Consider the following 228,893-nt stretch of genomic DNA (forward strand, 5'->3'; position numbering starts at 1 on the left):
AAATCAGCAGAAAATAAAAGGATAAACCTTATAAAAAAAAACCTTTCATCTGGAATGTTTCAGTTGTGCGTCTGTTCAGTTATGTACATTTACATAATGCACTTAGCCTGATGAGTTTAGTTACAGTGACTTATCATTTTAGAAACATAAACGGCTCTGTGTTTACTCTTAATACCTTTTACTATTCAGTAAATTGATTTTTTTCTTCACAGATATGAAAGAGGTTTAACTGCTGCTGTATCTTATGTTGTGTTTCTGTACTGATAAGGCGCGTTTCATTAGAAATTACTTAAGGTGAAACTAGCAAGAATTTGAACTCAACATGTATGTCTTTTATATATTAATAAAAATGTCTGTCTCTGCTCTTGATCAGTGTGGTCCATGCTGTTTTAGGCTACTTTTGTCTCTTTTCCTATGGCTTTACCAAATAAATTGTAATAAATCCCCCTGGAAAAGGACCACACACAACTTTGGCTTGTGACCTTTAAAAAAGTCTTCCATATGTGGAAGTAAAAGGGGGGAAAAAATCTCATTCATGAAGTCATTTTTATCATTTGAAGACTGCTGGCTCCAAAATCTTCTAAAATCTGAAGGCTGCTGGCTCGAAAAACAGCAACATGGCTCCAGAGTTGTGTTTTAACTAATTATGTTTACTGTGTTTAAACGTAACTAAAACTGATGTTTACTTTACCAAAACTAAATCCCTGTATGTTTTTCCTGCAGCTCACATCAGTTGTTTGGTTAGCAGGATTGAAATGACCCTCAGGGTTTGTACAGTATTTATACATTCACCTGAACAGTGTGTGTATTGGATGACACCTTCAGCTTTTTTTGAACATTAGAGAATGATGAGGAAAATTACGGTGTTTTCTTTATACAGCTCCTGAAAAAAATAAGAGACCACTGCTCAAACTGCTCAACTTGCTGTTGGGCAACTTTCTACCACTTTTTCTACAAACATATCAAACTGCTCAGCTTTGCTTGATGGTTTGTGACCATCCATCTTCCTTTTGGTGTTATTCCAGTGGTTTTAAACAGGGTTTAGATCTGGAGATTGAGCTGGCTATAACAGGCTCTTGATGTGGTGATCCTTCATCCAGACCTTGGTTCCCCTGGCTGTGTGGCCTGGAGGATTGTCCTGCTGTAATCCTCTGAGTTGGGGGGCACAGGCTTAGCATAAGAAAGTAAATGTTTTTCGACGATAATCTTGTATGTGGCTTTATTAATGCATCCTTCACAAGGACACATCAGCCTGATCCCAGCCTTGCTGAAGCACCATGATCGTTTTATTTAACGGTGAGTGGAAGACACTGTAGCTTGTAGGCTTCTTTAGGTTTCCATCTAACCACAAAATAACTGGGTGTTGGACAAACCTGAAAACTGGGCTCAGAGAAGATGACTTTACTCTAGTCTTCTACTGTCCAGTTCCCGTGGTCTTATTCAAACCTCAGCCTGAGGTCTTTGCTTCTCACTGATTAAGGTGAGTTTTGCCTGACTCCAGTTCTGCCTGTAGGAGCCTGTTTCCAAATGTTCTTGATGTGCACTTCAACCCATTCTCAGTTTGCCACTGTGTTTGACGGTCACTTGATGTCAGCGTCTGGCTCTTGAGTGATGAGTTTGCAGTCATCCCTTTCAGTTCAGAGTTGTTTTTGTCCTCTGCCAGACTGCAGCGTTGTTGTCCTCGTAGAGCCGAATGAGATGTGCTTGTGTAGGAATTCAGTTTTTGGTCGTTTTACTCAAAGATGCTGAGTTAAGAATAAAGAGCAGCAATCTCTTTTTTCCCCCCAGAACTGTATATCTTTATCATTGTCTGTTTGTTTTGTTTTGTATTTATTATTTATGAGTTAATGTTCAAAAATAGACATGACAGTTATAATTACATTAATTACATTTCGTATTTTTCTTACTACTAATTATACTAAGCTACTTAATTACTACTACTACTACTACTACTATTACTAATAATAATAATAATAATAATGTTTGTAAGTTTAGAATAAAATATTGCTCACAAAGGGAGTATTTCAATTTCTTTAATCTTGGTATGTCTGTGTCTGTCACTCTAAAATCTAATCTGCACAGCTTCATCTCCTGAGACCAGGATCTTATTAACCTATAACTGGGGCCATTTTCCAAATTTGTAGAGCCAATTAAATCTGTCACCTTCACCAAAACTGAAAGAGATATCAATGAAAATCAGTGAATTCTACAGAATGTGTTAAACGAATAACAGTACTTTCTTATACAATTCTGAGCTTGTGTTTACTTGCATTTACAACCAACCAGCGCAATTCACATTGGATTAATAAAATTAATACAGCGGTTACATATGTCTTTGCCTGTTGTTGAGCCACTTTTTTTTTTACCTACACAGATTTTCGAATGTTACACTGAAAATGATGGCAAAATGCAAGCATGGATGATTAGATTTCTAATGAGACTTGACAAAATGGGATTAAATGTGACGTATAGGAAATAAGACATGTGTCCCAATTCAGTGCAGCCGCTGAATTAGGGCACACCTATAGAATTACATGAATGGGGTGTAAACGAATGAAAAAATTAATTAAAATTATGTAAAGTATTTTGCGAATACATAAAATCAAAATGGGAGAGCATAGTATAAGATATGGATACCTAATTTTACGAAACTAAAAGCAACTAAAGAGAAGTAGTATTAAACAGAAAGGCGTTAAAAAAGCAAACCGTCAACATAGGGGGCGCTCATTAAACAAGTGAGTGTCAAAAACAACGAAGAAGAAATTACTTCCGTTTGTACCGGAAGAAGCGCCAAAATCGAATTTATTTTTTCTGCTGTAGAAGAGCGACCAAAAACAAAGACGTGTTAGCTTTTTAACGAATTTGCCTTCAACTGTTTCAAAACATTTTGGACTCTTACTTGAAAATGGACCCGACATCACAGTTCTTCTCCAAACTGAGAAAACTGGCGGTGACTTTAGAGTCAGAAACCGCCAGGCTCCAAAACGCCTTCGACAACCGCAAAGATGACGGTGACAGCGGCGAGGCACCCGGTATAACGCACACCTGTGGTTCTATTCTATATATTTATTTTGCACATATGAGCTTAATATGCATACTTTATTATTTTAGAAAACACAACCAGAGGGATGCGAGCCTATCATGAGCTGAATAGTGAAGTTGGTAATCTAAAGGTACGTGTTTATGTTACAACTGAACATGCTGCTTCACTCTTTTGACACTCAGGTCGAATAAACTAAACCAAACAGTGATATGTCTGATAAAGTTACTTAAGTCGTGTAAGAATCGCTTTTAAAGTATCAACAAGTACTGAAAAAGATGCTGATTTTGTCCGTCTTGTAAGCTCTGTGGACTTAAAGTATTAAACGTAAAAATCCTTTACAATGAAACAGCCAGCACTATGGTTGTGGTTTGCACGCGACTTTATTGTTAAGATAATTACACTTACACTTCTTTTCCATGTAAAATAATAAGTTGTAAAGTCCCTTAAAGGAAGGTGTGTGTATATATATATATATATATATAGGCCTGGTACCACCCTTCATTTCCTTATACATTTTGGGAAAATTTAAAAGAGGTGCAGAAATTTATTTAGATCTGCAAACATAAATATAAGAACATTTATGGCAATGGTGTGGCCGTCGTCATTCTTATACACAACCAGGTATTAGAACTGTGAGTGGCTTTTGTTCTTGGCCAAGAGATGTCCACAGATTTTCCCTATTTTTTTTTGGGGGGGGGGGGGGGGGGGGGTTTATATGTTGTTATTTCAACTTAGGCTTTACCAAAGGACAGGGCTCAGCCAGAATACATTATTTATAGTACAAATCTCCCTTTTGAAAGCATAAAACCAAGCATGGTTTTATTATGTGATGGGACAGGAGGTCCATGGCTTTTTAGTATTTGCAAGGAAAATAGGCCAGGAACCACTGATGTGTGTGACCAGATACAACTGGACAGTGCATACACTGAATGTGAACACATTCGCTATAGACCTGACCATAAGCAACAAATACAAATTTGGTTCTTGCTCTTATGCAAAGTTTTGGACTTTTTAATCGTATTTAGGTTTGTTTTGACCCTAAAGTATTGTTTTCTAGAAAGAGCCAGATGTTAGATCAGAATCGGAACTACAGTGACAATAATGAGTCTAAACTAAACTAACAATTGGCCTGATTATCTGGAGTGTGAAGTTATTTATTTGATCAACATAAAGAATTTGGTTGAGTTTTTAAATTTGTGATTCTATTCTTTACTATTTAAATATCTTCAGAGCACATCAGCTTTGCAAAGAATATTATCACATAAAATCTAAATCTGTGGACCTGTAATCTTCTGTCTTTGTAGGTACAGATCCAGAGTGAGTTGGCTGAGCAGAAAGCACAAGAAAATGAGGTGAGCAGCTTCATTAAAGCCTGTAAAGTGATGGAACAGAAGGTCTGTAAAGACATCCAAACACTCAGGACACACCTGGAGAAGTATGGTTACCAAGCTCCCATCCAGAGACCAGTTAGTAAGTAGTGAACGCATCTCATTAGTAATCCTGTCTTGCTTGATAATTCTTTGGTAGCCACTAAAAGCATTGGGAAACACGTACTATGTGCTTTTAATTTTGTTTGTTCCTTACACAGAATCAAAAGATCAGGAAGTGGAGGCTGCAGATAAAGTAGAAGAACAGGATGAAATGAACACATCTGTAGGAGATGAGGGAAGCCAGGAGGAGGATAAAGAGATTTGCTGCTCATCAGCTCAGAAAATGGAACTACCCTTCACTAATGTGATGCACACCCCTCAGCTCTCAGACTTTGGTCTGTCTGAGCTGCAGCTAAAGAGAGCTCTGGCTGGGTCGGAGTGGTGCTCTGAAGTCCCCCCTATGCCTGAGATGAGCCTCCCACACCTTTCACTTAACACACCTGCACCACCCCACATGGCCATAACTCCTAAATGCACCCTGCGGATGGATGATGATGAGCTGCAGACTCCCCAGATGCATGATTTTGGTATCTCAGAGCACACCATGTGTCTGAACAATGATTTCACTATGGACCTTTTCCAGAAAAATATTAAAAATACGCAAAGGTAGAGCACAATGAGAACTGCATTACATGCACAGTAGCAATAGATGTTGCGCTTTACTTGTAACAAACACTGCTTGTAGCATTACTTCTATAGATGTCTGAGTTTAAAATCATAATTCTTGTTGCCTCGTTCATTAATGTCTTTCTTTATCAGACCACCGGAAGACATACCTGCGCCATCAATGAACTCTGTAGTGGAGAGTTTGCAGACAAAAGGTATGATGTTGTTAGTTTACTCCTCATATTTAGTTGCTAAAAGTAGTTTCACTGTTAGCTTTAATTGATTAATTCAGTTTTTTTCTTGTAAAAGCTCTCTGACACAAATTAGTAAATTAAATTCTTTTCCCAAAGTTTTGAAAAGAAGTTTATTTTTATTCATACTATTTGAACAAAACAATGGAAAAAAGTGAATGAACCTTATATTTCCCTGCATGTCAAATCATGTAAGTGATAACTAGTGGTAACTGGTTGAACACTATATAGTGTTTGTCTCTTCTGTCCTACTTAAGGATTATGGCAGTAAACATAAAATAAAACTGTTCATAAACAAGAGATGCAATGCATTCTGCCAATAATGTTGTTCCCAAAAGCGTCACATTGGAACTATAACTTATGAAAGACATCCTTTTGTCAGGACTGTTGTCTAACAGTATTATAGAAGAGAAGGAAATTTTCAGAAAACTTAAACTTGAAATCTCAAATAGTTTAATAGAGCTAATAAAATGTTTCTCTTTTTAAATCTTTAGTTAACAACATGGTATCCCCAGAGCTGCCTGTACTTTGTACCCCAGGGTTGAAGATAAAAAAGCCAAATGGTCCGTGCTCCCCACCACCACAAAGTAATGGTCACCCAGAATCCCCATGCTGTCCTGATATCCTTCCTACTACCCCTGAGGTCCCAGCGTTTCAAACCCCATATGTGAACCGACTGGTCAGCACCAAAAAGGTATTATTTAAACAAACAAAAAAAGCAGCTGTACATCAGTTTAGTCCAGGGATCACCAACTCTAGACCTCTTAGCCCAGTGTCCTGCGGATTTTAGATGTTTCCCTGCTGCAACACCTGACTCAAATCAATAGGTCATTAAGAGACTTCTCTTTTGAATCAGGTGTGTTATACCCAATTTAAAACTTCCAGGATAACAACAAGAGGTCTGTAGTTAGTGATCCCTGGTTTAAGTCAGTAACAGTGTAGTTTGAGCCTTTTTTTCATGTGTCTGCAGAGCGCACGGCAGCCCGAGCCTATCGACATGCAGACTGACGATGACGCCAACATCTTTGAAATTCAAACATCTCCATGTAACAAAGCAGCTGGCTCTAAACGCTCCTGGGAATATAATGTGCCACATATATCTATTTTTGATACGGAGGACAAGCAGATGCCAGAGATGCCCAACCTGGAGTCTGCTCTGGGAAACTCTTTACAGAGTGTAAGACCAAAGGCAATAATATAGGAAGCCATAGGATTTCAGTGAGATGTTTTTAAAGAGAGGTTATCTAATTATCGCCCCATTCTGTTTCATCAGAATACTAAGAATATATCATAGTCTGATTGGCATAGATTGTTTTGTTTGGCTACAGTAAAATACTTGGTTTCTACCCTAACAATGTGACATGGGTCTGTTTTACTCCTGAATGACCTCCCACCAATAATGAAGAGGGGATAAAAAAGAATGAAGTTAATGTTTTGAAGTACTGAGCCAAGAGAAAAATGTGAGGAAAACCCACCAGTATCCCCAAGTTTAATGGCTGCACAAAAGGGACAAAATGTGTACTGAATACAAAGCTTGAGTCAACTTATGCATTGTGGGATTGTTTCCTCTGTAGATGAATGTATAAATTAAGGTCTCGACTCTGGAATCACACAAAAGGCTCATTTCTTAAATTGTCTACTCAGATTTTTTCAGTTTATTGTACTAAATTTTCCATTCGTTATATCCACTTAGTTCAGTTCAAAGTTGAGGGCTACTAAAGTGCAAACAGCTAAATATAATTTTAAGATCCAATAAGATTAATAGAAGTTACGTTTTAAAAAAAAATGTAAATTGATATTTTTATCTTAAATTGAACAATGCTACTGAGCTGAAGTAACACTGAGAAAAAACACAATTATTTTCTAATAAAGAAATCCTCATTAGCATTCTTCATTTTGCTAATATTTAAATTATACAACAAAAATATTTGTTGGAATTTCTTAAACTTGCATTTGACTTAAAATAACCTTTAAAAAACCCGTACTAAACAGAGTTTTTATTATTTGGTCATCTGTATATGTGTCACGTTCACCTGCAGAGAAATGGAAAAATCCTAAAGATGAGTGAGACTGAAAAGGTGGGAAAGGACCGCACTGTCAACAGTCTAAAGTTAGATGGACCAACCCAGGAGTTCAGCTTGGGGACCCCTCGCGTCAGGACAAATTTCCAAGAGCCCAGCACCCCCGAGATGCCAGACCTCAGCTCTGTTACACAGGACATATGTAAAGTAAGCGTTGGCTCTTCTCATCAAACCATACCTGCTGATTATCTACAGATAATACCTGATGCTAATAGTTAAACTGTTACAGTGTGGTTTAGTGACTGTTTTGTCCACAAGTTAAAAAAAAACAGGAAATACTTCAGATCTGATATTTTTAACAGCATCTAAATCAAATATATGAGATGCACAGTTGAACTATTATTTTGTTTTGTAGCTTGTGTCCCAGGCTCAGATGAAGAAGACGGCCACTGCAGATATCCAGCCAGTTAAAGACAAACACGGGTAAAAGAACTTTTAACTTTAAATAAAAGATGTGTTGATTTTTGGGTTGTTGGTTATGTTACGTGCCGAACTGTAAGGATCCCCTGAACACAAAGACTTTTTATTTGCATGCCGGGACCATGCTTAATCTCTGTAATAATGTTTTTATTCAATCACTGTGGTACTGCGCCCTCTGTTTCTTTTTGTGCAATACAGCCTGATTTATATTCATATTCTCTGTAAGTTGAGTTTTTTTCCCTCTACAGCTGAAACCCAGTGAATGTACTGAAATTATAGCCTGGGTAAAAACCAGACCACTGTTGTGTAGTTACATATTATTTAAGATAATTTCAACAGACAGTCATTGTTAAGAGAATATATAGCAGATTATAAAACAAGAGACTCAGTTTATAGCATAAATATTTTTTCTTTTTCATTATATAACTGGCAAAAAAACATATATATTTCTGGCCAGGAGAGGTTTGAAGTGTTGGGAGATTTTTTTTTTCTTAATAATTTGATGCTTGAGGGTCATTCAGGTTAGAAAACCTTCTAAGGAGAAGGTGTAATTAATGAGTCAAATGTAATGCTTTCCATTTGGAATAATGAGGTTTTAAATCCAAGAATCCAAAAAATGAGGATTCAGGTAATGTATTTAATAATACTTTATTTGTACATCCCGGTCCAACAACCCACAGGTGACCCAAGGGCTTTACAAAAGATAAAACATCATTAAAGAGTAAAAAGTAAACAGAATAACATAAGATAAAAGTGTCACCACATCACTGGGTGTATTAAAAGCAATTGGAATAAATAGGTTTTATGTTTAGACTTGAACAATACCAGATCTAAGATAAGATGCAGGTCAGGGGGCAACTTATTCCAGAGCCTCTTAACAGCAGCTGAGAAAGCTCGGTCACCCCACTGCTTGCATCTAGACATGGGTACGTACAGTAGAAGCTAGTGGGACGGCCTTAAAGTCCTGGTATTAAGTTGAGATATTAATCATAAGATGTTTTCTTCCATCTAGTTCTCTTCCACAAGCTGAGAGTTTGTCTGTGGTGTCACAGAGTGAGTTCCAGACATTACCAAACTACCTGAGGCGGATGAATCTGAGCAGCCTCAACCAGGCAGTCCACAACATCAACCGATATAAAGAGGAACATCAAGGTCAGTGCTGCGGCATACATTCCAGTTATGCTTCTAATGATTCTGTTTACTTCCAAGTTTTTGAGTTGGTACTGACTTCAGACATCCAGTTACATGCTCCAGTAGTGTTTTTACCAGCATTTTCTTTTAAATAAATCAGATTTTACTGATATAGCTATTTGTATTTTTGTGATATATAGCAAATATCTTTTAAACAAGTAAAACATCAAGTATGTTGAGACAAGGGATACTTGTTGAAATGAAAAGCTGCTTTATCGGATTAATGCTTGTTCTGTGGTGCCATCTGCAGGAGAAATGAATGAATTGACTACAGAGGTGCTGAGGCAGATCATCAATGTCGGGACCATGGCCCCCATATACATCATCTGTCTACAAGAGCTTAAGAGGCTGACGCAAGTAGATGGAGTTTTGGGCACCGCTGCGTACAAACTGATCACACACAACTAAAGGTTGCTGGACTTATAAAAGACTTTATCTTTAAGGTAAAGAAACTGATCTGTATGCTGCAAAAAGGCTCCTCAAAGTCTGACAGAGTGGACATGGTTGGTATTTAGACTGTAAATAGTTTCAGTGTATGGTTACTATTTTGTGGTTTAATGAAAACAAACTAATAAAGTTGCACATGAGTTTTTAGCTGAGTAAAGGAAATAAAATAAGCTTCAGCAATGGAGGTCGAAACAAGTCATCTATGGTTGCAGTGCGGCATTTGACTTGGAATTAATAGAGATAAACTAAATGACCTCATTTACACTATTTAACCCTAAATTTAGTCTGATTTCAGAATGTCCTAAATTTGTTATCATAACATTGTTTTTTCTCTTTTTTTTCAAATGCAAGTTTTATAACTTTTCCAGTAAAGGACAGTGAAACAGAAGCCAACAAAAAGCTAAAATTTGACAAATTTGTTATGTATTTAAAAAATAAATCGTTGTATTAAAAGTTTAAATCCCTGTGCTTTTTTGCCTTTATACACATTTTAGCCAAAAAAAACTTTCAAAACTTTGTGTGATGATTCAGAAAGTATTTTTACCACTTGTACTTCACCACTAAAACTTGTCACTGCAGATAACTTTTCTTTTTATGGAAGGAGATACAGAACTGGCAGGAACTAATACAACTGTTCAGCTGTTTTAGCTGTTTGTAATAAAAGAGGGAAAGAAATCATGAAACCTAAATGTTTGTGGTGGTATATTTGCAAAAAGGGGAAAGAATTTCATCTGAATTCCTTCTTTTACAGTGTTGTAGCTTTTCTTGAGTTACTAATATTTAACTCATAAAACTACACAATCTCCAGTTAGTGTTTATTTTTCACTGATATTTTGAACAATTATTTTAAATTTCATGTAATTTGCTCTGTAGCTACACTTTTTTCTACTTAAACTCCTTCATTTACACACATTCTAGTTGCAGTAACAAAAAGAATCTGCATCATAAATGTTCTCCCGTGTGACATGAACAGCATGAATTCAATTCAGTGCTCCAACTAAAGGAATCAGTACAAAAATTATGTTTCACTTTGTGTCAAAGAACCAGCCTCACATAAATCTGTCTTATGAAATATTCATACATAATACTGAATATTTGGAAGTATATTTTGTTATTGTTTACATATACACTGCTCAAAAAAAGGGGGTAACACTTAAACAACACAATGTAACTCCGAGTCAATCACAACTCTGTGAAATCAAACTGTCCACTTAGGAAGCAACACTGATTGACAATCAATTTCACATGTTGTGGTGCAAATAGAATAGACAACAGGTGGAAATTATAGGCAATTAGCGAGACACCCCAATAAAGGAGTGGTTCTGCAGGTGGTGACCACAGACCACTTCTCAGTTTTTATGCTTTCTGGCTGATGTTTCGGTCATTTTTGAATGCTGGAGGTGCTTTCACTCTAGTGGTAGCATGAGACGGAGTCTACAACCCACACAAGTGGCTCAGGTAGTCCAGCTCATCCAGGATGGCACAACAATGCGAGCTGTGGTAAGGTTTGCTCTGTCTGTTAGCGTAGTGTCCAAAACATGGAGGCGCTACCAGGAGACAGGCCAGTACATCAGGAGACGTGGAGGAAGCCGTATGAGGGCAACAACCCAGCAGCAGGACCGCTACCTCCGCCTTTTTCAAGGAGGAACAGGAGGAGCGCTGCAAAATGACCACCAGCAGGCCACAAATGTGCATGTGTCTGCTCAAACGGTCAGAAACAGACTCCATGAGGGTGGTATGAGGGCCCGACGTCCACAGGTGGGGGTTGTGCTTACAGCCCAACACTGTGCAGGACGTTTGGCACTTGCCAGAGAACACCAAGATTGGCAAATTCGCCACTGGCGCCCTGTGTTCTTCACAGATGGAAAGCAGGTTCACACTGAGCACACGTGACAGAGTCTGGAGATGCCGTGGAGAACGTTCTGCTGCCTGCAACATCCTCCAGCATGACCGGTTTGACAATGGGTCAGTAATGGTGTGGGGTGGCATGTTTTTGGGGGGCCGCACAGCCCTCTATGTGCTTGCCAGAGGTAGCCTGACTGCCATTAGGTACCAAGATGAGATCCTCACACCCCTTGTGAGACCATATGCTGGTGCGGTTGGCCCTGGGTTCCTCCTAATGCAAGACAATGCTAGCCCTCATGTGGCTGGAGTGTGTCAGCAGTTCCTGCAAGACGAAGGCATTGATGATATGGACTGGCCTGCCCGTTCTCCAGACCTGAATCCAATTGAGCACATCTGGGACATCATGTCTTGCTCCATCCACCAACACCACGTTGCACCACAGACTGTCCAGAAGTTGGATGCTTTAGTTCAGGTCTGAGAGGAGATCCCTCAGGAGGCCATTCAACACCTCATTAGTAGCATGCCCAGGCATTGTAGGGAGGTCATACAGGCACATGGAGGCCACACACACTACTGAGCCTCATTTTGACTTGTTTTAAGGACATTACATCAAAGTTGGATCAGCCTGTAGTGTGTTTTTCCACTTTAATTTTGAGTGTGTCTCCAAACCCAGACCTCCATGGGTTAATAAATTTGATTTCCATTGATAATTTTTGTATGATTTTGTTGTCAGCACATTCAGCTATGTAAAGAACAGTGTTTAATAAGAATGTTTCATTCGTTCAGATCTAGGATGTGTTATTTTAGTGTTCCCTTTATTTTTTTTGAGCAGTGTATTTATAAAATTACTAAAGTTTTGATTGGTTGAAATCCATCCTTTGAAATTTTAAGTTCTTAGTTTAATATTTGGTCCTAAATATCTTCTAGTTTAATCCAGAATCCAAGGAAATGTGGACTTTCATTAAAAATTGATTTTTAAAGTTTTAGATTTCCAAAACGCAGACAAGGAGAATTGATATTTATTACTGATATTCATACATTTAATTTAAAGACGCCATGTTGATTCCAAGTTTACAGATTTTCATCTTGAAATAATTTTCACTAAATTTTTTTTAAATGCTCTATTAGAAAAGTTTCTACTTTTTGAAATTATACCTTGAATAAACAAATGTGTACCTGATTCTTGTAACTAGGTCTTTTACTTAGGCATTTAATCAGTTTTAGGAATCCACCAGATTGGGTTATCATCATATTGGAATTCTTTATAGAAAATGGAGATGATATAAGACCTAAGTAATTCTTCAGAAAAGCAATGTTTTTTTTCCTATATATTTTTTTAAATAGAAGGCTTTATTGTTTTCGATTGTGTTCATTGTTGATATATTAATGAGGGTAGAAGGAAAAACAAACATTTGGCTCCTAAGACAACCTCTTGATTAAAAAAGAAGGATGCTTTTGGTAGTTTAGATTAATTGCGGTCATTCCATTTTATGTATTATAATTGGATTACTATGAATTCTATGGAATTGGAAAGAGTCTTATAAAGCGGCTTAAGACGATGTTTTTGTAATTTGGAACAATACAAATGAAGGTGAATTTGAATTGAATTGGTGGTTATCACCGCAGCCTCACAGCAAGAAGGTTGCGGGTTCAAGCCTTGGCTGGGGGTAGGTTTGAACAGGGGGCGGTGGCCTTTCTGTGTGGAGTTTGCATGTTCTCCCCGTGTATGCGTGGGTTCTCTCCGGGTTCCTCCCACCGTCCAAAGACATGCATGTTTGGTAAATTGGTTATTCTAAATTCTCCCTAGGAGTGCGTGTGTGCGTGTGTAAATGGTTGTCCATATCTATGTTGGCCCTGCGACAGACTGGTGACCTGTCCAGGGTGTACCCTGCCTCTCACCTGCTAAAATGCTGGGATAGGCTCCAGCTTCCTCGCGACCCAAAAATGGACTAAGCGGTTAAGATGATGGATGGATGAATGAATTTAAACAAAAAAATCGTCTTGTTTTATTAATTACTTTATTTCAAAGATATGACACGTTTTTAACACAATGAGCTTGCGTAGTAAAGACAAAACTTTTTAAGCCACGTGTTAGGTTAAAAAAATATAACAAATTACTACTGATACTGCGAAAATAATGAGCTGATTCTGGTGACGTCACCCTGAGACGGTCCAATCAGATCGACAAAGGGAAACGACGGTTGACGTTTTTTTGTTTGTTTTTTTTCCCTAACATCCTTTGGTCGGCCACCATTTTGGGAGTCAAAACACCCAACAAACAGCCGCACACACCTCCCACGCGTCTCCGTAGCCCTACTATGGTACACACATGTGTAGTAGCAGGCTGTAGGAACAGAAGGACGCCCGGCACCACCTTATCTTTCTACCGTTTCCCCCGGGACCCTGAGCGGAAGCAACGCTGGATAGCTGCCGTGAACCGAGAGGGCTGGGTGCCTAACGACGGCAGTCGGCTGTGTAGTAGTCACTTCATCTCAGGTATGAAATCAAGTCTAAAGTAATACGTACCCCAGCGGTAGTTTTGATCTAGTGCAGCCCGAGTACAAATTTTAGCTATGCTGCTTTTTTACGTTTTAGTATTCACAAAAATGCAACTTTATAGCGTATATGGAATTACATGTTATGTGTATAATTATTAGATAATATTTACAGACTGTCCTATATATTTAAGTTTCTTACATCTCACCTTGCAATGGTTGACAGCTCTAGTTTTTAGTGTAGCAGTCTGAAGGATGCCACAAAATCACATCACAAACATCAACATCTGTGTCCTTTAAAATATTGTCCTCACGTTTGGAAACAGCTGCCAAAGTGCCCATAAAAATTAAAATAAACGAATAACTGTAAAACAATTGTATGAAACCCTTTACTAGGCCCCAGAGTTCTCATCTTGTTGTTTCACCTGGTAAGATTAACATCAGACTTCTAGGGGATCCACGACAGACTGGGAAACAGTTGTCTTTAGTTTCTTTTAAGCTGAGTGTTTTATGTGATTAAAATAGTTCCTATATTGTCATAGTTGGTATAATTTCAATAGAATACACTGGATTTTAGGCATTGATAATTCATTATCTCAATTATAGTTAAATTTATTTTGTCAACATCATACCGTCATTGAGTTCTTTAAAGAAGCACTATTGAACTTTGGCAGATTTTCTCAATGAAGCACCCCTTAACAACATCCATTTTGTATCCTACCTGTACCCTGAGCTCTCTCAGTGCGACTTTAAATCTTTAAAGTTAAAATTATTCTTTGCAAATACAAAACTTGCACACAAGGTTTTTTCTTTAACTCACATCTCAAATGTCCAAGTTTTTCTTGCTTAATTACTTTGCCAAGATTGTTTATCAGAAAAATTTGTGAACTTCGGACATTCATAATTGATTAAGTGTAGCGTTTACATTTCTACCAAAACAAGTCCATTCACAAGAGGTCTTACTAAGTAAATGCTAAACCAAATCTCAGAACATGCTAGCTGTTTTAATAGAAATAAAGCTGCACCCTTTCCTAATTTTTTTTAAAATAATAGTTTGGGAAAGATTTCTGTCTGCTGAATGTAATTTGTCCTTAAACTTTACAGAGAAATGTGTCTAACATCAGGATTTCTGTATTCACCTTATTTTCTACATGCAGGTAAACAGGTGAAGAATCCACGTTCGCCAGATTATGTTCCTTCTGTGTTCACTGCAGTTCCCTTATCCTCTAAGATGAAGGAGCCAGGTGCCTTAGAGGTCCCAGACAAGCAGGAGGCCCACGTGGAGGCGGCCAACGCCTTGCTGTTCCTCCAGGGCCAGGGCAGGTCCACTGCAGATGATCCATGTCAGGAGGAGCGTACTGAGGAGAGGGAGCAGGAGGCTGTCGGAGAGGAGAGTTCATCATCTTCCCTTAGTGCTGACGAAGATGACGACAGCGATGAGGAATCTGTGAGTGACTGTAAGAAAGGAAAGTTTGCTCAGACATCCGATGTGTCAGTTAACTTTGATGACATTCTGAAAGCATTGAAGAAGGAGAACCAGACTCTCAGGGAGTCTGTGGAGAAAATGTCACTTTCTGAGAACTCTCTGAGGAACGACGCAGAGAAGGTAAAGTTTTACACTGGTTTACCCAACTACTTTGTCTTAGAGACTGTCATGTGGCTGCTGTCACCTCACATGGACAGAATGAGGAACATGAAGCTCTCAAAGTTCCAGCAGCTTCTGATGACACTAATGCGTCTTCGTTTAGACCTCCGCAATCAAGACCTCGCCTACCGTTTTGGAGTCAAAGTTGCCACGGTAACCAGAACAGTACATCAGATGATCAACATCATGTCTTCCACTCTGGTGCCGACAGCTGTCTTCTGGCCTTCCAGGGCTGAACTCCGGAAAAATCTCCCAGCAGCTTTGTGCAGCTCCCACCCAGACTGCGCTGTCATCATAGACTGTTTCACAGTGCCTTTTGAGGAGCCGGTTTCCCTAGGCAACCAACAGCAACAACAACAGAGGGTGCTTCCAAGCTCTCAGGGGGTGGGGTCAAGTTATAATGTGTTGAAGTATTTGATTGGTGTGGCTCCACAAGGAGTTGTCACTTTCGTCTCCAGGGGTGTGCTGGGAAATGCGAGTGACAAGAGTCTGGCTGAGGGCTGTGGATTTCTGTGCAAACTTCTCCCAGGTGATGTTGTATTGGCGACTCGGGACCTGGACATTGGTGAGTCTGTAGCGGCCCGGGGAGCCCTGTTTAAAATTGCTGGCAACTGCCAAGAAGAGACCTGTGGGAGACCAGAGGGCTCACCACTGGCTGATACAGACTCTGAGACAGTGAATGTGCAGAGGCATGTGGAGAGGGTAATCTCCATGGTGAAGAAGAGGTACGCCATGCTCACAGGCCCTGTTGAGAGCTCCTTCACCACAACTTCCGAGCGCACGTCAAACCTCTCAATCTTTGATAAGATTGTGCAAGTTGCTTGTGCCTTAAACAACCTGTGCATCTCTGCTGCTCCGCTTGAATGATTAGAACAGAATAACCTTCTTAATACTCTTCTACTTCCTTGTACTGCTTTGGTCTTTTCTCCCTGGACTCCATCTAAATCCACATGGCAACATTACATAATTTCTACAAAATATGATTTACACATACTTTCTCTAATTTCTGTCACTCTCCATTATCTAGGTATTTTTAATCTAGGCTATAGCAACAGTTCTTCCCAGCTTAGAAGCCTTGTTTTTGAGATGTATGGTCGCTAAGTTATGCAACTCAACTCACAAAGAATGGTAGATTTGCAAAGAATTTATTTTTGAGGTTGTGTATGACAAAGAAATGTCTTCATTGCTCTTTTGTGAATACTGAAAAGGGCAAAACTCAGTCTGTTTTTCCATGTCGAACAAACACTACTGCATTGTAATAAAACTGATAACATCCTCTTTCTGTTGCAGAAAAAGATGATAAATCAGCTCTTGGTTGCTTGTAAAGGGGGAGCAGCTCATGTAATATTAAAATATATATGGCACGTCTTAAAGTAACAAGAACAGTATCACACCTAGAATCAAGGTTAACCAACTGCTGGTGAGCAACAGAAACATGGACATTTCTTGACCAATTCAACTTCTATGTCTGCAGACATACCACAGGCCAATTTAGTACCTTTTTAGCCAAGTCTGGTATTAATCAACTACCACAGTTAGTTACAGTCCACTTCCTGGAAAGTTACCCATCTGTGCATTTTAGATATTTTCTTAATTAAGCTAGAATGCATGTATTAATTAAATGGAAAGATTTAAGTGAAATAGCACCCTTATTTATTTTTTTTTTTTAAGTTATCTTTTGTTGTCCTCAATTTTCAGTGCCTTAGTTTATAAAGCTTTTTACAAATGTGCCTGCATTTCCTACAGGTATTTATTTTTGGCACCTTACAATATGCTTCAGACCCTCGTCTGGTCTGGTACTTGAGTCAGAGATAAGGAGTCAGAACTCAAATGAAACATCTCATATAACCCCACCAAGCTTTTTGCATATTGAAAGGGATTTTCAAACATCCACCATTTATGTGAATATGTCTAAAGAAACCAAGCGGTTATAGTCATGCATATCACAGAGACTTTTGTGTTTTGGTTCAGTCTAAAATGAGTTGGAACTCTTTCCATTCAGGTTGTGAGTTTTAACATGTGTTGCTTCAGTCTTAACCAGCATTGAGTTCAAAATGTGCCTTCTGTTCTCAGGCACGTCCAAAGATGGCTGTACGTCCTTTCTGAGCAGTTATATTTCTGTTCACTTGTAACCTATGCACAAATTTTACCCCTCCACCTGCAATGCCTGTTTATCTGTCAAGGTTACATTTCTGTTTTCATTTGAATGCTGTTATCTCATGTAGGTCTTTAAATCAGAGACTTGTCTTTAATCAGCAGTAATGTAGATGTTTTTTTTTCCTCCTTGATGCATGTGTTTTTGATGAATAGATATGGCTCCTTTTCTCATTATTGACTCACCAAACTGATGTCTGCAAACTGGAAAACACTTATTTCTAAAAATGGGAAATCACTCCCTCTGATAGCAACAACTGTTGTGTACTATGGGGTTGTTATCAGATGAAACCAAATGCCTGTGTTATTAAAAAATATTTGTGATTTCAGTGTTTGTTAAATCTGTTGTATTTTAACATGAGCACCATTTGTCGTTTTGTTTCTACATAAATAAAATAATTTAAGTTTAGGATACTTGCAAAACCTGGCCGATATATAATGTGGCATCCTTCTAAAAATAAATAGAAGATGAAGAAGATTTTTGTTGAAAATGAATGAAATGTGTTAAGAGAGACACTGGTTAATGTCTGTTCTCTTACACCACCATGCTGTTTGTCTTTATGCTACAGTTACATGTGCTTCCATGTTGAGTAACCTGTAGAAGTTTCTACCGTAATATGGATTCAATATGGATTAATTTAAGTTTAGGAAATGCAACATCCCTTTGCTGGTTCCTCAACACTTAAAACCTTTTAGTTTAGTGACGTTAGTACCATCTAACTCTGTTATAACTTTATGACTATGGGGTTGGATTTCCTCTAACACTCATTAAATTTAACGCTTTTTAAATGAACACTTTTATTTGATTTGTAAAAAGTTGTTCAGATTCCAGAGGGGAGTGACTGAGTAATGTAATGTACTGATATCTTTTCATTTATGAAAGGGAGAAAAATTCTGTGGAGGAGGCTCCACCTTGAGTATGTGGGATCAGAGAGCAGGGAAAAAGAAGATGTCTCACTCCCTTTCTTTTTAAAGTCACTTTTTATAATAATAATAATAAAAATACAGATCAGAGTTTTTGCAACCTCAGGAACTCCTTCAGAGAAAATGTTGATGCTCAAAATTCATTATCAGAGTTGGGTCATATATTTGGATTTAGAGAAACTGCGTGATGTGCTCATACTCTACTTTTATTGTTCAGCTTTTGTTTTCTACTAAACTACTATTTGTAAATGTATTTTTATTTAAAACGTCACAATTTAAAGTCAACAATTTCCCCTTCAAAAGGTAGAGTAAACGCAACAAGTAAATATACAAGTAATAAAAAAAGAATTATAAAAGATGTTATGCTTACTATCTTGTGTATTTCATACATTTGCGGTAATGTATAATGAGACATGACTGGATTGTATAATTGTAAAATGGTTAATAACAAAAATTCGACTTTAAAACGTTGTCTAGGTTCAAGTTTAACTTAAATTACATTACAGTTTTTAAAAAAGCAACAGAGTGAATTTTGTTTAAAATAGACGAACTTTGCATCCGTGCTGACGTTCGTCGGTCCGTCACGTGACCTGTGGAATGTTAACAATGCAGCGAGTGTCCAACTTTGTGCTGCATTTCTGATCCTGCCTGGAGTTTGGGGAGAAAATGGAGGCTCATTTCTTCATATTTACCCAGTTGCGCCGTCTTTGCTGAGCTTTTCTGTTGTGTCTATGCGCTCTGAATCCGAGAAACGGACTTTAAAAGTGACAGTTGGACGGGATTTACTTCCCAATCTTGAGTTATTCGTGCTACTTCTATCACATGGTAAGTTGAGTTACTTTTTTGGGGAGGGGAGTGGTGGTGTGACTTATTTCTACGACTTGTTGCTGAGGAAAATGTTCCGTAACGGGTGTGTTCAATGAAGGTGTATAGACAATGAAACATTTTTTCCCTACCTCTTTCAGTTTTAAGCCTATTTGGGGTGAACGGCACTGCCTCCATTTTTTCCCTGCATAGGAATGTGTTTCTGGTCTCAGCCCCCAGCCTTGCCTCGGGTACAGTGAGGAAGGCCACAGAGCATTAAAACAGGGGTTTCCACACGTTTCCGTGTCCAGGGGCCCACGGATAAGAACTACCATCCTCATAAACATCGTTTTCTAATTTCTGTAAGAGTTCATAAAGCAGATACCCAGATTTAGACCTCATCATTTGGGACTAATTTAGAAAAATTGTAGTATTTTTTAAAATTAAATTCCTTGTTAAGTACCTCTTAAGGGCAATCAGAAACTATGCAATGATCATATCCCCCTGCCTTTATTTCAGTGATTTATTTGACTTTAGCTCAACTCTGATGAATATGCAATAATGCATGAAATAGCATGTTAATACTCTGGAATAATTTTGTAGTTACTATCTGTATATATTTGGATAAAGGGGACTTGTTTTACGCAGCTCCTTTAGTTTTGTGTGTCTCATTCAGGTGTGCTACTACTATTCTCAAACACGCACTCTCACTCAATAAACATTTGTTTTATTGCACAGTTGTTCATCACATCAGTTTAGGTGTTTGAGCTGAGCTTTAAACAGCACCCCAGCAATGTGCTGTCAGGCTCCACAGCTGGATCTCATGCCATCAGGGAGTTAAAGGTATCCTAACAGGAATGACTGCAGCGCACATGCTGGCAGATGTCGGCTGTGGCTATTTCCCCTGAGTTTGTGTATTTTATTGCTAAGTTTGGTGAAATTAGGGCATAGGATGTATGCGATGGCACCTCTGCTGCACCAATGTATGGGTTGAATTTAATGTATGGAGAGAGGTGAATAGCTTGCTTCACATGGACATGCAGGTATACTTTTAAGATGTATTATTGTTTAAAACTCTTAGCAGCAGCTGGAGAATTTCACATGATATTGCTAGAAATAAATAAAACATTGCATTGACTTGTTGGAAGGAAGCAAAGTCGTCTATCTCTCAAATTGACACATGCAGTGTCGCAGCTGCAGGGACCTCCAGCTGTTGTCTTTGCCTTTGCACTACTCAGACAGACTACACCAACTTTGCCTTTTAGGAAGTTGTGTTTTTCCCCTTGTTCCTGCAAGATGCACCACATTCAAATCTATCAGATAGGATACATGTTGCTGAATATTCTGTGCAGAATTATTTGAGTTATTTAACGCTAAATACCTGCTTTTGAATGCAACACCTAGTGGCTGTTATGGGAACTGCAGGAGAGTTTATTTGAATAGTTTCTTCTCCAAGTGACCTTATTTTGCCACTATGAAAAGAGGTTTTATGTTATATTGTAGGCTGTTATGTTTTATGCAAATATTGATAGAACAAAAATAGAGTAATGCTCACCTGTTTGTTGAGCTTATTTCATAAAAAAGTTAAAATTAGTGACTCATTAAGACAGATATTTCCTCTGTGTGTAGAGTAAGTGCTCTTTGTGAAAATGTAACGTTTTTGCCAGTTTATGGTTGCCTGTCATCTGGTGCTGAATTAGAGATAAAGGTTAGGAATGTATTAGTTGGTGTAAAGTACGAAACTGTGTGTGAATAAGTTGTGCTTTCCTGAATAGTTAACACAAGTCATATAGTCTTTAGGGTGACAGCACCCTCCTAGATTTATATTCAGACACAGATCCCTACATCTTGTTTTTTGGTTTATTTTGGTCAGCACAGACTGTCCCGTGATTCGGCGGTGGTATTTTACTTGTAGTTACTTGTGGAATGGAATGCTCATTGCTCGGACACGGCGCCTGAAGCATCACAGGAATGGAGGCAAGAGATCCCAGAGATGGGGAAACATTTATGCAGCCTTGCCCCACATCACCCATCACCCAGCTATATTTAAAAAGAAACAGAGAGAAAATGTGTTTTTGTCTGTACAGAGTTTGTCAGCACAGTGAAGGCTGTGTCTTTCTTAGAAATGGCCCAAAGGGATGAAAGCAGCCAGAGAGGAGGCTGATGAAACTGTATTCAAGAGCTTTTTTTATGGTGGGTTGCAGCTCAGGGCGATATGGCTGAAATCATTCATACAATATGATCCTGTTTTTGATTTCTGTACACAGACTATAATTATGTGAAGTGTCTTTGTCTTTTGCTCTTATGTAAGTCAAACATCTGTCCTGTTTTCCCCCTTGTAAAAGTAAGTTTAAATGTTTTCCTTTAAATTGTGTTCTTAATTTTTACACAATTAAAAAACACAAGAGCCTTCTGTTTAGTGGAATACTGTTCTGTGTGATGCAATAGCATCATTTACTGTTTGCTGTGAGTTAGAAGCTAATCTTGTATGCCATTCAGCCCAACTTGACCCCCTTAAACAAACTGTTTTACTGTTGTTTGAGTTAAACAAAATTTCTTTTTCTTCTTTAATATACCCCTGTCCCACTTTCTTTTTTTTTAGAGATTTGCATCTGCTTAAAAGCATTTCTGGACCAGAAGAACATTTCTATGTTAGCTTTTTCCAGTTTTTGGCAACACTTTACACAATTAATTGGGTGTTTTGCCATCAGTTGAGTCTTTTGGCACCTGTCGTTATACAGCTCATTTTATTTTACCTTTATTACACCCAAACACCGGCTCATTTCCCATTTCAATGACTGTTGTAGAATAACTAACCAGCTGATGTACTTTTTGTGTTGGCAGAGAATTAATACATTTCATTAAAAATATTGATACTTATAAGACCATCTCTCACTCGGCTGTTTGTCTCCCGAGCTCTCACATATTCATTAAACTGTGGTGATGTTAAGCTGCTTTCGTCCAACAACACAACCTATTCTCATTTCTTGTACATATGTGAAGTTAAACTATTTTAGAAATAAATTTGAAAAAAAGATTCAATTCATCTTCACATGATTCCCGTATGTTTCAGTCCTGGTACCAACACAGAAAGCGTCTTGATGTTTGAGGTCATTAATTTGCTGCAGGAAATGCCTTCAGCACATCCACAGTTTTCAGGTGAAATTCCTGCACGGATCCACCTGCCAACAAAACGTTTTGAAACGGAACTAAATCCATTAAAGTAAATGTTATCTTTGCATGTTTAAACCTGCCAGAGGGCGGTTGTATCTACCAGTTTTCCTGTGATGGTTATAAATCACATTGGTATCTAGAGATCGACAATACCTGCCAGCAATATGGAAATTTACAAATATATCCAAAGCCTGTCAACTGCTCGGTTGGCCTGTAAGTCGAGCTATTTGTCCACCAGTAAAATGCCATTTCAGGTTGGACTCTGTCACCACATTTAGACATTTTAACTAAAATAAATCAAGAAATAGATGTCCTTATAAGCAGTTATTTTTTCTTTAACTTTTGTGCGCAGATGTGAGCAGAGCATGGTGGTTGCCATATTTAAGTACAACAGCGCTATTAAAAAATGAGGTTCACTAAAAAAAGATTAGCTTTTGTCTATAAAATGAATGCTATAAAATACACAAGGTCCTTATTTAAATTTCTAATGCCATCTACATGTCCCGGCTTAAATCTTCATAATCTTTTAAGATGTTAAAGGTGTGGGGTGGGTCTCCCTGGGTGGTACTCCAAACAGCTACAGGTGTGACTTGTAGTGAGGTGAGGAATTTGTGAAGATGATCATTTAAATGTTTGTAATGTGGTTAAGGAACTACATTTCTAGTAAATTTTCCCTGAAAGCCAAAAACTAATAAAATTCTTAGTATATTTTCAATATGTCAGTAAGCAATTTGTTTATAGGACTGATTCTATACACATTTTCTTTTTTCCAAGCTTAATCTGAAGAAACTCGCCTTAAAGCATGAAAATGTTCAAATTTAGAGATGCTGAAAATACTGTCGCCATGAGCTCTGGATTTATAGCCAAACTTGTAGTATAGTCTGTCTCCTTTGACTTAATTTTTCATGCATAAATAAGCCTTGCAAACTTTCACTGTCACCCTTGATATGAGTGTTTCAAGTCGATCCTCACGTGAAACTGCACACAGCAACATGTGCTTATATTCCACACGTCATTCAGAGTAATGCTGTTGTGACAAAATTTGGAGCATGTCCTTCCAGATAAGATTATCAGGTGGTGTTAAATATCCGATCGCGAGGGGGGTGGGCATCTCAGGCTGAGGGGCTGTTGTTGGGGAGGGAGGCTGACTTGTTCTGACCCCTTGCTTGAGGTCTGTATTCTCAGAGGGGTGTTCACCAATGACCACGCTGCAGAGGTATGCAGTGACAGGGGCTCAGTTGTGCAACTGCAGCTATGCATTGATGGGGTGTGGAGGTGGGGCAGGTGGAGTTTTATGACCACTGGCATTCCTGAATTATGCACAAGGTATGCACCGGTGCTTTGCACCACTGATATGGAATTTGACTCCCAGGCTTCCAGGTAATAATAGTCTGAAACTGGTCCCAAGTAGTAGTTGTGACATTTTGTGACCAGTGGCAAAATATTTAGAATTCCAGATCTTTAACCTTTTATTCCACCACAAGTTTAAAAATTTTTTTTTTTTATGAATTTCTGTCCAAATTTGTATAGCAGTTCTGAAACTTAGCATGCAAACAATCCAGTCTGTGCTTTGATAGCAAAAATAAGGTAAGCATGAATGTCATGCACAATCACAACCTCTATATTCTAACTCCATCCCTTCTTCTACAGGCGCAGATTGGCATCATCATGTTTTGGCTCTGCAGTGCCCTCATGAGTGGCTGCAATTCCTGGAATAAGCTGGAACCTGAGCCTTGAAAGCCACACCATGGAATGCTTGTAGTATTCCACCTCGCCTTCGTCCACCCCGCCATCATCAGCAGGAATCGGAAACACAAAGTGAGACACAAATGACTGAGGGACATAGAAGAGGTCTCCTAAATCGTTGCCTCTGATCTATGCTCCTGGAGGCTCTTTATCTATTTAGGTCAGCCCGTTTGAGAGGGATTTTTAGGAGGGTATAGGGGAGTGAGTTTCAGTCTGTGTGTGTGTGCTTGCGTGAGTGTGTTAGAGTAGGTGCCTGTCCTGGGCACTAAGGCCATGAGGCCCAAGACTTTCCCAGCAGCTCCATACGTGGGCAACACACGGCAAAGGCTTCAGGAGATTAAAGAGGGCCTGAAGCAGCCGGCCAAGCTGGTGAGCCAGGCTCTGCATGGTGGTAGCTCCAGGTCCGAGGGGGGCAGAGGGGCCGACTCCAAGAGTGGGAAAGATGCGGCCAGCCGACAGCAGCAGCTCCGACCTCCGCAGAAGTTCAACAACTACCAGAATGCGTTGCGAGAAATCCGCAAGTCCCTCATGCCCTTTGCCAACGAGTCAGGAGAGGCCGGAGAGGTTAACCGGCAGATGCTGCAGGAGCTCGTCAACGCAGGCTGCGACCAGGTGAGCCACAGGGAGGGAGTTTCCTGTAGCAGTGCAAGTTCCTGTCATAGTGTCCATGGGACTGAGGGTATTCTTTTGTATGGCTTCAGGGAGATTTCATTAAGTTAATTAACCCCTTGAGGGCCTAGATAGACATAAAACTTTCATGAAGTACAAATAAATTTATCTTGTTGCAACATCCAAGAGAAAATGGACAGAGGTCACCCACTCTGTTATGTTTGTCAATATTAGTCAAGTTTGTTAGTAGAAACAGCTGGATGCTCTTGTGATCAGCTGTGTGAGTAAAATGGAAACTCTCAGTTTACATCTCCACTTATGTGCCTCTACTGTGTTTTAATTTCTATTGTCATTCATTTATTCATCACGGCAACCTCAAAATGCACATAAAAAATGACTGATTGAAAGCCTACCTCTTACTGTGAGTGTTGGGAACAATAAAGTTGAAGTTGCTCTGCTGGATAAACCTTTTGATAATATTTCTGAATTCTGTCAATCAGATTTTTTATTAAAAAATTTAGGCAAACAAATCTTTTAGTATGGTTAAAATAGAATTTTAAAGAAAATTCTAATGAGAATTATTTGTATACGACTTAAATAACTTATGACCAAATATCTAGGTCAGATAAATATTTGTGTCAGTGTTTGAGGTCTGTGTCTTGAAGCCACTCTGCCTCCTTTTAACAGGAATTTTCAAAGAAAACTCTCTAAAGTGCTTTTCACTATTAGATGCAATACAAATCAAGACTCCCCTTCCAAGTGTATAGCAATTCAGTTATGTAACACAGGCCTCAGCGTTGAAATGTTGAAACATCAGGTGGATTTCTCAATAGGGCTGTTTGGCTCTTTTTCTCCCTCCATCCCACTTGAAGAATTCAATTCAGACATCTGAAGAATGAAGAGAGAGAATGTTTCCACAGGAAATGAGGGTCTGTTTCACACTCAACTTCCAGCCACAGAAATCAAAGCTAAAATGGGTCACGTGGAAGCTGTTAATTGGGGGTCACTTCACCTCCTTCCAGCTGGAGAATTGGTGTCAATGCAAAGACAGTCTTCGGACAGTTAGTGCAAGTTTTAAAGGATTTACTTTAGTGAAAACCTGAATTTTATCCTGTCAAATACTGGAAGTTGATGAGCTTGCTTTAACAGCTCCTCGTATAAGTCGAGCATGTGGAAACACTTGGAAGCCCTTCGTCTTTCCATGCCAGCTGTTTGTAGCTGCAGTTTGAAGGGGAAACCCAAACGGGTCTGAAACGGGATCAGTGAAAATGAATAAAGTCTGTATTTGTGCCTCGGTGCCATTGCCACACTGACCATGCTCCAGTTTCTACATGCCCAGCTAGACTGAACAGCAGCCAGATAACCCTCCAATTTTCTCTTTTTCATTACCTGCTCTTTAGGAGCTGTAGAAATCTGCACTGAAGCAAAGTGTGTGAGGTATGTTAAAGGGGCGACTTAACCAGATGATTAGATCAGATTGTCTTTACAAAATGCGGTTAGTCTAGTTAAGATCTGGTGCGTCTGTGGTCAAAGGCCCTGTGATGGAGCACGGTATGCCAAAAATGCTCCGCTCAAGCCCATGCACAGCACTATGAAGGAGAGCAGCCAAATTGATTTTAGGCTTATCACAAACAAAGACCCACTGTTTGTGTTTTTTGCTGATAGCAGGACCCTTGCTTGGCATCTTGTTTCCACATCTGGACTGACTGTGTGCCACATCAGGGGACTGAGAATGGGCTCCGTAGATCTGATTTCTTATTATTTTTCCTCCATTAATGCTCACTAATTTCTCACTCTTTTTTTTCTTTACTGGTCTTCTGTTGTATTTATGTTTTAAATCCAAATTAAGTCTTAGATTTTAATGCGATTGCTGAAAAAATATCTGCTATTATATTTTAGAAATTAAATTAAGAGATCTGATTCAGCTATAAAAATGTCTAAGAACTCAAAGGGTTGAAGTGATGAGCAGAGGAAAGCAGACTGCAGAACTGAGTGGGTGATTTACTGTTACGCTTCAGCAAGCTGGCAGTTGAGCTCCAGGCTCTTAGTTGGTTTTCCTAGGGGATTTCTAAAATTCTTTGCAGATTTTGATAGAAAGTGTTTTTTATCTAAAGTAGTTACTGGAGTAACAGATGCTGGGGTGACTCACATCACTTAAACAAATCTTCCTAAGTGGTAATCAGATCTGAGTTTGATTTAGCCAAAACAAGAGGATAGATGGGAAACTCTAAACCATAGAAATGAAAGATTTTGGTCATATTACAGCTGCTGATCTATGATTTAAATTGGTCTTGTTGATCTCTTAAACTACTCTGTTTAAACTAGAGAGCAGAAGCTGTTCTTTATTAGAAGCAATAGATAGCTAGTTAGATGCTCAGCATTGCTTATAGATTTCATAATGTAATGGTAAGAGGCATTTTCAGTGTTTATCACTATTTTCTTGTCAACCAAAAAACTCCCAAAGTCAAAAATGCTCAAAACATGGAATCACACAGAGAACTGTTCAGTCTTTTTCAGCTGTTTTTTCCTAAACTTGTACAGTAATGCAGTAATACAGTAATAATATTCTCAATGTTCCTTTTATTACTCTCTTAAGTTTAATTTTAGTTTAGTTTCAAAATGTAAAGGTATTTAGACTGAAGTGGATTGTATTTTTTATCCTAAACCTTCTCAAAGTGAATTATCTTTTACTAGGTTATGTGTTCTGCTTGGACCAGAGCCTCCAGATAGACGATTTATGTGATATTCTCACAGCACTAGCTGTCATTGGTCTTTAAGGGTTCTTTGAATCATCAAAATTGAAAACTGCAGCGTCATAAGTAGCATAATTTGCTGTTTCCTCCCGTGTTTTTTATATTAAGTTTATTTTGTTGCTGATCCAGCATTTTAAACATCTTTGAAATGTTTGTGGGCCGCAGTGACAGCTATTTCCTCTGCTGCAGTGCTGGGTAGTTGACCTCCATCGCTGTCACCATTGTGAATGGACCAGAATGAGACTGGCCCAGTCAATACAAACAGGAAGTGGACATTCAATGGCAGCAGGGTGGAACAGTTCCTTCTGTTGCAGTCGAGCCACAACCCAATATGTCGCCTCTCCTCCTCTTCCTCTGTCTGTTGGAGTTTGTCAGACTCGGGCTGTTTGTCCCCATTGTTCCTGGAGATCCATCCATCTGTTTGTTCTGCTCTTTCTTCAGATGCATCCTTTGAGTTTAATACAGAAAGATTTCTAAACCCCACATCTCCTGTGTGTTTCTGTGGGGCTGTTGCTTCCTCATGGTTTGGATTCTCTCCCCGACACTTAAAACAAACCTCAGCAACAAGCAGTGACAAATACTGACTGATCAGCTGCTTTGCAACGCCCGATGTTGAACAAATTCTAGTGCAAGTAGCAAACTAAGCACTGACTTCAACATTATCAGTTTGCCGAGTTCATATTCTAAAAACCATTATTGCAACACAAATATTTTAAACAAATTAATCATAAATGCACATCAGTAGAGCTATCTGAAGTGTTTTCTGCTGCATTCTGAATGTGCTTTCAACTGGTTCTGTAGGTTTTCACTTGACTTTGCTCCACAGAAGAGGGAAGGAGAAGACAGAGGGCAGGTGATAAAAAGAAACCGACTGATTTGATAGCCAATCAGAAAGCTGTATCTCTGCTAACGTTTGCTATAGATCACCTTGTTAACAGTACCTTCTGGACATTTTTTCAGAGTAATGCAATAAAGTTTGTGTGGAAATTAATGGGAAAGTTTCTATGGTCTTTATGACATAAAAAAAGAAATATTTAACATTTACAAAATCCGCTTCAAGAAAACAGTTTAAAAGGTTTGGTGACTTTATTCTAAGGTTTTATTATTTTTTCCTCCACAGGTTTACCTTTCTTGTCAGTGTATGCACAAGTTGTCACAACATTAGTTTAGTTTCTAGATTTAGTATCTTAGCATGATCTAAGTGAGCGGCTTATTAAGGCGGTCATTGTTGAGCCCTTATTGTCCATGATCTGGTGCAACCAGCAAATATCCGAAGCAATGTCCTCTGCATTGACTGTTAAAACTGTCTATCAAGTTTCTACTGCTTATTCAAAGTCAGGTCTCAGAAAAGGCCAGTCAGCTCTGATTGGATAGCTCCAGTGGCCTGATCAGTGGCTCAGTAAGTAGAGTGATCGTCCTGTAGCCCAAGGGTTGCCGGTTTGATCCCGGCCCGGAGAGTTCATGTCGAAGTGTTCCCCTGATGGGTCGTGGTTGAGCACCTTGCATGGCAGCTTCCACCATCAGTGTGTGAATGGATAAAAGCGCTATATAAGTACAGACCATTTACCATTTACCACAAAAGGGCATTTAAAAAAAAAAAAAAACGCAAAATCATTTATGTTTCATAGAAATATTAGTGAAGATTATCATAATATGGTTTAGAGACTAGAATGCAGCTCTGCATTTGTGCAAAATGAAAGTGCAAGTTAAAAGTAAATGTAAAAAAATAGGTTTTTAGTTTTTTTTTTTTTTTTTAAGATGTATATTTATAGAACTGGTTTCTCCAATCTTTCTGGATAGCAAGTTCCATAGTTTTAGGTAGGTTTGTAATTGATAAATGCTGCATCTCTAACTTTCTTCTAACTATTATGGAAACGTGGTAAAATAGTGTTAGATGACTGCAGTGTGTATGGGGGTATACAATTACCAAGAGTGTTAGTTCTGTCATTTTTTCCTTGTCAATTAAGGGTTTTGAATGCAAGGAGAACCTCAAAATCAGTCCTGAAAGAAACAGGAAGCCAGTTCCCAGTTCTGCTTAGTAGATGAGCTGTTATGAATAAGGTTATGAGTCTAACAAAGTCTAACAAAAGTTTTTTTCTTCTTCTTCTTTTAAGGTCAAGAAATAGTGCTTTACAGTAATTGAGTCAGCTTAAAACGTATGCATGAGTCAGTCTGGAAGCATTTTTTTTGAGTGATTTTGAAACCGGTTTTGAAATATGGGACCTGAAGTTCAACTCTAAATCAGAGACACCCAGAGTCCATACTACAGACCTTAAATTTAATCTACAGATTTATGGTAATTTTTAAGTTGTTTTCCAGGAAATACAGCCTCCAGAATACCATTAAGAACATCCTCAAAATACTGTTTTTGCTCATGGTTATGTAGATACCTGATTCTCAAGCAGTTGTGATATGTAGACAAATACAAACATTTAATCATTTAATTTAATTTTATGGGGGCTTAGTGGTAAGTCTCTTCATTATTACTGATATGATGCCAGCCTGTCATCGCTTATCTAAAAGGAATACAGGCGCTATTTCGTCTTTTCAGTGCATTCTTTTTTACCTTGTGAGGCAGCAAGCTTGTAATTACCAGAGAATCCACCGTGTCAGGCTTCAAGTATCCATTTGTGGCCTAAAATATTAGCATCTGGACCAGTTGGTATCTCTAGTGGAAGGCAAAGCAGCTTTTTAGGTATAGTATATGGCAGAATTTTGTTTGTGATCTGTTTAAAAAAGATAGATTCGAGTGAGAAACCATCTGGTGTGTCAGGTCGCCTTCTTCCCATTGCTTAAAAAGTATTAACAATCACTACTATTGCTCTGGATATCTTCTTCACTGTAGAAGCACTTTAAAGACAGAAAACTTCCACTTCACATTTTTCTTTTTTCACTTTCATCATCATCGTGTCCTCAAACAACCCTCACCTAATTCCCTTATTGCCACCTTGTCGAGGCAGCCCTATTTTTTCAGCCCAGGTCTTATCAGCCAGCCCCGTCTTCCTCCTCGTTCCCCGCTTCTCCAGCTGCAGGTCGCATACCATTGTGGCGTGTTACATAATCATACTTTTTTTTCTCTCTCTTTTTTTAAAGGAGGAAATGTTTTTGAGGGGGAGCAGGGGGGAGGTAGCATGCCAGGCACCGACATGACAGGGAAAGACGGGAAGGGAAGAGGACTGTGCCTTTGTTTGTTTGTTTATTTATTTATTGTTGTCGTTGCAGGCCTTTTGCTATATTCACAAGAAAAAGTGGCTGTACTATTCTAGTACATTTTATAAGCATATTACAGCCTCTAACATGTGAGCAAACAAATGTAGTGTTTTATGTAAAAACATGGCCACCAGGACATAAATTGGAGGCACTGCATTGTGTGTTTTTATGTCATTTGTAGTTTTGCTTAACCATTGTATTGTACATGTTTTGTGCAGCCATGGAAGAGGAAGAGGAGGCTCTCTCTCTCTGTGGAAATGTTTTATAGACACCCCTCTTGGTGTATCCCATCTGTACTCCTGATCGTGTTCCATATGGCTTTGATTTCCTGGGTCCAAAACTGGAATGTTTCTCAGAAGTGGGTCAATAAGATAGCTTAAATCAAAAACACTCTGGGTAGTTTTTTCTATTCTGTGCGAAGAAAAGCGCACAACTTATCCTGCGTCCATGTTCGTAATGTCAGTCTGTCTGAGGAGTTTATGTGTCTTTTCAAAAATTGTAGGCTGGTGATTATGCGTCTGAGACTTGTGGTTCACAAACCATTATGACAAGGTTGCAAAAGTGGCCTGGGTATTTTCAACTGAGAGAGAGAACTGGAGAGTGACTATCCAGATTGCAAATAGCTCAAATTCCTGCTTCCTGGGCCGAGGAATGTAAGTGAGGAACATCTGTCGCCATGACAACCGGGGTTACCAGACCCGCCTCCAACCAGCAGACATGCAGAGCACAATCCAAGAGGAAGAGACAAACAATCAAAAGCAGAGAACTGCTGTGATGGCGGTTCCATTTATCTCTGACTCTAAGCTGTGTAACTTTAGTTTTGTGGTTGTGTTTTAAACCAAACATCTCAAGTGTGTTCATTATGTTGATACAAAACTTAAAATTTGTAGATGAAGCACCATGACTAGGCTGAGTTTGCACATATTCGGGTTGTGCACAAAGATATAAAAAAAAAAAAAAAAAAAAAAAAGATGTTAATGATTTTTTGGTGAATCTGACAGCTGAAATATTTAATACTTGTATTACACAACACAGACTCAGACTGATTTATTGCTCACGTTCAGCTCTCAAATCTCTGCAGTGTTTTTGGACTCATTCAATTCTTCTGTTCCCCATGTATTTGTACTGTAACTTATCATTTATAGTCATTTTTCCAAATTGATTTGTTCATATCACTTTCTTCTCTTGGTATTAAAAAGTTAGCACAATCTATAAATGCTAATAAACAGTTTTTTATAAATGTATTTAAAAATATCCCTATATCCAATTATCAAAATTTCAAACTGGTTTTAAAAAATATATGCATGTTGGAAAACTGTAATGCTAATATTAATAAAAAAAAAAAAAAACACGCTGGAGCATCCAATTCTAAGTAGTTCAACTGGGATGCTGTTGGTAACAGGATTAGGTATAAAAAGCTTCCTGGAGAGAGATTTTTAAAAGTAATAAAAGTGAGTGGTTCCCTTAAAAATGACATTTGCCAGAGTAACATTGTACAAAATTTGTGTATTTTATCGTCTATAATACATCATAAAAAGATAACTTGAATCCAGAGATGTCTCCAAAAGCCAACATTGAATAGTTGTAACCCTCAGGCCCTCAAGTACCATTGCAGCCAAAACAGATCAGATTATGTCATGGACACCACTGTGTGGGCACAGGAAAACTTATAAAATCCATTGGGAAACACATGAGTTAAAACTCTTTCATCAACTAATTATTTATTTGTAGAGCACTTTTTCATACAAAGACATGCAAAGCAAAAAAACAAAAAAACATCTTTACCCATCAAATCCCCCAGACCACAAACACACGAGTCACACACATGCATGGCATATGCATGCACACACATACTCACACACCCACTCATACATAAAATGATGTCTCAAAAAGTGCTGTGCTAACCCCCACCAATCGTCTTGGGGAAACTAAGACGATGCTCAGAAAACACTCAGTAAGAGTTAGAAATACAGCTCCATCCTTTAGGTCCAAGTTTATAGACACACTGAGGTGAATGGAAAGGTTTCTTTGATCTTATTACTCTTAATTCTGTTGGGAAATCATGGAGCTGCATCCTTCAGGCTTGCTATCAGCACACAGTTAAGAAGCCAGCATCTATGATAGTAGAGGAATGGAACTATTTATCTATTTATTTTTATTTCAATCAATGTTGGAGAATAAAGCAAATATACGTACATGGCATGGATATATTGTCCTTTTCTGAAAGCATAACTAATGCTGAGAGAAAAATACAGTTTGGAGAAACACTTCCTGACATCCAGAGGATTGTTTTTAAGGGAAAGTCTTATAACAAGAGCAAATCCTGTATCAACATCAAAAGTTAATCCCTTTTCAGCTTATTCCTGCAAGTACTGGGTAAGAATGGCAAAACATTTCCCTTCTGAAGTTGCTGGTGTCCTGGGTTCCCAAACATCTACAGAGCGGTATTCAGGGAGGAGGTGATGCAGCACAGTGATGAACATGCTTTCTTTTAACTGGAAAATGAACAATTTGTTAAAACATTTATAGTGTCAGTGTTTGTTATATTTTTAAATCATTTTCAAATCTTTGCTACATGTTTTTAATTATGTTTAGACATTGGCCCAACTTTTTAAGACATCTGTGCTCTCTAGGTCTTCAGGGATGTATTATCTTTTTTGTTGTTGAAAGTGTTGTTTCCATATCTATCTCTCTATCTGTCTATCTGTCTATCTGTCTGTCTGTCTGTCTTGCATTGTGTAGCTCTTGGATGTCTCCTCCATCAGAGGCTGCCTGAAAAGTCACTAATATCCATGTTTGATTATCTTCAGATCATTTGAACAAAGCGAAACTTTAAAGAGCCCTTAAGGAAGCAGAGCAAACGAGGCGGAAAGGCTGAAAAGAAAAGGACAAAATGTGACAGTACAGGGTGGCTCTGGCAGCCAGCACTCTCCTCTGGCTACACTGGAATGTAACAGACACACACACATATGTGTACACACAGGAAACAGACTATAAACAGTCCCGTGTGTGTGTGTGTGTATGGTCAGTGTTGGGCTTAGGGATTTAAAGGTATACACATGCATTGGAAGGGGACAGTAAAGCAAGCTTGTGCACATTACATCCATTAGTGTATTGACACACTGATGGACACTGCTTATCCACACACTTTACAGGAGGCATAGAAAGTCCACAGCCTTGGCATTTCCTGGCTTTCAGAGCAGACTGTGCCTACAATTGCTCCATAGGCCTGCTTTTAAACAATTTATGTTTGATTTAGTTTCCTGCTGACGAATACAGGCTGCCAGTCGGCCGGAGAAAGAGCAGAAAGTGGTGTTAGAAAATGTCTCCTCTGGAATAAATCCTCCCCTGTCAGCTCTTTCTTCATTTCCCTGCCCTCGAAGGACAAGGACATATTTAGGTGCTTTTTTTGTTAGATGGCAGTATATTGTTTTTTAGTTTACCTGAGAAAAAATTGCCAACATTCTTGTTAAGATATTTTGTAATCATTATCAGCACAGGATTCTATTAGAAGCCACTTAGATACAGCTCCAGGTTCTTTATTTAGGTGTTTAGTACACTGAATAGGAAGAACTGGTACAATTCATATATGTACAGTAGTAAACGGTACAATTAAACTGAAGGAGGAACATGTACCAGTGGTAAAGTAACAGTATATCTGTTAGTCTACTTAATGATTTATGAAGTACTAGAGGTACTTAAATCCTCTAAAATGATCTTAAAGTCATCGGTAAGATTTAAGGGTAGGAAAAGTTGTTTAGTTTCTGGTTCCTTTAAGCATCTTTGCTTCAGCATTCCTTTCTTTCTGGAAAAAAAAAACAAGATTTACATCTGGTGAAATGATGGAGACCATGTTTGTTATAGTAGTGTAGAGTGAGGAATGATATGAGAGACACACACAAAAAAATAAATCTGTAACTGATTTAGAAATGTTAATTTAGTAAAGTGTAAGTAGAAATAATAAAAATACATGTAGAAAAGTGAAAGACAAAAAAATTGAGAGGATTATTTTGTTTATTTTCAAATATTTAAGCATGCATTTGTTTTTTATCTTTAGATACTCGTCTTTATGTCCTGTATGTAAATTGTTTGTTTTAACTTACATTTTTTTCTATTTTTTTTTTCTATTTTTAGATTCTGAGACAGTTGAATTGAGCTTTACTTTTAGTCCACTTTCTTTTTTATTAACTCTGACTGTTGTTGATCATTTTCATAATTTAATTATGAGCAAATCTCCATGTTTTATTACACCTGTTAAGTAATAATTCAGAGTCTGTTTAAACCTTTTTAAGAGACTCTACAAGAGACCTTTCTGTTTGGGTCACAGTATTTGGTGTCACACCCCAAGTGTTGGAGAGGATATCTTCTAAAATCTGGAACAAATGTTTTATAGATATACTTCTTTAAAGATGTTAACAGAAATGAGTAGTATCTATATAGCTGTTGTTTCTGAGTGTGGCCAGCAGAGGCATTGGAGAGTTGGTCACTGCAGCTGGGCAGAGGTTTGAGTTCAAATGTCTTTACGGTGAGGTCATATGCCATTCAAGGGGATTTCTTCATGTAGGTGTGGATCACTCAGTCTGAGAGGGAGAGGCAGATTTAATGTTTCTCTCGCATTCTGTTGCGTTTGTTTACTGTTGTGAAAAAGATATTAAGGGACATGAAGGCGGTTCAGTGCTGATACGTTCCCCGTTTATATCACCTAAAGGATTCAGCCAATTGTTTGCATCTGCTGAATTGCAGATGCAAACAATTGCAGAATTTTAGCTACAATAACTCTTTGATATAAGTCAGCTTTGTCTTTGTCTCCATTACTATCAGTTTATAAAGTACCCAACACTTCTAACAATAGTCAGAGCTATATGTGGTTATTTTGTCATGTTTTGTGTTACTGTAAACTAAAAATTGTTGCTGTGTCTTAAATAGTTTAGGATGTAGAACTGTAGGATCTTACATTTTATAACAAATACCAGAACCAAGGCAATCCTCTGCATATTTCCTTCTTTACATTTTTGCTCCCACTTCTGAAATAAACTGAATGCCAACTGCTGGATTTAAAAAGAATTCCTAAGTGGTTAACAAACATTTTTCACATAGGTGACCTACATACCACCAGCTTTTATAAGTCACCCACCTGTTGAAACAGCAGTCTCCAGGGCTTTGGATCAGTTCCACCTGTGGATATAAAAGAGGAGGGAGGCAAGCCAAATAAAGTAGTGTTATAGCATGGAAATGGAAGGGAATGTGATCGTGTTTAAGCATGGATCCTCTAGAAAAGTTGAGAAAGCTTCTTGACTGCAGGGTAAACCTTAGCTCAAGTTAGTCTGGGATCCTGAGCCTTGTTGTGGTGTTTTAGTATAAAATCATATTCAAGCAGGACCACAACCTGCTGCCTGGCTGCAGCTATGTGCCTTAATCATGAAATACACCCTTTTCTCAATTTCTAGGGGTGTCAGGTAAAGGATGTGCTCACTTATCTTTCCAAGTTCATTTCACCTAAGATTTGGTTGTTGTTTTTTTTTCTGTATAGTTTGGGATAAACCTCTGTCTATTTCTCTACAAAACTGATTAGAAAAACATACATAATAGGCTTTTCCATTCTTTTATGTTTTTGTGTTACATTGTCTGACACAGGAACTCACTGGTGCATGACCCTGAGTGAAGAGGATGCAGGTGTTTAAGCCCCTGCTGCTGTTTTTTATTCCTGTGTTTTTAATGGAATGTTGGCAGTTCTAGTGTTAATGTCACATGTGTGCATGTTCATGTGTGTCATAGGTGTGCTGCAACCTGTTTTATGTGTTTTTCATGTAATAAAATATAGATCCCTTCAGTTATTCTGAAACTACACATTTCTCTTATCAAATGCTTGAATCCCATGGTTAGAGTTGTCAATCAAATGGGGAGTAAAGAAAAATGTGTCAAAGGAAATTTGAGAAAAGTTCTTAAAGATCTGTTTTTGTTCACATTTGTGCTTTACAGGAAATGGCAGTGCGAGCGCTGAAGCAGACAGGCAGCAGGAACATTGAAGCAGCCTTGGAGTACATCAGTAAAATGGGTTACCTTGATCCTCACAATGAGCTCATTGTTCGTGTCATCAAGCAGACTTCACCAGGTATAAATACAGCTTCAACAAGTCTACTTTAATCAATGACATTTCATTACTTTTCATACAGTTGAACTTATAAAATGGTCTTATCCCTTGTTGTTTCAGGCAAAGCTAGCATGCCAAATGCGATGGACCACCGGCCTTCATTGGAGGTTTCAGGTGAAGCAGGTGCCATGCCTCCGTATCACCAGATGGGGGCTCCCATGTACGACGGGGCAGCAGGATATGGCCCCGAGGGTGAGATAGGCCGACCTTACATGAGTGCTCCTCCTGTTATGACCTACATGATGCCCCCCTCGGGTGCAGCACAGGGCCCCACTATGGGGAACCCAATGGGTCGACCTCCCAGTATGGGCAGCTATCCACCAGTGATGGCCACCCAGAGCAACCCAGGCAACGCCATGTACCCTCCAGGAGCCCAGCAGAAGGGCTACCCTGGCAGCATGGAGCAGCATGGGTCTATGATGAGCTACAACGTCCCTGGCCAGCCTTTGCAACTCCAGCCACAGCCACCAGGGGGCCCCGTCCCAGGTCCACACTATGATTATGGCCATCCCAGGCAGCACATGATGGAGCCTGCAGGCTATGGAGTTAAAAGGACCCCCTCCTTCCAGAACAAGATGGCACCTCCCCCTATGGCACCCCCAGATAACTATGTCAACTTGCAGGGGAAAGGGGGAATGGGTCAGAACGGCCCTGGAGGAGGTGGCAGTGGATACCCTGCTAACCTTTACCTTTCCTCTCACTCCCACCCCCGACAGGCTAGCCCCACCTCCCACCAGGTTCATATGATGTCCCGTTCCCCAGGTGGGGTGGGAGCCATGGGCCCCGACTTTTCAGACCTGCCCCAGGGTTTGATGACTCCCTCCAGGGCCAGCCTCAACTTGGACCTCTATGAGCACCACTGGGCAGGGCCCCCAGGTCCTGAAGGTGCCCCTCCACCCAGGCAACCACAGCCCCAGGGCCCATTCAGAGGGGAGGTGCGTGTTCCCAGCAGAACCAATTCCTTTAATAGTCGTTCTGCGGGTCCAAACGGTGTCCGGCCCCCAATGGCTGCACCTCCTACTGCTGGGAAGCAGGAGGCCTCATTGGGCCCTCCAAACACCATCACAGCTGTAACATCCCCCCCTATCCAACCGCCAGTCAAGAGTATCCGTGTGATGAGGCCAGAGCCCAAGACGGCTGTAGGACCATGTCACCCTGGTTGGATGACCGCTCAAGCCCAAGAGGCAACAGAATCTCTGGGCTACATGCCAGAAGAGACATACCCACTAGACCCTGCTCAGGAACCACGCTGCCCTCCACCACCTTACCCAAAGAATCTGCTCATGTCTGGAGCAGGTGGTGAGACAGGAGCCCTGGAAGGAGCTGGAGCCATGTGCGGAGCCCAGGACATCAGCAACCCTGTTCCAAGAAACACACACAGTGGCAGCGGAGGGAGTGGAAAGGGCAAGGACAGCCAGCAGGTGAAAGAGAAGACAAAGATGGGCAAGGGAGAAAAAACGGTGAAAGACAAGAAGCAGATCCAAACGTCCCCCGTTCCTGTGAGAAAGAATGGGCGAGATGAGGAGAAGAGGGAGTCCCGCATCAAAACCTACTCGCCTTTCGCATTCAAGTTTTATATGGAGCAGCACATAGAGAATGTAATGAAGACCTACCAGCAGAAACTCAACCGCAGGCTTCAGCTGGAGCAGGAAATGTCCAAGGTAAGATGACACATTTAGCAAAACTCACCACCGTTGTCTCTCCTGTCACTGCAAAACTTTTTTAAAAAATGTACCTGCCCTGTTAATCTTCATCACTTTGTGAGTGATTTTATGTGTAAAATGACAAGTGAAAGTTTAAAATTTGTATAAGAGACACTGATTTGTCACCTGTTTTGGAAAACGGCTAAAGCCAGAACCACAGGTTAGAATGATTTTTTTTTCTTTCCCTGCCTGTCATTTTTCATAAGGACTCTGTTTAAAACACCAAGACTTTGTCCTGAAATAAGGAATCCATGAGCTCATGTTTGTGTTTGCATGAGCTTGACCTAAACTACAACCTTTGACAATTTTAAAAGTTATTTAAAAGAAATCTTTGGATAAGGGGGAAAAATACATAAAACACACAGCTGGACCTGAACTAAACGAGACAGTTCAGACAAACATTCCTTCATCTTTATTAGTTATGGAATATAAATGTTTTTGTTGTTTCTTCACTGTCTCCTTTCTGCCTAGGCTGGCCTATCTGAAGCAGAGCAGGAACAGATGAGGAAGATGCTGAATCAAAAAGAATCAAACTACAATCGACTACGGCGTGCCAAAATGGACAAGTCCATGTTTGTCAAAATCAAGACTCTGGGCATAGGTGCTTTTGGTGAAGTGTGCCTTACACGCAAAGTAGACACTGGTGCACTTTATGCCATGAAAACACTGCGCAAGAAAGACGTCCTCAACCGCAACCAGGTAAGTTCATACAATTTTAGGTCAAACAGTGCACTGGAATATGTTTTTTACCAGTTAAACAGATAATTTTTATCGAAGATTGTCGTGTTAGTAAATAAAAGGTTGACATTAACAGTTGGTTTATGTCTCTTTGGATTTTCCTGATGATCATATGTCATCATGCATAAAAGTTTGTGTGTCTGTGGTGCAGGTCGCCCACGTGAAAGCAGAGCGTGACATCCTGGCGGAGGCAGACAATGAGTGGGTGGTACGTCTCTACTACTCCTTCCAGGACCGGGACAGCCTTTACTTTGTCATGGACTACATCCCTGGAGGAGACATGATGAGCCTGCTTATCCGAATGGGAGTCTTCCCCGAACATCTGGCACGCTTCTACGTGGCTGAGCTGACACTGGCCATTGAAAGCGTCCACAAGATGGGGTTCATCCACCGCGACATCAAGCCAGACAACATCCTCATTGACTTGGATGGACACATCAAACTCACTGACTTTGGTCTGTGTACAGGCTTTCGCTGGACGCACAACTCCAAATACTACCAGAAAGGTGAGGCAGTTGGATTTGTTGTCCTACTCCAGGAGGAGGCCATAATATCTTATGCACATACACGTACACATGATATAACACCGTTTTGGTAACATTCTGACGATTTAATATGATGTGGTATTATGTAATGCAAAGGAAAAAATACATTCTCTCACAACTGTATCTCACTTTATTGATTTATTGTGACTTTTTAACTTTTTATAAATTAGTAGTTGTTCTTGCAGAGCTGTTTGAACGTAACACATACTCAATATCATCCCTCCTCTTTTGTCTCCAGGGAGTCACGTCAGACAGGACAGCATGGAGCCCAGTGACTTTTGGGATGACGTATCCAACTGTCGCTGCGGCGACCGGCTGATGACACTGGAGCAACGCGCCAACCGCCAGCACCAGCGCTGCCTGGCTCACTCACTGGTGGGAACACCTAATTACATCGCGCCTGAGGTTCTGCTACGCAAAGGTGGGTGAGAATGAAATAAATGGATGTCGACTGCAGATTCACTAATGTAGATATATAGATGATGGGCAGTTGTCTAACCAGCTTTTTACTTATTCAGATATTTGAAATTACCAAAGTGTTATTAATTAAATTGATCTGAGTGAAGAGGCTGGTCATCTTTAAATGTATGCAAAGGCACACGCTGACTTTGGTTTACACAGTTTTCCTTGTGCTGATTCCTTCATAATTCAGGATTTATCTTCAAAAGGCTCAGAGCCATTATGCCCTGCACGCCTGTGATTTTTACAAATTGACTGGCTCTCATGTGCACACTGAGCTCAGGAAAACGATGCTCCTTAAGCATGGAATCGACTGCAGAATAACTCAATTGTCTGAACCGATTTCACTTCTTTTCCATCTTAAATGAAAAAATAAATGTAAAACCATCTGCCTGTGCTTGTCTTTTTAACTTTTTCATTTGTTCCTGTCCTCTGTTGATTGTCAACATTCATGCATCAAACAGAAATTTGGTTTTTGCTGTTCATTGTTTTATGTTGATGTGTGTTACTGACATCTTGGCCAGGTCACCCTTGTGAAAGACATCATGATCTCTATGGGTTTTATCTGGTTAAATAAAGGTTGATTGTGTTGAATGTGTGCTTATCCTATGGAAAATCTAAGTAAACTTTCATTTTTGGACAAGGATTACTTCAAGTAAATTCTAAAATGTTGTTGAATCAAAAAGCTAGAAACTAGTGTTCTACTTCAGTGCCGTTCTTCAGAAAAATGTGAAGCTTTATGGCACTTAAACATCAGACACTTCATTTAATTATAGATCTATGCTGGACTGGACTGCATGCATCTCGTTTAAACTGAGGTCACATGTTAAATAACCTGATACCTGTTTTTTGTGCAGGTTACACTCAGCTGTGCGACTGGTGGAGCGTGGGAGTGATCCTGTTTGAGATGTTAGTGGGACAGCCACCCTTCCTTGCTCCAACACCAACCGAGACTCAAATTAAGGCGAGTGAAGAAGAAAATTATCCTTGCTTTTATTCATGATGACTGCATCTGAGATTGGTGCCACATATCTTCTTTCCTTTTGTAATCTCATTTGAATTAATGTAAGCTAGCTTGTAGCTGAGTCATCTAATGCAGCTAGCAACTGAATCAGTTCACCGAGACCAACAGAAACATTAAAGTTGTCCAAATAATGAAGAAATGCTACCCTAAGTGGCTCTAAAAGCTGCCTCTGTTTTTTTATGACGTGTTACAAACAAGGAATGTTTGCAGCCTCATCAAACTTGCCTACCCTGAGTGTTTGAGCTGCAGCTGGTATGTTGTCTTCAAGAAGATCTGTGGGGAAAATATCAGTGCATGTCTACAAAAGTACTGTAGGAGAGACTGCCCTATATTCAACATAAAAATAAGAATAAAAAAAGGATGTTTATGGTACTAAACTCAACTGGTTGTACAGACGGCTCATATAGGCTACAGAGACTACAGCCAGTTGTAGCGGCTGGAGAAGGTGTGAATCCCGGCCAGGAGCCGGTTGCTACAGGTCACCGTCTCTGTCTCTGATCCTTTTTCTGTCTAGCAACCGTATCATAAAGGCCTCTTGAGCTAAAATAGTAACATCTTTAAGAAAATTACACTTTCCTGTTCAACTGTTGAAATTTTATAGATCCACCACATGATTAGAAACATTGTCCCAGGGCAAAAAAGGATTGTAGGAAGAGGACACACTTGATCCCAAAAAAACTCTTCATGTAAACAATCAGGACCTTTATGATTAATTTCAAAGGAGAAGACTTGAGCAGCGTTTTTTTTTCCAGCTGGGATATAGGTTTTGACCACAAGACAGCAACAGTAAGACATGCTTTATGATTTTGTGAAGTTTTTGTCAGGCACATTATAGCTGAAAGGAACTTTTCTGCAACGTGCAGTAATGAAAATAGCAGAGAACCATCAAACACAGACCTCACATTAACTTTTCACAACATTAAGTCAATTTTCATTTAAAATGAAGAAAAAGACCTTTACATTGCCTTCAGTTTCCACCCCTCATGATAGCACAAACACAGAAACAAGTGGCATCACTGCTTTTGATTAGATGTTCATAAATAAGACCCTGGATTAAGATTATGTTTTCATATTGTTAAGCATTATATATATAATTTCTGTTCTGCACTGAATGGGTTTTTATTTTATTTATTTATTTATTTATTGTGCTATAACACAGAATAAACAACAGTAGGGATGATATTTAGATATTTAGGAAAGACACCTTTCCTACAGGTAAGAGGGGTAGGGGACCTTGACAGTGGATGGGTGGCACTGGCTCAAAAAAAAAAAGAAAGAAAAAAAAAATGCAAATCACAAATTTGAACTTTTCCAGTTCTGAGATTTTCATGGAAAAGGCACTGAAACTGTGCAGAGTGAGCTGGCATGCACTGTCATTTCCTACACTTTACAAAGTAGTACTTTACATTTACTACTTTCTGAAAAACGTAACAAGTGCAAGAAGACCAAATAATAAATATCAAATGAGTAGCTGCCTTCACATTTCCCACTTCCCTGCTAGCCTGTCACCAGCAGCAGCTTTCCATTAGTTGACTCCAGGATTAATCCACCACTGGCTTCTCTGTAATCTGAATTTTGCTCCTTGTTCTGAACCAGTAGAACCAGAGACGTTAATAGAGCATTGTAGGCATCACACTTTACTTAACTTCCAGCAACTCTTCTCAGATTTTTGTTTCATATCTCAACTTTACAGCTTTAAACTGTATTGTGTCTGAACTCCTGCAGGTCATTAACTGGGAAAGTACACTTCAGGTGCCTGTGCAGGTCAAACTCAGCCCAGAAGCTGTCGACATCATCGGACGTCTCTGCTGTTCTGCAGAGGACCGCCTGGGCGCCAACGGCGCTGGCGAGATCAAGGCTCACCCCTTCTTCTCCCAGGTAGACTTCTCCAGCAATCTGCGACAACAGCCAGCACCCTACCGGCCCAAGATTGCTCACCCAATGGACACGTCCAACTTTGACCCAGTGGAGGAGGAAGGCGGTCCGGGGGCATGGAGCGACAGTGGCGACAGCACCCGGGCCTTGGACATACTCTGCTCACCACACGGGAAGCACCCAGAACACGCCTTCTACGAGTTTACTTTCCGCAGGTTCTTCGACGACAACGGCTGCCCTTTCCGCTATCCGAAGCCACTTGAGGCCAGCGAGGTGTCGTCAGGCATCACTGGAGCCGCCTGCATGGGCCCAGAGGAGGAGTTGGAGGAGGAGGACGGGCAAGAGGAGGAGGAAGAAGAAGAAGATGAGGAAGAGGGAGAGCAGGGAGAAGGATGCGAGCCGGTTTATGTCTAGGGCTGCACTGTGACAGGCTTCCTGAGCAGCTTGTGTCTGATACTGCTCATCATTCACCTCCCACTGCTCCTCTCAGGCGTATGTTTGCATGTACAGATAAGAATGCTGCACAGGTTTGTCTGTGTGTGTTTTAGCAAATCTGGCATGTGTGATTGTAAAGTTGCAGGAGCGAAATGGATGAACATCGCCACCTTGTGGAGTCTGTAATGTGTCCACAATAACTTCCAGTAGAAAAACTCTTCTGATCCGGGACCAAGCTTCTAGGGTGAAGCGGAGGCAGACTCAGAAACTGTACAAGCTGAAAGGAGATGGTTAATATTCACAGAGATGCTCTCCCAGCAGTTTCTTGTACCATTTCTTCCGCCCTCGGTCTTACAGATGACTTGGTGACCTTCTGACAGGAGTGACTGAGCTTCTTCCTGAGCTGCTTTACACTCAAGTATTGAACATGGCAATGTGAAGAGTGAAACCAGTTTACTTGTTGATAGCGCCTCTTTCACAGCTGCTGCAAAATAAGCTACAAAGATACATTCATACCCATGCTTACTCATTAAAGCTCATGTTCAATCATAAAGCGTGAAAAGGGCGTTAGATTTCACAGTGATCTTAATGTCCATATTTAAGTTTTCATATGTTGGCTTCACCTACAATTGACAAAAAAGATGTCTCTGATGGTGTCACCCACAGAAATAGTTTATCAACCATATTGTGTTCTGAAAGAAAATGTGTCCCTTTTTTATTTTTTTCAGCTTCAAACAGAAATATTTATAGTTGCTCCATCTTTATGCATCTACAACAGCCTCATTTTGTGCCAATTTAAATAAGATGAAGTCTCAGAGAAAACCTGACACAAATGTTCTTAAATACTGATTGTTGTAAAGCTCAACCCGCACCAAAAAAAATTTAAAAATACTGTTTTCAGCTCAAAAATCAGGCAGATATTTCTATTTAATCAAGATTCAGAATTGAAGCACTGCTGCATTTGAGCTCATGTTTAATAAAACCAGCGGTGTCACTGTTTTTCCAGACACGCAGTAAATTTCTTCCTATGAAATACAAGAAATGCTCTGGAGGCATGATTCCTCATGTTTTGTTCTTTTTCAGAAAAAGAACTGGTGAATACCATGAGGCACAAACTGACTCAAGAGGTCAGAGCCAGATCTAGAGTGGCCTGAATCTGTCAAAAGTCTGATGAGTTTGCACAGAATCAAACCACAAATACACACAAATATTCACCAAGATGCACAATTGTACAGCTTTTTTTTTTTTTTTTTTTGTTGCAAATATCAGGCCTGCAGTTGCATAGCAGCTTAACAGCCTCCTCTATCTCCAGGAGGCAGTGATGAAAACAAAGCAACATGTCCTTCAACAGCCAAACGTCTGATAGTATGACTATGTGCAATACAGAAATCACATTATATGTATATAGTTCTAAACACTTATATCCTTTTAGTTCTGAAATGTACAAATATATTGGTATACATATGTATTTTCTCTTTTCAGTTACAACATGCTGCTTATTGTGGTTAATATTATTTACATTATAATTATATTTGTTATTACATGTTTTCTTTTGTTGCAGTCTAAGGAAATGTTGGCTTAAGTGTGTTTGGGTTTTGAAAGTAGCGAGCTGTGTGCCTTTCTAGCTGAATGTTGTAGTGCGTGTCACCACTTGATGGCGAGGAAAACGATTTTACTGAATTTTCGGGGTGGGCTCCTTGCCTGCTGCAAGCCGGGCTGGACCTGACTGCAGCATGATGGTGTCCAGTTAAGACAGATGGAACAGGGAGGATAAAGGTTAGGAGGAGAGAGGCAAGTTGGCTTCAGGAAATGTTATTGGAAAAAAGAATGAGTAGCTTTTTCTATCTTCAAAGAGCTTGGTACATTTTCTTTTATTTATCCAAAATAACAAGTTTAAAGTGTTGCTTAACTCTTGTGCCATGTTCTGTGCTGGAGCTCTGTGCTCTGCAGACAATGCTACCCTCTTGCTTATTGACAATCAGCAAACAGCAAATGCTCCTTTTTTTTCTGTGGAACTGAAATTTTGTTGGTTAGTTGATACCAAAACTCTTCCAGCAGTATTCTGAATTGTACTCATGTTATTCTCAACATGTCAGATGTTTTTTAAAGTGATTCTCTGGGTGATGGAAATGTGTGGTTAAGGTTATTTGGTTGCCTTTTTTTGCTCGACAATGTTTGGATTTTTCTATAAATGTGCCTTGTCTACCATGAGCAGCACAATTTCTTTTTTTTATTTAAACTTGCCTTGTTTAATTTTCATCCCTTTTCTGCAGACCTCTTTTATCTGTTGTCATTCTTGCTCTGGGAGGCTGACAGAGGATGCTGTGTCTTTATGCAGACTGTGCTTACATGCAACAATCATTCCTGTTATTCTGGTCCACAATTAATAGGGCAGCAAGCTATAACTCCTTGAATCAAATACTGATGATGGGGGCTTTTTCTCCCTTTTTTGTCCCATGGAAACTCCCTCCATTAGCATTTTTCTAAAACTCAGTTCTTTAGTTGTTACTTTTTGTTTTAGGAAAGGGAAAAAAATATTATTGCCACTGTACAAAGTTGCAACTCAGGTCTTGTTCAAATGTATAAAGCTGCTTGTTTAATTGGACTGGATGGAGGTTGTTGAATATTACATATCGCAGACTGGCAGATTTGTTGCATGGTTACACATAACCCCAATGTAAACACAATGTGAAATAACTACATTTCCATGTGTCAGTGTGATTAAAGGCGGTTTAAACTGGACTCAAGCTGATATGTTGCATGTAAACAGCCAGCATTTTGTCCTTGTGCTGTCTTCTGCACCCACTATCAAGCATCATTGCTGATAATAAAAGGCCGGTGTTGCTCTGTCACCCTTCCTCATTCAGTTAGTCTTCAACCCAGTCTTCCTCTCTTTCACTGTGTTTCCAATCCACTTCCATCAGGACCGACTTCTTCATGGGAAATAAAGCTTTACAGCGAAAGCCGCAGCTCTCTGCGGAGCGTGTGAGTGCCACAAAGTGTGTGAGGTGTTTCCTGGATGTGTTTTCTGTTTCTAAGGTTAGAGAGTGATGACTGACAATCTTTGATGGACTTCACGTCCTCTTATCTGATTTCTTGGCAAGACTTACTTGTATATCCTTTTCATTTTGTATTTTTACTCTAAGGAGCTTCTGCTTTGCTCTTTAATGTATGATACAAGTCTGTTACTCTTAAATATATATTTATACAGATATACATATTTTTTTTTAATCTTTTCTCTTTTTTCAATTTCCCTTGTGGTAATGTTAAAAAATCCTTGAATACGCAGTATTATAGATGGTGTAATTTGGACAGATCTCTTTTTTTACATTCATGTATGAACTGAGAATTTGTAAAAATGCTTTTACTGTCCTTGTGTGTAAAATGTATGTATAAATTAAATTAACCAACCTGGACATGAGTGTTGTTGAATTAAATGAGCATGTTGCAGCAGCTATATTACACCAACATTATAAAGAAGTTATAACTATGATTTTAGGTATGCGTCACCAAAAATAAATAAATAAAAATAAATTGGTCAAAGGGTAGGATTGCATTTCTGTCAGTTTGCAGAATAACTATCCATTCAGGGTTGTATTTGTAAGATAATTGCCAGCTTAGTTTTAGTGAAAGACAATATCTTACTGCAAAAATAAAGGTTAGTAAAACATATTTTAAAAAACCATGAATGGAAAAAATTTTAAAGCTCTGCTTATTTAAAAGAACAATCCTGCATTAAGTTATTTTAATTAGAACTTGCATCATACCAGGAGTTATCTTAGTACTGCTGAATTAAAATAAAATTTTATTATATAACCGAATTCCATGGTTTATTGGTCTCTTTTTTTTTTAACATTTAGACATTAAAAGGAAGAAGGGCTATAGTGTCAGTCACAGAAGTAGTTTCCCAAGCATTTAATTCAATCAGGCTGAGTAAGACTATCGGTGCATTTGTTCTGGCAATAAAATATCAGTGATCTGATTCTGGCCCAATAATGGTTGGCAGGTTTGGCCAGATTTTAGGTGTGTGAACCAAGCCAAATGGTTCAGTTTAGCCACATTAGACCAGATGATTGTGGTGAATTTAAAAACCCCAGACATTTTTTCCCCCGCCAGTCTTAATTTATTTGTCTTCATTTTGTCTAGTTTGCTCACATTTCCTTAAGGAGACACTTCACCAAATTGAGAAATACAAAGTTTTCATCTGATAGCTCTGTAAGAATCATATTATTGGTGCACAATTACTATTTTAGACCTGTTGTTATCTTTGGTTATTTGTTGCAGATACAACAAAAAGAAATAGAGAACATGTGTCTTCGTTACGGACACTAGAAAAGAAGTGCTGAAAGATGCTACTTAAAATTGATTCTTTACTTTTAGTTTTATTTGATAACATTTTTAACTTTGTTAAAGTACTTTGCTTAGCAGAGTTACAAAATATTTGTTTTGAATTCACCAAAAACAGAAAAAAAGGAATATTCTGCAGAGGCATGCAGGACTTTCAAAACCAGAACTGGAGTTTGACACCAGCAACATGTCTTTATGCGGTTACGTAACCCGCCGCCTGTCTTCACGCTGAACCCCGCCGGGTACCAGCAGCGCTGTAATCCCACAATGCAGAGCGCATGGCGCGTCATTGGAGAGGGACAACGATGGCGGCGGTCGGTGCACCAGAAGTGATCACACAGCTGGAAAGCGCTGCCAAAGTTTTAATGGTGAGAAATTAATCATTCTTTTGTATCCACGACGGGAACGGTACACGTATCTCAACCAGTCTCGAGCGGAGTTGGGTGGTTAGAGATTCTCGTGAGTGTTAGTTTCGTCCCGGGTTTTGTTGTTAAATGTGTTCAGTTGAGAGACGGTATGTAAACGATGCGTGGCGCAGCGCCTCGTTTGTCTTCATTCTGCAAAAAAAAGCTAAAGAAATCCGCTCATTATTTAAAAAAATTCATTGGGTCCTTCCTATAAACCCCTGAATATCACGTCAAATGGAAACGGTTTTCAGTGTGGCTCCGTTTTCCCGAAACTTCAACGGTCTGGTGTCGCTACTCACCCGCTAAACCAAGTTTTTAGGACTCTGGATGCAGTTGGAGCATCTCTGTGCTGTCGGTTAAGCGTTGGTTTCCTCCAGTCTGCAGCTTTGGCTCATCTAGTTCCCCCATAAACACTCGTTTACATCAAGTGTCTGTCTCTTTCTTCTGAAAACACCCTTTCTTTGAACAAATGGGGCTGAACACCTCGGCTAGGAACAAGTGGCTAACCATGTGCATGGCAGTGTGTTAGATAAACTAGCTAGCTGCTGCTTTTTCTCGCTATTTACCATCACGTTGCGGGGTTTCAACTAAAACTGTTCTCTTAAAACGTGTTATTATGAGGAAACCAGTCTATTTTGTTTGAAAAGTGAACAGAATAGTCTTCATAAAGTGCTTCACATTATAGTCATCTGCAGGTGTCTTGACCCGGGCTATAGCAGTAAGTTGTGTCATATTGTGTCAGTCAGTATACATGAATGTCTAGAAATACACATATTTGGTGAATATGAACTTAAAATAGAGACTCTTTAATTTAATTTGATGTATCCTCGTCCAAATAGGAGCATGGGTGTATGAATTACAACTCTATAACCCGCAATAAAAAGTTTGGGCGTTCATTATCGCATATTTTCCTTTTAAGGGAGCTCAAGTGTGAATTGGACAAATTAACAAATAAAACATTTCATTTTCCTATACGTTAAAAAACTATTTCAAGCAGTAACCTTCACAATGGCAGTCTCAAGTCTCTTGTGAGACGTTGTCAGGCCTTCACCGAAGTTGTTTGTGGACCTTCTTAGCTTTAGTTTAGTCAGCCAGTAAAATGCAGCTTGATCTAGTTTAGATTATGAGATCGACTTAATTATTGCAGAATATTACACTTTTTCTTTCTTCAAAAACTCATTTCTTTGCCCTTACAGTATATTTTTGGTCATTGTTTAACTGTGAAGCAGCGACCAGTCAGTATCCCTTTACACTATGAATTTAATCTGATAGCTTCTGTCACTGTCAACAAATACCAGCCACAACACTGGAGGCCATGCCATTACACTGCTCCATGTTTTACAGATGATGTGTTGTTTGGATTATGAGTTGCTTGAAGCCTTCTTTATGCCAGTATTTTAAGAATAGGGTAGCTGTATATTGAGCTCATTGTCAGCTGTGAAAATAAAGCAATTTCAGAACTGGTTTGGCTTTTTTAAGACATTTCTGACAGCTTAATCTGGCATTATGCTTCCAAGGTATATGTATGGTTTGCATCTTGTGCTGAACTTTATGTATTTTCACCAGTGAAATCTTTTTATGGTAGACTTTGGTAATGAGGGTATTTTTTGTGGGAAGTGTCTTTGTGTTATACAGATATTTCTTTATCATTGAAAGAAAACCATCAAACATATTTTAAGGTTCAATATTTTTATTGTCATTATGCAAAAATAACATTTTGAGGAGTCTCTCGGCTTAGCACATATTTTGTTGCCATGACTTTTTTGTGCTGCTGAGTTAATTTATTTCTTACCACAAAAAGTACTAAATTCCTGATTTGGCATCTTCAGATGTTCCTGTGGTCCCTATTATGGTTTTGTTTTTTATTTGCAGCATAGAAGTGGCATATTTTAACATGTTGTTAGTTCATAGCAATACCTCCTAAATGCAAATAGAGCCAACTATTGACCTTATAACTGCTTAACTGATATAAGATCATAAAAATAAAGGACCTTAATTAGTTTGGGTGTGAAATTCCTCATGTTACAGCTAGGAGTCTGCACTCTGTTTTGGTAAACTCAACCGTCATAATGTCCAAATGTGTTTGAGCTTTAGTAATCATTGTACATTAAAATATATGTTTACAGTCTCTTGAGCAGGAAGGTGTGTGTATGTGTGAGAATGTGGCATTATTATTATTAGGTTGAAGCTACATCCCGAAAATGTTCATGAAATGTTTTGTTCTACACAAAACCACTGAAAAAGCTGCAGTATATGCCAGGCCTGTAAAGTTGGTGTGATGCTGCCACAGAAATACACCAAAAACAGAGAATAAGACATGGAGCATGCCCATAAACTCATTAATCCCAGAGGCAATTTTAAATCATCCGTTGTAAACAAACATATGGAGAGGAAGCCTGCAGAGAAAATCAAGAAACAAAAGGAGACATTTGTGTGGACTGATGACAAGGTCGAACTTTTGCTTCATGTTCAGTAGCTTCTGGAGCGAATGCAACACTGTAGTCTGCCATTGTTGAAGCTGTTGGTTGGATTAACAGATGTGAGTTAAGAGAGAGCTGAGACTATGGCGTCACTGGTCCAGGAAAGATGCGTACAGTTTGTAAACATGTGCAGCATCTATAAAACTTGGGCTCCCAAAACACCGGTTCCATGTAGATGAAACATCCGTCCATCCATCCATTTTCTACCGGTTATCTGGGGTTGGGTTGCGGGGGCAGCTACCTAAGCAGGGAAGCTCAGACTTCCCTCTCCTTAGCCAAATTTGCCAGCTCGTCTGAGGGGATCCCGAGGCATTCCCAGACCAGCTGAGACATGTAGTCCCACCAGCTTGTCCTGAGTCTTCCCTGGGGTCTCCTCCCGGTGGGACGTGCTCAGAACACCTCACCAGGGAGGAGGCATCCTGACCAGATGCCTGAGCCACCTCACCTGGCTCCTCTCGATGCAGAGGAGCAGCAGCTCTACTCTGAGCCCCTTCCAGATCACCAAGTTTACAGCCCTATCTGTAAGGGAGAGTCCTGCCACCCTGTGGAGAAAACTTATTTCTTCCTCTTGTATTTGCAATGTCATTCTTTCAAACACTACCCCCAGCTCGTGGCCATAGGTGAGGGTGGGAACGTAGATCGACCGGTAAATCGAGAGCTTTGCCTTTTTGCTCAGCTCCTTCTTCACCAGGACAGACTGATGCAGAGTCCGCATCACTGCAGACCCTGCACCGATCCGCCTGTCAGTCTACCACTTCATCCTTCCCTCACTTGTGGACAAAACCCCGAGATACTTGATACCACTTGGGGCAGGACCTCATTCCTGACCTGGAGTCCTAGGTGGAGTCCTACCCTCACTGAAAATTAATCTGATTCTGACACTGGTTGTACAGGGACCAGACAGCTTGTAAGGGGGTCCAGCACTCCCTACCCCCGGAGCACCCCCACTGGAATCCCCGGGAGACACGGTCAAACGTCTTCTTCAAGTTCTCAAAGCACATGTAGACTGATTGAGCAAACTCCCATGACCCCTCCAAGACCCTGAAGAGGTTGTAGAGCTGGTCTGCTCTACAACCAGCTACAAGTTTTTGCCTCAGCGACTGCCGACTGCATTCTGCTTGAAACATCCATTCCATAAAAAATCTTAAACAGGATACCCTTAAACTTGTCTTTTGTCTTTTGCTAATACTGCGTGTATGCCTGCCAACAAAACTTCAATCACAATCTAAATTTTTTTCCCTCTGATTGTTTACTAGACAGTTCATAACACAGAGATAATCAGGAAATGAGGTTCATATCAGGAGTTGAAACCCAAATGTTGTGAGACTAGGACGTCTTACAAAATGTAATTTTAAGGCTCAGAATACTTAAAAATAGTATTTCTACCTGTATCAACTCTAAAAGAATCAGATAATTGAGACATTTCAGATCAGATATTTTGCTGTTTCTTTTACAGATATCTAATTCTAATAATATATATAATTCTAGTGCATTTTGGATATTTTTAGACACTAATTTATGCACTTTTTGCATCAATTTATGTGGTAAATATTTCTTGTAAAGGAAAAGTAGGAGGCCATTAAAATTTTATAAAATATGCAGCAAAGCTCACAGCCAATCTGTTCTGCTTTTTTAAATATTTACTCTCCTGTGGTTCAAATTCTGTGTTAACATAAATCCTGCTCAGTCAACACACATATTGGATGAGTTAACACTTTAATCCTCTTTTGTATTTTATTTCTAGAAGACACAAGTATGCATAAGGCTTCTGGCGACAGAATTACTTCATTGCAACTTATTCGTTTTGAAATCCCCGACATTAGTAATTCACATGTTATCAAGCTTTCATTTAAATTTGAAGATGTTTTGCATTTTCAAAACATGCAAATCGGACGATTTTACTTTTAGAATTGCATTAGAATAAACTCTCTGAAGCCAGACTAACTTAAGATTAGTTTGCAATTAACAACTGAAAGCATTACGTGGTGGGTTGCTGTGGTTTAGGAGTTTAAACGAGCAGCTTGCTGACTGAATGGTTGGTTTGGACCTGTTGTGGGTGTATCCTGCCTTTCACCTGATGACAGCTGGGATTTTTTTTTAGCCCCTTTACAGGAAGAAGCAAGTTTAGTAAAAAGATGGATGGTGATTTGATGTCCAGCTTATCCAGACAAACTATTCTTAGGCACGGCACTGAATTCTAAAATCCCTCCTATTCATATCATTGTGTGACAGAAGAAAAAGAAAATGTGTGAAAGGATGTGCAAAACATTTGGAACAGTTGATGGATCTAAAAATGTGCTCTGGAAATGAGTTTCATGTGTGAAGCAAATGGATCGTACTGTGCATCTTAATGTGCAAAAGCAAGAGTGTAACCTCGGTCCAAATCCCAAACTTTACTGACTCAGCTGAAGTGCCAGATTTTGACTGAACAAGGGCAGAAAACTGGGTCTAATGCAGCACTGGAACACATTATGGTGACAGCACATGCTTCCTGGAAACTAGTGTCCATTTGCATTGAAAGGGGAAACAAAAACTCCCAAAAGATTTTTTTATTTTGTGTGGATTAATCACTTTGCTTATTTGACTTAAGCAAACTGTCAAAAACCAGGAAAGCCATGAACATAATAAACCCGCAAAAAACAACAAAAAACAGGCAACTCCCAAAGCTTGCAAAGATTAAGCAGGCTATAGCATTTTAAAGCTCAAGACTCATCTGTTAAAACTCTGTTAAAGATCAATTGCTGTGTATGTTGTTACGTTATAAATGTTTTTTTAGTTGATTTGTATTTTATTCTCTTCCTGTAAAGTGACATTGATTGTCAGAAATTAAATGTATTATAATTAATACTAAACCTAAACCTTATAGTATATTTGTTCACCACAGCATGAATGCTTGCTTTTTCAATTTTATAAAAGAAATCCTCATGCAGTTCCCTTGATTCCCAGAATCTGGATGGATGGATGGATGGATATATACATACATACATTCATACATGCAGACATACTTTGATTCCAAACAAAGAACTTGTAGCAGCAAGTGTTGAGGCAAATAACTCAAATCAACAAACAAAATAATAAAATATAAGAATCTACATACTACAGGTACAAATCAACAAAATAAGAGAATAACTATAATAAAATATTATGTATTAAAGTATCCATAAAGTACATAAGTTTAAAAGTTAAAGAATAGTGCAGGTGGACCAGACGGATGTGATTAAAAACAAAGTAATATAAAAACAATCTGCTAACCAAAAATAGAATGAAATACAATAAAAACAATGAATTCAAACAGCAGATTAAAACATGTTAAAAGCAGCCTGTTCCCTGTCTACCAGAGAAGAATTGTCGTGTGATGGCATGTGGAAGGATAGATTTCCTGTATCTGTACAACAGCGGTTAGAGAGGATGGTCGGGGTTTTCAGTGATGGATTCCACTTTGTTCAGTGACTGAGTTTCAAAATTGTCCAGTTTTCACCCTATGATGGAGCCAGCCTTCTTTATCAGTTGTTATATTGAAGTGTTTCTAACATTAGATCCTGACTGATGTAATTGGTATTAGACATTAGAAGTCAGTAGTGTCCTTAATTTGATTAAACTGGATATGCAAGTCTTTAAGAGACTGAATTAGTTTTAACTAGGGAGATCAAGAGGACACTTATAAGCTGAGCTCATAGATTTCTGGTAACGGTCAGATATATGTGGTGTGTTTGGCATCTCATCATAGCACATTATGTGGTTTTAAGTGTGTGTTGTGTTTTCTCACAAGAAAAGCTCTTTCTTCCCTCCGCTGCAGCTCTGCCTTCAGTCGCAGAGCCGCGTTTACTGCAATTAGGTCTGGAATGTGAATTCCCCGCTGAGCAGTATTGTGGAGACACTCTATAAAAATCAGTGTTGTGCTTTTTCCCATGTTTATTCATTGTGAGTTCAGAGCTGCAGACACTCTTATGGGGTAGATAAAGGTGGTATTGCTTCTGTTATTGCATTTACTTCCAGTGAATACAGGCAATATTTCAGTGTAGAAGTTTTCAGTTTTCAGTGGTCATTTTGATTATGGTTGTCATTTCTTTTTCTCTGAGCTGTGTTTTCTTTCCATTGTGAATTGTTTCAGTTACATAATGGGTTGTCATTTAGTAAGCCTGATTTAAACCTTTTTTTGCCTTCATTTCTCTGATTTCAATGACAACATAAATAATAAGACCTGGTATATTCAGCAGTATCCTGTCTTGTGCAGCGTGGTGGTGCTTGCTGCATTTTTGATGATTATTTAAGAATATTTGTTCAGAAAATCATTTTCTCCTGTTGCTTGCTATGTATTTATTAGCACATATGAAAGGTTATGCTAGCTTCTTTGTAAGATTGACAGAAAATCCCACACAATAAAGAAAACAAACATCCCACCAGTAAGAATACTGATGGTCTTGGTATTTTAGGTGTGTTTGGGAGGGAGGGGGTCTGTTGGGCGTTTTCTTGGCCCACCTAAATAAAATCTTCCAGGTAGCCCCATCAATACTGTTATTAATTTACCCAGATTTTTGCTGGTGCACCCAAATTAAAAAAGTTAGATGCACCAGTGCAGAAAGTTACTCTGGAGCCCTGAAATTACAACCATATGACTAATCCTGTCACTACTAAAAGTTTCAATTCTAAACTTGATTTTTTTCAGTTTATCTTCTGGGTAAGGGTTTTAAAAATATTTTAATTTAAACTCACTTCCAGAAAACCAAACCTCTTTCTCTAAACACTCATTTTCTTTTCTTTTTTTTCCCAGGCACCACCGTCCATGGTCAGCACAGAGCAGAGGCAGCATGCTGAACATGTATTCCTCTCCTTCAGGAAGTCCAAATCCCCTTTTGCCATCTGCAAGCACATCCTTGGTGATTATTAACTAAGTAACTTAACTTGGATAATCCTTTAAAATGTACATAATGTTTCTGAACATGAGCTGATCACAACAAAGCTGCTCTGTGTCCATTCAGATGAGACCTGCTTGGTTGTTGTTATAGTGTATTTGCAGTTGTTTGGGATTCAGGGTTCAGGACGTGTTGTGGTCCAACTTTTAAATATTCACTCTGATGCACAGTTTAAATACAACTAAGGACGCCTCATAACTTCCTTCTGCTAGAACCTTTTTTGAAACTCTGAAGTCGTCACATGTATGTTTAGAAGGCTTTGCAAAAAGCTGCAGCATCATCATGCATGAAAAAGAGGCTCCAGAAAATTTCACTCACACCTTCTGCCTGGTGGAACCGATACTCTTTTATCTGTCTAAAAGCCATGCTTTATCATCAGATATCATCAGCTACAGCATTTTAGGCTTTGGTTCATTTCCCATGATTCTGTGGCCCACTGTGTAATGCACTTTTGTAGCTGAGCAGATTAGGTGTAGATAGCATCGTCTGCTGTGCTGCTGATTCAGGTGTAATACTGGAGCCTCCAAGGTTTTTGCTTTATTAGAGTGTGTATGTTATATGTCTGTTATCTTAAAAAAACGTATTTTAATTTAATCGTTCAGTAAATCTCTTCTGGTTTTAATCTAACGACAGGAAATCACATTATACATAAGTTTACTTAAATATATATATACAGTCAGAACCCCTCAGCTTATAGCAGTAGAATTTAACATCACCTAAAGCTACAGCTTCCAGATTTCTCTGTGAAAGCAGGATTTATTGTTTGGACTCTTGAATTGGACTGCATTAAATTCAGCTGCATGCAAGTTTGCATTTTAATGTGAGACTGCACACTGAGTTTGTATGCAAACATTCATAATATTACCATGACATATTCTCTTAAAAAATCTTAATTGTGCTGAATTTCTCAGCAGCATTAAGCATGAGGCTTCATCTTTGCAATGACTGTAGGACAAAGTTTAAATTTTGTCCAGATTTTTAGTGTCTAAAAATATTTAGGTGTACTGGATGCAAAATGTTTGTTTTTTTTTAACAACATATTGAACTTTTTGTAGATCTATACAGTTTTAATCATCTTCTGGCTATATGAATAGTCTTAATAACTACTAGTTTTATTGACTAGGCACTTTAATCTGTAATATTTATGTTGTCCATCTAAAACAGGACACAGTGACACCAAAACAGCTAAATGGTTAGTTTTATTTTTGCATTCAAATGACCCACCTTTAAAATTTGTCTTCAGCAAAGAAAACCAGTTTTTTTTCCAGCAAACTTTTTCAACCCCTCTAGATAGTTCTATTTTCTTTCTCCCTCCTTGTGTTATTTGTGTTGCTTTTCCATTTATGTACAGCACTTTGTTTCAACTGAGGTTGTTTTAAAGGGCTTTATAAATAAAGTTGAGTTGAGTGCAGTTACATTTCTCACACTGTTTTTTTTTAACCCCTCTCTCTCTTTTTTGCTTACCAGAGACCAGTAAGGTGGACTATGTGCTATTCCAAGCGGCCACAGCCATCATGGAGGCTGTGGTGCGGGAGTGGATCCTGCTGGAGAAGACCAGCATCGAATCACTCCGGGCATTCCTTCTCACCTACGTCTTACAGAGACCCAAGTAAGAAAGAAAGAAAGAAGAGTGGCGTTGTAAACTTAGTGGCAGAATAAAATGTACGTCCGGAATAGAAAATGTTTGGTTGTATTTACATGCTGGAGCTGGAGCCCTGTCTCGTGAGAATTACCTCTGTTTATTTTTGCCTGGTTGGATTTTATTTGGCTAAAAACAGACAAGGAAGAGAAGGAGAAAGAAGATAGATCTTACCTGGAGTGACTTAATCGCTAAGCTGAATATAAGATCTGCTAACATGATGTAAAGATGTACCAAAATCTCATACATGACCTTTGTTTTTTTGGCGAATTGTAAACAAATAGTAATACTTCTAATACATTTACTGTATGGAGGGATGTATAGCCTCATTATTAATAAAGATGTTTTTGATATTTAAACTCAATTTTGTGCTTGTGTTACATTTCACAGGAAGATGCCTGATATGTTTTGAAGTTGCACGTGTTTTTCAGTTTAACAATTGTTGCATGTTTTTTATGAGATACAACATATTCAAGTCTGAAGCTATGCTCATTATGAGCTGTCACACATACATCAGGACAGTGAACCTTTAAAACATTTTGCTCTTGTTCCCTTGCAGTCTGCAGAAGTATGTGCGTGAGCAGATCCTGCTGGCCGTGGCAGTCATTGTGAAGAGAGGCTCTCTGGATAAAAGTATCAGCTGTAAAAGCATCTTTCATGAGGTCGGGCAGCTCATCAGCAGCGGGAACCCCACAGTGGTGAGAGAAACCTGAATTATAGATGTACACCTTTGAATGTTGCACAGTATACACTACCTAGGGATTTTTCTTCCTTTTTAAATGATCAGCATGACCTTAAAATCGTAAACGGGGAAAAATACTGTAGCTTTAAGTTTAGGGGATTTCATCCAGGGTGGATTGGTATTGGTGGATTTAGCATCTGTATAAATGTTTGTTAAATTGAGAAGAAAAAGGCAGCACAGTCCCTGCTTTTAGATCATTGTGATCACATGTAGACAGTTTAGGGGGCAGCATAGTTATCAGCATCAACGGGTAGGTAAGGGTTTGTTGCTTTTGATCGAGCTTATCCTAAATCTAGCCGTGGCTGGAAATAAAGCATTTTAAGAATTTAAGCTCTCCTTTTTCTTTCCATAAAATTAAAATACTATAAAGAAATTTTAACAAACCAGCAAAAAGTACATAAACACTTATTACACTAAATCCCTTTTTAGATAATTGGTAATGAGAGGAACTGTGGAATAAGAATGCTTGTTGGTATTACTGGGATTTTAGTTTATTGGGTTGGGCCATTTTTATTATTTGACTTTAGACATTCTGCATGAGGGCTGACTGAGATAACAGTCTTAGAGTTTAGTCTGAAAACTTTAAGAAGACTGCACCAGGAAAGCAGACTTTGTGTTTTTGTACATTTAAAAGAAAATATGAAATAAAATTCTGCTGTATTTGCCCATGTACTCATCAGCTTTTCAAAAATATTTTTGATGTTTTGTGTTAAGAAGAAATATGTCATATGAAAAAAAAAACAAAGACTAAAAAGATAGATGGCTATGACTCAGCATGCTGATTAAACATTGCTTCATAAATCATAAATATTTGTGTCATTCTTATGAAAATACAATTTAGCCAATTTTGTCTCAGTGCTGCGCTGTTAAAATGCATGTCTTCTCTTAATCCAGTAGATGGCACAACTGCTTCTGTTTCTGAAAGCAAACCTAAATCCTGAAAAGGCCAGGGGTGCTTAAGTGTTGGTTTGAGCTGAACTACTGGCACTGGAAGTCACTGATGCATAAAAGGGGAAAATTTAAATTTGGTGTTTGCCGTCAGATGTTGACACAGTGCCAGAAATAGTTTGTAGTTAGTTACAAAGTCATTTAATCTGAAAAGAACAAGTCATTTATATGGGAAAGAATCAGAACTATTTACCCTTAAATCAGCTGATTAGTTTTTAAAAATAGTTTTAATAACGATTTGATCATGGCATTTACAAGTCGTTAGCTGGGATGGGATTTTAAATTGTTGGTAGAAAATTGTTTCTTTAAAGACGTAGAATGGCTTAATACTGGGGGATTTTGTAGGATATTTTGGACCCTGATGGTTGTGGGATGATTTTTGGATTGAGCTCACTTCTCACGTATACTGTCAGATCACATTAGATTATTATCTGGAGGCTGGGTAAGGCTCTTTATGGTTCCTTCCTAAGCAGACTTAGCAGGGCACACAGCTGTCCTGCTGGGGAGGACGTGAGTGGTCGGCAAAAGTTTTTAGGTGGCAAACATAAGAGTAATGTCCAGGATGCAGGTTTCTCCAGCAAAACATTTTATTCCAACAAGTTGAGAAGTGCTGCTAAATCCACCTGCCAATGGTTTTAATGTGGCTGATCCATGTAAACTGACCCTAAGTGTGCATTTATTTAGGACTGTTGTCTACATTGTCTGCATGAAAGGTTTGCGGTGTATTTATTTTAAATGGGAGAGGAAAGTGAATTTTCTTCAGTAGCCACAATGACAAACAAAACTGTACTGCAGATGTTTGCATTCACATCTTAACTAGAAGACGTCTGACTGATCACTCATCTGTACCTAATAATGAACATTGATGAGCCCCAATGATATGAATCCTTCAGTCAGATGAAAGAGTTTCACATTATTCACCATGAAGTTAATTACTGCACCTTTTCAAGAAACATTTCAACAAATCTGTGTCATACACACAGATTTGAAGCCATTTTGACCTTGAAGCATTACTGTAAATTAATCCTCACAGAAAGAAAAGTATTTTTCCAAAGCTTTGTTTTTTTTTTATTTGTTTCTTCTCAGAAGTTGTGGTATTTAAAGCTTAATTTACTTGTTTTTCCAGTGTGATTAATAATAGCATTATGTCTACTACAAATACTACTTTGAATAACATTCTTCTCTGCAGCAAACGCTGGCCTGCTCCATCCTGACCGCTCTGCTCAGCGAGTTCTCCAGCTCCAGTAAGACCAGCAGCATCGGCCTCAGCATGGAGTTTCACGGCAACTGCAAGCGCCTGTTCCAGGTTTGTTTCACACCTTGCCTTCATCTTTTACTCATCATGCTTTACTTTGTATTACACGGGTGTCTTCATCCCTCCTTCCATCCATCCCTCCTTAGGAGGAAGGCCTGCGTCAGATCTTCATGTTGACCATGGAGGTGCTGCAGGAGTTCAGCCGCAGAGAAAACCTCAACGCGCAAATGTCCTGTGTCTTCCAGCGCTACTTGGCTTTGGCCAACCAGGTCCTTAGCTGGAACTTCTTGCCTCCCAATTATATCCTTTCTTTCTAAACCTTTCCTTTTATTGTGCCTCACAATATTTTTTAAAATAGCCCCACTGTTTATCTTATTTCCTACAGCTTAATGGATGTTTCTGATGTTGAGTGAAGAGAGTTGAGAATCAGGCCTATATATTTTGGTAACTATTCAAGTGTGTTTGTGTGTGTGTCTACAAATATATGATGGGCAGGAATGTGAATCTGTTGGTCACTTTAACTTTGTAGTTCATCTCTTGCGCACACGTCCATGTTATCTTTGCAGTTGGTCGCATTGTTAAGCGAACTTATGCACTTAGTATGCGTGTTTGTGTGTGTGCGGTGGGGTTCATTATGACTTTAATCCCTACAGCCAGGCATCCTCTCTGCCTGTCTGATGGGATCTGGAGTGGCGCTTGCTGCCAGCCAGAGCCATGTATCATTTTCAAAGAGGTGTCTGTGTGTCCGTCCCTGCATCATTCCAACAGCGCACCACCCCCTGCCTTGTCTTGTCGAGGCTGCCCTTGGTATGTGTGGCACGCTCACTTCAATATGTGTGTGTTCTCAAAGACACGCTTTTAAGTCCAAGAGTGATTGGAGTCAATTTTTAGACAACAGTTTAATTTCGTTTTGGTGTTGGGTGTCCCTGTGAATTGTTGTTCATGTTGGGAACCATGAAGTTTTGAGGTTAAAACAGCTGACTTCTGACGTGGGTGTAAATAAACTTCATGTGATATCCCAGGTTGAATGAAGCTATTGTGGGAATTGTAAAGCTTAGTTAGCAAATGAGAAGGTGAGAAATTTATGATTACGCACCTTGATTTGTCAGATATGCATAAACCAGAGTCAGGATTTGCTATTTATAAAAATTAAAAGGCTTTTTAACTAAAAAAAATTAGATTTTTTTTACTCCAATCTTTTAATATTATCTTGAGTACTTTAACATTTGACTAAAAACAGCCAAAGCTTAACTCCATCATGAGCATAGAACATACTGACATCGACAGAACATAACCAAAATAGTTCTGGTTTTAATACTTTATTCAACTCGCCTTCAATGACTGTTATATTCTTTCAGTTGAAACAAGAAAATTATTTTCCACAATGTTTTCCTGCAAACATGGGAAAATGACATTTGGAGATGATTTTTTTTCTCTCGTGTATTTTTTTCTCTAGCCTTTATATTACACGGTTATAGAGAAAGTAACTGGATTTCACATTTTTGTACAGCAATAACAGTAGAATGAAAATAGGTGGTTATAGTGAAAGTCAATGGACCAAAACGGTCTTCTGGAGGAAGAATGGGAGTTTATTGTCAACACAGTAGAAGATTTAGTGTTCTTTCAGGGTTGATGCTGGAATTCCAAAATTCTTTATAAAATAAACGTCTCAGCATTAAAACTAACAAAATGACAACAAAAAATACAAGTGAAGAGACCACAAATGGCCCTGAGAAGGCCTGAGGGTTATTGTTTGGTGATTTTGTAGATCATTTGTGATATGTAAGTTGTAATGCATGTGAAAATGACAAACTGAGGTAAAATATTGTTGAAACAGCTCTTATTTTTCCTCAAGAAATTTTAAGTTCGCTGTATGTTTTCTAAAGGAATGGTTCATAAAGGCCCATTTATGCTCACTTACGTATGTAAATAGGGATGTCCGTTTCAAACGTTGTCATAAGTCGCATCCTCATACTTCCATGCATCTTTGATGTTACCTTGGTTGTTAAGTCAATTCCTCTATTAGTGGGCATTGCCAAGTTCAGAATAAACTCCTGTGATCTGACATGAGTTTCAGAAACCGTTTGGCAGCGGGGGATGCACCATTATAAAGTTGTTTCCGAATGCCCTAAATATTCACATAGCCATAGCCTTTCTTCAAAAGCTCACACAATTTCTAGTTGTTGTCCTCGTCTTCATTTTTCTTCTGTTTTTTTGTTTTGTTTTGGTTTTTTTTTCCGAGTCCTTCATGTTTGTCTTCTTCTCTTGTTTTGTCTTTCACTGGTTGCATGTCAGCAATTCTGCTCAGCACTGCCCCCGTGATTTCCATTCTCTCGGTCAAGGGACGAATGTCTAAGCTCCGTGAAAACGGACCAAATTAAGCGCATAACCAACGCAGGAGATGGACAAAACTGTCCCTTCGTCTGCATATCCTTCTACATCTAGCATAAATGTCACTTTAAATGTAAACCTTTTAATAATGAACTTGTAATTCTCTGCATTAAAACAAAGGAAAATTTAGGAGTTTTATTTTTTTATTTATAGATTGTTATTTTACTGGTCTGGCTCACTTGAAATCAAATTGTGCTGTATGTGGCCCCTGAACTAAATTGAGTTTGACACCCTGGTCTAAAGCATTAAATGTTTTAAATGTAGCCGTGTGCAACTGAAAGAGCACCTCTAAATTCTTACTTTACCTAAATGACTGAAGTGAGAATGGCTGGTTGATGTATAAATGCAGTGATGGCTATTCATAGTACACTTTGCCAACAAATAGAGCTGTAGTCCTCTGCCTTCTTGATGTTGAGTTGTCATAAATGTTGACTACTGTCTCAGCTCATAAAAATAGCTTATGACTTCTTACATCAAGTGGCGCTCTCCTTTAAATTCGGTGTGCGTGTGAAGTCTTCAAGTGTCTGGGCAGTTGTTGAAAAGGACAACGGATTGATGAAGACTGCTGGGAGGCCTGAATGAGTGTTGCCGCCTGTCTTCAAGTGTCACAGCACTCTTTGTGCTAGTGCAATGTGAGTAAACGATGCTAGCATGGATATCAGGGGGGGCCCTTTTCTTAAATGCATGGCTGACAGCAGCCACCTCTCACATAAGCATGCACAGTCTTCAATCGACTCATAAGACTCCTTCGAAAAGCTTGCCCCTTTTAAGAACTGAGCGGCATGCAGGTAATCTGTCCTCGCTGCCATCTGAGCCCCGGCCCTTCAGCTCTGGTGTCATTTAGTGGAGACACGCTCCTCAGGCATTGCTACCACACCGTGTCACTCCACACTGGGCTTGACTCTGGTCGGGGTCGCCGTCAGGCCTTGAGGCCATGGCGGCAGTCAGGTGCTGTAAATGGCTGTTGGAGCAGACGGATAACCCAGCTGCTTCAAGGGTCCAGCATTAACCTCTGTATTAGGGTCTTTGTGATGTTGTTTAGATGTCATTGGTATGTGAGGCAATCTTTAGTATCATCTGTCAGATGTGTTGCTATAAGTGGTGCTTTTTATGTAGCAGTTTTCCAGTCTATCACCAAAGAGGAATGTCTGTAATTTTCTGGTGTATCGGCTCATAAAAAAAAAAAAAAAAAAAAAAAAACATTATTCCTGCCTCAGAAGGTGAACCTGAAACTTAAGAAATTCTTCCCCTTTTTTGTAAATCTTTTTTTTTTGTTATTTTAAAGGACCCACTTCTAAAAAGATACCCTTACAAGGAGTTATTCTCATGCTGAAAAGACCAACACTTGTCTTGGTGTGGCTCAGTTTTCTCATTAGCTGTTCAGAGGTCAGTCACTGGGCATTGTGGCCCTCAGGTTAAGGTTAGGATTAGGAGTGTGTAAGCCGATGCTGGATGTTTGCCTTGGCCCTGACCTGTAGGGAGAATCTTTTAACGACTACTGTCTAAACAAAAGTGGGAGGGAGTAAACAGCTGTTTGAAATGCTTATGGATGCTCAGTTGCTGCATGTGTGTTCTAAGCTGTTAAAGTTGGCTATTTTATTTATTTATTTCTTTTTCAACTAAATATATTCCTTTCAGTGAGTAGAGTTAATTAAGGAGTCTGCAGGCACTCTTCTCTGGGAGATCATAACTGTCTGGCTGAAGACGGTTAATTTTATACTTAGAAAATATTCCTCTTATTTTACTTCAATTAACTTGCTGCATTCATCCATACATTTCCAAAGAAAAACTTGGCATTGAGCATTGCTACATAATTGCTTTATTATTGCTTTAATCCATTTGAGGGAAAATTAATGGCAACTGCTGTCTCAACAGATGGGGGCCAAACAGTAGAAGGAAATGGGATGGGAGGGGGTCAGGTCGCAGAGGAGGTATTCCTGGAGTGTTATTTCACATGGCTAGGGTGCAGGGCAGACTTGTGGCAGGATGTATCACTTAAACCCTACCACGCGCCTTAGCATAGCGCTGCGGTCTTTGCATGGCCTTCTCGTGCAGCAGGACCATCCTCGGCGGGGATCAGGCATAATGAACTGAAGTTAGAGGAGAAGCTTGCTAATCTGCCATCCTTCTCAATAAACATTGTTGAGGCTGTTGAGGCTTGCAAAATGATGAGACAAGCAGGTTGTTGGTAGTTTAAAATGGTCACAAAAATCAGGTTGATTGTTGTCAGTAAATTTTGATGCTGAGTTAAAAAAAATATGTTAGTGCGTAAGATACTACACCAGAGATGTTTCAGAGTTTAACACGAAAACACAAACTTTGCAGCACTTTTAGCAAACTGGTTGTTCCCCATATGTCATAAAACGTCGTAGAAGTTTTAAAGTTATCCCAGATGGGGAAATGAAGTACAAGTTATGAAATATTGCAAGCAGATAAAATAAAAACAAAAAGAAAAAAATGCTATTTATATGAAAAATGTTAAGTACTTAACCGTGTGTCACAAAGCCTATTTTTTCTGTTCAGAATGACATACAAAAAATTAATTAAGTATATCTTCATAACTACAAGGGCTGTGTGTATTATCTTGGTTTCAAAAATAAAGCCAAGGCGTGTAAGATTATTGTAGAAGTGTCAAACAAAATATGTCTTACTGTGTCAGAGTAAATTCACCTGGAACATAGTAGAAAATTTACATTGTTATCCAGTTTTGCCTCAATGTCCTATCATGTCAGACCAATAAATACATTTTTGGGCATGGTGCACTTAAGACTTACCCGTCAATAAAAATGCTATATAATATTTATAAATATGTTTTCATTAGTGTAGAATGAGCATTTTACATACAAGGACTTCTGGCATGCTACTATAGTAGTCCCGAGGGGACACCCATTCTGGCTCTACAATGGGCCTTTTGCTCTTTTCACTGTCACATTTAATTTGTCATTTAGGATCATTTTAGATAATAGATAATTTTACCAGTTGTAGTTGCAAAAACGAGCAAAAAAACAACAAAATTTCACAATGAAGTCATCTTTTTTTCTTTGAGTTACATTAAAGGGTAACATTAAGGGACCTCAGTAGTATGTAGATCCACACACAGCCACAGGTATCTTCTCATGCTGTTCACCAGCCTGGCCACATTAGGCTGTGGGATGGCATCCCATTCCTCTACCAGGAGTTATTGACGATCAACCAGTGTGGTTGTGTTTGTCACTCTAGCATGCACAACACATTCAAATGATTCCACAATTGGTTTGAGGTCTGAACTCACAGCAGGTCAGTCCATCCTTTCCACTACCAAATCCTGGAAGTACTCTGATGATCTGACCTCTGTGAATGAGTGTTGTCATCCTGGAGGATGGAGTTCTGGAAATTCTGGAAATATGGGATCACCGCTGGCTCCAGAACCTCATTCTGAGCTGCCTGGCTGTCAGTTAGGGGCTAATCAGGTGTCACTCATGCATGTGTGACTGTACACTTGGCAGTACTTGAATGTCAAAACGAGTGAATACGAGCATTGCAGAAGATTTTGGCATTTTTTGTGGGGGACACTACCCACATTTTTGGCTGCGTTGCTCATTCTGCAGAAGCCTGATCCTTTCAAGTTATACCTCAAAGTAAAGGTGACTAATCAGGCTTTCCAATAATGTATAATACATCACCAGTTGGTATTTTTAAAAGGGGGAGAAATAGTGAGTTTTAATACGTTTTTATATATGTGTAGTCTATGAATTTGCCATTTATTTGTTTTGTCTCTTGTTGGCATGAAAGTAAGAGCATTGTGTCTCTTCATATATTCCTCATATGATCATACAAACAGTTCCAATTTAATTGTTATAATCACACTTTTCCCTTAAATTTAAATTCAGTTAAGTAGCTAAGCTTTGTCCCATCAAAAGGAAAATAGAAGATGAAAATAAATACTGACAGATTTTTATACAATCTTATGGACAGAGAGAAAATCTAGTGTGATCTGGATTGTGTAGTGGTTTAGCGAGGCTTGATTTGGTTATGCTTTGGATTCTGTTGGTTAAGTTTTTTTTTTTTCAAGTACATGTAATTGTAGGAAGAAAAAATTATGATTTAGATCAAATTTTGATAAAACTGTGCAGCCACACCAGAAAGTACCACAATATTCTACAAATTTCTGGCTGGTTCAGCATACAGAAACAAAATGAACAGCAAACTTTTGCATTTTTCATGAATTATTTTATGGTTTATGTAATTTGGCACCTCTGGGGTTTAAAAAGGGGATTTCTTGTGTTTGCTGTTAGTAGTTGAGTGGGTAGTTTGACAAAGCTGTGCTGACTGAATTACAGCTCCTGAAGGAAAGATTGATGCATTTATCTTCCTTCATCATTCACACACTAGAAAAAAATTCAACTTGAAACACTAAAGATCAAAATGTAAAACTACAAACCAGGAAATTAAACTTGAAATGTTGCCAAAGGATCAGTAAAATCTACATTCGGTTGTCTGGTTTTAATAGAGATGTTACTGTGTGTTTGCATGTCTGTGTGGCTGCAAACTTGAGAACCTTGAGTATGTGAACTTCTACACATGCATTTGATTTAAACCCTTGTGGTCAGTGGTTTACACTGGCCAGGCCCTCAGTAAGCTCAATGTGTGTGTTGCTTGTCTGTCTTTCTGTCAGTGCGTCTTATCTTTGCAGTGGAAAACTGATGTGTCGCATTAGTTATTCTTGAGCCTCCTGGAACGGTTGAGATAGTAGCAGGTGATGTCTTTAAAAACCCACCAAACCACAGACACATGTTGTAGTCACTCCATGTATATTACTCATCCTGGAGGCATGTACACAACACACAGACTGTCCATCCTTTTTTCTTAAATCTATTTATTTATTCTCAAAGGCTGCATTCTACAGTTATGGTTGTAAATTCGCTTGTCATCTCACCAAGTGGATTTTTCAGCATTGGAGATGACAAGAACTAAATGTTTTGACATATAGATCCACAACATTATAGTTTTTTTAATGGAAATGCCTGCTGCCCACATGTGCATCAAGTTGTTTAGCTTGAAAGCTTGAGAACACAAGCGATCTGATCTCTACATAACAGTAATGAAAGTGAACACATGGAAGTAAATAAATATATAAAACACCATCTAAAATGGTTAAAGCTGAGCACTCGGGGTGATTTACAGACATGGAACCTCCTGGCAAACTGTTTTGCTTTTTCAGCCTTTTTCATACCTGAGATTTCTGTTTATTTTTTTTTACAAAACATTATCAACAACAGATTCTCTCACACACAAGGAAAAAAAAGAAAGAAAGAAAAGAGAAAGTCCTGCGTGTGAAGAGTGAACACTCACCAGCATCTGGCTTCTGTCTGCATCGGGAAAGGGTTCAGCTGGCATTAAGTCCCACAGAAAGTGACTGCAGCAGTTTTTATTTACCAGCTCAAGCTCCAGTCTTCAGATATGCAACCACAACACCTAAGGTTGCTGCACTCGGGTGTAAGAGTGAGCGAAACTCACTTGTTATGTACAGAAACGTGTTTATTAGTTGCACCATCTCACATAGACACTCTTACACCGATAGCCCCAACCTGGGATAAAAGAAGTTGTGGTCCATACATCACACTTGTAGTGTAATCCATGACTTTCTCTTTCAGCTACTTGTAAGTAATTTGTCTGGGGAAAAACAGTAGTTACTGGACGTGAGTTGCCTTGAATGTACTGATGATATAAACTGAAACTGCTGGCATTTGTAACTAAGTTTCCAAAGCCTGCACAGGAAAACCAGTTTGGGTTTTTCGTAATCAGTCTTCTCAGGAAACACATTTACATTGTTCAGCTACTTTCAAAGTTGTCCTTGTATTTAGTTTTCAGTAATTTATTCTATTCAGTAATTTTATTTAGAAGGCATAAAGAATTTTCTAATTCTGGGTGCACTTAAGGAAAAATAAAGCCTTTCAACAATTGGTTTATTCTAAAATATTAAACAGTTCTCATATTCTGTTCTTAATTTACATTAAGCTAGAATTGATAAATGTGGTTTATGTCTGCTGCTACAGCTTATTACAACATTTAACATCTGTGTCCATCTATGAAGTAGCTGTGTGGTTATCATTCCTCAGATCTCTTAAGAGTTTTGTCCCAGTCATATGATCTTTTAGAAAGTTTGTACAACCTTACCATGACTGAGGTGGTCCCTCCCTGAGGAGGCTGCAGGATCAGCCTTACTTGTTGTCGGACCAAATATACGTCCTCTCCGATTTTTCTTAGCCTTTAAGTCTGGGCCCATATCAGCATTTTTTTTGTTTTTCTATCCTTCCTGCTCCTTCTTATTAAAGATTAACATGCAGGGATTTGACTTGGTTTACAAAAGAGAAGCAGGAGGCAAAGCAGCTTGATTGGTTTTGTGAGAACAACATCAAGGTTGGCATTTGGCATTTTTATAGTGCACAAAGTGTGTTTATAATCAAGTTAAAGAGGGATGCTTTAATAGAAAAGATTGCAAATGGGAAATTGTGTAATCAAGTTAATAAAACTTGCCATCACAAACAAAAAGGAACAGAGTCTTCATCGTTACTTATCAGATCTTTCTTTTTGGGTCTGTCTTTGGAAGGGTTCAGTTTGAGGTCCTCTGCCTTACCACAACTATTTTTAACAAGGCTCGAAAGCCAAGTTAGACACACACACAATCTCACAGACCCTTAAACAGGTGCCAACTTTTGTGCCGAAAAGTGTGGCGTGGCGTGTTGTGGTGGGGTGTGTGCATGGGGAGTGACTGTGGGTTGGTGTCAGAGGAATGTGTGACCTTCCCGGCCTCTGCCGCTGTTTGGCTTTGATCGAACATTCCTCTGGAAGTTTCCACCTTCTGCTGTCACTGAGCCACAGAGCAGCGATATGGGGCTTGCATATTTGTATCTGGGATAGAATAAATATACATTGATTAAAAAAAGGAAAAATTTGAATTATTATTTTTGTTGCAGTAGAAGCAGAAATCCAGACTCCTAGAGTTAACAGCCACATTAGATGTTTGCTATAAAAGAGCTGTCTTCATAGTTTGCAGTGATAGCCCTCATTCATTACAAACTCATGCTGTAAGCCTCATGTTATTTTTATTTCAGGTTCAAAAGTTTTCAAGAATACCAGACATGCTAGGTTAAAATTAAGTGACTCACGTGGTTACTAAATTGTTTCCATTGATGGGACGATGCAGATTTTGGGCTTAAAATGAGGTTAGACGATTATTTTGTTGTTCATCATAAACTTACCAGCAGCAGCTATAATGATGAATCCTTTTCTCTTTATTCATTAACATTATCAGCTGTAAATATTTCCTGCTTTACTCTGGAGTCTGAAAATATTTGCTCTCAGAGAATCAAATATTTGGGAAAATAATATCCAGATGAATTGATAATAAAAAAGACAATGATGAGAAGTCAGGATAGGAAATGAACACTAGTCATTTTCTGGTTACAATGTGGCACAGGCTGGTAGTTTTCAGACATACACAGAAAAAAAGTTTGACTAAGTTTTTCTATTTACTCACCACCAATTTGAGGTTTTGGGGCAGAATCAACCAGAGGGCAAGAAAGAACTGGTTATCAGTGAACACTGGCTATGTTAGCAGGGTCGCAAGAGCAATACAAGCTTCAGACTTTTATAGTTCTTTAAACACATTGATAATTGACATTAAATTTGGCTAGAAAGAGCTTTAAAACCTGAAATTGTCTAGAAAACAGTAACTTACTAGGGAAAAAGGACATCCAAATCCTTTAAGCCTCATGAGGTTTAACCATTTTGACTCATTCACATGGACTTTCCCCTGGCACTGAAAAAGTTTGTGATCTGCGCTGGTATAAAGTAATAGATACATATGCTGACAAAATAAGTTTTAAAACAATCAACATTGACAAACAACTGCTAACAGTAAAACAAAAGGAGACAATAAAAAACTTAACTAACAACAAAGGAGCAAAAAGAAACATATGTTCTAACAAATAAAAATAGGGAAAATAACACTTATATATAGGTGTGTGTAGGTGTGTGGGGCAGTGCCTCTGTTACAGCAGATACTCCCACCAAATATTAATGAGGAGCAAATGAATAAAGGATTCAGTGTAAGCGCTTTCAGTGCCGTCAGCAGAAAAGCCCATTATAAATCTATTTTTATTATTATTAGTAGTAGTAGTAGTAGTAGTAGTATCGTCATCATCATCACTCACCTAATTTACTGACCTGTCATATTTATTTTCCTTGACTGAATTTTTAAATAGACTTTGAATACACTTGTGAATGGGCAGATCAACTGATGTATTTTCCTTTTGTTCTTTTAACCCCATAATGTGGTTTCCTCATTCATAAAATGAGTTTTTGTTTCAGATAAAGGTCTCTAGATGGTGGTTGAGATGGGCTGGAAAACTTGATTGGTGGGTGTTTTGGGTGTATGACAAGTTTTCATTGTGGAAATAGTGTGTGTTAAAACAAAGAGGCCTGCTCTTGATGAGCATAGGAAAAAAACTTGTTGTGGGTGTGTTTACAAAGTTTTGAATAAGGACAGGAAGTGTTGTGGCTTTGTAGTCAAAGATTGTGTGTTGTGGGTTTGTGAAAAGCTTGGTGTGGCTGGAGAGAAAGTTTAAATACAGAGACTGTTGTGGAGACATGGAGATTTATTTGAGAGAAGCGGAAAAAAGGACATTGGAAAATGATGAGGAAATTAGTTTTTGAAGTTGCATTGTGTGCTCAGATGAAAGTGAAGACGAAAGAAAACGACTTTACAGAGATGCTGAAGAGGGAGAACAGACTTTTGATTGGTAAAACAGGAAAGTGTGTTATTGAAGTTTTAAGTGAGTGTTGGTGAAGTTAAGAAGGCATTGCTTTGGTCTTGGAAAGCAGCCAGGAAGAGAGCCACAGCGATTGGCTGAGGAGGCGGGAGAGGGAGTGTTTCAGGGCAGTAAGGAGTCTCCAGTCTCAAGCGTGTCTTGTGCATTTAAGATCTTAAGAAAGCAGAGGAGAGAAAATCGAGAGCAAAAGCAGGGAGGGCTTGGAGGAAGAGGGGTGAACAAGAGGACAAGAAGGGAAGAGAGGGTGTCAGGCAAGTCAGAGGGTAGAGACTGGAAAAGTTGGAAAAACAGAGGGAGAAGGAGGGGAAAAGTGGACAGGAGGGTGAGAAAGAAAGCAAGATTTGCTTTGTGGGTAAAAAGCAGCCGCAGCAAATAAAAAGCAAACGAGAAAGAAAGAAAGGGAAACAACAAAGCAGCCTAAAAAGAGAGGGTGAGAAAATTTAAAAAAATCTATGTGGAATAAAGATTGACAGGATTAATGAGAGGAAGAGTTGGTAACAAGTGCCTCACAAATATCTGCTGCCAGCCACACAAGAAACCAAAGACTCACACGGAGACCAGAATACCCATTGAGAAGGAGCTTAGTGACAGGAGCTGGTGTTTCTGAGTGCGGCACTCCTCCTCTTCTTCTTCCTCCTCCTATTTCTTTTTATGCTGTTGTTGGCCTTAACCGGCGGCGAATATTACTGGGGCGACACTACATTGCCATGTTCGAGGCCACGCAGAACGTCACGCTCAAACCTACGGAGTCCTGGAGGGAAGCGCTGCTGGACACCCGCGTCATGGACCTCTTCTTCACTGTGAGTATCCTGATAACAGGGTGCCAGCAAACTATTTTTATTTTAATTTTGAATTTAAAGATGTGTGTTATTGTAATGCAAATTTAAAAAAAAAAAAAGTCTTTTTTTTTTTTTCTTCTAAAATCTTTGGTTACATATTTCAATACCATTACAAAATGTTATATCAGATTTGGCCTGAATAAACTTGAGAGATGCCTTGTTGTCCACATTTGTTCACCCAAATATATCTTCAAATCCTGGAGGTCATTTTTCAGCTTTTCCTCTAGATTCAAGACATTTTTTCAACATCTTCATTTTTCATTCTTCCCCACTTTGTACTCCTTGAATTTTCTCCTCTTGACCTCTCAGTGGTGGTTTATTTATTATAAACAAAGAGAGACAGTTTGTCTTTTCAGGTCAGGCAGAGAGCTGTGATTGAACCTCCTCTTTTTGGCACATCTTAAGTTTGTTCTTGTTTTGTAAGTTTCTTGAATGCACCATTAAGCAGATTTATGGATGCCTTGCAGCGGGGTCATGTTATTGTGTTACTGTCCAGAGGACCGCACGGTGAAGTAAATGTGTATTTTTGTGCACTGTGTTTAAAGAGCCGGCCCACGCTGGCCAAGCACATGGTGTGGAATAGAAGAGTGGAACAAACTGGTCAGCTCTCCTTCCATTAAGCATCCATACAGACACTCAGGGCTGCCCATCACGAGTTAAGTGCTCCTCCCCTCAACCTTTCAGCTGCCTGCAGCCATTAGATTCTACTCTTCGCCTTCTAAATAGTGTCATTATGGTGCTGTTGTGGCTCATCTACCTGATTTTTCGTTCATCCACAAGCTTTAAGTCCTTTTATTAATTTATACCTACTTTATCTTAGATTTTTTTTCTATTAATTACTTGAATCTAACAAAAGAAGGATCCAGCCATAAATCTTTTACAAAAGAGCTGCAAAAACTTTTTATCCTTTTATTTTCTCCAAAAATTATAATTAATTTGTGAAGCAATTTATTTGAAACACTTCCCTCTCTCTCTTGTTCACTGTCATCCTGTCTGACAGTCATGTGACGACACTGCAGGGAAAAAGGTATATCTGAGTCACTTGGATTGTTGCATGATTGTCTCTGACATGAGTTCTTGAAGAGCCGGGCCTCACTGCAGCGAGCTTTGGAGTTTATTCAGAAAAACAGAATGAATTCTTACGAGACTTTATTCAGCGGTCGAGTAGAGCTCAGATAAATTTCAGCTTTGTTAGAGTGATCGCCAGTAAAGCATTTTCAACTGATCGGACCTGAGAAAACCTGTCTGGTTTGATAGGTCTTGATTTCTGCATAATTTCTATAGTGTCTTAATTACAACATAAATCCATTAAACTAAAGCATCTGGGTCCAAATAGTCAAGTCTGCTTGTGACGTTTAAGGGAGTGTCCTCATCAAAACTTCTCGATACTAATCTGTCGACTGCAGTTTTATCCAACTTTGAAAAAAGTTGAAAAAAAAATAAATAAATAACAGCTTGAAAGAGAATAAATGATCTTGGCTGAAGTGCACATGGCTGTAATAAACAGCTGATCAGCCATGTGTCCCTACATCTGAACATACCTGGAACAGTTGTTTGAGTGTAGGAGGTGTAAATACTTTAGATTTTTTTTTCTTTTCAGTAGCTACATTTACATGAATAAATATTTAATCAATCAGACTAAATTTATAAGACTGATATTGATTTATAAGTCTAAATCAATCAGAGATTCCAGCTGACATGTTTACATGGACGCTAAATTAAGTGATTTGATCAGTTGTGTGTTTACATGATGGAAAGATTTAATACGATCATAACACTTTTGACATGCACAATTTGTAATTAGGAAGACTTTTTATTATTTTGATTTTTTTGGCCATTGAAATGTTCAGTAATCCTTAACTCTTTAAGTTTCAACAAAATCCACAGTCCCCTTTTGTTTTGCTGCTTCCCTGAAACTCATTACGTCACCTGATGTGGTTGAAGCATGTGCAGAAACATCCACCACTGAAATGATCGTACATGGTTATTTTTTCCTCCTGATCAAATTACGAAAAGGTCTAAACCACCCCGCTTGATTAGATTGAAAATTCCCATTTCCCATTGAGAACTCTTGTGGTTACTTGTTTGGAGATTTATATTTATTCATATACTACCGTTCAAAAGTTTTGGGTCACTTCCCTATTGAATCCCATTACAAAGTGACCCCAAACTTATATATATATATATATATATATATATATGTCACCTGATGCTGATATTCATCACATATTTTTCCTTCTGTGTTTAGAAGGAAGCAGCTTCGCAGCTTTAGATTCATCCTGTTGACTTTTTATCTTTTAGTTAGTAAATCCTGAACATTTCATCCTTCTTTCTCATAAATATTTGATGTTATATATCTTAAGAAATATTTTAATTGTTGCTGTTTAAAGAGAAAACTGCTACTATAGCTGTTTGTTTAATGTTTGTAAACCAAAATTTACTGAATTATCTTCATATAGCAGTAGTTCTTTTAAAGGAAAAGGACATTTTGTTCGGAACAATGTGATTAATTATGTCATGCAATTAATCGCAATTTAAATTGTAATTGTTGCCCAGCACTAACACGCATTGTTTTGTTAATCATTGTTTTGTTGTCCAATCCACAAGCACTTTTTTGCAGGTCCTAATGATAACCAACACTCTACAATGTTTGCATTTTATCAAAATTATATTCACTAAGCAATCACAATTGACCAGTTGGCTGGAGGAGATGAATGCAATCAGAGATGTGTTATCCAAATTACAGAAGTCTAATCACGGTCTTGATTGGCTTGTTGTGGCGGCTGCCACTGAATAAAAATGTTTGTCATTTTTCGGTCGCTTCTCTTTGCTGGTGGAATCTGCAGGATGTGTTTTGTGTTGGTTTCAGTTTTCAGGCCTCTGGTTTCATCTCTCGCTGTGGCATTTCTAGTAGCTCAACTGTTTGTTATTGTAAGGCTGCTGCAGCACTGACAGCTGCCTGTGTGTGTTTGTGTTGAACGTCATTCTTGTTGTGTTGTGTGCATTTTTGTGTCTGTTGGAGCATGTCTGTCTGTGTAGGATTGTGTCAGTTTGTGTTTGTGTAGTAGATGTTTGTGTGTGTGTTGAGTTTAATGGGGTCCTTTTCTGTCTCAGCTGCTCTGTCTCCTCAGCTGTGAGGGGTAGCAGACTCGCCAGGCTGAGTGTGTGTGTGTGTGCGTGCGGGCATGCATGCATGTTGAGAAGGTGCTCATAGACACGTGCCATCAGGGTCACAGTCCACAACCGACCAGTGGCAGGATTAGGGGCCCCTGTTAACAACCACAGTAACCCAACCATAACACATAAGCATCACCCTGTTTAAGTGCTCTGGGGAGTCTCCGTCCCTCAGCGGGTGGATGGCTGTGGCTCCTGTACGGATATGTGATGTGAGCTAACAGGAGGCTGTTGTTCTGCAACTGCAAGTTTGTTTGTCTTCAGATATTATATATTGTTTTTTTAATTATTTACAATCAAATTCTATGCTTTAATAGAATTTGCATGCCTTCTTATTTATCTTCTTAATGTATATGGCGTTGTTCGGCGAGGTAGAGCGGTCGTGTTGTAACCCGAGGGTTGCTGGTTCGATCCTCGGCCAAGTTGAGTTCATGTCGAGGTGTCCTTGGGAAAGACACCTAATTGCTCCTGATGGGTCGTGGTCCTGGCCTTGCACGGCAGCTACCGCCATCAGTGCGTGAATGTGATGTATGATGTAAAGCGCTTTGGGGCTCATTCCAGGTACAGTAAAGCGCTTTATAAATACGGACCATTTACCATGTTATTAGTTTTATATAACTGATATTATACTCAGCTGCTTTGTCACAATTTTCAGTATCGGATCAATAAATATAGGACCTCTAACTGGATTGGGAAGGTTTCTTTCTGTAAACTACATTATAAAAATGGTCTTAAACTAGGTGTGGAACACATTAATTACGACTTATTATTTCTGGTGTTATTGGAAAGTTTTGAAGAATGACGCAAAAAAATGTATAGTTAAATCTTCTCACTGAACCGTGGATGCTGCCGCAGGGCCCTCCCCCGTCCAAAAGTACTCACTAGAGCCTCCTTGCTCATGAAGCAGAACCTGCATTCAGAGCTTGACCAGACTGAAATTTAAACATGCAAAGTTGCCACTGGCTGATCCCGCCCTGGCTTACCGTCAGATAATAATGTCTGTTAATGAAGAGTGTGGATAAAAACATTTAAAAAGTTAAAAATACTATTACATGTTGTAGATTCTTAATCAGATAACAGCCGGAGCTGTTGGTTAAAGTACTTAAAATGTCAGTTCAGTTTTGGCCAGGGATTTTTTCAAATTTTTTATTTATTGAAATACAATAAAATGCATTTTTCCAGACATTACTAGAGATTCAGTTTACACTATGAATGTCTGTCTATGATTTGATTCAGTTGACCACTAAAATCATCCATCCATCCATTTTCATCTGCTTATCTGGGGTCGGGTCGTGGGGGCAGCTGCCTAAGAAGGAAACCCCAGACTTCCCTCTTCCCGGCCACATTTGCCAGCTCATCCGGGGGGATCACGAGGTGCTCCCAGGCCAGCTAAGAGATGTAGTCCATCCAACATGTCCTTGGTCTTCCCCAGAGTCTCCTCCCAGTGGGGCATGCCCAGAACACCTCACCAGGGAGGCGTCCAGGAGGCATCCTAACCAGATACCCGAGCCACCTCATCTGGCTCCTCTCGATGTGGAGGAGCAGCGACTCTACTCTGAGCCCCTCTTGAATCACAAGCTTCTGACCCTATCTCTAAGGGAGAGTCTGGCAACTCTGCAGAGAAAACTAATTTCTGCTGCTTGTATTCATGATCTCGGTATTTCGGTCTCTACCCACAGCTCGTGACCATATGTGAGGGTAGGAACGTAGACCGACCTGTAAATCAAGAGCTTTGCTTTTTGGCTCAGCTCCTTCTTCACTATGACAGACTGATGCAGAGTCCGCATCACTGCAGACGCCACACGATCCACCCGTCGATCTCCCGCTCCATCCTTCTCTCACTTGTGAACAAGACTCCAAGATACTTGCTATTCACTCCAGTTAGGGCTGAAGATCAAGTCCTGATGAAGTCAATAGAACCACAGCATCTGCAAAGAGCAGAGACCCAATCCTGAGGCCACCAAACCAGATCCCCTCAACACCTCAGCAACGCTTAGACATTCTGTCCATAAAAGTTTTTAACAGGATCAGTTACAAAGAGTAGCCTTGGTGGAGTCCAAGCCTCACTGGAAATTAATCCGATTTGTCGGCAATGCGGACCAAGCTCTGGCACTGGTCGTACATTGACCGGACAGCTCTTACAAGGGGGTCTGGTACTCCATACTCCCGGAGTACCCCCACAGGAGTCCCCAGGGGACGCGGTCGAAAGCTTTCTCCAAGTCCACAAAGCACATGTAGATTGGTTGAGCAAACTCCCATTCCCCCTCCAAGACCCTGAAGAGGGTGTAGAGCTGGTCCACTGTTCCACGACCAGGACAAAAACCACACTGCTCTTCCTCAATCCGAGGTACGACTATCCAACAGACCTTCCTCTCCAGGGCCCCTGAAAAGACCTTACCAGGGAGGCTGAGGAGTGTGATCCCCCTGTAGTCCCCCTTTTTGAAGAGGGGGACCGGAAATCAATTATGAATTTATGAAATCAATTGTGACATCCCTAGGCATTGCATTTCTTTGCTGAATTGGTACTAAAAACTGTTTTGGCAGGGTATTGAAAGGGTGAGTATTTTATCAAGGATATGACCAGCAACAACTAAAAATTTGAGCTTTAACATGGAAGTAAAGCCCATGCAATAGCAGCATCCCATTTTTAGAATTTTTCCTCTCTTTTTCCTCATTTCCAAATTGTTGTCTTGCTGTGTTCTGTGCAACATGGAGCAAAATGTATTTATAATTCTAAAACACTTACTGGTATTGCAATTGGAGCTGACAAATCCTGGTTGCAATAGGGTTTCTAAATGGCTGCTGATATTAAGACACAGAGTTGCAGGAAAAATGACAAAAAAAAGACAGCTGTTTCCCTGTACTGAGGTCCTTTTACAGAAATTCAGGCTCCACAAGGGGGAGTTTCTACCAACACACAGCAGGTGTTGGAACACACTAGCAGTGACGTAATGACATATGGAAAAGCTAAATGGCTCTCAGAGGACCCTAAAGTTGAGCGCAAACACCTGGATCAAGAAGGTTGAAAAGAATTATCTGTATTATTTTCTCTCTAACATTTCCAACTCCATCTGTCTATGATTTACATGTCACCCTCACTAACTGTCTTTATTTTCTCTTACTTTAATGATGTTGGGTGGGAAGAAACATCAGTCAGAGCATCTTGCAGTTACAGCATTGTTGTCTCTGAAAATAAGACAGAAGTTATGTTAGATTAGATTTTCCTTTAATAAGCAGCAGTGGTTTTGGTCTTTGCAAATACACTGATGTTCACATAGAGACTACAAACCAACAAGATAATACTGGAGCCAGATTATTATTGATTGTGCCAGGTCTGAAGCCAAGATCAATTTTTCAACCCACAGGACAAAAACATATCTTGGGAATTAGCTCAATAATCATGCAGCGTGTAGCATCCATCTTTGCAGCTGAAGAGATGCTCTGTGCAGCAAATTGCCATTTTGGCCCCAGGGGTTTTGTAAAAGAGTGCTTATCTCTTTTTTTTCCACTTCAGCTTGTGGCATTTATGGCTCTAGTTTCAGGGAAGGGCAATAGATTGAGAGATGAGGGGAGGAAAACCAAGGAAAGAAAAACACTAGGGAGGAGGAGTGAAATGAGGAGGAACAAGGAGCAAATGAATCAAGGTGCAGGAATGAAAGGAGGTATACATTTTTGTAGGGAGAGATGAAGAAAAGATGGAACAGACAAATACAATTTGGAGAGGAATTGAATTGTGGATGTAATTTTCAGAAGAGTAAGAGAGGTTAGGGGATAAATGGTCTTTTCGAGATTGAAAAGGAAGGAGACCCCATTTATTCCTCCTGCAGAATAAAACTACTCTGCCCTGTGATCACAACAACTTACAAAAAGGGAGGAGGGGTGACGGCAGAAAAAAGGTTTCACACAATCTGAGGTGCCTATAATTGCAGATTCAACAATGCATTTCTCTTTGTTTTTAGTTTCAGCTCTTCTCTGAGTGGTTAGAGAGCGGCTTCTTGTCCTGATTGCCTTCAGATGCAGCACACTAGGACAGTGATATGGTTAGTTGCATCTGGGTAATGTCATTACATTAATTCGACAAGATACATGCACAGCACAGAGACGACGCAGGCTCACATCCACACCCTGATACAGAGTTCAGTGAAGCAGACAAAGCCATCCAGCAAGAATAAACTCACACCTTTTCATATATGTTGAAACCTCTTCTTCATCTTCTGTGATAGGAAAATAATAGTTTTGTTTTGGACAATTTGATGGACAAGTTCTGAGAGCTCAGGGATCAAAGATTGTTTTAACCTGATATCTGCAGACAATTACTCTTAAATCTTTATGTGCAAACCAAAATCTCTGGATATAATTCAGTAATAATAATGCAATGCTAAGTAACTCCTCCATACACCCTCATGCTCCAAGCAGATAAAGATGAGATCTGTTGGAAGTGTTTTAAAAGTAGCATGGACAAAATATTGTAATAAATTTAGGATCAGATCCTGGATTATTTGCTTTTACCTGCTGTGCTCTTTTTGTTAATAAAGAGAAGCATTAAAATTAGAACTGAAATGAATAAAAAGTGACTCTATATGCCTTCTTGCCCTTAAAGGTTATTATCACTGAAAGTGTTTATGGAAAAGGGGGTAAGCTCCTCTGCAGAGGTTTTCAGAAGACGGGCAGATATCCTGTTGATCTTTTGGTGCATCACAACTGAAATGGTGACTACACTTCCACTCTGTCCCCCTCAAACCCCAGATTTGTCTTGTTGACTGAAATCTCCTGAGATCTCGGTGGATTTGTTGGGTTGCATTTTGTAGCTTAGCAACAGGCGTCACATGCAGCAGCAGGGAATGCAGGTAAACTCCTGGTCGAAGACAGGGCAGAAACTCATACCCAGCAGTTAAATTTTCAAGCAGAGAGACACTTTTTATTTTATTTTATTTATTTATTTTTATATTATTTCTAGGATTACACCATATTTAGTTCAAAAGCAATGTTATCTCTTCACCTTCACTCTTATTGCTCTGTTTGCAGCCTCTATCTGCTTGTCTGTCTGTAGGTAGACAGGCAGTGCAGTTCAGATACAGTATGTTCCCTGCAGCCACGTGAAATTCCCAATATTGTGTCCTTATCAGTCCTCTAAACTGGTTAATTTGTATTTGCTGTTAGTGTCACATTTTCCACAATAATCTAGGAGAGAAGTGCTGAGAGCTTCTTCTTCCTTATTCTCCATTTCATCCCCGCCTTACATCACATGTCCTCTGGAATTCATCTAAACTCGTAAACTCCTCCCATTGGCATGGGTGTTCATCATAACAGATGTTATAAAATACCAGAATTACCTGTAGAAATCCTTTAAGCAACACAGCGTCCAAACCAGCATAAGAGCTTTTTTTTAGCAAAAGAAAATGTCAGCAGCAAATCTTGAAGATACAAAGAAAAAGTCAAGAATTTCTGCAACAGGTTCTCACTAGTGCTGCACCACACCAGAACTCAAGCTAATGTAAGCCAGTGTTTTTATACTGGTGTAATCATCATGGGATTGGGTAAAATAGACACTTCATTCTTGCTATTTTACTCTAGAGTGTACACTATGAAATAAAATTGCATTTTCAGGGACAGATGTTTACTACGTAAACACAATCAGTGTGTTGTTTAGGACTTAATGAGGCTGCAGCAAAGCCCTGCAGGCAGATAGTAACCTAATCTGAGAGAGTGAGTGAGTGATGGTGGAAAAGACGATAAGTTGGAAGCAGCGTTGAAAAAAAGAAAAAGAAAGATGAGTCTCAGAGCCCCTGGAGGTAACAGACACCAGTCTTTGTGTCCTTCTATAAATACCATTTCTCACACTCCCTACCTCTCGCTCTTCCCCGCTCATCTTTCTTTTACATGTTCATCTTCTTTGTCCTGCTGCATCTTTTCGGTCTTTCTCTGACCTCATTGTCTGCTGTTCTTCCTCTTTATTTCCTCAATCCATCTTTTCTGCCATGGTTCTGTCTTTCATCACATATCTCTTTTTCCTTTCTTCGTAGCTTCATTCTTAGCTCAACTAAACACTTTGATACACACTGAAGTGTCATTTAATACTGCTGGAAATAAAACCAGGAGGAAATCTAAATTCCCCCATTTGGCTTCAATTTCAGATCCTCTTATTAACTTGTTTTTAAAAACGCAGGGAAAAGTCAAGCAATCTTTAGGACAAACCTCTGATTCTGCATTTAAAGACTTAGACTGATCCTCCCTTCTGAAGTCAAAAAGAAATTAGATCTTTTTATTACTCCTGCTAGGAGCTGACATTTTTTTTTCCTTCAACCACTTTTCAAATAAACTTGGTCTTATCATCTAATGTGCAAGCACAGCTCTCATCTTTTGGGTTCCTACATGAATGTTGTTTTCTCAAGCAGCCTCTCCAACTCATGTGGAAAATTTGAGTCTCCATTGCATGTGTGAAAACATCTATAGATTCACACTGAGCGCTCTGCTTTCTGTTGGACCAAATTTAGCTGTGATGTCCAGACGGTGGTGAAGCTGAGGTTTCATGCCAGTGTTTTTGGTTTGGATTGAGCTAAAAAAGCCAGATTGTTTTTCTGTTACGTGGAATGGCACATTTAGATGACATTTTGTTTCTGGTACAGGTAGTACCCCCTCCCCTATAGTAGGATGGTTCTTACTGATTGTTAATTGATGAGTTAAATATGATTCTTTTCCTAAAAGTAAAAATTTGTGAGCTTCCTATTTGAAAGACACATCCTTAGATGGCTCCAGATGATAGTTTGGCTTAAAAAAAACCTTTTGTTCACACTCCCACCAACGGGTCCAGGTCAGTACACTACAGTTTGGCGCGATTTGGTTTGGTAAACCCCCTGTTGCACTTCTACAGCTAACGTACCCTTACCTGGTAGGTGGCATATCCGTCAGTGCGACGCCTTCCTTGAGTCATAATGAAGAAGTACTTGGCACAGAAACCAAGGAGGAGAATGGTGGACATCCAGCAGTTTGTGTAAGAATCAAAACTGATGTCAAATTGGGACCCCAATGGAAATCCTGAAAAAAGTGGGATGGTTCGGGTTGGTTTTTGCCTGTGGAAATGCAAACAAATACCGACGTGTACTGAACCGAACCCGTTGGTGGAAACAGGGCCTGTTTTGTTCTGTTATATTGTCATGAAAATGGGCAATGGGTGTAGTGCTTTATTAAAACATGCTAACATAAGTTCAAATGGACATTTTCTTTAAGTCGTCTTTGGCAATAGTTCACCAGGTTTCTTGAGGGACTTTCCAAAGCTCTTCTTTGGATGTTGGGTGCCTTTTGTTCTGCTCACTGTCCAGATGATCCCACTTCTTTAGTAATGTTGAGATCCGGGCACTGAGGAGGATTCATCGCTCCATAAGACCTGTTGCCACTGATTTTCAGTCCAGTTTTAGTGTCATTTGGCATACCTCAGCCTTTTATCCCTGTCTCCATTCTTTTAAAAATGGCTTTTTGACAGGCATCGTTCCATGGAGACCATTTCTGATGAACCTTTAGTGAACAGTAGATTAATCAAATGAAGGCTCGGAGCCGTCTTTCAGGTCCCACGTTAAGGTGGTTGCTGGATTAAGACATAACTTTCAGATAATGTTGTGCCTGACACTTTTTCTTTGCCCTCCATTTCTCCAAATTCCCTAATGTTACCACTGGTAACTCTTTGGGAATCAGCTTGTTGGTGCAGAAATGTTATTCTGTTTGTCAATCTGTTATATTTGGCATTTGTCATAGATTCAGCTGAAGACATGAGAGCAAATAATGTCTTTGTGCTGGAAACAAAGTGCATAACAAATTGGACACACTGCTTCAGCCCTTGACTTTGTTGCCCCTTTTTATGCTTGAATGATTCATAAGTCAGCATTAAGTGGCTAACCAAACTAGAAAAATATTTTTCTAAAAGTGTCAGGTAACATGATCACACTAAATGAGTGAAAAAGCAGCCAATGTTCACAGAAAACTGTGAATAACCCTCAGAAAGCCTGCACGGTTAAGACTGCATTAAAAGAATAATAGACAGTTAAGCTGCTTTAAAAGCAAATGAAAACTGAAGTCAAGACATAAGGTTAAATGCAAATGTGTTTAAAGAGCAAGATTGACATTTAACAACTAAGTGTCGTTTTTTATGTCAGATCCTGGCTCCTCTTACCTGCCTGATGGTTCTTTATTAAATGAAAGTACAGTGGAAAGCCAGAGCACTGAATTAGCCGCTATAACAATGTCATACAGAACAGCTACACACACTTTACTGACACTAAATCCATCGATGAGTCAGTGTGTAAAATCTGCAGTTATTTGATCTGGGTACCAAAAACATTTTATATTGTTGGATCTTATTCTCTCTACTTTCCTCCATCCCTTTTCACAAAGGCTCTCTCTCACACACACACATACACACACACACACACACATTTGCTATGTATCTCTAACTATAGTCAGACTCAAGGCGACTGGCATTACTGGCATCGTATGGCTCATTCGCTGAAGCAGCTGCTTTTTCTGAGCTCGCGCTGTTCAATCTGTTGGCCTTGCGCTGCTCTCCCACCCCTCCCTCTTGCTTTCTTTCCCACTCTCTCACCATTTACCCCACTCACCTCCTCCCCCCATCCTCTTTCTGAGCTCGTCCAGCGGATGACTTCACGCTCTGGAAGAGAGCAGCAGCCCTGAAGAATACGTTGTGGTGGCTATGCTACGTTAGCATCTGAGATCTCTTCCCAGCAGTGTGGCTTGTGACCAACAGGGCAGCACAGCTGTGAAGCAGAGAGAGAAAAGAGGGGCGGAGGAGTGTGTAGAGGCAGCGAGAACGAATCTGGAGGGGAGGAAGAGAAAAAAGAAGGCGATCTGAAAGGGAGAAAAAGGTAGAAAAAGCAGGAAAAGGAGGGAGGTTGAAAGTTTGATTGTTTATGTGATGCTGCCACTCGTTGGTTTGAGCGTTAGGAGCCGGTGAAGAGATATTCACTCTGGATTTGATAGGATGACAGTTCAAGAGACAGGCGAAGAAGAAGAAAGAGGAAAAGGGCTTGGACTGGCTGAAAAGAGAGCCATAGCTCAAAAAAAGAAGGCATTTGAGCTCCAGACGTCTGCATAGCACCGTCAGTGGAAACACATGTTGCTGTGATGACTCGCTGTGATATTAGTGCTGCTACCTTTCAGCTCCCAGTTACAACCAACAATGTTGCTTCTCCTGCTTGGAGTGTGACAGCTCAACACGAATCAAGCTCCCAATCCCACAAGTGAAGGGCAGCTCAGAGCTGAGATGAGACTGAATCAAGCAGCTCTTTCTCATCAGGAGTCGGATCCTGCCTCTCCAGGTTTGATTGAGGCTGTCTGCGAGGTCAGGCGAGCGCAGTGATTCTTCGTTTGAGACCAGGGTCACGCAGTTGGACGTTTCACAACACCTCTATTTGCTGGGTTGTTTATTACACCTGTGAGTATTATTTCTGCTGGTTATAAGCAGATGTGCCTTTTTGAACATGTTAACAGGAGGATGAGCCAGGTTTACCTTTGCATTCTTAGCCAAAGGCTTTTCTATTTCAAGGTGGTATTCTCTGCAGTCCAATCTATTTTTAACATCATTGATAAGGTTAAAAATATCACAAAAGCAGTGGAGAAATTTAACATTGTAGCTTCATTTGAGGGATGAAATCTAGAACACTTCTTATTCATAAATCATATTTATCTCAGTGTATCTGCAGGGTTCAAGAGGTTATTTTAACGCCTACATTTTATTAAAAAAAATTAATTGCAGTTTTTGTAATTAATTGCAAAAAGGATTCAAATAATATTGCCTTTGGTATAGTAGCACACTTCGATTGCTACAGCTTAAACTATAATTAATCATATTAACCATTTGCTTTGTTATCAGTGTGCAAAATAAGATGTTTTTTCTCATGAAAAAAGAAGAAAATGTAGCTTATAAAGAACTTGAGTTGCGCAGGCATTGATTTAATGATGGCTTGTTCACACACTGACACCACATGAACGATTTCTGCAGCTGAAGTTTTTACATCACTTTTGGTTTTTAAAGCATTGAAAAAAATCTGATGAAGCTAGTTTTTTAATGAATAAAACTAATGGAAAATTAGGACTTTTAAGTGTAGTTTAGGGCTTGGAATCTTCCCCACACAGATTTAAATAATTAAATTTAGATGGATAAGGAAAAACTTGGACATAATAAGATATCAGCACAAATGCAATGATTTTTTTAGTTTTTAAATCTGCACGAGTACCAACCCCATGTTAAAGTGCATTCAAGTAATTTAAAGGAGACTTTCCGTATTTCAAGAGCTTTGGTCTGGTGCTGCACATCATGATCTCCGATGCATGCCGTCACAAGCAGAAAACCTGCTAACAAGCCTGCTCGAATGCCGCTTCCCTGCCATCAGCAGCAGAGTAGGTCATCGTCTATCTTTACTCAGATATGCTGACCGCACTTTCAGACATAAATGATAAATGTGTGTCTCTGTTTTGCTTGTTTAATATACGTTATTTATTAACCTTTAGTAGATAAGTTTTTATTTACAGTAACAGCTGTCATGTCAAATACAGATCTCCAGTCTGCTGCTCCGTCACACACACAGACGAAAGAGGCGAGGGAGGAACCATTGTGACAGTAAATTAAACTAAAGTTCAAACTCTGTCATTAAATAATGGCTTAAAAATACCTTACCGCAATTTATTCTTAATCTTCACCCTACTCGTTCAGAAAAGCACTGCATTATTGTTTAGTTAAAAAGCTATTTATTAGCTGTTTGGCGGAGTTTTACATTATTTGCTGTTGCCTTTTTGTGGCATTTTTAAAGAGAACTGGGCAGCTGTTCAGCAGCCAGTCCAGAATTTTAATTGTAGAACCATCAGAGATGTATTTCTTTATTTATTCATAATAAAGACTTATGTAAAAATGAAGTCTTTATTCATGAAAAATGCTCAGTTGTGAGATGTTTGTGTTTTCATCATCATTCTGAATGACATTGTACACTAGATGTTTTGTTGTGCAGGTGCATATGGTGGATTGTTAAAGATGACAGTGTTCCAGAGTCCTTTCACACATTTTAGCACATCTGCTCTTTTTCAAAGTGTGTTAAGTCCGTATCAGTTGTTTGAAGAATGAGGAATATTTTTTTGACGTGGAATGATTCTTTTTTTAACACGTCAAACACAGACTGGAAAAACCTGGATCTGTTTCCTTTTTTCAGGTACACAGGAAGATTCGCGAGGACTCTGACATGGCCCAGGACTCCCTTCAGTGCCTGGCCCAGCTAGCCTCCATGCACGGCCCTGTCTTCCCCGATGAGAGCGCCCAGGTGTCTTACCTGGCCCACATGGTGGAGGGCCTGCTCAGCATGATTAATGGGTAAGTGCAGTTAATCAGTCAGATTCAGGGTAAATAGTCCGTGTGATTGATGCACAGAAGATGCAGCTGTAACTTTGTAATTCGTACACGTTCAACCAAACAGTTTGAGGAGCTCAGTTGAGTTTAAAAAGGGATTTTTCCCTTTTAGACCATACTTGTGCTGTCCTCTCGACGCCTCGGCTTGCTTTCTCATCTGAAGTTTGGCAAGATATGGAGGTGTTGGAGCAAGTTTGATATATTTTTGGATAGTGATTATTGAGAAATCCTGGTTTAGGTTACCAGTAGCTGTTAAACAGTCAGTCAGCTCCCCACTTTGGTCCAAGCTGAAATATCTGAAATTCTTTTTATTCATTATTTAAATATTCATGGCCTCTAGAGGATGAATGTACCTCACTTTCCTAACATTTTTGTGGCTTTTTTTTGTACATTTAACCATAATTTGACTTTGTAAGTAGTTTACCTCTACAGTTCAATTCAAAGCATGCAATTATAAAAATAGACTATCTTGCTGCCGCATGGTGCTGCTGCTCTGTTTTGTTTTTCTGTGCAGTGGGAACACCCTTTTTTATCCGACACGGCTTTAACGGATTAATTCTTTGAAAAAAAAAAAAAAAAACAAGTGTCTGTCGTGTGAGTCTTTACATTTGCAAAGAAGGCAAATTGTTTCATTTCTTAAGGTTTCAACAAGGTCAGATTTTCCATGATTTGCTTTTCTGAAAATACTGCATAGGAAACATGTGCTCCCCTGCTTGCACAGTGCATATGGACAATAGCTGTAAATGGTTTTTATTCAATTTCCATTCTAAACTTTACTACTGTAATCACTCAGACTTCTTTTTTTTGCACCATCATCAGCTGTGTATGTTGCGTATGATGTATTTTGTCGAAGCCTAATCAGAGCATCGTGTCTCCTTTCAGGACTGCTCGACATGTTTCAGAAAAACTCTAATGTTAGAGTTTTTTTAATGAAATAATATTTCTTATTGTCTTCAGTCAACAGAGTCATGGGACAAAACTGGCATTTCATCATTTTCAGCTGTATTTTTTTTTTCTTTTATACTATTATTCTTCTATAACTTCTGAAACAAAATTTCGTTGTGCCTTGCACAATGACAATAAAGACTCTTGATTCTTATTTCCACTAATGTGACAGATGAGACCTTAAACAATTTTGCGAGAGTACTTTAAACCTGCCAATTAAAAACAGCTGACCCATGAACTTTTAGGTAAAAGCCTTTTTTTATTGATTACCTTAATTAAATCTGCAACAAAAACACAAACAGTGATGGAAATGTAGAATTACATTGTTCAGAAAAAGTGCCCTTTGGTCTTTTAAGCAACACAGACTAATTAATAAAGGTTGCAAATCTGCATCATGCACATTTAAAACAAGTAAATTTCAAATAAATACACTGTATTGTGTAGAACAGTAGAAGCAAACTGTATGGTGCATTATCTCTGACACGGGCTTGATCGTTGTTTATCTCCCTGTTGTTTGCAAGGATTTTATGTTTCTTACATTCAGAGACTCAACAAGTGTCGAAGGCCAACATCAACACTGCTGTGACTCATACTGGACCGTTTCAGCTTTATTTACAGGAAGTAATTGCTTGTTGAGTCTTTGTTTTAATGCCCCCTTTCTATCATGGGAAACTGTCTTCCAGTTTAATAACAAATAGAGTAACCAGGGGTTTATGTTTCCCAGATGCCTCTAAAACCAAATTTATACTAAAGCAGATTAAATTATGCCTTTATGCTTCTCACAGAGATGCTGTTTTCAACCATAGATGACTGAAACCAACACTAGCAACCACTTAAACTCTGGTAAATATGGAGTTTAGTTGTGTTTTGTATATCAAGCAACAGTTGTCCTTTAATCTGATGTAGATCTGCTTGACCCTGTAATGAAACTGAAGTGGACTGTTTCTCAGTTCCAGCTGAAAGCGCTGCCAAACTGCTATTAAAACACATCACACGCTACAGTCTGAAATGTTTTTCTATAAAGAGGCACAAACACTTAGGTGTGTTTTCTGAGTTCCAGACTAGATCAAATGACGTTACTGTGATTGTCAGTGCTGCCGGTGATATTGACATTTTAAAAAGACTAATAAAAACTTTGTTATTCACTGGCTAAAATCAACACAACATCTGCTATTTCAAATCGCCCTCAACTTTAAAAAGCTAACCCTGGTCCTGACAAATAATATAGATAATACACATATGATAACATTATTATTTGATCTCAGCTGATCGATGGAGATTAGGGTTTTTGAAGGATTTCTACCTTCTTTACTTCCTATTCTGACGTATTTTTGGCCACAATAATTATTAAAGAATCTGGTATTGTGACTTTCTGACATAGACTGAGCAGTTTGTGTCTTGAACGTCTTTCCTGTGACAGACAAAATTAAACACGTCTAAAAATAGTTGGCTGTTACAGTTTCCAGCTTCAGTCTGACATTACCTCCATCCGTCCAATTCCAACATCCCCACCACCCATCAATCAGTAGAGCCTGCACATACCTGCTTGGACCAGATTCTTTGCTAGAAGGTGTTTATCCAGGTAAGGATGCTTGAGTTCTAACAGAATTACACGGACGTGTCAACAGTGCAAATTTATTTTAATTTTAATTTTATTGCTAGTTAGTTTCTTTAAATAACATTTTGGGAAAACAAAGTGTCAACCAAGGTAAAGTAAAAAAAAATTGGTACAGGCGACTATGGTACGGAAGATAAATGACTAATACATATAAATCTAAATAAAACACTTTCTTCTGTAAATGTAAGACAAATTATGACAAAGGTAAAAACTGTCCTTAAAATAATGGATTATTATGTTTTTTTTTGTAACATGATATATTGGTGGTATTTTCCAGGTAATGAACCATTATTAGAGAACATCAGTTTTTCTGAAACAAATTAAACATTATTAGTAAAAAACAACGAGCATGAAACAAGTCTGAGGGCACATGCAGCAAAGCTGTGGTTAAGAACTTTGTGGTTAACCTCGGTCAGCAACTTGGATCTGAACGTACACTACTCACATAAAGGTAGGGAAAAATAGCTTTTTGTGTGATGTTAGAATGAACCAAAAATGCACACAGACTTTTACAGGTTAACTCATTTGATCCTCACTTGAATAAATGTTGTTAAACAGCTTTCAGTGTTTAATAATGTATTGCACAACATGATTAACCTAAAAAATAAACAAAACAAGTGTCTGAACAAATTGACCATTAAGTGTTCTGGTTCATTGACAGCCTGTATCTAAACAGTCCTCTTCATTAAACTGTTCACATTTTAACATCATCAGACCAAGACGATGTCAAACACATGACAAGTTTTTGGCATATTTTATGTTTAGGTATACCCACCGCTGTTAGCTTTGTTTTAGTAAACTGTTAGAGATGAAGGAATTAGAATTACATGATTCCAATTAAATGTCCTACATTCATGGTACAATATATAGCATGTACTACTTGTACATTTTGCTTGAACTCCACCTGGAAATCGAACTTTTTGTGAAAAGTGTATGTTTGAGTTAATTTGGCTTGTTGACACACATAAAGCTGCTTTATTCGACTGTGTCAGCAGTGTGTTCTTCATCATAAAGCAACGAATGATCTTATTGAACAGTGTGTACTATGCACGCCACAGTTCTGTCCAGTTTGTATTGGTTAAAATCACTTTTGAAACAGTCAGCAGTTTGATTCTGAGCATATAAAATGAAAATTTTCTGTGTTTCATCCCTGAAGTTTTGCTCAGAGCCAATTTTCTTCGATACTCCACATTATTTTATTTTCAGCTGTTTTCTGCCACCTCCTATCGAGGTGTAATTTAGTCATGGCTGTGGGGAGCTCCCTTCAGAAACAACACAGCCCTTGTTTTGAATCATTTGTCCAGCAGTTATCTGGAAATCTCCAAGATGTCATTACCAGAGTAACCTGCAGTCTGTTTTCACCTTCTGATTCAATAAAACCTCTTCATGCTAATAAAGCCCCTTGTAGCTGCTGTATATTTAACTAGATTATCATTTAATCTGTATGCATGGCTGCTGTCATTTGTCTGGCATAGATTTAAATTGGGGTGGGTGGCTGTGTGGGAACAAAGGGCCCCCTCCATCTGCATGTCCTGTGTTTCTTGCTCATTAGCAGAGTTTATGAGCTTGTGGTTTTCAGCTGAGCTTTGCAAAGGTGTGTGACGGTGTCACTTGCCAGAAGGTATTGATTGACCCTGCATCTGGTGCAGCCAGTGAGTGTTCTGGGATGACGAAGATGGTTTGGAAGAGATTAGTGCTCTGTTTGTATCAGCAGGATGAGAAGGCGGATATCTCAAGGTTTAGAGAGAAGGTGCATTTTGGACTAAAAGAGACACCACTTGAAGTCAATGTTTCTTTTTCATTATGCCCGAGCTTCCCTGTGTTTTCTTGTTTTGTAGTGGATGTAGTTTTTTTCTTGAGCTGCACGTTGCATCAATTTAGATTAATTTGGTGTGTTAAAAATAAGACAGGAAAAAATCTTTCAGAAGAGGACCTCAAGCAAATGTGCTGTCTTTGAATCACAGAAAACATTAATTAACAACCAGAGAACAGTTCGAGTTTTTATCAGAAAATATGAGGATTGATTTTCACAGTTAATACAATCAGTTGTGAAAATTCTTGCAGCCAGATTAGCTAAACAAATGTCTTTATAGAGCTCAGTTGTTGGAAGTCTCAGTTTAGTGAGGATAAAAACTGAGTCAAAGTAGGCAGTGATGAAAAACAGAGTCCATGCAAAGCAAAACCAACTGGGTGGCGAGGATTTATTTTCTTATGAATGTAAATGTTAAGCCTGTTGAATTTCAAGTAATCACTGACATTTTCCAAAATTCTTCTTGTCTGAATGAAAACGTTTGCTGTTTTCAATTGTAACATGCTGCAGTACAAGAGCAGTACTGTTCAGCTAATATAGCGGCTGCATCACATTTAACCACAACTTCAAGAAGAGACCCCATAAGTACTATTTTTATTTCCCCGCTGGCTTCCAGTTGCTTCAAGAAGACAGTACTACCTATGTTTGCCAGGATGGGCTCTAATTGACTAAAAACCTGCAACTTCTGTCCTTTTCAAACCTGCTTTTTATCATGTGTATATTTGGACTGATTAGTTAATGGGTATAGTTGAAATTATAAAAAAAAAAACTAGTGCACATATACCTGTGTTTCTGTATTATTGGTGATTTTTTTTTTTATTATTGTTATCTTATATTTACTGTAGATCATTTAGAAATATAAAGAGATATGTGAACTTGTTTTTCTTAAAAGTTGTCCTCCTGTCAGTCTGCACCTTTGTTCATCTTAGTCCATCCAGAATAAATCTGCATCATCATTTTTAGCAACATTAAAGTTAATGCAGGGCTTCAGTTAAGCTGAAAGGGTTATAACTGCATGGTGCAGCTGGGGGTTGATGGTCACACAGACATTTGCTTAAATAAAACATAAATACTTTGTTGTTTCAGCCCCAGTTGTCCAGTCATGTTGTGGTCATTTTCTTTGCAATTACCTTTAATTAAAGTGATGAAAGAAAAAAAAAAGTCACAAAAAAAAATGTTTGTGTGAATGAAATATTTTCAGTTCATTCGTGGGTGTGTCTGTTGAAAGTGTGCTCTGATTGCATTTAATACTTTGTATAAATAATAGTTGCATGCTAAAAAGGGGTCTCTTTCTCATCTCTTTTTCCTCCGTCTCTCGCAGCCTATGCTCCCTTCCTATGTCTGTAATCACCTATTCTTGGAGCTTTTTTCCAGTTGCCTCATCGGAAAACCATGCAGAGAGGGATGGCCGATCTGCAGTGATTGAACGGTCCTGCTCACAATTTAGCTCCATCTGATAGGGTTTAGAAAGGCCTCTCACACAATGTTTCTCTGTCACTGGACTTAGTGTCAAGAGGGCGTGGGTTTGAACACAAAAGCAACCACATACAAAAAAATAAAAAGACTACAGGGTTGGAGATTTCTGTAAGTACTTCAAGATACAAATAGCAATTTATTTAAATTAACTATTAGATTAAGGGCATCAGTCAGCTAATGAATAACAATAAATAAGGTACTGAAATACCAAAAATGAGGCTATTTGAGGCCGCTTGGAAACCTTAAATTTGCACATTCTATATTTTAGGCACAGTTTGTTAAATACCAAATTTTAGACATTTTTTCTCGGGTATTTTTTAGGTGTCACTGATGAGTTCAGATGGTTACTGACTTAAAGAAATAACAAACCCCCATTTAGTCATTTCTAACATTTTCTAGAGTATTTTAAGGTATTTCTGGGGTTAATTAGATCTTTTTCTGGTAGCTTTTGCTTCCTTGATAGCTTTATTTTGTGGTGGTCTTTCAGGTTATGTTCACTCTGCTTCTAACTTAAGTTTGGTTTTCATACAGACTTTTGGGACTGACAGTGTGTGCTGTTAGTAGATAATGAGTTGTTATCACTGACACCCCTCTGTGTGCCCAGACATCGGCAGTCTTTTTGTAGGGCTTGCTGTTGAAGCGATGTTGGTGTTGGTAACTGTAGCTGGTTTTTTGATCTTACTATTGAACATGAAGTTAATTTGAGCTTTACCGAGGCCGTTGCATCTTTAACAGCATTTCCACAACATGTTTTTTTGTGCAGCAACCATGAACCTCCTGCTTTCACTCCCTTATTTATGGTGCTGTTGTCAGCCCTGATACAGCAGCAAAAAGTGGCTTTTTTTCTCACAATAAACAGGTTTAATTGTATAGTCTTCTCTTATACTTTGGGCTTCAGTGGAAACTATGGAGGTCCTCTGAAAGTGAGGAAGATATCAGGCCTTTTTTCATGTGTGCTTCTTTGCAGTTTAGTATTTTTGTGTTAACTCCAGCCAACAAGCAGCGTTAACTTTGAGGACTGCATTCAAATCATGTCTGTGTTGATTATATAGTTCAAATACTTGGTGGGGGCTTAAAAGCGCTGCAGATGCATATCACTGTGTGAGCATAAATTGCTGTTCAGAATGAAACAGAAAGATGGATAGAGGTTGTGATAATGCATTGTAATTGTAAAATTACAAGTAAATTTTTGGTCAAATGATTTAGGGCCCTGTTTTAAACGTGAGCATTGTTTTTTATGAACGAAAACATCTTTCTCCTTCAATTTCATGTTATTATCCCATATTATCATCTGTGCAAATGCTGTTTGGGTGGTAAAGAATTCAGATTACAATCTAGTTCATAGTTGAGTGTGCAAACACACAGTTTCCACACGTGTCACTTTATGCTTCACGGTCTGGTCTGATGATAAAATTCTCTTTTAGCTTCACAGTTATTCTTTCATCTTGAACGTTTTATCCTTTACCATGAGGCTGAGACACCATAAAGATAATCTCAAATGCAGCTGTGGAAAACTGCTCAGGGGTCAGGTTGCCTCTGAGTTTTTGGATAAGGATGAATTTTCATACCAAGGCATAAATGGGGAAAGTGACCCAGGTTCAGCCTCAGCCCCCGAAGAGTGGATGCTGTACTTCCTCAGACCAAAGCATGGCTGTTTGAACTTTTGTTAACCTTTTCTGTCAAGAAGATGACTGCTGAGTGAAATATGTATTTAGATGTTATGATTTCTCTTTGTTGTGTTCTCAGGATTGAAATAGAAGACTCTGAGGCGGTGGGCATCGCCAACATCATCTCTAATCTGATCACGATGTTCCCACGGAGCATTTTAACGGCGCTGCCTAGCGAGCTTTTTACCTCCTTCATCAACTGCCTCACGCTGCTCACCTGCTCGTTTGGACGCAGCGCCGCCCTGGAGGAGGTGGTGAGTATAAACATTTTCTTCTTTATTCTGTTTCAGTATGCAGGTATACTTTGGAGAACTTTGATTTATCTTTTTTGTTTTTTTATTTTTTTCCTCTCTCTCTCTCAGCTGGATAAGGATGACATGGTTTACATGGAGGCCTATGACAAGCTGCTGGAGTCGTGGTTAACGCTCGTACAGGACGAAGAGCACTTTCCTCGCGGCTGCTTCGTCCAGCCAGCGATCCAGGTCTTCAACTCGTACATCCAGTGTCACCTTGCTGCTCCTGATGGCACCCGTAACCTGGTAAGTCTCTTTGTTTTGTATTGTCTCTGTGTTGTGCATCCTTACCCTCCTTCAGGGAACAGAAACTGTATGCATAGCATTTCATATTCCTCATCGATGTGGACATATTACTTCTGTTTTTAACCCTGAACCAGTCAGTAAACGGCATATCGTCTCATGATGAGGAGGAAATCAATGAGCTGCAGGAAGATGACAGAGAACTGTTCTCAGACCAGCTGTCGAGTATTGGCATGATGGGTCGTGTGGCTGCAGACCACTGCATCCCCCTGCTCACAAGGTAAGCACATAACATCTAACGGTTTGCTTAAATCTTACACTCTAGTAATTACAGATCTTAAATTTAGTTAGTGTTACACTTACTGCTCCAATAATATTCTTGTTGCAGATTCATTCTGGTATATTTAAATCTTGATTTTTCACTAGTGTCATTCTAACATTAGTGGCTGTTTTTCTTTATTTTTCCTGTTTCCCCCCTCCAATCACACTGCAGCCTGCTGGAGGATCGGGTGAACAGACTGCATGGCCAACTCCAGCGCACCCAGCAGCATCTCATGGCCTCATCTGACCTGGGATCAGTGGATCGTAAAGTCCTGGACGACCTCTATGAGGACATCCACTGGCTCATTCTGGTCTCAGGTCAGCAGCTAAATGGAAAACTTAAAAGGCAGACTGGGACAGCTGGGATTATTTAACCAGCTAAATTTGCTGTTATGCATCAGGGCTCCAGTCTAACTTTTTGCATTGGTTGCACGGGTGCACCAAACTTTTTAATTTGGGTGTACCAGCAAAAAAAAATTAGGTGCACCCTAATTTTTACAGTGTCACTCTTAGCAGCTTATTTTAGTACATTTTAATGATTGTCTTTTGATTATTACAAAAAAACAGACATTGCTGGTTATTTAAATTATTGTGAACAATAATGAGGTTTAAAGAAATGTTTTGTCTTTATTTGAAGCATGAATGTTAAGTTGGAAAAAAATCTTTTAAAAAAAAAAGTTCTAGCTTCACTGAACTAAATCAAAGTAAACATTTCAAACTCTGAAATAACTCATGAGGCTGTGCTGCTTCTGACAAATTTCCCTCCTTTGGATTCACGTCTTTTTCATATTTATCTACTTGGACTTGAATTCTGTGAAATGCAGCTCCTCTTTGGCTTTATTACATACCATGTTTTTGGCTGTTCAAACAGCCAGAAACATCCAGGGATTTTGTTATTCAGGTTTTTTTTTTATTTAAATATGCGGCAGCCACTTATACTACAGTGTTTCCCCTACCATGATATTGGTAGAACAACAGAAGTCATTTCAGGTCCCCTTTCCTCTAGAGCAGTTAATACTGTCTGTTATTAAAAACTAATCGGTATGATGTTATGATGTGATTTACATGACGGCATGTCATAGCTGCTCTGTCCCACCCTGATGCGAAACACAAGCGCACACCCACAGGTGAACACACTTCTTTCAGCGGACAGAGAGCACGCATCATAAAAACACGGCAACCAGGTGAAAAGTTTTTTAAAACTCTGGCTGTGAGGTGAAGCTAGAAATGCTCGTGGTCCAGCGAGGATCAGGTGGAGTATTTCTCCTGCTCCGGTGTTGCGCCAAAAACAGATCAGAGCCAATAAAAGTTGAAGACCCACACCTTCTCTTAGCTTTTTTATTCTGGTAGTAATTTTCTGTGAGGTTGGGTAAGGAGGGAATGAACACAATATATGCAGACATACATTCAGAGCGATAATAAAGTGTTTTACTTAGACCTGTGAAATGTTTGGTGCACCTTGTGCCACCAAAAAAAAAAGTTAGTTGCACTTCACCCATTTTTGGTTTCACTCTAGAGCCCTGTGCATATTTTGTCTTTTGTTTGAACTTTTATTAAGTTTAAGATCTAATTAAAAACATTTATGCTAGACTTTCAGCAGTTTCTCTGCAAAGAATTCTGTTTCATTTTCCACAAACAGTTCACATAAATTAAAATTAAATGCAGATGCAGCACTGAAGGCAAGTCGTGACTTTCAAAAACAAAAGAAGTGACTCTTTTATTGTGCTCACAAATTACTTTTCCAGTCAAGTTTATTTGACTTTTGGTCACAAATAAAGGCAGTAAGACAGAGCAAGTTAACCACCCATTTCTGTGGCTTTACATGATAAAATATTGTCGGCATCATTAAAGCCATGCAAAACAGCGTAGTGGATTTCTCTCTATTACTATTTTACTTTTTAAGCCGAGTGTGCCACTCCTCCAAGAAGACGCCTCGTAATTTAATTTTTAGATGGTTGGTTACAATAAAACTTAAAAGGGTGCATTTAATGGCTAAAAAGTATTAACAGAAGTGATACGCAGCTGTTGAGAAATGTTGAATTTCATCTGCTCTGGACACAAATGTTATCATGACAGATGACAAAGAAAATAGACACAGTAAAAACAGATTTTTTTTCCTTGACACTGTTGTATTTCTTAAAAATGTGTAAATATTTAATTCATGTCTGCTCCATCAGAATACAACTATAAGGATTATCTCCTTTTTTGCATTGAAAACTTTGTGAAAACTTAAATCAGTCATGCAAGCCGGCTTCAACATGACACATCTTTTCTCTCTGCAGGTTATCTACTAGCAGATGATCCTCAGGGTGAAACCCCGCTGATCCCCTCAGAGGTGATGGAGTTCTCCATCAAACACTCAACAGAAGTGGATATAAATACAACACTGCAGATCCTCGGGTCACCGGGGGAAAAGGCCTCCTCCATACCGGGCTGCAACCGCACAGACTCCGTCATCAGGTATGTCTCAGTCGTTGTTTGAGCTTTATGTGGAGAAAAAGACTCCTGGCTCACTTTTGTCTTTATAATGTGTGGTGAATACGGTTATTTTACCTGGATATTCTGGTTTAACTGCTAATATAGTGACCTAATGAAAAAGATTAATTGACTGAACGTAAATGGTAGATTTGTGAAATTTTCATGTTGACAGTTTTCCAGAGACCGAACTTTAAAGCTGAACTTGGTTATAGTAAAAGAGGAGAGTCTAATCAGGTGACTTCAGAAGCAGTGGAGAGTTACATAGGTGGTATTTTAATTATTAATAAAGCAACAAACAACTCTCTGCTGTGTAAAGAAATGACATTCTTGCCAGAGAGACTTTGGTGGTCATGTGTGTGGCAGCTGGTCCGGCAGCATGTGTATGTGGGGTATGCAGAATGGGGAAACTGAATAAACCATGTTTTTAAAAGCTGAAAAGGCTCTCACAAAGTGAAGAATAACACTCAACTCCACATTGCTTCATTTTCCCTGAGATGGAGAAGAGTTAAGAGCTGCTTAAAGGGCTGAAAGTTGGGTTTCAGCTTGAGTTTGGCTCTAATTTAGATGGTGCGGCTGTACTGTGACACCCAATGCTTTTCTTTTTTCATTTAATTTATATCACCTGTAATCATCAAATAAGAAAACTTTTTTGGTCATCAAAAACTTTTTCCCTCACAATTATTTACTGATTTTAAATTTCAGAAATAACAGCTTAAAGTGTAAACTTTTTTGTTTTAACACACAATGTCCTGCAGCTTCTTTTAAAACAGCCTCCAGGTAAAAAAAAAAAAAAAACATTTTTTAGAAAACTGTTCAGTTAGAACCTTTATTTCTCAATATATAAATGTAAAAAAAGGTTAAACCTTCAAAATTGATCCCTATCATTTACTTTTGTTCATCTGTATTTCTTTTATTAACTGTTCATCTGTATCTTGAAAATGATTATGCAAAATTTCCATCCCCTGGCTTGAAATTGAAGCAAGGAGAGGCACGCATGTTGCATGATTTTTAAATAGGCTAAAAAACCCTTGAAGTAGCTTATTGACTATAATTAGTCAGCATGAAGCTGAATTGTGAAAATGTGCTGCAGATTTCATTTAATCTTTGCAGAGTTTTGGGTATTTGACTGAGAATGCTGTCTTTATAAATTGTAAATCCCACATTGTGTACGCACAAAACTTTTAGGTCTCAGATTATGCCAAGCTTGCTTTAAAGACTATGCAGCAGAGGCTTTAAATCTATTTTAGACTCTTAATAATACCAATAAGTCAAGATACCACCCCCACCTAAGTGCAATTGTATAGATCGTCGTATTGGAACAGATGGCTCTTCTTTGAGCCCAAGAGTCCTTTGTTGTGACAGTTTGTCTCACCAAACAGTTGGCTCCCCATAAAACTCTCCCAGAATAGATTCTGTCACCGTCCAGAGCTAGCTTAACTTCCAAGTGTAGTCTTAGTTATTGTCCCATAAATCTAAAGAAAGTTTAGCTTCCATGTATCCACACAGCAACACTGTCCGAATGTGCGGCCAGTAAAACACAGTCACACTAAGTGCAGTTATAGTTTAATGTGGTTTTAGTGCAGCTTGTGATGCATTCTGCTGTGCATGACAAACTCTTTACCATCCTTCAAACATGCACACATATGATAAAACAGCTTCATAAAGCTGTCACTACTGTTATTACAAGGCAAAGGCTCTGCATATAAACTACATTAAGGACAAGAAACAGAAATGTGTCCTTCAAAAACATTCAGAGAAGAGCTGCATGATATTAAGGAAACATACAATATGCAATATTGATGGCAATATGACACCTGACATATATGGTGTTAATCTCAGCTGTATTTATGAGGGATGTTTTTGACTTGGTTAGTTGTTGGACATCCTCAAAGAGGAATACAGCTCTCATTAATACACTTAAACTTGTCTTACTATATAACGTCTGCCAGGAACGAGGTCAGTAGTGGACCATCTAAGTACTCGCTACACTCCTTTGTCACCTTACAAGCTCTTATCTGTGGTTTTTTCAGCCATGACTTCAGATCGTTTTGGGTTTTCATCTCACTGTAAGGTCCAGAGCGAGGAGTTGTTCCAGCGTCCAGCCATTTCACATCACTTCTACCCATAATGCATTTTGACATAAAAAAAAAACATGCTGGACAAAATGAGAGGATTTTCCCTAATTCTTTAAAAACATACATCTTAAGTCTAGTGTGAAATGTATGCAACTAGTATCCAACTTAATCTCATAAGCCCTATAAATCAGGTTACGTATCTGGAAATAATTTTCTCAAAGTGATTTTTTTTTTTTTTTACCGTTGTAATCAATTCCGTTATTGTTATTAGAAATTGTTCTCACACACATGCTCCACAAAGAAATAACCCAGAGATATTCCTGACACCATAATGGCACCAAATATATACTCCTAATTAAATTGAGGCGAGCATGCCAAGTGTAACTCTAGTTGTTGGTACCAGATCGGGTTTATTTTTCAACAATTAGCTGTGCGGCCTGCAGCATGAGGAACCTTGTGCTGTTCTGGCAGCCGCACCGAATTTTGATAATCACTGACGACAATAGACTGCCACAACAGCCCCTGATATTGTCTGTTGAAGGTCATTGTGCTGCTGTGTTTTCTAGATTGTTCATTATGTAGAGGAGTGTGTGTTTATGTGTGTGAGGGGATGACAGCGACGACAGAGGATTGCAGAGGCGAGTGGCCAATAGCATCGAGTTTCCTAATAGCGGATGGCCGACCCCAGCCCTGCAAATGTCATCACGGTTTTGTTTTCTGCAAACAATGTGAAACTGCGCTGTGGTCCGGTTAGATAGACGTTCCTGTAAGCTGCTTTAAGCCCTCTGTCTCTGTCCTTTTATAAACTGTGTGTGGGCCCGAGTTGGTGAGGCACACACACACGAACAGCAAGATGATAACTGTTAAGATTTGGTTGTTTATTATTGCATTTGCTTACTGTGGCTATTGTAAGGTTTCCACATCATTTTATTGTAGCTTCTTCTAATCTGCACCTGATTTAAATATTCAGATTCAAGATTTTACATTATTAAACGTTTAAACAGTCCATACACAAGACAGCTGGCTCTGCCTTCTGAATGATTGTTCACACTCTAGCCTGTGTAATATGCTTTTTACTGAAGGATTCACCCTGCAAATTCAAACATATAAAACTGTCACCTTTTACAGGATATCAGCTACTAAAATGGGGAGAGTTAAGAGGGTTAGTATTTGATGTTAAAACCTCAGCAGTAAATGCAACAGCTCCATTACTATAGATGGTCAAATATCTGTTTACATTTACCCCTACACTGCCTCTACCAGCCACCTCCGTAGTACCTTTTGACTTGGCATAGCGTTATTTCATGTGTACTACCAACACTCTAGCACATGCAGGATACTTGAGACAGTCATCATAAACATGCAAGCACTTAAAGCAAAGAGAACTGTGTGTGTTCCTTTGGCATGTTGATAGAATAAAGATAGATTATACTCTGTTGTTCCATAATAAAACTTGTGATGTATATGTGTGTTGTCTACAACAACCAAAGGATGGATATTTTGTTTTTATGATGTAATTTAGGGCTTCTTTTTTATATGGAGGACTGTGACAGTCATTGCTACTTAAACTTTAAAATAAAAAGTTACAGTGTGGTGATCAAAGTCTTAAATTTACTAAAAATATCTTGGCCGGGTTATTTGTTGGCTCATTTTGAAAAGTGAGATCAGCCTCCTCACACTCCCGATGGCACCATTAATGTGCTTTATGCCTGCGCTGGTGGACTTAGTCTAATTATGCTTAGTTATACACACCTTGTTATAAACATCTGAAGACATTTGAAGACATTACCTCAAACTGGTCCTATTTAGGGAAAAACAACCTGATATTTTGGATGAAGTGAAAAACCTTTGTTTCAGGAAAGAAGTGTAACAAAATCGACTTAAAGTTTATACCAGAATCTTATCATGATTTTGTGTTTTAACACTGAATCATGGATCTCAGCTTTCGTTTCCGGCCCTTCCGTAACACTCCCGGGTTTTTCTGCCACAGGTTGCTGTCGGCAGTTTTAAGGACGTCAGAAGTAGAATCCAGGGCGACCAGAGCAAGCTTGACGGAGCTGCTGAGTCCACAGATGGGAAAAGACATTGTGTGGTTCCTCCGGCGATGGGCCAAGACGTACCTGCTGGTGGATGAAAAGCTCTATGAGCAGGTATGAACTTCCCCAGAGCTGCCTCAGCATGTTACATGAGATGCAATTTACTTTGTTTCCTTTTTAACGCCCAGACGCCTTCCTGATGTTTCTTTGTATTGTTTTGTTTTGTTTTTTTTCTGCCCTGCCACTCCTCAGATCAGTATCCCCCTCAGCACGGCTTTTGGTGCAGATACAGAAGGTGCCCAGTGGATTGTGGGATATCTTCTGGAGAAAGTGATTAACAACCTGTCAGTGTGGAGCTCGGAGACGGAGCTAGCCAACGACACTGTGGAGCTGCTGGTGACACTGGTAGAGAAGAGGGAGAGGTGAGGGAGGAGGTGGAGGCATTATTAACTTATCAGTTCTCTCGTTGCAGCTGCACAAATGTGACTTTTTGCTGACATTTATTAAATTAAAATGAAGTTTTCATGGTTTTTTTCTTAAGGATTTTAACCCTAATATCTTTTGACTCTATATAACACAGTTTTAAAAGTTTTTTTTTTTTTTTTTGTCTGGATGCAACTCATGTTGCATCTCCTAAAGGTTTTTATGAACAAATAAAAGCAGCATTGTTATTAAAAATATAGATATATCTTTTCAAACTGTTCATTTATATACGTTGCCAAACTAAATTGAATTTATGAAGTTCTGCAACAACAGAAAAAACCCAGTGAAAGCAGGTTTTAGGGCATGCTGCGACACTGCAGACTGACTCACACTGCTACTCTGTCCGTTCAGGGCGAACATCGTGGTGCAGTGCGAGAGCTGGTGGAGCCTGGCAAAGCAGTTTGCAAGCCGCAGCCCGCCGCTCCACCTGCTGTCCAGCTCCGTGCAGAGATCTCTGATGAAAGCTCTGGTTCTGGGAGGCTTCGCACACATGGACTCAGACACCAAACAGCAGTACTGGGCAGAGGTACAGTAATGAGCAAGAGCTAAAATTACTCCTTTTATTCATGACTTATTGATTGTTTGACAGTAAGAAAAAAAGGCAAATATTCTCTAACACTGACTTTTTTTTAATATGAGGATTTAATGCTGGAAGTAATTTGATGTTTGAGATATTCTGCATTTTCAGTCAGACAAAAATCTGATGCAGCTGATTTTCTGTAGATTTTGTTGGCATTGCTTTTGGTCTTTACCTTCATAAAACTAGTTAGTTCAGACGTATGGAACTCCCCAGTCTGATACAAGGATGAGGCCTGATGGACGCCATCGATATTATTCACTCCTTGAGTGTGTATAACACGATCCTCATCCTGATCCTGATGGTCTTTGGTTCTAATAAGCTGACAGTAGTAAATGGGGGTGCAAAGCCACAATGACTCCAGAGTAATTACGGGGAGTGTACGAGTGAGACAGCAGCTGCTGGTTTCTACAGCTGTTGAGTCTGAACATGGATGGATTGTGTGAGGAGGAAAAGGAGCGAGCAGACTGATTAAACACATCAAGGAATTACTTTACCCTGTTGATTACATATATTACATCTGATCTGATGCATTCATCTTCACCTAATTAACGTGTAATATAAATACAAGACTTTTAAAACATTTTAACTTGAAATGGGAGAAAGACTGGTGTGTGTGAGCTGCACTCCATTTAAAGGAATTCCTGTTTTTGTGCATGTTCTACAACTGGCCAGCATGCATTGGTTCAGAGGAGGAATACAGCCTTTGTTAATATGTCTGAGCTTAGAAATGTATTTTGAAGTATTTGATTATATATTGAAAGCCCCACAATAATCATAGACAGTGCTGCATATTTAATATTGTGCAACCCCTTGTTTTTATTCATATTAGATATATTTAACTGCTTTTTCACTGCATAAAGTCAAAATTAAATTGGTTATTAGTTGCAAAATAAAGTTAGAAACTACTTATGAAGGCAAACTTATGCAGTGTTTAAAATGTTTAGTGTGTATTCCAATTACTTATTAATACACACATACATATCATATTTATTTCTCTAACTTAAGTGTTGAAGTGTGTCCCATCCTGCACAAAAACTGATTTCCAGATAAAACTGGTGCACAAACGTGAACCAACCCAGTTCTTTCTTGGTCATCAGGCATCACAAGTAACATGAATATACTTCAGCGACTATATTAAAGCCTGACATCCCCAGTTTTTGCCTGTGTTTGTAACTGTCTCTTCTCTGCATGTCCTACCAGGTGCTTCACCCTCTCCAGCAGCGTTTTCTCAACCTCATCAACCAGGAAAACTTCGCTCAGATCAGCCAGGAGGAGGCTGTCAAACAGGAAATCGTTGCCACGCTGGAGGCGCTATGCGGCATCGCAGAGGCAACGCAGATGGACAACGTTGTCTCGCTCTTCTCTTTCCTCATGGACTTCCTGTCCAGCTGCATCGGCCTCATGGAGGTAAGAACAAACAGGAAAGATTTAACAAAGTCCTTAAGCTGTAGCTTCTGTGTAAATCAAGAGGGGATGATTCATGGACTGATCAGTTTTAAAGTGTATAATTGAAAATTAGGCCTTTATCCATCTCTTCAGATCTAAAAATAACCTTAAAATGTCTCCAGTAAAACTCATATAATGGATTTTTCCAAGATGAAGTTACAATTTAATCTGATCAGTAATGACTGATGTTTTTCTCTTCTAGGTTTACAGCAACACACCGGAGACAATCAACCTGATCATTGAGGTTTTTGTGGAAGTGGCTCACAAGCAGATCTGCTACTTGGGAGAGGTGAGAGCGGCATCTTAAATGTTTAAGACATTAAACAGATATTCATGATTCTTTTCACCAATAATGACTGCTGCTCTCAGCATAGCAACAAGAAGTAATCATCTTTAATTGTTGTAAAGACATTAAATTTGTAAAACATGAGGGGAAAAGCAAAAAATACACTGATTTGCCTTTTAGGCTTGCACCTCTCATCATTTCCTTTTAGCCGTCTTGTTTCAAGATAACACAGATTAACAGTGTTAAGTAGTAATGAAGATACAAGAACATTGTTTTTTATGAATAAAAAAATGCAGTTGAATTTCTCAGTAATCAGACATAAAATCTGATAATAATCTGTCTGGAAAAGCTGTAAGAATGTGTGTAAAAGCCAAGTCATTCTCCTCAGATCACGATTTTTTTCTCTCGTTTTAATTAAAACTTTAGCCTCCAAAACCAGAGGATTTATAGAAAAATTGAATATGTCCTCAAACCTTTCTCAGTCTTGCGAGGTTAAAGCTGTCTGATGTTGGATACCAGCAGATCTGAGGAAAGATTTGAGAAGAAAACATATTTCTTGTGTGTTTTCAGACCAAGTCCATGAAGCTCTACGAGGCATGTCTAACCCTGCTCCAGGTCTACTCTAAAAACAACCAGAGCCGAAAGCGAAGCGACGCCACCGCCGAGGAGGACCAGTACCAAGACCTGCTGCTCATCATGGAGCTACTCACAAACCTGCTGTCCAAAGAGTTCATTGACTTTAGCGACACTGGTGAGTTTTCCAGAGGTTTTCTTTCTAATTATTACATAAGAAGATGAACCCATAGTTACCTGAGACTAAACTCGACCCCAAACTACTTTGTGTTCAAGACGAGGTTTTTCGAAACCAAGACCAGGGAACACCGGCGTCCAATCGCACGGTTTCAGCAGCAGATGTTGTTCTCTACGGAGTCAATATTGTTCTTCCACTCATGTCTCAGGACTTGCTCAAGGTAAAACGATGCAGTGGGGGTGTTTTTTTTCTTTGTTTAAACAAAGTTGGAGCTTCAACTCGGAAGCAGTGCAGTGATATTTGAAGCTGACCCTGACCTCATTATTTTCCAGTTCCCCTCTCTGTGTAACCAGTACTACAAGCTCATCACCTTCATCTGTGAGATCTTTCCAGAAAAGATCCCACAGCTGCCTGAAGACCTCTTCAAGAGCCTCATGTTCTCGCTAGAGCTGGGAATGACCTCGTATCCTCCCACTGTGTTCTATACTGATATGATTGCAGATGAAATCAGTGTACTACTCTCACTGGCTTTTTTGTTTTGATTTTAACCATTAATTTATCTAAAATCCCGATTAGCTCTTTTTTTTTCCCTCCGCTCACTGCTTCTGCTTTACTTGTAAAAATAGTGCAGCAAACTCTTAGAATTTACCTAAATTTTTCAAAACAATTAAGTTATTGTTTTTTGCTTTAGTTATCACAAAATTTTCACACGCATCAAGGAATGATGCGTCTAGGAACTAAAAAATAAACTGCAGGCTGCAGCTTCAGTACTCAGCTAGCTGTAACCAGATTGAGTCTCATGTGGTCAAATTTCCATTTTACTAACCATGATGAAAATGATTTTCACTTTTTTTGCTACCACAAATGTGTTCCAAGTCTTGACATGAAAAAAAATCTGACACCTTTTTTGTTTCAAGGTGACAAACCTGCTCCGTTTTCTCTGGTTAAACTTGGCTTCCTCTTCAGGAATAAATCTCTACTTCCTGTGAATATTAAAGAGGATATTGTTGAGAAATGTGCCTCAGGCTTAAGAGCAGAGAAGGCAGAAAATCAATGAAACAATGAATGAAAGCACGCTGCGTTAATAATTCCAGTGTTTGCAATCAATTGAAATATGAACGATGAAATCAGAACTAGACATATTTCACAAGACTTGAAGTATTATCCAATGATAGAGCTGTTGGTTTGTTGCAGCTGTGGGAGAGAATGCTGACATAGATAATGAGTACTTTTTGTGCATTGTGGCTCCTTAACATCTATTTTTAGGATGACCTCAGAAATAAGTCAGCTGTGTCTGGAGGCTCTGTCTCCTCTGGCTGAACAGTGCGCCAAAAACCAGGAGAAGGACTCTCCCCTCTTCATAGCCACCCGGCACTTCCTCAAGGTATGACCCACCTGTTGTCTTCATAGAAGCGACACAAACAAAACACTTCAGAAAGCAGTTGTAAGAAAGGCATACATGGAAATGTTAATAAAAATGTTTATTGTTGATCTGGAGATGTGGGTAGGTGTGTTTTTCGTTTCATGTTACCACCTTTGTTTGCCTCCAGTTGGTGTTTGACATGCTGGTCCTGCAGAAACACAACACAGAGATGACGGTGGCAGCAGGAGAAGCCCTCTACACACTCGTGTGCCTGCATCAGGTGAGTAACTAACACAAGGATGCTCCCATCATAAGTCTGGAGGTATTCAGTTTATCCAATCTGAGCCATTCAAAGTCAGATGTACTGTGAAGTGTCTATTAAAATGTTATATTGAGATGCATGTATCTGCTGATAGTTGGTCATACAGACTGAACATTTTCCTTCTAAATAAACAATGTTATTTTGCAGTCTATTAGGCAGCAAGATAACTATTAAAAGAAGTTCAGTTTCCATTTCATCCTCGTGTTTTAATGTGAAAAAATAATCTTTAAAGTCTCAGAAACTCAAGAGGCAGAAGGTTTCAGCTCATGACACCAGAAGCCCTCTAGTGGCCACTTTTCATTTCTCACACTTAGAATTCTTTAAAGCTGCATTTTGGCTTCAGGATTTTCAGGCCAAGAACCCAGGAGTAAAGTCGGTAGTGGTAAGGATGAGGTGGTAAACCAAATCAAACATGTGCGATGCCTGAGCATGGGCATGCATATATAAAAAGGTCTCCATAGTCCAATGTAGGCACAAATGTTGCAGCAACAAGTCTCATCTTTGCATTTAAATAGAAATGTTTTTGCTTCTAAAGTAGACAGCAGGTTTGAGCCACAGCTTTTTATACAAGACGTTTCACATTAGATTTAAAAGTCACAGAATGACTAATGACTAATTTGTCCAAGTTGACTTTTCCTCTGTAAAATATCTTAAAAGTATCTCTCAGGTTTGGCAGGTTTGAAGTGAATAAACTAGCTGCAAGTCTCTGTGCTTTAGCATAAGTATTTTTTATTTTTACCGTTTGTATTCAGCTTCTCCTAATCAGATCTTCTACATGTAAATGAAAAGGGTTGGAAATCCAGCAAACTGAGACATCTTCACACATTCTAGTTCTTCTTACTAATTTGTGAATAACAAAGTGTTGCCGTTTTCCTCTGTCAGGCGGAGTACTCAGAGCTAGTGGAGACTTTGCTCTCCTCTCAGAGAGATGCCGTCATCTACCAGCGGCTGGCTGACGCCTTCAACAAGCTGACGGCGAGCAGCACGCCGCCCACCATGGACCGCAAGCAGAAGGTCGCCTTCCTCAAGAGCCTGGAGGAGTTTGTGGCCAACGTGGGTGGCCTGCTCTGCGTGAAATAACCACTGGAACCAAACTCGACCTCGAATCGCCCATCGTTCTGAAAGGAAACCAATCAAAGATGACCTCTGCATCGACCCTGGAACTATGCGCGGAAGAGACGGCTTGAAGCCTCAGAGGAGCTCTCCGCCTGCTGGGATCCATCTCTCGCCTCAGTGTTTACCCCCATTTTCACCTGGGAACTCTTATTTGTTTGTGCCTCCCCCCAGCCCTCCCCAGTCCGTCACATTGGTCTGTCCCTCTCCTCCTCAAGCATGATCTGCAGACTTGATGGTGGTAGTGGTAACCATGGAGACTGAACTGCTAAGCAGACAGACTCAGTTCCTGCCCCGTTAAGCTGAAGCAAAGGGCCACTGACCATCATAATGAAAGTTGGAACAGCAGTTGGTGTTTTCCTCTTCTTTTCCTCCTCCACAGGAGTCTCTTGGATTGCACACACACACACACACACATTGAGGACAAAACGTTATTTAACTTCTGGATGTAATTTGACTGTACCAGAGGGATAATTTTGTTATCCTCTTTTCAGTATTGTCATAGCATGGACAAACACACACTTACACACACACACACACACACACACTCTCACGGGTCACCCCAGTCCTTCCCAGAGTGCCTTTGTTTTGTTGATTGTTCTGTGTGTTTGTGTATGATTGAATCATGTCATACATCAACTGATAACAATGACTGTGCCTGTTATCGGCTAAGTACTATGGATGTACACAAACGTGCATGCACAAGACATTGCCATGACGACAGGTGGATGGCCAATCCGGCTGTCTTTGAGGTTGTTAAACCCCACAGCAGAGGATGGAGTTTTTTTTTATGGTGACAACAGAAAAACCAAAACCAGATTGTGCTTCATTAAAGGGTGTCTGTATGAAAATTCAGAATATATATATGAATTTATGATGTTTTCAACCAGAAACCTTCAGAAATGTACATTTAAAGATTAAAGAAGACGACTGAAATGTTTTTATATGCCTGTGGGGTGAATGAGTTAAAAATTATACGAATTCAGCTAAACAAGGAGCAACTTTCGCCGAATTGACCTTCGCAGTTTGTTATGGATTTTTCCTTTTTTGGGTTTTATTTCTTGTTTCACGCCCCCTCCCCCCCAGGGTTCAGACAGACGAAGGCCTGAGATGATCAGGCCTCTGAGGTTTAGAAGGTTAATCTCAGTAGTATTTTTCTACAGCAGCACATCCACCGTGAGACTCTTCACCACACACTGGATTGCAGCAGAGACTGTTTGAAGTGAAGGACAGCAATAACAAACCAAATAAAAAGGAGCAGAGCCACTCACAGAAGCATTACATTGGAGACAGAATCCTCCTGGTTCAGAGCACTATCCCAATTATTGTAGATGGCTGTTTTGTTAAATGAAGTGTAAAAGTGTACATAAAGTTATTGTATAAAATGTTCTGGCCTCTGCAGTTTCCTTTTCATGTGCCATTTCTGCTGTAATGTCTTTTATTTACTTTAATAATAAAGTGACTGATCCTACGTTTTACAGAGCAACATTTAGTCTCTGAGACTCAAAGGCCACTTCGTCTTCAAGATTCAGCAGTTTGACAACATTCATCAGTACAATTATGCTTTACCTACTTTCATATTTATCCTTTAAAAATATGCTCTGGCTGTATCATCTGCTAGTAGAGATAATTTAAATAGTCTGCCATAGCATTTATGCCCTTAAATGGATTCTTTATTATGTGCGCAGCCATGACCTGTGTAACCAACAGAAATAACAACGGATTTGATGGGCAGCCCTGTCTTAATTCCCCGTTTTATCCAGACTTTGAAGGTTGTGCCACATGTTAGTTTCACTGAGCTGTTGCATCCTTTGTATAAAGGTTTTTACCACTTTTTGAAACCTTTCCCCAAATATAAAAAAAAATAAAAATAGTTTGTTATAAACTGGTATGGCGGTTTTTCCCTCCGCAGAGGCTGTAATTTCTTGCTTACGTCATCTTCCTGCGACTCCTCACATGTTAGCAGCAGCAGCGGACCCTCGGAAGGTTATCGTTCTAAATCAGGTAGGTTGACATTTTCTTTCCCAAAATCTCAAGGCGCACAGCTTTAAATAGACACCAGCGTGTGTCGAAGCTGCTTCGTAGCTTTTGTTTGAATCCACACAGTTTTATCCACTTTTAAAACCATGCTTTAAGGAGCTGTGCAATATAAATAATACATGCTAAATTTATATTTGCAGTTTGACATGGATTAAGATACATAAAGGAATAAGGGCACAGACTTGCCATTTTCACCTAAGCGGAAGTTGATTTAAAAGGTAAAAATATGTATGAGCAAATCTGCAGTAAACAATCTTCTGTCATCTCTTTTTGAGGCTGCCACTAAACCCCAAAGTTTAATATTTCCAGCCTTACATTATTATTTCATATCCATCCATCATATTGCAGACTACCCTCTGTCCCTCAGTAGAATTCTTCGGTTATGCAGCTTATTTAACTTGCAATGAAACTTGATTCTCTAAAATATAAAACTTAAATAAAACATGTCTTTGTTAAATAACACATAATACTTTTTTCTTCTCAGTTTCAGGTGTTGGACTCCCCCAGAAGTTAATCTCTGCATAATTTCTTAAGATCCGATTTCATCCTCCCAATAATCTTCCTCTGCTCCACCAGCCATGAGCGACAGTAATGATGATGATGATGTTCCTACTCTGTCCGCTCACACTCTGGCCGCCCTGCAGGAGTTTTACAGTGAGACCAGAACTGGTCCAGATCACAACCAGCCACAGTCAGACCAGTTTGCTGTGGGAGCTTTAGAGGAGGACTGGGTAAGTTTACTGAAGTTTGTACCTGTTATTTAATATATTTTGGCAAAAAAAAAAAAAAAAAAAAAAATTCTTCAACTTGCCATATCACTTGCAAACATGAACATTTATTTTGGATATGTGTATTTTTGTGTATAGTCATCATCCCATAATTTCTAATGAAAACACACAATCCTGTTAAATAGCTTTGGACATTCTACCTTATTAGTAAACTGATCAATTACGAATATTCAGTGTTTTTAAGTTAGATAATGAGGCATTTAGCACGGGTGGCTGTTTGTGTCTGTCAGCGGATGAGCCAGTTCTGGTACAGTGACGAGACTGCAGCACAGTTAGCAGAGGAGGTGGTACGAGAAGCTGGAGAGGGAGGAAGGTAAAACTACTCAACTACACCCAAACATCTAGTATGTTGGTTGCCTCTCAGCTATTAACATGTAGCAGGTGAGAGTTCTTTTATGTTGGATTTTTGTACATTGTAATCCCTGATTAGTTGAGTTTACCTGATATTTGCATGGAATCCCCTTTGTATCACCATAGGCGATCAACAATTTTCGCTAAAAACCATTTGTTCACTTAGCTAATATTCTTTATACCCCCTAGTTGTTTGAACTTATTCATGGGTCAGATTTACTCAAATAGTTTTAGTTCTTTAAAATAAAGACTGCATCACTCTGACTCAATTTTATGGGGAACAACTTAAAAGAACCATACATCTTGGGATATTTTTTGCCATAGACTAGACTAGGAGTACAGAACTACATCCTGCAGAACTAAGAAAGTGGCATTAAGAAATGTTATGACCAACATAATTTCTACTTCTTGCAGCTATAGAAAAGATGTCTTCGCATGTTTCTCTGTTTTAATATTTTCTTTCACCTTAGGATAGCGTGTCTTAGCGCGCCCAGTGTGTACCAGAAGCTGAAGCAGGGCGTGGTGGAAGGTTCAGACCGGGTGTCTGCTGTCGTGTTGGAGTACGACCGTCGCTTCGCCACATATGGAGATGAATTCATCTTCTATGACTACAACAAGCCGCTGTCTCTTCCCTCTGACGTGGCTCCACAGAGTTTTGACATCGTCCTGGCCGACCCGCCTTACCTGTCTGAGGAGTGTCTGAGCAAAGTGGCCGCAACCATCAAGTACCTGAGCAAAGGCAAAGTACTGCTATGCACAGGTGAGAAGTGCCGTCACGTTGTTCTGCATAGTTTTTCAGCATCTGTTTTCTGAAGGATGATATATAATGCAGTTTTTAACATAGGCCTTATTGTTTGTCTTTAAATTAGAAAAATAAGCAGGAACAACTTTATTTCTCTGCTTATGTCTTGTTTTTATTTGCCGTCTGTTCTACAGGAGCCATCATGGAGAAGCTTGCCAAAGAACTGCTGGATGTAAAAATCTGCTGTTTTTTGCCCAAACACAACAGAAACTTGTCCAACGAGTTCCGATGTTTTGTCAACTATCCTTCCCGCCTGTTGTCTTGATAACGAGACAAATAGGCAGCATGTCAGAGATGCTTTACAGCTTTGGTCATATGCTGCTGAGGAGTGCAGCAAAGCTGGATAATCTCAGTTTTCATTGGTCATGAAGTCGATCAAAAGAAAAATAATCAGCCTTTTTTTTTTTAATATATATATAATTTAGAATTATTATAAAATGTGACGCTTTTTATATGCAATACAAGACTGGAGATCATTTAATTTTGGACAGTTTGTAAAATGAGAGAACTGAAATTTCACAATAAGATGTGGAAATTTAGTTAAGTGTGCACCAGTTATTAGGCAGCTGCTTCAGTGAAATGATTTCCTGGTTTCTTTTTATTGTTTGTTTTTTACCAAGTTGAATTTACCTTATTTGGGATTTTGGACATTTTTCCATCAAAATAAGACATCTGTTGTTTTGTTTCTGTTGTATTTTAAAAATGGAAGGTTTAAACACACATTTCTGCTGCATTGGATTAGTATTTTTCTTAAGTGAAGAATTAGAGGAGCTGAAAAGAGGTTTGACTTACTCTAGTACCAGAGCAGGAAATCCAACTTGCGATGGCATTTTCTTTGAATTTTTTTTGTTGAAGATTTGAACGTAAAAGATCCCAGTTTACAGTGAATGCATTTCACATTTTGACCATTTCATACCTCTAAAGACAGAGGTCTTCAGTTCAGTCATCATGTACTTCTCAGCCTGTGAAAATATTTGTAAAATCTTGTAATTATGACAAAAATGACAGATGAAGTCATGCTAATGTCATATTTAATATATTAAAATGTTAATATAATCAGATTATGATCCCTTCAGAGAGCCAGAATGGTGACAGCACACTTAAAAAGATTCAGACATCTTTTTACAAGTCATCTGATTCCACACGAGGAAGCAGTTAAACACCAACAATTATTACAGTCTGTAGTCATAAATATAGGATGTTATAAAAGGTTTCTGAATAACATAAATCCTGGTTTCAGGTTTGTACCCTTTTGAAAACCTGGAGGTGGCAGCATTGATCAGAACATTCGCAAGTGATGCATTCTATAAATTTGGTCCATTTCATTTGATTTTATACAATCTGAGTTGCAAAGTTAACAAACATACATATTCTCTGCTTTTGTTTTTTTTTTTTTTTTAAGTAATGTGCTATGCAGACAGCGAATGTGCTGAGGTTTAAATATCTGAGGTTTCTGTCTCCTCCCAAATACAATAGTGGGTTGTGGCAATAAATATTTCTTAAACTTGGAGAAAATAAAACTACAATGCTTTACTGCTTTGCAGAGCTTGGTCCAAGAGTAAATTAAAACACCTTTTGGCTGAGCTACATCTTGAGATATTGTTGTTGTGACTTTAGTTTTTGGTTTAATCTTTATCTCTCTCCCTTTAAAAAAAAAAAATAACCATTTTTTCCAGATCAGATCCAATAAAACATGCAGATTGAGTCAGATTTACTAAGCACCAGTGTACATGTACAGCTGTACAGAAAACATTTTTGGAAAGTTTAAGCAATAAAAGGAAACGTGAAATACAAAAAATAAAGTGGAGCAAATTAAATGTTCTCGGGGATCTCAGACTCCGGTCCTTGGAGGCCACTATCCTGCCCTGCTCCAACACATCAGATTAAAATGAAATGGATCCAACCGCTTGCTGCATTCGTTCTGCACAATGACTCAATAATTTGATTCAGGTGTGTTAAAGCAGACAAAACATGCAGGACAGTGGCCCGTAGACTGTTAAGTCTGGATTCAGGAATGCTTTCAGATATTCAGCCTTTAGCCACTGAGGGAAAGTTACATGTGAAAAATCTCCTTAAATGGAAAAACAGCACCGCTGCAATGCTGTCAGGTATAGAAAACCTTCCTTCATGCTTTCTTGCGTGCAGAGAAAACCTGCCTGGCTTTGGGCTCTCTTCTCTGCAGGCTCTGGTTGCTGTTCTGACTATCGCGCTCCTTCTCCAGGAGTGGCACACAGGTGCATCCCACAGCAATGGAGATATAGATCTCTGAGTAGGAGTGGCGTCCACTGACACAGGAGCCCGTTCTCTTGAGGATGACAGAGGGAGCGTAGACCGGAGTGCTGCGGTACTGGTGGCTCTCCTCACCGTACGGTCTGATCAGGCAGCCCTTACATAGGCAGTAGGCCTCTGGGATGTAGCGGGGATATCTGGTTGGGTTGTAGGAGATCCTGAAAAATTAATTTAGTAGATGATTTCTCTCGTCTTCAGACAAAAAATGTACATAAAGGAGATAAAAAGTATTCACACCCCTATTGAAATGCTAGGTTTTAGTAATGTTAAAGTAAACCACAATAAATAATTTTCCATTTAATTGTGAACTATAGCCTGTACTATCCAACTAAATAACTAACCTGTTTGGTAAAAAATAAAATAAGCTGGTTGTAGTACGTCACTAATAATTTCTTGATGCACATTTTCATTTAATCACAGGCTCCTTCTTGGGAGTCTATCATCATGGGACATCTTGGCAATATTTGCCTATTTTTCCATGCAAACATGCTGCAAATCTGTCAGATTGTGAGGAAATCTCTTGTGCACAGCCCTCTGGAGTCATCTTCAGATTTGGGTCTTGATTCTGGATGAAACATTCCAAAACTATCATCTTCTGGTGAAACTTTCCTTTTGTTGATTTTGAGGTCTCCTCCTTTGGGTCATTAGTATGCTAAAGATAAAAATTCAACTCCAGCTTTAGCTTTTACTAAGACGCTTGAAGGTTTTTGATCCAAAACTGGCTGGTATTCGGAAGTGTTCATAATTCCATCCACTGTGATTAAAGCCCTAGTTTATTTCCAGGTGAAGAAAAGCAACCTCAGAACATGATACTTCCACCACCATGCCTCTCTGTGGCTGTGGTGTTACTTTAATGATGTTAATGTTTAGTGTTTTGTTTTTTCACCAAACATATCTTTAGCAGCTGGGGTCAAAAAGTCCAGCCTTGGTCTCACCAGACCAGAACATTTTCCCACATGCTTTTTGCTGTCTTGATGCATTTTTTGGGGCAAACTGTAGACAGAACTGTATGTTTTTCTTTGTCAGAAAAGGCTTCTGTCTCGCAACCCTACCCCATCGTCCAGACAAATGGAGGATACAGGAGATGGCTGTCACATGTAGAACACAACCATTTTTCCAGCCCCTGAAGTGTTGCTGTAGGTCACCTGGCAGCCTCCTTGACCCATTTTCATTTAATCTTTTCATACATTTTTGGTGGACATCCAGTTCTTTACTTGGGCACTGCTATATGATGCCAGATTTTCTCTGCTTTTCGATGATGACTGTCTTCACTGTACTCCATGTTATGCCGTGAATCCCCCCCGTCAACTGCGTTTTTTAAGGATTTGGTCACAATAAAAAAAAAGAGGGATATTATTTATTGTGGTCTTTTTAACCTCACAAAACCCTGGTATTTGTGTTAATGTCCAGTGTAAACTGAGATTAAGACAACCAATGTGCAAGGCCACTTTTGCAAGTTCAGTTTTTGTTCAAAATTACTGCAGTTTATACAGCAAGTATATATATATATATATATATATATATATATATATATATATTCCATACTCAAATATACTACAACGAATCCCGATCTTTTTTTCTTTTCTTTTTTTTTTTTTTTTTTTTTTGTGAAGTTACAAATATATTTTATATTTCTGATTTGGTAAAACTTCCTTACTTTAAATTTAACAATTAATTGAAACATTCATTAATTTTCTATACCGCTTTCAATTCAGGGTCGCGGGTCATTAAAACATATTTTTAGGAAATTGAGTCTGAGTTTTTAAACTTTTTCTAATTAAACGATAAATCAAAAAGAGTTATCTGATCAGAAAACGTTTCATGTCTGAAAGTAACTAGCTATCAGAGAGAGATTACATGCACCTGCTCATACCTGTAGGCCCAGGGAGACACGCTGAGCAGGTTGACCGGGAGGCGGGTCTTTCTGTCGGTCAGGGCCGGCGCGGCGTTCGGGCATGTCAGGTTGAGTTTGTCCTGCGGCTCCAGCTGCAGGGCGTGGTGAAATGCGCTCATCACTCCCACCGAGAGCCGTCCGAACATCTGCTCCAAAATCTCCTCAGGCAGATCGAGACAAGCCCGGGTCCTGGTGGCTTTCTTTCGAGCCCGGATCGTCCCTACCGACCAAACCGGCAGCAGCAGGGCCAGGAGCAGCAGCTGCAGCTGCAGCAGTGGGAAGATCGCGAGGATCCGACGCGGCATTGCTACGTCCCCACTCGGTGCGTGCTGTGTTGTGCCAAAATACGCGTTCACTGAAAACAAACTTTATATTCTGCTCCGCATTGGCTCCCTTTAAATATATGTGTAACAGGTTGCTCTCCTCCGTTATAATCCAAGTTTTGAATCCCGCGGCGCAGAAACAGTCCACAGTCCTGACGGTGAAAGAGAGGGACAAGCGCGCCGCCAAGGAAATCTTTCAAACATTTTGGCACAAGGCAACCTGTTGACAAGAATAATGATTTCCAACTTGGAGAGATTTAAGTTTTACACCCGCTGGTCTCTGATTAAGACGAGAAAGAAAGAAAAAAAAAGTCAGAGCGCTTCTCGTTCGCCTTTCGCCGACTCCGTATGCGTAAAATCCGTTGGAGACGTTCAGACGTAAAGAAACGGTGAGATGCGTCATCCAGATAGATTCTATTCAAACTGAGGCACTGACAGATAAATTCGCGTTGGAAACGTTTAGCCAAGAAGGAGGAGGGGGGAAAAACAGCGTTTATGAGATGCGTTCTTCACAGGAGTGGGAAGTCCAGACTGTTGGTTCCGCGCGCTTTGCAACTGGATCCTGACACCACAACACCTTCTGCTGGTCTCAAGATAAACCAGATCCCTCCTTGTAAACCGTTTTATAAAGAAGCAATGAAGTCTGGGTCAAGTGATCACACGTGTAAATATACATTTTATAACTGTCAAATGTCGTGTTTCCTTCTCACAGACCACCTCCTCCTGACAACACAATTATGAGCTGAAGATAAAGAAAAACCTACACATTTATCTTTAATAGTAAAAATATTTATATTTATTAAACCCTTTAATTATACAACAAGACTAGCAAAGAATATAAATAAATATTAGATTATATATTTTGAAGGGAGCTGAAATGGTTAGTTGACATTACTCTGGAACATACTGATATATTTTCCAGAAGGACTCAGGTCTCAGCAGACCATTTGAAAAGGTATCAACATAGAGAGAAGTATTAAACTGAACTTCAACAGATTGGGTAGCAGGAAGGCAAGTGTCCTCATATGAGCAGGACCTATGTCCAAATAGTTCATATTGTCCAAATACTTTATATATATATATATATATATATATATTTTTTTTTTTTTTTTTTTTTTTACTTTCACAGTCCACATAAAATTTAGAAAAACACACCCATTTTGTCTTTAGCTCAGTGTGTTGGACACCAAAGCCTAATTAAAACTTTCCAAACAATATAAAGATATTTTTCACTCTAAAAGGTGAAGAATATCAAATAAACTGTAGGATGACCTGTTTTCTTAGACAAAATGACCAGATGTTTCACAGAGATGACTCATCAGTGGAAACCTTTTCTATTAGTCAGGCTTTAAACACATTAATTGAACTGAAATCCTGCTGAGATGAGACTTCGCACTTAGAAAATGTTGGGAGTTGAATTATCTTCATATTCAACTGGACTCAAACTGCTCTGCACATGGTCTCTGTCGCAGGCTTTGGCTTGAAAATAAAGCAAGAGGCTGGTACATAACGTAATAAAAATAAATGATATTGTGCATCCTTTTTGTTACTAAACAAACAGCTGTAAAGGTATTCGTTTCACAGTGTGATGTGGTTCCAATTTGCTGCCCGATAAATTGTTTGTTAGTTTTTTTTTGTCAATAATGTAACAGGTATCCAGAAAAAGACCAATACTAACCAGGAAACTGAAAGGAAAAATATCCTCAGCTATTGTAGCAGACATACTTGACTCAATAAATTGATTTCCCTCCTGGCATAAGGACAGTAATCCTGCTAGTAGTCGAGCTTCAACAGCAGTTCAACTTGACTGTTCCTGTAATCGTTTTAGAGACAATAAAGATGGATTTTATTCTGTTTAGATATATGGCGAAGTTCTGTGCTCTTGCCTCACAAAAGATACCAAAAGTAAAAATGTGTTAATCTAGCAAATGAAGAGATTGATGTGTCTACTCTGGCAGCAGGTCATCTCCCAGCTCTTCATCTCCAAAGTCATCATCATCTATGCGCTTCTTGGCACCTGTCTTTGGTCTCTCCATCTGAGGTCCCAGTGGGTCCACATAGGATGCATCTGCACAGAGGAAGAAGAGAGATTCTGCTTGTTACGAACGCTCTGAACCTGCACTGAAAAGATTCAGCGGTCCCAAAGTAGCAATTCTTTAGCTGCTAAAACTGATTCTGAAGAAGATTTTTATAGAAAATGAAGAAAAATAATGTGACCACAAATTAAATTATTCTAAAAATTAGAAATGAATAAAATAAGAAATAAAAATAAAAGGTTTGGCTTGGTTAGAACGGATCATCTTCACCATGACTGTTCAGCTCAATGCACCAATTCACAACAAAGTCATCACAGGGCACTGCAGACAAAATCAATTCAAGCCAATTCATTGTCATCCATCAGTATTCATACAAACAAATTTTAAAAATAGCCTAGCTAAGGATATTACTATTGCTGCAACAGACCCAAGTTCCACACAAAAACTTATCAATCTGTTTATGTGATAAAATGTATTAAAACACAGAGTATCTATAGACTTAAAAACAAAGTAGGATAAAACACAATTAGCTAGAGGCTAAATCATGTAATTAACCCCTTAATGCCTACATTTTCATTTAAAATTATATTTAAAAAAACTAAATACAGGGTAAAAATAATAATTAAGTAATAGAATAAAATACAATTAAGTATTAAATAAATAATGATAACAACAAATAAAGAAAAAAAACATTATTTAAAAATAAATAATAGTAAATAAGATGAATAAATTAATTAGATAAAAGGAAATAAAAACAACCAGAAACAGTAGCATTAAGGGGTTAAACACAGAGGTGGATGCACAGAAATATGGTGTCCTCACCAAGTTCTTTTGGGCTGCTGGCTTCGTAGGGCTCATTGGAACCAGGAAGTGACCTCATTTTGGTGCTCAGACGCTCTCCTTTAGTGCTGCTGCTGCTGTGACTGCTGTCTGTATAAAACACATGTAAGCACACACACACGCATCCTGAATCAGGACATATTTTTAAAGTATCACTCATACTTTTAGACTTTTATAAGTCTGTTTTGACTTATAAAAGGTGTTTTTATTTTCCTTAAAGCTAAATGCTGCTCAAGTTTAGCAGGCCAATTTCTAAAGTTTGTGTGTGCGTGTGTGTGTGTGTGTGTGTGTGTGTGTGTGCATCCTGGATGTGAATTAAAGTAAATGTGCCTGTTTCATCAAATCATAAAATCAAAAACATTTTTTTATAGTTAATGAATACAAACCCCAAAAGAAAGTTTTGGGGGATTAGGTATTGCAACCTGCTTAAAGCAGTTTTAGCAACATGCTGAATCACAGCTCAAGTACTAAATTACTTTATGCTCAGCTGCTACTCTCCACAGGATGTAATAAATATGTTGGAGAATGTCTGTGTCCATGTTCGGATAACAGGCTGATAGAGTGGTCTAGTGCACTGAGGGTCAGACATGATTACAGACCACAGAACAGAACTGCAACATCTGGCTGCCAGGTAGCCTTGGAAACTAAAGAGAACAACAGCTGAAAGCTGAAAAACAGGAAAGAGGGCTGATATTCCACCTCATAGTCCCAAATATCTCACACGGGGCCTCACAAACTGCCAGCAAACTGAAACCTTTTGCTGGAAAATGGCCTGCCCCCCCATCCCACACCCTTTTGGTTTTCCCCATTTTTCTTGGACTTTTATACTAGACAACTGGGAGATGGAGACAACAAAAATGATGAAACTGTCTGGAGTTTTCCTGCATGGAATTTTAAAATGGTAGGCATCAATAAGCTTTTATGATGTAAACAGTGATGTAAACCCATCCTAATCTAGTTAATTTATATACCTGACAATACACAGGAGATAATACATTAAAAGGCAGCTATATATAATGACATACTTGGCACGGTGGTTCTCCCAGATCTACACAAACCTTTCCCAAAGAAGGACATGGATATGTGAAAATACAGACATTTCCAGTCTACCATGAGACCTGTAAACTTATACAGTTTTTCTCTACTGTGCAACACACACAGCCACAAATATGCAGACTTTACAGAGAAGATGGAAAATTCTCAGGTCCACTAGAGATTTTCTCAAATATCTGAAAGAGCTTTGGTTAATCATTCTCCTCCTCTTCAGCGCGAAACCTCAATGCAAACATTGTACACAGTCCAGTATTGCAACTGCCTGTGAGAAGATTTCTGGATCACTTTATGTGTTTTGGCTGAATAAAAAAAAAAAAAAAAAAAAAAAATACAATATATAAAAAGAATATATATATATATATATATATATATAGTTTTAAACAATCAGGATCTTTGCATTCATTTCTCATTAACTATTTAAGTCAGATTCATTTTGCTTTTCACACCATCCACTCACATTTTAAACATTTCTGACAGGAGTAAAACAATCTTAAAATGATACTTGTACGATGTTACTACTTCATTGTCCAAAAAACAGCTTGTATAAGCACAGAACACGTTATCCAATAACAGATTACATAAGCACCAAAAGAAGACGTCAAATCTTTAAAACAGAAAATGATGCTGCGATAGAAGAATTCTGGTGCTGCTATGATGATGTAAGAAGCAACATGGCATGCTGTTTTGGTTGAGCCTAGAAGCAGTTTGTGTTTTGTGAGGCAATGAGTACATACTTCATTTAATTTTAGAAGCTTCTTAACATGTACCTTTTTAAAGTCTGTGGCAAGAACAAAGGCAGCTTCTATTTAAATAAATCCTCCTTGTACATCATTAACTGAATACATCTTTCTCAAAATACAAGCCCACCTGCAGGTTTCAGCTTCTGGTTTTAGGGTGATAGTTTGACATACCTCTCCCTGAGTCCAACAGTGGACTGAACTGCTTTAACTCAGTCTGAGGTGCTGGGCAGCAAACAAGAAGCAGCATGAAGGTACAGATGGAGAAAAATGAGTCAGACAAGCCATGCAGAAAGATTAAAAGACAGAACGGTTACACAGAGAGAAGTCTGCTCTGTGCAATGAAGGATGATGAGAATTGACTTGTCTGTGTTTTATAATCTTCAGCCTCTCACCTGCTTTGACATCATCTGGTATGGCATAAGAAAATAAGAAAAAGATCAAGGTTAAACTTCATTATTTAAACCAATGTTCGGGGACACAAAAAGATTGGACTTCTGAACTACCGCCAGCGACTGCACTGGTTTATTTTAACAGATCCAGTTACATGTTCTGGTACTACTGAGCTGTATGGTAATAAAAAGTAAAGACATTTTCCTAATCTAATGTATCAGTATACAGACAAATAAGAGTAGTATTGGCAGGGTGAAGCAGCATGCATATTAATACTTACATGTATCCAACTACGCTACATGACCCTACAGGAAGCAGCTGCACAACTAAAGAAAAAAAAGAAAAAAATCTGGGCTTTGCTACAACCATTAGCAACTCTCTAGTTGTCTGGATTTTATTTTAAATTTGTTGATGGGCCATTTTTCCAGCATCTGAGCCAGTGTGTGTGTCTGTATTTGTTGTGGATCTATTCTGAAGGAGCACTCAGTGTGTGGAAGCTTGGCTTCTTTAGTATAGTAAATACTGAAGAAGGACTTCTTGCTTAACAGGATGAGGACCCTGTCGGATAAACAACGGTTTTAGGATTCTGTAAGGTTTACAGTTTCATGCATAAGTGTTTACCTCTATTGGCATTTTCCCCTTTTCCCTCTGCATTTAAATTACAACTTGTAATTTAAATGAAAGAAAACTCAAATAGCTAAATTCTGCATTGCTTAAAAACTGCTGTAGACCAACAAAAACCATCCAACTTGAAGGAGCTGGAGCACTTGTGCTTTTCTTCTTTGATTAACATTTATAAATATTTTGGATCTAAAGGTTTTTCATATAGTGTTAAAAATAATAATAATAAAAAAAATCAAACGCAGTTCTTGGCTGTAAGGCATCAAAATAGAAAAATGCAAAGAGGAGTGAATACTTTTACAAGCCACTGTACGTATAAAGCTGGGGTTCTTGAGAAAGGTATTGCTGCTGCATCTGTGTGTGAACAGCATATAAAGGACAGAGAAAAGTGCTGAAACATGACAGAACAGAATGTGAAAGACTAAATGGTGATGATTTAATAAATGACACAGACTTACATATTTGAGCTGCACCAGTATTTACTGAGGCCTTTCTCTAAATAACGTCTCCTCTTGTCAGAGCTTTCACTGAGACCACAAAGTAGCTCCACTGAACGCCACAGAAGGTGTTTTTTTTTTTTTTACCTGAGGCTTTCAGCAGCAGCAGGGAAACTTAAAAACTTTAAAAACTTACTGCAATATTTATCTGCACATGCCTGTTCATACCCACAATGTATCTGTAAATATTTGTTCATAACCAGAACGTGCAATATTCTTTTTGTTGTTCTCTGGCACAAAAAAATCCTTCGGGATCAATAAAGTTGTTTGTATTACACAAACCAAGTATCTGCAAATGCGAGTTAGCCCTGCATCTGTCTCCCATGCTTACCCTGCTCCATCGACTGGGCACAACTCTGCTCAAACACTCCTGACTTTTTAACATTTCTAAATCAAAGCGCTAATAATACGCAACACTAATGTCATTCCCAATCACCAAACCTGATTAATCTCGCCTTCCAAGCTAACGGGACTGGTTCATTTGTGTATGCTGCTAATAAAACTAATTGTTGCCTCCTTTCGTTTGTAATCTTAGCAGTTTAGCGACATTGTGAATTCTAGTATCTGGGTTAATGATGGAGTTTTTGGAGTATTCCAGTAAATGAATGTAAATGTTATTATTTTGCCGTCATAAATCTGGACAACATCTAACCTGGATCTGATAATTGGAGTATCTGGGTTGAAAGCATGACACTGTGGCATAAATAATCAAATATAGATTTGGTTTCTGAATATTATGCACTGGTAAAGATCATCATGGTTAAGTATTCAGAGACCTGAATACTTAAATGATCATGCCTAAAGATGTGAACATCTAGAATACGATCAAAACACAGACAAGACTTAAAGCCAGGACACTAACGTGAACGTTAACTCACCCACATCTTCAAACATCAGAGGTTTAAAAGCTAATAAAGTGTGCAGACAAATGTAGAAGATATTGGACAATATGTCTTTAAACGGAGGGACAGTGAGAAGCACGTACGTAGTGAATGGTGACTCACCACTGCTGCCTGCGCTGCCTTCTCTGCCTTCTTTCCGTCCTCTTGCACTGCTTTCCCGTCCTGACTTCACCCTCTGTCATCAGAAAGAGCCAGAGCCAGGTTATTTATTTATTAATTATGTTTGATACTACTAATTTAATGTAAGTTGTTTTGTCATTTAGTTTAGAGAATTTTGGTGTTAAAGAGTCAACCCTTTGGTCTTGTCTGTCACACTGTTTAAAAAATTCTGATTTTAGACCAGCTGGTTATGATTTGATAAATGTATCTTCCTGATCTGTTCCTAACTCTGATAAAGAGCTCCACAGGACCAGGGTTATTCCAATGATTAAACTCTGCGACCTCTGGATGATCTTTCCATCCAGCTGTTATTCAGAGCTGGAAGGAGTGAAAGTCATAAATACCAAATATGGTGACAGATGTTCCTCTACTTTTGGAATCCACGCTAGTAGGAGAGTCCCAGTGATTTTCGTCAGCAGTTTGTTGTTTTATAAAGTATTTGGTAGTTGCTAAGAGATTCACACCAAACATTTCTAGAGATGCTTGTGTTTATTTTACTGTAAGTTCATCTAAAAATACAGAACAAAACTAGACAGAACTAAAGAGGAAAGAGAGTTTACTTATTTTATTCAAGCAGGTCTTGTGGGTTAATACCTTAGATGCACAGAGTAACATAACAAATGTTTAAGTCAATTAGATATAAGTAAACACTAGCTGTCAATCTATTGACAAGGCTCAGTGACATATGGTTTTAGTCATGCTAGATTTAGAGGAATAAAGAAAGAGGTTTCAGGTCCACCATTAAAAGCTAAAACATTAACCAACTTGGCTGGTCATATTCCACCCTTCCACTCATCTAAGTCATTCTGATGTTTCAAGTGAAACAGAACAACTCAAACCGCCGTAGGATCAGGTCTTTGAGCAACTTTCCAAACACTACAGAGGTTTTAAAGGACCCCAGATCAGTGACAGCTTGGTGTTAAACAGCTGTGTAGCATCTGCTCTTCTGTCAACAGTCTGGTCTGATTCATGGAAAAATCAAGAGGAGAGAAAACATCTGTTTTCCATGTATTTTTGAAAGTGCACTGACCCGCCGTCACATTTAGCAGCAAAAAGACAGATGCATGTTTTCAATCAGCATGCTTCCAAGATGACAGGATGCCATCACATGACACAGGGGATGAAAACATGATTAATGATGCTACATTTCAGCCCTGTAATGTACAGCTACAAATTAAATGAAGCATTATTCAAGCTACATAATGTTTATATTTTACTGGTATATCCGATTGCAAAATTTTATGATGAAATGAGGCTGGAAATGATCAAAATCCCAAACACAGCATTTTTATAAGTAATTTTTCCAATGCAACTAAGAGCCAAGTAATGATTCAAAAGACTTTTTAGACTTTCTCTCTATATTTCTTCATTAACATTTATATCTGTGCTGCTTAATCTTCTTTACTGTGTTAGCTCTTCATTGCTTTTGTGTCATCATGATAAGTCTTCAAGTTACTTATATTTCTGCCACTAATTGGACTCCTAATAAAAATGTAATAATTCAATGCCCTTATGACTTGCAGCTCAATCATTTGTCTTCCTTTAATACCTTAAAAAAATGTGATTGAAAGGTATACCGCAGAGTTATTCAATGTGTTGGAGCAGGGAAACATTAAAAATCTGAAGTGAATAGCCCTGTCTACAGTGTCCGGTGTGCCAAAAATTATAACCAGGTAAAGACACCTTGTGATGACATAAATGAATAAAAAAAGGTTTTTAGGAAGAATTGTAAGAACACAGTACAACAGATGCCAATAATGGCTGACATTTTCTATAACTGTCTCTCAGACACAAGACATATACCTGCTCTCTGATCTCCTTCATCTTCTCGACCTTCTTCAGCTTGGTAGCATATTCTTGAACTTCCTTCAATCCCATATCTGTGGACAGCCTCACAAGGAACCGGAGGCCTAAACCCACACACACAGAGACGTTATATTTTTATCATCATCTCACTAGTGGATCATGTGCTGTTGTTCAAGAGCCCTTAATGTGTAAGAAAGTGAAGGAATTACATTCCACATTGTCTGGAAACTTGCGGTGGATGTCTTTGTAAGTTTCCAAAGCTTTTTGGTAATTTCCTGAAAAAAGAAGGAAGACAGAGTCTTTACTGAACTCTGCTAATTTACAGTGTGAATTTTAGTTTTGTTTCAACAGAAGTCATGAAAAGTAAAATAAAACAAATGTCGTTCTCACCACTTCTTCTGTAGCAGCTTGCTGTAATTAGCTGCCAGTTCACCTGAGTTGGTCTGAGGAAAACAGCAGAAAGACATCTAAATAAGGGAGTGTATATGATTTAAAACAATGTTTAACCATTTCTTTGCTAAAATCAACAAAACACACATATGCTGCCATTAGACCAGGCCACCATCTTCCACTGCACCATGGTTCACTTCTACTGATAACTTGCCACTTAAGCTGCTGGAGCTGGGCACAAGGATCAGCAATGGAGATGCTGACCAGTCTATGGCTGCACCACAGCAGATGCAGCTAGCTGTGTGCAGTTTTTGTCAGGCTGCACAACAAGGGGCATCCATAGGCCTTTTAGGAGCCTTTTGGACCCCTGTCAGCTGTTTCGCACCTTGGTCGACCTTTGGAAGGTTCCAACCACTGCTAACAGCAACACACAACAGGTCTATCATTTTGATCTAATGTATCAAACCACTAACTGCCACAAAATAGCATAATGAATCTAATTCATTTCACTATTTTGTGGTTTGACAGTGTGGCTGATGAGTGTTTAAAATGGAAAAACTGCATTTTCAAATATAGTAAGTTAAATCAAATCTCCACTTAGTTAAAACATAAAAAAAAATTAAAAACTTAAAAAAGAAAAAAAAAAAAAAAAAAAAATATATATATATATATATATATATATATATATATATATATATATATATATATATATATCACATGCAGGGAATTGGAGGATTTGTAATCTGATAAGTAAATAAATTCATTATTATTTCTATACGAAACAAGCACACATTTTCTCCTGCACTAAGATTTAAAATATAGCGTATTGGAACTTTCCTTAAGTCATGAAAGTCAGTATAACTTTCTTCTGGAATCGTGTTTCTCTCTACGCAAACTTCCCTGAGATTACTTTTTGCTGTGAGATGGTGCTATTTTAATAAAACTGAATGGAACTGAATTGAAAGACATAAATTAACTTACCTCCTTAATATTTTAAGGGCCATAAAATTCAGTGTGATAAAAAGAACAAAACTAAAGAAATTTTGTGGCTTGTTTAATGAATCCTGCCAATTTCCTATTTCACCCTGGTCTATTTTGATCTTTGTTTTCATGCCACAATCTTCCACAATACTGTAAACGCTGAGAACTTACTGAATAAGCGTGGCTCTTTCAAAGTACTGGATGGCCTTCTCGCAGAACTGTGTCTCAATGTAGTAAGCCCCGAGCCATGTGATCACATCGATGTTAGAGGGACAGTACCTGTAAGACTAAACAGCAACAACAGCTTCAGAGAACTTTAGGTTAACCAGAGCAAAAAATGTTACATTCATTGTTTATTGGATAAAAAGAAAAACTATTGTTTTTTTTCTTATACCTCGCAGTAGTACTGGAAAGCCTGGGATTTGTCCCCCTCATCGTCATGCAGTTTTCCCAGTTTGGCCAGTGCGTGGGGGTCAGTGGGAGTCACGCTGATGACCTGCATCAGCCACTCAACTGCCTGATGAGGATCTCCTAACTGCTCATAACTGAGACCAAAGTGTCAAGGACCACCATATGATTAACTGATGCTCAACAGAGATGCAGGATTAAACCTCTAAAATTGATAAAAGATATAACAGGTAGACAAACATATTCTACAACCATCTCACACTCCTTTTGAGCTGGATACAGGTTGGCCAGCTGGTACATAACTTGAGAACTGTTCCTCAGAATGGCATGGAGCTTCAGGAAGCAGTCAAGGGCTTCCTCCAAGCGGTTCAGTCTTTTATAAGTCAGGCCTGGAGGGAAATGGTAGTTCAGGTTTGGCTCTATGGTAATGCTAGCCACTTCCAAGAACCTACAAGTGGGTGTTGCCAAGTTACATTTACCCACCTTCTTATTCATCAATGCTCTATATTTACTTCTACAGAAAGCCTTACCCAGGTTATAGAGGGCTCCAGTGCACGAGGAATCATTCCTCAGAGCTTCTTTGTAGAATTCTCCAGCCTTTTCATGATCCTGTTTGACAAACACTGTATTGCCCTTGTTGATAAGCGCTGCAGGGTTGTAACGATCAGCATTCATGGCAAGGTCAGCATATCGCTCTGCTTGGTCATAGTCCTTCTCCTGAAGATGATTTAAGGTAAAAGGAGAAATACAGAAACAAAGACATCCATCTGCACAAGCCTTAAATGTCTTTGACAGCAGACATAATTTTAGAAAACATTAAATTCCTAATGGAAATCTAACACATCACTTTTCAGATCACATTCAGCATTGTCATTATTTATATATTACCTAACAAAAGGTTGAATGTTATTCAGTAATCTGAAGACTCTTACCAGGAAATAGAGGAAAGACAGATTAGTGGCTGCAGCACTTTTCACTCTGCTGTCCTTTTTCTCAAATGTCTTCAGTGTTTCCACTGCCTGATCACACATGACAATATTATGAAGTGAGGGAAAATGCTAGTGCTGATTTTTCTCTCATGCAGTTGCATGTGGTTAGTAATACACAAGCAGGCATTATTTTTCATTATTTAAAGAAAATCTTGTTTAATTCATTCTGATTTACCTCATAACTCTGGCAAGTTTATAACTAAACACTTAAATAGATTTTTTCCCCTGTATATTTGTGTGTAAGTTATGATTTTGACAAACCATCAGCTAGGCTACAGATGCACAGGTTAAACCACCACCACTATTGCCTGCAAACAGTGTAAAGACGACAATCACATGCATCGGATGTAAAGCCTGTTCACAAAATACTGCAACTGCACACATTTGTATTGCTTGGTGTGTTAAAAATCCCACAATGTCTGCCACAGAGCAGCTCCTCTGACACATGTGAGCTTTGTTCAGAGCTTCGTGTACGTAATTGTTAAAGAAAATTGTAACCCTGTTTGCACAACGATCTTTCCTTACCCCTATATGGGTAGTAAACCAGTAACTGCCTTTTCTGCTGGCAGTGCCATTATCTGGTAAATGCAAGCTTACACAATAAAGTCAAATGTCAAAGGAAAAAAAAATTACAATCTAAGTGTGATCATGAAAACAGAAGGCACACATACCTCAACCTTAGGCATGCAGATGGTAAGGAAATGAGACAAAAGCAAGAGAATGGAGGGCAATGAGAAGTGGAAAATGTTAAGTCTGATCAAACAGCTTAATGAGAAGAAAAGTGGCATTTAGTATATACACAGTGATGGAATGTAGCTGTACAGAAACATAGTGTTATAAAAAAGATCAAACAAAAACCCATTTATAAGGACAACGAAGATTAGGCTTGACAAATTCAAAAGAAAACACCTTCTCAATAACCTAAATGGCAAATATAGAGCAAAACCAAAGATGTTGAGTCTACTGTGAGAGTCACTTGTCAAGCTCTGAGGAGGTACTTATACATACTTCACAATTTAATAACATTTGGAAATAAAGTGACAACTGACAGACACCATCTGCACTTCACTCTTCTTTGCAGACACTGAGACCCTGAATTACACAGACCACAGTGGGATGTTAAAACAGAGTGTTATTAGCCCACTGCTGCTGACACACACACACACACACACACACACACTCACCTGGTTGAAGTCCTTCTGTCTGAGGTAGGTGATGGCTTTGTTGATCTCTAGATCGTTGGCAAGCTCAACATACTGGGAACTCTTTACCATATCCACACACCTTCAAAAGTAATTAAATATGTACAGTCTTTATGCTACAAATAGCATCATTTAAAGAAAATTAAAATACAAAGTGGATAAATAAGCGAATAATCATTCCCACTGCAATTTCCGCTGCTAGCTAATTTCTTAATGTAAAGACTTTCTCTGGGGTTACTGGAGTACTGGAGTAAGACAACAAGCATTTTGTGAATCCATGTCATACTTTAACAGCAGACAATAAGTACTAACCCACAAAACTTAACCAAAAGCCTGAATTATTCTGCTGGTTGAGAAAATTTACTTAAACTCAGGTGGACAGGAACTGTCTACAAAAAAAAAAAAAAGGGGGGGGGGGGGGGGGGTTAAAGGATGCAAGAGCCCAATTTTTGCAATGAGAGTCATGGAAGTTGATGTAAATAAAAACATATGTAAAGCATTAACTTTCTGATTGTGTCAAGTCATGTTTTAAAGTCAAATTCTGAGGGAAGTCTTTGAATAAAAGTGTTAAGATGAACAAAACACCAACAGTCACAAACCAGTCAAATCCATTCGCAAAAGAAGTCTCAATGGCCGGAGCAATGAGCTTGGCTGCAGTCATGATGTATTTCTCAGCTAGGACTTTTCTATGAATAGATCACATAAACAAAAAACAAGGTATGAATACAAATAAATTGGAAGAAGACTTTGTGCAGTGTGCTGGTGTGTTTGGGCAGGAGCAGAATGTCTCATATGGTATGGTGAGATAAGATATTATTTATTTTTGTACTGTATTGAATTTTTCTTACACATCTCTCTCCATCTGGTGAAGCTTGTCGTTCTTAATGGCCTCAATGACCATATTTGTGTTGGTGTCATCCTAAAGGAGACCAAAGGACAGGCTTTAAAGGAGGACATTAAAGGCAACATACCTAACTGATCCCAACACCGCACTGCAATGGCAGAGGAGTCATTTTGAATAATGGAAAACCTCAAATTTGTAACTTTGTAGTAAATGTGAAGCCTGAAGTAACAAACATGATTTCTGCCGATCACCAACAAAACATGTTTAGCCACTTCAGAACCACTTTGGAGTCTGCAGGCAGTATGATAGATGTTTGGGTTAGCATCATATTGCATAGTAAGAATGGAATAAGAATGGACTAATGCAGTCTTTTCCAAACTGAGGGTCCGGACCCCAATGTGGGTCCCAAGATAATTTCAGGGGGTCGACAGATCATTGTAAAAAAAATTAAATAAAAAAAACATCCTACATTTATCAAATTAATTTGGGATTTTTATTAGTGCTGTCAAAATGAACACACTAATGCAAAGATTCAACGAGCTGAATTTGATATAATGTCAGGGAGATAAGCTGATGTTGATTTCTGATAGTTTTCAAGCCTTACATTTAGATTTTTTTCATCACAGGGTGTCCAGAAATAAAGTTAGAACTTGTGCTATTTTAAAAATCTAAATTTGGCCCCATCTTGGCTAGATGCACTGATTTTCAGCATATGAGTGCTTTGTCACAGCTATTAATATAATCCACCAAAAACTACTTTACTCTCCTTATTTACGATGGTTCTGACAGTTATTAGCCACACATTTTGAGCATGGCTGCAGGATGGCTCAAAATGTTTGGGAACCACTAGACTAAAGAATAGAAATGTCAGGGATTTACACCAATCCACAAACAAAGACATCACTGAACTATCCACACTGCTGATGAACTGTAAAGTGATACAGGGGCAGTGCATACCAAATCAATGACACCGGTTAACAAGGACAAATACAGGAATGTCCTGTTTTCTGCAGATATATGTATATTTACTAGTATGCACAACTTAAATTACAACAACTCACATTAGATGGGATGTATTTTTCTTCGTCATCGATGCCAAGGGGAACAGAGATGAGCTTCTGAAAGGCTTTCTTCATTCTCTCTCTATCGCCGATGGCATAGTAGCACAAGATTAGGTTGAACCCTGTCTTGATGTTGGGACTTTCACTCATGATGTGCTCAAAAGACGTTATGGCATCTGAATATTGGCCCAAGCGGACAAAGACCACACCGATATTCTGCATGATCTTGATCCTCATTTCCTTGTGAGTGTTGGAGATCTGATCAAGTGCCATGCGGTAGAACTTGATGGCTTTCGGGTAGTTCTTCTGTTTGAAATAGATGTTGGCCATGTTGACTTTCAGACGACCTGAAAGGATAGTACAATTAGCTGAAGGGGGAAAAAAAGGCATCTCGTTTAGGACATGTACAACACGAGATGATTGGTCTTCTCACCTGCATTACTGAACATCTTATTCTTCACAATGACCTGGTAGCTGTTCAGGGCTTCTGGGTACATTTCATTGTTAGCATACTGGTTGGCAAGGTTGAGCAAAACCTAGTAAATAACAGATGCAATAAAAACATTTAAAATATAATAAAAATAAAAGTAGATAAAACACAGGCAATGAAGTCAGAATGTGATTCACAGAAAAAACTGTTGTTCTCTGTGAGCTGTGCCTGCATGGCAGAGGGAGTTAATCCACTGCCCCTGAAGTCAAACATGTGCCTTGCTTTACTTTCTCTCCCTACAATGTGAAAAGACAATGTCACAAACAGTCAGTCACACAGGACCACAAAGTTATGGCTTCTTTCTAGAGCCAAAAATTAAATTGCATTTAATAAAATGTACAAGAGAGGTGACATTTTAAAATGGATTATTTTTTTAATAGAAAAAAAATCTTCTTAAGCTTTTCTTACTAATACAACTGAATACAAAGAACGCAGGAAGTCCTTGTTTTGGGGAAAAAAAATGCAGATTAGTGATAAGTGGAATCACCCAGTCAATAAAATTAGATCATAAATCAAAAATAATACCCAGACAGTATCGAAATCAGCTAGTTTACTTTGGGTCTGTTTTTCATGCCAAGGTGGGCTATTATTTTATCTTCAGTACAGATGAAAGAACAGCAACCTGCAAACAAAGCCTGACTTACAGAGTATGTAAGGTCCAAATTGATGTGGTCTACGTTGCCAGATTGCTCCCTCTGTCTAGCCAGTGCTCGCTCTTTCCTCCCTGCCTCTTTGGCTTTTTCAAGAGCCTGTAGAAAAACATCACACACACACACAATTCAACAGTTATGACACAAACATCCAAAATAAACAAAGCAGTAATAGTAATTTATCTGATCAATGCGATAAGTCCCTTTTGAGAAAGCAGGGAAATGCTTTAGTTGTACTTGATTTCTTTTGCACTTAATCATGATTCATAAACTCAGTCAATTGTAATAAAATAAATTACACAAATAAATGCGATCAAACATGATAAGTTTTAGGAATAAAATATTATTAATTTCAGGTTTACCTACTAGCATGAGAGCTAGAACTTTTGTTATTTAGTTTAATTTATTCTAAGCTCTAAAGGCTTTTACCTTATATTCAATTCAATTTGAAGGAAAAGTTGCCACAGGAAAAAAATAAAGAAATAAATAAAGAAAAGATGACAGTTTACCATCTCACATGAAGGCTAATGCAGCCTGTAAATTCATACAGAAGATATTACTTTACAGTTAGTTAAATACTGAGACTGACCAGCTGCAAGGAGCCCATGCTCTGTGCCATGCAGCTCTCCTCTATCAGGTCATTCACTTTCTTCTCCAGGATTTTGATCTTCTCTTCAGGCCTGTGAGAACATTAGAGAAACCAAAATTATATGATAATGATAATGTTGACTTAATGCTCAAGACTTTTCCTGAATGGCACATGGCAGAGCTGCTTTAAGACAATTCAGTTTTATCAAAGATTGACAGAAGCTTACCATCTCTGCATCAGTTAAATCTACCACAGAGTAAATTAATCTTTCTCCCCAGTCTAATATGAATATTTTAAACTTACTAGTTAAAATAAGTAAATATGTGGGTTTGCAACCCACTTATCCATGGTGATTTGAGTCCCACATTCAAACCTTATTTTGTCATAAAACCTACGTACTTACAAGTCTTTTTGGAGCCTATAGTTACAATTAATTGTGGGTAAATCTCAATAGATGTAATCCAGTGCCTATAAATACTTCTATACAAGTCTTATCCTCAGTGAAACCTACAATTTATTTTGAAGAGAAACCACTCACGTGTCTTCATTCTTTGCTTCAAGTGGGGGTGCTGGGCCCCTGGACTGGCCCAGAGGGTCAAAGGAAGAGCCTGAAAATAAGAATTATCTCTGAAACAGGAATACTGCATTGTTTATAAGATTACAATCAGTCCTTATAAAAATATAGAGGACAATACTCATAAAAAGAGTCACATTTGCTTTCTCTAAATCAAAACAACTACAATGAAGATTAGACCAATGAGTCATCTCTACAATGCTGTCTTCTTTAGAGGTAGGAACACTTACACATAAGTCACAAGCTCATAAATAAAAATAAATAAAAATAAACTCCTCAAGGGGTAAACCCTATCAAAGTATGAGTGAATAAGTACAAGAGCGGCAGTGGCTCAGGCGGTAGAGCAGGTCGTCCAATGATCGGAAGGTCGGCGGTTCGATTCCCGCTCCCGCAGTCATCTGTCGTTGTGTCCTTGGGCAAGACACTTAACCCTCCTTGCCTCCAGTGTTGGCATCGCTGGTGTATGAATGTGTGGATGAATGTTCGGTGATGGTCGGAGAGGCCGTAGGCACAGACTGGCAGCCACGTTTCCGTCAGCTTGCCCCAGGGCAGCTGTGGCTACACACGTAGCTTACCATCACCAGGTATGAGTGAGGAGTGGATGAATAATGGATTCACACAATGTAAAGCGCTTTGGGTGCCTTGAAAAGCGCTATATAAATCTAATCCATTATTATTATTATTATTAAACTCACCATGTGTCAGGGAGGAGGTGTAGCCCGCTGCTCTCACAGCCGTCATTGGTCTGGCTGCCCCTTCCTGCCAAATGTAAAAACATCATAACTATACAATGATAGCTTATGAGCTTCTTTCTGACAGCTTTTCCATGATAGAAATGACAACATATCATAGCCGAAAAAGCAAAAGAGTTATAATAAGAGATACAGTATGTTAGTGCATTACATAACAAGAAGCAGTGCAGGACGAAGAAAAACATAATAAAAACTATGCAGATCATAAGATTTACACTGAATGATTAATGACCCTCACCTGCACAGCTCCAGTCATGGGTCTTCCCATTGATGAGGCCATAGCCATCCGAGTCTACAAGAAACAACATAGAAAAGGTAATGTATTAACCTTATAGTGCTTCTGTTTTTTAGTTGTTTTTTACATGTAAATATTAAACATAAACATGGACATTAATTTGCTCACTTTAAATGTATTTCATTAATATTCATTAATATGTTGTTTTTTGTGTTACATTTATTCATTTTTAAAATCAAGAATTTTTTAATATAAAAAATGGATAGTTTATTGGACAGCCTTTAGCTTTGATTAATCAAGATATAAATCAAAGTGAAAACAATGACAGTCTTAAATGTTATGTTTTATCTAATGGTGAATTAATATGTAAAATTCTATCAAACCTGTGTAATTTTTAGGAAAGATTCTTGCTCTGACAGGGGTCTGGATGAACCAAAGTGCTACTTTAATGTACTGATTCATAAAAAGCCTCTTTATTACACGTCTACTTGAAAGGCAGGCTTTATTTGCTTTGTAAATCATATTTCATTTCTAAATTATTTGATTTGATTCTACTTACTCCAAAGGATGAAGCTAAAGGTCGAGCTCCAATAGCGGTGCCTGGAAACTTGGCAGTCATCTGGATAATTTAAGACATGATATACTGCATTTTACTAACAACAACAAATGAGAGAAGTGGAAATAGGAACAGTAATATATTACAACATCCTCTATCCATCTCTATTAAATACAAAAATATTTGGACACTGGCATCATTTACGATATTATTTACCAAACCAAGTTAAAGTTACAGTAAAGAACGTCGATTTAAGTGAAATTCCCAACTAAAATAAAGAAAATTCATGGTCTGCACTTTAAACTAGGAGTGTACAGAAATGTAAAATAATTGTTTTGACAAACAGGTACAAATAAGAAAAACTCTGCAAGCATTATTTTCACACTAAACTGTATTTTATATACTTTCTGGCCAAAAAAAAGGCTGCAGCAACCCCAGATCATAGACTGCTCCCACAGGCTTGTACAGTAGGCACTAGGCCTGATCACCTCATCTGCCTCTCTTTTTATCCTGATGCACCCTTCACTCTGGAGCAGAATAAATCTGGAATCATCAGACCACATGACCTTCTTTCATTGCTCCAGAGTCCAATCTTTATGCTTCCTAGCAGATTGAAGCCTTTACTCCAGTTAGCCTCACTGATCAGTGGTTTTCTTATGGCTACACAGCTGTTCAGTCCCAATCCCTTGACTTTCCTTCACATTGTGATGTGGAAATGTTCAATTTGATTTCACCAACCAGTTAAGTGATCTATCCTTCCAGGTTTTAATAATGCATTGGACAGTTCTTAATGCAATGTTTCTGCAATTAATTATATTTTCTTTGCATGATGCCAATGATTTGACCCTTCTTAAGCAGATTAACATATTTTCCACGACCACAGAATGTGTTTTTCCACATGGCTGTTTAAGAAATGAGAAGCTACATATATATGTAAAAAGTATAATTGCTACTTACTGGGGGTCTTCTTCCATGACTCGTCCTAACTGCTTGCTGGAACGCCACATCATTCTCCAACTCCTTGAAAAATAGGTCAATAATTGTCTTTTTTGTTGTTGTATGAATTATTCCATGTAAAAACCAGTCCATACCATAATACCATGTATATTAATGGAAACTGTCTGTGTCGCTGAAACGTTGCCTCTAACCTCTTCGTTAAAAATTAAAAATAAAAATAAAAAATAAAAAAATGAAAACTTTGTGTCTGATACAATTTTCACACCATAGAAACCATAGAGCTTTGCAGAAGGCAAGGCGAGGCAAGTTTATTCATAGATGGATGACATTGTAACAAATTATGTGTATCAGTGCATACAATGAAACAATAAGTACAAGCCGTTCAATCAGGTTCTAAGGAAAACGATTCCGTAAGGACACGTAAGTGGACTTTTTTGTAAGTTGTGAATTTTAAGGCATGTATATGCATCAAATTCAGTTTGAATTTTTTATATTTAAGGAGGCCTTGTTAAATTTGGATTTGTGTATATAAAGGGGTCAATAAAGTGGTTTAATGTGTTTTTTTATTGCAGTCATAGTTGGAAGTCATGTCGGGGAAAAGTGACTTAAATAATTAATTTCGTCCAATATGAATTCATCTACATCATTCCAAAATACAGTAGAATGAGGGCAATGGTAGAACAAGTGCATGACAGTTTCTAGTTCAACAATGCAAAAGGTACTATTAGAATTTATATTATTTAGCTGATTACTGCAATGAATTTTAGTTGTACATCAGAGCACCAATGGCTTGCTAATGTAGCATAAGGCTAGTGGCTAACTCACCTCGGAGTCAAATGTTGGATTATAATCGTTGTAACCCGAGTAAAGATCATCCTCCTCTACAGCCAAATGCACATTTTCCATCTCTCCTCTTGTGGAAATAAGAGGCAGTGTGGAAAATAGTCTGATATCTGTGCAAGATAGCAGCTAAATTATTTGTTGTCGTTTTAGGCTTTAATCCCACAATTCATAGCGGTGTAGGCGGGACGTTTCCCTTTCTGAACTTTTGATTGGTTACTTAAAAGTCACTCATTATCCATTACTAACATGATTGGTCAAAGGTTGCTAGGATACAAAGGTAAGCTACAACTCACTCTTTTTCGTTTTGGGTTCAGGTTTGTTTCCATTTAGTTTTGAAGTATAATATTCTTTTAAAAATAGCAATAAAACAAATAAACAAAGAAATAAATAAAATGAAAACACCGAGTTATTAATGTGTGTTCAGTTTTCTTCTCAGGGAAAATACATGTACTCGCAAGACTCTTTGAAACTGTTTTGTCCTTCTGTGTTGCCGTACCTCACTGTCAGCGTGACTCTAAAGGGGCGGTGCGAGAGTTTTGATAAAAACATAGCTAATTCAGTGTAAAGTACAATCTTATAACAAACAATGAGCACCTCTGAGTCAAAGACTATTACCGTGATCGGCAGGTGAGCAAAAAGACGTTTCACTGTGTAAAGCCTTGGTTGCAGGCTGTATTTAGAACAAACTCTGTGTTCATGAACCTGATCTGAGCAGTTGCAATGTTTGGTTTTTGTGGATAAATGTGCATGCACTTCTAGTGAAGTGAGTGTATTTATAGTTAAATGCTGTATTTCACAACATAAGGACTATTCTGATTGCATTTGTATTTCATATCCATCTACTGCTGCTTCCTGGTGTATTTTATCTCTGCAGCTAGATTTGTTTATTTATTTGTTTATTTTTATTATTATTATTATTTAAATATGTCTTATTTTATTCATGGTTTCTGTTCAGGCACGACCCACTTTAAGAACAATGATGTTGGTTTTGCTGGCTCACTGGCTATGTCCTTTTAGCCTGCTTAGAGTGGGCTTACATTTTAACTTGTTTTTGGTACCCTGTTCATTATTTGGAATTTGGTAGTCCACTGAAGTGACCTCTTAAAGAAAAGTAAACACTAACCCACACATTCACTCACTCATCTCTATAAGTTGTTGGAGTATCCTTTGTGTTCATAATCTGCTTTGCAAAATCACATTGAACCCACAAATGCAAAATCTCCATTACAGAATTTGTTAATGTTATAGTCTGTAAAGAAATTAATACAAACATGTCAGGTTGACTGAAGAAGGAATGTGGCATCAACAGGTTTTGGCAATGAGCAAGATGACAGTTTTTTTAAGCTTGATGCTCTCATTTTTTTTAGGAAACTAAATTAAACAGATGAGCTTGAACTTTGAAACCTAGTACAGCTCACACCTGCATGGATGGTTGGAATTTCTGAGTTTGATTTACCATACTTCTCTTTCTCTGTCTATGATTTTATCCCTGTTTTCAGTGGGCTAATTGGCCGCTCCTGGGCCATGGTGTTTGCCAGTGGAGGCTACCGTGTAAAAATCTATGACAACCAACCAGGACAGGCTGCAAAGGCCATGACAGAGATCAGGTGAGTCATGCTACACTAATCGTGCAGGGTAATCTTAATTTAATGCAATAGTTTATAATATACTGCCATTAAATGTGTCTTTGATCCAGTTGGGCTATGCAGATTTATTAGAGTTATGAGTGATAACTTCAAATGTCGACAACTATGCTGTTTAAAGTTACTTATGTAAGTCAGCTGACTATTACATGCTGTAAAATGTTGTCATTTTCCTTTAATAGCTAGAAGTAGAGTTATAACGCCCTCTTAGTCAAAACAGTGTTTCTTTCTTGTAGTGCCTAAAAAGAACAAGAATAAAAAACTAGTTCACAAAGTTACAAAATGGAAAAATACACATCTATTGTCAAAGATTTTATTTTAAACTTTGAAAAGTAAATTAGATAATAATGTCTAAATTTTTCATGGGTCAAATCAGTGTGCTTGCAAACCATTAACAACACATAAGGACAGGTTTCCTTGCAAAAAAAAAGAAAAATAATTGTTCGAAATATAACTTGTTGCTCCATCTAATGATTAGAGAAGACACTCATGACCTTCATGATGACCAGATGACTCACCTGCTATATGACCTGATGAATAAACACATGCTCAGGCTTAAAAGCAGCTTCACAGTCCAGACATCAGTAGTTAAACATTACTGTAGAATGACAAAGAGCTTTTACTGAAATGAATGTTGAAAATGCTGTCAGGAAAACAAGCTCTAAAACTACTAACACACAAACTCAAACCAGGATCTCAATAATCTAACTACTTGTTTTTTGTTTTTTTTTTTGTTTTGTTTTGTTTTTTTGTTTTTTTTTGCAAAATCTGCAGCTGCTTCCTTAGGTTTTTATGCCACAATCATAGACTTTTGAAATCTTATGTTGGTATATGAACAGTAGGGGGTGTCAATGTATTGTCCTGTCAGTGTCACTGTGTGTAATATCCTCTAAACAAGCTCTGTTCCCAATCTAACTCATGGTGTAGTGCAAATGTGTCAAATGTTGTTTGTAAATGACTTAACTGATTTGGTATCCTCTAAATCTCTGCTACCACACTGTGCAATATAATGAAATGAAATGAAAAATACTTTATTAATCCCAAAGGGAAATTCAATATTGTAGTAGTAGTAATTTTTTTTTTTTTTTTTTTTTTTTTTTAGTAAAGTAAAACAATCACATTAATTAATTAAGGGCTTTGTTCTTCAGCCTGATAGCTGCTGGAAGGATGGATCTTCTGTATCTCTCTGTCTTGCATCGGACTTGAACAAGCCTCCCACTGAACACACTCTGTTGTTTCGTCACGGCGTTGTGTAGAGGGTGTGAAGGATCTTCCATTATCCTCGTCAGCTTGTACAGAATTCTTTTTTTGATGATCAACTCCAGCGGCTCCAGAGTTACTCCAAGCACAGAACCGGCTCTATATATATATATAAAGTAGCTCTATAGGAAGGTATATGTACAGAAGGTGACTTTAAGTAACAGAACTATTACTGAAATGTGAGGCTTTAAAGAAAAATATCTTGAAGCAAAGGTCCATGAGTCCATGAAACATCCTGCATTATGAAATTAATGACTTGAACTTCTCTGACAGATATATGTCATCATTATCTGCAACTTTAGCATTGGTAGAAAAGGAATTAATGTATGTAAAACATTATATTATTGAACAGGGTGTTATAGGTGGAGAACAAATACAGTGTTCCTGAGGAGGATATTGTTTCCAATGTTTTCATCATGTCAGACTGAATTGGGATAATTTTGAACAGTAGTCTCATGTGAAAGAGCCTCATGATGTAAACATATTTTCAGTGTCCTGATATATAGGCTACCTGTTAACTAAACAACTAATAACACACACAAAACATGTTGCACAATTGCCCACAATTTGCCAACCTAAACTAAATCCCTAAATCAAACAAACATCTTCTGCTCTATGCAGGAAGCAGCTGGAGGAGCTAGAGGAAGCCTGCATGCTAAGGGGGGAGCTGACCGCTGCACAGCAGCTTGCCTTGCTCAGCAGTTACGAAGATTTGGCTCAGGCACTGGAGGGAAGCTTCTTTGTCCAGGTAGCACAGTGGACCACCAGCAGCACAAACATTTTACATGTCCATTTGTGCCCCACCCCCTAATGCCGAATTCAGTTAGATGGAAGTTTCATTAAGCAATTGATGGTCTCCAGATTTACAGGTCTCTTGATTCTGTCAAGCTTTTGCCCATCTATCACAAACTAAAAAGGACTTAAAGGTCCCATATTATGCAAAATTCACTTTCTAAAAGTTTTCTAACCATCATATGTGTCCTCATAGCCTGTGAATGAGGCCCAAAAATGAGAAAATTCTATCACCTATTTCACTTGCTTGCTCCACTTTTTAGCGAATGTGTGCTCAAATGGCTGAGTGTGAGATCTTTCCCTTTGTGTCCTCACAAAGAGAAATAACCACTGCCCCCAGTACTCAATATCATTATTGACAAGAAACATAAAATAAGAATGCAAGAAAGCACTGCGATCTGAGGTTTTTACTTCCACAACAACAGAGTCGAGGATGTCACATGATATTAACTAGTTGGAGGAAAATATTTAAGATCCAATATTGTATATTTAAAATGTTGTCAATTTAAAAGTTAATTTATCTTTACATATATACACATAACTGTTTTTGCCTCAGGGTTTTTTAATATTGTAGAATGACTAATTTTTATCTACTAGCTGTGGGTCCACATACATGGCAGCTGCCATATTTGTAAGGTGTTTAAAAATGGACACACAACTTCATGTGGGAAATGAAAACTCTCTGAGATTTAAAACTGCAGTACTGGGCTTGTTTGATGGGTGCTAGGCCATCGTTTAGGATAACGCCTTAAAGGGCACATGGAAGAAAACAGTACACATGTACACAATTTTGAAGTAGTTACCTGTAGCGCGGTCATCGCTGCTCCTGAGGCCACTGGATCCGCTCGCAGATGAAAACATTTTTATGTCTAGAAGAATTTTGTCCACTGACAGCCACTGTAATTCACTACTGTGCTTGGCATTTGAAGTCATTTCTAAGCCCATCTTTACCACTAGATGTCAGACATTCTTACAGTCTGTACCTTTTAAAGATGATGGCATAGAAAAATTATATAACTGTATTTAAACCCAAAGGAAAGATAGATAATGGTTCTTGACTATGTAACAGTAAAACGATTTAATGACAATGATACCATTCTCTCAGTGAAATTTCTGTGTTTGTTTGGTTTTTATGTTACAGGAGGCTGTATTTGAGCAGCTTGATGTCAAGCAGAGCGTCTTTCAAGAAATAGAGCGTCATGTGGGTAAAGACATCATTCTGAGCAGCTCCACTTCCTGTTTGGTGCCGAGCAGCGTCTTCTCTAAAGTACAGATCCCGAGTCGCTGCCTCGTCTCTCATCCGGTTAGTGCTGCCTCAGAGCTGTGAGAGGGATTTTACTGGGATTTAAAAACAAACAGCTGAAAGGGAGCCAACTGACCACTAAGTCACACATTTACTTCTGTCTCCATCCACAAACACAACACTCACTAAAAAGAAATTCAGCATGATTACATCCAAAGAACAATGAGGTCAAGTTAGAGATTAACAGCTTAGAGAAGACAGGTACATGCTTAGGTTTCTCTTATAATCTTTTTTGTTTGGAGCCTCATTAATAATAAAAAAATTCAATTCAATTATTCAAATGTTCCATTGTTTGTCTCTAAACATTATTTTTATTTTTTCCTATGTTTTTATATTTCTGTCTCTACTAATGGTATTATTCATAGTGGTTAAACTCACATTTAATCACCTGTGATTTTCTTTTCTAAATGATCCAAACTTGGAAAATCTTAGAGCCATCCTTTTAGATTGCTAGCATAAATTCAATGATTAACACTAGCAACACAGGCTAGCTGCTTTAGTGCTTACTGTGTTTTTCCATGATAAACTGAATAATTTGTTTTGTCTTGTTAATTTAAAGATCTATTAAGCTCATTCTATTTCTGATTTTAAATTTAGCCCATTGTGCAGTTTTGTTTAAACCTTGCAGCCCTGTAAGGCTGTTTTGTTTTTCTTAAACTCCCATCTGAACAGACCAAATTCAGTCTGTAACAGACCCACAAATAAAAGTCCAGATTTAACAATGTCTGGCTTACTCAAGCAAAAATCTCTCTGGTATATTTTTTTTTTAAATATTTTTTTGTTTCTCTTTTAGTACAAACACTAAAGCAAAGATATATTTTTAAGGCAATTTGTTGCCTGGCTGTAATATTCCACAAAACATCATCAAGAATTTCATAAACCCTCATGTTGAGGTGGTGCATGAGCAAAAGAAGATCCCTTAAATTTTGCTGCAAATTTGTTTTAACTGTTTTATGTGGATTTGCCAAACATGAATGCAATCTCAAACTCCTTAGGATTCAGATATATTTATCTCAATCTGGCTCTGATCAGTATTGATCAGATGAATACTAAGATGCACACGCTAATTTAAAATAAGAGGGCTTTTCTCAGGGCTGCAAGAGTGTTCACAGCTCAGTTTATCTTCACAAATAAACAGGATTACCTAATTTAATGTTGCACTAATTTAATGTTGTTGTTTGTGTGCAACAACTCGCACACAAACAGTGTTGAGATTAATTGGTTTTACTTGTCTGCAAGACAACTGGCAGCTCACTCTCGTTCCCACTGTGTGGGATAATCTTATCAGAATTTGCAGTCAAACCCAGTCTACATTGTAATACCACACTTTCATGTCGCCATCACTATAGACGTATCCCCATATTCTTCTTTTGCCTTTCTCCTCTTCTCTGCTACAATAACTATTATTTAAGAGGTTCTGCACATAAAAATGCAAATGTTTGTAAATTTTGATACAGACTAGAGAGGGCTGGAAATCTATGAATGTGCTGATATCTGAATACAGCGGGTAATAGCCTGGAGCATTTATGATGTGAAAATTGATTCTTCATTTTCTTTTTCTGCTGTCTTCTTCTTACTCTGGATTGATGTGGATAAGTCCAAATTTAGCATTAATATAATCACAAAATAGTTCCTAAAAAGTTTCCTAAAACTCAGTTTAATAGTTTTTAAGTAATGTTACAACATTTGTTTGTAAGTCATTAAAGATTCCACTGTCTCTGCTTAGATAAGCCAAAGATATAAATTATTTACCCAATCCCTCATTAAGCTTTTATTTGATATAAATGCATCTAAGTATGGAGAAGTCATGTACAACATTAAACAAAAAAACATAACCCAAATGGCAAACAAGTTTAACTAGTGGGGATAATCCCTTTCTTTGTTTTAGTGACGTAAACACTGAATTCCATGAACTTGTCATATGCTCCCCAGGTAAACCCACCCTACTATGTTAAACTGGTAGAGCTGGTACCTCACCCAGAGACATCGGCAACTGTTATGGACACCAGCCATGCTCTAATGACCAAGGTAAAGACTTGAGATTAAACATCTGGGGCTCAGTTGTGTCAGAACATGTAGGATAATAGCAAAGTACACCAGCTTAGCAGATTATGCTACATCCACAACAAAGCCAAACTCTGCAAGTTGTTTTGATGTTTCTCAACCGTTATCAAGACCAGACCTGTAAAGTCGTGCCGAGGCTGACTTTAGACAAATGATAGCAAATGATTCACTGTGAGTGATGAATTTTCCAGGAACGTCTCAGTGGCTGAATTTCATCACATGAGAAAAAACAAAAAGCAGCAACTTCAGGGATGTACTGACACAGCCCTGTTCCTCCCACACTCCCAGATTCTCCGCTAATTAAATTTACCTTACTGCTCATTTAAAATCTTATTCAACTCCATTTACTCCCATTCTGTACTTTAACAGCTCATTACTTATAATGTTTTATTCTTTCTTTCTGGCTTTTTTTTAAAAATTCTTTCAAGTTTTATATTTGTTTTTATTAGTTTTACTGGCTATTCTGTAGCAGCTCTAGTTTACGTTCTCTCTGCTACTTATTTTAATACTATTAGTCATGCTTATTCTTAATTAATAAATGACCTATAATGAAAAATAAAAATTTTTTGACTCAAACAATTGGTTATATAGATTAAAGTGACTTTACTTAGCAAATCTTGTTGAATATTATGAGACTGGGAGAAAAAAAAATATGTATATGTATATATATATATATATATATATATATATATATATATATATATATATATATATATATATATATATATATATAAATATCATATACCAAGGCTTGTATCTTCTTTGGAGATTTTTGCCATGCTTGATTTCTGATTTCTCTTGGTCCAGGTTGGCCAGGCACCTGTCTGCCTGAAAAAAGAGATTGATGGCTTTGCCCTCAACAGAGTCCAGGCTGCTATAATTGCAGAGTCATGGAGACTAGTCCAGGTCAGTGCCAAGTGATGCTGTTTTCTTCAACAGCCTGTGAGTTTTTTTGTTTGTTTGTTTTTTTCAAGTTTGCATTTGAAAATACATTTACAAATCACAGTGTTTGATAATGACTTAATATTTCAATTTCCAGTTCCTTTTTAATATTTCAATTAAAATGTACAATTACAAAACACTTTACAAATGGGTTTTTTATTGTATGTTTTAATTATTGAATTTGATATTATATTTAGCAATCTATATTTTTATTTCACAATAAATTATTTCTCATGAAAATGCTATATTGTTTTTCAAAGACCCCCTCTGATTCTCCATACATTGATGTTCTCCCTAATTTAAATAGGTATATACCTGAAAATGCCATAAGAAACTGAAGGGCTGTGTGCAAACACTGAAAAATGTGGTTGGTGTTGCAACTTACTGTTGAAATGAAACTTTGGTTCTCAGAGTGGGTGTGCAGCACCACTGCAGTGTGATTCTGCCTCTGTTGTACATTGCCAGGTCTTTGGCGCCACATTTTAGTTTCAGTCTTATTAAAATTAATTCAGTTGTCTGCAATTAAAGCAGGCAGCACAAATCGTAGATGGTAACTAGGTAATCGCTAGTTACTTGCCGGAGGCTAATGCACTGTAGTGGGCATATTTTTGTTCCAGTGTTAGGAGTGGGCTGTCTTGTCTTTATATACATTTCTGAATTTGCTTCACTTTGACTTAAACCAATGTCAAGATTAAATTATTCATCAATAAAAGTGAGAGTTGGCATTCTTCCCTTTATCACAAATAAGATCATGAACATGAATGAGATGTCAAATTAAATGTTTATTTGCATCAAACGCTAATAAATCTGGATTTCACCAGAAGACTTATTTTTACAGCCCATTAACATAAAATTAACTATAACAAAAGAATTAATATACTTAATTACCCTGGAATCACAGCAATTAAAATTACCTTTGATGCTGTTTTTATTCATTTATAATTATTTAATTACAGTTAAAATTACGTGAACATAAACATTTTCCAAAGTAACTCAGAAAAACACATGTACTGTTACCATTAAAGTAGCCTTTAATATGTTGTAGTTTTATATACAGAAAGGCACAGAAATTTGCTTTAATGTGAGCATGCGTGTTGTTATTTGTGGACAAAAGCTCCTCAGTCTCATTGAGGTTTTATATGGCTGAGCTGTGCAGCTGATGGTTTCTTAATGGAAGCAGAAAAGAGCAGACCCATATCAGCTTGCCCCTGCTACAATCTGTGTTCCCCTCCAATATGGAACAGAATGAGAGTAAATGAGCCTAACTTAGCCATGACAGGCTTCATTATGTTATCACTCATGGAGAAAATGGTTCAAATGATATTGAGAACGACAGTAATAACAACCGATGGAATGTCATCCAGAAATGTTCGGTGTTACCTAAACTGAATCTGTCCTACCTCCATGTTTTGTTTGCTTCTAGAGTTTGAACAATTTCTGTTCAGACACAGATTTCATTGTGTCTATATTTCTACATGCTTCTCTCATTATTTTTCATAAAAATAATAATAGTAATAAACTCCCCTACCCCTACAAACCTCCAAAAACTTAAAAAAATCTAAATATTGATAAAGTTTATAAGAGGTGAACCACCTTTGTGAGGGAAGATGAAAACTTAGTTCTCTTGCAGGTCTGGGGATAAACTAAAGATGATGACTAACTTTACGTTGTAAAGAATTTCTTCCATCTATCAGATGTGTGTTGGGAAAAAAAACTTTCAGGCTAGCATCATATTTTCACCACTATATAATGGATGTAAGGCAAAAACAGGAATAGATTGGCAAGAGATAGTTTTCATCTGTTGCAGGGGTTACTAACCACAGGTAAATTCTTCTAATATAACTGTTGTGTAGTGTATCCAGAGGAGGACTTTACATTAGATCAGGCCTTCTGTCACTGCTTTTATATTTTACTTTTGCTGTCTATTCAAAAAAAGAAAAAATGAAATTATATGCATATGTCTGACATAAATTACTCCACTTTATTCTTAAAAAAAATAATGATACAGGGTTTTTCAATCAGGTACATTTTAATGAGTGAAAAATTTCAGATGTCAAGTACTCTGGCTTCCTCACACAGTACAATGATATGCATATTAGGTTAATTGGTTAACCTAACTAAATTATATGTGTTAGCCCTGCAATGGGCTGCCGACCTGTATAGGGTCTACCCTGTCTCTCACCTAGTAACTTCTGGGATAGGCTCCAGGTCCCCTGTTACTCTGAATTATAGTAAGCGGTATAGAAAATGGATTTTAAAAAAGACATCACAAAGTTACACCTGGGATTGAACAAATTGTTCAAGTAGAAGAATGCACCACAGACAGACTTGAAATATGTAATTAAATTGAGGAACTTCACATAAATGGTTTGAGCTGTCGCCTTACAGCAAGAATGTTCTTGGTTGAAGCCTCGGCTGTCGACTTTTCCGGTCAGAAAGAAGGTTCCTGGTTCAAGGTCCTCTCCAGGTCCAGCTTCCCCCAAAGTCTAAAACATGCCTGTTAAGTTCATTTACGTGTCTAAATTCTCCCCTGGAATGAGTGTGAGCATGAGTGGATGTTTGTCTGGACTGGCAACCTGTCCAAGGTGCCCCCTGTCATTCACCTATTAGCCCTGGACAGGCCGGATAGGCTCCAGCTTCCTGTGCCCTTGCATTGGGTGTATCAGATGAATGGATGGTTAAGTTGAGCCAGTTTAAGTAAGGAGATCTGTTCTCAAAACAAAACAAAACAAGAGTTCGAGGATCTACTCGTGGTCTGAAAGGGTCTTGGTATTGTCCGTTTCTGCAGCCAGACTAACAGAGGTGTTTCTGATGGGTAGCTCACTGTGGAGTAAATCAAGTGCTGTGTTGGTTAACTCAGACCTGTTGTAGTATACTACAACAGGTCCCATCTCTCATCGCTGAGTTGACAGTCTGTCAATACTAGTTTGTTTATCCTTTATTTGTTGGAACTGTGTAAGAAAATAGTGTCCAGTCATAGTTAAATCAGCACGCTGTGTCCTTGTTCCTGATGTTACTGTAAGTACTCAGAAGTTAACTGTGTCAAATGGACAACAGAATCATACCTTTTTAAAGACACGTGTAACTAAATTAATGACAACTCCTCCAAACGTTCAAGAAATTCTGCTGCTTCAATCTTTCTCTGTAGGAGGTTGTCATACCGGTATCGGTTTTTGAGAACCCAGCTGTAATGATATTCACTTGTGCTCTACTGATTTTACAAAAATATACAAAGACATTAAACTTTAGAGGACCAAGGCCCATTTGAGTCTAGTTGAGCATACATACAGGAAGTATTTGAGCACCGCCTAAGACTGTTCATTCAGGTTTCAGAGTTTCCATTTTGTATTTATTTCCCTCAGACTAACAGGTTTGCTTGCATTTCAAAAGCCCTGTTTTGGCCAGAAAAACACAATAGTTAATTGTTTTTCTAGTCGCATGTCAACAAACTAATTGTATTGCACACAACCCGCACACTGAAAACAATAAAAAGGAAGTGCTTTGTTAATCTGATTGTATCTGTAAAATTGTGGAGCAACACAACTGGACTGTTGACATCAGAAAAACATCTCTTCTTTCTCAAGTGACTTGACTTTTTTTTTTTTTTTTTTACACTCAGAAAGAATCTTGACAAAACTAATGAATGATGAATTGATGATGGAGGATTTTCCCTACTGTACAGAAGTAGGATTGGTCCATCACATGCATTCATACCCTCATTCTGAAGATGGACAAGCCTGCACTTGTTTGTTGTTACCTCCACCAAGGCGGAGGTTATGTTTTCAGCAGTGTTTGTCTGTCTGGCTGTCTGTCTGTTAGCAACATAACTCAAAAAGTTATGGACAGATTTTGATTAAAAAAAATGTTCAGGAAATGAGAGAAATATAATAAGGAACATATTATTTCATTTGTTCCTTATTGCATACATCACCAGACATCACCGCCTGGATCCAGGAATTTTTTTAGGAATTTTTGCTATGGGGAGAAAGGGATAAATTTGCTATTGCAGCTTCTAACTCAACAGATAATGCCCAGAATCATTGGCCAAAAAACAACAAAAAACAAAACAAGATGACGTCATGGTAGATGTTTAATATGCTAACAGCTAACTCAGATTGCAGCCATTAAAAAAATTAATTTCTCTAACAATTTCAAGACTATTATAGCCATTTACTCCATCTTGGTGTCTAAGGGTATGTTTCCAGGGTGTTAACTGTGTGAGCCATTGGGCCTTTTGGGGTTTTTCTCAGGTGATTGACCCTATGGCTTGGTAGAGGTCTGCGCCCTCTGAGTGCTTCTAGTTATTCTGCTTTCATTATTACTTTCTCACCATTCATTATGCCCATTAGTGAGATAAAGATCACATCATGTTAAGATCCTGCTGCTTAGGTTTGCAATGACATATTGAACATAAGCTACATCTTAGAAACTCCAGGCATTTAGGATCTTTCTTTGACTTTTTAAAAGTTTCTAGAAAACCTTTCAGCTCAGTCTTTATATACATATATATATATATATATATATATATATATATATATATATATATATATATATATATGTATATAAAGAAAAACTATTTAAATAAATCTGTGAATGTTGAAGCTTAGAAGGTGTGGTATTATGAAGTGAATTTTCTTAACGGAAAAGGAGGAAAGCAATTAAAGAACACTAAGGTCCACTGAATTTCATATAAGAGTTTTTTGGACTGGAAGGTTTGTGGAAGCAACACCGACTACAATGTAATGATGAAGACTGATATTTTGAGTGTTACTAATTAGAAGAATGTGCACAAACTGTAAGAACAGGTTGGTCCACTGCATTATCTAATCAGAACATAAAATTGTGTTTGCACCTAAATGACATGCATTCTCTAAGGTTAATAACAGTACTGGAGTCAGAGCAGTGTTGTTAATGTCAAAGTACTTGTAAAAATAGGAATGATGAAAAGACTTCTATGATTTATGCTTCAGCTGGTGTGGTGTGTTCACAGATGTGAATGAAGCATAAATAAGCACAGACAAAGGAAGGAAACCAACTTAACTATTTTTCCTATTGCCTAATCTGGTTTAAAGTTACATTAAACATGTGCTGCATGTAAAATGAAACTTAATTAATTTCTTATTATGTGTGTGAAGAGAAAAATTCCTATAAAAATTATACAAGACAAGGAAAATATTATTAATATTCCAATAGAAAAACCTACTGGAAGGATCTTAATTCCATCCTACTTATAATATTCACATTCTTCCCCCTTTGTTGAATTTTTTTAATTTTGACACGTTTTGGGTGCTATCATAGTTCTTCTGTCCCTATTAGCTGCCACTAAGATGGTAGCTACTCTTCCTAGAGTACACATGAAACAGTACTACAAAGTGTTACAACAAAAAACAAAAACATGACACTTACAGAACCAAAAATGTTCAAGAGCATATTTTATCTCAACATTGCTGAGTGTGTTTTTAAGGTAGTTTGCTGCAGTTTCCTGTTTTCTAGCATCAAGTAATTCCCAGGCCAACTGTGCATTTGTTTGCTGCATTTTTCAAGCTTGTCCTAAACAAGTTGTACAGGGTTGAGCTCAGACTGACATGGTCGTGACATGACTGATGGCTCACAATCCCTCTCTTTCTTCTGCAGGCAGTTTTTGTACAGCTGAGATGTGTGCTTGGGGGTCATTGCCTTGCTTTATGACAAAATTAGAACCTCTGAAAGAAGTTTTTGAAAGCAGAGCATGACATTACAAGATGGAGTAGTATTTATGTTGGTTCAGAATCATCAACTTTGCCTGCAGAAAAATACCCCTAAACCATCAGTGATCTTTCCCTGTGCTTGGCGGTGAAGGCTACGCATACGTTCTCATGATTTTATCTATATGATGATGAACGTACACGTGATGGTTTGAGTTAAAGTTTTAATGTGAATGGTCATGTGCCCCAGTCATTTGACTCAGAGTGAGTCCCTCCTGTACTGCACTTACCCTTAATTTGGAGTATTTTGCCATTTGGACTGTCTCGTTTCATGAGAAACTTTCTTTTTGTTGCTTTGAAAGATCAATTAAAATCTGACATGGAGGTCTATTTTTTTATGATTTCTGATTGTCTTTAAGTAAGCTTTCGCAGAATAACAGTACAAAAGAAGTACATCTGTTTACACCTGCTTAGTTGGGTGAATTGCTTTGTGAGATACATAAAACAATTACTATTAGGCTTTAAAAGACAGCTCATAAACAAAGATTAAAGCAGCTTTCACAAATATATTGTGTAATTATTACCTCCGCCAAGGCGGAGTTTGTTTTTTGATAGTGTTAGTCAGTCAGTTTGTCTGTCTGTTTGTCTGTATGTCTGTCTGTCTGTTAGCAACATAACTCAAAAAGTTATGGACTAATTTTGATAAAGTTTTCTGGAAATCTCAGAAATGGAATGAAAAACAAGTTATTAGATTTTGGAGTAATCTGATCATCGCCTGGATCTTTACTTTTGCTATTAGAGCTTGTAACTCAAAAATAATTCCTACAATCATTGGTAAACGAAAAGAAGAAAAGTTAAAATCTCTTGGTGGAGGTCTGCATTCTCAGAGTGCTTCTAGTTTTCAGATATACTTGTACTTTTGGAAGGTACTTTCATTTAAGTTGCAGCAAAGATCTTGTGGTTGTCACGGTTTTGACTTTTTAAGAAGTCATTGACTGTTTGAAGAGTAGCTTCTCGGTTGACTAATAAGTCAAGTGTACTACGCTTGTTTGGTTAGTCACTACCACCCAGTAGAACAGATACTGGGAATAACGCTTTACTTCTGAGAATTACAACATAAAAATTCAAGCAGTAGGCTTAACGTCTGCCTCGTGATTGACTGTAATACAGCATCCATGCAGCCAACATGTGATATTTGTGATTTCACACAGGGCTGTGGAAGCTCAGGCTCATATCTACATGACATTCCTTATTGTGCATGGATCTCTGCATTGTGGGACTTCTGTTTAGGGAAATTAACTCTGTGGGCACTCTTAGGTCCTAGCTGACAAAAATGCCACATCTGTGTTAAAGTGTGAAACTTTGCTCTTGAAGACACTCTAGCTGAGTAAAACACAGTGTTCACAATCAAAATAAAAATAAAACACTGACACATAACCTTAGAACTGCTCTAAGAAGGGAAAATTATCAGTTGTAAGCAAGACCTAAAAACAAGACCTTACATCCATTACAGCCACAAAAATCCTGGTATGTGTCAAAGTGTTCATGTTACAAATAACTGAACACATGTCAAACCTGTCATTGGCAATACTGTAAAAACACACAATTAAAATACATTATACAAAATTATGAGTTGTGTTGGCTCAGTCACAAATTTCTGACAATAAATCAGTTGATTTAAATGAAATCACAGCAGCTATGAGACACACTGCTAACAATGTTTATAAGGGAGAAAACTACAGTCCTTTTTCATTGAAAATATTTAAGCTATGGGTGGGACTCAATTTAAAAAATTTATCTAATTAATTGGCTAAAAATGAACAAACCTAAAGTTAAAGGGTCATTTTAAGTACTTTGACTAGCAGCACCAGCTGTTCTTTAATTAACAGTCTACAACACGTTAAAATAGGGTACTTTTAACTTTTTAAAGGTTTTTGTTCATACTCTTTATCACTAGGCATTCATATCTGACAGTAAGCCAGGGTGGGATCAGCCAGCAGCTTTGAGTCTAGTCATGGAGCAGAGGTGAACATCTCCTGCTCTGGAGCTGGAAGCTGGGACTGAGCAAGGACCGAGGCTGTTGAGTGCTTTTAGACAGGAGAGGGGCCTGACTCAGCACACTCTGCTCATTGAGCAGAGTAAACTTTGCGTGCTGTCATGCCAGTCTCGAAAAGTCTCCAATACCACCAGAAAAAGGCTCTAAATTTGTTGCTAGTCACTTAGTTAATTTAATTAATTATTCCTAATTAACACATTAAATTCCCACCCCTAATTTTAACATATCACAGTGGAGAGATGCATGTGTATGCAGCACAAAAAATGACATAATGCAATTTACATATATTTTTAAGGTCTATTAATGTACGTGTGCTGGGACAATTTGAGGCATCATGAACTATTTTTATACTGTAGTTCTGAAATTTTCCAGGGATGTTCTCAAAGGGCCGCATATAAGAACACACATGTCCACCACATTCACTCTGGATTTCTCTCTGGAGAGTTTCCAGTCATCTACCAAGTTAGAAGTCTGGGAAATCACTGCCAGTGTATAAATGTGGTGGTTAATCTTCCAGAGCAATAACTGTAAGTGTTTGTGGTGGATGCATCAGTGCTTCTTCTTCCTGGTTGTACTTCAGAGATGTCAACAACTTTCAGAGTTCATTCCTGTTTGTTTAAATGTTACTACATGTGAGCTGGCTGTGACTTTACTGTTTTATAGACATACCTCCTCTGATGAAGCATGACATTCACCCAATTATCATCGACATTTTGTAGGAAATGAGTTTACAAGAGATCCCAAAAAGACTTGAATACAGATTTAACATGATTTTTTTTCACTTTAGGAGCAAGTTTGTAGCTCTCTGTTAGCGGGATTGTTTGGTCTGGTGTGACAAGTACAGAATCTCAGATATTCAATTAATTTTTTGCATCACAACATTCAACTAAAAGATCTGTTCATTTTGTGAGCATTGTTCCTTTAATATCTCTAACTACACAGTCATCACTCCGTTATCAGTCACAATCACAAGTTACCGTGCAGCTTTTAGTGCAGGGCTTTCATTAGGGTGTTTTACAGAATCTGTTGAGATACAAAGTATTTTCTGCATATCCTCCCTACCTAAACCTTAAATGGAAACGGTAGAAACAGTAACAGGTCAAAGCATCAAACAGGACTAGACGTTCAATGCTGAACATCAAGGCCTGTGGTCAGACAGGGGCCTTGTGATCCTACTTACATAACAGGACCCTCCTTCACCCCTCTAAATACACACACAAACCAGAAAATGATCCCTGAGTCGGGGCCAGCGTTGGAAAGCAGAGCGGCTGAGAAAGCACCTCGTTACCCCCAGTGATTACAGTGGAGAAAAGACCCCACCCACCAATCCGCTTTGCTCAGATAACAGCCTCGTTGTTGGATGCAGGAGTCAAACAAAGCCGACTCTGTCCCTCTCCTCTTGCTTACCCTGCTCTCTGTATCTCTTTCCTCTGTGGTTGGCCAACAGGCATCTCAAACCCAAAAGACACATGAACTACTCCCTTTATCTCTCCTTCCTTCTATCTCTCCATCCTCAGCTCTCCCCTCCCTTGACCATAATCCCGAGGACACAGAGTTGCCTGATAAGGGAAACTCTATATGATGGAAGTAGTCTGATGGGATCAAAGGGAATGATAGAGATAAAAAGTCATGCCTTTGTTGAACTGGCATTGAAAATGTTGTTACATCTTCAGATTTAAATCTGATCTACAGTTTTCTTAATGGCATCATTACTATCATACCCTGAACTGAGTTACTTTTGAGAGTAAGTGACAGAAACCACACTGCAGGTTTACTGGCTGATCTAAAGAGAATAAAAAGAGATTTCTGTAAATCAGTTAAATGCATTCCTTTTTTCTGTCTCACTCCATCAGGATGGTGTTATCTCAGTGAAGGACATCGACCTGGTGATGTCAGAGGGACTGGGAATGCGTTATGCTTTTATAGGTCCCATGGAAACAATGCACCTCAATGCACCTGAAGGTAATGCTTTCCCTGTTTATACTCACACATACAGTCAGCTGATAATATACCCATAATAACAAATTCTTACTTAATTTGTGAGGCCAAAAGAGGAAATTAATGGAAAGAAGAAATGGCATGTGTTTATAGCCTTGAAAAGTTAAGAGATTCCATCTATTTTAAGTGTTAGATGAACTTAAAGAGCGTTGTATACACTTGTCTAATTCAAGCCCGAGTCAACAATCTCTGTTACATCAGTGTTTTCTGTTGTTGTACATTACTGTAACACAACTGTTGATGCAATAGATGAGCACAGAAAGCTTCATAATTCACTGGTAAGAAAAATAAATAAAGTAGTGTGATAACTCCAGAGACATAGCTCAGATACATGTACTATACTATACTGTAATGCTGCTGTGTGTCATAGTGAGAATGAAACCTCAGGGAGATGGAAAATATCAAAGGGGAGTGTGAAACCCAGAGGGTAACCCTGACTGTGTACACACCCACACACACATACACACACACAGAGTACTCTCCGACTTAACAAAGCAGTCTTTTGATGGGTAGCTGAATGCTCTCCCTCACACCAGTAATCCAAAACTCACACAGCCCTCATCCCGGCCTTCAAACCAGGTGCCAACTCTACCTGTAGTTACAGTAATGGACCTTTTTTTTTTTTGTTTCTGTTTTTTTCTCAGGAAACAGTACTATGATCAAGTTCTCAGAAGATTGCTAAGACTACTCTTGTTCTGATTTCAAGTCCTTAGATCACTCCAATCAGATACTTGAGTACTCAGCCTCTCTGTCTCTCTTCCTGCTCTTTCTGAATGCTTTTGTAAACTATTTACCTGCACAGAAGAACATTGTCCCTTTAAAGGAATAATCCACTGAAAACAGAGGAGGTTCTGAACTGAACATTCTAAGAAACATTTTAAAATGCATCCCCTAGTTTGACCCACTTCTCCAGCAGCAATCTGACTTTTACCAGAGCTAGCAACATGGCGAGAAGAAGATACTGATCCAAGGACAGAGAAGGAGTTTCTGTGGAGATTTTGTGACACTTTCTTTGCAACTGGGTGACAAATGAAAAATATTGTAACCACTGTTTGATCTGATTACAGCTAAGGTTCTCGACAAAGAAGCAAGCAACACGTTTAATGGGTGGATAAAAAACTATGACACAACTTATTAAATGAGATGCTGATTTAGGTTCTGATCCATGCTTGATTACATTCATATCTGTTTAGCTGTTTTACAAGATAGAAACAGTAATATTTTGTTCCTTCAGATAAAACTCACGTTAACTGATGTGTAATAACATTTCAAAGAAATTAAAGGGGAATACAGAATTAACATTTTGAATTTTCATATGATGAAATGTCCCAGGAAGCTGTTAGTGATCTCTCCCTTTACAATCTACTGGAAAACTATGTGTACATGCAAGGCAAAAGCCAATAATAGCATCATCCTTTTATTAAAAACAAAGCAAACTGCTTGAAATAGCATCCAGATTAGATGTTTGGTTGAAGGTAAATGGTAGTTATCACACTGCCGTGTCACATTTAGTCCACCTCACTGAGCTTGATGCAAACACTCGAAGTTCAGCTCGAGGACACGGTGATACGACTCAAAGCTGTCTTGCAACACTTTTGTTACATTTTGGGAACAAGCCTTTACAGAAAGAAGGAGAGTAAATGAAAACACGAAAAGCTTTCATTTTATTCTTTCTTTCCATTTTTCAGATGTGTGCTTAAATAAAGTGTCACACTTTTAAATCTGGTGTGAAACTTCATTTCAGTGTGACAGGAAGATTTTAAATGGAGCCCCTCTGACCTGTATGAGTTAAAGAGCTTGCGTGAAGCAGTTTGGACACATTCTTTTGAGTTTTTCCGGAGTTTTCTACTGTGATTTTGTAATGCTTCAAACATCCAGTCTTCACCTGCTGCATTTCTTATCACAGGAATGTCAACATACTGTACCACTGGCCCCCTTTATGAACTTTTTGCCCAATCATTGTGACTACAGAGCTTGCGTTGCCTGACGGATTGTTAGCTGAAACTTTTAAGATTCAGACTAACCAGTAAAATTATTTATTTCATCCTGAAACTCTGTGGGATGGTTAGTTTAGACTGCCTATATGTTCTGTTGTCATATTGCAGATGTAGAGTTTAAAAAAGAGTTTTACTAAATCTATTCAACTCCCTAGAAAAGGTTAGTAAAGCAAAATGTGTCATTTGTTCTATGTCATTCATTAATAGTTTTTTTCAGCTGAGCAAATTCAATAAGGTGAAGGAAAAGCAGAAATCTGTTTATTAATCTTTAACATCTTGTTTGGGCAGCGCTTAAATCATTGAGTAAGGCAAATTATTTGCTCCCTCCATCACAAATGAATCATTAAAGAATAATAAATGAGGGAATGACACCAATGAATCTCTGAAAGTTAAGCAAAAAGAAGAAAATACTCTGAAAAGAGAGTAGTAAGTTATTTATGCAGTATTTAACACTGAATTCTCAGAAAAGAGAAGCTCTCAGAGCTACTGGCATGTTTCTTTGTTGAGCATAATTGCACACAGCTTATTAAGTACTTGGTTGAGCCAAAGAGCTGGATAAATCTTTCTAACTCATTCTGTTGAGTAGAAGAGTTAAGCTAAGTGCGGAAATGCTCCTTAAACAACTGAGTCTTTAGCTTGCTTTTAAAAGTGGATCCTTCTGCGGATCGGACGGAGTTTGATAGGTTGTTCCACCACCGGGCACAACAGAGAAGGGTCTTTAGGCTTTAAACATGATGAAATAAAATGGTTTGAACTAATCATTGTCACATTAGCAACAGAGAAAAAAAATCTCTTATAATAAAAATTTATATGTATATCTATATACTCTTCCCTCACCCTCCCCCCATTTCCCCAGGGTGGTGTGGGTGGCTCTTCTCAAGCTCGGGTCCTCTACCGGAGTACTGGGAGCTTGAGGATCGTACGCAGTATCTTAGCTGTTTCTAGGACTGCACTCTTCTGGATGGAGATGTCTAATGTTGCTCCTGGTATCTCTTGGAGCCACTTCTCAAGCGTGGGGGACATGGCCCCCAGTGCTCCAATGACCACTGCTACTACTGTTGCCTTCACCTTCCAGACTTTCTCCAGCTCTTCCTTGAGTCCTTGGTGTTTCTCCAGTTTCTTGTGTTCCTTTTTCCAACGTTGAGGATGGCTACCTCAATCACAGCAGCTTTCCTTTGCTGCTTATCCATGATCACAATGTCTGGTTAGTTGGCCACCATCATTTTGTCGGTCTGTATCTAGATGTCCCACAGGATCTTAGCCCTCTCATTCTCCACCACCGTGGGAGATGTTTCCCATTGTGACCTATGGGTCTCCCATCCATATTCTGCACAGATATTTCTGTACACTATTCCTGATGTATTCGTGGAGCTTGGATGTTTCATCTTGGAGAGTGGCCCTGATGCTCACTAGTCCTCAGCCTCCTTTGCGCTCAGCGGCAGGACAAAGCTGTTGATTTCCCAGATTTGTTTTCTTTTTTTTTCTTTTTAAATTCCCACCATACATTTAACTAAGATTGAAATCCAGACTGTTAGCCTGGCATGCCATTGAGTTGATCTGGCTTTTTAGAAATTTGTTTGATCCCTTCAGAAATTCATCTTTACATGTTTCATCAAACCTTCACCAACCAAAGTTAAAAAGTAAACCTATCGCTGAATATTACTTTAATCCAATTATTTAAGGTCCACGACTGTTTGTCTTTAGTCCACTGCAACCTTGTTTACTTCTGTTTAGGAGTTCATGATGGTTTGAGTTTGGCTTTTTCTTGACATTCCAGGTACTTCAACTCATTTCTTATGGTCTTATCAGAAACATTGTCTCTAACCCTTTGATAATTGATAGAATGTCCACTTTTATATTTGTAAGTAATATTTTTTTACATAATTTAACATTTGTGCGAACAGCTTCTAAGAAAAGTGATTCCATGTGTCATACCTGGGATCATACATGCAGCCCAGAGAAGCATGCACCCGTCTTAAATTGCAGTTATACATCCTCACACAAGAAGCTTGAATCCCTAATGTTGTTAAAAAGATTACATATTTGTTTGAAGACATTATCAAACTGAGATATTCTGTCCTAAACAGAATGAAACTATTTTCCTTCACTAGAACATCAGTTTGCTTTGTCAGTGTTTGGTTCTGTCAAGTGGATTTTAAATTAAATGGAAAATATTTTATTATTCCCTGAAGGGAAATTATAATGTTGTACAATGACCTGCTGTCCCCATGCACAGGTTTGGAAGACTATATGAAGCGATATGGGGAGGGCATAAGGAGGGTCCTGACTTCCTTTGGACCTGTACCTGACTTCTTTGGTGAAGGGGCCAAAAACATCATTAAGGTAACTTGACTGACATTAACAATCATTTGTTTATTTAATCAGGTCAAATAATCCACTACATTTAACTTTATATTGGCCCTAATATGTGATTACTTTAACTGGATGATGGCGTCTTTAGTTCTGCTTGACTGAAAGTCAAGAGTTCCTCATTACTTCTGTGCCACACAGCTCTGCAGATATTTCACAGTCACATGCTCTCACAGGCTGTTAAAATATTAGTCGCAGAAGGTCAGTATGTAAGGACACAGCAATAAATAGTTTGAGTTAAACAAGTTTAGAGGACAAGGGAAGCTGATCTTGTTTCCAGTGCTTTTAGACTTTATAACCCGGCTGTCTCTGCAGTTGCACCAGACAGTAACACTTCAGTTCCACACACCTTCTTTGTATGTGTTCAGAGTATTCTGGTATTCCATTCAGGCTCAATGCAATGTCCAAATTCTGATATGTGTGTGAAATCCTTCCTTTGTTTTTACAGCCCAGGGTTGGCATTGAATAGATTCACATTTTAAGCTCTGGGTTTTAGGGAGCTCATATTTCATGTCAGAAAGTGGAACAACTAGCAAACAGGTTGTGCTGTATGTTCACAGTTATGCTCCATGTGTACATTACATTCCAAAGAAATATTCTGTATGAATATTGAGTTTCCAGAGACAGTTTCCAAAATATTTTCCAAAAATGAAATCCAAAATAGTTGGGACATAACAACAAATTGCAGTGGATTGCAAGCTCTTCTTGAATTTCATGGTAGCAACTCATCTCCAAAAGGTAGGGAGGGCAATAATAAAAGGCTGGAAAAGTAATCGATCTTATAAAGAACCTGCATAAAGTCATGGATATTGTGTCCTCTGGACTAAAGAGCAGAGAGGCCATCCAACTTATCCGCACACAGTTAAAAGTCTGCATCTTTGATGGCATTAGGGTCTGTTAGTGGCTATTAGTTAGTGTCTTCTATTGTGAATAAAATATTGATTTATTAGACTCACATTCTGTTTTTGTTTGCATTTTACGCAGAGCTTAAGTTTCTGAAATAAGGATGTACATCCATCCATAAAGAAATGCATCACCTTAAGAAGTAGCACTGTGCTAGGCATGGCTGTTACAAGAAAGTTTTTGAGTGTCTTTAATGCTCTTTGCTGAAAATCATATGTATCCTAATTTTAAAAATTTAGTAATTTATATAAAAAAAGTAAAAGAAAACGCTATCAACTTATTCTGTTTATATGCAAAGACTAAACTTCACCAAGAGGAGGCTCCACCAAGGTTCACATAATCCACTCATCACAACCCACCACTCAGAAGGCCTTCCAGCCAGCCAGAGTCCCTGGTGCTAAAATAAGTGTTGGGATCCTCAACAAGCAATGGGCTCTCTGTACCATATAAAAGTTAATCGTTCATTGTTGTCCAGTACATGAGAAAATCCAACATGGCTGCCACATCAGCCAAAAGACGTCACTTTCTTTGCTCTCATGAGTTTCTTTCCCTCCTTGCAGGAGATGTGCAAGCTGATTCCCAGTGACCAACAGCATCTGTCGGCCAGGAAGGAGAGGAGAGACCAGCTCCTCATGCATCTGGCCAAGCTGAAGAAAGACCACTGAGGTCCTTAGAAACCGGAACAAGGCTGACTGAATGCCGACTGAAAACAGAAATCTGTAAAAACCTAATCTTACTAATTATTATGAGTTATTATGAATGATCATTATAGCTGATTTTTCTACCAACACAAAATTTAGATACAAAAAATAAATAAATAATCTGAACCTTTGTGAACATTCATGCCCTCTGTTTTCCACCAAAACTGTAAATACACAGTTAGAGTTCACAATAAGAATCAGAGATTATTGTTCAAATATTGCTTTTTGCAAATCTACAGAATCTTTTTTGTGGTGAAAATTATGTTTGTGACACACAATGTCAACAAAATAAATACAAAAATGTAAAACAATGTTTTGATCAATAAAAACTGAAATGATTTACATTTGTTCTCATGTTCACTTTAATTAATGGATTAAAAGGCTGTTTGGAGTCTAGTCTTTACACACTGAATTATGAAGTTCCATAGTATGTATTTGTATGGAGTTCTGTAGTATTAGATGGCTCTACGTCTACTTCACCAAAAAAAATGAATAAATGTGCTACGAGATGGTTACAAGGCAGAAAACAAGGCCTGAGAACATCACGAGTTTCAATTGAGTTCATGCTTTCTGCTGTGTTTCTGCTCAGCTTGTGTGGAAGATTTCATTTCATGGAGATGTCTAACCAGAGTGACCATCATGTCTGTATCAGCTGATAAATCATAGCATTACCTCCAACATTACAGCAAATATAAGAGGTATTGATAATAAAGCTTCCTTAAGTGAATACATGTAGAGTGTATGCAAAGACGCCTAACACACTGTCCATACAGTACACCTCATGTGAGGGAGGCACCAGAAATTACAAATGGAGAATTAATTTTATATTACTTTGGGATGACTGGACAATTACAAAGTTTAAAAACTAGTCTCCAATTGCCTTTACGTTTGTTTTTTTCAGGTTAGCCATTTTAAGCTTAATTAATGAATGACTGGGGAAATATATATCAATGATACGTTAATGTCAGGTTTTTAATATATGAAGCTAGACTGAGCAAGAATGTCCATCTAGAATTTGTAGAGGTACATAAAATGGTAATAGGAAAGAAAAACTCATGTGGAGATACAATTTTGACCTCCTGTTTTATGTTAAACATGATATTATTGGAAAAATGTCATTAAAATTCCATATGAAGTTAAAGGAATTTCATTTAAGAAGAATTTCTTTTACTTTATTCTTTATTTCAGACACATCGGTTCATATCAACAATAATGAAAAAAAAAATAACAATGAAAACACACTTCATAAGAAATATTTAACAATCTTTATAGACACCTATTCCAGTGCTTCCAAAACAAGAGCAAAATCTTCTACCACTTAGTGTTGGCACATTCAAAACCATTATAATTATGTTTTTTGAGTCCATTAATCAACACATGAATTTATACAAGATTCTTCAATACAGCATGAAAGGTAGGAACAATGTTTGATAAAAGCATGTAGCTTGCACTTGTCCATCTTGGAAGTGAAAACAGCATTCTGAACGCATCATGAATTTGCACATATGTTGTTTACACTGACCACTGCACCACCTTTTATTGTGTATTTATATTTATTTTTCTATATCTTTTTTTTTTATAGCTGAGTCTTTCTTTATTATAGCAATTGTGTTTACACATTTATGGAGCTGCTCTTTAAATCTCATTGTACTGCATTTAATGACAATAAAGGCTATTCTAATCTAATCTAATCTGAATTGCCACCTGAAACATTTTCATTTTAGCCTTATTATAACTGCAACAATGAGCAGTATAGAAAGGAGTACAATATGCTCTAAAAAGGGCTATTTTCACATAATCTGTACACATATATACATGTACAGCACTGACAGTTGACATCATCATCATCATCATCGCAAAAATCATTTCTGATTATACGACCTAAATATTTCAACATATTATTTATATATATATATATATATATATATATATATATAAACAAGTACTGTAAAATATTCAGCTGTTTAGATGCTAATTTTTAATATTTTTTTATGTATTCTTGCTATTTCAACCCAATCAGATGTAAGATGACCTGTCAGTAAAACTTACAATGAATTTAAATAGTTTCTAGCTCTAACTTGAAAAGTAAAACTTAAGTATCTCCCAAAGTTTCATTAACTAAGATATTGTCTTGAGCTTGTTTATGTTTTTATTTGAAAAAAAAATCCATTACATGAACCATGAGGGTTTCATTATGAGTTCAAGATGTGGTACTGCACATTGAAGTTATGTTGCCTTGCTTTACATGATTTACATAGTTATGTGATGTTTTATGCATGGTGTTTACTGACCAAATTCTTGAGGCCTTTTTTTCTGAAAAATACTTCATTGTGTGATGTACACAACATCAATAAAAGGGCATGTCTAGGATTTTTATCATTTTATATTTTATAGGCTGCAACTTAAAATACAAAAGATAGGAAGAGTGAATTCGTGTTTTGGGTCTCTACCCTTTTAGTAGCTGGTTCAGAGTGTTATATAGTTATAATAACAAATCTTCTGAGGACTGAAGCGACTTTCCTTTAAAATTTATAGACAGTCGCTTATAACTGAGTTGGAAAACTGTGGCCTCCACATTAAGGATCTCTACAACGTCTCTACCAGTTGTGAAACTCCGGCACCTCTTCGCAGGTCTTCTCAGTATTTTGTATTCCGTGGGTTCCCGGCTGGCCCCACCCTGGTCCAGGCCCCTCCCTCCCTATTTGCAGGAGGGATGATGGAAAATCTCCGCGGACTCAGGTGCGTCTCACAGGGCTGCGCAAATCCCGTGCAGACCTCATCACCAAAGATCCAAAACCTGATTCTGCTGCGACGCGCAGGGGAAAAAAGAGGATTTACTACTTTTCCTTCTTCATGGAAACGGTTTAAGTGTTCTTTGTGTAAACTCCGCAGAGACAGGTGAGTTTTATTTTATGTTAGATCTTTGCAATGATTTCACGTTTTAATACCGAAAAAAGGAGGAACAGATAGATAACTCTCATATATTGATGGCAATAATTACTTTAATTTCAGTCTTTTAACAATCATTAATTACATTAATGGATCTCCTCAAAATATTTAATTAACAAAGAAAATCTCTGTTTAATCGAAAAATCCGATGAAGTTTTCGCATCTTTTACCCATTTATTTATTGAATGATTTCTGGAGGATGTTCAGTGTTTTAAGTCAATAAAGGCAAAGATCGATCTTTTTCTTCTAATAATCCAGTCCAGAGTGTACATAAAAATCACATACAAAAAAATGATATGCCTTTGAACGTGTATCATGTAATCATCATCCAAAAAAAATATTTAAATGTTATTATGATGTGGTCAAACTTAATAAAACACTACAGCATCTCTGTGTAGTTGTAAAGCAGAAACATTACTTTAGTTAGTGATGTTTTTATTTAAATGTAGTGGCCATGGGTTCAAACATGCTTTATTAAAGTTTTGCTTGTTGCCTGTTGCCTGATCACTAAAACATGAATGGTGGTAAAGACAGTAAGGTGTTTAGCTTGTTGCACTTGTTTGATGTAGTACAGTTAAGAGCTAGTGCTGCATCCCAACTCTTAAAAGCTTTTCAGATCCCATTTTATATCTCAGGTTGTGTAGAAGACAAACAAAAACATAAAAATGCTTTTTTTCTTCTTTTTAAGAAAGAAAAGCAGCCACATGAAGGTGTGATTGAACTTTCTGATAACATTCTGCTGAATCCTACAGGTTGTCTGAGCCTCCAGAGTGCTCTTTGCCACAATGAGTTGGGGTGCGCTGTATGCCCAGCTGGGCGGTGTCAACAAACACTCCACCAGTCTTGGGAAGATCTGGCTCTCTGTCCTTTTCATCTTCCGCATCACCATACTGGTTCTGGCTGCTGAGAGCGTCTGGGGGGACGAGCAGTCAGACTTCACATGCAACACGCAGCAGCCAGGCTGTAAAAACGTCTGCTATGACCACTTCTTTCCTGTGTCACACATCCGCTTGTGGTGCCTGCAGCTCATCTTTGTCTCCACACCAGCCCTGCTGGTAGCCATGCACGTTGCCTACAGAAAACGTGGGGATAAGAGGACCATGCTGGCCTCCAATGGAACTGAAAAGATGTCAGATACTGACCTGGAGACGCTGAAGAAGAGGCGCCTTCCCATCACAGGTCCACTGTGGTGGACCTACACCTGCAGCTTGTTCTTCCGGCTCATCTTTGAAGGTGGGTTCATGTATGCACTGTACTTTGTCTACGATGGCTTCCAGATGCCCCGGCTTGTGAAGTGTGAGCAGTGGCCTTGCCCCAACAAGGTGGATTGCTTCATCTCCAGGCCAACAGAGAAAACCGTCTTCACCATCTTCATGGTGGCCTCATCAGCCACTTGCATGGTGCTGAATGTGGCTGAGCTGTTCTACCTCATTACCAAAGCACTCCTGAGGTGCTCGAGCAGTTCAAACAAGAGAAAACACCCTTACACGGAGAGCGTGACTCGGGACAACAAGAAGAACGAGATGCTGCTGTCATCCTCCACAGATTCATCTAACAAGACTATGTGTTGAGAAGCAAAGAGAAGGAAGAATTGTAAACCCTTCCTCATAGTTTCTGTCTGCATTTTGGTACTTGGACTTTTAATGTGAGCATCCTCCATCTTGTCAAGGGATGCACATTCTCAGTCTGAAGTTCAGTAACATAGGATGCAACAGTATCCCTGAGGAAAACTGACCAAAATGTTTTCTTTTTTTTTTTTTTCTTTTTCTTTTTCTTAAATATGCCACTTACGGCAGCGCAGTGTTTCTCCCAGTTGTATATTTTTCTGTATGGTTGAGTTTCAACCATTGAAATTTCGTTTCTGACTTGAATTGAATGATTTACAATCTGGGTTGCTTGCTAATATTCAGCCAGGGTAATTCAACCCTAAATGGGAGGATGTGTTCATAACTTTCTGTTGATGAAGGTTTTTCTCTGAGCTCATTCTTCTAAGAATCTGGTACAGAACCAGTTCAAAAATCAAAGTTAATTTAATGGTGAAATATTACCAGATATAAGACAGATTTGGATCTAATCCAGGCCATTTTGGCACTTATGGCTCAGCTGGTGCCCCCACATTTAGACCAAACATTCATTCCTTTATGGAAATCAATTTCACTTTGAGAGCCTGTCACTGTACTTTTTATACACTGGTAATTACATTTCGCTGATGCTGTAATATGCTGAGCACAGTTGCTTAACTGGTGGAGGTTTGAGCCAGAGGACAATGATCCAACACTGACACCTAGTGGTGAAAGTGGAACCCCTGCAGACACAGCTTTCTCAAAGCTTATTTTAGGTCAGGGGGACAAATTGAGCCATGAAAAGTGAACGATTATTTGCCGTGTCTAGTTTACAAAGGATTACATTTGATTTTTAATTAATATTTTAAAGTTTTGTTAAAATCAGATGAGTTTTATGATCCTACTGTGCTGAATGAAGTGGGCTTTTTCAAAATTTTTTGTGTGTTTGGACTTAATTAAAATAGAGTGCGTGAATCAAATATGATGAAAATCTTACCTATCACACCAGTGGCTTAAAAGATTTGATGCCTATGATTATATCAAATCAGAATGTCTTTTATTTTAAGAAATATCACATACAGTAAGTTAGATAACTTGAAATCACTGAGAATGCGTTTCTTATTTTTACACATGTAACATTTGGTAAATATGTGATAAATGGATGTATGTTTTGTACAAGATGCCAGCAAGGACAAGAAGCCTTGTCAAGAGATAATAGTTTAAATGTGTGAATTAGTTCAAGTGAAATTAGTTTTTTAAAGTGGTTGGGTAAAAAAGCAATTAAACAAGAGAGTAATATTTATTCTGCTTATTCTGATGCTAAATGGGTTATGATGAATACTTCTTAACCAATTTATATATATATAGAGATATATATATATCTATAAATATATATGTTTTGCTTATGCTTTGTCTAAGACTAAGAATTTTAGGTGGGAAACTTTAGTTTAGGAAGTAATGTGCAGGTTGACATTTTGCCTTTGGTTACCATCATCTGATTTCTGCTTTTTGAGACAGAAGTTTTCCTGCTCCTGAACTATTTAGACTTTGTGTTATTGTTCCTGCGGTGTTTACTGACCCCAGCTGGTGGAATCATATTTCAGCATGTGCCTTATTTTAGCCACTGCACTAATCACTGCTCAGCCTTTTAATGTGGCCGATCTCAAAGTGTAAATGTCTTTGTCCTCAGTCCATCCAGGAATAGCGGAGGTGAATTAGTGACATTTGTGTATTTAAAAAAAGAAACCTTGAGCGAATGCAGACTACTACGTTTGCAAAGGGATGCGTCAGAGAAGTTGCACCATCAATTAGATGTGTAAATTCTTACATTCTAAAAAGAAAAGCTGGATTATTTATATTATGTAAGTGCTGCAGCTGATGCAGTTTGTGTGGAGCCTCTCAGTGGGAAAGGAAAGTTTTGACCACAGATCCACAAGAAAGTCACTTAACTTACATTCTCACATCATTTACAGAAGGAAATGTTTTGTATCTCTGCTCTGTGATGACCTTTGAGTTCCTGCTGAGGACAGTGAAATGGACATAATCCTTAAGGGGACATCATGATCACTCCAGTCTTGAGAGCATTTTCTACCCCGATTTCTTCACTGATCAAATGCTTTAAACAACATGCAGCTGGCTTTCTTAGAAAAAAATGAATAAATTAAATGTTTGTGATTGCATTTTATACTCTAGATGTTTTTATTATTACACTTGCACTTTGATCTTTCAACTTGTTTTTCTCTGAGACATTTTTTTCATAAATCAGTAAAAAAAATTACTGTGTGGTTCATTATTTGTGTTCAGTGTCAGTGTTTTAAAAGGCAGGTACAGACTATATGGAGTATGTGGGGATTTTATCGTTTATTTATTTTAGACATGAAAATTTAATTTTTATGCACACAATTTGTTCTTTTCTCGTCACCAGATATCAAGTTTTCACAAATCAGGTGATGTAATGTTTTAGTTGGACACATTGTCTAGGGTCAAGCTTTTCTTTGTGGGGTCATATTAAATAATTACTTGTACTTTTGTCTGATAACATTATAACATTACTAGATTAAGGGTACGGGATGAACTCTGGGGATGTTTTTAAGTTCAGGTTTTGGACAATTTCGTCAACTTTTGCACACAATTTGTGGAGGTTGGCAGGGGCGTGGTGTGACTCCGGACAGGCTGATGACTCTGTGGATTCACTCATGCATGGTCACACAATGTGACAGTCCAGACATGGCTGGAAACTGGAGGCAGCTCTGCTCACCCGAGCTCCATCTCCGACTCCAAGCCGCCTTCAAAAACTAACAACAACAAAAAACAAAACAAACAAAAAAAGGATAACTTTTCCTAGCGCAAGTGAACGGGCCTGGGACAGAACCGCGCGTCTGGAGAAGTTTTGCGCATGAATGTGTTTGTGCACCAGTACTGAAAAAAAGGAGAAGTGACAAGCTGGGATCAGGGAGACAGAAGGAGGTTCGTCGCAGTCGCGGGAGGTCTACGCGGTTTTTAACGCACTCCAGCCATGGCACCAGTGATTGCACATGGATTTGCTTTTCGTGTTTAAGTATGGCATCTCCCCTTTAAAGGTATGACGGATAAAAACTCCAGTGATAGCCTATTTTCCTGCACTTACATGGAAGTTAAGTAAATGAGGAGCGTTGTTTTGTCAGGTAATTAAATATTACTTTAGTTTTACTGAATAAGTGAAACAAAAGCTTGACAAAGCTTGTGGCGCTTAAAGGCAGTCTGAGGACTCTGGCACACTCTGCATTGTGAGTTTGGCACGTATGGCTTTGTGTTTGAACCTGACTCTCTCTGTTCATCACTACACCACTTAAATACCACAGATACCACTGAAACTCTGAGAAGTTTCACTGAGAAGTAGCACTGTTAAAGGTTTGCTTCTAATAAGTCACCACAAGGTCAAAGGGAAAACTTTCTGACTCGCTGGGTGTAACTGCTGCAGTGTCCCCTTTTATTACCACTTTTCCAGTATTTATGGCAGGTAAATTAAAAGAGCGTTCATAAAATTGTGCAATTTTATGTTATTTCACAGGACGAGTTTAAATTTTTAAGCAAAACGTGCAGAACGTTTCACGTGCGACACCACAAAAAGGTTAACGGATTCTTGTTTGATGGATGCTTTTTTCTTCCAGGTGTCATACATATTGTGAATCCTAGTCGATGGATTTATTACCTATAATACAAGAATATTTTAGTAAGTTTCCCTTCAGATTTGTAAGTTTGTGTGAGTTACATGTGTTCATTGTGCCTTCCTCAACCACATCACATGTGTTTTACACCAAATCTAAATTTTCTGGTTAAACTAATATATAGTTTCATAGGTCAGTTTAAATGCACGATCTAAACTTAACAGTATATAGATCTAAAATGAGTCTATTAGCATACACAAACTAATAATAAAGTCATACATCAAGCAAAATGGAACAAAAAAAAACTGGCTATTTTTTTGTGTTTAATGTGTTTCAATTGGAAAGATTGTTTAGCAGAACAGTCCATGTGAAGACAACATGGGCCCAGGGGTATAATAATAGCTCTTCTTCAGAGATTTGTGAAAAGAAATACTTCCATTAGTCAAAGAAAAACTAATCAAAATATGAATTATTAATGTGGTAGTAATGTTTGTAAGGCTTCTATTCAAGCCTGTTCCAACTAAAATATCCATTCACAATTTTTTTTTCAAAAATTGAAGTCTTACAAACATCTTGATTATTAGAATTTGTCACATAAAGATCAACTTATTACATGTTATAGTTACAGTTAAGTATTTGTTTTTTTTATTTATTCCCATTGCTTTAATATTACAGTTGACAGAGAGACTGAGGGAGGGAGAGTTGTGTATATGTGTGCATGTCAGTATTTGTGTGTGTATGTGCATGTGCCACACTAGAGCCCCATCTCTGCTAAATGCTGTTTTCGAACATAATAATGTTGATCTCAGCACATGCCTGCTGTGCAGTGGAGCGAGCAGGTGAGAGACAGCGATAGGCCTGACACAGAGACAGAGAGAAAGGGAGTGAACCAGGGTTCAATCACACAGGTGGCCTGTACAGTACACCAGCTGCTAAAAGCATCTGTATATAAAGCGAAAGCTGTGATTTGTGACTGATGTCTGACATCTATGTGGCAGATTTTTTATATAGACTGTGTTCTACTAAGAGTTTAATGAAAAATATGGACATGTCAGATTGTATAAAACGCTTACTCTTAGTGATGTGCTTGTGTGTTCTTGTTTGCTTGTGTGTGTGGAGTGTCTAAGCTGTTGGTAAGGCCTTACATCGTTTTCTAACCAATTTATGAATATTTTGTTTTATCTCTCTCTGACACTACCTCTCTGTTTGTGCTCTTTCTCTTGTGCCATTCTTTTACTCCGTTGATTCCAGCCTGTACTTTCTCCATAGGCTAGAAATCTTGAAGCATGGGCGACTGGAGCTCTCTGGGGCGGCTGCTGGAGAACGCTCAGGAGCACTCAACGGTCATCGGCAAAGTCTGGCTGACTGTCCTCTTCATCTTCAGGATCCTGGTGCTGGGGGCCGCGGCTGAAGATGTCTGGGGTGATGAGCAGTCTGACTTTACCTGTAACACCCAGCAGCCCGGTTGTGAGAACGTGTGCTACGACGAGGCCTTCCCCATCTCGCACCTCCGCTTCTGGGTGCTTCAGATCATCTTTGTGTCCACACCAACTCTCGTCTACCTGGGCCACGTGCTACACATCGTCCGCATGGAGGAGAAGCGGAAAGAAAAGGAGGAGGAGATGCGCAAAGCAAACAGGTTTCAAGAGGAGAAAGAACTCCTTTATAGAAATGGTGGTGAGGCTGGCGGAGGTGGGAAGAAGGAGAAGCCACCGATCAGGGATGAACATGGCAAAATCCGTATCAGAGGTGCATTGCTGCGCACCTATGTGTTCAACATTATTTTCAAGACCCTGTTTGAAGTGGGTTTCATTTTGGGCCAGTATTTCCTTTATGGCTTCCAGCTGAGGCCTCTGTACAAGTGTGCACACTGGCCCTGCCCCAACACCGTTGACTGCTTCATATCAAGGCCCACTGAAAAGACTATTTTTATTATATTTATGCTTGTAGTGGCTTGCGTGTCTCTTTTGCTGAATTTGTTAGAGATCTATCACCTTGGATGGAAGAAAGTTAAACAGGGCATGACAAACGAGTTTGTCCCTGATCACGAGTCGCTGCACCGTGTCGACATTGCAGAGCCTGAGTGTTTGGCCTCGGCCTCCAGAACTGCCCCATCCAGCCTCAGCTACCCTCCCAACTACACAGATGTGACGGCGGGCAGCGGGGCTTTTCTGCCGCCCATGGGGCCAGCAGCCGTGGCCTCAGCAGCAGAGTTTAAGATGGACGACCTCCAACAGGAGGAGTCCCTTCGCCAATCCTCCTCTTCTTCCCACTACTTCATCAGCAATAACAACAACCACAGGCTGGCCACGCAGCAGAACTGGGCCAACCTGGCCACCGAGCAGCAGACTCGGGAGATGAAGGTCACCTCCCCATCCTCCTCTTCTTCCGCCAGCAGTGAGAACGAGCACCAGCAGCAGCCCATTGATGCTGCTCTGCTCCTTCAAACCAGCAGCACCAACACAACCACTAATGCTGCCTCCAGCAGCAGCAGCCCTGGCACTGCCTCCAACGCAGACAGCTGGGGTGGTAAGAAGAGCGCACATGGGGAAGGCCATGTCACTACCACTACAGTGGAGATGCACGAGCCCCCAGTAACGGTCAGCACAGACCCTCGGCGGCTCAGTCGGGCCAGCAAGAGCAGCAGCATCAGGGCCAGACCAAGTGACCTGGCTGTCTAAACTTCTTTGGCCCATTCATGTCCCTTAGCCCTCTTTCACCAACACCCTGCTTTTCCCAACCCCACCCCCAAACACAGTGATTCTCAAATAAAAATCACACATTTGCATAAAGCAAAACCAAAGAAAAAAAAAAACAAAGAAAAAAAATAAAAAAAATAAAAATAATTATCACAAAAGAAGGCAAAGCGACAAGAGACAGGAAAACAAAATAGCATCAAATGTAAAGGCAAATGTGAAATGACTTCAGCAGCTGCAGTCTTTGATTTAGTGCAATCGGTGAGTTGCAGAGTAGCCGAGGCAAGGTTGTTTTTCTTTTCTCTTTTTTGAGTGTCTCTATGCACACAATATGTAATCAGAGGGCTCCACTGGCTACAGTAGACAGATTGAAAGACACTGTTATTAATTTTACGTGAAAAAGGACACATCTTATCAGCATGTTTAGTTTATGGAAAAGATCTTATGGTGTTTTTCTATTTTTCCTCTTTTTGTTAAGCCTAAAGGACGAATTATTTACAAATGAAAGTGTCTAAAAACTGACTGATTATTTTTCTTTTTATCTGTGGGAAGCCCAAGTAGCTGCAATTGTACAGATCAGTTATTCAATTTGTTGCCGAACATTTTTCTCTCGTTTTTTTTTTTTTTTTTTTTGTTCTTCTTCTGCTTTTTGTTCATCTTCCTGTTCAGTAATTTGCTAATTTTATTAACACACACTTCATTGTGTTCATCATGGTTGTGCATGCCAGCACATGTAGTCCTACAACTCACCGATTCACTGACAAATTCACAAAGTTTTCCCCATATTCCAGGACAGCACTTTTTGCAAAGATAGTGAATATTGTAACTGAGATGGAATGGATAGGACTGGACTGATGTGATGTTTCCAAAACCTTCAGGATAAGCAACCCTAGATGCAAAGTCGATGGGATATGGGTCAAAACTGCTGGTAGAAGTCATCCCTGTGATGCCCAGAATGCACCTGGGTTTCTTTTGAATGCTACATGGTCAGTATAACAGAAATCAAATGACTCCCTAATTCCTGCCTCTGTCAGCATTGCTTTCAGTCTATGTGAAAAAAAGATCTCTCCAGTAATTGCACAAAAGATATTGCCTTCAAACAATTACTATATATAAAAAATAACAATATTATGTTCAAACAACCTTCCAAAGCTCTTTTTTTAGACTCGAAACTGCTATTTTTCATAGATATTTTTTGCCCTTAAACCAACCCTTTTTAATGACGCCTAAAGATTGGGAGCAACTTTGGGAGTTAAATAATTTTCACTGTCACACATTTCATGTGCTTCTTCATTGGTTTTATTCTTAAAAGTGCTATTTTTTTAAAAACTGAATTGAATTTTACTCTTAAATTGCATAATTGTGGTAGTCAGTTTGTGATTGCACAACAGCTATGCTAAAAAAAAAACTTGAAAAAAAAACCAACCCGACAGGTGTTAAGCGTTTCATAACGCCCTGGTGCAGTTGGCCTCAACTGCTTCTATTTTGTCGTGTTCAACTTGATACTTAGAGACCTTTAAGATACCCAAAGTTTTAACTGAGCTCATCAACAGCCACGGTCCACTGTCTGTGTTGTGTCGCTCTCCTTTTTGGTCATTCACAACCCAGGCACTTTCAAAAGCGCTTTTTGAATTTACATCAGCCTTAATCTGCTGTATTATCCTGTGAGTCCAACAATTAAGCAAAGATACAAAAATGCAGTCACTCTGTGTTAAAACTCAGCAATCTGCAATGGACATATTGCATTTGCTGAGCATTAATAACTAAATCAAGCACTAATATCTGTTCACAGCATTTTCAATGGAATACTTTTCCAGCAGTTACTTTGCAGACTGTAAACTTTTATTTTCCCATTTTTAGGACAGTAGGGAGATTACAAAATGATGGTACTGTATAGTGTAAGATGCTTGAATGACATTCAGTGCAGAGACACAAAGGGGAGACTATACAGCGATAAAACACAAAGGTAAAAGCAGCCTTTACCACTCCATGCTTCTTTTTTTATTGCATTTATTGTTGATATCTAAAGTTTACATTTTGGCAGATAGATTTGCACATTTAGGTGAGAAAGCTGTTGTTCTACAAAGGTTTTATTAGTTATAGTAGTGGGAGAGGCATAAGAGAAAGAATGTGATGCCAAACTGCCAATCTCAATGATCCTCAAAGGAAAAAAATGTCTTAAAACCTAAGCAGCCTTTCTCTTCACAGGAAAAAAAACAGTATTATTTAAAACAAAACAAGAATCTTTAAGCTCAGATGATGAGGAGTTTGAAATTTTCAAAAAAGAAAGAAAAGACAGGTAGGGTATTTTTCTGTTTGTTCACTCAGTATGTTCTCACAGACCCATCGGGACTCTGGTTAGACATCATATCAGACAACTTCACAGTTGAGAGAATGTTAGCTGGGTAGCTGGCCCTTCCCTAACCCTGCAGCCCTGACAGGATGTTGTGTTCAAAGCCCATCGTCCCTATGACTCCTCCAAACTCTCTCCTCTTATGTTTCATGCAGAGCATGATTTCTCTGGCTCGTCAGGGAGTAGGAACCATCTCACAATGCTCACAACAGCAACCTGTTTTCAATGCGGTCTTAAACAAGAGAAGTGCCTTGTGTATGAATGATTCTTTTGTAAGAACAAGTTGATGTAAATGTTAATTTACCTCAAATGTTTACAAAACTGTTACTAAATAAATTTTTTGTACCATATACTCGCTGTTCTTGATTTCACTCTTGTTTTGTGCAATGAAATAAATGAATCACACATACATGGACTCAGGGCTGAACGCTTAACCTAACCTTAAAAAAGTAAAGAATTATTAGAGCTATGTTGCATTTTAGGTAGTTGTATTTGAAAAAAGATCTAGTCTAAACTAAGAAGAAAATGTTTAAAGATGTGTGTCTGGTTCGAACCTTTTCTTCTTTTATGGACTCCTTGTTCCTGCTGGGACTTTCTCTGAAAGGCAGGCATACTGGGTTAACTGGATATTGTAAATTGACTGTAGGTGTGAGTGTGAAAGGGCATAGATGTTTGGTTATGTTAGGACTTGTATCCTGTCAAGGATTTACCCCAACTGTAGCTGGGTTTAGCTTAAGTCTGCCACAATAGACGATAACTTAGATTTGCCCATAATGACCCACAAAACAGCTATCACTGTATGGCTCAGTGAGCTCAAACTGTTCTTGAGGGCCACAGTCCTGCTGGTTTTAGATGTTTCTCTGCATGCTTCAGCACACCTGACTCAAATTAATAAGTCATTGTGTGGAACTCGACAACAAGCTGCTGGATTAAGGTTATTTAAAGGTGCGTTGTAGCAGCTAAAACCTGCAGGACAGTGGCCCTCAAGGATTAAAGTTTGGGATCCTTGATCTAACAAAAACATGAGCCAAGGAGGCCCAGGCTTCTGTAGATACTGAGATCAGATACAGAAATGACTTATAGTTTAGATACAGGAGTTTTGGTTTAACACCATTTTCTGTCTCTGTGCTGTAATCCATGTCTTCTTTTTATTATGGAAAATTAGGTCAGTCTTTGAGTGGACATGTGGGTATAAAGACTCAGCTAACTGGGTTTTATTAATTATCTTGCAATATTGAAAAAACTTGTTTTCCAAACTGATTTTATGTTTCAAAATTTTAGATGCTTCATCAGATGCTTCCTTAATAGCTAGCAAATTTCCAGGCTTTTAATCCATCTGTCTAGTCCTGGACAGAAAAAGCTTATGAACAAACCAGACACATGAAGAAGAAAAAAAAGAAACAGAATCTCCCAAATGAATTACTTATTGTTGGTAATTGACAAGTCCTGCAGGGTTCAGGGAGGAAGATCCGTATGAAAAGATCATTTTATACAGTACAGCTTACAGATATAGTACAATTTCCAGGCTTTTTAGTAATTAAAATCTATGATGTTATTCATTCTTCAAGTTTCTTAATGAGCGATGCAAAACAAAACACAACTTGAGACATGACTATTTGCACTTTTTAAGATGAAAAAAAAAAAAACATTGTTGAGACTTTTGCTTACAGACATCACAATCTCACCGGATGTGGGTGGAAATAAACTTTCTTGATAACATAGATTATCATGATTAGTAAATTCCTGTTGATTCAATAATGAAATAACTCAATTCAACTTCTGAATGACCATACTGGGTTTTTTTTTTTAGTGTTTTTGTGTGTTTCTTCTCTCCTTATTTGACAATATCAGCAGTGTGATTGTAGTGTTAGCTTCACTATGTTCAATAACGTTAAACTTAACAGACTTTACACCAGCTATACAGGACACTTGAAACCAGTCACTGTCAGGAAGTGCTTCAATTATTCTACATATTTATTTATTATTAAAATTTAGAGCAATCCATGATGACAGATTTATTGATATAGCCTATATGTCATCTTTCAAGCATAATTAAGTGAGAAATTATAGTCTGTTTCACATCATTCCCAATGTTATTAAGTGCTTTTACCAAAAAAATCTGTGTGCAGGTGAATCCTTAAATAAGTACTGCATAGATTATAGACTCACAACACTTCAGTCCCTTTATTTACTGGCCTGGAGCCACAATATTCTTCTGCTCTTGGCAAAGAGCTGTGATCTCCCATGAAGTTTAAACTATTTCCATCCATCTTTGTAGGTGAGTGGTAGAATGAATTGCCTTATAATCCCTTTAAAGGAGCTGGGGACCACCAAGCGAACCAGGTTAAGCAATGCTCTTGTTGTGTATTTACCTTGCTGACGATATTACACAGAAACCTGTGTGTAGGAATACAGTCTTACAGCAGTCTGTGAAATTAAGTAACAATGTTTTAACATGTTATAACTAAATGTTTTAGTATAATGCTCGATAAACAAAGGGAACACATTATCATTATCATGTAACTTCAAGTCAGTCTCAGTTCTGGGATATCAATCTGTCCAGTTAGGATGTAACACTGATTGTGAATCAGTTTCACCTGCTGATGTACAAGAGGAACAGACAACAGGTGGAAATAAGAAGCAATTAGCAAGACAACAGCTATAAAGGAATGGTCCTGCAGCTACTGGCCGTATACCATTTCCCTGTCTTCATTCTTTCTGGCAGATTTTTGGTCATGGTTGCATTTTGCCAGTGCCCTCACCACTATAGGTAACATGAGGCTGTGCCTGCCACCAACAGAAGTTGTTCAGGTAGTTCAACTCTTCCAGGATGGCACATCAATGCGCGCTATGGTGAGAAGGTTTACTGTGTCTCCCAGTACAGTGTCAAGGGAAAGAAGGAGATACCAGGAGACAGGACAGTATACCAGGAGACCAGAAGGCAGCTGTAGGAGGACAACAACCTACCAGCAGAACCGCTATCTGCTCCTTTTGTGGAGGACGAACAGGAGGAGCATGCCAGAGCTCTACAAATGGACCTCTTGCAGGCCACTAATATGCATGTTTCTGCTTGAACTGTTAGAAACAGACTTCACGAGGGTGGTGTGGGGGCCCCACGTCCAAAAGTGGAGCCTGTGCTCACAGCCCAACGCCGTGCAGCCCGATTGGTGTTTGCCAGAGAACACCACGATTAGCAGACTGGCCATTGGCGCCCTGTGCTCTTCAGGGATGAGAGCAGGTTCACATTGAGCACAAGTGACAGACGTAAGAGAGTCTGGAGATGCCGTGGAGAATGTTCTGCTGCCTGCAACATCCTCCAGTTTAACCAGTTTGGCAGTGGGACACTGACAGTCTAGGGAGGTACTGTTAAAGAGGTATCCTGCCTGTCATTAGATACCAAGATGAAATCCATTCTCAGACCATATGATGCTGCAGTGGGACCTGGGTTCCTTCTGATGCACGACAATGCTCGGCCTCGTGATTGGAGTGAGTCAGCAGTTCCTGCATTGATCCTATGGACTGGCCCGCTCAGTTACCAGACCTGAACCCAATCCAGCACCCCTGGGACATCATGTCTGGTTCCATCCACTGCAACCACGTGGCACCACAGACTGTCCAGGGCTTGACTGATACCCTGATCCAGGTCTGGAAAGAGATCCCTTAGGATAACATCCATCGTCTCATCAGTAACATGCCTAGATGTTGTGGGGAGTGCATACAGACATGTGGAGACCACACACACTACTGAACCTCATTTGGAATTGTCTTGAGGAATTTCCACAGAAGTTGGGTCAGGCTGTGATCTGATCTTTCAGCTTTTATTTTTAGTATGATTCTGAATCCAGACCTCTGTGTGTTAATGATTTTGATTTGCATTGATCACTCTTATGTTATTTTGTTCTCATCACATTCCACCATGTAATGAATAAAGATTTTCAACAGGAATTTTCTTTCATCAAGTTCTTAGATGGCTTGTCTTTATTTATTTTGTTAGTTTTTTGAGAGATGTATTATGAGAGTATTAAGATAGTTGTAATGTTTGACAATGGAGCCTAAGTCTGTTAGTTATCCTGTAATACTTTTGTGCATTTGAAGGTTCACTTTTATTATTATTTCTTTTATTTGCTTTTTGATTAGGTTCAGATCGCTTGATAAGATTTAGGATCACAAGTCACATAATTAGGGTTAGGTTAATCTAAGGCATTAAATCTATATGAGCAGGCAGGGTGGTGAAAACATCCCAGCTCATCTTAAAGTCTGGTGTGTACATCCAGTTTATGTAGTGCAGTACCTATAGGACATAGAGCAACTGACTGAATAATCCCCACATACTGTGAAATGAAAACTGGCTAATTAACATGGCAGAGGGCTAAAAAGGGTGACCCCATTGTTCAATTCTCACTCTAAACTCTAAGACTTTACGGAAACTGTCAGGAAACCTCGTAACTGATTGGTATCCTGGGTCATAGTTTTCAATTCAGTTTAGTTCAGCTTTAGTTGCATAGCCACACTGGATTGTCATCTAAGGATCATTTTACAGACAAATCGATTAGAGCCAATTCAGAATAAATAATAGCATAGTTAAGAAGTTTTATTGTTATTCATTGTAAGGGCTTCCTCAGGTAATCCTCAGCCATCCCTTCAGTTGTCAGCTGTAAGCCATGATTGCTGGGTTACTTTCTCTGTATTTATATGTCAGTATTATTGGCATTAACTGTGTCTCTCTGTTTCTCTCTCTCTTTTTTTCCATAGCGGGTATCCCTGGCCTGGTGTTGCTATGTTTATTTGTGTCTCTATCCTGTCCGCTCACCCCTCCCCAATCAGTCGGGGCAGATGGCCGCCCTTCCTGAGCCTAGTTGGGATGGAGGTCTCTTCCTGTAAAAAGGGAGTCTTCAATCTCCACTTTTGACTTCAAAGTGGCTTGAAATTACTTTTTTGTGTGACTTGTCCTCATATAAATTAAAAAACTGAAGCAGGTTAAATTAATGTTAAATTTAAGGGCTAGAAAAATATGCCATGTGTAACAACAGTCTTGCATCTTACCACATATATAACTTGCTGGGTAAGTTGTGACCCCTTCACAAAACACACAATGATGAAAACAAGAATCTGACACTTATCATGTTGGGTGTCACAAAAACAAACACATAAAACATGGGACTGGGTTGTTTTTGTTTGTGTTTTGTTTTTTTTGTTTTTTTTTTTTTTTTCATTTATATTTACAAAAAAAAAAAAATACAGGGAAAAATAATGAAAAAAGAAGTACATTATACAATATAATATTAAATAAATAATAACTATAAATAAATTCATTGTATAGAAAAAACACAAATAAATAGGAATTAAAGCAAATAAATCATTTTAATTCAGTAAAATGTCCACAAATGATGGGATCAAACTAACAAAGAAAAATGTAGGCATTTTCCAACATGAACATCAAAAATTTTATTTTAAACAAAAGAAAAGTTGCAGTTGACTTGATTGATGATGCAAGTTATTTAAAGATATTGATTGTAGATTAGAAATTGTTATTAAGGGTATATTTATTTTGATGTTTTTTTCCATTTGATTCAGATTATTTTTTACACTTGTATTGTTTTATACTCTGAGATCAGTTGCGGTCCAAAGGTTTCACTGAGTCCCAGGATGCACAGCAGGGATTTTATCTCCCATCTGGCCTCAGAGCAGCTGAGGCTCTCCCCGGAGAAGCTACAGGAAGTTGCTGACGAAAAGAGGCTGGGGCGTCGTCTTGTTTTTTTTTTTTGTTTTGTTTTGGTTTTTTTTGTTTATTCTTTCCTTGCTGCTACCACAACCCTGAGAATCATTCATTTTTTTTAACTTTTCAAATTAATCCACACATATCGTGTGTTTTTCAGTTATTTAATTTGTGTTTTTTAAACCCATTTTAACTGCACTTAATTTAATTTTGATGTATATGGCTGCACAAGATAAGTCACTATGTTTTTTTTCCATTTCCCATACTGCTGGCTTCCTGTTTGTTCTCCTTTGACTCTCAGCCTCCCAGCAGCTCCCTTCCTCCCTCTGCATTCCAGCAGCAAACATTGACGCTGACTCAGACACGTTCCATAACACTAACCAGAATAATTAAAAATAAGACAAGTGTGTCAGTCTTACATCTTAGAGTCAAACCTCTACCACAAACACATTCCCCACTTTTACAAGAGCTAAGCATTTGCAACAGCGTGCAATACATGATAGAGGTGGGTGAATCTTGCAGGTGCTGACAAATTTCATTTTGATCTTTGAGTTGGCCACAACAAACATCAACTAGCACACTCAAACAAAAAATCAGCCAGAAGTCAGACAAGTAAACAAAGAATGAAATGTTACGGAAATGTATTTTTTCATTACTTTTAGAGATATTGGGACGGGAATTAGCCACAAGCAACTCAGCACATACTTGCTTTTTAACCTTGTTTTTCAATATACATTATGTTAATATTATCATTAGATTGCCTTTGTTTAAATAACTAATATAAATTTATCAGACATTAGTTATGATAAGATTTCAGATAAGCAATTGTATATGACATCTCCTATTAAACCTTCTTTATGGTCTGTGTGCACAATTCTTTGTTAAAATGTAAGACTGCTGTAACTTTAGCATTCATTACACTAAAATAAAGTTATGTGCCTTGTAACTGAATTAAAATGGGCAGCTATTTGTGGTGACTACCTTCTGCAAAGTTGACTGCACTTATTCTAAATCTACACTGGCAGACTGTATTTATTCTGCTTAGTTCTGTATTTTTTCATATTACAGGGAAGATATATATTCTGTAAAATATGGATAAACTTTCTTTCTTGACTAATCTGTAAAAGGAAAGTACAGTCAGGTTAAAACCTGAGAAGCGGATTGCTTGGGCTGTGAGTCTAACAGCAGTGTACGGGACATGAGTGCTGGGCTCTTGGTTTCAGTGGCTGAAGAGTGATTGGAGATAGTTGATCTGTTGGCACGACTGACTGGAGGCTTCAGTCCTGTCACTTGTTTAGCTTTGTTTCCACTGCAGAGACTTTTGTCCACATGTCAAACATAGCAGTGTCTCAATTCAAGGTTAACAATTGTATTGTAAGGTTAACACATGTATTGTATAATACATGTGTATTATATGCTTGGCTGTTGTTTTCTGTTGGGCAACACCAAAATATGATGGGAAATGCGACCCATGAGTTTCACAATGTTTATCCAGCCAAGACCTATACTCCTTTAACTACATATTTCTAACATGTAGACCGAACCTTGTACATTAAGTTGAACCCAAACAACATACTTTTAAATCCTAACCCTAAGAGTTTGTGGTTCAGGACTAAATAGAAAAATAGGGAGTCGTAAGCAGTAAAAGAAAGAACTATGGAAACCTTTGTGCAAGTGTTAAGCTGGCAATCTCTTGTATAGCATCAGAATAAAATAGGATAATAAGTTTAATAAAGTTCAATAAAATACAAGATTTATAGATAAAGTAATCTTAAATCTGGTAAAACTTTGCCTGCTTGTGCTAGTAATTTTCTTTAGATCAAAGCTACAAAATCCACCTTCAATGTATAACTCATTAGTACTTTTCTTTTTCCAGTTGTTTTTGCACAGTAATATAAGGAATTTTACTTGTGAAAGAAATGTAGTTTTCTTAGTTATACTTTGTATGCTTGTGTGCATCATACTTTTTGTTTATCCTGCATCTTATGGTTTGTTCTGGTCTTTTTTAACTTAATGTTTAAGGAAGGAATTAAACTGGGTTCAAAAGGTTCAGAGGTCATAAAGTAACGCAAACATGTTAATGCACATGCCAAATTCAATGTTTTATTACACTTCTAAACCCTGACATATGTGAATGAATTGAATGAGATGTCTTTTTCCAGTTTATTTATCTACTGTTGTCATTTACCCAAATTCAGTTTCTTCAAAGATTATAGCATTTAGTCAGTTTTATAAAAATAATATCAAACAAAAGCTGCAGTCTTGCAACAAGGTCATCGCAATAAATACAAAAAAAAGCAAACAAATGTGAAAATATTGAACTGCATTTGCTTAATAGCTATTCTTACATTTGTGTAGTATTTAATTAAACGAAACTAGAATTACATCACACAACCTCTTCCAGTTAGGTCTTTTACCTATGGAGCACGTGTAGATATAAATAGTATAAGACGCTGACTTATATATATATATATATATATATATATATATATAGAGAGAGAGAGAGAGAGAGAGAGAGTCCCATGGTCATGATAATAGTGTCAGTGGAGGGTTTTATCCATTTTGGCGCCTGTAAAGCTCCACTTGGATGTGTGTTGGAAAACGGACTTCTAGTGAAAGCAAACGTCTGCCACTGAGTCACCAGTCTACAGCTCAGAGTAGACAGGAGGCTAAATTTAGCCTTTAATCACCTAACAAATTCACACTCAGCCCACAGCACAAATACCTCAGGTCCTCTTTATGTATTTCAGAAGTGTGATGAATTTGTTTCTGGGAGGCCTGATCGTTGGCTTGTTAAAGACAGTGGTTCGTTTGATAAAAGTTTCAGTAGGCTGGCTCAAGATTTTTAATGGTCAAACTACTGTTTTAAAGGCCAAATCATTTTATTTAAGGAAACAATTAAACTGGGGAAAATATCAAACTTTTGAATAAACTTGACTGGAAATAATTTTTTTCCTTTCATGAGACCTTTAACACAGTTTAGCTCAAATACATTAATTACACCGTGTGAAATAAGCATATAAAACATAAATTACTAATAATGAAAAATGTTCCCATGGTAACAAACAGTGCCAGCAGTCTTGATGTAAATATTCATCCCATCCCACTATGTCATCTACATGTGAAATTCATAACAGCTGATTATTGATTTAGGAGTTGGAGATATTATTGGCCTCTGAGTGGGAACATGTAAACCCCCCCAAATAATAATTAAAAAAAATCTAATTCAGACACTTTTGAATCTGTCTCACTTTAATGCCGCTCTCTTAAAAACAACATGTGGCTGTTAAAGCTTTAAATGATGTAACGTTGCAGCATTTGTTCAATGTGTGGTCATGTGGGGTGGCTTGTTTTGACTGTCTGTGCATACAATACGGGAGGAGCTGCATGGGGCAAAAGAGAGTCATTAGGGTGGATTTCAGCTCTGCGGGGACACCTACAGGTCAGGCAAAGGTATGAACAGAATAACCACAATGCACCTGATAGACACCACCAATAGTATCACTTAGAGTTTACTGTGTTAAACATGTTTAACTGTCTTTTCTCTAGATAAATATCTATTTAGAGAGCCACAGATATTTTTTTATACAGCACAATTATTTGTGATTTTAGGGGAAAAGTTGGGCTTATTGTTCCTTTTATAAGTTATAAATAATTTATGATGATATGATTTATGTTTTACTAAGATGCTCTGATTGTTTTTGTTCATACTCTAAATTTGACAATGCTCAAATCCAATTTTTTTCAATTTTTAGTTGACCTTGTGTTTCTGTCCTGTACATCTCTTTGTATTCAAAGTGTATTAAATCTAATACATTTATTGGAGAAAAAAAGTACAGGGGTGTGAGCAGCTTCCCATCTCTTCTCTCTAAATCAAAACGACCTTAAGTGACCTATTGGTAGCTGGAAGCAGATTAAAGTCTGCCTCATGTTATGTTTTGTTGATTCATTGGTGTCTTCAAATCTTTCCATGAAGGTTGTCTTTGGCTTGTGGACGTTTGTTTCCAGCTGGAAGAGCTCTTTCACTTTCATTTGTTGAGATGCTGGAAGGCATTTAAGTTGTTTTCTGTTTCACTGGACTCTTCACAAGCAACAGTAATATATGCACAAACTTCCAGAGCTTTTTAATGTAATAATTTATGTTGCTCCCAAACAGTTGTGTACTTTTCTCAACCCAATAAGAAGTATGATGACCTTCAGCTATGATTAAACAACGCTGAAAATGACTGTCGGTGGATATTTGAAATATTGTATTTTCTGAGCCCTTTTTGAGGGCAAAGGTCACGACTGCAGTGAATGTCATCAACAAACCTGTGAAATATCAACTACCGCTTTGAAAAAGAGGAGAGTTGAAGAAATAGGAGATGGGGAATGTGGTCCTGGCTTCAAAGGAGAATGCTGTACTTGTATTATTCATGTTATGAGGATATAAATCTGTTCACACAGTCACTTTGTGGGACTTCCTCCCTTTTGGGGAGACAAAAACAATCCCAACAAATGAATCATCTGAAAGTAAAGACTTAAATTCAGCTTATGGTTAGGTTTAAGTTCAAATTAGGAAATAAATGCAAGTTAGTGGGATGTTTAAAGAAGTGTGTTTAAGGAGACTTGATTTACGTTTAAAATCATGTTTAGATTAACATTAAAGGAATATATTATATCAATGTGTGTATTCTCATAGACACAGAAGTAAAATGATGTGTGGAGGACTTGCTGATGTGTCAGCCAGTGGGTGTTTAGGAAAAGGATGAGTTTGGTGACCAGGCTGAGGGAGTAACCCTGCACTCACTGCTCCACTATGGCTTACCAAATAGGGTCTGGGAATCCTAAATTTAACCTAATCCAAGCCCCCCACCTCCCCTCATCACCAGCCAGAGCCAAGGTTACACTATTCTGTGTTTGTGCAAGTGTGCAGTTGTTGTCCATCAAATCATCAGGCATCGTCATCCTTAGTTTGGAAGAGGCCAGGACTTGTAATTTTGAAGAAAGAAGGATTTCTTGACATTTGTAGTGCATCCTGGAAAAGCAAGACCTGCACAAATCTAAAATGAGGCCCCAAGAGAATGACATAATTTATGCTGCACTTTAACCCACATCCAAGCAGCCCCTGCTAAACTCTTGCTCATCCGTCAGTCGATTGTATACATGTATTGAGGCACGTAACCTGAGAAATGCAGTTGTCATCCATTCCTGTCCTCTCTGCAGCTGTATACTGCACCTACACACAGGCACAGCAGCTCTTCCCTCCCCAGGCACTGTTGTTTTATCATTAAATGGCGACATTAGTTCATATCATGTGATTCGAAGAGGATTCATCGCACATTAGAGGCCCTAATCGCCACCTATAGTCTACCCCCCAGGCCTCGCCCACATGACCCTGCTGAGCGCAGCGCTTTCTTTATGCCCCCTGAAAGAGCTGGGGATTGAGCCCAAACAAAAAAAAACCCCACGAGGGTGAAAAATGTTTTTACACCCACCCCGCTCCCTCGCAGGCCTGGCTGTGTGGGCACACAGCGCCGTTTTAGCTTTAGATCAATGGGACAAGTTACTGGAGTCTGGCCAACTCTGACAGATAGCACAGAAAGAAAAAGCTGGCCTCTTCAAAAAATTGGGTTTTGTCACCTTGTTTTGTACCTCCACCCGTCCACCTCCCCCCCATAAATGTGAGGTGAAATAAGGGAATGCTTTTTCCTCGAAGCTGCCAAAAGATTAGAGTTTTCATGCATTTCCTCTTTTGCGTGGAGGGTGAGAGGGCGAGGCTGGGGGTGTGGTGTGCACAGGGTTTAGGGAGGGTTGCCTTACGTCAGCCCCTGCAGATGAAGCTCTTGTCAGACGTGGGTCCTGACATGGATGCTCTGCAACTCGTACCGCGGTTAATGATGGGTGTTATAGTATAACAACATGTCTGCTGGGGATTATGGAGGTGCTGGTAAACCAGGAGCTCAGGAAATCGATGCCCAGGGAGGGGCTCAGAGCGAGAACGTAGCGCCTCCCAGTGGGAAAACAGGACAGTGCTTTTTGTAAGCCAAGCATAAAAACAGAAACAACTTTGTTTCTGATATTTCATCTATCCTCTTAACACAGCTGATATTCTACTATCCCAAATGCAAAAATAAATAAATAAATAAATAAAATACACACTTACGTTTACTCTGACTTTTATATTATCACACACAGTTTAAACCCAAGACTTTCCATATTTATTGTCATCAACTCGATTTCATTTGTTATTACCAGTTTTTGCTTTTCAGTCCAGCACCACATTCCCAAAAAGGCTGGGACAGCAACTTTTCCACTTTTTCTAATGTTGCCATTCCTTCTCACAACACTTTCTTGCACTGAAGTGATGAAAATTGTTCAGGTGTTATTTTGCCCCATTATCTCCAATAACATGTCTTAATGCTGTGCTTACCAGCCTATTTTCCCGGAGCACCCCCTTCATGCAACTACCAAAACAAATTGTGAACCCCCTGCTAGCCCCGTGTTAAAACCATGCTTTCATTATTTGCTTCTTTCCAGAAATGATGCATTCTCTCTGACTCCTGTCCTTTGATAAAACCAAAGTTAAAGTAATTAACCATACAGCCTTACTTTTTTTTTTTAATAAGGACAAATCATCTGCACTGTGACATTTCTCATTTATGTCGCATTAATGAAATGGTACAAATAAATGTTTTGAGGCTCCTGAAATACAAGTTCCAAGTGAACAAAACACCTAATTTATATAAAAAAAAAAAAAAAAAAAGAAAACATGAGCGAATATATCTCAACTCGTCTCTGTGTGGACATGACCTTCATTTAAATCACACTGGCTCTGAACAGTCAAAGGCTCAGGGACTCCCTACACGCTTTGGGGGACCCTTTTAGGGGTCCAGGGACCCCAGGTTGGGAACCACTATCTTAAGATGTGCAACAGTATATTCATTGCTGTCACATTTCCTTCATTAAAATTTTCACCATTCTCTGCTAAGAACAGGTCAGGACTGCCAGTAGACCAGTTCAATGCTTGTACCTGTAATCTTTGCAGCATGTGGTTCAATGGATGTTACTGGAACACTTGAATGAAACATCTCAGCGTACTTCTTTTTTGCATTAATGCCACCATTACAGAAGCATAAATGTGCTTTGCAAGGGGAATTGACACAAGAAAGATGTTAAATACTGACTGGTCTGACTTGAGTGCATTTCTCTTTGTGATGGTTCCTCCCAGATGTCTTAATTTCAAGGAATCAGCTGAACAAGATTAACATAAGACTTCTTTTTTGCATAGCCATGTTTTAACTGGCATTTGTGAATGCAGCTGTAATGTAATACTGTACCATTTTCCCTCCAATGTTATCTTTTGTCCATGTGGTTATATCTGCTATTGATCAATTAGACCCATTAAAACCGTGTAAATGATTTATTGATATCATCCATCATAGCGACTAGCATGCAAGTCCCTTCCATCATTTCCCTGAGGAACATTTCCTTTAAACAATTCAATTTTATTACTCGTTTATAGACAAACTAAATATTCTCTGTTTATTTTTACTTATTGAAGACTTAGGCTACAATCAAAACTTCCTAATCAAGTGAAATGACTGGAAGTATGTAAAGAAGCAGCCATTATCAAAGCTATGTGAATATTCTAAATGCTAAAGAGGGGCTTAGTAAGTACATAGGAAACATTGGATCTTTATGCATATTTTACGAACAAAAAGAAGGTAATTAGGCTCCACAACTCCTGCCACTTTCACCTTTGTAAAATCACTTTTTTTATTTCCTTACTAAATTTCCTTTTTACAAAAATCTTTTGGAATAAGTTCCAGATCTAAAATGGATGTATATTAAAAAATAAAATAAATCTGATGAAGAAAATATTATATAAAGGCCAAAGTGGACGTAGAAACCACTTTATTTATTCATTCAACTTCAACGCCGTTTATTTAGCACTTTAAAAACAGCACAGTTGACTAAAGTGCTGTACACAAACATAAGAGCAATAAAACAATATATTAAAATCAAATCAAATGAGTAATACAAAGAAAATAGTAAAAGCTGACATCTCAGACTGAATTAAAAGCCAAAGAGAAAAATGCATTTTAAGAGACTATTTGAAAACAGCAACTGAAGACATCCCCTTAATGTGCAACGGTAGTTGGTTCCACAGTCTAGATGCAGCTACAGAGAAAGCTCGGCCACCTTTAAGTTTCCTCTTGGTTATAGGAATGGTAAAAAGGGAGGGAACATGAAGGAGTGTAGGGCTGAAGGAGGTCTGAGCGATATTGTGGAGTGAGACTATGGAGGCAACTGAAAGAATTTCAAAATCAACTCTAAAATAAATAGGAAGCAAGTGAAATGATTTTTATTAATATATTTATTTATTTTCCTATAATGTCCCAATGACTTCTGATTTGAGGTTGCAGTACAACCCAAGCAGCAAGTATTCCTCTGTGCTACAGAGCTGCAGTGTTACTGAATCAGTATCCAAACCATACTGTGGTGTTAGAGATCCACAGTGAGCACTAATCTGTTGCTGAAAATATCCCTGAGAAATATGCTGTTTTTATTTATCTCTGACTAAAAATCTCTTGCTGTCTTACCATGCTGAACAGTTTTTACTCTGCGACATTATGAAGCGATGGTGGTGAATGTAACGGAAAACCGAAGCTGGTAATGGTTGAACTGGTCCCCTCTGATGAAACCTGTCCAATCCGTTTCTAAGTGGACGACATTATTCACAGAATTAATCTCAAAGTTGTCATGGTTGTTATGTTATTTTAAATGATTGTCTGCTTTTATACTTGCGTTACGTTGTTTTTTTTTTTTTTTTTGCTTTTCTCCACACCTCTGCTGAGTTAAGTAATAACTGGGCACCATTGTTTAATCATTCATTTCTCACCTTAGCATGTATTCTCTGCTGTATTTGATCGTCATTTCCTCCACATCATGTTTCCTTGTGATTTTTGATTATTTGGCATTTCATCCTTTTTTAAGTGAGGAAGGTTACTAACTGAAAGAAATTACCTGTAAGTATAAGAGCCCTGATAAGAGCTGGTAAAATTGTTTTAACATTAACAAAAGAGCTGCAGCACTTCCTTTATTGTCTCCTTCAACACAGAAAACACTGGCGCCTCGTTCGTGAGAGGAAAGGAGATCTCAAAGTTGGTTGCAACTACAACAATGAACATTTAAAACTTTACAGAAAGTCGTACAACTTGAAAATCAGGTATATGAATATGAAAACAGGAGGGTGAACAAATAACATTATACCAGTACAGTGCAGTCATGATTGTCTATCCTAACATGTTTTCCCTCTAATAACTTAGAGCTCATGATGTTTTCCATCTAAGCCAATTAAAAAACTTTTTGACTGTATCCTTGTTCAGCCTTTGGATTTCTGCCTGCCCCTCACTACTTTTGGCTGTCAGACTGACTGCCTCCCTCTAAACAATCTTTTCCAGTAGTAAAGTTCTGGACTTCTGGAATCAATCTATCTTTGGTGCCCTGCGGTAGTAGCAGATACCTCCAGTAAAATAACGATGAGGACTTTGAACAGTCTGAAGTTTGCTTATATTTATGAACCCTCAGACACAAAGAGGATAAAGGAGATTACTTATCTAGAAAACAACTTCAATGATGCTCAGCTTCCATTTCCTACTTTTGTTTCTGGCTCCACAAGTTCTGCTTTTCATTCACTAGACAGTTTCCAGTCCTTTATCAGGTCAACATGATCTTTCTTTCAATCCCAGTCAGTGCACTCTATCTTCTTTTACCCAAACTGGTTGACACATCTCTGTGTCTGAAAGGGGTCAACACCATCTTGCTGCATTAGCTTCATCAATTCATCAGGCCCACCCATCCCACATTCATGCCTTTCATCCTGCACTTCAATCTATTCCAAACTAAACCCACCCCATTAATGTTATTATTATTATTATTATTATTATTAGTCAGCTGATACTGCTTATTGTCAGCTCTAGTGTACAAGTCATCCATCTTGTTTACTTGCTTCAGTCCTTGACCTCTGGCCTGAGGAGCATGTTTGTTACCTTCTTCTTGAAGCATGCCACATGTCCAACAGTTAAGGTTTCCAGCTCTGTAACTCCTGGTTACATCCCTCTGAGTCCCTGCTGCTGAAGCTCCTTAACCCTTGTTAGACCCACCCAAGATGAGGTTTTCCTATTGTTTGATGTTTTCATCTCTTTCAGCCGTCTGAGCCATTCTCTGCATGCATACATTTTTTTTACCTTGTATTATCTTGCTGATATGTTCACTGTATCCTCAGATATTTGGACTTTTCTCTGGTTGGACAGGGTTGTCCCTCCATTAAGCCATTTCATTTACACTACATAGAGGCTTCACCTCTTTTTTTACAAAAAATGATAACTGACCAAAAGAAAAGAAAAAAGTTTTAGATGTGACAAAAATGTTAGTCTGAAGCGCTTCTACCCTTCTTTATCCACGTTGTTAATGTGTTCTTAGTTCAGAAAATTCACCTGTTGGATAAATTTAAAGTGGCTGTGTTGTGGAGCCCCCTAACGAAGGCTAATTCAGCATTCATCCTGCATCCTATCTCTTCTCTGAACTCTCTCCAGCCAGTAAAAATCTGTCCAATATTAACTCGTCTTATCTCTTGTTCTGTCTCCACACTTCCTCTAATAATGTCCTCTGAAAAAAAGAGTTGTGGTTTCTCAGTCCTGGGACAACTCTAGGAATGTAAATAATGAACATCAGTGTGCAAAGTACACAATTGATAGATATTGTGTTTGAACATTCAATTCATTAAAAAAGTCATAAAACATGTGTCTCTATCAAATTCTGTTCCTTAAGCTATAAGAAAGAACATATTTTAATTAAGATTTTGATAACCCCAGTCTTAATTTAAGTATTGGAACCAAAAAGATCCTTATCAGATTTTTTGTGAATTACAGGTTATTTTAGAAACATTCAAACACCAATGTAGAATTCCCTTTAAAAACTGCCGATTTATGGCATTAACAAGTAAATTTACAAATCATAAATATAATGCTGTGCAAACCTCTAAAAACATTTGTATGTTTAAATTTTTATCCATCATGCAGTGCCATTGGTGAGGTGTTTGAAGAGGAGTCCCGTAGAAGATGGCAGGCATGATCACAGCCAACGTTCACAGAATACCTGTGACAAGTCCTCCCAGACTTCTGGACCTACTACCTGTTAAGTGTCTTAAGAAAAACTGCATAGAGAATGTCAGGCAGCTTCAGACTGATGGGAGTAGTTACATCCCATGACCCAGGGTCTTGTCTTTTTGGCTGCTGCTCTGACTCTTGGGTGCTGACAGGCCACGCCTCCCCCTGCTCTGCTGTCCGTCACCTGGCTGATAACACTCGCTCTTCCAGAGCCATGTCTGCCTGGCACCTTGTAAAAATGGGACATGATAGCGAAGGTCAAAACACAATGAGGAGGGCCTCATGTTGGCCCTGCCTGTTAAGCACAAAACACTCTCCAGATTTATTTTCACTAATGTCACTTTATGTCAACTCAAATAAAGGTTCGCCCTAAAAATTTTAGATTTTGTTCTTATCTGGTGAAAGGTGAATCTGAAAAAGAGCCAAAGAATAATCATCCATCAGGTTACAGCCATGGAGGGTTGGTCAAATTGGATACCTTTTCTTTCTCTTCATAATTACTGACCAAAAATAAAGGTTAAAAAAAGCCTGTTAGAAATATTGTAAACCAGTCATTTTAAGCTGAGCTGCTGATCAGTTTGACATATTTCAGGATTATTAACAGAATACGAGCCAAAAAAATATTTTGCTTACATTTGTTCAAACTTTTGTTTGTCTGAATTTACAAGAAAAACTATCCTTTTGTGTAAACATAAAAAAGAATGGAAAGAAAGGAAAACATTTGGGAACAATTTATTAATTAAATCTCTTCACACATTCCTAGCACATTTCTACAAACTATATATATATATATATATATATATATATAAAATAGTTTCAAAGAGGAAAGGTATATACAATATATATGAATATATATATATACACATCTGTATAAAATTTTATTTTTATTTATTTTTTTTACTATTACAGTAAGTTATTTCAAATTCAGGAGGAATCCAGCCTATATGAATAATGTTATCTTAATCATAAATACCTACAGAATCACATTATTTTATAATTTACATATTTTTAAATGTGTTTATGAAACTATTCTCTTTTGCTACAGAGCCGTCCCTGAAGTATGTCAGATTAAACCTGACCTCACAATACACTTAGATTAAAGCGGGGGGTTTAAAAAGTCTTTCAGACGTAGCTCAGCTGTTATGTTAACGTCAAAAGCTGTTTGAAAAGTCTAAATCTAGATCAAGTTTTATGTTAATTTCTATGTGCACTTTTTAAAAAGAAAAAAGTTGTTTTGTGAAAAAGCATTTCACTTTGGCTCCTTTTTTCATATTGATAGTCGTACAAGTTTTATGTCTGCATTTTGAAATCAAGTGATTTTATGTTAAAATCAGGAAAATAAATGTTTTGTGTTAATGCAATTTTGCAGAATAAGACATGATCTGAACACATACATGGAACCCTGCTGTGTGTACCAAGAATCTGTTTTTCTTTTTACTTCCGTCCATTCGTTTTTGGGATGATTTGTAATATTCTTCAAGTAACTTTGTTTAAAGGGCCAGTTTAGCAAACTAAAATAAAACATTTCCCTTAACAGCTCTTAGGGCATCATTTCTACCATGCCAAAAAAATATAAGTGAGACTTCTTTTGGCACAAATTATGCAACAAAAAGCTATTGAGACAATTTTCATATCTGAATTATTTTAAAGCTCCAATAGTTGAAATCATTTGCACATAAAAATTAAACCTTAAAGTGTCAGACATTTATAAAACACTATTAAGTCGATCCTTCAGTGGCCATGCTGTCAGACAAGAAGGCAAAACATCACCACAAATGAGTCAGGTTAGAAAACGAAATCATTTATTAAACATAACCGTATCCAGCAGATCAGCCAACACACAGAGCATAAGATTCAAGTCACAATCACTCACTTTCATTATATACAGATAGGCACATTCACATTAGGCTTCAAAGCCAGCCACAGCGTCTACTGTAGGTCCAAACCTGTGGCAGGTTTGGTTGCTGTCTCTCAGTCCAACTGGAAAAGGGAAATAAGAAAGAAAGCATAATTTATCTGGTTAACCAGTGCCGTCTGATCCAGGGTTTACCAACATACAAGGTGTAAAGGTTTGGATTGTGGGCTGGTGACACTAATCGTGAATATCGTCAGTTTAAATTCAATACAGCTGATCCTGATGGATTTCACTGCTGATTCACATCAAAACGCATTCAGGTGTACAAAATAACGGGAACATCTGCTCTTTAGCCAAAATAAAACTCTGGGGGAGCAGTGATTTGGACTGTGCAAAGAAAATGTTTTAAAACAGGAGGAAGTTTGAGATTCCTTTCATGAGGTTAGAGAATCCTGATTTATTATACATACCCAGATTAACAGCTTATTCTAATGAGGTAAAAAAAAAAAAAAAAAAATCCTAAATGGATTTTTTAACTTAATGTCAAAACAAATAGCAAGTTTGCACACAGAACAAGAGGAAATGTCTAAACAAATTTTATAAAGTGAAAGTTTTGCTGTTGATGGTGTAACTCAGACAACTTGTGTTTAGGTGAAAAGGGGGGAAAAATAAAATAAAATAAAATAAAATATCCGACCAATTATCTGTCACAATACAAGCTTTGACTTTGCAGTACTAAAACTCTACAACAGTTTAGAAGAATGGGAAAACACATGGACAAAAAGAGACTTCACAAATAGATCTCTACATTATGAAAACTTCTCATCCTTCATGTTTAGCCAAATCCTTCCCCGATACCTCTCCATTATTAATAGATCGGAAAAGGTGCAGGACTGCGGCGGCGACTGGAGAGAAGGAAATGCTGCGTGTAAAAATCCCAACATAAAGATACAAACTAATAAAAAAGAAATAAATAAGTCTTCTTAAAAAACTAAAACAACAAAAAACTAAACAAAAGGCTTCTCAGCAGGCAGGTTTGCAAGCTGAAGTTTTCTTTATCCCAAACTACAGAGTCCCTCTGTGTCGTCTCTATGTGAAGAAACTGCCTTGTTCCAGAGATATTTACACATCGAAGCAACCCAATCTGGGCTTAGTACGCAGGTAATGCTACATCACAGGAATGAAGGTTCCCCTAATGTCCTAGAAAGAAACGCAGCATGTTGTTAGGTAGCCTGTCCCATGCACCACAGGCAGTCGGATCAGTCTAAAGAACAGTTTTATTAACCTGACTGAGGAAGTCCTCTGTGGTGCAAAGGTTTCGCCTGAGAGCAGTGCTGATGGAGGAAGAGCAAGGAGCAGGACAATGGGAGGGAGGGTGTGAAAGCAGCCCAGCTAAAGGAGACGTGGTACGACAAGGAAGAGGCGGCTGACAATATGCTGCCTTCTGGAGGACGTTGGAAAGTCAGAAATCCCATCCTCAGGCAGTGATCACAATAAAAACTTAGTTTTTGTTTTTTTACACTGAAGAGTTTTCAGCATTTATCACCACAAAACCCTGATAATCATCAAAATGCTCAAAAACCATTTGTGTTTGTGATCTGATGGCTGGCTCTAACATAGCCTCTTAACTGGGAATTCATCAGATCTAACTGGACACAATAGAAAAAGCAGATCACTTTATTTGATGAGCTTGAAAAAGATGTGGATAGTTTACCAGCCAGTCTTGATTTCTTTCATCGTTAATTTCACCCGGGATTGAGATGACGGATGAGCAGCTTTGTTTCTTTGCTTGTTTGACAATCAATGATTTTGGCCAATTTCTCACACTGGATTTAATTTAGTTACTAGCAGCAGATCTAATCTATTATCTGACCTCTTGTGCTCTAAAAGATCAACCTTTTGAGTGACACAACTGCTTCCTGGACGTGAAGGTTCATGCCAACGAATACTGTCAGTTAGAGTCGATTAATCAGTGAAAAGGCAAATTTCGGTCCTTTAAATATTTTTGATAATTCAACCTAAAAACTGCTCGCTATGTAAACATTGCCCTAAAATACTTGCCTGACGTACGCCTCAGCATCTGAAGAAATGTAGTGAATATAAAACCATATTTACGACATTATGCAACAGCATCTGTCCAGGCTGCAGAAGTAGATATACTGATGAACTGACAGGAAATTCCTCTCTTAACTGGAGTTTAATTATCAATAGAAATCAAGATAACTGGAAAAACAAAACTGAAAAGGTATACAATTTTGCTTGATGGTGTAAACAAATTATAGCCTAACTGCATCGCAAGCTTGTCAGTGCTTTAATTTCAGCTCAGAATGAAACAGAAAAGTGAAAGTTTTCTTCCTCTGACATGCATCAGATAATACTCTAAAGTACAGTCTGATGATTTTAGTCAAACTGAGGCGGATCTGCCAGAAACATGATCACATGAAAACCGCTGTGAACCTCTGAATAAATCCCGTCTGCCAGCCATGATTCTACTAGAGTTTAGAAGCTGAACTACTGAATTTTCACCTACCAGCTGTGATTTCATCTCAGCATCAGCTCTGAGGTACTCTTAACTATTTCTTCACCCTTGCTCATTCATTCTCATCTCGCCCTCAAACACCCCACATTTCCTTTTGACAGAGAAGGCGAGGAGGACATGAACGTGTTACTAAACAGCTCGCTAGCGTCCATGTGGCCTCCTGGTGGCTGCTGACAAATGTGTAGAATTAGAAGTGGAGCTGTTTCCAAATGTTTTAGAAGTTTGTCTGAGACCGATAAACCCTCTGCATTTCAGACTTCTGTCTAGTAAAAACAACAAAACAAAACATGAGAACCATCCAGAAACTTAAGTCTTTGATTTAATGCAGTTATGACTATGGGAATAACTCGCAGCTCCACTGTAACTGAAGTACGAGCGTGTACTTTTCTTCTGGCTCATGAAATCAAAGTTTCTGTCCCCTGGTTTCCTTTTTGAGGCAAAAGTACAAGTTTGGGCTTCTCTTCACCGCCATCATCATCCTCTAACTTTGTTGTGGACGTCCCTCGCCAGGAGGAAACAAAGTCTCTGAAGAGGGTAAAGAGACACTAGACAGTTGAAGAGGACACATATTACGAGACACCTTACATGTCACAGGGTTCTACTAAAGAAATCAAGCAGCTGCTACTCTCCTCCAACTTCCTCACTCCGATCTGCTTCCTCCTCCTCATCTTCCTCCAAGTGTTGCTTGTCTGTGTAAATGTCCCTGACCAGAAGGGCTCTGGTGAGGAGGCCCTCGAGGATCTGTCGCTCCAGTGGCATTGAGCTGAACCACAGCGGATCATCGGGGCCGGAGGCCGGATCTGGCTGAACGTAGAAGACATCAAGGCGCTCCCGCAATGACGGTGGGCTGGAGGGAGGAAGCAAACAAGGGGGAAGCAACGAAATGGAGAAGCAAAGGAAAAGAAGGAAGCGGAAAGCAGAGAAATGAGGCAGAAGAATGAAAAGAAATTCAAATGACAGCACAAATAAAAGAACATAATGTACAAGTGGGTAAAAGGAAGGATAGAAAAAAAAAAAGAGTTGAAAGGATGTAAAGTAGAAGACAGAGGGAGAAGAAAAGAGAAATGTCGAGATGGATGAGAGGGATAACTGTGAATCCATGGAACAACAAGCAAAGTCTTAAAAAATGTATAATTTTTTTAAGTCCTCATCTTTCAAGAGTCAACAGTGTGGTTCAGGATGTGAACAGCAATAAGTTCTAATCACAGGACTTAAAAAAAATCCTACCAACTGATTTACACACAAAACATCATGTCGTTAATGTCTGGTTATAATCAGATGAGTAAAATGTAGCCATTACTCCACGAGGTAAAATACCCGAGGGGCTGCAATAAACCATTTATTATTGTAGCAGTCACCACTTCTTATCTGCAGGGGAGCCATGGTTAGTTTATGATGTTGGAGTTGTGGTAGTGAGGTTCCTTTTTGACTTTCCAAATTAGAAATCCAACTTTGGGTCGTGTTTTGAAAACATTCAAATACTAAAACTTTTAGGTTTAAATTAAGTTTGATTTAGTTTCTGGAGAAAATATTGAGATAAAAAAGAAAAGTAGGATAAAACGCATTTACCACTTGGATCTGTAGAGCTCGTAGAGATGACACTCATGCTTCTTAACGGGGCAGCGAACAGAGGAGTCTCCTGAGTCATCGTCTTCATCCCGCTCATGATCCTCTAATTTGCGCTTCCTCTTTCTAGACCCTGTTTGAACCACAACAATAATCAAAATAAGACATTTTACATGTTAAAATTTTCAAAATGATGCATCTGATACTGAGAAACTACGCTGATTGACCGCACTACAGTACTTGATTGAAATTCTCCTGGAAGAAATGTCTTTGTTGTTTAACCCTGCCCTGTCAAGCATTAAATGAAAAGTAATAATAAACAATGAGGTTAAAGTTCAAACTTTTAAAGTTAGGATTTGCAATGTGTTGCATCCACATGTGGTGAAAAGTCACACTCATCCAATTAACCTGTGGTAGGTGTTAAAGAGGATAAAAATTTGAAAATATCACAGTCAACACTGCTATAAAAACAAATCTGAAACTATGATGTTCATTTCCTTCAGTTTCAGCGGGCTGGGTGTATTCATTTTGATCAATCAGATGAATAAATGCTGATTTATTAAATACAAATTTAATTATATGATAAGAGTTGAAGATTAGTCACTTAAAATAATTCCATCCTGGTCTCAAAATGTCTGCACAGCTTTATTTAGGGTTCACCATTCAAGAGCCAATTATTACTGTCCATCAAATGTTCCAAAACCTAATTACAATAATAACTATTCAATTTTTAATACAGTTACATTGTAAAGTTTTGCAATGTAAACTCTATGTTACCTCCTCCTTTGTTGACAGATGAAAATAATCAAATATGTAAAAAAAAGGAACAGGAAAGAATAGTTCATATTAAATTCCAGCCTCACCGTGGTCATCCTGAGAGATGGAAGGGATACGGATGCAGACAGTTGTTTCCTTGGTAACAGGATGAACTGTGTCAGGGCCATAGACGTTGGCGAAGGAGAGGCGCAAGTGTTGCTCCACGGTGCGAAGTCCGAAGTATTTGGTGTTCAGGTAAACCAGAGAGCGCAGCAGGGCGGCGGGACTTTGCTCGCCGAGGTGCAGGCTGCTCCACAGACTCTGCTCCTCCACTCGACCCCACAGCGAGCCTGAAGAGAGCAGCCAACGCTTCAGCTTTCAACTAATCCAAGTAATGATCTGTGCTCATCATGCAACTAAATTTCCACTGGTTTATTGTTGTAAATGCAAAAACCTGTTAGTATTTTAACGGTGTCCTCATATAACGTTTAAGTGCAATCACAAGGTGTCAGGATGTGAACAGCAGAAGAGTTATAATCACTGGACACAAGTCATAATAGTGAGCAGCACAACAGGTTGTTTAACAGCACTGTGCCACCAGCTGGTGCTGACATGCATACTTTCAAACACACCCGTGTATCTTACAAAGGGTACCACTTCACAGTGTCATTATTATCAGTGATAGATGATTTTCTTTCCAGCCATCATCTCTTTGTAATTAGCTCTTATTTTCCACAGTGACATCCAACTACATGTTTTAGGTTTTTGTCATTTCTTTGAGCCCCGTTTTTGTTGGAAAGCAATAAAGTGATTAATAAATGGGTTATCACTCTGTGTGTGACTGCACTCACCATCAGGAAGCACACTGGGCTGCCAGTCTTTGAGAACTTTGTTCAGCTCCAGTCCAAACTCCTGGTAGCATGGGTCACTGAACAAGTCATCCTTCCGGCCTTTGGCATGAAGATGCTTCAAACAAACAAAAGCTCACGTTAAAAAAAAAAAAAAAAAAAAGGGGTAAAATGAGAATCTGCTCGCATACAACAAAACATCAGTGTCCTCATACTGAAATGATCATCACTGTTTTCAGGATGTGAACAGCAAATGTTATAATCAATGGACACAGTAATCTGTAAAAAAATTAAAAAAATAAGTAAAAAAATGCTGCTACAGAGATCTGCAAGACTAATCCACTGCTGAATGAGTTAAGCTAGCTTATTGGGGGAGGGGAGAGCACAGCACTGAATAGCAGGCCCACAAAAATCCCTGTTTAACTATTTAAATCAAAGCAGTCACTGCATTTTCACATAAACCGGTCAGAGGCCATTTTTACACACACATAAAGTTCATCTTACAGGCTTTTGGCAGAAAAATCAAACTCCAGAGACAAACCTGTACTCCACTCTGCAGCCATGCTTGCGCTGCTGCAGCTTCTCACATGTGAGAGGAAAGAGAGAGAAAGCGCGTGCACCAGTAGTATCTGACCCACTGGAAACACTTCCTCTAAATTTTGTTCCTACCTCGAACATGAACACTCAAGTTAGGGAAATAAAAGGTAATGTTTCTAAAGGTGTGGATTCTTAGTAAATTTCACTTATGTGATATTTAAAAGATTCTATTTAATTTTTAATTTACTTTAACTTTTTTTTTTTTTTTTTTTTACTTTAACTCTAAAATCTTTCATTTTGCATCATGATAATATATTTTTTTTTCTTTTAACAAAACATCACTGCTGAAATCCTGGAAAGGAGAAAAAAAAATTGTGAAAAAGTTAAAATGATGTGTACATTTTTATATTATTTATTTCTGTAATTTTGTGGTAGTTTCATTTTTATACAATACCATTTTTAAACGTGTATTTCTATATATCCGTATAATTTGTCACAAAGTGAGACTTCGAAGTAAACTCTTAAAATGTTGCTAGATAAATAAATTTAAAAAAAAAAGTCACATATTTCCAAGAAGTTTGGAGCAACGAAACCAGGCAGCAAAGTATCATCACAAGGTTGTGATAGAGAAAAAGAAGAAGAAAAAAAAAAGGAAAAACTTTGATAAATTAGTAAGCTGTGAAACTTCACTGTGAAAATAGATTGTCTTCTCAAAAATGAAAGTAGCAGATCATTCTTGTGATATGAGTCCCATATTATGTCAGAACTTACTTGCAAAATATGTTTCATTCTCTACTTATGTGCTACAGCTCTTTAAAAAATACAAAACTACCCGAAGAGAGTATCAGTCTTCAACATGAATGAGACAGAGCTGCCTGCACTCACATGACTATGAACAACTCAAATAAGTACTCTTTTTCTTTTTCCTGCAAGGTAACAGTATTTTTAGACAATGTTATTGATGTTAAAGGAAAGTAATGGGACAGTTAGCTAGGAGGCTAGTATGCAGCAAAGGGTTTCTGGTTGGACAAACAGGTAGTAAGTTCTGGTATATTTTGTGCTTTTTTGACAATGGTAGATTGAAATGACTCAATAATGTTCAAAGTTTTTTTTTTTTAATTTTTTTTATAAGAAATAGCTTGAAAAGAATAACGCTTGAAATGATTATTAGTTTTTTTTCCTGATATATTAGATCGTCATGTTTTCTAGAGAAGAGCTGATGTTTCTGGTACCAACCTGTTGGATCCCCAGACAGAGGTAGAGGATGCTGTCAGGAGAGTAGCGCTCCCCATTGGGCCTGCAGACCTCCTTGACGAACTGGGACAGCGTCTCATTCAGCTCCTCTGAACTCAGTAATAACAGGTTACTTTTAGGCCGCACTGCGGGAGATGAGAACAGACACAGACTGCAGTCAGCACACGATATGACAACCTACAGAGTAACTAAACTCTGTTATGGTTAAGGTTTACCTGGTTTGGAGCCACCTTTTACTTTGGCATCTTCTGATTTGTCAGGGAGCGACAGCACCCAGCGTTTCCAGGCATTGATGCCATAGCGAGCTTTGAGAGGCAGCGATCGTCCCTCTGATGATTTGCTAGTTAGATGAGAAGAAGTGGATGAACCCTCTTCAACCGCCTGCTTTTTGTTACCCTGGGACACAAACACAGCATTTATGCAAGTCTTGTTAAGTTGGTGTGTGAAGCCTCTGCATGATACATGAATGTGTGAGTACATACGAGTTTCCTTGGTTGTGGTCGAGGGGCCGACTCCTCAGCCAGGACTGGAGGTAGAGAGAAGCCCATATCCTCATCCATTCCCTCCAGAACCGGAACAGGGTCTGAGGCTGAGACAGTTATATAGCTGCTTGTAAAACGGTCTAATTGAACAACTCATCTGTCACTATAAAAACAATGGCTGCTTGTAAATTTCAGCAGGAGCTGCATTCATTTCTAACAATAAAAATCATGTCCTATCTTGCCAATAATTCACTTTACTTCCAATAACACTGCTTTAAAACCCATTTCAAATGGCACTTTCAACACTACCTTATAAGATCACTCTTACAACTGGCCCCAGTTATCATCCCTCGGCACCATAAAACAGATGAAGGCATCAGACAGAATTACCCAGAGAAGAATTTTAATCTCAATTTATGTACTTTATCCATCAAAAAAATTCAGTCAGATGTTGTTATAGAAGAGCTACAGAGTCAGTGGCAAGTGAAGACTTACAGACACTGAGGGAAAGAATGAGCGCGTCAGACTTTACCCCAAAGACAAGCTGTTATCATTTCTGAAGCATTAGTTCATTTCCTGGACATTTAAACTTGGACGGTACCAAATAGATAATTAAAATGTCTTTATGTTTGCCAGCAGGCAAATATGAGTCAATAGGAGTGACTAAGTAAGCTAAACAATTTCAAAACAACTTTATTGGTTAATGAAAAGAGGTGGATCTTGACTCTTGATGTAATTAAAGGGTCCCCTGCTGCTTGGACTGGACAATATTACAGCACATTGTTGATAATGATGTTCACATTCAGTTTGTTTTTGATTATACAAATGCATTTTATGCCCTGATTCACATCCAGAACATAACAGGGTTTATTATTTTTTCCAGTTTTATCAGATCAACAAGTGTTTGTCTTTACTATCAGTCTAGCTGTAAAATCTGGCGTTCCCTTACTGTAACATCATGACAGTGCTTGTTCCTGTCTGCAACTGTATGTTTACCTTGAGGGAAGTCTGTCTCCAGATCCAGGTCAGGCTCATACTTTTCCTCCTCCAGTTGCCCTCCTTCTTCCTCTGAGCAACTACTTGAAGACTCCTCTCCCCCGCGCTCCGTCTTCACTTTTATTTTTACTGGTTTTACATCTGAAAAACAGAACCTGTCATGTTACCAAAGAAGTATTTAATCATTTTATCTCTTTTTTTCTTTTCAAATCATCCTGAACTGGCTCAAGTTTCTGTAACAGAGGGAGAACTAGAAGAAGTCAGAGCGCAGACATCCGCAAAGCCATTGTCATTTTTCTTTTGCCAATTATTGTGAGCATTATTTTTAGTTAGAAGTTCTAATGGCAAAATTAGCCCTATAACCCCATTGTAAAGAAACCTTTTGAAAAGTTCCTAGATCCAGGCGGTGATCCGAATAACCCCCAAAATCGAATAACTTTTTTCCATTTCTGAGATTTCCTGACAATTTTATCAAAATTCGTCCATAACTTTATGAGTTATGTTGCAAACAGACAAACCAACGCACCAGAATACACGACCTCCACGTCGCGATGGTAATAGCCTCACGTATCAAGCACTGCATTTTTCATAATTCATATATCTAATTTCTAACCTGGCTTCTGCTCATCTGTGATCATTTCAGCCATGGAGAGCAGGTCAGACTCCAGGGGATCACAGGGAACTTCAGCTTTCAGATCTTTGATGGTCTGAACGATCTGTTCTGCCCCTTGCAGGGTGGTGGGCAGGAATACAGGCACAGGAAGCTGGAAGGACCAGGAAATCAAGTTTGATCAATTCAAGTAATTAACATTTCATTCTTTCATTTCCTTCTGTCATATCTGTTCCTGAATCAAGCATCATGTCTTACCGGTACAGGCAAAGAGACTGCAGTAGGAGTGACCTGGGAATACATATTCATGGGTATGGGGATGAAGACGGGCACAGGTATAGGTACAGGAATGTACTCCCTCTTTACACCATCATCCACATCTGTGGACACAGATATACCAAATCACATCATGAACAACATGCATGATTAAAACCCTGCTAGTTATCATTATTGCATCCAATTTTCCAAGAAACAATAATCATCAGCAGTTTTCGGTGTCAAGTGCTGCTCTTACCCGTCTGCAGAGGTTTGCTCTGCATGTGTGGCTTGCAGTAGGTGGCTTTGGTCAGGGTGAGCGGCTTACAGAGCACTGCCTTGTTCTTCACATCTCTTACCAAACCCCCGCTGGGGTATGCTGCGGTACTCTGGTTCACCAGCTGCAACAGGTGAGAGGAAAATAATTCATTCATTCTCAAAAGACAAAAGATAGAATAATGCAGTTAAAAAAGTATGATTGTTCTGCATTACAAACTATTACATCAGTACATCAATGACATGCAGTGTCACCAAAAATGTACAATTTTATAATCTAAAACTGTTCAATACTCCAATTTTACTTACCCCGAGTTTGTTCCCCTGCACGTCTAACCCTGTGAGAGAAAGTCAGTCAGTCAGTGACACAGTTTTCACACTGATAGCTCAAGGTGGATGCTGTTCCCTTTTTAAGCCACAGATATGCATGGGACAGGAAGTTTGCTGCATCTCAAAGCCGACATTGGTGGTTTTAAAGTGTGTGGCTGTATGGAGTGTAAGGAAGGAGAAAAACAAATATGACTCTGTTTATAAACCTATAACTACTGAGTGATCTCAGAAAAAAAGGCTTTACGAACATCAACAGAGACAGAGACAGAAACAGAGATGTTTCCCCCCTTTCTTTCCGTATTAGATACCATTCATCCCTAAAACTTTAAAACAGTTTATGGAAGAAGAATGAATCTGCTACAGAAGGGATATTTATAGAGAAGGAATGTGTGCACAGTCAGTTCATACCCAGGCTGGTGTTCTCGGGGCCTTTCTGTGTGACCATAATGGGCTCGTTCTGCTGGCAGTAGAACCTCAACAGACAATCCTGGTCACAGAAATGCTTCATTTCTGCTCTCCACATCACAGACTCAGTCAGGTTTCCCTGTACCTTACAGCAGTCACATCTCGCCGCCTAGTGGCCAAAAAAGAAACCATTTCAATACATCGCTGACTAAATTTAGAACACGTATGTAATTCAGATTTGTCACAAATGAGCAGACCTTGTAGTACCAGTCGTGAAACTTCTTGGCGCACGCCTCACTGCAGAAGTCCCGGGTCATGCCACCCAGCTGACGGGTCACGCCTCTCTTACAGAGCTGGTTGCAGTGGTTACAGCTCACGCACTTCAGACCCAAACGTTTGATAAAATCCTGCTTAAATAGCAGCTTACAACCTTAAAAAGAATAAACAAATTAAATGAGAAGAAATGTTAAAAGGATAGAAAAAGATATGATAAATATGATAGATAACAAGAATCTGAATCTTAGTTCTTAATTATAAAGAAATAGGGAAATAAAACAAACAAAAACCTTAGATTTATCAAGTGTCCTAAGAGAGAGAAGATTTTCAATACCTTCACTGCAAAACGGCTTCTTGACCCCAGAAAACTTAACCATCTCATGTAGCGTCTTTTCTTCTTGGCAGTACTCACAAAACGTTACAATGCAGTGAAGCTTTTTGTAGTCCTCACAACACGTTTTACTGCAGAACTGGTAAACTTTATCCTGGAGAAGGACACATTCAGAAAAATCTATTCCATCGAGTCCAAGTTAACCTTTGCAATGTTTATGCTTAAAAACAAGCTAAAAGTTGCATTGCTGTTTTGTTCTAGAAAATGTAACAAAATGATAAATAACGTCATAACATGGTCCCACGAAACAGGCTAATGCGTTCCTTGATTTGTAGATCAACAGAAACAAGTCAACACTTTTTTACTATATTTAAAAAAAAATAACTATTATTGAAATTTCTGAATTAAATAACACATTTTGGCAAATGCTTATTAAAAAAAATACCAGAAATTAAAAAATATTGTTACTTAAAATGTGCAAAGCAAAATTCAGCAGCAACGTGAAAAAGTTGCATAGGATGGCTTCCCAGAAATGCACATAATGGATGTCACTGCGCCAAATGAAACCGGAATGCAAACTTTTAAAAGGGTAAAAAAAGCTACAGATGGGTTATTAAAATCCTTCCCAGTACTATAGTGCTGTTTACTGAAGGGGAAAAAAACTACAGTAGATTAAAAGACAAGTCTCACCTCCCACTCCAGAATTTCGGGCTTCAAGCTAAACGCTCCTCGACAGTAGTTACATTTAAGCTGGACAGAGTTGTTTGTGGTGGAGAGAGGCATCTGTCCATTTGTGGTTGTCTGAAGAGTAGTATTCTGAAAATGGTGAGTTTAAAGTGAAATTTCAAGTTATTATTTGAAGCTGGTATTTAACCTCAATAACAACATTGCTGGTAGCTGGTTTAACATCGATCTAAAGTCACATTAGCTGTAAGAAAATCTGTTTTCTCATTGAGTTTCAAATGAATACAAGAAACTGCAGAAGTGGACCTCAAAAGCCAAAACTACCAGTACATTTATTATGATTTAGCTTGTTTAAGGCCTGGTACACACATAAGGATTTTTTTAATCTTATGAGATTTTTTTATCAGGTAGAGACCTCACACGTGAAGATAAAAAAAAAGGAGTTTTGATCGTACTGTGTGTGGTGTGCTCCAAAAATGTCATCACAGAACAACACACACATAACGATGCTGTCCTGCAACTCATCTACAATCTAGTCCTCCGAGCCGGACAAACGTCGAAATGTAGAAGAACCATAGCAACAACCGGCAAAAAACGAAGAAGAAGAACCATAGCAACAACCGGCAAAAAACGAAGAAGAACCATAGCAACAACCGGCAAAAAACGAAGAAGAACCATAGCAACAACCGGCAAAAAACGAAGAAGAATCATAGCAACAACCGGCAAAAAACGAAGAAGAACCATAGCAACAACCGGCAAAAAACGAAGAAGAATCATAGCAACAACCGGCAAAAAACGAAGAAGAACCATAGTAACAATCGAAAAGCACAGCACCCAGCATGGAAGAGGACATATAGGACGAGAAAATGATGGAGGTCTTGGGACTATTGTTAACAGAAAACTGAACTGAAAAAAATAACAGACTGGAGACGGTGTTAACACAGACTTTAGTTACTTCCTTGTTCCCCAGCCAGCTCGCTCTCTGATTGGCTAGATTTCGTACCACGGCACCATCCACGCAGTCAGAATAAACGAGTTGTTGGCATTCCTCAAAAATCTGCTCTGAAATATTAAACATGTTCAATGTTCCCAACTGTCGGCTACGACCTGTTTCAGAGCAGATTATCGGGACAAAGCGGCTCGTAACACACCACAGACTAAATGATGATTAGACAGGGAAATCTCACTATGACCTGGCGTTGTGTGTACCAGGGTTAAATCTTTGTTATATTCATTGATTGATGTTAATGCTTGTATAAATGTATACTCATTTTCAGCTGCAGCAGCTCAGTTTTTACATTCAGCTATATCAGACTACTGTTGTTCCTATTGAGTTAGAATATATGAGAAGGATAATAAAACAAATGTTTATCTCTGTTGGAAATGACAGGAAACTTCCCACCTGGAACTTTGTAACACATTGTGAGCTGCAGAAATTAAGGACGTTCCCCTCTGGTAATGTGGCCTGGTACTGCGGTAACGAATTCCTCTTACAGAAATGACATGTGGGTTCTGTGTCTGCAAACACATCAAGACCAAATAAATATATAGAAAAAGTGCATTCAATGTTTAGAAATAAACAGAACCACCTATGACATTATTTATCCAACAATTACTAAGAATCACAGTAACCTTGTGTTGTTTATGTTCAGGGATCTGTGGAATAACACAAAACTCCATTTTTTTTTTTATAAAAAAAAAAAAATGTAAAAAAAAGTTCATTTTGGATAACAGAAGCTGATTTCAGCCTGCAAATATGTAGTGGAAAAAAGGGGTTTAAAGTTTGTGTATTCTGATTACTCACTGAGGAAGGATGTTGATGCCAGCTTGCCCTTGTTCATACAGCTAACGGAGCAGTAGGAGCCCATGGTGCCGCTCGCCCCGAGGCTGTGGAGCACCTCGCCTGTCTTGATTAGTGTTTTGCATGTCTGGCAGCTTGCGAGTTTACTGTGGGCCTGTGTGGAAGAGCATCACATCAAAACAACGAGCAAGCCAAGACATGGATAAGACCAGCTGATTACACAATATTTAAAAAATATTTTTATCTGAAGTCATCTGATTGCAAACGAACACTAACAGCTAAAAGCAGCTTGTTTTAATGACCTCTGGATGGTTGGCATGGTAACACAAAGACAGAGCATCATTCAGAGCAGTTTTTGATTTGCAACTATTAAAGGATTACAAAGAGGAAATGTTACATTTACTGAAACTACAGAAAGCACAAGAAATGAAGGACACTTTTTAGGACTAATTTACACAATCTGAAGAGGGAATACACACGATGGGTCCAGTACACACATGTGACCTTCAAAAACTGAAAGCCAAGGACTGCTGATCAGTCACTTAAGAGGTGAAGCAGCTGCTTGAATCAGGGGTGAAACAGCTTCAGGAGCCAATGAAGTCAAGTTTTGTTTTACTCAAGCTCTTAGCACACTTTCAGCGATGTAGAATATCCAACTCAGGAACTGTTTGTGTAAAGCAGATCCCAGATTTAGCAAAATATTCATCTTGGGTGCTCTTTTCACTTCTGAATGTCAAAATTAAAAAAAACAAAAAAAAAAAACAAACTCCCAGGCAGTTTAAAAAAAATGAGGAATTTCTTAATTTTCATGACTAAGCCATAATGACTATTTTCAAATAGCATTTCAGGGTTTTTTCTTCATTCATGTGAGATATATTTTAATGAGAACTAATAAGTGATCACTTTCAGTATGCACAGCTGTAACGACTGAACTGAGAACAGTTACTCTAACAAGGAACAGAGAGAATAAAACACCTTTAAAAAAAATCAAGGATAAAAAGTGTTTTTTAGCTATATTTCACCTGGTTAAAATAAACTCTCTTTAGGCATTATTTATTATGTTAATTATGAGCCAATTACTTTGATTTCCCTATAAAAAGCCATACAAGCTATACTTTCTGGGGGGATATGTAAAAAAAGAGAACCTACAATTTGTTGCTTTTGGCAAAATCTAAAGTAAACATTAATATATGTTAAACTTTAACTGCATAGATTCTGCCTTCATTCGCGGGTGTGAATGGGGACAATTCGACACATCGGTCAAGCACAACTTTCTTCTCGTGGGGTTCTAAGAAGTATTGTGTGATTGGTCGGACATTTAGGATGGCCGTTGTTAGCACGGAAGTGGAATGAAGCGGAAAGCTGTGGCTTCCGCATTTCCCCTGATGAGCGGCTGAACCATATGAACAGCTGATCGAGGTCGTGGGAAAGTACGTAAATGTAAACAACATGTGGGATCTAAAGACATGGACACCGCCACATGCACAACCCCATCCTGCTACAGATAAAGTCTCTCGTTAAATAGGAAATAACCGTGTCAGCTGTTCATTGCACATAAAACACAGACACCTTCCACTGCCGTAATCCTGCCCTGTCTCGTTGAAAATTAAATGACTGGACCAGTACGAACTTTTTTCTTGTTCTTGCAGCCTCGAGAACAAAACCAAACTTCTCCCTTCTTGTGGAGTATGTAACAAGCTTTATAGTTGGATGGTATTATAATCCATACCAACAGTTACTCTGGAGTAGAGCTTAATGTGGTGAAGCTTCCACACGAGTGCGTAAGTGTTTGGCTGGTTTGGATTTTCATAATTCAGAATGGAAAAACTAGCCTGGTTAAAATTTCTACCTCTAAAATGAGATAAACCCATGGTTCTCTCCATTTATTAGTGAAATAGTCAAGATATCATTTTTCAAAACACTCAACTAACATTTTCATAAAAAAAAGTAAAATAAGAAATTTAAAAGATCCAGATGTGTGCTGAGCATTGACCTACAACCCTAGAATACTGAATATGACTTTTTGAATAATCCTGAATAATGATTTTTATTTTGCATAACTTCTGTAAATAAATTGAACAGTGTGTCACTCATGTAGTCATTAAAGGGAATTTTATTAGTCTCACCAAGATATTTATTTCCTTGAACACACACTTACACAATTGCAAATATTTTAGGGGGATTTAAGTACCTAAAAAGGCCAAGTTAATAGATTTTCCTCATATTTACATTTTAGTTGCCAAAGGGAAAGTTTCTTTTCACTAGTGGGGGTCATCAAAACAGCTGAAACTGTGTCATGAGGTAAGACTTTGGTTGTTTTAATCAATACACCTCAATGAAGTACAACACACCGAGCCAGTTTTACAACTGTGGTCTGTAGACGGGCCAGCATTACCTGCTTGTATTCCCTGATGCAGTTCTGGCAGCAGAAGCGTTTCTGTTGGCCATCGACCAGCAGGAAGTGGTTGGCCGATGCCCGGCTGGGCAGGTAGTCACCACATTGCTCGCAGCAGTTCATGATCAGCCCGTTGGCCCTGCGGTAAGCGTTAAAACATGCATCGCTGCATATCTTGTGGGTCACAGTCTTAAAGCTAACCTCGTGCCGTATCTGTAGACAGAGGGAGGAAAACAAGTAAATCAGTTGGAGTTGCTTCAGGACAGTGTTACTGTAGAGGGGTGGCCCATTGTGATGCACATAATCTCACAGCCTAAAACTAAATACTTTAGTTTTACAGTAGAGAAAGAATGTGGAAGAATTTGTCATTTATTTAGCCTAATTAGGTCATTCACAAAGCTCTTGCTATCCTTTCTGAAACACAAATATATTCAACACCTCAGTGTTTGAGAAAACTCTTTCTCCACTTTGTGGCCCCAAAAATTGAGCTGAAATACTGGAGAAAACAGGCACTGTGAGGTTAGATTAAGATGGAGGGATGAAGAGAAGGAGAGAAAAAAAGGCATGAAAGGTCAGAGTGAACTACGTAACAGCAAGGCTGGATGAGGATAGACAGGAGATAAATATTGCATTACCTGAGGAAGAGGTAGAAGCAGATATAAATAAAGAAGAAGTTGAAAGAAGCAGTGAGATGATGAAAAAAGCAACAAGACTTTTATAAAATGCTTATCTTATGTAAAATAAACATCTATGCTAATAATGTAAACAATGACTGGGTGGTGCCTAAAAAACTGAACCAACTCTTAACAAGATTTATCCAAATAGTTTGTTTATGACATTTTATTTGCGTAGTCATCCAATTCCATTTATTGAACGCAACATGCAAAGACTACCCCGCTTATACGCTGGTGACTTTTTTTTTGTTGAGGTACATTAAAGGGCAACTCTTTTGCCCCGAGGTTCAACTTCTGTCAGTCCTGCCAGTTTCTAACCTCAGTTTCACTTCACAAATCAGGATCTAATGGCAGACAGGTATAGATAAGATATGAGGATCTGTTGTTGAGTGGGTTAGACAGACTGACCTCTGTGAGCTTGCCACAGACAGTGCATTTGGTTTTGAGGCCTGATTTGGGAGGGTTTTGCTTGTTCTCGTATGCACCTAGACAACCAGTGCTGCAGAACTCTTGGAAAGACTCACTGGAGTCAACCTGCGCCACAATCGTACCCTTCATATTTGTGATGTCCCTGGAAAACAGAAATACATCGAAAGGAGACTGATGAATGGAAACGGTTACAGGAAATCTGCACCAAATGGTGAAAATGTAACAGTTGTATTAGAGTATAATATTGTTTTCAGGAGTAGGAAAGATGAAAATGATCATCTATTCATACTTTTGAAAGACTGGGAAGCCACTTAAAAGAATCATTCTTTTTAACTTAATTGGAAATTGTTACAACCAGACTTTTTAATGTACTTCATAAAGCTACAAGCATTCAAATGCAGTGTGAGACTCACTTTTTGCACATGGTGCAGCTCTTCTTGGGGGTAGGTTTGTGTGAGAAGGCAGAGAGACAGGTGGTAGAGCAGAACAGGTGTGTGGAGCCTTTACGCTGGTAGGCCGTTTGGCCTTTCTTTAGAGGCTTTTTACAGTTAGCGCAGGTCACCTGGAAAAAGCAAACAATGGTTTAACCAAGGGGAAGTTTCACAAAGCCAATAAGTAACCTCACACACCTCTACAACCCTCACTGTATGAGCTGTCAGGGAAAACTCTGAAGACGTTTATGTTGGACTTTTTCAGCCATGGATTCAGAGGAACTTTCCCAACATTTACATTTACAGTGACTGTATATATTTATGTACAAAAAGGTACAGACATCATAGCCACAGTAATGTCACATTCATTTTCACACTATTTAAAAAAACAGCGTCAATTTTTAAATCTGTTGCCAATTAATGCTTTCTTCTACACAATTAACTGTACCTGTTGTATTTACAAAGTACACCCCTGACCTGTGTGGATTACCTTGACTGTCCTGGGTTGTGTCTGGGAGCCTGAGGAGGAAGTGGATGAGGAAGACTGGCCTGCTGGTTTTGGCAGCGAAGTGGCCGGTGATGGAGAGTCCACCCCTGTCTGCTTTTGGTTGCGGGGGACAGAAGCTGACTGTGAGATCCATGAATCTATAGAGCCAGAGAGAGGAAGTTGTATAATATAAGTGTTTTGCAAAGGGAACTTGTAGTGTAACACATTCAAAAACCTCAGTGCCTCTTGTGGATAAACTGTAGAAAATCAAGCAACAAAGTTATGTTTCAGATGTTCCCCTCCTTTACCAGTATTGTGGGAGGCACACAGCAAATCAAAAGATAAAATAGATAAAAATAATACATCTTATTCACAATTAAATGGTTTAACTTACAGCCCAAATAAAACCTGCAACCAGGAAATAACCCAATACTAGATTAAAGGGCCTGAAGTATTACCCTTATATTTGTTGCTTCCCAGTCAAATTTTAATGTTCTTTTTCTGCTGTTGTAAAATTATTAAAGCTACATAAAGGTATCAGTAAAGATACCTTGCTAATTTTAGGTAGATATAACAGCATCTACTTAAAATGCACTGGCTTTATTTGCATACTTGCTTAATATCAATTCAGCACAACTTTTAGGAGTAACTGCAATCAACAGCACCATCTAGAGTCTGTGTGGGGTTTTACAGAAACATGAATTCATCCCACATCCCGTCTCTGTGTCCCACCCTCTCAGCTCACAGACTTTATCATGACAAGCCTGAGAGAGCTCAGGGGTTTCCAATATGAAATCAATGCTACAGGTTTTGGTTTAAGGTTTTACCCATAATTGTAATATTTAGCCCCTTAAAATAAAATGTGGCAGTGGGGCAGTTAGGAAAAAACTACCAGATACGTACCAGATACTTTAATTATCTGATAAGCTGAGGCATGATTTCACAACCTGCTGTTTCATTTTCCAGTCACCATTGCGTCACAGAGCATTAAAGATAAAAACATAACTTCTTACAAAAGAAGCTTTGTTCATTTTGGTGCATCCAGTAAGTTCCTGGTGGGACTATAAGGGAAAAAAAAAAACACCCAGGAGGCTTTTAACAATTCTGGAAAATCATACCAGTGGCAATCATTTCATCCTCCATTGTGAGAATTTTAACTTCTTTGATTAATTATTCAACTCAAATTTTTTACATCAAGTGATAGCAAAATTTGAATTTGGTGCTTTTTTTTGTATGATGCCAGTGGGTTAGCACGAAATCTTTTTCCACACCATTCAGTTTCTACTTTAACTTCTTCTCCAACAGACTGTCACGGACTGGCGATCTGTCCAGGTGTACCCTGCCTGTCGCCTGCCAATTGCTGGGATAGGTTCCAGCTTCTCCACGAGCCAGCATCTCAGACAGTGACGGTACATGTCATCTGTCCAGGTTTTGAATGTTTACAAACAAAACCCAGCTTTTTGTTAAAGGTGTTGACTGGACATTGAAATAATCTTTGAATAAAACTGAAGACCTACAACAAACTTGCATAATTTTTTGATCAACATAATCAGCCATTTCTACACATGAAAACTGGAGAATGTCAGGAGAAGTAGCTCAAAGCGTTTTTTATTTTTCTGTGGGAGATGCAGTCTGATGACTGGAAACACTGAAGTGACGTTTGAGCAGAGCACACAGCACGCAGTAAGTAAGACATAATGCACCAAGTACACTATGGAAACCACTGTTTTGTTTACAACACATTGGATTTCAAGTCCAAATTAGGTGATAAACTATTGAAACTGTGAGAACAGCTGACAGGAAGAAGACAACATGCTGGTATATAACAAGAAGTACAAATATAAAGACTGTCCTGCTACTGTTTTTACTATAGAATTAGAATTAAGCCGATCAGGTTGGATTTTTGTTGAGTTTTACTAACTTGTACATTTTGCAGTGACAAAAATAATAAAATGTGATGCTTCATTTAGATTTAATCAGCAAAATGCCCATTTAAAATTCCCTCTGGACCGTATATTACCTGCTCTGCTGTGTGTAACCGTGTCTCCATTCTGAACCAGCTGGGTGATGGAGTCTGAGCCCCGCCCCGGGTTAAAGGACGTGGTTGGTCGAGCAGATGGGGTGTCGGGATTCAGGCTGAAGGCACTGCTGATCTGCAGACCATTTTCCTCTGCCTGGCCTTCACCTGCCTAGACACAGAAGTCACTGTGGTAAGAGTTTCTTCTAAGTGGAACCCACAGTGTCTAAAATCTGCACGGATTCCTGCCTCGTCTAACTTAAGCAGCTGTCGAAGCATTTTGGATGAATAAATATTAGCATAAAATACTTGCTGTCAGCAACTTTATTACAGAGCTTTCATTATCCGCTTTAAACAGAGTAAACCTGCACTGATACAACACCTGCTTTTATCAGTGTTTACACTGTATGTGAGCATGAGTAAATGCAAATTTGAAGAAGCAAAATTCTCACCGCTATAACAGCTGCAGCTCCTCCTTGCAGTGACGTCACAGAGGTGATCATCAGGTTCATATCAGCTTGGACGTCTGCTGGATGTGGCGATGTGTCTGCTTCAGAAAGTGTGGAGCTTTCTTTCTGGCTGCTGGAGCCCAGTGTGGTGACACTGGCAATCCTGATCTCTGAATCTGGCTCAGTGCTGCTGAGTGCACCAGGTGAGGGACATGCCAAGGAGCCTCCAGGGAGACCTGGTGAGGAGGTGGAAACATCTTTCTGCCCAGAGTCCTCCTCATCATCAATGACAATAGGTTCTAGTGATGTGATTGCAGGCTTCTGAGATGCTGCCACCATAGATGCATTGGAAGACACAGGAGAACTGGGGGTCTTGGAGGGCATTGCTGCCGTGTCCACTGCTGCTTCATCCACCTCTAGGCAGTCTGTGCTGGGTGTGTCTTGGGAGGAGGTAGTTGTGGTAGAGGGCTGGCGAGCCTCCTCCCCTACGAGAACCACATCATCATCATTGTCCTCTGTGCCACCCTCCTTTAGGGCTTCGCTTTCCGTTACCATGGAAACTGCCTCCCCAGACTCTTCGTTGGGAGGCGTGGTCTGTGGCTCAGGGGAAGGAGTGGCATTCCTGGGCTCTACCTGCTCCCCCGTCTCTTCTGCCACGACAGGGTTTGGTTCCGACTCCCCATCCATCACTAAGGCAACCACCTGGCGATGCAAACAAAGGGCAGTTAGGACATAATTAGGTAAAGCTGGCACCTGTAATTAGTTTTACGATGTCTGACAGCTGCACAGGTAGCTCAGGTATCCCCAGAGGCAAGTTTCCCCATCACAGCCTCCACATGTCTGGTTGAGACTAGTTGCCATGGTTACGCTTCTTCTGCAGTTGTCGCACGCTTTGTTTCTTTTTCTTTGCCATTTGGTCAAACTGACCCTTTAAAAACAATCTAATTATTATACAAACTTGGTGCAGATATGAGCCTTTTACTTCACAGATGCAGCTGAACAGCTTATTTTACAGCATGCTCTGCTTACAGCCTGAGGCAAAATGGATGCCTTAGTGATGCTGTGATGATGACGTGCCTCATTTAGGTCACTGGTATCCATTCAAACTTACAATGAGCACACCAAGAGAGAAAAAAGAGGTTGGTGCAACAAAGGTAAGATGCAATTTATCAATATTACAGCTAAAACTATCAATGTAAAAGTATCAAATAATATTTAAATAATCAATAACTCATGTATGTCTTTAAACTTGTTTTATGGAGCTCAAAAGACATAAAACTTAACACCAATTACAATAAAAATCAAAGGTGGAACCCAAATTTAATTATCTGGTCCATAAAGGCATACATAGTAAAGCTTTGTTTGAAATAAGTCTGTTTCTTTAGCAGTGTATTGCCATTATTTCTTATTAACTTGGTTCTGCTGAGGCTATTTTCCAAAATTATTCTACCATTGCTTCAGAAAAGTATTATAATTGATAGAGTGGAAGGATAGTGGAAGGCTTTGTGCTTCAGTCAAGCCTTTCTGGTTGCCACTAGAAAGAGGGCAGCCAACACTCAACACATGCAATAGTAGAAATATGTCCAAGGCTGAACTTTGTGTATGCTCAGCAATGAGGACAACCCTCTCTCCCTTTCTTCTAACCCAACTACCCAGCACTATACTCATCCTCCTCTCACCTGCTGCCTTTCACATCTCCCCTACACAGCTAGTTTCTTGTTGCCCTTAGCAACCAGTGAAGCTACATCTTGGTTGTCATGGTGATATAAGGCTCACCACCAAAAAGACTTGTTTCTCAATGCTTTACATCTGGATGACATTGAGTTGGCAGAAATGGCATTTAAATGGTTTAATCAGTCCAATAACACAGAATTAATGAACTGCCATGCAGTGACCTTCATGGAGCTCCATGTAAAGATGGAGGTAACAGTTAAGCACAACCAAATGCTCACCTTTAGGATCTTTTCAAGCACAAATAGCAAAAATATACAGTTAGAAATTTGCAGCTTAATTTGTGCCACATTCAGGACCAAATTCTACACAAAGCACTTTTTGGGGAAGCGCACATTTAGTAAACTTACCCATTTCTGTCAAAATCTTCTTTTCATGTCCCATAGCAGCAAGGGTGGCTGCAAGCCACATATCACATCACTGCTGACAGCTGCAGCACAGAAACACATACACACACCCCAACAGATGCAAGTTCACCGACACACTTCTGTATAGACGATGATCTTTGTAGCTCTGTTTCACCCTAACAGACACACAGAACAGGAAGAGCCTGAAAGTACCTGAACACAGCTATAACATAGCAGAGTCCACGCTACAGAGAAAGCCAGGTCGCTAGGATCACATCACCTTGGCATCACTGTGGTGGCCATTTTGGTTCCAGCACTGTGCAAAAGCAACATCTTGGAGGACAAAATGACACAGGGGTGTATTAATATTTTACAACTCCTGCTACTTCATCTTGATAACTTCATAAACATGTTTTTCTGGATTTCAGTACAGCACATTTGTAGTTCATTTAAAATGGGTTGCATCTCCATCTTCTACTCAGTCCTTTTCCCCCAGATCTGATCCCAGTTCCTGACTCCCGAACAGACTCAGAGGAGCTGTACAGCCAGCAGGTGACCCTGACCTCCCTATGAAACATCACATGGTCACAAACTGGGACACATCCTTCTAAAACCAGTGGAACTGCTAACTATCAGGATATTATGTTTAAAGCAACATTTAAATGAGAAGTGCACCATTTAATTTGCCTGGGATTTTCCAGAATGTGCAGTCCCAAAACTTCAAGATGTGAAAAATGAACTCTTAGTTTTCCAGAAGTTAGCTTAAATACAAAATATCATTTCAACAACAAATAGTTGTAAGAAAATCCTTACCTCTTCTTTACCATTACCTAACTGTCTGAGTGACTTACTGTACTTTTAAAATGTGGCTAGATCTTCATTGTGGACAATTACACACACAATGTTAGGAAACTAAGGAAGTGGCCATCAGTGGCCAAAATGCTTCCAAACATTAACGTGTTTTCATCTGTGAGTGGATCTAGCAGCCTCAGGTGCAGCGATGACTGCACTACAAGTAACTGTTTTCTTCTATGTGCCTCTTAAAGGTCTATTTATGCTTGATGCAGAAGATGGATACGCAGACGGACAGACAGTTTCATCAGTCTTCTGCATCGGTTACATGTATAATTTGGTTCGTTTTCAGAAAGCTTAGCTATCTGTCGCTTGACGCAGAAGACGAAGCAATATCACCGGAAATCGCAGGGGCAGTGCTGAGCAGAACAGCTGACATGCGACCAGGGAAAGAAGCAAACCAGAGAAGAAGAAAATCAGGAGGGGAACAAAAAAGCAGAAAATGAATGAAGATGAGCACAACAACTGTAGAAACTGCACCAACTTTTGAAGATTGACGTGTTTAGGGTGTGTTTGGTGGTTGGAAACAACTTTATAGCGGTGCATTACTGCCACCAAACGGTATATGAACCTGATATCGACTCGCAGGAGTGAACTCTGAACTTAAAGCTGCCCACTAATGAAGGAACTGACTTAACAACCATGGCAATGCAAACATACATGGAAATATGAGGACAAGGATGTATGACAACATTTGAAATGGATGTCGCTATTTATGGGAGCATAAATGAGCCTTAAGGCATTACTTATCCCAAACGGTGCTTTAGCGCCTATCAATCAAAACTGTTACTGCCTTTTTAAAGTTCAGACGGTTCTCACACAGTTGTTTGTCCACTCAGAGACACCGTAGTAAAAATGGTGGCATAAATATGGCATTCTCATTTTAAGAGAATAAAAACACGTGTTTTCATTAAAGTGATTAAATACCACTAGAAACACAGTTTTTAATGATGTATTAAATTTTTCTGTCATTGATCTTTGATATTACTTCCATGCTGCACCTTTAAGCATTTAACCAACAAGCATAAAAAAACATACCTCACAATTAACTCACTGTGATCAGCAGCTATGATCACTCAGACCGGATGTTTTGCCATGTTGAATAACCCAATAACAAAATCAGTTATGCTGCCATAGGCTCAGGCTGCTGAGAGATGTCCCATGATGCACTGAGCTCTCCGTCCCTTTTCTTCTCTCTACTCTTTATTTTTCCATATAAAAACTTATGACAGTATTGGCATCATTAACTGTATGCAGAACTTTGGGTACCTCTTGGTGTGTGAAAGCACTATATAAATAAAGATTGATTTGATTAACTTGTATTCCTCTTATTTTCACCCAGGCTAAAAGTTGTGGTGCTTGTTGATGCCTCTTTCCTGTCGTCACCACCCCAACCGGTCGGGGCAGATGGTCGACCTCCCTGAGCCGGGTTCTGCCAGAGGTTTTTCCTTCCTGTTTAAAGGTAGTTTTTTCCTTTCTACTGTTACCCACAACTCCGTGCATGCTCAGGATTGAGGATTAAACTGAAGACAAGATTCAGTGCAATCTATTATCTTAGCTAGGTTATTATTCAGAGTGAATAAAGCTGTTTAGAAATTTTGTTTTGTTTTGATGAATGACAGACTCAAAAACCTATAGAAACAATCTGCCAAATAAAAATCTTGATATTTCATACACAATTATAGCAATTAAAAATTCCTAACAAAAAGATGCAGTGGCATGATAATGTAGTGATATTAGAACAACAATGCTACAAAATACACTGTCAAAGACAATTTTTAAGTTAAATCACAATCATTAACAACCTTACTAGGAGTTCAAACTAACCCTGGTATTTGCAGTAAGATTACTGTGCTGTATTATCAGATGTCTAAGTTAGTCTTAAATAAAAGAGATAAAAAATAACTGGACCAGGAACATGCATTAAAAATGTACAACACCGATCAATTTCTCACATTATTTGAAACAAAGTTGACCATGAGAAACTGTCTGCTGTTAACACCATCTGTTTCTATTTTACAGCTCTGATATGAGGCTGCAATATAGATATATTTGTGTTACTAATTGCTTTTTTTTTTTTGCCTGGTATAGTTTCTTATGATACAATATTTACTGTCATTATACAAGAATGTACAACAAATTTAAAGATTAGAAGTTGTTAAAATGTTCTGCTTTGTTCAAGACCTCAAAATTTAGTTAAACATAAAGGTAAACACTTTCGAAGGGCTTGTTTTTAAATGGCTGAAACAATTACTGGTGATTATTTTATGCTCAATTCACCTCCCAGTTCTACTTAGTGATTACTTCAACTAATGTCAACTGCTGCAGTAACAACTGCTCTACTTTTGAGAATAAAGTGTATAAAATATTTAACCCCATTGTGTCAAAGCACTTCATAATATATTAGCTGCTGTGAAACACTGTAGCTGAGGATGAGGAAGAGTTACGCTCTGTGATCATGTGACAGGAAGCAGAAAGCAAAATGTAATGACGTTCAAGATCAATACTGTTCTTGACTGTTCAAAACAGGATGGGAGACCAAACCATTCTCCAAAGCTAGGGGCCACACTGTAGGCTTGTATTTCAAAAGCTACAAACAAGGCTAATGTCTACAGGCCAAATGTGTAAAAAGGTAAAACCCCATCTATTAGTAAGCCATGATTACCTGTGTTAAAGCACTGGAAGAGCCAAAGACACCCTCCCCTTTGTGTTCAACAACTCCCCAAAGCCAAGAATACATCACATCTGTGTGGCCCGATATTACACCAACAGAGGAATCTATGTGCAAAGCAGTAGTTGCTCTGAGGGGGAAAAATACCCTGAACTAGACTGAGTTCAGACTGCAATGCAGAGCTGAGAGACAGCCTGCATTCACGTGGATGAGAGGAAAACGAGGATCCGGCATTAATGAGCTCTGACATGCAACCATTGCTCCCACCGTCAACACCAGGTGGACCAGAGGTGGGCTGGCGCTGTGGAAAGCCTGCCTCCCTGCAACAAAACACTCCACGGACAAATCAACGGCTGCGCCACATCACCACCTCACATAGGTGCTCCTCTACCTTTCCTACCATTTGCGCATGAAGCAGAGCTGGCATTTCTTCCGCAGCAGGTCACAAGGTGAAGATATGCAGCTGTTTGCGCCAATAGCAAAGATTAAATGACATATTAAAATTAAACGCGTGAGATTATTATATAAGTCTTATGTCACTGAGAAGTGATGCGTAATGCGCAGCCAACAGAACATCCCCCAAGCCAGCTGATGGGCTAAAAAACAGCCCATTTAGGATACCTGGGAGCTGAATGCTAAACTGAAATCCTGCTCTACTCAGATTATGACTTCCTCTGGGAGATATTAGAAAATGACCACAAAAAGGCAGCGTTTTATCAAGCTTTATAGCAGAAAGTCTGCTCGTGTCCTTGATTATTAAAACGGTTTGGAGGATAAAATCTGGTCCTGGCACCCGATTACCGCGGTGACTATCACTCGACCTGATCACCTCTCTTCCCCTTCTCGTTTTTAACCTAACATCTTAAAAATAAATTAATTAATTAAACAACTCGGCAATGAGGAGAAGGTCCAAAACTTCTATCAAGGGTAATAAAAACAACTACCTGAGCTGCGCAACTCTTCCATAAATAATCCGGCTCAAGGAAAGGCTAGCTTCCAAGTTGGGGTCCAGAAGAAACGTGGTTCAGGGTGTTCCGTTCCGTTCCCACCCCTGCTCTTCCTGGCGCAAACAGCCATTGGATTAGCGGCGGATCGAGGGGAGGAGAGCAGACTCAAGACTGCGCCATTATTAAAACGCATAAAAAATACCTAAAACTAACTCAAACAGATTATAATGGAAGAAAATGTTGTATAGGAAACACGGCGTGAGACTCAAAACACAACCCATTACGTCCAGGAACGCTTGTTTTTCTGCAACGCAACCCATATTCTTCGTTTTGGTCATTGTTTCTGGCACGCACTCACGCCAGTGCCGTCAAAGCAAACCCTAAACCCGGATAAAAAGACCCATTTTTATGATACCTGTGACGCTGGGGTTTTAATTGGAAAGTTACCCTGTTCGGAGTCCACCCTGGCGCAATCAGTGGCAAATATGCCCGGCTACCGCTAGGGGCGCCCTACCCTTACATATCACATGAACTGCCTCATTTGGGTCATGCAACGGTAAACAACTAGACCCAAATAAAAACAGACATCGAATTTGTATCAGTCTGCTGATCTTTAGATAGAGTCAGGTAGCTCATTAGACTTTGTCAGATAAAATCTTAACCCCCACCCCCCCCTCCACACCTCCCCCAGCGGAAAACAGCACTGCCTGCCGTCCGCCATTAGGGAGCCCACTGAACAATACTGGAGACTAGAGGCGGCAGCAGCCACAGCACACGGAGCAGAGAAGGAAAATATGTTAAAATAAACTGTTTATTGATCCTTTCATGTGTCTCTTCGCCTCGGTGTGACTCAGGAGAGACTCCTCGGGCATCCAACCGATGCTCAGACAAGTTCCCCAAACTTTGACCAATTAGGTGAGAGAGTGGAATATAGAAAACGTCTGTGAAAATCGCTTACCGGAGTAGAGCTCGAAACGGTGTAGCGCCACTTTTGTGCCCTGACATTAATCCCGGGGAGCGCGTGCGCACAACATAGAACTTTCTACTTTCCGTCCGAAGATCGTCTAAATGTTAGATGACTCACTCTTAACGAAGGACGTCTGAGGTTGCAATCAGTATATTTCCATGTTTAGGAAAGTCAGTTCATAATAAGGCTGAAATATTATTCTATGAAGTACTGCTAAAATACATAGTGCCATGTGAAAGTATTAATCCCTCTTGTTCTTTTTCATATTTTGTTTTATATTTTAATCCATCCATCCATCCAAATGCAATTCAGTTCAGCTTTATTAGTATGGCACCAATTAATTTCAAGACACTTTTAAGTATAGAGTCCACATCAGTCCAATTCATCCTAGTCCAATTATAAGCTGACAAATCCATATGACCTTCGTTTGTCCCATTTCTAATAACTGTGTTAATATAAACTAACAGATTAAAATGATAGCCTAACCAATGGTTTACAGTGAATTTTCTCTTTGATCCAGTCCTCCATCTTTAGCATAGAAGAGATATTAGGCAACTATGCACTGGAAAACTCTCTTATCAGGAAGGAATACCTCCAGAACAACCAGACTCAGGAAGAGTGACCAGTTAGAAATAGAGTGGACAGGAAGGATGAATCAACAAGCACAATAACTGCAAGCCAGAGATAAGTGCTGAGAAAAAAAACAACACAAAATAAATAAGACCATATACATGGAGAATAAAGAGTAAAGAGAGAAAAGTGCAGAGAAGTTCTCAGTGCATCATGGCACATAACTCAGGAGCATACCCCTATGGATTCTAACAGACATGCTTCATAATTTTATTGTATTGTATTTTATTGTAAGTGGTCAATGGATTGTACTTTTAGCACTTTTCTATACCCATTTACACACACACACACACACACACACACACACACACACACACACACACACACACTCATACAAAACTTCTGTTATTATGTACTAAGTATTTTTTTCATCTATCTCACACATTCATACCCCAATAGACACATCAGGAGGCAACTTGGGGTTCAGTGTCTTGCCCAAAGACAATGGTATGTAGTCAGGGCAAGCCTGGAATCAATCCACCAACTTTCTGGATGGTAGATGGCTGGTCTTCCTCCTGAGCTACAAGCCAAAGTGTCTTTGGGCAAGCCTCTGAACCAGTTGCCGCCTGATATGTCAGAGTATAAATGTGTGCATGTTTTAGAAGTTTCTCTGCTGCAACACATCTTATTCACACACAGAGGCTCTGCATCAGTCAGCTAATTACCCATTGATTTAAGTCAATTGGTGTTTCAGCAGGGAAACTTCTAAACCCTGCAGGACACTGGTCCTTAAGGACCAGAACTGAGGTTGCCTGTCCTAAAGATCTAGTGCTGCCACATATTGTTCATTAGGAAAACCTATTTCAGTTTTCCAGAGAATTAAAATGGGGACAGAGATTTGGTCATCCCAACCCATCCAGCTTGAAGGAACTCAAGAATGGAATAGAAAGAAAAGAAATCCAAGTTAGTGATCTTTGATCACTACATATTGCAAATATTTCATCAATTTTAACCATCTGCCATGAGAAGATTAGATTTAGTTCAGTAATCAAGAAGAGTAGCTGAAGAACAACATTCATTCTGGTGAGCCGTAGGTTAGCATAGACAAAGAAGGCTAGATCCAACTTTAGGTTCTCAGTAAAACCTTATCAGTAATTCCGTCTGCAGTGTACACCTTATTAGTACGACTGAGCTGAAATCATGAAATTCAGCTTAAATTCACGCAATGTTAAAGTGAGTCTGTAAGAATGACTGACATCTAGTGGTGAAGTTGCAGATAGCAGACGTCTCAAATGATGTCCATGTACTATCTGCAACAAACTGCATTTACGGTTTATTCACAGGCTAAATTACTTGTTAAGGAGAAAACAAGCGACTTAATCATCACTTTGAGTTTCTTTGCTCTTCATCAGCCACACCAGTGTTACTTCTTTTGTTTACTGTCTTCTCATCTCAAATTAATTTAGCCTTTTCAGGATTTTTGCTTCTTTTATTTAGCCAGTTCAAGTGCTTCTGCCTGTTGATGTATTATATGATAAATGTGATCTTTTATGTACCCTTTATGATGCATGTAGAGACACCTGCTGCACAAACTGATGTAAAAGGTTAATTTAAAGCCACACTGCTGGACTTTTTCAGATTTTATCAGTGAGGTGCCCCCTAAGGACAACTAATTCAGCATCCATCTTGCATCCTACCTGTACTCTGAGCTCTCTCCAGCCAGTAAAAGTCAGTCTGATGATGACTCTTGTCTTATCTCTTGCTCTGTCCTTTCTGAGCTTCTTTTCCTCTCTTTATCCAGTAATGTAATCTTCTTAGCTGAATTAGTGATGGTACATATTTAAACAGCTGGTGTGTTGATATCTGCTTACTAGAGTGTGTTGAGCAACATCATGCGTTGTCCCAGAAGAAAGAATTGTTAAGAGTGGGTTCTCAGCCTCTGGATGCTTGTGGATGACAGCTTAATGAGCCATCAAAACAAGTGAGTAACACATTTTAAAGGTCAGAAAGTAGCATAGAGCTACTCTAAGGTAATAAAAGATGATAAATGGGCAAATGGGTTAGTATTAAAAACATAGCTGTTTTTTTCAGTGTAATAATTTTTTTCTCATGAATTTAAGTTTGTTTAACAATCTGTTAATAGCAAAGAATTACATTTCTTAGCCAAATGTTATAAAACCTTTTTTATTTTCTTATTTTTAATCTGATTATGACATTTATGCAGAATTACATGGTAGCTGTTGGACATAAATGGAAGGAATAAACAATTAATTACAAGGTAAGTCTAAAAAAGTCAAGAAACAACTAAAAATTTGTAATTCCTCCCAAAAGCAGCACATCTGGAGCTCAAATTTATTGTAACTGGAAGTTCAGGCAGAGTGAGACCTCTTCCTCTTTAATTACGCCCTCTGATGTCATCCATTCGTATTTCTTAGTTTTTTTTTCGCCGCGCAAGCGCAGGATTGGCAATCAGGGGTTGCATGGCAGGAAAATAAATTGCCCCATTAGGTTAATTACATTTTATACATACGTGTCATATCTCCCACGTCATTTTCCCTCCATTTCAGCTCGTGAATGAGCAACTATTGATGCTGAAAAGCTTTTTTCTTCGCCAAAGCAAGTTACAATGAAGCATAAAGCGCAGGTCCAATCAGAAACGGGGATGAGGGTTGAGAGAGTTCATGTTCTCAGCTGTGTCGATAAAACATCAGGTTTCCTCACTAATTTCATCCAGACGTCCACCAGACAGCAAGCGGCCAGTAAAACGACTAATAACCACAAAACGTGTATGGAAATCCTGCACGTGCTTCAAAAACGTTCCTTCTATAACAGGATGGACATGATGGGAATAAAACGCATTTAAACATGATTAAATCTCACTGCTCATCAGAGCAGGCTCATTATAAATAAAAAGAAAACTTAGCAGTCATGTCAGCTTTTTTCTGTCCGGGATAAAGATTTTATGAGCAGATGATCACGTTGTTAATATGGCGGATCAGGTGCGTTCAAATGTCAGTGAAACGCGCAGATCGGATTCGTGTCCTGGGCCGATGGTGCAGAAAGCAGTCCCTCCTTTTAGCCTCTCACTAGGCAAAACTCACCAGACTAAGCGATACAAGAGAAGTAGGAGAGACAGCTATATTTCTAAATCAGTGTCATCAGCCGGGATGCCAGTCTGTCTAAAAAAAAAATTTAAAAAAATCTGAGATGACGTTTCCATATATGTGCAAATTATGTCGACATAAAGGAAAATTTCATCCAGGATCCAGCTTCAAGATGGAAAGGCACGGGCTCCATGCAAACGCGATGAGTGTGAGTTTGTGTGGTTGTACAAGAGATCTGATGGATTAATCTCAAGCACATAATTCAGAATATTGAAAATTAAATGCAAGTAAACTGATGTCATAATAAATACCCGCAATAACTGACTAGATGATGGTGAACAAAGGGCTAAGAGGCATTCACTACATAGCCACTGGACATAAATATGGACCCTTTTGTTGTATTAAATACAAAAAGTGCTGTCTCTTTATTTTTCTTATAAACGGTACCACAATTTTAAGGAAAATGCATGTGTGAGATGAGCAGCAGAGTTGAGTATGTGGGTTGCACAAAAAAAAAAAAAAGTTTTCTACCAAGCCAAATTCTTATGCTGACTTATTCACTTTTGTTTTAAGCACCTGGTGCAGATGCTGATAGGCACATGGCAAATTCACAGGATTTCAAACGGTTTAAGGTTTATTGTTAAGAAGCATTGCTCTAATAAACAAAGAAATTGTTGACCAAACACAAATTTTCTTACCTTTTATGTTTAGTTTAGACAGATTCAAACCAAACAGTTCGAGGAGCTTTCTGGGGGTTATAGAAACTGATGAGCCTACAACGAGTAGATATAAATGGCTCATTCTAACAAAGATATACGACATACAATTTTCTGTCTCTGACCTTTGATTTTATTACACACTGCCCATTTACAAAAAAATGCTTATGTAATATGGCTGAGTTTTTACATGTTTTAATTTTCTTGCAATGACAGCTTCACTTGTATATATTCATTTGACACATAAATTGATCCTGTGGTTCAAAAGCACTGGGATAGCAGGAACTTCTCGAAGTCCCTATTATAGGAAGTCCCTTTCTCTATTTATTTTTTTATTTTTATTTTTTTATTCTTTTTTTTTATTTGTTTTTTTGTGGTCAAGGCAGAAGCAGCTGTCGATGTTATGTGGACTTTTTTTTAAAGCTCTTATAGGAAATTTTCCACATTGTGCCAATATAACATTGCACATATACAAACAGTAGTTAACTTAAGCTGGTAAACAATGTAAAAAGAGACACAAAGGAATGGGCCTACTATGACTTCCAGACCGTATTAGGCCCATATGCATCAACTTTTACTCTTATATCCCCTAATGACTGGCTGTGAGAATACATTACTTAAGCGTTTCTATCTACAATGTGATTTCAAAAGAGGAAACTCCCTTCAAGGTATGTTGTCCTTAAAAAGCTCCAGGGTCCCTATAACCCTCAACAAACACTAGAGCTATTTGGTCTGGAAGCTCTGTATGGTTTCTGCAGTATGTTTCCATGCACAGTTAAGGTGAGATATAATTACGTCTAGCCTGGCCTCTAGCCTGGTGGTAAGAGAGGTGGGCTTGGATCTAGAGGAGCTGGGCTGGAAGAGCTAAACCATTCTGGGCTCCGGAGGAAGGCCCTTAACCCCAACTGCCCCTTGGGTGCTGACCTATAGTGGCCCACTGCTCTAGTAAATCTAGAGATGGGTAAAATATAGAGCTTAATTGGGATTAATAAAGCAAAAATAATAATTATTATAGCTTGGCTAGATCATTTAGTCAGGATTCTCTCCTTGTCCCAGGATAAAACTATTGCATTGGACTAGAATCAATTAATTAATGGAAGTATCTCCTGTATATCTGATCACACTACTATAGGTGGAGATGTGCCTACTTTCCCCTTGTTTGCCATTTTCCTGGTTGACCTATGGCTTGACCTTATTTGGCTGGTAGCCAAACATCATCAAGCTGTAAGTTGGATATTTTTACAGCTCTATAAACTTAGCATTTTCTTTTAAGCTTTATTTTCTACTACTCAGATGCAGGCCATCCCTTCTTCTTACTATTTGCTTTTTTAATTCCATTATTTCTGGCCTGGGGTGAGAACTCAAGGTGAGGTTGGCCCCCACTGAACACTTCAAATGGCATTGATCGGGTTTCTTAATCTGGCTTCAATTGGTTTGATTTATTCCAATTTCAGTCAGACCAACATGTTTACACATATTTTAAATGTCCAGTTTCAGCCAGACTAATGTAATAATTAAATGTTTTTCTAACTTTATGTAAATGTACTGACAGTTATTTGCTTCAGACATAATTAAAGTTTCCTCGTTCAGCAGCTAAAGATACCATAAAAAAAACTTGCTGTTATTGTCCTAGTAAAATACTCAAGAACTTTACCTCAAATCTAGCTGTCCACACCTAAATGTTGTTACTTTGATACACTAAGTTCCTCTAATAACAGTGAGAGCTGTGCAGCTACACAGCATGATAGCACCTCTGCCATGTTTTAGTGTAGGTTGGGTGTTTCTTTCCTTAATGACTCTGTTTTGGGGCCATTAAACAAACTGACGACCTTAATTCCCACAGACCTCTAGTTTGGTTTCCCCCTCCGTCATGCTTACCTAAGAGTTTACATTTTGAATTTCTTTTTTTTTTCTTCTTAAACTCCATGTCCTGGATTTGATAACACAGTTGGATGATTATGAAATTACTTGATAACAAACCATTGAAACAAGAACATCAAGTTCTTTTTGTGATTTAAAGAAAAATGGTTGATTAAAATATTACAAAATTTAGGGTAAAACTCATTTTCTTAAATTATTTAGTTACTCGTTCATTTAGTTAATAATCTTTGAATATATTTTCCAGTCCAGTGACATGTTGCCATAGCATGCTGTTGGTGGCAGATTAGGCGGTCTGAGTATTTTTCACACACAACCATCTCTAAGGTTTACAGAGAATGATCTGAAAGAGAAAATAGTCTCTGGACCATAATGCCTTGGTGTCGGACGTCAGAGGGGAATGGGTAGACTGGTTGGAGATGATAGAAAGACACAGATCTTTATTTAGGACTTCAGAGCAAAGAAGTAAGGATAAATATACATGCACTCTTCATTTCTAATCTTATTTCTTTATATATTTTTTTAATCTTGGTCAAATGCATAAAATCCCAAAATATAAACATTTTAACAAAATGTAACAAAATAGGAAAATTAACAAATATTTTCTCAGTGATAACGTTGTAAAAGAATATATGGCGGCGATTAAGTCTGCAGGCAACAAGGTAGGCCGTTCAGTCCAAGCATCCTAATATCTGGGAGTGAGCCTTCTTGGTTAAAAATAACACATTTCAAACTAACCAGCATAAATATTGCATGGATATTTTATTGTGTTGGTTTGTTTCGGGGTTTCAGTTCCTTATTTTGTAAAACTATAAAAATTTGTTTATTCATTTTCATGTTTGTTTTCTTATTTTGAGTTTATTACCTAACTACCATTGCAATTCTGTAGGCCCAAAAGAATAAAGACAGGAAATAACATTTTACAAAATGACAAAAACTTTGCTGTGCAAAAAGCAGCCACCTTCATCAAACTCTGATTTCCAATCAGGTTAGTTTACTCTCCAATTATCCATATTCTACCAAAATCAAAAACTCAAGCAGATGTCTTGTATTTTAACCTCAATGTTCTGACTGGATCAACTTCAGAATGATGACGGAAAGCAGGCAGAGAAACCGACCAGCAAATGCTACACATTTTTACACATTGGAGATTAAGAAACAGCCGTTACC

At 38.6% G+C, this 228,893-nt stretch overlaps 11 protein-coding genes across 24 annotated transcripts; 8 read left to right on the forward strand and 3 right to left on the reverse strand.

The window, feature by feature from the left end:
• The first annotated feature begins 2,766 nt into the window (after positions 1-2,766).
• On the forward strand, positions 2,767-9,940 carry ska3 (spindle and kinetochore associated complex subunit 3). Its single transcript, XM_042000867.1, has 11 exons — positions 2,767-3,032; positions 3,112-3,173; positions 4,348-4,513; positions 4,632-5,079; positions 5,233-5,294; positions 5,825-6,024; positions 6,301-6,507; positions 7,370-7,558; positions 7,767-7,834; positions 8,844-8,983; positions 9,273-9,940. The coding sequence occupies exons 1-11, from the start codon at positions 2,906-2,908 to the stop codon at positions 9,428-9,430; spliced, it is 1,827 nt and encodes a 608-aa protein (XP_041856801.1). The 5' UTR covers positions 2,767-2,905; the 3' UTR covers positions 9,431-9,940.
• Positions 9,941-13,515: 3,575 nt separating this feature from the next.
• Positions 13,516-18,827, forward strand: LOC121650925. 3 transcript variants are annotated; one of them, XM_042002755.1, is made up of 2 exons: positions 13,516-13,810; positions 15,024-18,827. In XM_042002755.1, the coding sequence occupies exons 1-2, from the start codon at positions 13,633-13,635 to the stop codon at positions 16,319-16,321; spliced, it is 1,476 nt and encodes a 491-aa protein (XP_041858689.1). In that variant the 5' UTR covers positions 13,516-13,632; the 3' UTR covers positions 16,322-18,827. The 3 variants fall into 3 exon arrangements, with proteins under 3 accessions (XP_041858689.1, XP_041858687.1, XP_041858690.1); XM_042002753.1 differs by having other exon boundaries at positions 13,517-13,810; positions 14,967-18,826; XM_042002756.1 differs by having other exon boundaries at positions 13,724-13,810; positions 15,041-18,826.
• A 320-nt stretch (positions 18,828-19,147) lies between these two features.
• lats2 (large tumor suppressor kinase 2) lies at positions 19,148-47,269 on the forward strand. The gene is made up of 9 exons (XM_042001540.1): positions 19,148-19,357; positions 24,161-24,868; positions 36,808-36,940; positions 37,040-38,640; positions 39,154-39,381; positions 39,572-39,926; positions 40,204-40,386; positions 41,282-41,388; positions 43,174-47,269. The coding sequence occupies exons 2-9, from the start codon at positions 24,530-24,532 to the stop codon at positions 43,735-43,737; spliced, it is 3,510 nt and encodes a 1,169-aa protein (XP_041857474.1). The 5' UTR covers positions 19,148-19,357; positions 24,161-24,529; the 3' UTR covers positions 43,738-47,269.
• A 1,035-nt stretch (positions 47,270-48,304) lies between these two features.
• Positions 48,305-109,801, forward strand: xpo4 (exportin 4). Its single transcript, XM_042001946.1, has 24 exons — positions 48,305-48,473; positions 55,764-55,869; positions 57,373-57,514; positions 58,104-58,242; positions 60,424-60,540; positions 60,636-60,789; positions 72,381-72,493; positions 86,917-87,074; positions 94,706-94,880; positions 94,989-95,165; positions 95,300-95,442; positions 95,656-95,801; positions 97,766-97,943; positions 102,027-102,186; positions 102,325-102,494; positions 102,907-103,081; positions 104,336-104,542; positions 104,784-104,870; positions 105,438-105,618; positions 105,717-105,838; positions 105,951-106,081; positions 106,885-107,002; positions 107,169-107,261; positions 108,186-109,801. Exons 1-24 carry the CDS (start codon positions 48,384-48,386, stop codon positions 108,381-108,383), a joined length of 3,480 nt encoding a protein of 1,159 aa, XP_041857880.1. The 5' UTR covers positions 48,305-48,383; the 3' UTR covers positions 108,384-109,801.
• Positions 109,802-110,337: 536 nt separating this feature from the next.
• Positions 110,338-113,453, forward strand: eef1akmt1 (EEF1A lysine methyltransferase 1). 4 transcript variants are annotated; one of them, XM_042002540.1, is made up of 7 exons: positions 110,354-110,420; positions 110,597-110,674; positions 110,941-110,977; positions 111,030-111,187; positions 111,475-111,557; positions 112,066-112,355; positions 112,532-113,453. In XM_042002540.1, the coding sequence occupies exons 4-7, from the start codon at positions 111,035-111,037 to the stop codon at positions 112,660-112,662; spliced, it is 657 nt and encodes a 218-aa protein (XP_041858474.1). In that variant the 5' UTR covers positions 110,354-110,420; positions 110,597-110,674; positions 110,941-110,977; positions 111,030-111,034; the 3' UTR covers positions 112,663-113,453. The 4 variants fall into 4 exon arrangements, with proteins under 4 accessions (XP_041858476.1, XP_041858474.1, XP_041858475.1 ...); XM_042002541.1 differs by lacking the exon at positions 110,354-110,420 and adding an exon at positions 110,805-110,822 and having other exon boundaries at positions 110,446-110,674; XM_042002542.1 differs by lacking the exon at positions 110,597-110,674 and having other exon boundaries at positions 110,338-110,420.
• A 260-nt stretch (positions 113,454-113,713) lies between these two features.
• On the reverse strand, positions 113,714-117,492 carry il17d (interleukin 17d). Its single transcript, XM_042002544.1, has 2 exons — positions 116,560-117,492; positions 113,714-114,844 (listed from the first exon to the last, which is right to left on the reverse strand). The coding sequence occupies exons 1-2, from the start codon at positions 116,883-116,885 to the stop codon at positions 114,523-114,525; spliced, it is 648 nt and encodes a 215-aa protein (XP_041858478.1). The 5' UTR covers positions 116,886-117,492; the 3' UTR covers positions 113,714-114,522.
• A 198-nt stretch (positions 117,493-117,690) lies between these two features.
• On the reverse strand, positions 117,691-137,639 carry ift88 (intraflagellar transport 88 homolog). Of its 6 annotated transcripts, XM_042002357.1 has the most exons (28): positions 137,451-137,639; positions 136,626-136,688; positions 135,672-135,731; positions 135,116-135,169; positions 134,821-134,884; positions 134,090-134,159; positions 133,552-133,642; positions 132,957-133,061; positions 132,256-132,358; positions 131,823-132,169; positions 130,766-130,836; positions 130,517-130,603; positions 129,900-129,999; positions 129,387-129,392; positions 128,659-128,745; positions 128,257-128,443; positions 128,007-128,115; positions 127,713-127,863; positions 127,490-127,605; positions 126,338-126,390; positions 126,157-126,222; positions 125,945-126,051; positions 124,085-124,157; positions 123,959-123,988; positions 121,965-121,979; positions 121,744-121,794; positions 119,762-119,869; positions 117,691-118,971 (listed from the first exon to the last, which is right to left on the reverse strand). In XM_042002357.1, exons 1-28 carry the CDS (start codon positions 137,529-137,531, stop codon positions 118,850-118,852), a joined length of 2,577 nt encoding a protein of 858 aa, XP_041858291.1. In that variant the 5' UTR covers positions 137,532-137,639; the 3' UTR covers positions 117,691-118,849. The 6 variants fall into 6 exon arrangements, with proteins under 6 accessions (XP_041858291.1, XP_041858292.1, XP_041858293.1 ...); XM_042002358.1 differs by lacking the exon at positions 129,387-129,392; XM_042002359.1 differs by lacking the exon at positions 123,959-123,988.
• A 324-nt stretch (positions 137,640-137,963) lies between these two features.
• On the forward strand, positions 137,964-162,256 carry cryl1 (crystallin, lambda 1). The gene is made up of 9 exons (XM_042002693.1): positions 137,964-138,095; positions 138,968-139,075; positions 140,993-141,119; positions 142,305-142,466; positions 144,399-144,494; positions 145,338-145,436; positions 155,066-155,174; positions 159,444-159,550; positions 161,041-162,256. The coding sequence occupies exons 1-9, from the start codon at positions 138,055-138,057 to the stop codon at positions 161,143-161,145; spliced, it is 954 nt and encodes a 317-aa protein (XP_041858627.1). The 5' UTR covers positions 137,964-138,054; the 3' UTR covers positions 161,146-162,256.
• A 1,688-nt stretch (positions 162,257-163,944) lies between these two features.
• gjb8 (gap junction protein beta 8) lies at positions 163,945-167,360 on the forward strand. Its single transcript, XM_042002708.1, has 2 exons — positions 163,945-164,079; positions 164,883-167,360. Exon 2 carries the CDS (start codon positions 164,916-164,918, stop codon positions 165,699-165,701), a length of 786 nt encoding a protein of 261 aa, XP_041858642.1. The 5' UTR covers positions 163,945-164,079; positions 164,883-164,915; the 3' UTR covers positions 165,702-167,360.
• A 1,058-nt stretch (positions 167,361-168,418) lies between these two features.
• gja3 (gap junction protein, alpha 3) lies at positions 168,419-172,667 on the forward strand. Of its 3 annotated transcripts, XM_042002616.1 has the most exons (3): positions 168,419-168,772; positions 169,343-169,404; positions 170,609-172,667. In XM_042002616.1, the coding sequence occupies exon 3, from the start codon at positions 170,626-170,628 to the stop codon at positions 172,018-172,020; it is 1,395 nt and encodes a 464-aa protein (XP_041858550.1). In that variant the 5' UTR covers positions 168,419-168,772; positions 169,343-169,404; positions 170,609-170,625; the 3' UTR covers positions 172,021-172,667. The 3 variants fall into 3 exon arrangements, with proteins under 3 accessions (XP_041858550.1, XP_041858549.1, XP_041858548.1); XM_042002615.1 differs by lacking the exon at positions 169,343-169,404 and having other exon boundaries at positions 170,591-172,667; XM_042002614.1 differs by lacking the exon at positions 169,343-169,404.
• A 20,375-nt stretch (positions 172,668-193,042) lies between these two features.
• zmym2 (zinc finger, MYM-type 2) lies at positions 193,043-221,525 on the reverse strand. 2 transcript variants are annotated; one of them, XM_042001520.1, is made up of 25 exons: positions 221,447-221,525; positions 213,944-214,642; positions 213,495-213,663; positions 211,478-211,632; positions 210,970-211,118; positions 210,536-210,698; positions 209,454-209,666; positions 207,062-207,212; positions 206,660-206,775; positions 205,264-205,389; positions 204,577-204,727; positions 204,224-204,396; positions 203,970-204,135; positions 203,541-203,569; positions 203,215-203,356; positions 202,959-203,080; positions 202,704-202,854; positions 202,091-202,231; positions 201,095-201,201; positions 200,828-201,008; positions 200,595-200,737; positions 198,825-198,939; positions 198,081-198,323; positions 197,221-197,350; positions 193,043-196,498 (listed from the first exon to the last, which is right to left on the reverse strand). In XM_042001520.1, the coding sequence occupies exons 2-25, from the start codon at positions 214,625-214,627 to the stop codon at positions 196,273-196,275; spliced, it is 4,146 nt and encodes a 1,381-aa protein (XP_041857454.1). In that variant the 5' UTR covers positions 214,628-214,642; positions 221,447-221,525; the 3' UTR covers positions 193,043-196,272. The 2 variants fall into 2 exon arrangements, with proteins under 2 accessions (XP_041857454.1, XP_041857452.1); XM_042001518.1 differs by lacking the exon at positions 221,447-221,525 and adding an exon at positions 220,486-220,697.
• Between the last annotated feature and the right edge of the window lie 7,368 nt (positions 221,526-228,893).

Source organism: Melanotaenia boesemani, chromosome 12 (assembly GCF_017639745.1).
Source record: "Melanotaenia boesemani isolate fMelBoe1 chromosome 12, fMelBoe1.pri, whole genome shotgun sequence".
Taxonomy (NCBI): domain Eukaryota; kingdom Metazoa; phylum Chordata; class Actinopteri; order Atheriniformes; family Melanotaeniidae; genus Melanotaenia; species Melanotaenia boesemani.

Bases quoted from the DNA above. Each gene is read 5' to 3' on its own strand.
- ift88 (XM_042002357.1), bottom strand. From the start codon at position 137,531: ATGGAAAATGTGCATTTGGCTGTAGAGGAGGATGATCTTTACTCGGGT. The intron at 133,062-133,551 runs GTCAGTCTCAGT...GTTTTTCTACAG, and splicing joins GCATGGGCTCCTTGCAGCTG to GCTCTTGAAAAAGCCAAAGA. The intron at 119,870-121,743 runs GTATGTCAAACT...TGTTTTATACAG, and splicing joins ACTGTTGGACTCAGGGAGAG to ACAGCAGTCACAGCAGCAGC.
- xpo4 (XM_042001946.1), top strand. From the start codon at position 48,384: ATGGCGCGTCATTGGAGAGGGACAACGATGGCGGCGGTCGGTGCACCA. The intron at 103,082-104,335 runs GTACAGTAATGA...ATGTCCTACCAG, and splicing joins AACAGCAGTACTGGGCAGAG to GTGCTTCACCCTCTCCAGCA. The intron at 107,262-108,185 runs GTGAGTAACTAA...TTCCTCTGTCAG, and splicing joins CACTCGTGTGCCTGCATCAG to GCGGAGTACTCAGAGCTAGT.
- ska3 (XM_042000867.1), top strand. From the start codon at position 2,906: ATGGACCCGACATCACAGTTCTTCTCCAAACTGAGAAAACTGGCGGTG. The intron at 3,174-4,347 runs GTACGTGTTTAT...CTGTCTTTGTAG, and splicing joins GTGAAGTTGGTAATCTAAAG to GTACAGATCCAGAGTGAGTT. The intron at 6,025-6,300 runs GTATTATTTAAA...ATGTGTCTGCAG, and splicing joins GACTGGTCAGCACCAAAAAG to AGCGCACGGCAGCCCGAGCC.
- gja3 (XM_042002616.1), top strand. From the start codon at position 170,626: ATGGGCGACTGGAGCTCTCTGGGGCGGCTGCTGGAGAACGCTCAGGAG.
- eef1akmt1 (XM_042002542.1), top strand. From the start codon at position 111,035: ATGAGCGACAGTAATGATGATGATGATGTTCCTACTCTGTCCGCTCAC. The intron at 111,558-112,065 runs GTAAAACTACTC...CTTTCACCTTAG, and splicing joins GAAGCTGGAGAGGGAGGAAG to GATAGCGTGTCTTAGCGCGC. The intron at 112,356-112,531 runs GTGAGAAGTGCC...TCTGTTCTACAG, and splicing joins CAAAGTACTGCTATGCACAG to GAGCCATCATGGAGAAGCTT.
- zmym2 (XM_042001520.1), bottom strand. From the start codon at position 214,627: ATGGATGGGGAGTCGGAACCAAACCCTGTCGTGGCAGAAGAGACGGGG. The intron at 206,776-207,061 runs GTGAGTAATCAG...ATGTGTTTGCAG, and splicing joins GGCATCAACATCCTTCCTCA to ACACAGAACCCACATGTCAT. The intron at 201,202-202,090 runs GTAAACATACAG...TAACTGTCTCAG, and splicing joins GGAGACAGACTTCCCTCAAG to CCTCAGACCCTGTTCCGGTT.
- gjb8 (XM_042002708.1), top strand. From the start codon at position 164,916: ATGAGTTGGGGTGCGCTGTATGCCCAGCTGGGCGGTGTCAACAAACAC.
- il17d (XM_042002544.1), bottom strand. From the start codon at position 116,885: ATGCCGCGTCGGATCCTCGCGATCTTCCCACTGCTGCAGCTGCAGCTG. The intron at 114,845-116,559 runs GTATGAGCAGGT...TTAATTTTTCAG, and splicing joins GTGTCTCCCTGGGCCTACAG to GATCTCCTACAACCCAACCA.
- LOC121650925 (XM_042002753.1), top strand. From the start codon at position 13,633: ATGGTACACACATGTGTAGTAGCAGGCTGTAGGAACAGAAGGACGCCC. The intron at 13,811-14,966 runs GTATGAAATCAA...TTCTACATGCAG, and splicing joins TAGTAGTCACTTCATCTCAG to GTAAACAGGTGAAGAATCCA.
- cryl1 (XM_042002693.1), top strand. From the start codon at position 138,055: ATGAGCACCTCTGAGTCAAAGACTATTACCGTGATCGGCAG. The intron at 138,096-138,967 runs GTGAGCAAAAAG...CCCTGTTTTCAG, and splicing joins ACTATTACCGTGATCGGCAG to TGGGCTAATTGGCCGCTCCT. The intron at 144,495-145,337 runs GTAAAGACTTGA...CTCTTGGTCCAG, and splicing joins GCCATGCTCTAATGACCAAG to GTTGGCCAGGCACCTGTCTG.
- lats2 (XM_042001540.1), top strand. From the start codon at position 24,530: ATGAGGCCCAAGACTTTCCCAGCAGCTCCATACGTGGGCAACACACGG. The intron at 36,941-37,039 runs GTATAAATACAG...TTGTTGTTTCAG, and splicing joins CATCAAGCAGACTTCACCAG to GCAAAGCTAGCATGCCAAAT. The intron at 39,927-40,203 runs GTGAGGCAGTTG...TTTTGTCTCCAG, and splicing joins CTCCAAATACTACCAGAAAG to GGAGTCACGTCAGACAGGAC.